At 38.1% G+C, this 288,358-nt stretch overlaps 4 protein-coding genes and 1 long non-coding RNA gene across 9 annotated transcripts; 3 read left to right on the top strand and 2 right to left on the bottom strand.

Moving 5' to 3' along the window:
• Nucleotides 1-69,392: 69,392 nt before the first annotated feature.
• Ccn6 (cellular communication network factor 6) lies at nucleotides 69,393-85,902 on the top strand. Its single transcript, XM_026395074.2, has 5 exons — nucleotides 69,393-69,631; nucleotides 76,630-76,924; nucleotides 80,582-80,824; nucleotides 84,173-84,366; nucleotides 85,566-85,902. Exons 1-5 carry the CDS (start codon nucleotides 69,584-69,586, stop codon nucleotides 85,845-85,847), a joined length of 1,062 nt encoding a protein of 353 aa, XP_026250859.2. The 5' UTR covers nucleotides 69,393-69,583; the 3' UTR covers nucleotides 85,848-85,902.
• A 628-nt stretch (nucleotides 85,903-86,530) lies between these two features.
• On the bottom strand, nucleotides 86,531-101,918 carry Tube1 (tubulin epsilon 1). The gene is made up of 12 exons (XM_026395084.2): nucleotides 101,836-101,918; nucleotides 101,664-101,737; nucleotides 101,025-101,077; nucleotides 98,465-98,522; nucleotides 95,672-95,787; nucleotides 94,489-94,610; nucleotides 92,031-92,218; nucleotides 91,650-91,825; nucleotides 90,767-90,907; nucleotides 88,667-88,807; nucleotides 87,725-87,899; nucleotides 86,531-87,430 (listed from the first exon to the last, which is right to left on the bottom strand). Exons 1-12 carry the CDS (start codon nucleotides 101,858-101,860, stop codon nucleotides 87,272-87,274), a joined length of 1,428 nt encoding a protein of 475 aa, XP_026250869.1. The 5' UTR covers nucleotides 101,861-101,918; the 3' UTR covers nucleotides 86,531-87,271.
• Nucleotides 101,919-102,082: 164 nt separating this feature from the next.
• Fam229b (family with sequence similarity 229 member B) lies at nucleotides 102,083-116,865 on the top strand. Of its 4 annotated transcripts, none has more exons than XM_026395079.1 (4): nucleotides 102,083-102,147; nucleotides 111,163-111,322; nucleotides 112,959-113,097; nucleotides 116,661-116,865. In XM_026395079.1, the coding sequence occupies exons 3-4, from the start codon at nucleotides 112,973-112,975 to the stop codon at nucleotides 116,776-116,778; spliced, it is 243 nt and encodes an 80-aa protein (XP_026250864.1). In that variant the 5' UTR covers nucleotides 102,083-102,147; nucleotides 111,163-111,322; nucleotides 112,959-112,972; the 3' UTR covers nucleotides 116,779-116,865. The 4 variants fall into 4 exon arrangements, with proteins under 4 accessions (XP_026250864.1, XP_026250862.1, XP_026250863.1 ...); XM_026395077.1 differs by having other exon boundaries at nucleotides 102,085-102,147; nucleotides 111,166-111,322; XM_026395078.1 differs by having other exon boundaries at nucleotides 102,088-102,177; nucleotides 111,166-111,322.
• Nucleotides 116,866-128,804: 11,939 nt separating this feature from the next.
• Lama4 (laminin subunit alpha 4) lies at nucleotides 128,805-263,975 on the bottom strand. 2 transcript variants are annotated; one of them, XM_026395057.2, is made up of 39 exons: nucleotides 263,887-263,975; nucleotides 263,405-263,687; nucleotides 229,721-229,822; nucleotides 219,287-219,411; nucleotides 213,661-213,741; nucleotides 204,411-204,625; nucleotides 201,801-201,896; nucleotides 200,005-200,156; nucleotides 198,276-198,386; nucleotides 192,297-192,408; nucleotides 189,493-189,660; nucleotides 187,708-187,901; nucleotides 180,779-180,895; nucleotides 173,810-173,958; nucleotides 171,023-171,164; nucleotides 170,313-170,409; nucleotides 165,890-166,006; nucleotides 164,129-164,308; nucleotides 161,281-161,420; nucleotides 159,222-159,395; nucleotides 158,444-158,589; nucleotides 157,663-157,825; nucleotides 156,681-156,814; nucleotides 155,629-155,800; nucleotides 153,093-153,224; nucleotides 151,385-151,527; nucleotides 150,441-150,579; nucleotides 149,846-149,983; nucleotides 148,056-148,189; nucleotides 146,793-146,957; nucleotides 145,600-145,753; nucleotides 140,933-141,120; nucleotides 139,496-139,685; nucleotides 138,431-138,586; nucleotides 137,459-137,618; nucleotides 134,908-135,038; nucleotides 133,665-133,758; nucleotides 133,072-133,191; nucleotides 128,805-129,373 (listed from the first exon to the last, which is right to left on the bottom strand). In XM_026395057.2, exons 2-39 carry the CDS (start codon nucleotides 263,588-263,590, stop codon nucleotides 129,228-129,230), a joined length of 5,463 nt encoding a protein of 1,820 aa, XP_026250842.2. In that variant the 5' UTR covers nucleotides 263,591-263,687; nucleotides 263,887-263,975; the 3' UTR covers nucleotides 128,805-129,227. The 2 variants fall into 2 exon arrangements, with proteins under 2 accessions (XP_026250842.2, XP_026250843.2); XM_026395058.2 differs by lacking the exon at nucleotides 263,887-263,975 and having other exon boundaries at nucleotides 263,405-263,769.
• LOC113187319 (uncharacterized) lies at nucleotides 135,381-162,697 on the top strand. Its single transcript, XR_003301402.1, has 3 exons — nucleotides 135,381-135,465; nucleotides 139,544-139,688; nucleotides 162,119-162,697. It is a non-coding gene; the product is annotated as an uncharacterized LOC113187319 (long non-coding RNA).
• Nucleotides 263,976-288,358: the final 24,383 nt, after the last annotated feature.

Here is a 288,358-nt window from a genome sequence, read left to right as displayed (position 1 = left end):
TCAGCAGGAACACTATATCATGAAAGAAGGAGTGAAGATGTTGAAGACTATCTAGCCATCGCTGCCCCACTTCCTTTAGTAATGAAAGGAACACGTGTGAATTATTTTCTGTGATACTTTTAGACTTAGTGATGCTTTAAAAAGTGCCCAGATTTCACATTCTGCTCCTTATACGATATCTGTGGAAGTCATAGAGCAAGGCCCATGCTGCATGCCTGTTGTGTGTGGGCTCAGGCAGGTCAGATCCTGTCTAGAAGTGGGAAGAAACTCTGCTTGCATGAAATCCTAATGAGCTTTAAGGAGGCAGTGGGTAGCTATGCCGGGGTTGACAATAGGGACCCTTTCTTTACCTTTCAGACAGTGAACTAATAGAGAAGGAACCACTATAAGGGAACAGAAGGGCTGAACCTTGTAGGTCTGCAGATTCTGCAGTAAGAAGTGTTGGTTGTGTGGGATCTAAATAAAGGGATACGATTAAGAACAGCACTGTGGACCCCGGCGTGGTGGTGCGTGCCTGTAACCCCAGTGGCTCAGGAGGCTGAGGCAGGAGGATCGAAGGTTTGAAGCCAGCCTTGGCAATTTAGCAAGGCTATAAGAAACCTAGCAAGACCTTGTCTGAAAATAAAAAAATAAAACAGGCAGGGAATGTGGCTCAGTGGTAAAATGCCCTTGAGTTCAAACACTGGGACAAAGGAAAAAAAGAAAGAAAGAAAGAAAGAAAGAAAGAAACAGCACTGTTGGCAATACTGAGAATCAAAATTCTTCAGCTGTCTACACTTGACTTTACTATTCTATCTTCATTAGCTTAACTTTACTTTTCTGAGAAACTCCTAGGGAGAGTTGCAGATAACTTCATTGACCATTGCAGAAACTTCCTAAAAAACATATCAGCTCTTGAATAAAAAACCATCAAATAACAATTTATGCCTTAAGACTCTTGGAATCTCTTGCCTCAAAATCCCGCTTTGTTTTGTCCATCAATCTTAAATCAGGATCCCTATCCATACCCCCACATTGAAAGACCTGCCTTAAACTAAACTGGGGAATCTCCGTAAATATACCTTCCTAGCCCTCCTCCACCTAAGATGCTACCAAGACTCCGAGGAGTCGTGTTCTTGTTTACTGCTGTGAGCAATAAACTGAGCTCTGACATACCAACAGGTTGTTTTGGTGATATTTTATGCAGCCAGCATTCCACAATATCTCTGGGTCCACAGGATATGTGCCAACTTCCAAAGGAAAGGGAAGCTGAAATAAGAGTTACTAGAATAACGAAGTGACTCCACTGGCAGCTGAGTAGGCCCCTGAGTAGGCACAACTGTCTCATACTTTGGCTAAATGAAGGTCTTTTTAAATTAACACTGATGGGGGAAGGACCCCGCCTCTAGACTATGATTCAGAGAAAGCTATGACTCAGGGACACAATGAAGTAGCTACAGGAGTTCACGACAGCCAGTAGGCAGAGGTCCTTGCAGGAACAAGATGCAGGGTAGAGAGAGGCAGAGGTGGCAGGAGAGTGAGGGCCACCCAAGAGCTCCCCAGACCCCCCAGGAACCTCCCACAGTCAGCAGGGAGTTTTTCATAGATGAGGCTCTTGCCTGGATCCTAGTCCCTTCTCTCTACATGTATCCCCCAAGTCTGGGTGTGCAGTCTTACTCATGGAAGGTTGGCATCTGGAGGTCCTGCGGTCATAAGGAACAGAGTCTCATGGGTTTCAGTCCAAATAATTGAGCAGCCACTAGAGAGAGAGAGACAGCATGGGAAATGGGTTAGTATCAAGCCAAAGGATGCCCATGAGTTGCCTAGAAAATGAAAAGAGAGAACAGGGGCCTACAGTCTCTGGGCCCTGGGCTCTGGGGGAAGTAAAGATGATGTGATACCCAAAGTTGAAAGGAGTTGGCTGATAAGAGAAGAGCCAGGGAAAACTTCTTCCTAGTAGACTGAGATCCTCTGCTCCAGGACCCTCCCACAACAGGTGGCAGACTAACATCTAATCGGGGCCAGGTTAGGGAAGAAGAAAAGGAAGCAGGATTTGGAATCTTCTCTAGGTAAAGATTTGCACGGAAGGCCTCAGAAAAAAACCTTCACTTTCCCCCCGAAAATGATCAGGACACTGGTCAATCACACTATTAACTACCCAAGATAATCAGCTTTCTTCTAACAGTTCTGAGGGGAGAAGTAATTAGAGTTTGTAACAGTAGAGGTGGGGGGTTTTGAGGGGTGTAGGAGTATTGGGGTAGGGCGAGGGCAAAAAGTTATGTAGAACTTGGTTCACATTTCAGAATAAATCAAGTGTGACAGGATGTCGAATGGGGCCCTGAAGCCAGAGGAAGTAGCATGACATTCAGCATGTGTATGTGTGGGCTGTTCACAGGTACAAAGAGGGCCAGACAATCCTACTTACAAATTTCTTTTCTAGACTAGAATCTCCACATCTGTAGATTAGTGTTGTCTCAGTATTCTAGACGGTTTAATCTGTATGAAAATCAAGAAATATTTGATTAGTACTGATCTTCATGCCTAAGAAATAAATATTTTATATCAAAGGCAGTTAGGAAAAGAAATATTAAGAACAAAACAGAACCACCTCATAGTTCTAAGCTTTATATTAAGAACAGCAGCCCCTCCTTCTGCTAAGTGGCACAGATTATCTGCTTGGGGACACAAAGATTCTTAACTCTTAGACCCAACTGCTGAGAAGCCGACAATGAAACAGAGAGGTAGGGTTTATGCCTTGAGAGTAAACTCTGGTGACATTCTTGAGCCATCAATGAAATGTTTTGAGACCTGGTAAGAACTGTAAACTCTACTTTTTCCTAGTTCTCTGCTGTCAAATGGAGAAAAATAAAATCAAAGGACAGAGAATTTCTCCTGTTGAAGGTCTCAAGAAGATGTAAGTCATTTATCAATTGGAGTAGCTGTGATCAGACAAAAAAGGCTAGCCAGAGAAAATCTATCCAAGAAACCTGATCCTTGTTGATAGTTGGCATGAAGTCAGGAGGATTCCTCTACCCTCTGAAGGTGATCTTCATCACCTCCATCATCAGCTTCGTTGTAGTAAATATTTCCATTTAATATTAACTATTTATATTCATCTCACAAATATAGGATATGGAATGTTTGCATGAAAAAAAATTATGGAACTTACTTTTAAAACAGAGAACTACGAAGAGGTAATTGCACAAAAGGACAGGCTATAATATCACTTTTGACAAAATAAATCAAGAAACAAACCTGTCCATGCCTTTTTAATGCAAATATACCAAGAAGTATAATCTATAATTTATTCATTTGCTTCCTGATAGATAGACGCATTTCTTTTATTTTGGGGGGGAGGTGGTGTTACAATTTGCTACTTTTAATACCCCTGTGTGGATATGTGGGTGAACTTTCACTCATGTACCTATAGGTTAAATTCTTAGCACTAGGATGGCTGAGCTAATAGCAATGTGCATAAAAATTTATGGTAGGTCATAGCTACCCTTTACTGAGCAACTACTTTGGGCCAGCTAAACAACCTTGCAAGGTCACTGATATTATTAGTGATTACAGATGAGGGTGAACTGAACTTCAGGGAGGAGGAGGCTCCCACCCTGATTAATTGAGCTGCAATTCAGTTCCATGACTTTCTGACTTGGTCCTGAAGATTACGAATAACATTTAATAAAAGATCATAAAACTGGAAGGGCCTTGACCATTTCCCAGTCTATCCCTCTAAGTTTCAGATGTGGCATGGAAAATTGAGCAATTCCATGTCTTGCCAAAGGTCATGGAGACATGTTAGGATCCAGGATATTGTCTCTCAGGGTGGTGTCCTTTCCATTACACTAAACGGTTTGCATGTTTGGGGCCACAGAAGCTCTTCCTCCAAGGAAAAATTTGTTTAAAATGCATAAATTCAGAGCTGCTTTGCTTGAATTGAGGGAGGTGGCCCCAAGGCCTGGTTCTCTCCTGTCCTCCACTTCGTCTGCCTCTGAGGCACTCTGTGGGAAAAAAATATGAAAATGACCATCTACGGCAGCTACCTCTGCGTGTAGTGTTAATCATGCTTTCCTGTTGTTTTGGGCGAACCCAGTGATTTCTTCCTCCATATGGGAGACTTGGGGGCTACGCTTGATGCTGAGGTTCCCTTGGCCTCTTCCTCCTGCCTGGGTGGGGGGTGGGCTGCTGGCAATGGAGGGAGCCTGTGGGTTCTTCTTGAGCTCATTGTATTTGCTATCACAAAAGGTATATCCAGACTCAGGTTATAGAAGCCCACGATTATTAGTCTTAGAAGACAAGTGGGAAAGTGTAAGGAAGAAGACATTGTCAACACATTTTTAAGATGTGAGGCTCTCTCCTGTCTGAGGTAACCTCGGTGGAGGTAAGGAAGTACAGCCGCTGAACCGACAAGGGCGAAGAGTGCTCTTGGGCCGGATGTGCCACCAGAAGATGGGTTTAAACATCAGGAGCCACGATTCTATAAAGGAAACCAAACAGGAAGTTTGATGTGAATCATCAGAAAGCAGACTGTACAGAGAGGGGGCCATGTGGCTTAGTCAGAAATGAAGTGCACGCTGTGCTATTTAGGAGTGGTGGACAGAAGAAATCACATTAGCCAAATCCGAGATGGGGAGGTAGAGCAATGATAGCAATGGCTTCGGCTGCTAGAGAGAGGACAGCTTAGGAAACTGGAAGTAAACATCAGCCTCAGACACTGTGAGAAGAGGCCATATTGATTCACCAGGGAGGCCAGGCATTGTGTTTCTGAGAGGCTGAGTGGCTGAATCTTGAGCTGACTGTAACTTCAGCCATTATCTGTCTTTTATCCACTTATTCCTGTGGTACCGGCTCCTGTGGGAGCTGGGGGGGCAGTTAGCATTTTTGTACCAACTGGCAGGCACAGATCAAATGGAGTTGCTTGAAGATAAGCAGGGTTCTGTCCACTAAGAGTGAGTTTGCCTGTATGCTGCGGTGTTTTGTGGGCATCCCGAGAGTTGTCTTTCTGGGAGAAAGTGTCATTTGGTCCCAAAGTTTCTACTTGAGTTGGTTCCTTCCACATATGTAGGAACTAAGAGGGGAGGTTGAGGGCAGGCCATGAAGAGCCGTGGTGCTGGCTACAAAGCTGGAGAGCCCAAACGCTGAGGAGAGCCTGGGCTTGCTTTCTCCAAAAGGCTTCACTGCTTCTTGCCCACACAGGATCCCCTTGGGATCCCCAGAACTGACTTCTGCAAGCCCATGGGTGCAAGCTTGTGAGGCCAGTAAAGGTTGTCAAAGGGTTTTTGAAGATAGTCAAGTCATATTCCGTAGGACATTAACACAGTTTCATAGTCTTAAATGGAAATTAATAGAGAGAAAGATTTAAGCGTGGTAAAGAGAGTCCTGGACTTCGACTCTAGAGATGGGTTTCAAGAGCCCTCTTGCTCCTGGATACTTCGATTTATCTTTTCCTCTCTCTCCTTTTCTGTAATATGGAAAGGCTGGACCATAAGAGCTCTGAGGCCATTCCTGTCTACACTGGTAGCAGAAATCTATCTCCTGACTGCTATCCAGTTGATCTCCTCCCCAAGCCATCTTTATGTAGAAGTAAATCTAACTCTTACTGTCAGGAGCTGCCACATAGGAACCGAGCATCCCTTAGCTCTGAGCCATGAGAGTGTGGAGATGTGGCAAGCCAGCCATGGGCTGTGTGTGTGAACTATGAGCACTGAGCACACAAAGTGGATTCAACTGACATTGCCCCTCTGTTTGGGCAGGCCTCACTCTGGTCTTTTTCCTTGCTCTGCCTATGACCCCCACACAGCTCATGAGGTGGGCGTGGCCTTCCTAGATGTCAGTCAACTTGCTGACAGCAAGACATTAGGAAGCTAGACTCAACCCCCTGAAACCTGACCCCTTGCCTCATTTGAATGACTTCTTCCTAATAAAAGGGTTCAGCACATGCTCCTTGCTCTCTTTCTTGCCTGCCTTGCCCTCCTTGTGGGAGCTGCGGCTGAGGAGGTCACTGAACCCAAAGAAAAAGGTACTTTCTGTTTCTTTATCTAGTCCCAAAATTCACTTGGAGTGACCCGGACCAGTTTAGTCATGAAGACATCTTATTGTCTACTATGGCACTATGCAAAGTGTTTTACAGATACAAACTCATTTAATCCTCATGAAATCCTGTAAGATAGATACTGTTATTTTTGTCATACAGATAAAGGATCTAAAGCATGGAGTATTATGTAACCAGCTCAGGATTACACAGCTAGAAAGTGGCTAAAACAGGACAGAAGCATCCTACTGCCTTAAAAGTGTATGGTCTTTCAGCCACATCAATGTTTATAGCAGCACAATTCACAATAGCCAAACTATGAAGCCCACCTAGGTGTTCTTCAACAGATGAATGGATAAAGAAAATGTGGTGTGTACATACTCAGCCATGAAGAAGAATGAATTTATGGAATTTGCAGGTAAATGGGTAGAAATGGACACTATCGTGCTAAGTGAAATAAGCCAGTCCCCCAAAAGCAAAGATTGAACATTTTCTCTGAGATGTGGAAGCTAATCCAAAATAAGAGGGAGGGGTGTTAAAAAAAAAAAAACAATAGAAGAAAAATCAGTAGAATAGACAAAGAGGAATGAAGGGAAGGGAGGAAGGATGGGGTAGGAAAAGACAGTGGAATCACTCCAACCTAACATTCCTATAGACATACATGAATATACCACAGTGAATCTCACCATCATATACATGCACAAGACATTAATTTTAAAAAAATACATAAATGGCAGAAAGATCAGTAGAGTAGAGGAAAAGGAACAGGCGGAGGGAGGAGGAGAGGAATTAGGGAAGTACTGGGATTGAATTAAAACAAATTATATTTCATGCTTTTATAAGTATGTTAAAATGAATCCTATTGTTAAGTATAACTACAAAGAACCCATAAAACAAAAAAAAGAGTGTATTTTCATTCAAAATAGACAAAGGAATTAAAAGAACATTTCTCCAAAGAAGATTCAGGAGTGGTCAATAAGCTCAAGAAAAGACATCCAATGTCACTAGTCACTAGGAAAATACAAATCAAGCCATATGAGATACCACATCATATCAAGTAGAGTGGCTATTATCATACACACACACACACACACACACACTCATGGGGAAGGGGAGTGTTGTCGAGGACACAGAGAAATTGGAAACTGTGCATTATTCATGGGAATGTAAAATGGTGCAAAGCATCTGGGTAGTCTCTCTAGAAGTTAAACACAGAATTATCATGTGATCCAGGAATTCCATTCTTAGGTATATACCTAAAGAAATTGAAACCAGAACTGAAACCTGGGACTCAGATATGAGTACACCAATATTCTAGAGGCATTTTTCACAATATCTGAAAGATGTCTATTGACAGATAGATGGATAAATGTAGAATATACAGACAATGGAAGATCATTCCCCCTTAAAAAGGAAGGATGTCTAGCATAGTACAATATGGATGAACCTTGAAAACATTAAGTGAAATAAGCCAAACAGAAAAGAACAAATATTGTGTGAATCCACATATGTGAGGTCCCTAAATGGGCAAATTCACAGAGACAAAACGTAACTTAGGGGTCAATGGGGCCTTGAGAGAAGGAAGCATGGGGAGTTTGTGTTTGATATCTATAGAGTTTCAATTTGGGATGATGTAGCTACTTCTAGGCTACTTCTTGTCTCTACTTGCTGTCTTCAGGGAGAACAATCAAATGGCCCTATTTTTTTAGCTGGGCACAGTGGTGCACACCTGTAATCCCAGCGGCTCCAAAGGCTGAGACAGGAGGATCGAGAGTTCAAAGCCAGCCTCAGCAAAAAGTGAGGTGCTAAGCAACTCAGTGAGACCCTGTCTCTAAATAAAAATACAAAATAGGGCTGGGAATGTGGCTCAGTGGTCTAGTGCCCCTGAATTCAATCCCCAGTAACCCTCCAAACAAACCAAAACCAAAACCAAAAGTCCCTATTTTTAACCAAGAATCTTTTTTCAGTGAACACTGGTGTTTTGGACTAGTAGATACTTCCCTAAAACTTGGAGTCAATGCCACAGTCTTTACTGTGTTTTGTGACATGTTTGCACAGATGCTGCTTCACCACTGAGAATTGACTTCAGATCTAGAGGAAAGGACAGAAGTGAGAGTGTATTAAACAATAGCTAAATATTTTGTGACTTCCCTCGAACGATGCTACTACTGACATTTATGTCAGCTCTGGCTTCCACATTGCCTAGGGATTCGTCTGTGTTGAAAGCAATTTTCAAAGTTAGGACCAAAGAAAGGACAGATGAGCATAATGAACGGAAGTCTAGGAATCAGCCTGGCAGAGCTCTGGTTCATTAATAATGACCTTCAATTAGAATATTGCTCTTTGAATGGTATCTTTAGAAATCTCACTCTTAAGAGAGGCAGTAATTGCTTTCTTGTTTTGGCATTTTGTTTCTTAGCTGTTTTATATTCTGGGCATAGTATCAGTTGGGAAGGATACAAACCCTCTGTGTGGATCAGTGCTAGAGGCTAGCTGCAGGTATAGTCTGTATTTAAGCCTTGGCTTTTATTCAAGTCCTTCTCATTGGACATTCCTTAGATTGCTCAATGGGTCACCTGGGAAGAAGTGATATAGTTGGATAGCTGCAGAGGGGAAGGCATAATAAAAGGGGAAGTGTTAAAAAAAAAAGGTCACAACTTATACAATACTTTAAAAAATGTTAATCAGTTGAAGCGTCTTTGATAATCTGCTTTATCTCTCTTCTGTTGATTTATGGAAAAGAAATGTCTTCACAGGCAGGACGAACCTGGCCTGGGTGTGACTAAGCTGATTTTCCTTCTGCCAAAGTCTGCAGGGCTGCTCCTACTGCAGTGAAGGCTTGGGGGGGAGGGGGAGGTCAGGCTTTCCCCGGTGGTCTGGAGAGCTGCGGTTTGGTTGTAATGAACAGCGACCTCTAGCGTCTAACTCAAAATTTGCATTTGGTTGAGAGTAGAGAATGAAAAGAGCAGAGATGGGAATTGTGATCAAATTGCCAAGGAACAAAAGGGAGACAGACATATCTCATTGTTTTCCCTGGTAGAGAAGCTCAGGACGGATGGCTGAGATTTCACCTCCTTTGTAGCACACTCTTCCATCAATGCTGGAGACATTATTCAAAACCTTCCTTTTTTTTTTTTTTTTCCTTCAAACCAATCACTGGGTTAAAAAACCCTGACGCTTGCCTTTAGGGCTTAATCCGGACAGTTCCCCTAGAGAGCATCCGCTTCTCTTACTGAGGATGTGTGTATGCAGTTGAGACCACAAGGATGGAAAGGGGAGCTCAGAGCGCACACAGGCAATGACTTGGGAAGCTATGGAGAAGGGGGCGGGGCTCCTGCTCATTCTTGTTTCTTGGCGGCCACCCTGGGGAGACCAGCTCTCCATTTCCACCTGAGACTGTTGGTACTGAAGACTTTCTCCCCTTGACCCCAGTACTTCCTCGGAGCAGTGATCAACTAACTGGAGAGGGTCCTCCCCATCCCCCTTTTCTGCTTTTGTCCTCAGCCTCTCCCACTCCTTTAAAGCCAGGAATTGAGTCTCCTGGGTGATGTCCTGGCCAAGACTGCTCGCGCTGATGGTGTTCATTCCCAGTGAAGTCTGGGGCCACTCTGCCAGTAGCTAAGAGATTCTTCAGAGAAAGGTTAAAATCACAGTTCCTGGCCTGTGACCTTGTTGTTTTGTGGTGGGAATTAGGGATTTGGGGGTTGGGGAATAAGGGAATACATTTTCCTGTAATTTCAATAAATTTAAGGTCAAAACCATCACAGAACATATTTGTTGTAATAATTGGACTTGGCCTGTTATTGCCTTTGAACCAAGCGTCAGCATGGAAATGCTGCATGTTTTGCTGGGGTTTTTGTTTGTTTTTTAGCCATGTGTGCATAATTTCCTGGGGCTTTCTCAGCTTCACCTGTGCTTCCTCCTTCCTCCTAAGCATTCTAACGGATGGTCTCAAGGAGATATGAACATTTACATGTCAGAGTCAAGGAACGTATTGCATGGAATGCCCTTTGTCTGATTTCTAATAGACTTGTCTCAGTTTCTTTTACCAACAACCATTGTCCTAACAAAGATTCTCTCCTTAATCAAACCCTAGCCAGCTCCTTTGGGCCCTGTTCTTGACTAGGCCTCAACCTTGACCTGTAAAGACTTGAACAAACCCTTACATAGTTTCTAAGAACTCAAGGCTGCATCCCATGGATGAACCCAACCTTCCCAAACTTGCCTCCCTTAGAAAACTCAAGGCTACCATGTCAATTTGCTATTTGTTCCAACTGACACCTGAAGATAGTGCCCTTGTTTCTGAGTCTTTGTGAGATAAAGGAGCCTAATTTCCATTAGTATCAGTTAGCACACTCAGATGGGTTTCATGTGAACCAATTCCCCATTCTCACTTTTTGTGATTTTTTTTTTTTACTTCTCGGATTCTGTGAGTCCCTGCTCACCCCTTTCCTTATTTCTTCATTCTTCCTTGAAAACTCTCAGTCACTTGGTTGAGTTCAGTTCATGCTGAATTCTTCCCTATTACAATAGCTATGGATGATTAAAATATATCTTTACTGGTGTCTAGCTTTGCTTATTTTTGATTGTCTATTCAATAAATGATTGATATGGTTGAACCCATAGTGGACAACATTTATCACAATTATTACTGGAGATGTAAAAAAATGAGATTACCATGGTGTCCTCAAAGATCTAGCCATAAATTCACTATAAAAGACTTAAGTCCTAACATGGGCCCCTTATTGGGTCCCTGTGCATAGAAAGTAAAAAAGACACAACCCCAATTCCACTTAGAAAAGTCAATAAGGGAAAGCGAGCCCGGAGGAGCCATCTTTGTGGTTTGCAAGCTAAAGCATAGACACCTTCCTTAGCCATGAGCAGCTCGCATTTATAAGCCTGAATGGGAAGTGACTGGTAAGGATGTGCCCATAAATGCCATAGCAAGACAACCTGTGACACAGCTTGGGAACAGGTTTGGGTCCTGAAGAGGGACAAGGGGGAGGGAAACAGAAGAGGTTAAGATAAGCAGAACTCCTCCATCCTTGATAAAAAGGGTCAACACCTCCAACTTTATCTTTGGGGACATGAAAAGTTGTTAGAATCCTAGCCTAAGAAGGATAAGAAACTGAATAAAAAAGTGTAGTTGGATACAAACAATACCACTAAGGGAAATAATTTTGGCTGATGTGGTGAGGCTTAATGGAGGAGGGTGGGAAAGTCAGAACAAGGAAATCTAAGGAGGAAGAAAGTTCTCATGGGAAATGACCAGTGTCTATTCCCAAGCTATGGCAGGAAAAGAGAAAGAGGGTATGAAAGGTGATATATCAAAAAAGGAATGGGGCAGCTGGATTGGGTAATAAACTGGATTAAGAAAGTAAAAGCTAAAAAAAAAAAAACAGAAGGTTACTCAGAGGTTCTATGCCATGGCTCTGGCAAAAGGGTGGCATGGATGAATTGACCACTCAGGAGAATCAGCTTCTTCTGGATGCAGACGGTGAGCCAGGTGAGAACAGTGTCCTGGAAACAGAGTGCATGCTTGAGAAGGACTGGGCTTGTTTCTGGTTCCTGCTGTCTTTTTTCTAGCAGCTCTACCTGGCTTCTGTTCACCTGTCCCTCATTTTCATCTGGTAGATGACAATGGTTGTTTAAGGCCTTTCTTCCTTCCAGTCCTTCTTCATCTCATGTTCTTACCATTTAACTCCATGACCAAGTAAAATGCCTGGAAGGAAGGTGCTATGGTCTCCATGGTAAGGTACTGTGGTCTTCATGGTCTGGAACACTCCCCATAGTTACATGGCTTGCACCTTCCTTTCATCTGCCATTCTGCTCAAACATCACCTCCAAGGTGAGACCTTTCCTAGTCATCTCTTCTAAGATTATGTTCTCGTCACCATCTATCCCCTACTTTATTTGCTCTTTATATCACTTCATCACAACCTGATAGGTGTTTATTTGTGTCCTCTCTTCTTCCTCATTAGACTGTAATTCTTCAGGGACTCTGTTATGGTCTTGGAAACCCTAGTGCACTCCAGCAGTGCTGGGCATTTCATAGATGTTTAATACACATTTGTTCAATGAAATTCAAGTTCTTTTTATTCCTTTCTTTAAAAACTACCCCCCCATCTCAATTAGTACCAAGTCCTACAGTTTTTTCCCTCATGATTTATTAAAGAATATATATATATTTTTTTGCTTATTGCCAACTATATACAAAACCCTGTGCTAAGTGATTTTTTGGGGGAGGGGTTGCTGGTCTAAGATTCCTATTCTGCCCTCAAGGAGTTTGTCATCTAGACTAAGAGGTAAAACATGTTCAGGAACTATAATTTAAGGTGGAAAACAATGAGTTGCATATTAGGGTTTATGAGAATTCAGAAAGGGGAAAAATTGTTTACATTGAGATTAAGATTTCAGGGACAATGAGACACTTGTCATGGGCCTTGAAAATCAGGTAGTATGTGGACACATAGATGCTGAGGGAAACCTTTCAGGTGGAGACAATGACATAAACAGAACCCAGAAGCAAGACAACCATGAGTGGGGAGAGGAAGACAGCTGAGTTTAGTTGGGGCCCAGAGAATATGAGGGAGAGGAATGGAAAGCAAGATGGAGAAGAGAGGTTGGGGACTTTTTATTTCATTTTAAAGTCACTGGAAAGAGATTTAAGAATCCTGTGCATATAAATAATGCATCAGAGCTGTGTTTCAGGAATGTTAATCTAGTCATAGCCTTTAAAATGGGTTGTAGATAAGAAATGCAAAGCAGGGCATAATTATCCAGGCTAGAGGACATGGCAGCCTAAACGTGGGCTGTGGAAGTGGAAATACAGGCTCAGGGAGAGGAGCAGAACTTAGCATCTGATCGGATATGGAGAACAAAGAAAAGGGAAGTAACAAATGGGATCCCGAGATGCTGGGCCCACGTATCTGATCCCCAAGTCAGAAACAGAGAAGAACAGAAAATCAGTTTTGGGAAGGAAAGACCTGAGTTTAGTTTCAGCCACAGTAAGTTTAAGATACCAGTGGGATCTCCAGGTATGGAATTAACAGCTCCAGTAGATAGTTAAACATATGAACCTGAAACTCATTACCTTTGTCAGACATAGCAATGGCAAGTTGGTGGCCAATTACCTCCCAATCAAGTGAGAGTTAGGCCAAGAGATCAATGGCAATTACCAGGTGATTGTTAAAAAGAGGAGAGAAGATGGCCTCCGATGGTTCCCTTTGAAACACTTACACTGATGTGGCAGAAGATCCAGAGAAGATCCAGAGAAGGAGCATTGACAGAAGAAGGAGGAGAGACTAGTGTCAGAGAATGTGGGGATGGCAGTTCAAGAAGGATTTGTTGTCACTACCAAATGCTAAGACACGAGAAAGGGCAGAGAACAAGCTGTTGGATTTATGTGATTTCATTTCCTTCCTTCACCCTACCCTCAATCTTAGTCCCCTAGTAGAGGTCTGCGTGTCACAACCCTGGGATCCTCTCTAACTTCTTCTTCTCCCTTCTCCAGTAGTCCACCAAAAACAAACAAACAACAACAATAAAAAACAAACAAACAACAGCAACAACAACAACAACAAAAACCCATACCCTCTGTGATGCCATTTCCATGATATCATCTCTTTGGGAACAAGGTTAGACAGAGGGGTCAATAAGCCAGGTCTCCTGGTTTTCCTTAACTTGTCAAGGGCACCTGGGCAAGGTATAGACCTTTAGTCAACCTCTAAGTTCTTTTCCTCTCTGGAGTCCAGGATCTTTTTCTACCATGTCAAGCCTTTACAATCCTCTCAGTGTTCTTGGGGCCTTCTAAAATCCATGCTCATCCTCTCCCTCCAACCTTGCTTTCTAAGCTCCCCAAATGCTTCCAGTCCTAGTTAGACTGGTCTCCAGATCCTGTAGCCAGACTGTAGTGGTTCCAGCTTCTGAGCCTAAATTGACAGATTTTCTTGCCTGGTGCCTTTTGAATGGTGCTGTGCCTGTGCCTGTCCTCAATTCTTCCAGCACTAGCTCAACGCTCACTTTTCCCATGAAATGTTCCCTGACCCTCCAGGTCTCATTGACTTTTTTTTGCTGTTCAACTCCTAGGCATGCATATAAACCCCATTTTGATCATTTATTTATTTTTAACAAGGTGGTGTTGTTTCAGGTCAATTAATCCTGATTCTCCCATGAATTGTAAGCACTTTGGGGGAAATGGTAATGGACCACATGTTAAGGGTCCTTTGTATTTTCCACAACATAGTGTGCAACATGCCATTGAACACACAGTGTGTTCTTTATGTATTTGTGTCAGTCAGGATTCTACTGAGAAACACACACCCACACATACACAGAGATTTATTTTAATGAGTTAGCAAATATGATGATGGGTGTTTGACAAATGCTAAATCCATAGGGCCAGTGGTAAACTGGAAACCTAGGTGGAGTTAATGTTTCAGTATTAAGCCAGAGTTTCTTTGGGAAATTTTAGTTTCTGTTCGTTAGGACTTCAAATGATGTGTCCTATCCAACCTCACTGAAGGTCATCTCCTTTATTTGAAGTCAGCTGTCTGTGGATGCTGACCACATCTACAAAATACCTTCACAGAAACAGATTAGCATTTGCTTATATGATTGAGTACTATAGTCTACCCAAGTTGACACTTAAAGCTGAGCATCATGATTCACTTACTGAGGGGAATTATATTGAGGAATAATTCATTTTATAGGATTCATCAAGGTAGAGTTCTCAGAATAAAAATGGAGAAAATCACTGAGAGACCTTGACAGAAGTAGTGAGCTTCCTGGCGTGCAGAAGGTGGAACCATGGGTGTTCCTGGGTGAGGTGGTTGGCAGGAAGTTTAGGAATCAGCAGGACTTGCAGACTCGGGAACTCTGAGGGTTAAAAGGAAGAGAGAAAGTGATCACTGGTAGAAGGTACTGGAAATGTTTGTGTAGAAAGAGTGGAATGTGAAAGGGGCGGGGGAGAACTAAAAGGTTAAAATTCAAAGTCACTGTTTGTTGTGTATGGTTAAATGAAACCGAGATGAATTAGAGTGAGTTGAAAACTAGAATGAAATTTTGCTTTCTTCTCAGGCAATAGACAGAAACTAAGGATAGACCCTGGAAATATGAGAATAAAGTCAATGGAAAGAACCTAAATAAGGCAAAGTAGATGCCTCTAGCAAAGAAGAGATTTCTTGACAGATTTTTTTTTCAGATGATAAAAGCCTAATTTTTGTCTGGAAATTGGTTTATTTCAAATAAGTTTGTGGAGATAAAACCTTGAGGGAGTAAACACACACACACACACACCAAACAAACAGAAAAACCAAACAAAACTGCTTACAGCAGAAATCCAGATATTTGCTGCAAAACAATTAGAAGTAGCAGTACTGAAGCATTCCCGAAATAGATGAGCTTCACCATTAGCCTTCTGTGAATTCAAGCAAGGAGGCATCATTACACAAATTACATGCCTGGAGAAGGGGCTTTTCACCGGGATGAACTTGTGAAAAGAACATTTAAACCAAAAGCAATTTTGCCTGTCTGTAATTTGTTCTATTCCCCTTGCTATCGTTGAAGATATTTATGCTTGAGCAGAATTCTCACTCCCAATCTGATTTCTCCTTTTTCTCAATCCAGCCATGAAGTCATGAAGTCCCCTGTTTGGGACAATATCATTTGCAGCCATGGAAACGATTACAATATCATAAATATATCTTGCCCCATGAGATCAAAGAGGAAAAGCAATAATACTAATACTTTGCAGTTCAATAATGTCATTTATCCAGCAGTTGCTGACTAGTAAATATCATCGATTTGCAGATGGGAAAAACTGAAGCAGCAAGCTCCCAAACATTGGTCTAATGCTCTTGAATTTTACACTGTGGCAAGAGTGTCCAGATAGTTCTAATCTCCCCCAAGAGCAGCAGCTACAGAGCCAAACTCTTGGTCTCCATTATTCTCTTTTTGGATGAAGGCAGAGTCGGCTTCTCTCCCAGTGACTGTACTTTACCAACTGTTCCTCATTACAAGAGTATTTGATGGAATCTAGTTTGATAAAAATATACAAACAAAACTCGTTTGGCAATTGTCAGAGGGTGAAAACAGGAATAGATAGTGGATAGTGTATCAACACTTGAGCTCTCTGGTTCAGCTCCTTCTTCCAGTCTCATGAACATGCTCATTCTTTTGGGTCCCAGCCAAGGGTGAATTGACCTAGAATCTAATGGTACATAAGCACCAGGGCCCCTCACTTGTACAGACAGCTTCCAAAGATCTGGAGGGATCCTAGAAATGGGTTCATGTGAACAGACTTAATTTTTTTTTTCACTCTAACTTCTTGTGTTGGGTGGTGTTGGAGTAGCATAAACATTTTGCTATCCTGGAAGTGGACTAAGGGTGCACTTGGATAAATTTGCAGTCATTTCTGTTTGCAGTTAAATTTTTGCTAGTCATTTCTGAGTAGTGATAGTTTTTAGGAATGCTTTTATTGCCATTGTCTGATGACCCCCATGTATGGTGAAAAATTTGAATGTATCCCAAGTGCTCACCACTGAAACCAAGTATTGTTGGCCTTTTTTGTTGGTTGGATGTACAAAATGCAATAGTTATTTATTTTTTAGTTTGGAGGAGATGCCCTAGTATTTCTTGGACCACTGGACACCTAGAATTTTAATCATAGGGGTAAGAGTTTCCTGACTCTTCTAGAATGCATGCAGCTTGCCTTGTCCTGCAATAAACTAGCCAGCACTTGTTTATCCAACTCAATTAGAGAAAATTATTCACATAATGTACCAGTATGATATTTGCAGAATGTTCAGTTAGTTGGCTTTTTTGTATGCTTGTTTTAGACTTATGACAAAAGATGAGAGAGTTAACTCTGATAGTCCACTTTTTATCACTGTAACCAAAATACCTGACAAGAACAACTTACAGTAGGAAATGTTTACTTTGGATCTCTGTTTCAGAGTTTTAGTTCATGGTCTGCTGAATCTACCACTGTGGGCCCAAGGTAAGGCAGAATAACGTGGTGGAAGGGAAGCTGCTCAGCTTGGGGGAAAGGGGAAGTGGGGGAGGAGGGTGACAGAAACAGAACAGAGAGAAGCCAGGGACAAAAATGTATAATCCCCAAGTCATGCCCCCGGTGATCTACTTCCTCCAGCCATGCCCCACTGCCTACAGTAGTAGTGCATTCAAATGATTAATCTATCAGATGGACTAATTCACTGATTAGGATACACCTCTCATAATCTAATCATTTCACCTCCTGAGGTAATGCAGGAGCTTTGTAGGGACACCTCGTATTCAAACCGGGACAGTTGACATAGCCCTCAGTCAAGAGAGTTAACATAGCCTTGGTCAATAGACAGTGTTAGATGTTTCTGCTGGGATGGAAAAGAATTCATTTGCTAGATCAGTGGCTGCATTCCATGTACCCAATGCCATGTTAATCTGTTCTAAATGATTAATTCTAACATATTCCGATACAGAAGCTGCATTAGGATGTAGGCTTGGTTGAGTGGCAGTCATCCTTCAGGATGTGTCTTGCTTGGTTTTACATGGGCCTGGGTGGTGAATTAAATGGAGGTGGGGTGGGGTTTACTAAACCTGCATCCTTTAGGTTTTTAAGGCTCACACTAATTTCTGCCACTCCTTGGAAAAGCTGTATTGCTTTCAACTAACTATTTTGGACTGGGCAGAAAGTATAGTTTCAAAGGCCTCTATTTAGCTATTCCTACTCTCCAAGGAATCATTGTGGGTATATATGTGTCCAATTTATATTTGGAGACTGTGGCAGTGACCATTGGAAATGTCAATTGTTTCGGTGGGCCTACTGTGAGCCAGACCTGGACCAGGTCATCTCTCTCTGTTGCTTGGGTCCCACTATTGTCACTGAGATAGGAGGGTCATGACAATACTTTGAGTCTATAGTTATCAATTCAATTGTTCAACAGACCTCCGAATGTCTGCGTACTCTCCTTTCCTCAGTGTATCTGTGGCAAATAGTCTCATAGCTCTTTGGAGCAGGACTAAAGGAATCATTACTGGGTACACTTTCCATGATGTTGCAGGATCCAGCCTATCTTTCAGTTAATAGGTTTCTGTTTCACAAACTAGCTCAAATCTGGAAAATGGGCAAGAGGTCATGACTTTTTATTGAAGTGATAGTCCTTGGTCCCTGGATCCTTCATCCTTGATTTCTTTTTTAGGGCACATTGAGTAGTAATCTTGCTGACTGCCCATTTGTTTTGTCTTTTGGGATACGACCTCGGAATATAAGAGTGGTATGCTTCTGCTTCTCTGAGGGTTAATAACTCTCTAGGAATTCAAGATTTTTGGCGGCATTCACTCCAACATCGCCATCCATGTACCACTTGGACTGATAAGTTTCAAGGTGAATTTTAGCTACAGGCATTTCGCAGGAGTGAACTTGTAGGGATAATTCTAACTTTCCTTAACAGGCAGCAAGGCTCAGGCCCTGGGGATGTATCAAAAAGATTTAAACTGTGGCTCTGCTACTGACGAGCTATGGGACCTTGAGCAAGTTCCTTTATATCTCAGAGCCTCAGTTTCTAGATCAGTAAAAGAGTAGGAATACAAATACTTCCCTCAGAGGGATGAAATGAACGAACTTGTGTAGAGGATTTATAATAACTGGAATGCACTAGGCTCTGTCACATAAACCTTTGCTGTCCTGGCCCCTTCATCCAGCAAGCTTGCGCCCATTTTCAGCTGTGGAGTCTCTGTCTCCTGCTGTGCCTGTGTTACTATATCCCAGAATTCAGCACGTCCATAGTGGTGATTCGTGTGCGCCTCTTGGAGCAGTTGTTTGCTCCTAAATGAACAAGGTCCAGGAACTGGTTCATCTCAGGCCAGGTCCTGAAGTGATCATAGAGCTCAGCCTTTTCTTCACCAGCTGCAGCTGGGTTCTGTCAGATGTGCACATCTGGATCCCTTTGTTAAAGACTATTTGGCCTCCTCTGGCAAACAAATCATGCCCCAGGTAGTCATGTACCATGACAGTCACTGCTTTTTGTTTGTTTTCCTGGGCTCTGGCCCCTTAATTGCTTGGGCTGGTGAGAACTTCTTACTCCAACCTCTTTTCTGGCTTCTGTGTTCTTAGTTTACCTCAAATTTTCTTTTCTTACCTCAGATTTTCTCACCACTGCTTTGACCTCTGACTTATTAAGCATTTGTTTTGTACCCTAAGTGGCTAACACCAATTCTCTAGTTTCTGTTGTGGCTTCCTCTTTCTCAGATTTTGGTAGGCCAAGGAGTCCCAAGACCCCTGTTTAACTTCTACCCTTGCCCAACTTGACCATGTGACCATCTCTGGGTCAGCCCAAGAGCTTCCTGGTTTCTTCTAGTTTTTTCTTCCCACGTGGCTATGACTTCTTCCCATGTGGCTATGACTCTATCTCAGGTCTGCCCACATTCTGATGTGCTCCTTGCCTAGAAAATAAATACACATGGAGTTTTTAGATTGCAGAATTTTTTTTTATCACTATCAAGTTAACATCTTTGGGGTGTCCCCCTCTCATATTCAGATGCATGCCTCGCTTCTGGCTATAATAAGGTGTAACGCAATGAACTGGGTCAGAGAATGGGGACACAGAACAGAAGAGATTTTCTCAGGGTGAGGGAGGAGGCCAGGATCTGGAGAGCTGGCTCAAGATGCTGGAGAAAAGCCATCAGGTCTTTGTTAAAATGTTCATGGCTTTGTTTAGGGGATGCCTGGGAGCTGTTCGAGGATCTGGAAAAAAAGTCATCCTGCCTTGCATTCTATAAGAGGTCCCTTCTTCTCTTCTCAGTACAACTTATAGTTTCCAGGCCTATGATTTTGATACATAAACCAAATTAAAGTGTGCACACTTCTGGGAGGATAGACATCCCCACTTACCCAGCTCCTAAGGACCTTGCCAAATCACGTACACAGAAACAGCAGGGAACTGACACGATAGTAATAGCACATGCTAATAGCCCCATCATATTGATTTTTCCTAAAATATAATATTTTAATTTTGATATCTTCTAGGTGAGAATTGGTTCCTCTACCCAAGCTTTCTATGGGGTCATTTTTGTTTATGCTGATGGGGAAAGCAAGGCTTTTGAGTAATACATTGAATAAAGGCCAACCCTACACCAAGGAGGAGGGGCAGTCCATGCCAGTGATTGTCCTCACTGCCTATTGTAGAGATTCATCAGGACTCATGAAGTAATGTCTGCACTATGCCTTTATTATTTTAACTCTCCACTGGGCATAGAGAGAATAAATCATTTTCGCCCTCTTTGCAACATAACTTCACACACTTAAAGACTTATGGCTCCCTTTAGTCTCTTTTCTTACAAACCAAACATGGGCCATCTTAACTGTATTTTCTCATAAGGCTTATTTTTCAAAATGTAATAGTTCTCATTTTTCTCTAAAACTTCTTTGATTAGTTTGCATTGATTTTGAAATTTGGAACTTGAAGAAGAATATGCTTAGTATCCCCACTAGGTTTGTGCTTAGTGAAGGCCAAATCACAGTAATCAACATATGTCTTCTTAGCTTTAGGGTAAGATTCCTGCATCCCCAGCCCAACTTGCCATGGTCTGTTTGTTTTTACAAAAGGCCCCCTGTGAATTTCCAAACCATTAAGGACTTCTTGTGTTCAGCCTGACCAATAATCCCAATTGTCAGCTTGCTGCATATCTGTTCATAAGAAAACCACTTTGTTTTACTTTACTGAGTCTCATTTTATTGATTGAATCTCTAATTTCAACAATGCACATGCTTTATTATCCTTCCTCACAGGATAGATGACATTTCTCAGTGCTCGGATACTTCATCATAAATGTTTGGTCTGATAAGAATCATATCTTTGGAGTACGTATTACATTGTCTAAAGAGAACTTTCCACTAATCATTTTCCAGTAATTATTGAGATTCCATTCTGTGCAAGGATATGAAGGAGTAACAGAGAATGAGACATGGAAGGGCAGTTCTGACTTTAAATTGGCTATGAAAGTTAATAGGAATGGAGTCTCAATTTCATCCCCTTCTTGGATATAATTCAAATTCAGAATGAATAAATTCAATAAAGGCTTATTCTGCCATTGAGCACAGTGGATTGGCTATTTCCAATAAATAACTCCTTCACCACCCCGTCTTCTATACCCATAACAGGAGCTGGTGAAGCCATTTACACTGTGGACATAAGACCAGATTTCAAAGCATGACCCAAGGGCTGAGGGAGAGGGCTGTTATCCAAGTCATAACCAGAATTCCCCCATGTTCTGGAGCTTCTGATGACTGGGCACGTTGGGATCTGCAGAGGGCAACACTCTTGACATGCAGCTTTATGTTATTGTGATAAATGTGTCTATTTGGAGTGTATGGGAGAGACTATTGCGGTTAACTTCACTCCTGCCTTGAGAATTCCTAATCAAAGTAGGAAGTGGGGGTGTGTGGCATCTAGCTTGGAGATTTGGAGGGCAGTATTTGAGATCAAAAGCTGAAGATTCCTGGCTATGGTAGGGGATGTGGGTAGAGAGGAATGAGGAGGAGAAAAAGGGAAAGTTAATACTATCTTGAGTTTATATTATGCATCAGCAGTACATTGTGAAATTGAAATATTTAGTCTTACCTTGTCCACACTGTAACTCTACAACATGGATACCATCATCTCTATTTTCCAGGTAAGTAAAGTGAGACTAATAAAGATTAAATAATTGGCCAAACCCAGACTTGGCCTAACTGTGCCTGGTTCAGACTCTTTCCATGATATCATTGAATTCTTTACTATGAATGAAATTTCCCTTTTATACTGCCTCTTGTCATGTCGTATGAGCAAATCTGATAAACATAGTCTATTATGGGAGGGAGGCCTCACTCTTATAATTTTAGGATGCTCATATTAGTCATCATCACTATCACCATCCCTCTTTATAGAAAACTTCCAAGAGAGTAGAGAGGGAGTCTAATGTTTTAGTATACCTCTCTCCTGACATGGAAAAACTGTCCCAAATCTTGTCCAGGGCAGAATTTTTCCATGTGATAAAAATCCACTACTTTATTTTGAGGCAAAAAAAAAAAAAAGTAGATGCAAATTTCCACTGAATGTTAATGGGATGCAGATCTAGTCTAGGAAATTTATGACTCACTCATCCAATTGACTGATTGTCAGGAAAGATTTCAGAGACTTTTAAGCAGCCTCCCCAACCCCATTTTGTACTTAACAATGATATTTTCACCATTATCTCTTCCCAGAAAATATTTCTGACATTGCCTACTCTGAGCCTTTCTCCTTTGGTGCATGATTATAATAATGTGTTGATCTTGCTCACAACTAAATTGGTTGAATATTTTTCCTTAACACATATAATAACTGTTAGAGTCAACATTCATTGAATTCCTAACGTATGTGAGGCAAGGTTGTAAACACATTATGTATATTATCATTTTATCCTCACAATCATCTGATATAGCAGACAGATGAGAAAATTGAGACTTAGAGAAATGAAGTAATTTGCCCAAACTCACAGCCAGGTAAGTGTGGAAGCTGGGCCACAGTTTTAGACAATTTGACTCTAGTCCTGTGCTTCTAACCACCATGTCATGCTTCTTCTCCTTAATGCTTCAAGTCTGTGCTCTTATAGTTTCAAAATTTTGATTACCTTTGCCTTTGTGATAATTTGAATGTTGATATCTTTTTTTGTATTTTTCACTGGGCTTTCAATTAGAAAAGAGGCAAAGATAAAACCCTTGCTTTCATTTTCTTTTCTCGTTGGAAGTGTCATAATCATTGTATGTATCCTGCCTATGAGTGCAAAGGACATAGTCAAGGTGCATTCTGGTTGGACATGGACACTCCAGGAGTGGTCAAAGAAAAATAAAATCTCATTTTAAAAAATCCCATCAACCTCTGTTCCATGTTGAATAAAATACAGGAGTAGCAATGATTGTTCTCCACCCAAAGGTTCAAAAGCATGAGATTTCCAAAACAAACAACAAGGATGACTGGTCAATCTAAAATGATCAAGCCAAACACCAATCCAAAATACTTCCCCTGGGGGATCCAACATGGCGGCCGGCGAGGAAGCAGCGACTCCAACGTCTCCACTTTAACGGGATATGAAAGACTCATCGAACAGCTGCAGCCTAGCTACGGAGGAACTTCTAGCATAACTTCCTTAAGAGGGGAGCTGCCGTGAACTGGTAGGTTTACTCGAAGTGACAGGTTGCCCCAGAGAAGTGGATCTTGGAAGGCCACGCGGGCACAGAGGTCTAGTCCCCCAACCATCAGCCGCTCCGGCAGGCGGCTCCCCCTGGAGGCCTAGCTCTCGCCCTGGGAGAAGCGGCCCCACCCGCCCGCTTCCTAACCAGGCGGCCACAGCTACTCAGCGATAAAGGTGCCCAGGTGGCGGGTGCAGAAGTTAAGTCCTGCAGACGCCAGCCACCTTTGCAACCCCCGGGAACCCTGAGTGGCTTAGCCCGCCCCACCCGAACCGGCGGGTGCAGAAGTTAAGTCCCGCAGACGCCAACCACCTTTGCAACCCGTGGGATCCCTGGGCTGCTTGGCCCGCCCCGCCCGAACCGGCAGTCCTCCGACATACAGGCTCCCCCGGGAGGCCTAGCTCTCGCCCTGGGAAAAGCGGCCCCACCCGCCCGGTTCCTAACCAGGCAGCCACAGCTACTCGGCAATAAAGGTGCCCACGTGGCGGGTGCAGAAGTTAAGTCCTGCAGACGCCAGCCGCCTTTGCAACTCGCGGGAACCCTGAGCGGCTTGGCCCGCCCCGCCCGAACCGGCGGCGGGTGCAGAAGTTAAGTCCTGCAGACGCCAGCCGCCTTTGCAACCAGCGGGATCCCTGAGCGGCTTGGCCCGCCCCGCCCGAACCGGCAGCGGGTGCAGAAGTTAAGTCCTGCAGACACCAGCCACCTTTGCAACCCTCGGGATCCCGGAGCGGCTTGGCCCGCCCCGCCTGAACCGGCAGTCCTCCGCCATCCGGGCTCCCCCGGGAGGCCCAGCTCTCGCCCTGGGAGAAGCGGCCCCACCCGCCCGGGTCCCAACCACGCGACCGCAGCTACTCGGCGATAAAGGTGCCCCCGCAGCGGGTGCAGGAGTTAAGTCCTGCTGATACCAGCCGCGTTTGCAAGCCGCCGGCACCCAGTGCGGCTTGGCCCGCCCCGCCTGAACCGGCAGTCGGCCTCCACCATCCGGGCTCCCCCGGGAGGCCTAGCTCTCGCTCCGGGAGCAGCCCCCTGCAAGCTAGGCGAACCTTCGACCCATCGGGAGGTTAGGCCCAGCAACCTGCGGAGTGATAGAGGTGCCCCTCGTGCCTGCTGGGTAGGCGGACCTTTGACCGACCAGCAGAGCAGACCTGGAGGAGGATCACAGCCACTACATGCCCTGCAAGGGTGATTATTCAACTATACAAGAGCAATATAAATAAATAGAGGGAAAATTTCAAAACACAACAGTTTCACCAAGCAGAAAGAAACGCCAGCAGTATGAAAAGACAAGGAAAGAAAGGACCACAGGCAATGCAGGTCAACTCAACTTTAGAAGAGGTAATAGGTGCAACAGATGGAATGTCAGATAGAGAGATCAGGATATACATGCTTCAGATGATCTGGAGTCTCAAGGAAGACATGAGACAGCAAAATCAGATAATGAAAGATCACATTGACAAACAAATCCAGGAAGTAAAAGATCAATTTCACAGGGAGATAGAGGAAATAAAAAACAAACAAATAGAAATACTAGAAATGCAGGAAAAAATAAACCAACTTAAAAACTCAATTGAGAATACTACCAGCAGAGTAGATCACTTAGAAGAGAGAACATCAGACAATGAAGACAAAGTATTTCAACTGGAAAAGAACATAGACAGCTCAGCAAGTCTGCTAAGAAACCATGAACAGAACATCCAAGAAATATGGGACAATATCAAAAGACCAAATTTAAGAGTCATTGGGATACAGGAAGGCACAGAGCTCCAAACCAGAGGAATACACAGACTATTCAATGAAATAATACGAGAAAACTTCCCAGACTTGAAGAATGAGACAGAATCCCAAATCCTAGAAGCCTACAGGACGCCGAATGTACAAAACCATAAGAGATCCACACCTAGACACATTATAGTGAAGATGTCCAACATACAGAATAAGGAAAGAATTTTAAAAGCTACAAGGGAAAGGAAGCAGATTACATTTAGGGATAAACCAATCAGGATAACAGCTGATCTCTCAACACAGACTCTGAAAGCTAGAAGATCCTGGAATAACATATTTCAAACACTGAAAGAAAATGGGTTCCAACCAAGAATCGTGTATCCGGCAAAATTAAGCTTCAGGTTAGAAGATGAAATTAAAACCTTCCATGATAAACAAAAGTTAAAAGAATTCACAGCTAGAAAACCATCTCTTCAAAAAATCCTTGGCAAAACATTGCAGGAAGAGGAAATGGAAAATAACATTGAAAACCAACAATGGGAGGTAGGACAGTAAAGGGGGGAAAGTAGTCAAAGAGGATAACAAATCAGGTTTAGTAACATCAACAAACAAATATGGATAGAAGTACAAACCATATCTCAATAATAACCCTAAATGTCAATGGCTTAAACTCACCAATTAAGAGACACAGGCTAGTAGAATGGATCACAAAACAAGACCCAACAATATGCTGTCTACAGGAGACGCATCTGATAGAAAAAGATATCCATAGACTGAAGGTGAAAGGTTGGGAAAAATCATACCACTCATATGGACAGCGGAAACAAGCAGGCGTGTCCATACTCATATCTAATAAAATAGATTTCAAGCCAAAGCTAATCAAAAGGGATAAAGAAGGACACTTCATACTGCTCAAGGGAACCATAAACCAACAAGACATAACAATCATAAATACATATGCCCCAAATAATGGTGCAGCGGTGTTCATCAAGCAAACTCTTCTGAAGTTCAAGAGTCTGATAGACCACCATACAATCATCATGGGAGACTTCAACACACCTCTCTCACCACTGGACAGATCTTCCAAACAAAAGTTAAACAAGGAAACTATAGAACTCAACAACACAATTAATAACCTAGACTTAATTGACATATATAGACTTTACCACCCAACATCAAGTAGTTACACTTTTTTTTCAGCAGCACATGGAACCTTCTCAAAAATAGACCATATATTATGTCACAGGGCAACTCTTAGACAATATAAAGGGGTAGAGATAATACCATGCATCTTATCTGATCATAATGGAATGAAACTGAAAATCAATGATAAAAGAAGAAAGGAAAAATCAAGCATCACTTGGAGAATGAACAACAGGTTGCTGAGTGACATATGGGTTATTGAAGACATCAAGGAGGAAATTAAAAAATTCCTAGAGTTAAATGAAAACACGGACACAACATATCGGAATCTATGGGACACATTGAAAGCAGTCCTAAGAGGAAAATTCATTGCTTGGAGTTCATTCCTCAAAAAAAGAAAAAACCAACAAATAAATGATCTCATACTTCATCTCAAAATCCTAGAAAAAGAGGAGCAAAACAACAGCAAAAGAAGTAGAAGGCAAGAAATAATCAAAATCAGAGCTGAAATTAATGAAATTGAAACAAAAGAAACAATTGAAAAAATTGACAAAACTAAAAGCTGGTTCTTTGAAAAAATAAATAAAATTGACAGACCCTTAGCCATGCTAACGAAGAGAAGAAGAGAGAGAACCCAGATTACTAGCATACGGGATGAAAAAGGCAATATCACAACAGACACTTCAGAAATACAGAAGATAATCAGAGACTATTTTGAAGCCTTATACTCCAATAAAATAGAAGATAGTGAAGGCATAGATAAATTCCTTAAGTCTTACGATCTGCCCAGATTGAACCAGGAGGATATAGACAACCTAAACAGACCAATAACAATAGAAGAAATAGAAGAAACCATCAAAAGACTACCAACTAAGAAAAGCCCAGGACCGGATGGGTATACAGCAGAGTTTTACAAAACCTTTAAAGAGGAACTAACACCAATACTTTTCAAGCTATTTCAGGAAATAGAAAAAGAGGGAGAACTTCCAAATTCATTCTACGAGGCCAACATCACCCTGATTCCGAAACCAGACAAAGACACTTCAAAGAAAGAAAACTACAGACCAATATCTCTAATGAACCTTGACGCAAAAATTCTCAATAAAATTCTGGCGAACCGGATTCAAATACATATCAAAAAAATTATACACCATGATCAAGTAGGATTCATCCATGGGATGCAAGGCTGGTTCAATATACGGAAATCAATAAATGTTATCCACCACATCAATAGACTAAAAAATAAGAACCATATGATAGTCTCGATAGACGCAGAAAAAGCATTCGACAAAGTACAGCATCCCTTTATGTTCAAAACTTTAGAAAAATTAGGGATAACAGGATCATACCTCAACATTGTAAAAGCAATCTATGATAAGCCACAGGCCAGCATCATTCTGAATGGAGAAAAATTGAAGGAATTCCCTCTAAGATCTGGTACAAGACAGGGATGCCCTCTCTCACCACTTCTGTTCAACATGGTCCTCGAAACACTGGCAAGAGCAATTAGACAGACGAAAGAAATTAAAGGGATAAAAATTGGAAAAGAAGAACTTAAATTATCACTATTTGCAGATGATATGATTCTATACCTAGCAGACCCAAAAGGGTCTACAGAGAAGCTATTAGAGCTAATAAATGAATTCAGCAAAGTGGCAGGATATAAGATCAACACGCATAAATCAAAGGCATTCCTGTATATCAGCGACAAATCCTCTGAAACGGAAATGAGGACAACTACTCCATTCACAATATCCCCCCAAAAAATAAAATACTTGGGAATCAACCTAACAAAAGAGGTGAAAGATTTATACAATGAAAATTACAGAACCCTAAAGAAAGACATAGAAGAAGACCTTAGAAGATGGAAAAATATACCCTGCTCATGGATAGGCAGATCCAACATCATCAAAATGGCGATATTACCAAAAGTTCTCTATAAGTTCAATGCAATGCCAATCAAAATCCCAGCTGCATTTCTTGTAGAAATAGATAAAAGAATCATGAAATTCATATGGAATAATAAAAGACCCAGAATAGCAAAAACAATACTAAGCAGGAAGTGTGAATCAGGCGGTATAGCGATACCAGACTTCAAACTATACTATAGAGCAATAGTAACGAAAACAGCATGGTACTGGTACCAAAACAGGCGGGTGGACCAATGGTACAGAATAGAGGACACAGTAACCAATCCACAAAACTACAACTATCTTATATTTGATAAAGGGGCTAAAAGCATGCAATGGAGGAAGGATAGCATCTTCAACAAATGGTGCTGGGAAAACTGGAAATCCATTTGCATCAAAATGAATCTGAATCCCTATCTCTCGCCTTGCACAAAAGTTAACTCAAAATGGATCAAGGAGCTTGATATTAAATCAGAGACACGGCATCTGATAGAAGAAAAAGTTGGTTATGATCTACATACTGTGGGAGCAGGCTCCAAATTCCTCAATAGGACACCCATAGCGCAAGAGTTAACAACTAGAATCAACAAATGGGACTTACTCAAACTAAAAAGTTTTTTCTCAGCAAAAGAAACAATAAGAGAGATAAACAGGGAGCCTACGTCCTGGGAACAAATCTTTACTCCACACACTTCAGATAGAGCCCTAATAACCAGAATATATAAAGAACTCAAAAAATTAGACAATAAGACAACAAGTAACCCAATCAATAAATGGGCAAAGGACCTGAACAGACACTTCTCAGAAGAGGACATACAATCAATCAATAAGTACATGAAAAAATGCTCACCATCGCTAGCAGTCAGAGAAATGCAAATCAAAACTACCCTAAGATACCATCTCACTCCAGTAAGATTGGCAGCCATTAGGAAGTCAAACAACAATAAGTGCTGGAGAGGATGTGGGGAAAAGGGCACTCTTGTTCATTGCTGGTGGGACTGCAAATTGGTGCAGCCAATTTGGAAAGCAGTATGGAGATTTCTTGGAAAGCTGGGAATGGAACCACCATTTGACCCAGCTATTCCCCTTCTCGGTCTATTCCCTAAAGACCTAATAAGAGCATGCTACAGGGACACTGCTACATCGATGTTCATAGCAGCACAATTCACGATAGCAAGATTGTGGAATCAGCCTAGATGCCCTTCAATAGATGAATGGATTAAAAAAATGTGGCATTTATACACAATGGAGTATTACTCTGCATTTAAAAATGACAAAATCATAGAATTTGGAGGGAAATGGATGGCATTAGAGCAGATTATGCTAAGTGAAGCTAGTCAATCTTTAAAAAACAAATACCAAATGACTCCTCTGATATAAGGGGAGGAAACAAGGACAGGGTAGGGACGAAGAGCTTGAGACGAAGATTTTCATTAACAGGGTTGAGAGGTGGGAGGGAAAGGAAAGGAGAATGGGAATCGCATGGAAATGGAAGGCGATCCTCAGGGTTATACAAAATGACATATAAGAGGAAAGGAGGGGTAAGACAAGATAATTCAAATGGAAGAAGTGATTTACAGTAGAAGGGGTAGAGAGAGAAAAGGGGAGGGGAGGGGAGGGGAGGGGAGGGGGGATAGTAGAGAATAGGACAGACAGCAGAATACATCAGACACTAGAAAGGCAATATGTCAATCAATGGAAGGGTAACTGATGTGATACAGCAATCTGTATACGGGATAAAATTGGGAGTTCATAACTCATTTGAATCAAACTGTGAAATATGATGTATGAGGAACTATGTAATGTTTTGAACGACCAACAATAATAAAAAAAAAAAAAAAAAACAAAAAAAAACAAAATACTTCCTCTGACTCAACTTCACCCGGCTTTGGGCCAGGATCGGACTGTCGGAAAAATATGCAGCTGACTGTAAATCAAGATTTTACAAGAGTTTCTCAGTGCTAATTAAGTTCCCCAAACTGCTGACCCATGAGGCCTACTATCCACAAGAGACTGAGCTCTAGGAGATTAAAAGAGAAAGTCAAAAAACACCCTTGTCTATTAGCAGTAGCCATATGGTAGCATTTTTAAGAACAAATTTGGCAATTCATTCACTCAGTTACACCTTATTTAAGGTACCTTCTGTGGGTCAGGAATTATTCTAAGCACTGGCCACATAACTGTGAACAAAACAAAATATCCCTGCTTCATAGATCTTGCATTCTAGTGGTGTAAGACAGGCAATTAAGAATAAAGAAATAAATAAGCAAAATAGATAATAGGTATAAACTAATAATTTTTCCTTTACTCAGATATAAACCTAAATGATGACTACTTTCTTTAGTCGGATGATGGAGCAGTTTATAAAAAGTCCCTGACTGTCCTCTGAGTCTCAGAGGGATCTAACTTTAAGTAACAAGGGTCCAGATGTTTCCTCAGTTTATAAATCTGGAGATTAACCCTCAGAAAAATGAAATGATTTAACGATGCCCCACCCCCCACCCGGGGGTGCTCCTTGTAAAGATAATTTAAGGGTCAGGGTTGAATTGCCCTAGATCATTAGCTCCTCTTGCATCTAATTTAGCAAATCTTATTTCAACATTCTTTTCCTACACTGACTATCTAAATCTGTTTATGGGATGCTGTTTGAATCCACTCTCATCTTTCTTCTGGTATCTATATCAATAAGTTCTTTAAAATCTTGCCACTGCTTGGAATAGGCTTTAGCACCTTTGCTCACACATGTGGCTGATAGTGATAGATGATATAGAGCAGGAAAGGGGACTGGAGGGTTGGTGGGAGGTAGGAGTTTGTGATCATAAATAGTGAAGTCAGAGAAGGCTTCGTTGATGTGAGGCTCTAGCCTGCAAGTATCCCAGGGAAGAATGTTCCAGGAAAGGGATGGGCATGTGAAGAGGTCTTGGAGGGGTTCTGGGCTGGTGTTTTCAAAGTTCAGCATGAATTTCCAGGAAGACTAAGGTATGCATACGGCTGGCAGAGAAAGGGGGCAGGGATTAGGAGTAGATGAGATTAGAAAATGATGGGAGAGTGGGTCTGAGGGGTAGAGAGGGCAGAGGGCCCTGAGGCCACTGCAGGACTATGGCCTTTCCTGAGGGAGATGGAGAGTTTTTGAGCTGAGAAGCAACATGATCTGATTTATTATTATTATTGTTTTTTTTTTTGTACCAAGGATTGAACCCAAGGGTGTTTAACCACTGAGTCACATCCCAACCCTTTTTAAAATTTTTTTAATTTTGAGACAGGGTCTCACTAGTTTGCTTATAGCCTGGCTAAATTGCTGAGGCTGGCTTTGAACTTGCGATCCTCCTGCCTCAGCCTCCCAAGCTGCTGGGATTATAGGTGTGCACCACCATACCTAGCTGATACATATTTTTAAAGGCTTATTCAGATGGTCTATAGAAAAGGCTACAGGAAGGCCAGGGTGAAGGCAGGGAGACTAGTCAGGAAATACCACAGTCTGTAGGAAGACTGATGGTGTCATAGACCAGAATATGAGAATGAGCAATAGTCTATATATTTTTAAGGTAAATAAAAAAGGATTAGGTGGACTGGTTATGCCATAAGGAGTCAAAGACGGCCCAATTGGAAGCTGCATCTATGGACAGAAATGGGGAGAACAGCTCATTTGTGAAGCGTGACTTCCAGACCATCTGTATGAGGATTGGGGAATTGCACAAGCCCCTCCCTCCAGACCAGAATTCCTCCACCATCAGATGGGAATTTTCCCAAACACCGAGCTAGAAGATTACCAAATTTTTGGGCTGTTCAGGTTAGTTGGGTTTCCATCTCCTTTCTGGACACTTAGCTTTCCTGCAGGGAGCAGTTTATAACATCTTTCTCATTCACTCATTTCCCGAGTTGTAGAACCTTTTAACATTTGTGGTCTGGATTTGATTCTTGTTTTGGTTTTAATTTGCAGGTTTTAAACTGCATTTTCCATGTTGTAGTAAACATCTTCTAAAGTGTCACGCGGGCCATGACGCTCGCTTTCTGAGGATTGCTTCCCCAGTCTCAGGTGAGACCCCATCTGTCATGTAATTCTTCATGGACATGCTATGGAATATTTAACAAATCAGTAACCACACCCTAATTTATCAACTGATAAACCTGGATTTTCTAAGGTAGACTTTGCCTGTTGGTGGGATAAATCTTCTCACAAATGCCCACCAAGATTGCCCTTGTAATTACACAGAGTTCATGGATGTTCATGGATGTTATCTATATATGTGTACGTGTATCACACTATTTATGCACATTTACTTCTTTAAACTGTCAACATTTAAGATAGGGGCTCTATGGGTAATCCTCAGTTGGGGGGGGTTCCCAAACTCTCTCAGTTTTGTCAATACAAGTTCTTATTCATGTCCTCTTGAGAGCTTTATTATCCAAGGTGAAGATGAGACCTAGATGCCAAGCAGTTGCTCCCCTGAGCTCTCTGGCCCCTCAAGGCCTAGGGTCATAATCTCCCTTTCTTTCTGCATAAATTCAAACTAAGGTCTGTTTCTACTAGACAGCAATGCCACCCAAACTATCTGAGTGGGAGCCACCAGTCTACCTTGCTGAGGGCTTGATTAGAAGTGACAGAAAATGAGTTGAAACTGATTTAACCAACAAAGTGAGTTAATTCTTTGTTCATGTAACTAAAATGTCTGGGCAGTCTAGCTTCAGGAATGGTTGGATTCAGGTGCATATACTACACTACCTGGAATCTGTGGCTCTCCATTTCTCAGCTTGGTTTTCTTTGGTTCTCAGGCAGGCCTCTCCCAAGCCACATGCTGGTTTTTGCAGGTGTTGTTCTTTTGGGGAGTTGGAACCCTGGGGTGCTTTACCATGGAGCCACATCCCCAGTCCTTTTTATTTTTTTTATTTAGAGACAGGGTTTTGCTAAGTTGTTTAGGATCTCACTAAGTTGCTTAGGGTCTTGCTAAGTTGCTGAAGCTGGTCTTGAACTTGCAGTTCTCCTGTCTCAGCCTTCCAAGCTGCTGGGAGTACAGGCATGCACCACCGCACCTGGCTCTCCCATGCCACCTGAGAGCTGATGGAATGGTAGATTGACTCTATGGAGTGAAGGTGGAAAAAGAATAGATCTCCAACAGAAAATTACCAAAGGGAAATGGATGCTAGGCTAACCCATGGCCAGGTGACTCTCTCTCAAACTTGAGCTATGTTTCTGCTCCCTTGGGTTCTATCCTTAGTGAACTAGCATCTCCCATTGGGTCTGGGGTTCCTAGTGCCCACTGAATTCCTAACTCAGGACAGAAAGTTTCTTTTTGAAAGAGAAACAATGAAGTTGTTTCTTAAGGAATCTTAAGAAGAAACTTCCTCCCCCACTCCCTTCTTGAATTTAATCTTTTATATTCCCATTGGAAATAATTTCTAGTGTTCTTTCATCTACAAATAAGTGCTGGTGTTGTCTTTGTCTGCATGTATTATTTATCATTCAATTCATGGTGTGTCTCTGTCAATCAGCCTGTGGGTGTATGTGCCTGAATTTAAATGAGATCTTATCTGTATGGTCAAAGGAGTCCTTTAGGAAATCAACTCCCAGAAAGTGGTGGAGAGGGCAGTGACTTGGTCTTGAGCTGATGGAGGAGCTTTGGAGCAGCTGATCTGCAGGGAGGTATGTAGTCCCTCCCAGGTCTAAGATCACCAGGGAAGCAGATCTAGAAGCATTGAGGTCATTTCATGAGGATCTCATGCAGTTCTTCTGAAGCCTCAATTCAGCCCAATTAAGAGTTTCTAGATCTCACACTGGCAGTGATATAGAATCTCACAACTAGTGAGAATCCGTTTTCCTGCTTTATAATTTTCCTCTAAAGTGAAAAGGGCAAGAAAAACAAGATAAAGTGAAAATTCCGTCCTTCCTTCCTACTCTTAATTGGATATAGGTGTTCAGAATTTGTTGGTAGAATTTACAGGTGCAATTTGCACAAAAATAATGCTTCTGTGTATTATGTAGCCAGCTACTGAAAATAATAGTTCTTCCCACCAAAGCATTTCTAACCCATGGAAACAGGTAAACTCAGAAAAACAGGTAAACAGGTAAACAGAGAAACTGCAGGCAAACACCCTGGGGGAGCTTTTGCTGATTCCCTGGACCCTGAGTATGGTTTTGTCTATCCTGGCTGGGAAAGTTGGCTGCAGTAGCTAATGGCTCAGGCCTTCGGAGCTACAGGATAAATATGGAGCAGTCCAGATGTCGTCCTGAAAATCCCAGAGTGCATCTCTCAAGGGTACTCTGCTTTTGTGATGCATCTTTAAAGAGATTTTATTGAGACTAGATGCTTTTTAAAAGAATCATAAATTGGAACATTTTCTTTAGAGTTATTGAAAAAAAAATTTTTAGGCAAATCTCCATAAGGTTTTCTCTTCCTGTCCTTTCCCACTTTCCTCCCCCAACATCAAATGATTGTGCATTGAACGTGAGGCACAGCAGCCATCAGACTGGAGAGACAAGATGCACACGTGGCAGTAGACGCTAAGGCAGCCCCATGCACACAGTGACTCACACCGGTCACTGTGGCCTAATAAACTTGAAGGCATGTCACACAACAATCACTCCTTTTGTGAATCTCATTGAAGAAAGCATTTCAACATCAAACAAGCTCTGAGAGCATTGTGCATTGTGCGGGTTATTGGGCATGCTGTCCCCATAAACTGCCAGCTCCTGGGCTGCATTTGAATTACGATTCTGGGAATATCACTCTGTTCCCTTCTCCTTTGGTTTCCTTTTTGTTCTCGTGAACCACCCCTCTTTCATTAGCGCCCCTCCCACCCCAGATATCTCTTAGTCTCTAACTTCATGGTGAATTTGTTCGTTCCTGATGGGGAACATCCTCCCTATAAGTCTCCCTTTCCAACATTACTCAGATGTGTACCTAAATGTGTGCATTTCAGAACCACTGGCTTCCAGCTGGGTGTGTGAAGTTTCTGTTCTGATGGAATCCTTCTCTGTGTACTTGGATTGCTTCTTACTTTTTTTTTTTTTTTTTCCTTTTAGGATCTTTTTGCTTCTCTCTGCTCCAAACAGCAACACAAATTTTCTTGCTGTAATAAAGGGTCTGCCTTGTTGTGCTTTCTAGAGCTCCTAACAAGTGTGGCTGAATTTGGCCGTTGTGGTGAAAAGTGCAGCCCCAGTGGCTGGGCTACTTGGGTTTGAGTTATAGCTCTGCCACTTACTTGCTGTGCTACCTTGGCAAAATCACTTAACATCTCTCTGTTTTCATTTGTTGATCTTTCAAATATGGACAATAGTACCTCTATCATGGGATGGCTGTGAAAACTAAATATATGTAAAACCCTTCGAGCAGTGCTTGGCATTGGGGGGATTGGATATAAGTGAAGCTATTAAAACCAGGAAGTGACAATACTGTAGCTAAAGTTTTTTGAGGGTTTACAAGGGCCAGATACTGTGCTGAGGGTTTCACCTGAGTTATTACAACTCATGTGCATAAAGCCCGATGGGATGGGTATTATTTTTACCTTGGTCTTACAGATATGGAAACTTGTTGCCCAAAGCCAACTAGTTAACTTGTAGCAGAAATAGTTATAAGTGGTATTAAAAAGTACATATACTTTACTTTTAAAAGCACATATAAGTTACTAGGCTGGGTAGCCCATGAGGAATTTTGGTGTGTGTGTGTGTGTGTGTGTGTGTGTGTGTGTGTGTGTGTGTGTTGGAAGGGATTTGGGAGAGGAAAACAAGCTTTTCAAAGAGTAATTTGGGTCTTATTAGTGCCTCATCTGGATCTGTAGTAACTCAGTCCTATTCAACAATTTTAGATCTATGAAGATAGACTTAAACTAGTAAGTTTATAAGTGATGCCCCATGAACTCTTGGTTAGCACATGCTTCTCTCTTAGGTTCTCATAGGATTACACAGAGGCTGGGAAAAGCTTGATCAAGCTGGATAAAGGGAGTGGTGTGACCGGTCCCTAAATGTGCTTCTCCTTCCTGAAAATACCAGTAATCTGTCCCAATAAATCAGTTTGGTCTTTGGTACCTGAGAGGGAGATAAATAAAAACAAAATGAGTCCAGGACACAAATTCTGATGAGAGCAAGAAGGGGCAGTGTTTTAGATTAGATATGAAGTGTCCTCCATAAGCTCCTGTGTTAATGCAGGAAGGTTCAGAGGTGAAATAATTGGATCGTGAGAGCTGAGACCTGATCGGCCCATCCTAGTCTGAATGGACTAATTGGGTGGTAATGGTAGGCAGGTGGGATGTGACTGGAGGAGGTGGGTTACTGGGGATGTAGCCCCTTCCCCTTTTTCTCTCTGATCCTGGCCATTGCTAATAGAACAGTACTCCTCTGTCGTGCCCATCTGCCATGATGTTCTGCCTCATCTTGGATCCTCAGCAATGGAGTGTGCCCACTGTAGATAGTAACTTTGGGACCATGATTCAAAATAAACTTTTCCTCCTCTAAGTTGTTCTTGTCTGGTATCTTGGGCACAGTGAAGAAAAGTTGACTTAACACAGGAGGAATAGATGAACCTCTAGGGGAGATCACTGGGCAAACAGATTTGCTTGAGGGTAGTGGGCATCTGAGGTTGCCTGGGAACTCTCAAATAAAATGTCCAAAAAAGAACTATTGGGACACTTCTCAGAAGAAGATATACGATCAATCAACAAATATATGAAAAAATGTTCTACATCTCTAGCAATTAGGGAAGTGCAAATTGAAACTATTCTAAGATTTCATCTCACTCCAGTCAGAATACAAACAATAAGTGTTGGTGAGGATGTGGGGAAAAGGCACACTCATACATTGCTGGTGGGGCTGAAAATTGGTGCAACCAATCTTGAAAGCAGTATGGAGATTCCTTGGAAAACTGGGAATGGAACCACCATTTCACCCAGCTATCCCACTCCCCAGTTTATACCCAAAGTACTTAAAAACAGCATGTCAGAAGGACACAGCCACATTGATGTTTATAGCAGCACAATTCACAATAGCTAAACTGTGGAACCAACCTAGATGCCTTCAGTAGATAAGTGGATAAAGAAAACATGGTGTATATACACAATGGGATGTTATTCAGCATTAAAAGAGAAAAAATTGTGGAATTTACGGATACATGGATAAAGTTGGAGAATATAATGCTAAGTGAAGTTAGCCAATTCCCCCAAAACAAATGCTGAATGTTTTTTTCTGATTTAAGGATGCTGATTCATAATGTGATGGGGGCGGGCATGGGAGGATTAGATGAATTCTAGATAGTGTAAAGGGGAGGGAGGAGTGGGGAGGGAATTTGGGGGTAGGAAAGATGGTAGAATGAGATGGACATCATTACATGTATACAAACACGAATGGTGTGACTCTACTTTGTGTACAATCAGAGATATGAAAAATTGGGCTCTATGCGTGTAATATGAATTGTAATGCATTCTGCTATCATATATAACAAATTAAAATAATTTTAAAAAAGGAACTGTTGAGGATAACTTTCATTTTACAATGTTGCCTAGATCTGCCTTGGGTAACCCATTAAGTTTCTGGAATCAACAACTATTGCCTATAAGGAAGTTCTAACTTTCTCTCTAAAGGTTCAATAATTGAGTCTGCTGAAATAAACAGACCATAGGAAGATTGAGTCAAAAAAGGGGCTGGGGATGTGGCTCAAGCAGTAGTGTGCTCGCCTGGCATGCGCATGGCGCTGGGTTCAATACTCAGCACCACATACAAATAAAGATGTTGTGTCTGCTGAAAACTAAAAAATAAACATTAAAAAATTCTCTCTCTTTCTCTCTCTCTCTCTTAAAAAAAAAAAAGAGTCAAGAAAGGCACACCGACATATTTTTACCTGTAGGGCATTGAAGGAAGGTGGAAACCCAGTAACCCAGTGACACCTAAGAGCTTATGTCCTCTCTTCCTAAGGGGAGAGAGGTGGTGGTGGAGGGTGCTGTGTAGATAACCTAGAGAGAGTAAAGGGTTTTGGGAAAAAAGAGATGGGCCAACAAAAGAATAGGAAATACCCTGTTAGGATATGGTGCCCGGTCTCTAGCCTCTTCTAGGTTCCACTCCTGCTGATCTTCCCTGATAGATGTGTTTTTGTGACAGTTGACTTCCTTCTGAAGAATCTGCCTTTAGTTGACAAGGGAAACTCAGGAAATGTTCCTCTGTGCCTGTGATGTTTCCCCAGTTCCTTCAGGTTGAGGTCACCAGTGCACCAATGTGGCATTATTCAGGATAGTTTCCTGGCCTCCTTTGGGTCCCCTGTGACAAATCTCAGTCTCACATGCACCATTTATTCTTTGGAGGTATTAAGTATTGGCATCGTGTTAAATTTCAACTTGCTAAAAATATTGTCACTATTAAAAAAAATAAGAAAATCCTTACTCAGCGTGATGAACTGAGGGGAAATTGTAGTTACCTTTTGTTTGTCTCCTTTCTTCAATATGTATATTCTAGCTGAGCTGATAACCAAATCCCAGCCTCCTTCCATGATTCCAGTGAACTTCTCTGCCCAGAAAGGACATGTTCATATTTCCAAGGTCTATTTTACACAAAGAGTAACCCATTACCCCACACCTGGTATGTCTTTTGGGATGCTTTCTGAACTCACAAATGGAGCACTTCATTGTCTTTCTCTAAATGAGAATTTTAAAGGACATCGACTATTGCCAAAGCATTTTCAGGTGCAGGGTGATGAAGCCAGCTGATTTCTGGATTCCTGACCTCCTTCCTGAGCCCTGGGTCTCTTTCTCTTCCAAGATGCAGGAACCTTGCCTGGATGGAAGTAGCTCTGGCTGCGGTGGCCTGCAATTCCCAGTGGCAGAAAGCTGTGTCACTTCCCCGAGTCTCATTTTCCCTGTCTGTAAAATGAGACTAATGAGAGTAACCACTTCAGGAGAACCTTGTGAGGATTAGACAACAATGTGCACAAAGCATCTGATGAAGTACGTGTCACAGAGTGAGTACTCAGTCAGCGACAGCCATAATGTCCCTCCAGCCATGTGTGAGGAGGGTCTTGTGTCCTTTGAAGTGTCACTATTATGAAAAGGTGAATATGCGACTGCAGCCTCTAGAAAAGCAGGGGAAAAATAAATCTTATGATTTTCTTTAACTCCTTGCAGGTTGCTGCTCATTCACGTGTGCCTATTTTCATTAAAGTAAGGCCTCACGCTTTCTCAAATCTGGGAATTAAAGTCAGAAACTGGAGTCATTGCCCCGAGTTAGACGAGGCATAAATAAACTTCTCTGAGAGTTGGAAACTTGCCTCGTTTGAGTTTAATTAGCTCTACAGCTAGAGAGTATGTGTATAAAAGTGTTCTGACTCCCACCCGTTAAGCACCCTGGTTATTTGAAGACCTTGTGGTGTGTGGAAAGGGACCTGGACAGCATGTTTGTAAGGATCAAGGCCTCCTGGTTTGTTTGGGGCTCGATGGAGGGTGTGGGCCATCCAAACACAGTGATTCAGGGTTTCACCTTCAGGGACAAACATATCTTTTATTGGGAGTTTTCAGAATGTAGTCACCCTTAGCCGCTGTCGGAAGGACTCACAAATACACTTTGTGCAGAACAGCCAACTAGGAAAAACCTTGGCCTTCATTTCTCGTTACTGGTTCCCAGCTGGACCAGTTCCAACGCTGTTCTGAAAGTGGGTGCAGGTCAAGGGATTCTTTTCAGGATTACTCTTTTGGGAAACAGCACCTTGAAAAGTGCTCAGTATTTGCTGCCTCCACTTCCTGTCTCTCATTCTCTCCTAAGAACTTCTGTGGTCAGACTTTTGCCCCATTTCTCAATTCAAAGAGCTCTGGCCAGGATCCACAGTGACCTCTGTGTTGCTAAACCAGGTGTTTTAAGATCTCATTCCACCTGACCCACCAGTAGCATTTGACAGAGTGGATCCTTTTACTGTTTTCAGGAACATTCTTTGCTTGGTTCCCCAAAGACTCCCAGCTTTCTTCCCACCTCTTCAGCTCCTTCTCGGTTTCTATTTTTCCTCTGCCTCTCTTGATATTGCAGACCTTTGAACGTGGGAAGACTGCAGGCCTAGTTTTGGAAAAAAAAGCCTTTGTGTTTCCTTCCTTCCTTCTTTTGTTTCTTTGATTTTCTTTTCTAAGCTGATTTATTGAGGTGTGATTGATATGCAAAAGACTATTGATATAACTTGTATGCAACTTGAGGTGTTTGGGGCTAAGTGTATACCTTTGAAACCATCAGATCAACACCTTTATCCATGTCCTCAATTATCCTCTAAGAATTCCTCTACACCCTCTTTGTTGGTGTTGCTATTGTTTTCCTTCTATGGTAAGAACACTGCTCAAATCTACCTCATTAGCAAAACCTGAGGTGCATGATACAACGTTGCTAGTTATAGACTCTGTTAGACAGCTCTGCAGATCTTATTTTGCATGTCTGAAACTTTGTATTCTTTGACTACTACCTCATTTTCCCCTCTCTCTCTCTGGCCACCACTCTTCTACTCTTCTGTGTGTTTGACTATTTTATATTCCACAGATAATAAGACCAAGCAGTATTTATATTTTTGTGTCTAATTTGTTTTCCTTAGCCTAATGTCTTCCAGCTCCATCTACGCTGTCACAAATGGCAGGAGTTCCTTCTTCTTTAAGGCTGAATAATATTCCATTGTAATAAATTATATTTCTTAATCTGTTTATATGTTGATGGGCATTCTCAAAGGACAAAATTGCAATGATTTGGTTTAAGATCTTAATTGGCTTCAGTTTTGATTCTTCTAGATTCAGGCAACACTACCTTCCATAAAATAGAACAAACACTCTGATGGGCTGAGCAGAACAGATTGCTTTTATAGATGGAGAAGGGTTGAAGAGAACAGAAATAATAAGCAAATTGGTCATTTCAAAGTTGCTTTCCTTGTAAGGTAGAAACAGGGAGACAGAATATGAAATAATATATTTAACATCAGGTTATTTAGGTTATCTTTTTTGTACAGGGATTAAGGGAGAGAGAACTTCATTACTGTGCCAATTGAAACTGAACTGTGTGGGAAATTCAGCTGTTGTCTCTCTAGCCCTAATTTGTTGGAAGGTCAGATAAACAGCTTGGTGATGTGGAACTTTAGTGCAAGTGACTCCGTTTTGTTTTTAGTCTGGTCTTTGGGTTTTTTTTAAAAAGCTTAGGCTCCAACAATGGCCTCCTGTAACTTTTATTTAACCACATTTAGGTTGTTTCCTTCCCTTGGTTATTGGAATAATGTGGCAATGAACACAGGCATGCAGATATCTCTTCAAGATTTAATTCCTTTGGATATATATCTGTAAGTGGCATTGCTGGATCAGATGGTAATTCTATTTCTAGTTTTTTGAGGTGCCTCCATATTGAATATCTTCTTTTTCGGTATCATTTCCTGAGTGTTCCAGTCTTAGGACATGCATACCACCCATGTACAGATAGTGAGTGAATTTAGATATCTTGCATGTACCTCTTTCCTGAAAGCCAGACTCATATGGGAATGGCTTAGGCAACATTTCTGCTTGGATATCTGTAGTAGACCAAGGAACAGCACTCGAAAAATATCCATGTCTTAATTCCTCCAACCTATGTATATAAGTTATCTTAAATGGCAAAAACTTTGCCAATGTGATTACAGTAAGGATCTAAGTGGCCAAAAATGCAATCCCATGTATCCTTACAAGAGGGTAGTCCAGGCAGATGGCATACAGAAGAGATGGTAGGGTGAGTGTGATGGCAGAGATTCATGTGATGTAGCCACAAGCCAAGGAACTTTCTGGCTACTAGGAGAAGCTGGAATAAGGAAGGAATGGATTCTCCCCTAAGTCTCCCAGAGGGAGCACAGCCCAGCCAACACTTTGGTTTCAGCCCAGGGAAACTGACTTTGGATATGTGGCCTCTAGAATTATGAAAGGATAAGTTTTTGTTATTCTAAGACATCAGGTTTCTGGTAATTTGTTATAGCAGTCATAGAGAATGAACACAATATCTAACAGGCATCTCACACAGTACTCATCTACAATGGAGTTCCCTGAAGATCTGCTTTTATAGTCTTCTCTTTCTCAGGAAAGTAAAAATTCTACTCTTTCTGTGGCTTGAACCCAAACCATAGAAGCATCCATGACTCTCTGCCTTTCCTACTTCACAGCCTACTTAGTGAATCCTGCTTGCTTTACTTTCAATAATTAAACTGTGGAACCAACCCAGATGCTCCTCAGTAGATGAATGGATAGGGAAACTTTGGTATATATACACAATGGAATATTACTCAGCATTAGAAGAGAATAAAATCATGACATTTGCAGGTAAACGGATGAAGTTGGAGAATATAATGCTAAGTGAAGCAAGCCAATCCCAAAAAACCAAAGGCTGAATGTTTTCTTTGATATGAGGATGGTGACTCATAATAGCAATGGGTGGGGGGAGCATGAGAGGAATGGAGGAACTTTAGGTAGAGCAAAGGGGAGGGAGTGGGAGGGAGGGGTAAGGGGGGTAGGAAAGATAGTGGAATGAGATGGACATCATTACCCTAAGTACATGATGTGAAAATCACAAGGTGTGAAAATACTTTGTGTACAATCAGTGACTTGAAAACTTGTACTCTATATGTGCAATATGCAATGAATTGCATTCTGCCATCATGTATAACAAATTAGAATAAATAAATAATTTTTAAAGAAGAAAAAGAAAAAAAATACATGCAAATTATCACCATTACGACTACCATCCAGGCTAAACCACAGTCACCTCTTGTTTAAATTATTGCAACAGCCTCCTCACTCATCTTTATATACCCTTTTGCCTCTAATAAAGAGACCAGAGCAGCCAAGATCTGTCCTGTGGTTTCCCATCACCCTCAAGGCAAAGCTGAAGTTTTTGTTATGACTCTAAGTCCCTCTATGACTTGGTCTCTGTTGCCTCCCTCACTTCATCTTCATCTCCAACACCTACCCTTTCTCATTCCACTCCAGACACACTGTCTGCTTCCTGTTCTTTGAATACTCTAAGCCCCAGGATCTTTGCACTTGATACTTCCTCTGCCTCAAATACTCTTCCCTCAGATATCTGATGGCTCACTCCCTCACCTTTTCCAGCTCTTCTGAAATGTCACTTTCTCTGTGAAGTCTCCTTGGTCCCCTTTATCTCAAGATGCACCTCCTGTCCATCCTCCCAGCCCATCCATCTCCCAGCTTTGGTTTTCTTTTTGGCATTTATAACTAACTAATACACTATAGATCTTGCTTATAATTTTTTGTTATCTTTCTCACTTTGAATTCTGTGAAGACCTGAACTTTCAGTAGTTTTACCTATTGCCATGTGTCCCCAGTACCTAAGACAGTAGGTAGCACGTAGCAGGTGCTTAAAAATACTTGGGCCAGAAACATAGAGCTATTCATATTTTTTTTTCTCAAAAAATCCTGTGCAACTCACATGCCTTAAGTTTATGTTAAAGTTAATTAAAAAGAGCCTAGAAAGGACTATATCAGTTAAGCAGAGGATCCTTTGCTTAAAATTAAAAAAAAAAGACAAGAATTATTTAATTTTCTTTGGCTTTGGCCACTCCCTAAAGAGTTGTTTTGATCTTTCATTTATATGTCTTTCATTTCTCTCAAATTCTTCTGCTCTTTCAAATTTCCTGGTAGTAGTACAAATATTAATTAGTCAATTTAAATTTCAGGAAAAATAAAAATGCTCAGGAGAAATTGATGAAAATGTAGGATCATTTTACTGTTAAAATTTCAGTATTAGGAAATAATACAATAATATAAAACATTTTCCCCTGTGGGTAACCCCTGGCCATGGGAGATCCTTAGTTTTACTGAATGCCTGAAGGAGTTGCTCTTAAATTAAGCATAAAGGTAATGGCAACACCATTACTCTCTCGCTGACTTCTGGAGTCCCACATGCTGCACTGAAGCTGTTACAAAATGCTCCAACACAACAACAATTTGTAAATGAGGACTCATTGAGGACTACATGCAAATTACCAGCATTATGACTACCATCCTGGCTAAACCACAGTCACAGTAGATGGCATCTACTCCAGACACCAGTGCAGGGAACAGGAAAGAATTTTGACCATTCTGACATTCCTTGGGTCTTCTGTGCTGGGCCATTCTAAGCAATAATCTCACCTTCATAATAACTCTCTGAAGGAGGGATGCTTACTAACCTTGTTTAAAACCAATAAAACTGAGGCACAAATAGATTGATTTGCCAAAAGTCATTCCATTCCTTCTGCTAGTGCTGCCTTAACAAAGTACCACAAATCAGGTGACTTAAATGACATCAATTCTTGTCTCATGGTTCTAAGACCAGAAGTCTAAAATCAAGGTGTTGGCAGAGCCACATTCCCTCTGAAGCTTCTAGGGGAAGATGCATTCCAGGTCTCTCTCCTAGCTTCTGGTAGTTTCTAGGGTTGGGCCAGCATAATTCCATTCTTCACAGGGATTCGCTTTTGTGCCTATCTTTGGGTCCAAATTTACCCTTTTCAGAAGGACACCAATTGTGTTGGATTAGGGACCCACCCTACCATAGCATGATCTCTTAGTAATGACATCTGCAATGGTTGTATTTACAAATAAGGTCATATTCTGAGGTGTTGGGGTTAGAACTTAAATGCATGAAATGTAGATGGACATAATTCCACCCATAACAGAGTAAATGGCAGACCCAGGACTTGAACCTACCTCTTCCCCTGTTGATACCTCATCTTGCTAAGTCCTGAGCATGGACAAGTACAGAAAAAATGAAGGTAGTGAAGGGCAGAGTCAGCTATGGTAGCTGTAGGTATCACCATTATGTGGTGCTTGGAGTTTATTTCCTTTTTCTGCTTTCATGAACAAGAAATACTATGGAACAATAGAACGGTGCGGCGGCAGATGTTTCTGTTCTTTATAATGAATTTCACATGCTGTTCAATTGTATTTCTGACAGTTTTGATGGTTTTCCTCTGGGAATTTAGGATTTATATTGGGACATTATGGAGTAAAGGATGGCGATGGGTGGGCACGACTCCCCCATCCTAATCTGACCAGAAAGCTAATGACTTATTTTTGCATTCATTAATCAGTAAATAATAATCAAGCCCTTCTGCTCTACCTAGGGGTGTGCTGGGCTTAGAAGTAACCAGTGACTGTGTTAGACATAAGACTGGACTTGTCAAAGCTCACAATTTCGTAGCATTGGGAGAATATGATAGACGCATACCTGAAGGGGGAAGCAGGTCCCAAAGGCCCAAGGTTAAAATACCACCCAAGGAAGGTGGTGGCCATGAACCACCTTTTATTTTGATAACCACCAGTTACAACTCATAAAGAGTCCTGAGTATAATTTCATATGTTAAAAGAGACAGTACTGTGGATACATGGGTACAGTGGGTAGGCTGCTTTCCAGGGCCCCCTTCTGTTGTGGTTTTCTACAGATGCTTCTCAGCTCTCCACCCTCATGACCTTCGTGCTGATTGGTGTCAAAGGTGAAGCTAGGAAACAGGCCACTGGACAGTTCCCAGTCTTCATGGGGAACACGATGTATACTGAATGAAACAGCAATGTGTTTCTCCTCAAGGCAGGACCCACCTCTACACCAGTCTCCAACTATCAAAAATGGCTTTTTCTGACATACTCCTCCCTTCCGTCATTTCACTAAAGACACAGAGGGCGTGAAGTACTTGGGGTGCAGAGAACACACCCAGGGCAGCACTCATTTGTGAGAAAAGTTGGTCCCCAAATAAAAGAACAAGCAACGGCCTCTCAGCCTGAAGAGAAAGGGAGCCATGCCTGCACCAGGCCTGGAGGGAAACCCCCACACCTCGCAACTCACACCCGTTGGTCCCCGACTGCCTTTCACTGGTGCCCCAATGACAAGGAGTGGCATTGTCTCTTGGAACTCAACAGATACCATCTCAAGTTGTGTGTTTAGAGATTCCTGTGTGAGGTGTATGGTAACGTGCCTCTAGATCTCCTTCCAGAGAGAAGGTTCAGTCTTCTTCCCGTGAATACTTAATTTAAGAATCCTCCCAGGTGTCACTTTAGATGGTTGTCTGGGTGGAGATGACCCTACCTAGTAATTCATATCCTTCAATGGCCAGAGTAAGAAATGCACAGTCCTTCCAGAACGCAGCTTAAACAAGTTTATTGCATTCTGAGTCTGTAACAGACTACAAAGCAAGCACGAAGTGGGTCATTAATTTCTTTACTCTCTTCATAGCACCAAGCACCTTGTCTTGTACATGGTAGGCATTAAATAAATATAAATTGAATTGAATTGCATGTTCTAATAAGGTAAATTGCATGCTCTAACAAGGTCAATAGACCCTGCATATTTGGGTGGGGATTTTCAGACACCCTGTTCTATCTTGCTCTATAGGGCTACCAAGATCTATGAATTTCGACTGTCTAACCACATCCTGTTGTGCACAGGTTCTTGCAGCCAAGTGCTTGCAAAAGCAGTCGACTCTACTGAAGTCTGAGATGATAAAAGATTACCCATGATAATGTTCTATAATTGCATCCTGAGTAGGAGGCCTATTGTTGCTATTGTTTGGAAATCAGGTAAGAGCTGAGATTGTCCTTTCAGAATGTAGAGGAAGGCAGATTCCACAAGTGGCATTCATTTAAAAAGTCTCAGGTTTCGATTGGTCTCTCATCTTGAGAGGCAAGATATTTGATATACAGAGAAACTATCCCCAGTAACAGGACATAGTTGCAGTTTAAGATTTAGTCTTTGTGAAAAGGTTAGAGGACTGCGACCCTTCTGGAGGGAGCTTTAAGCATCAGGTGTCTGGGACGCGAATTCTTAGGTAGAGGGTGATTCTGCCCTCCCTGGAGAACCTGGTTTTCATTTGCTTTGGCTTGCTCTTCCCTCTTCATCCTCAGTCTGTCCACTATTTCACCCCACTTTGAGAACACACTTTACAAAAGCATGGGCTTGTGAGGCCAATGGCTTCTGGGATACCTCCCTAGGTCCTAAAGTCAATGCAACTTGAATGACAGGCTTCAGATTTGACATCAACGAGTATCTCTAAAGTCTTCACTGGTAACTCCTTCCTTTATATTGGCTGAATAAAATGCAAAATCAATGATACACAGAATGCAAAATTAACTGAAGCACAGAATCCAGAGGAACGGCTGGTTTATGTCAGGGTTAAATGATGGTACAGTCAAATGGCACCAAGAAATCACAGCAGCATAGGACTCTCCTGAAGGGTCTCACCTCTTCCCGCCAGACCCACTGAATCCCATGCAGTAGGAAGCGGAAGGACTGTGCAAGAAGCACTTTGCTCTTCTCAACTGCTCTGAGCTTGAGAGCAGTTCAGATAAATTTAATGGGAGACAAATTTAAGAGATGATTCAGAGAGGCAGGAGGAGTAATAGGAGAGAAATATAAGATGCCAGACTCCCACCGTGCTAGCCAGGAAGTTTTCTGAAGGGGTTTCCTTGCTGAAGACTGTGGTTGCTGACATCTTCCATGGGCAGCACATTCTTCACCTGGAGGACTGTTTAATTTTCAGAAGCCAGCGAATTTACTTTCACTATACAGATGTACTACACATCCTACGTCTTTGATACCATCGAGATAAACAAGACACACTAGAAAACATTTTAGGGTTAGGAAGTCACGAAGAATCATAATATTTAAGCCTCAGCAAGGATTTTCCTTGATAGAAGAGGCCTTAGCAGGGATGACGCAGCAGGCTCATAGGCAGACCTGCTCCCTAAATCTCCACGTCCTCCATGGCTGCTTTCCCTGGGAACATTCTCAGGCAGGAGGAGAGTGTGACTGGAACAGAGGCTCTTTCTCTCCCACTCATCATCTCCCTGTGACTCCAGCAATTAGAATGGTGGACCTCTTATGTCCCAAGGCTCTGGTCTCTTCTACTTCTCCTCCCATGATTCCAAGTGATTTAGTGAGTCCAAAGTTCACTGTCTTAGAGAAAATGTTAGACCTCTTTCTGTCCATCATCTCAGAATGGTCCTACAAACATGAGGATATCATAATGGTGTTTTGACATTCTTTGACCCAGTGATTGATCTAAGACTGTCCTGGGTCTGGGACAATATGCTCATTTTAAGTCACTTATGCATGCATGCATTCAACAAATAGTTTTTGGGTATCTTTGTGCTGTGAGGCTTTGATTAAAGCCTTCTGAACTAATCTCCTTTCTCCTCAGGTATTTTTTGTGATATGGCCCCACCCTACCTGTTTAATAGAACTTCCCACTAAGACACAACTTGCTATCAGCGGATATCACACAGGGTAAATGTAGTGCGTTCCTCTCCACCAGCACACACTGTTCACTGTCAGCCCACCCTCCTATCTGTATTGTCACTGTTCCTTCTCATCACACCACTCCTCACCATGGTGTGCAAACAGCAGATCTCCAACAAATCTTTGGCTCATTGATGGATCTGTGAAGCCACCATCTTTGAGCACCCAGCAGATCTTCAATAAGGAATATTTTGAGCAGCAGAAAAGGGACATTTTGAGAAACAGAGGAATCTAGGACAGTTTCTGCTTTGAAATTGGGACTGAAGCTAATTCAAAAAGCTGCCAGAAATCTGGAACCATTTCGCAGGCTGGAAGTTGTTAATGAAAGCTTTAAGAAGCAAGTTTCTTTTTCTTGAGGCCAGTGCGTTGCATCCTGGAAACTGTCCGTGGATCTTAAGTCTCTGCCATCTGCACTCTGTGGCCTCTCGTTTTAACCTCATCCATCCTTTCTTTTGGCCTGTCTTTTTCCCCAGACAGAAATAAACCTCATTAGTCTCTTATGGGTCTTCCTAGTCCCAGCGTCTTTAATCTTCTCCTTTCTTCTGGTTCCTGGAATTCATTATTATCCTCTTTCTCTCTTTCCAAGAGATGGCCTGAAACCTCACCAACATCAAAATGATCTTCCTCCAAAGAATTTAAGTGACTTTCTGCATGCAGTGCTGGCCTGGGCAAATACTAGGTAGCTCATAGAGCAAGCTCCATGCTCTTGAGTGTGCTGTCCTTCTGTAAACACATGGATGGGACATTCAGGATTTGGGTCGATTAATAAACACTTCTTTTTTTCCCATTATTTTTCTTTTGTATTTTCTAATTTCTTTTATCTGTAAAATAGGAATAAGGTAACCTGCTTCACAGAGTTTAGAGTCTAAACAAGATGATTTACCCAAAAGCACTTTGACAACTATAAAATCCCATGTACATACTCTTGGCATTCTTTTTGTCACCTGGCATAATGCCTGGAATGTCGGGTGCTTGGTGATTTCTTTTTGTTTGTTGGAAGAATGAATAAATGAAATGTAAAAAAAAAAAAAAAAACCACAAAACAAAACATAGAGTCTGTACTCTGCCTAGAATCAGTTTGGAAAGAAACTCTGCACACTCGGGAAATGGCCTGAGAACAGGATATCATAAAACCTGACTTATCAAGATGCCCTTTTTGGGTAATAGCAATTATGTGAAATATAGTTGAAGAGCACTGGCCCCAGAGCAACCAGAAAAAAATGTCCCTAAACACAGGCACCAAAGTGCATGCCATTTATTCATTAAGAATTCATTAATGGAATCTAAGAATTTTATTCATTCCTTTAACAAACATGCTTCTCTAGGCTTCCAGCCTCATAACAACATTTTGGAGCAAAATGGAAGGTGAAAACATCTTGTGAAAAGCATCTGACCAAGAGCCCTGCAATATAGCCTGGGGTACATAGTGACCTTAATTGTATGGTAAAAGAATGTACTCATAAAACACCAGAAAAAATCCATCTGTATGTGCAAGGAGCATGCCCTTTTCCCGTGGATTTTCCCTGCTTAAAGGAACTGTAAGGCCTTCAATTGTTTCCTTGCCTGCCACCACCAATGAGTGTGTGAGTGATAGAATATTCATGAGTAATACAATGTCCAAAACACTTTTCCTTTGGGAAAAAAAAAAATATATATATATATATATACTGGGGTAAAAGTTGAAGTTTTTTTATCACCACTTGTGATTAAGTAATATCTAAAGTTGACTTAGTAACTTCTGAAATCATTTATATTAACTAATACATTTTAGAAATGTTGCAAACAAGTTGGAAAACTTAAAATGGTAATGCCAGGGGTCAGAAAAATGCAGGTGGCATGTAGCATGAGTATCAGCAGATGGGAAAAGGTGCTGCCAATGTTCAAGGCATGTTTTGGGGGATCAAGCTGGGTGCCCCCTCCAGAGGATAGGGTTTGAGCAGTAACAACAGTTGTGGTAGCTGGTGTCTTCCTCTGTGCTCTCTATTGGCAGGCTAAATCCCCACAACCACCCTATCAGGCAGTCTTATGATTATCATTATCCTTTCACAGAGTAGGAAGCTGAGACACAGAGAGGCTAAGGAACTGGCCCAAGATCACACAGAGAGTGGAGGTGAATCTATGCTACTATCATTATGTTAATTGCTTCCCCAGGGTTTAAAAGGCAAGAGTAAAATGTATTGGTAAGGAGAGGAACTAGAGGAGTGCCTTTCATGGGAATGATGAAGGAAAAGGAATTATTAGAATAGTACCTTAGAACATTGTGAGATCAGAGAAAAGTTCTATTTAGTTATTTTGTTAATGAAAATACTGTGAAAAAAAATGTGGTGTAGTCTGAATGACTTTTTGAAGAGACCAACATTCAGAAGCAGGGGTGACTATGTTATTATGATTTCATAAAACTCTTGTTTCAGAGGTGTGTGTGATGTATGTATTTGTATTGGATACGTAATATTTTTCTTCCAGAGAGTCCCTCTCATGAGAGTTTGAAGCCTTTGCCCTCTAGTTTGATGTTCCACCAGAACAAAGTTGCCTGGAGTGGCCACCTATTAGGGGTCAGATTTGCATCTCACTGGTGCACCATCTCCATTGGCTCCACTGAGATCCTCTGGCCTAATAGTTCCATTCATGTTGGCTGCTTATATTTCCAAAAGGAGGGACCAAATCTGGAAGCCTCCAGGTGTGGGTATATTCACAAAGGCCTTCATACCCGATGCTGTGCAAACGTGCACGAGACCACCCATAATAATGATCAAACACTGACGGAGGGCCTTCGGCGTTAAGGACTTGAGACCTGGCATTTTTGGTTTAACAAATATGTGTCTGATATAAGTTTTTTTTAAATGTCAGAAAGAAAAATTTGTTTTGAAAGGAGAGAAAGAAAACAAAGTCCTTCTGTAAATCTGCGGCTTGACAAGATTCAGTTTGAGGGTTGGCTTTGACTCTGTTTTCATTTCCAGTGGGTATGCTTTGAGTTGGCACACAAAGTCAATGTGTGAATGGCGTGGGAGTTGAGAAAGTTGCATTGCTATTTCTCTTTTTTAAATTAACAGTGGAATCCTTATGAGAGCAGTGTAGGCCCTGGAATGCACCACACACAGTTCTCTAACTGCATAATTAAGGAGTTCTCCATAATAAAATAGTCCTCATTCTTGCCCAAATTGGTGCCCCTCCTAACCTCCTCTGAGAGGCAGCTGACTGATAGTTGCTTTGCTGGCTTCCCTAGCTCTCCCACCTCCTATAATTTTGCACTTTAAGCCCTGGCCTTCCGGCTTCTCCGGTCAGTTTAGAGTGTGTCTACCTGCTCTGAAGTCCCTATTACCTTTAGCTCCCTGGCTTTCCTGAATCCACCATGAAGAGCTCACTGATCTGCAGCATGTGCATGCATACTTCCTGGTGAGGTCAGTCCCTACTCAGTCCCTAGTCCCATGTGCAAGCAGACCTTCTACACCCAGGGATCCTTCCTCGAGCAGCATCAGACTAAGAATGCAAACTCCATGACTCCAGCCAGCCCAGGTCTACTGAATCCGAATCTGATTTTTCTTTTCTGATACTAGGAATGGAACCCAGGGCCTCACCCATGCTAGGAAGTACTCTACCATTGAACTACATCCCCAACCCCAGAACCTGAATTTTAAGAAGCACCTCCAGGTAATTCCCATGCACACTGAAGTCTGAGAAGCACCAGGGTTCAGCTTGCAAGCAGTTCAGAAGGCAGCTTGGATTTCTCTATAATAGTACTAACCAACTAGTCACCCATCTAATCAAAGCCTACATTCCTATAGAATATCTACTATATACAGAGCAGATAGAACATCAACTATGTAGAAATCAAAGTACTAAAAAGGTGTCAACATCGGGGTTCCAAAGTGGAAACTTCTCTCATTGTGGTCATAGTAATTAACCCAGGAAGGTAGTAACATGGGGTGGTGAGGAGCCTCTGACAGTTCTCAGTGCAGAGGCTGCAAAGCACTTTAGGCTCCTGCAATGTCTTGTGTTTCTATATTACCCAATGGTCAGTGCTGACAGTAGAGAAAAAAAAAAATCTGAGTTTGTTTTTTGACAAAAAGCCAGTGTTGGGGCAAGTGAGTGGGCATGGAACTCAGCACTGTGTCTCTCGGCTTTTGCACTGGTGACCTAAAACCTCTCCAAGAAATATATCAACTAGCCAGGTGCAGCGGCACATGCCTGTAATCCCAGTAGCTTGGGAGGCTGAGGCAGGAGAATCCTGAGTTCAAAATCAGACTCAGCAAGTGAGGCACTAAGCAACTTAGTGAGACCCTGTCTCTAAATAAAATACAAAATAGGGCTGGGGATGTGGCTCAGTGGTCAAGTGCCCCTGAATTCAATCCCCAGTACAAAAAAAAAAATCAACTAGAAGTTTATAGTTATAAAACTATATGAAATCATTTCTCTGGGAGACAGCAATTACCTATTTGACGTGTTCCTCTCAGGTTCTTTTTGACTCTTCATTTTCTCTCCCATCACTCAGCACACCTCCAACTTTTTAAAAATTCTAATTTGTTGTATATGGTAGCAGAATGCATTACAATTCATATTACACATATTGAGCACAAGTTTTCATATCTCTGGTTAAATATAAAGTATATTCACACCATTCATATCTTCATACATGTATTTAGGGCAATGATGTCCATCTCATTCCACCATCTTTTTTACCCCCATGCCTTCCCCTCCCACCCTTCTGTCCTATCTAGAGTTCATCTATTCCTCCCATGCTCCCTCTCCCTACCCCACTATGAATCAGCCTCCTTATATCAGAGAAAACATTCAGCATTTGGCTTTTTTGGGATTGGCTAACTTCATTTAGCATTATATTCTCCAACTCCATCCATTTACTTGCAAATGCCATGATTTTATTCTCTTTTATTGCTAAGTAATATTCCATTGTGTATATATGCCACATTTTCTCTATCCATTCATCTACTGAGGGGCATCTAGGTTGGTTCCACAGTTTAGCTATTATATGAATTGTGCTGCTATAAACATTGATGTGGCTGTGTCCCTGTAGTATGCTGTTTTTAAGTCCTTTGGATATTAGAACAATACAAAGAAGATTACCATGGCCTCAGCCAATGATGTTCATTTTTTTTTTAAGAAATGCTTTTCCATTCCCTTCTTTTTCTTTCTTTTCTGTACCAAGCTATATCGTATCTGTTGAGAGCCACAGCCAAAGGGGCCCCAGAAAACTTCCAGCTGCCAGCAAACTCCCAGCTGCCGGCTGATGATTGGCTCACAGTGGCCCCAGCAACATCTAGCTGATTGGCTCCTCTGTGGTGATGTTCATTGGGCTGTTTCCCTGCCCTTCAGACTGCCAGCTGATGATTGGCTCACAGCGGCCCCAGCAACATCTAGCTGATTGGCTCCTCTGCGGTCATGTTCATTGGGCTGTTTCCCTGCCCTTCAGACTACGGAACTGCTCATTGGGGGACTTCTTTGGCTCCGCCCACGCGACCTAGCCAATCGGCCTCAAGAGCAGGAGGATTGTGGGAGGTGGTGGTTGGTGTGTGGGAGAGGCTTCTGGAAGCCAGTGGTGGCAGTTGGGCTCTGAGGGTTTTTCCTGAGGAGCTGTTTTGTTTGGCGTTTGTAGTTTTAAAAATAAAGTTTGTTTCTTTTGACAAGTGGCTCCTGAATTGTGCCCAGTCAGACTGATAACGCCAAGGTCGCGGGTTCGTTCCCCGTACGGGCCACCAAATGCCGCAGTCTGACTGGGCACAATTCAGGAGCCACTTGTCAAAAGAAACAAACTTTATTTTTAAAACTACAAACGCCAAACAAAACAGCTCCTCAGGAAAAACCCTCAGAGCCCAACTGCCACCACTGGCTTCCAGAAGCCTCTCCCACACACCAACCACCACCTCCCACAATCCTCCTGCTCTTGAGGCCGATTGGCTAGGTCGCGTGGGCGGAGCCAAAGAAGTCCCCCAATGAGCAGTTCCGTAGTCTGAAGGGCAGGGAAACAGCCCAATGAACATGACCGCAGAGGAGCCAATCAGCTAGATGTTGCTGGGGCCGCTGTGAGCCAATCATCAGCTGGCAGTCTGAAGGGCAGGGAAACAGCCCAATGAACATCACCACAGAGGAGCCAATCAGCTAGATGTTGCTGGGGCCACTGTGAGCCAATCATCAGCCGGCAGCTGGGAGTTTGCTGGCAGCTGGAAGTTTTCTGGGGCCCCTTTGGCTGTGGCTCTCAACATCATCTGATAATAAAAGTTAGATGACCTTCTTGTTTCCAAAATATTTCCCCAAATATATCTTTAAAATTTTTTTTAGCTGCACAGTTTTCCAAGATGATATTTATACAGCTACTTCTCTGCTCCATAACCACAGTGACTTACCATCTAAAGCTCGCTCCTTAGTCTTCAAAGCTTCAGGGACCCAGCTTCCTGTCAAATGAACAAACTTGCCATTTATAGCCAAAATATTAGTCAATATTTCTTTCCCAATATTGGTCAAGAGAAAGTAACTTTTTATATTATTCTTTGTAAAGTTTGGTGCCTTTGGTAAGGAGCATCTATATTAGGGCATTTCTCAACTATTTGGAAAAACAATAACAAAAATCCACTGCTTGGGGAAGGCAGACTGTAATCATTGCTAATTTGGAATGCTTACTGAGGTTACCTGTTAGATTGAAAAAAAAAAAAAGTAGGTAAAGGAATTTAACACGGCTTAGCAATTACTTCAGGGGATACAACCTCACTTCTTCTTCTTCTTCTTCTTCTTTTTTTTTTTTTAAAGATCAGTAGAAAAATACACTAAGGAGTTACTTTGTAGAGATCGTGAGAATGAAAACACAAGAAAGTGAAAACACAACTGAGCTAAGGGGATGGAACTGACAAAACTGAAGCTCAGCTCAAACAGCTTCACACAGGGAGTGAAGCAGTGCCCATAATGTGAAGATGATGCACTCTGTCACACTGTGGTGGATGACTCAAAGTATGGCTGTAAGTGCTCATGGTGATACATAGGGAGAAAAGCAGTATTGGTATGTTCCATGAGATGGGACCGCAAACAGGCACATGCATTAGATGCAGAGATGTGTTCCTCAGGTGCCCTGAAGGAAGGACTTGCTCCCCAGATTTTGGTGCCTTGGGGGCTTCCTCAGCTGCAGAGAGCTCCCCAGCTCATATCTGGTGACCCATTGTGATGTAGGTAGAGAGGCCTGATTGTGCCGGTTTCACCGAGGATGACTCTGGTGGGCTATGTTCACTCCAGAGCTCCCTGTAGGGTCAGTGACATCTTTGTTAGGACTGTATCACAGTTTAATTTCTTCCCCTGCTCAATCCGGCTTCCTTCTCTGCTTTCATAGGTGCGGATGTCTAGTTAACATTTTGTCCCCACAAAGTCCGACTCAGCGTCTGCTCTGGGAGAACTCACCCTGTAACCTCATGGTTTCTAGTGAGTGGATACCTCAAGAAGGCGTGTTGATGAGTTCATCTACATCCTTACAGGGTTATGCATCTAGCTGAATATTAACCTTTTCTTGAAAGATATTTCACTGGGAAAATTGGGTATCACCTTACAAGCAAAGTCATTTTTAATCGGCATGCAATCAGCTTTCCTGTTACTATTGTACTCAGGCCTGGACCACTCAGCATCCCTCCCACTTTTGGCCCCTCCCCCTCTAGCTAGTTCCTGCTCTTGGGTTCTGGCTCACATAGTCCCCTTCACAGTAAATGCCCTTTCATCTGCTCACTTGTATATCTAGATCCTTCTCATTCTTCAGGGTCTGGCTTATATAGCCCTCCCTTTTGTTAAATTATTTTATTCTAACAGTATGCCTCAGTTAAGCCCAGCTATTCTCTAATTGTCTTATATAAATCAATGCTATATTCATATCTCCCAGTCTTAATGAAAGACTTGATGAGCATAAGATAGTGAGTGACCTGTAAAACACAAGTCAGTTGAGTCAAATACATACTTGATAACAATATTGAAAATATTAGGAAACGTCCAGAAAAGTTTAAAGAGAGAAGACAGCCAATACCAGTGACTCATGGTGAAGGTTGCTTTAGGGGAGCCCGTCTCAACCCTGGCTGCACATTGGAATCATCTGGGGAGCTTACAACACACTGACGCCTGGGTCTCACCCTGGAGACGCTGATGTCATTGGTCTGGGGTGGGGCCCAGGCACTGGGGCATTTAAAATTCCCCATGTGATTCTAATTGTAGCCAAAGCTGGAATCCCTGCTTTAGAGGAATAGGGATGCTGGTGTTTGAAAGTTTTTTTTTCTTTTCTTCTATAGTCTGGGCTTCCTTTATTGGATGTGTCTGCCAGACCAGAAATGGCTCTGGGAATTCTCAACTGCAGTTATGTAAATGATGGGGTCACTCTGTGCTGTTCGCCTTGGAGCCCGAGCCTCTCACTCCAGGTAGGGTTGGAGGACCACCAGCATTGAAACTCAGAGCAGAGTATAAATGTGGAAAGCCAGGCTCCATCCAGCTCCTAATCATGGCGCTCAGGCGTGGGGTGGAAGCATCACAGCGTGAGAAACACTGAGCCGGATTATAGAGTAGTTTATCTTGGTTCACAGTTCCAGAGGTTTTAGTTCACGGTCAGCCAGCCCTTGCTTTGGGCCCAGGAGGAGGCAGAACATCATGGCAAATGGGGTGGTAGAGGGAAGCCGCTCAGAACATGGAGGCCAGGAAGCAGAGCTAGGGGACAGGACACAGGGAAGATGAAGCCCTCCAAGGTACTCCCTCAGTGACCCACCTCCTCCAACCATGCCCCACCTGCCCCTCAGTTACCAACCAGTCCATTCAAAGTTGGATGAACTAAATAGATTGTGGTGCTCATGATTCAATAATTTTACCTCCAACTATCCCTGTAACACAGGCCTTTGGGAGGAATACCTCATATTTAAGTCATAACACCTGGATTAAGGCTTAAATTGGGATCCTCAGTTGGTGGAGATCTGTCAATCTCTGCCCACCCTGATGCAATAAGAAGCAGAAAAAAAAAAAACACCAAGCAAACAGAAGTGTAATTTTATTTATGTAGATGACAAATGGTGTCAGAAATGGTTCTTTTCCTTTTTGTTTTGGACTAAATAAAGAATGAATGAAATCAGAAATGGAGGCCCTGAGGGATTAGGCTAATGACCCACATGCCTATGAGGCTGGGACAGGTGAGTTTGCCCTTCCAGATGTTCCTGAGTGCTAAGCTGGATGAGGGGAGAGAGGGGAGCTACACCAAACTGCCGACACCAGCAGTGACCTTCTAGTTGTGATGGACCACGTTGCTCCACCCCTGAACAGGCTGGCAACCTGCCCCATCAAGGGACAGTTTATAGCTGAAGTCTGTCTCCTGCTGGGTTGGCTTGGCAGAAAGATTTAATTGTAAGCTGTCCTCACTTTGAAAAGTCAACAGACCAAAGAGCCTCATATTTTTGTGATGAGTAGATGTTCTGGGTCACCAGCCCTGTTCTTTCCTTCTCCCTTCCTAAGCTCACATAGGGGCTGTCATTTCAGAGTGAACACGCATCTCCTGGGTCCCCACAAGTGGTGGACTCCTCACTCTATTCTGGTGTAGTGCTGACGCATTAACTCACTAATTAGCTCCTTAATTCATTTGTTCAACAGATAATTTTATTAGCTACTGTTTTCTGGGAACAGTACTTGCTCTTGTCTACCTAAAACAGAGTACAACACATAGTACATGTTAATTAAAAGAAGAAACTCTATTACCTCATCAAAAGAGAAGTCTAATTTATTAACCTCAATAAGATCCTTATTAGCAATGTTCTGGCTAGGGCATTTTAAAAAGAAGATAAAAATTTGATTTGTCTATAAATCCAATCATTCTGAAGACAACTTATTTTTCTCTCTACAGAAGGTGATGTCAGCCTGAATCTAATACTGGTAGCTTTGGAAGAGATGTGTCATAGTCCTTCTGACTCTTTCCATCACAGCTTATGCCATGGTGTGATAACCAGGCTGAATGTGACCAACTAGCAGTCCCAGCACATTAGAACTGTGTACGAATTAACATAAATATGTCTACCTGGGGCACTGGAGTTGATGATACAGCAAGAGCCTAAGGAACAAAATCGTGTGTGTGTGTGTGTGTGTGTGTGTGTGTGTGTGTATTACTTAAAGGGGTGATCTTTTTTTTTATTAGCTACTCATGATATTACAATGATCTTGGCAATTCATACATTTGAATCATTGGGGTATAATTTCTCATTTTTCTAATTGTACAGATTGCAGAATCATACTGGTAAGCAAGGATCTTGGTTACTAACCAAAGGCTCATTTCTGACTAGCTTATGCCAAAAATGGAATGTATTGGCAACATATTGGATTGCTCATGGAATTGATAGGAAATTTGCAGAAAAAAATATAAAAAATGGGAAACCAGGAAAGGCAGGGCAGGGGAGCCAGTGAGGATCACATGACAGACGAGTAATCAAATCAGCAGATTGCTATGAGTACTGCCTGCTAAGGCTGATTCTTGTCAGCAGCATCACCATCATGACCACTAGTCACATCGGTGTCCAAAGTACCAATTAGGAGCGTTCAGCTGGCCCAGCCCAGATCATGTATCCACACTGCAGTTTCCAAGAGATGAAGAAAAGTATAATTTGGCAACTTCCATCTCTCATATTAGGAAGTGGGTCCCTGCTTCTCACCAAGATGCATTTTCTTGGTGGTTTATTCCCCAACAAGAGGGCAGGGGTGCTGGGCAGCCCAACACATGGCTACAGACAGACATGACCTGCAAGGGATTATCTGTAGTGATAATATGGATAAGGCATGCTGATCTGTACTCTGCCATTCTGTGCCCCTTCACTATGATAAGAGCCTGTGGAATGTTAGGTACTCTTGCAGTTTACCTGTCATTCTGTATAGGAAGAAGTTAGACTTCCAAACAAAATGGTGTACAAGTTTGAACTCTGTTGCTGTTACCAGAAATACAATATGAATTACCATAAACTAAAATATATATATATTAAGACTATGGCGATTTGTCAATATCACCTCAACAATCTGGGGGAAAAATATGAGGGAGGAGTGTTTCATGGAATCCAATGGAATCTAGGCTTAGGCCTTAAGAAATATACAAATCCAGAAACTTGAATGCTGTCATGACTCTGCCTGTTATATTGTCATAATTCTTAATATTTGCGAAGTACTTATTATGTCTTAGGAATTCTGCTTTTTTTTTTTTTTTTTTTTTTTTTTTTTTTTTTTTTTTTGCTTGGGCCCATTGCTTGCTTGCTTGCTTTGGTAGCAACTCTGCAATTTGAACTAAAAATCATTCCATTCTACAGATGAAGATTCCTTGAGTAATTAAGGAATATTGTCAAATGCCACCCAGCTAGGAAGCAAGAGAACAGGTGTGAACTCAGAGCCTGCCCCAGTGACTCTCACCAGATCATGTTCTTGCCTTGGTGCATACCATTTTCCTCTCCCTCTGTTCCACAGACCATAAATTTCATATACGCCATCCATCAGCTCAAGGAGAGATCACTCTTTTCTGTATGCAAGGTCTAGTCTCTCCCAGAAAGGACTGTGGTTGGCCTCTTGGGTTTGGTGCCAGGGGATCATGCACATTGGCTATGTTATACCAAGCGGATGAGGCGGATGAGAGCAGGAGATTCAGAAGTAGGGCAACCATTTTCATGTAGTGAGGGTTGCTGGGCAGCCAGACAACTGTTAACAACAAATTTCAGCATTTCCTCCCGCAGGACTTTTCCTTTCCCCTTTACTTTCCAACAATTAAGAAATAAATTTAATTTTCTAAGGTAGTGACTAACTCGTTCCATGTGTCTGGGAGCATTCATTTCTCTGCTGTCTTTAATAGAACTTTCTTCTTTCACTATCATTAAAAATTTTGAATCCAGTTTTATGCTGTGCTTTTTTTGTTTTTTGGTACTCTGCTTTGGATTATTTATGTAAGTAAGTGAAGAATAAATCATAAATAGAAAAGAAAGAAGACTACAGTTTGCTATTCAACTTGGTAGCCACTAGCCATAAAAAAAAAACTATTTAAATTCAATTAATTAAAATTAGAAATTCAGTTCCTCAGTCACACCAGCCATGGTTTAGTCCTCAATAGCACAATATAGTTCTATACCATAGAATATCCCCTTACTGCAGAATGTTTAACTGGACAGTGCTGTGGCAGGGAGTTCAAATGGTGGCCTGAACTGTCTCTGAAATAATGAGCTCTCCAATGGCACTAGCATGACGACCTAGAAAGACCTTCTTGCTCCCAGGGGCTATGGATCCCAGCTTTCTTTCTCACCACGGTTTCCTCTGATGACTTCCTGACCGGCTCCCATATTTGTTTTTTTCAAAACCAATATTTACCTCGCACACTTGAGTTTTCTCTTTGCTAGTATACAAAAGGCATACAAGTGTAATAGAAATTTCTCAGACTGGGGAGGGAACATTTATTATTGATGCTGAAAATTTCATGCACTTGCTTAATTATAGGTAGGACTGAAGGAATGTGTGGACTGGAAATGCCGATTTTAACCAAATGAAAAGGTTAGATGTAGAAATGCTTCAAGATACCCCAGAATTCTCATAGTCTCCATGGTGGGGAAATTTCTCTCTTTTTCTTATAACTGTCCAAGAAAGACAGAATATTCTTGAATATTCGCTGCTGTGAATCTTTAACATTACTTTGTCCTTATCAGAACAGAACTTATTCCAATACAGTGCCAAGCCGAAAGTCAGTTTCTGCAACCCCTTGTCTGTTGGGGAAGTGTGTATGTGGGGGGTCATGATCCTGCTTGAAAGGTTTACAGCTGTTACTATTTACAATGAATTCTATCCTGTAGTGGGAGGGAAAGTGTCATGTTTTGGAGCAGCTAAGTGGCGAGGGAGAGAACCCTTGATGACTTGTCAGAGGTCTTGTGAGAGTGGGAGTTTCTCACTTCTCCTTGGTAGTGTGCTAGAGAGGTGGCACCACATCCCCAAAGGTGATCCTAGATTGCACCCTAGATGCAGGAAGTTCCAGCACACCAATGATTCTCATGCCCCAAGACTAGTTACCAAAGCAACAGTGTTTTTAGGCCTAAAGGTGACTAGAGGGCCTGGGACAATGTGGTCTCTGGGCTGCAGAACCTGGAACTCTGACCCAACCCAGGAAATGGAGGAGGTACCCAATAATGATGATGATTCAACTGCTTACCAGTTCAATGGATGGGGTACTTGGGGTCACATGTAACTTGATTTAAATGATTCTAAAAATATACATTTCCTGTGTATCTGAACTTAAGAACTAGAATTCTTGGTTGCTGTAGATGGATATACTAATATCAACACAAAACCTGAGGGGCAGGTAAGGGTCATGACTGTGCAACTGGTGCGGGACACAGATGGCATTCTGGCAGCAGCGGCCCAGGACTGAAGAGTTGTCTTCCACACGCTACAATTTTGACACTGGGCTTATTTTGGGGAGTCTTTTGTGGAGAAGTCTCATCAATTGACAGTTCCATCAGGTGCAAGAGTTAGCTCAGTTTTGTTCTGACAATCCTTTAGTTAGGAGAGCATTTGATGTAGCAATTGGTTCAATTACATATGAATTTGGCAAAATGGTAGATTTTTTTATTGGTCTTAAAAAAAAAACCACACGATGATTTCTTTGCTGAAATCAAGCAGATGCTTCCTGTGACCTGCATGCAAGTGATTGGAGGGATTGACTAACTCTCCCTTTCCTTTGTGAAACATACACTCTAACTGATGCCCAAAGCTCTTTGAGAGCTTGGAGATGGTAGGACAGGAGGCTGATCTTTAGCATGCTTGCAGTGTGTGGTTTGCTCCTTTTCTGACTGCTAATCCTATCTGACATCATTTCAATAATTACACAATTAAAACCAGTAATGTACAAAGACACAAAGAAAGGACATGTTTCATGCGAAAATAAGCATAATGCTTTGAAAAGACTCAATGAAGAAAAGTCGCTTTTAAAGTGCTGTTAAATTATATTTTAGTGGTTACAGAACATAATCTCTGGGATTCTTGAGTCAAGATCCTTTGCACTGTTTTTACATGCTCATTTCACTAAGGAAACCCAAATGAGACAACAGTGGTGCAGTATGTATGCGGTTTACAAAGAAAGGGAACAATACAGCACTCTAATTAGTAAATTATAATCAAGAAAAGGCATTGACCAAATAAAAGGACTGCTGAATAAATATACATTTTACATCCCTGTTGCAATAAAATGTTTTTGTACATTTTTATTGTTTGTAAGATTCTTCGTTTGAATGACTGGATGCGTGCCCTCTACTGGTCAGAAGAGAGAGGTGCCACGGCGGGGATCACGTAGAAGCCCCACCCACACTTTAGTTGCAGAGGCTTTTTTTTTTTTTTCTTCCTTCCAGTTGGAGTCTGCAGATTTCCAGTGACCGTGTTGGCTGAATACAGAGTGTGGTCAAATCAACAGAATGAAGCGATCTTATGTCTAAAGCATTTTCATCTATTTACAATAAGAATGCTTTGTGATTTAGGGCAACTTAAATCTAAGAGGTGAGCAACAGTCCCCTGCCCGTTTTATTTCCTTTTAGTTACTCTAGTGATATACAACAATAGATGTTAATTTTAAAGACAACGCCTTTCAAAGGGGGACAGCTGCTGTTTGGTACCGCTATTCAGAATGGCCACGTGAAATCAGACCTCTGCCTGTGGGAAGGTCTGATCGTCCAATGAATCAAAACACTCGCGTGCAGCAGAGAAAGCTCTTCCCCACCCTCCCGGATACTTTTTTGCAAAGGAGGAAGAGCATCCTGCAGGGATGATCCGAGACTGCGGGAGACCTGGCGAGATGGCGGCGGGCTCCTCCCACCTCTGCGGCAGCGTCACAATCAATAATGCAGAGCTCTGCGGCAGAGCGGGTACTTCCTTTCTTCACCAGGCCACAGTGCTCGGAGGCTGGAACATTGACCCACCGCGCCATCTAGCGTCCACCAGGCTTCAATACAGGTTGGACCTGGAAAGTCAGGGACCGGTCCTGGAGAGATTGTAAATGCAGTGACCTGTAGCTTTCAATAGGAGATCTCATTTAAAATGACAAAGGAAAAAATAAATGGAATTTTTACTTATTTGCCTGTCCGATTAATAATTTTGAAGCTAGAAGCTCCGAGTGCCAATCATGTGCAGTAAATAGATTCATCAAGCTCTGTGTGTCACTCACATTGTGGCTATGAAAAATCTATGTCTACTTCACATGATCTAGTCTAATAGGAAAAAAAAAATCTATATAAGCAGTTACATTTGAATTTCGAGTTAATAATTTTTTTTAGTCTAAGTGTTCTCCACATATACTGAAATATTTAACTGGATATCCTAGAATGGTTACCATTTTTATTAGCTAATTCTGGCAATCTTCCATATAAACAGATGATTGCAGTACGGGCTTTGCAAGGGCGGGTGGCAGTGCGCGAATTGCTTGGACTTTGTTCTGGTGCTGGTTAGGAAGACTCCTCTGGAGATTAGTCACCTATATGAAAGCTCATCAGATAGTGGGCGGGGTTCTTCTGTGGCATAAGCAAAGGCAAGAGGCTGGGGGCTCACAGGATAGCTGTTCTGTGCTGCTGGAGCACACCAGGGGGAGAGGGAGGGTGAAGGCAAGGTTGCTATGTCATGGAACTGTGCTTCTACTGTGCTTCCCACAAGCTGGATTTTATCCTCGTATGCAAAGGGGACTGAACAAAAGGCTTTCCATAGGAGAGTGACACGACCCAATTTGTGTTTTAGAAAGACAAATTGGATAGCAGTGTGGAGGAGAGATGAGAGAAATTAGGAAACATGGAGGCAGAGAGCTAGAGAAGATTGTGGGATGTCAGTGATCTCCTAAAAGAGGCAGTTTGGATGTGAACTGGGGTCCACTGAGTGTAAGTCCAGCATACCTGTCACTGCCAAGGGACCTCCTCATCTAATTGGGTTATGATTCACATGTGCACCCGTTTTTAAAATCAGAAATGGCACACCACACTCTGCATGCTTTTTTCCTTCCCTGAAACATTAGCTCCACCCACATTTAGAAATACTGAAAATACTTTGTCCTCCTTTTCTCTCCCTTTCTGCTTTTCATGTGGCTGTCCTCAGTGCCTGCATCTAATTAACTCAGCCCGCTTTCCCACTCAGAGCTCCTTCTGCAAACCAGACTGACAGGCCAAGTGACAAGGTGAATTATATCGTTCTTTGGTATTTGGCCTTGTTTTCCTTGGGCCACAGTCTGACTTTTTTGTGCCCGTGGAATGAGGGCACCTGCTTATTTTCAAGAGACTCGTATCCAAGGCCCACCCAGATGGCAGAGCATTTTGTGATTGTCAGGGGCTGCTCGTTCTTGGACTTGGTTCACTAAAAGCTGGACAGAAGGCCAAGCAGACCTTGATAACTCTTCCATCCTCACTCCATGGTGGGGGGCATTGGCAGCACCTTAGAGAATGCACAGGTGTTGGTTAATAAGCTTTGTATACAGGTTAGTGAAGGAAGAAAAGAGAACAAACCTACTGTTTCATGCATGCATTACTGGAATCATTTTGGGATGTTGAGAATAAAGTAAAAAAGGGGGGGGGGCAGATTCATTTAACAGAAGGACATATGGTAAAAAGGTGAGAAATACAGTAATTAGTAATAGCAAATGGACACAAAAGGTTGCAGTATATAATGCATATAAAATTATAGACATGCTTAGCTTTGGTTCTTATAATGTGGTTTTAAAAAGAGTCATTTAAAGCACCTGTTTCTATTGAGCACCTACCACGTGAATTTTCTTCATCGCTCCTGGGGCTGCGGTAGCAACCTGGCTGGAAGAGGGGCTGGATAATTAGAGATCTAGTTGCAGGCAGTGCCAGAAGTGAACAGAGAGCCAAGAGGAGTGGTGCAGGTGCTCCAGCATTGGTTTTGGTCCTGAGGCTTGTCGATTATCAGGTGACAGCATACACTCAAAGAGAATGATGATCTTGTGAGTCATATGGTATTCCTAGCACACATAAATGTGACTGCACAAGTTCATTTTCTTTAATTCAAATGGAACCTGGCTCTGAACACTCCTCCTCCTCCCATCTGGAGATGGATTGATTCTAATGAAACCTTAGTGAGCTCTTTCTCATCCTTAATACCATACACCACCACCTCCAGTGGAGGTTAAACAACAATCCAGGAGGCCTGGGAGGTGCCTCACAAGAGGCCAGGCCTCTCATCTTCAGATTCTGAGTTTTCTGCCAATACTCATATTGTCCACATCTACAGAGACACTTAAGGTTGTGCGTCCTCACAAATTTCCCTGGGAGCTTAGCTGAAGAACAGTTCTGGTGAATACAGGTATGGGGTGTGGGCTGGAGGCATCATGGAGTATCAAGTCCCTCTGGGCTCTGACCACCTTCCTGGGTTGCATCAAAGGGACCTAAGTACCCCGTCCTCACCCAGCCCATGGGCTTCTCTCCCTGCATCACCTTTTCTCTCCCTGCATCACCTCTTCAGTGAGTTCAAAACAGGACAAAGCATTCTAGTAGCTTCTACTTTCTGCTTGGAGGATGGAGTGACAAGAAAGAGAAAGGACCCACTACCTGAAATCCAAGAATGGACCAGTGGGGAGGAAAAATACTGAGGACTCAATGCAAATTAATATCTTTTTTTGTAGTTGTAGATGGACAGAATGTTTTTATTTTATTTGTTTATTTTTATGTGGTGCTGAGGATTGAACCCAGTGCCTCACGCATGCTGGGTAAGCGCTCTGCCACTGAGCTACAGCCCAGCCCTGCAAATTAATATCTTAATAAATGATCCTGCTACAGATCTTATTAATTTATGGGCCCTGCAGAGAGGCAGCAGAGCACTGTGGGGATGGAATGCTTGGAATCTTGACTCTGCCCTGTCGTGACACAGGAATAAACCAACCCGTCAGGGTCACTCCAGGAGAACTGGGCTGGCACAAAATAATGACACATAGAGAAATACCTTTTTCTTTGGGTTCAGTGACCACTCCTCAGCCGAAGCTCCCACAAGGGGGTCAAGGCAGGCAAGAAAGAGAAGGAGCATGTCTCAAACCCAGGTTTTAGTAATGGGGTAAGCAAATCCACGAACATTCTATCCAAAAAAGGGCAAAGGGTAGGGTCACAACAAACAAGTGGATGTAATTCAATCCCAATGGGTGACACCTACTCCTAATTGCATTGCAGTGGGTGCAATACCAGTTCAGTACCTCTTTAATCAGAACTTAAAGTGTATACTATAGCTCCTGTCCAGAGCGGCTCTCAACACTGCCCCTCACTGTCCATACCACCCTGCCCCAGCTTCCTCATAAGTAAAACAATGATGATAATGATAGTCCCTATCCTGTTCTGTTACTGTGAGGTTCAAGTGATAATCCACAGCACTGAATAATAGTATCAAGACAGGGGGGTGATTTATTAGATGTCAGTTGTAATTGAATTTCTGCTTTCTCTGATGCCCACATCAACCCTCCTTCCTTTCAAAATGTCACTAAGCCAACAATAGCTCTCTCTAATGATACCTCCCTGTCCACAACCAACAAGATAGAAAGAGAAGGAAAGAGGGAATGAGGAAGGGAAGACTCATCCTGCATGAACCTTGCTGAGCTAGAGTGTGGTTCTCACCTTTACCTGCCTAAATGGCTGCTCTGGGTGGAAGAGAAGATGTTCTATCGAGGATGATGTTGCCCACTTGTCTGTCATTCCTCATACCTCTTTGGTTTCTCTATTATTAGACTTTGTTCAATTTTTAATGATGGATATTTTGTGTGTTTGTTTATTCAATGTCTCCTCTCCCAGCAGATTATATAGCTCTAGAGGGCAGGGATTAAGTGTGTTTTATTGACCAAGTACAATGATTTGGCTTTAACTTTTTAATCTATTAAATGAGGATGGTAATACCACTTTTGTCTACTTCACTGAGCTGTGAAATTAAAAAAGATAATACATGGGAAATGTCCTTGTAAATCATAAAATGTGATGCAAATATTAGTTATGCTTCGTGCCATGTCTGTTTGAATGTACATCACTTGCTGAATACTTGGTATTCATGTACATACTTGGTGAGCTCCAGACACATGAGCATTTTGTTAGATGCGCTAATAGAGGAGAGTGCTTAGAAAAGGATGCATGTCTTGACAGACTTTATTGTGTGACATCACAGATGGCACCGGGACCTCTAGAAATAACCATATTCACTTAGTTCACTCATAGGTTTGAAGTTTTTAAACAGAAGCACCCAGGGAGTAACCCAGAGCAGACAGATTCCACATACTGGGGGAATTTTCACAAGTCAGTTCTCAAGCACGATGTTCCTGTTCTACCAGGAGGCAAGGGTGATCAATATGACACCTTCCACTGCTTCCATAGTAGTGGGGTTGCAGAGGGAGGCCAGACTGTTCCAGAAAGTGACTTATGCCATCAGCATTCACAGACACAAATGGGAGAAGGATGAATCTCCTTAAATCCAAATATCACATGGATATTTGCAGCAACGTTTTGAACAGGGAGAGTTGGAGCCGGAGGAATGTGGTCGATGAACTGCTATGGTTTGGATAAGAGTCTCCTCAAATCAAAAGGCTTGGTCTGAAACCTGTGGTGCTATTGGAACCTTTGTGTGGTGGAGCCTTTTGGAAGGAAATTAGGTCACAGGGGGCATGCACTTGAAGGGCATATGGGGACTCCAATACCTCCCTCTTTGCTCTCTGGCTGCCATGAGGTGAGCAGCTTCCTTAACTATTGACTCTCATCGTGGTGTGCTGCCTCACTGCAGGCCCAGAACAACATGACCCACCAACTATGGACTGAAGCCTCTGAAATTGTGATCCAAAATAAATCTTTCTTCTTTCTACGTCTGTTTATCTCAGGCATTTGTTACAGTTATGGGAAGCTGACTAACACAGGAATGTACTAGATGTGGAATGTGACTTACCCAGCCTTTGACACATAAACCAGGAAATAAGAAATCATCTATTCTGATGGCCCATGTGGGTCATGAATCACTGAGGTTGGGAACCCAAGGACCAAATGGTGATAAAACAGGAGGATAAAGAAAGAAGATCAGATTGAACCAAAACCAGACACATGTTTCTTCATAAAGCCATTCTTGGGTTTTGTCCTCTCTCTTAGGGAACAGGATAAGTGTTAGTATTGCACTGTGTTGCACTGGATATTCCTTATTGTCCTATGTGCATACAATTATGGTTTAACGAACTATAGTTTGCATGTTTTATGATGTCTCTGGTTCTCCAAGGACCCCAGGTTCCCTGTGGTAGTAGGAGAAACCAGTTTTTCCCAGACTCTCAGCTCAGGCCTGAGTGAGGCCTTACTTGCTGGGTCTTTATATAGCTGTGATTCTGAGTTCACAGACATCAACAATAATCCAGGATAAATACGGTAACAGGACAAAGTAGGACAGGAAATGGTCTAGTAGGAAAAGAAATAGGCCCCAGGAATGCACAGGAAAGTGGATTTCACATTGGACCCACAGAAAGTCAGCTCCATTGCAGACGTGTGATCTGCAGAGACCAGGGCTGAGAAATTGGGATGAGCAAAAGTCACACATGACCACATTGGAGGGGATGGGATGGTGGCTATACATGTCAGAGGGGTGAGAAGGAGAAAGGAGAAAAACTTGTAGTAAGTTTTTAAAACAAAACTTTAATCCAAATGACTGTTACTAGCACAAATGTTTGATCATAGGCCTGGAAAGATTGGAGTTAGCTTTACTTTTATTTGCCATGGAATTGTGGCCACAGAAAGTAGCTTTTCTCAGGCTGGGTTTTTCCTTTCCAATCATGGTCCACCTGGTGTGAGGAATGTGTTGTAATGGAGAGTATGTGGGAACATCCGAGAGTCAACAGCTGGCCAATCAGAAATGGCCTTTTGGAAATTGGTTGTTGATGGGAAGTGAGAAACCCATCAACAGGACCAGGCTGTGATGAGGCAAGAAGGGGAGAGACTAGGCTAGCCCTCTGCTTGAGGGCAAAGGAGGAAGGAAAGCAGCCCAGAGAGGAGCTGGAGCCGGGGAATCACAGAGGAAGGCAGAGGGCCAGCAATGGAAAGTAATGCCTCCATTTTGCCCAAGGGCAGACTCTGATCTCAGGAAAAGGGAGCACATTTACTTAAAGAAAAGCCATCGCTGGATCTGCCCTTGAATCCCTGGAGGAAAGCCCTGGTCCTCTCCTGACACACTTCATCCTCGCTGTGAAGGTATTTCTGGAAGAGTCACATGAAAGTAAGCAGGGTACTGAAAGGAGAGCCAGTGTGGAAGCCAGTGCCCGGAGGTGGAGGCGGCTCCTTCGGAGAAGACAGGGAAGCTTTGTGTGTCCCCAGCATGAGGAGCCCCCACTCTCCCATCTCTCAGGCCAGCCTCATCCCAGCGACATGCAGGGGCTCCTCTGTTCCACTCTTCTCTTCACCGGGCTGGCACAGGTAAGTCCTTCCTCTTTCCCTTCCAGAGACTCTAGCCATTTCGAGTTCTTCAGGCTAAAAATAAAAAAGGAAGAAGATGGGGGAAAATTACTAGTGGGAAAATAGGGAGCCATTTTTCTCTCCAAGTAAAGTTCCGTTGGAGTGCATTAGCTTCATGAGAGAAATGTGAAACTCCTCTCCCTTTCAGGTGAAGGCACTGAAGTCTACTTTCACTATGTTTAAACAGCCCTCCACTTTATATATCTTATCCAAGTTGAACATGCACTGTGACCCTGGGACAACGGCAGAGCTGGCGGCCGCAGTGGAGTAACACTGCCAGGCTGGGGCTCCACTTTCCAGGGTTGTTTGCAAAAAAATGTGCAAAGAGCCCCTGGAAAATGGATTTTGGCAACGACTTTTTTTTTTCAATGAAGCCAGTCCTTGTTGGAAAGGAGTACTTTGGAACAAACATGTACATTTTTAAAATATTCTATTACTTTGTCTTTTCTCAATCCATGTGTTTCTCACGTTTGTGTGTGTGAAAGAGAATCGGCCCATGGAGACTTGGAAATATTTCAAGCAACAGACCCAAGGGAAGTTTAATATGAGCAATTCGTTGTCTTAGTATTTTGTTTTAATGAGAAGATTAAAACAAGGTGACTTATTTATTGATTCATTTACATGGTTGAGGTTGTTGGCACAGGAGACAGAGCTTTTAAAATCTTCTGGTGATTTAGAAAACATGGAAATGTCTGAGTTAATAGCCAATTTGAGCAGTGGGCAGTAGATATATGTTGGAAAGCAAGTTGTTATATTTAGTATTGAGGGATTTAAGACTTCAAAAATATCATGATGATAATGTCAGTGGCCTGGGTCTTGTTCATTGTCCCCTAGGGGAACACTTCCCCAGTGGGGGTGGGACACAGATGTCCCTCTCCTATTCCACTTTCTGGACTGAGCTGCTACATGTTCCTAAATAGCAAGTATTCCAATATGGAGAGATGAGTACAGGATACAAAATTTAAAAAACACAGAAATGTGTTATGCTCAGGGTAGTAAGAAAGTATTATTTTGTGCTTCACTTCTTTGCTGTTGTGAATTTTTAAAGAGTCAGATAGTATACTTACCATTTATTGAACATCAGCTGTGTGCCAAGCACCGTGCTAGGCACTTTACCCATCCTAATCTGCAAAGCAACCTTACCAGGTGCATATTATCAATGCCATTTCACAGAAGAGGATTGAGGCTAGAAGAGCAAATGATAGGAAGTCTTCTAAGATCACTGCTTGGCTAAAGCTCAGATCTGTTTTTGAAGCACAACCTTCCTCTTGCATTATCCTAATGACTTGTTGTCTTCAGATTTTGTTTTTGAAAGCAATCAAAAAGTGTCTGAAAAAAAAATAAAATTATATTCACTCACATATTTGCTTTCCCTGTCCTTTTCATTTCTTTGATTTCTTCTTGTCTTCCTTCATTTCTTTCCTTCCTCCCTTTCTGTCTCTGTGTCTCTGTACTGGGTATTGAACCAGGAACATTATACCTCTGAACTATGTAAAAAACTATAATTATTAAAAATATGTAATACTATTATTAAAATATATATGCATATAAACTACAAATAAAATTATTATTTATTTTTAGACAGGGTCTCCCTAAGTTACCCAGGCTGGCCTCCAACTTGCCATTTTTCTATCTCAGTTTCCTTAGTAGCTGGGATTATAGGCCTGAGCCACCATGTATTTCTGAAGTTACTATCTATGATAATTTTCTTAATATTTCTTCCTTAAATTTTTTTTTTTAGTTGTAGATGGACACAATACATTTATTTATTTTTATGGGGTGCTGAGGATCAAACCCAGAGCCATACATCTGAGGCAAGAGCTCTGCCACTGAGCCACAATCCCAGCCCTTAATATTTCCTATGAGGCAGGTCTCTTAGAAACTTCTCTCAGTGTTTGTTTATCTGGAAATGTCCTTTAATTTTCCTTCATTTTTGAAAGATAGTTTCACTGGATGTGGAATTCTAGAGTGCTGGGTTGTTTTTTTCTTTTAGGATTGTTTCTGCTGGGCATTTTCTTCTCTACTCTTTCCTTCTTTTGATGAGAATTAGACCTTATTGTTATTCTCCTGCCTGTAATACTTCACTCTTTTCAGGCTACTATCACAATTTTCTTTTTATTCTTGGATTTCAACAGTGTTACCTCCTGACTCAGAGATGATCTAGAAGTGCTTCAAGACTGGAAAAATATATAGGCGTTCTCAGATGGGCAGTTTGGGGAGTAGGTATTTTATTAGGGAGCTACAAGAAGAAAAGCAGAGAGGAGAAACCTGACATGGGTAGTTTAGCAAACAGAAAGGCATAGAAGGCAAGTGTGTTGAGAGGTAGGCACGGGCCAGACCAGACAGCTCCATGCTCAGAAGTTTGGACTGCACATTGTAGACAGTAGGAAACCACCAAGGGGATTTAAAGAGAGGAGTAATACAACCAGATATGTTCTTAAGAGAGATCCTTCCAGCAGCTATGTAAGAAATACACTTGAGAAGTTATTTTGGAGGGAGGAAGACTGAATAGGAACAGCATAGTAGTGCATAGTTGTTGAGATCCACAGCCGAAGGGGCCCCAGCAAACTTCCAGCTGCCAGCTGATGATTGGCTCACAGCGGCCCCAGCAAACTTCTAGCTGCCAACTGATTGGCTCCTCTGCGGTGATGCTCATTGGGCTGTTTCCCCGCCCTTTCAGACCACAGAGCTGCTCATTGGGGGGCTCTTTTTTGGCTCTGCCCACAAGACCCAGCCAATCAGCCTCAAGAGCAGGAGGAGTGGGGGAGATTTAGAGGCTTGTGGGAAGCCGGTGGGGCAGTTGGGTTCTGAGGGTTTTCCTGAAGAGCTGTGTGGTGCGGGTTTGTAGTTCTAAAAATAAAGTTCGTTTCCTTTGACAAGTGGCTCTTGAATTGTGCCCAGCCAGACTGTGGCACATAGTAACAATGAATTGGGAGAGAAAATAAGCAGGATGAGCCACTGAATGGCTGTAGGAGGTGCAGGAGAAGAAGATGACCTGAATGACTCCTATTTTCTATCTCCAAACTTGGGAGACGTCTGGGGTGAAAGGTGATGAGTTTTGGATCTGAGTTTTTCCTTAGAATATTTAGCTGGAGCTGTTTAGTAGGCAGTCAGCTATGTGGGTCTAGATCTCTATGGAGAAGTCTAGGCTGGAAATTTAGTTTTGAGGTTATATAGGAAGGAGGCTAAAAGCAAGAGGGTGATGAGATTGCCCAGAGACTGTAGAGAACAGTAGTATACTAAGGTCATGAAACATGAACAAGCCTATTGAAATCAAACTTGGACTAAGAGGATCCTGCCCAGGAGAGTGAGAAATTATAACAAGAGATAGTGGAGGACTGGGAGGGCCAGGGGAAATGAAAGCCAAAGGAGAGGAGAGGGATAAGAAGGAAATGTCAAAACTTTATAGAGGGTGGGGGCAGAAAGAGGAGACTCCGAACATAAGGCCACCAACCTAGCATCTGAATCAATAGTGACTATGGCTGAATCTGTGCAAAATTGAGAAGTAGAAAAAAAAAAAGATTTTAGGTTGCAAATATTTTAGGATTAGGATTCTAGTTTCCATTGTTTCTACTCCCTTCTTTAATTTTGGGTTCTTTATTTAAAGAACCCAAGGATCAAGAAGAAGGATCAACAAAGAAGAATCAAGGATCCCTTGATCCTTCTCCAGAAGCCCAGCATTGTCCCAGCTTCCTCATCAAAATCTGTTCTCGGGCTGTGGCTGTAGCACAGTGGTAGAACATTTGCCTAGCATGTGTGAGGCACTGGACTCGATCCTTAGCACCACATAAAAATAAATTTAAAAAAATCTATTCTCACATTGTGTGTTCAACTTTTGAAGGTTGGCTGAAGTGTTAATCTTCCTGGGGTACACTTGCTTTACTAGTGATGCAAAAGAAAAGCTGAGGGTTTAATGGTGGAGTTACACACTTGCCGCAGGCTGGCTGGCTGGGCAAAATAACTGGGGGGTGACGAGCAACTTGTGTACATTGATACAGCAGGAGTGGGAGCCGTTTATTGTAGGACAGGAGGGGTATATATACATTACACACAGCGTATCTTAATTAACATAAACTAAATACAGCAGTCAACCAATAAGGAATCTCCACACTTAATGGCTCGCTGGCGTTACTTCACAAACCACTCCCTCTGGCAAAATGCCAGGCGCCATTTTGACTTGTTTACAGACTCTAACACACACGGATACTGCCCAGTATAGCAGTTTTTGAGGTTTTGGTTTCTGGTTCAGTCTGCCTGCCCCCAGTTCCAACAAGTAAACACTGAGAGTTACTTAGGTGAACATTTGCTGGCACTGGGCTAGATGCGGTAATCCCTACAAATGCCTTCAAGTGCCTGAGGTTGGGTAGCTCTATAGTTAGTGGAGGAGATGGGCACTCACATGGATAATTTCAGTTAAAAGACATTTATAAGGCAGGGAGGTGATAGAAAGCTTTCTGGGAGAGGTGGTACCTAAACAGTCTTGAAGGATAGCTAAGTTAAGAAAAAAAGTGAGATATGGTTAAGAATATCCTAGGCAGGAGAAATGGTCTCATATATGCAGGGAATTTCAGGCTCTTTGACTTTTTGTAAACGAAGGCATAGAAGAACTACAAGAAATATTGTGCTTAGGAGCTTTCAACTTTCCTGTAAGCCAGTAAGTGACTTTTGGGAGTGAGAGATAGGGAGAAATCCAGAATGATTTCCAGCTTCCTGGTTTGGGGATCTGAGTGAATGGCAACACCAGTCACTAAAATGGGAATTGCTAGCTAGCCACAGGACAGTCTGTTGGGGAGAGGGCAAAAATGAGGTCCTTGATGCACACTGAAGTGGATATACTCAGGAGCAGTTAATGAGTTGTAAATTTAAGTGGTCTAGGCTGGAGAAGGTGTCTCAGAGATTCAGGAATTTGGTATCAAAGCTGGTTTCCAATGGGACTTGCACTAGGAAGCAGGGTGAGGGTTGAGAGCTCAGGCTTGGGACCTGCCTGCCTGGTTGAAATCCCTCTTCTACCACTTACTTGGTATGTAATCTAGGACAGTTTAAATAATCATATCCTCAGCACCCTCACTTATAAACTGAGATATACAGTTGCTACTGTAACAAATTACCACAAATTTATTGTCTCATAGTTCTGGATATCCGAAGTCAACAAATGGGTCTTATAGGGCCACAATCAAGTGTAGGCAGGACTGCTTTCCTTTTGGAGGCTCTGGGGGTGGGAGTGGGGATTCATTATTCACATTTTCATCTTCTAAGGGCTGCCTGCCTTTCTTGGTTCACAATTTCCTTTCAGAAATGACATGACTCTAACTCTATTTCTGTTGTCACGTCTCCTCCTCTGATCTGCCCGTCTTCCTTTTTGGATGAATTTGATTTGTGATTACATGGGTAATCCAGGATGATACTTGCAGGACTCACTTGACCACATTTGCAAAATCCCCTTTGTTATCACACAAGGTGGTGTGCTGGCCATGGCACATGCCTGTAATCCCAGCAACTTGGGAAGCTGAGATAGGAGGATCACAAGTTTGAGGTCAGCCTCAGTAATTTAGTGAGGCCTAAAGCAACTTAATAAGACCCTGTCTCAAAAAAAAAAAATTAAAATGGGCTGGGGATGTAGCTCAGTGTTAAAGTGCCTCTGGGTTCAATCCCTAGTTTCCCCCCCCCGCCAAAAAAAAAAGCAAGGTGGACTATTAACAGGTTCCAGGGACTAGAATGTGTACATCTTTGAGGGGATCGATATTTACCTGTCACATGGGATAATAATTAATGTATACTGTTGCTATGAAGGTTAAATGAAGGTGAAGTCTCTGACACAGAGGATGCATCATGTTCTTATTTTTATTAAACATTTTTCTTTTCTGGATATCTGAAAGGTATGAAGTAAAAACCTTGCTCTCATAATGCAGGAATCAGAACATTACATAGGTAATGAGGCAAGTGGTAAGATGTGTCTGGAGAAAGGGCAGGGGTAGGGTGCTCTTTATGGAGAGGGCAGAGGGCCTCACTGAGAAATTTGAGCAAATCTAAATAAAGCAAGCATTGGAGATAGTTAAGGGCAGTGCAGGCTTGAAGTACTTAAAGAATGAGGTGGCCACTGTGGCTGAAGCGAAGTGGTAAAAAGGGTAAGTGGGAGTTGGCAAAAGAAGATAGGGAGTGAGGGCCAAATGGTGTGGGGCCTTGGAGAGCAGTTTGGGAAGCCATGCCCTGTTACAAGGAGTGGTGTGATGTGGCATATTTTAAAAGACTCATTTTGAATGCTGAGTGAACAAAGAAAATAGCAAGATGAACTTTCAGGAGGCTCCCAGAATCATCCAAGTGAAAAATAATGGTGGCTTGGATCAAAATGATAGCAAAGGAATGTTATGGTCACGGAAGGTGTATTTTAAAGTTTTGACCAGTGGGATTTATTGACAAGATTGGATGTAAAACATAAAAGAAGTCAAGAATGACCTTAACTACAAAGTGTTTTGGAAAAATAGTGAAATGGGCATTTGCTCAAATAGGAAAGTATGAGGAAAAGCAAATCGAGGGGAAAATTGGGAGTATGGTTTGATTGCATTAAGTTTGCTTTTCCTGTTAAACACCTATGTAGAGAGATTACTTAGGAAGTTTGAGTCTGAATTCAGAAGAGAAATCTGGGTGGGAGATATGGTGAGGAAAGGTACTTCAGAGGTCTTAACCCAGGGGGCTCCAGTGTTTAGACATCAGAAGGACAAGAAGAAAGTGGCAAAGGAGATTGAGAAGGAGAAATAAGTTAGAGAGGGGAAATAAGAAAGCAACATCTTAGAAGCCAAGTGAAGAAAGTATTTCCAGAGAGTGAACTGTGTCAAGTGCTAATGATCCTGTAACTCACCACATTGTATTTTACCTCTTTTAGAGAAATCTTCTATTTCTCTAAGATTTCTGAAATTACTTTGAGGAACCATTTCTAACATTGCCTTTATTATCAAATGAAGTTCTGCTGCAGGGCACAGGGCACAGAGCCATTAGACACAACTGAAGAAGGGCCCAGAGAAGCACCAGAAGCACATCAGCGTAAACAGTTTTGTCACTGGCCCTGCAAGTGCTCCCGTCAGAAGCCGCGCTGCTCTCCTGGAGTGAGTTTGGTGAGAGATGGCTGTGGATGCTGCAAAATTTGTGCCAAACAACCAGGAGACATCTGTAATGAAGCTGACCTCTGTGATCCGCACAAAGGGCTGTATTGTGACTACTCAGCAGACAGGCCTAGGTACGAGACTGGAGTGTGTGCATGTAAGTGTCCTTTTTTGAACCCACTGGAAAAGGCTGAGTCTAGACAGATTTCCTTCTCCTTAAATTATTAATTTGGAATGATGAGTTTAGTCTGGCTACGTACAAGGTGGATTTAGTTTTTGTGAACCAGTGGGACTGGCTTCATTGTATTGGACACCATGGGAAATGAGCAGATGCCTATGAATGTTCAGAAATCTGTTATTTTCATTGCATTGAATCGATCTTGTAGTTCTTTACGGGTAATTGCTTTTAATGATAGGAAACAGGAGAACATATACAGTCTGACTTCTTGACATGCCACAAAACAATGGCTTTTGTTAACATTGTCAGAAACTATCTGAATTCAGCCTTTTCTGTAACTAAAAAATAATCCTGCATAACAATATATGATGTAAAAAAAGGGTACATATCAAGAACTCATACACACTGCTTTAATCTCAGCCTTCCCAAGTACAGCCATCAAATTCCTTAATTTTACTGCAGATTTATAAAAAGGAAGGTGGTGTCACCCCAAAGCACAACTTGACCCTCAGCTTTTTGGGTTGAAACTCTGATTCAGATTATCTACACCTCCAACACATTGGTAATGTTCCAGAATGCCAAGTCATTTAGGATAAAAAACAAAATTCCTAAGGGAAGAAAAATAGGTCAGTAGGGCAGTTATTCACTCTATAGAAAAGTTCATGTGGGAAGGTAATTTACTGCCAGAAGTTAGGTTGAGCATGAAATGAGAGTAAGTCTTTGGAGTCAGACTATGAAGAGACCATCAAGTCTAACAACTGACACCCTTGTCAGCACCATATTGTATTAAGAACGAGAGATCTGGATTTCAATCCTGGTTTTCTAACAGAGTGACCTCTAATCATGTTGATTAATCTCTCTGCGCCTCAGTTACATTACATGTACTTCATAGTTTATAGAGCTGTCTGGGAAGATGAAATAAATGACATAAAACCTAAAACACCTAGCACAGTATCTGGTATGCAGTAGAGTTTCAAAAGTATTTCTTATTTATGGAAATTCTGTAGAGAAACCATGACCTATCAAAGATCTTGGCATTCAGAATACTCTTTTCTCCCAAACTGGGCAGGTTATTTCAGTAATCTAATCAACACTTAGCATCCTCTGAGCCAGGAATTGTGGCCAGTAAGTCAGAATACAACAGAGGAAAAAAGAGATATGGGCCTTCCCTTCACAGAACCAAAGTTTATTGTATCAGATTTTTCTACAAGTAATGAAACCTAAAATGTGATGTCTTCACCAGTAAACATGAGGATGGGAATGGGGATAATGTATAACTGGGGGTCATAAATTATTGCCCAGGGGCCAAATCTAGCTCACAGCTCACTATGACGGTAAACTATGTTTTATTGGAACACAGCTCATTCATTTACATAGAATCTGTGGTTACTTTACAATGACAGAGTAGTACAGAGACTATATGGCCTGCAAAGGCTAATATACTTATTGTTTAGCCCTTTAGAGAAAATTTGTTGCTTTCTGACCCATAACAGTGATTTTAAAAAAGTTACTGTCTTAGAAATTAATAAGGATCTAAAAAACTTTTGTTTATATGGATTTTATCTACTGATATTTAATGGATTAGGAATTTTAAAAATTGATTTAAACATAACAAACCTGTTGCAAATTAATAGGAATGATATATTTTGATGAAAAAATATTTTCTATGACAGAAAAATTTAGTGAAGAGAGTGGCATGATTTTACATTTTTGCAAATCTCTCTGATATCTAGCTTAATAGAAGAAAGCTAGATTCTCACATCTGCTTCTGCCAAGCTGTTATTTTTCTGGTTGAAATATATAAAGAAAATATGACTTCACATAGATATATAGTCAGAAAAGCAAGAAATATTTTAGTAAACACTTCAAATAATTATGAATGTATTTAAAAAATATTATATTAAATGTGGTAAGTGGTAGTCCATTAAAAATTAGCAGCATCATAAAATCTGAAAGTACATTAAAAACCTTTCAATTTGGTGACATTAAAATATCCAAGACCCACTTGGAATGGGTCTTTTGCTCATGCATAAATTTGTCATCCCATGCATTGGTTTATTGTATTATGTAGATGTTCAAACTAGATTTCATTATATACTATTTTAAAAATCCCACTGATATTACTCTCTTCAGAAAATATTGGGTAGCAATAGAGCTCAGTGGTAGATATTTTCCAAAATTCTAATTTTTGCTTTAAAGCTTGAATTCTATAGTTGCAACCAATGTTGTCAATTGTTTTGTTTTTTTTTTTTTTTGAAGCGCAGGATTACTCTGTTCATTTTCAAGAAAATGTCTCCAAAATACCCAAATCTGAATAACCATAGATTATCTGAAAATTATTTCTTCAAGCAAGTAAAATTCCCACTAAAAAAATTAGATAGCCCATGCCACAATTTGAATAATAGCATGGGTGCTTTTTCTCACGATGGCCAATGTACTTTAGTACACAGAACGGTCCATGTATACTTCTGTTTTTATCATACAGAGTATTAAATAGACATGTACTCAATGGTTAGCATTTAATAAAATTATTAAGTTTACTGTGCTATCAAGGACATTCTTAGGTAAAACGCTTTTTTTTTTTCTTAGCACAAGTGCATGGCAAGGAAAAATACAAGTACATGTACAGTTAGAATCACGATAAGGTACAAGGGGTTTTAGAACCATTGTTTTTGTATGTTCAATGCAAATAGCAACAATGAAAAACATGTATCATTAATACTATATTTGTTTTCTTTTTTGGGGGGTACTGGGGATTGGAACCAGTACTTAACCACTGAGCTCCATCCCCAGCCATTTTTTAACATTTTATTTAGAGACAGATCTCACCGAGTTTCTCAGGGCCTTACTAAGTTGCTGAGGCTGGCTTTGAGCTCATGATCTTCTTGCTTCAGCCTCCCAAGCCACTGGGATTACAGGTACACTCTACTGTGCCAGCCTGCCATAGTATTTTGAAAATTCTTGATCACAGATTCCCTGAAAACATCTCAGCTATTGCCAAGGAGTAGAACACACTTGGGAAATTGTTGATCTAGAAAGCCAAGAATATACTCAAGAAGTGAAAATCTCCTCTCTAATTTTCAATTAGTTACCTTGCCATACTATAGTTAAATAAATCATAAATAAATTATGATTTCTTCTGACATTCACTTATCCTGATATCCTAAGAATATATTCTAGCTTTACTGTTGGATGTCTGGGGAAACTTCCATTTCACCTGGCATTAACCTCCCTCTCCAGTTTATAATCATCTCATTGCTTATGATTTTAAAAAATTAATTTCAGTGCTTGACTAGCAAGAGCAAGGCCCTGGGCTTGATCTTTAGTACCTCACAAAACAACAACAAAACCCCCAAAAAACAAAAAAAAAATATTTTCTCCAGAACAGAGTTTTTATTTGTTTTTAATTCTGATAATGTCCCTTTGTGGGTTATAACCTACAATCTGATGAAAATGCTCATTTTAACCTTTAGACAGATGTTCTGTGAAGGCGGTTCCAAAGGGGCCTTAAAAATCTAGAGCTGTTAAAAAAAAATCTAGAGTTATACTTCATGAAGGAGATAGTTACATCTTATAAGGTGTATAATTGGAAGTCCAACTATCTCAAATTATGGCTTGACAATTTTCTCTTTTCAGACCTTGTAGCTGTTGGATGTGAGTTCAACAGGGTCCATTATCGTAATGGCCAAGTGTTTCAGCCCAACCCCCTGTTTAGCTGCCTCTGTGTGAGTGGGGCAATTGGATGCACTCCTCTGTTCATACCCGAGCTGGCTGACAGCCAGTGCTCTAGAGCTAAAGATGGAAAGAATTCTGATCAGTCCAAGTGCGGCGTGGGACCATTACAAAGGCAGCTCTCAACAAGCTTCAAGACGATGCCAGGTGCTTATACATAGAGCTATTTCTCATATATGACTTGGTGGCTTTCTTTCATGTTCCTTTTGTGTATCACAAGTACAGAATGAATGGGTGATCAATGTGAGATGTAGTCTGAGTGTATCATCCCACTCAGTCTCTGCCTCAGGCAGGTGTATTCTGGTAAAAGTATTCCAGTTTAAAAAAGCTATACTAGGTCAGGAAACTCAAATTTTACACCTCTGCTTATTCCAACCTCTCCTAAGGAAAACTAACCAAATATTGTTCTCATGTATCCTGGGAAAACTTCTATTTGTATTGTTTTATTATAGGCAGAAGTTTGCCCATCCGTTTCTCCAAATTTTCAAAGGCAACCTTTCTATATGATATAAACAAATGCAAAACGACTAAGTAAAAAACATTTATGGACTAACATGTTTTGAATTTGTAAATATTATTTCTAAAACTAGAAAAATGAAGTCCATATTCACTCTAAAATTGAAGTTCAACAATTTACCACTTTCTCTAAATACACACATTCACACATGCCTCCCACAGAGGCTTTTAAAAGTAGCTTACCCATGTATGTAGTTAGAAAAATGAAATGAGCATTTATTACTTGAGTACCTAGATGTTTGCAAGTGCAAACAGAATTCTAGTTTGCTTCTTTAAGTGTCAGAGTATTTTCAGGACAGAAATTTCAAAAACACCAGCAAATGAAGCACAGGAGAGGAAGTATTCATAAGGAACAACACTGATGCCAGCTTCTTGAATTTAGTGTGCAGCGCATATTGTCATGGAGATACAGAATATTGGTGTATGTTAAAAACTCTAAGCTTTTTATTATGTGGATATTCACTAAAAACAATAATAATCAGAGAAAAAGAGTTTTAGATATTTAAACCTAACTCTATGAGCTGGCCGCCACTGTGGCACATGCCTGTAATTCCAGGGGCTGTAATCCCTTGGGAGGTTGAGACAGGACGATCATGAGTTCAAAGCCAGCCATAGCAATTTAGTGAAGCACTTAGCAATTCGGTGAGACCCTGTCTCTAAATAAAATATAAAAAAAAGCTGGGGATGTGGCTCAGTGGTTAAGCATCCCTGGGTTCAATCCTCAATACAAAAAAAAAAAAAAAAGATAAACAACAACAAAAAAACTAACTATGAAAATAATATATCCAGGGACCCTGATTATGTCAGTTCATTTGAAAAAAATTTATAGATTGTGGTGAGTTTGTATTTACCACATGATTATTTAGATTGTGGTGAGTTTGTATTTACCACATGATTATTTAGCCAACAGCATGATACAATTCATGCTCTAAAATAATAAGCCACATTATTCCCTTTTCTTTATATATTTTGGTGCTAGGTATTGAACCTAGGGCCTTGTACATGCTAAGTGTATACTCTGCCACAGAGCTATACTATCAGTCCCCAAATTATTCCTTTTGCAAAATGTACAGAAACAGTTGGTTTTCTGTACAGAATCTTAGAAGATTCTCAGAACCTCAGAGCAGCAGTCTTTCATAAGTAAAGCCCTTTGGATCAAGTTCAAGTTGGTTTCCTTTGAAGAGTTGGATCAATTTCAGTGGATTCACTTGGAGCCTGATTGGTAGAGCCATCCCCTGGTCATTTTTGGTGGTTAGTGCTTTGCTCTAAAAAATGAGAAAAATCTCCCCAAATGCTCTCTGGTATTTGAGAGTTGGACCTAGTTATATTTCAAGGGAAGTATATGTTCAGTCTCTCTTTTGCTTAGCTGTGGACATGTATTTATGATCTGTGTAAGAATTTGGCTTTTAAAAATTAACCATGACAAAAACACACACTTTGAGATATATTTGTTATAGTAACATATAATTTACGGTTGGAATCTAGCTGTTGCTAGCTAGGTCAGTGAGAAGCATGAGATGACATTTAATGCTGTCATGCCTTTCTCAATGCTCATGAACACTAAGCTTTTACTTTATATTTTCACAATGCTCACGAACACTAAGCTTTTACTTTATAAATCTCCTCAGTTTTTCTGCATTTTAATGAATGTTAAATTACTGAACTGCAGCTCATTTAACTTTAATCAGGGTTACTGGTAATGCAATAATCTAACCTACTTTTATTTATTGCAGATGTGTGACAAGCTTGTAATCTGCTTCCTGAATTGAGGTCTTTTCTTTCTTTCTTTTCTTTTCTTTTTTTTTTTTTTGGAGATGGGGTTTCAAACTCATAATCTTCCTGCCTCGGCCTCCTGGTCAGCTGGGATTACAGGTGTGCAACCACCCTACCCAGTTTGCATTGAGGTCTTTAAAACTACTGTCTACCTTCCAGGTATCTTCATGTTTCTGCTTCCTCTCAGCTCTATGAGCACTGCAAGATCCTACTGTAATAACACTGAAAGCAGTATTATGTTATCACTTTATACAAATATAGCACATACTTCAGAGTGATTGATATTGTCTAACAAGAAGGCATTTTTTTTCCTGGATCTTTTAAATTTTAAATTGATATTTTAAAGTAACACAGTCTGAACTTTGCTATATTTAACTCAGACTCAAATTACAACCTTCCTCCCAAAGCATCCAATAGAGGATATATATTAATCTTAAGGAAATGCCTTGAGACAATAAACCAACACACAGTTTGCTCAAATGAACCAAGGACCTGACTCATTCATGAGTCTAACAGTCTCCCAGGAATTTACATGGAGATGGAAGAGTCATTTACCTTTTCTTCCTTCTGTTTCTCCTAAGCACTAGACAGTGGAGGGGCTCTGTCTACTCACTTCAGGATCCATCCATGGATCCATTCATTGTTTCCATAGATGATATGAAGTGGCTAGCCCAAGGAGAGAGCACTGTGGGCCTGATCCACAGGGAATGTGACAAAGAAGCTGAATGAAAGATTACACATTCGCAATGACTTATATAACTTTTATATTTTGGATTTTAATATATCATAAAATTTAACATGATCATACTGTTCTGATTAATATCTTAATTCTCTAATCCTACCAACATTTATTTCAACATCTGTTGGAATAATATCAAGCCTGAGGCAGAATCAAAATGGTATGTATCAATCAGAACATAAGTTTAGATTTATACTCAGGATGAGCTAGAATGATATAAATGAGTAAAGCTATTCAGTTTTTTAAAGATACAGAATTTTAATTCGTTCTAAGAAATTGGTCTATCATACTTGATTAAAACATAATTTGGGTGGCAAAAAAAAGGGAAATAGAATGAATTAGACCATAAGCTTCTTTGATTATGAGTTACATTATTCATAAAGATCTTTATTAGCTTAATGATTAAAAATTACCTGTCTACACAAGTTCATAAATATATATACATATGTACTTTCTCTCTGTTTTAGCTTTTAGGAATCTTCCACTTAGTTGGAAAAGAAAATGTCTAGTGCAAGCTACAAAGTGGACTCCCTGCTCCAGAACATGTGGGATAGGAATATCTAACAGGGTCACCAATGAAAATAGCAACTGTAAAATGAGAAAAGAGCAAAGACTATGTTATATTCAGCCATGCAACAGTAATATATCACATACAGTAAAGGTAAAGTTTAATTAGATTTCATTTAATTATAATTCAATATTAAGAAATTCCTAGAAAGTTATAATGTGTTTGTGTTTTGGCAGTAGAGTTTTGTTATAAAAATAAAATCATCTTATCGAAACTCTCAAAAATTAAATTATCTCAGAGGAAAATACTAATCACACTTTGTGGGGTAAAGTTTTACCTAGTAGAGGTAATCCTAGATATTCTAATATCTTAATAATGTGGGTCTTGATTAGCCTGATTTGTTGTGGTAACCCTACATAGTGTTCTCTAAGAGTAGATCTTACATTCTTTTTTCTTTTCCATAATAACTTTACATAGTGGAATCAAAGTAATGAATACAGAATTGTGGTTAAACAGATATTAAGACCATCAAGTAAAGAAGATCTGATCTTAAGTTATATATCACCAACTTTGAAGTAGACCACACAATTTCCAAAATGCTCTGTACTTACTAGATAGCAAACCTGTCAAAGGACTGTAAGAAAATATTTACTCTAAGATTGTGTTGTTATAACTAGATCTGGTCCCATTTTTTTGAGGAGGGGGTACTGGTCATCCAATCCAGGGATGCTTTACCACTAAGCCACATCCCCAGCCCTTTTTTAAAATTTTGAGACAGAGTCATGCTAAGTTGCTGACGCTGACCTTGAGCTTTGGATCTTCCTGTCTCAGCCTCTGGAATTGCTGGGATTACAGGTGTGTGCCACCACACCTGGCTGGTCCTATTTCTTAAACTAGACAACTGTCTCAAAGGAGTAATTTTTAGAAATTCTTTAAAATTCTTCTGATTACCAACACATTCCCTATCTTATCAGCAAGTTGACAACCCAATTTTAAATGAATTAAGATATATGCCATAGTCTTTGATATTAAAGAAAATTCCACTTATTGAGGAATTGAGTAAAGAACAGACAACAAGAAACATTGAAGAGAGTGTCATATGTGATGGTATGAACAGGGAGGGCAGATTTCTGGTGAGAGGGGGTTTTAAAGGAAGAGAAGAAAGAGTGCTGGAAGTTCCTAAACAGCAACTAATATTAATGCCCAGCAATAATAATTATTTTTTCAGTGCTGGGGTCTCAGAAATAATTTTATTGTTATGAGGTGTTATTAAAATGTTTTACATAATATTTTTCTAATTACTATAATCAACTGTAAAGAATGATTTTTTTTAACTTTATGTATCTTTTCAGATTCCTAAAGGAAAAAGATGCCAACCTATCTTCCAACTTTCCAAAGCTGAAAAATTTCTTTTTTCTGGGTGCTTAAGTACTCAGAGTTACAAACCCACTTTTTGTGGAATATGCCTGGATAAAAGATGTTGCATTCCTAATAAGTCTAAAATGATTACCATCCAATTTGATTGCCCAAATGAAGGCTCATTTAAGTGGAAGATGCTCTGGATTACATCTTGTGTATGTCAAAGAAATTGCAGGGAACCTGGAGATATGTTTTCTGAGCTCTTGATTCTGTAAAGCTAAGGTTAGTTGTCATGTCATATCATCAAAAAACTAGAGTGCTTATAAAAGGTTGGCAATACTTTGAGTTTAAAACATAATATTCTCTGGTAACTGAATTGAAGATACCAAAAGTATCTAAAAGAGGTTCTAAAAATATATGTAAAACTTGAAAAACCTGAAATTGAACTCATTTTTAAAATATATGCTATAATGATATAATTTTGGTATCACACAAGCAGTCCATATATAATAAAAGCATAATTTATAAGGAAATATTTTGTTCTACAAAATAATCTGGAACATTTGCTAATGAGGTATAAAAAGGCATATTAAATTTTAAAAATTTAATCTATATGTGGCAATATGTAGGCTTCTATCAGATAATCATTATAGGGCAAACAAGATTCTGTATTCCTGAATAGGAAAATAAGATTAAACTATAAACATATTTATAATTTTTAATGCCCTATACTATCAGTTAAGATTTCTCTTGGGAAAGAGAAAATAAAGCTTCTTTGGCTACTGTTAACAAATGTACTATAAATGTTTATACTAAATACTATGAAAAACTAAATTTCCAAGATAAAAGACCAAGAATAGTATTACTTTGCAAAGGAAACTTAAAAGCAAACACTAAAGAAAGCACATAACAGATTAGTTTGTCTTGAAAACAAACTGTTCCTACAAATCACTTCCTTAAATGATATGACTAAAAATAATGTTAAAGAATCAAAGTGGAGACTATAGTAATTGGAACAACTTCAATAGACTATTAAATAGCCAGTGAAGAAAGTTATCAAGCTTGGTAATGTTTTATTTACTTATATACTGGTGATTTGTAAAATAACAAATAGTACTGTTTGAAAATATGTACATTTATTACAAAATCAACTGGATTGATAAAAAAGCAATGATACTTAAAAATAATTTAAAACATAGTATAAACAAGTTTTTTATAGAAGAAATACAATCTCTTTAACAGTTATAATAAAGCCTGTCTCTGAAGTTAGTGGATATTACATGGAAATATTTATATTTTATGTTCTTCCACTCCTAGTATATACTTTTAAAGAATCAATTTAAACAATATCAAAATATAAATTATAAATAAGTATAAAAAGTATATCTGTACAAGATTTTTTTTTTTTTTTTTTTACCAAAGACATGATTATTGGTGTACAAGTATTAGGCAATAAATAAAGCAAAAGCAAATTGTTAAAGAACTCTGTTCTCTCTATTTTATAAACTGCTTATAGTGAAGATAATGGGATTTACTAATTTCACACATTGGTATCAATGAATTGTGATTAAACAGAAACCACTCTTTTTTAGACAATACTCTGATATGAAAAACAAAGTGAATTTTCTAAATCACAAAAATGCTAAAAAAAAAATGTGAAATTAGGAAAAAGTGACAATCATATTTCTTGGTTTCTTCTTCACACAGCTACTCTTAGCCTAGGGAAGTCCTCCACAGGCATGCTCTTTGTGGCATCTAGTTGGTTATACTCCTGGATAAGAGCTGACAAAGATGACACAGCTTCTGTGAAACAGCTCTCCTCCATCCCTTCAACCTGTAGATAGTGATGGAGGTGAGCCTATAAATACAAAAGTGGGTAACAATTACCATTCCAGGGACTTTAATACATATAACTGTCCTATAGGTAAATACTGTTAAAATTATAGTATGTTCAGCTTCACAACAGAAATGAGAACTTCAGTCAAATATTTTGCCTAAATCCTATACACTCAGGAAATACATCTCATTTAGAGTAAGCTTCTCCACTTCAGTTATAGTCAGTACAATAAAATGGTAGATGAGGTTGGTCCTTATTTGTAATATGATACACCTAAAAGAGCCACAACAAACAGCTAGGAAGGTGAATGATTACCTTTTTCTTGTAGAGCCTCATGAATCTCTCTCTCAGTTCCACAAAGGTAGGCTTCACGCATGTGTTATTTGCTAAAGCTAATAATGAATGAGAATGGCCCACAGGCGGTACAGAACACAGGCTGGTCTTCCAGCCTTCTTGATTCCAGGAGACAAAATGTAGAGAAGGTTTTAATCTGAAATACAAAAAAAAGGTAAGAACTGAGATACAAAAATATCACATGATGGTAGTGCACATTAAACAGAGTCATTACTGATGGTACGATTCTAATTGCTTAGTTTATAATCTAAGTTATCCTTTTAAAAAAAACTATTAACAGTATCATGGGACAATATGATAGGGAGCTAAGAGACATTATTAGGAAGACATTAATTCAGCTATGATGGTGATTGAAAAAGCTAGAAATATATCCTTTAAGATTAGAAATCTGGGCTGGGAATGTGGCTCAGTGGTAAGTGCTTGCCTAGCACGTGTGAGGCACTGGGTTCTTTCCTCAGCACCACATACAAATACATAAAGATATTCTGTCCATATACAACTAAAAAATTTTTAAAAAAAGATTAGAAATTTGAATATAAAAAGAAATGAGGGTATTATAATTTTGTAATTCAATGGAGTAGTTTTTCTAATAATAAACTGTCAAATAGAGTATAAAACACAGAAGCTGTGCAGTAATAGTGTTGGTAATAAGAACAATATTAGGTACAATTTTTGAACACTTTCAGAACATGTATCACATAATATTCATAAATAACAACTTTGTACTATTACTACTCTTACATTACACTTAAAGAAAATAAGGTACAGGAAGGCTAAGTAACTTGTTCAAGGTCATACTTGAGGAAGTGACATCGCTGTAATTTGAGGCGAGGTTGTTTTAACTACTATGTTACACTGTTCCAAGCAGTACAAATAAATTATCTTGAAAAATGGAAACCAAACCTTTCAATATTTCTGCGAAGATCTGAAATCTGTACATTTCCTCTAACCATGAGAGCGCAGGCAAGATATAGGCTATGTTTGGGATCTGCTTGAATTAGTTGGTAATCTTTACTAAAGGCATCTGAAAACATCTGATCCAACCTAGAACAATAAAGAGTCACTGTTTATTAAAAAAAAAAAGTTTTTCAATTTATTATAAAATGAGAAGATAGTCATCCATAGGTAAAAAATAATTAATACTATACTAAAATTAGAATATATACCATGTATTCTAAATATATAAAATATCTATCATTCTCTCAAAGCAATCTTGATGGTAAATATTAGGAATAATTATGTAACATCTTTTTCATTTGTTTTTTAAATCTTTTTCAGTATATTGGTGATTTTAGGTAATTACAAAATGTTGAGTAGCATTAGTTCAATGTGGTAGTGATTTCTGAAACTTGTATCATTTTTGCTCAGTTGAACATGCTTATCTAATTCAATAGTATCACAACTATTAAAACTAACGGAAGCTACATTAAGACCATTATTTTGTAAAATACATCATAAATAAATTAATTATTAGGAGGAAACTATCAAAGGACAATGTGATGCTCCTATGCAAGATTAAACTCTGTAGTAATGTTGCTAAAGAGGAAGACTTTAAACTGAAGTCTTGTGTTTGAAGGATAAAAAAAATATAGGAATGTCTTCGGTTAAAAAGAGGAAGAAAAAGGTAACTGATAGTTTGTATCTAACAATGTACAAATTCTAGGTCCTGAACTGACCCCACTTTAGTTCTTAATTACCATTTAACTCAATACAAATATGATGAGATTACTGAGATTAACTCTAGCCAGACCTTTATGTGCTGAACCTACAGAATAAGTGGGAAGAGTTGCAAAAATCTGTGCTATTTATTTATCTAGTATTTATTATATATCCAGGCTCTATTTTAAGCACAAGAGAGCTAGCAGTGAATACAGTAAAAATTTCCTGGGCTGAGGATGCAGCTTAGTGATAGAATTTTTGCTTAGCAGACACAGGGCCCTGAGTTCCATACATCCCCAGCATCAAAACCAAAACCAAAACCAAAACACACCACCTAAAACAAAACAAACTTCTTGCCCTAATGAAGATTATGTTCTATGCTGATTACTCCACAGAAGGAGAGAGGGCAGACTCCTTAAAAGGGCTGGTGAGTTTTGGGAATTTCCTCAATCCTTTAATTATGTTCAAAATTTTGGAATGCATGTGGTTTGAGCATTTTTTATAAAGTTGACTTATAGACATTACTTTAGAGATTGATACTCAGAAGAAGTTAAGAGCCCCCACACAACAAGCAGGCTGACACATAGGTTATTTTCTTGTAAGATTCAAAAACTAGTGAGGAACTATTATAATTAGTGGGATGTGTGTCCACATTAAAAGTGTAAATTCTACTTATTAAATATACTAATTTAATATGCTGGGCTGATAGTAGTAAACATTCAATGATCAACATATTTCATACACTGTATATGGTACATACATGACAAGGCCATTATAATCCCATGCAGAAAAGAAATTCTACTTGTTAGTTGGTACAACTGGTCGGTTGCTACTGGCTCAAATGAAAGTTTATCAATGTCACTTATAATATTTCTGCACCATACAATCATTTTCTTGCCAGAATCTTAACTATAAAAAGGAATCTTTAGTTTTATTATATATTCCAGGCTCTGGAATCTATACATACTATCTACAGAGTTTGGCAGGACCTTTTTCCTTTCAACTGTAAATGCCAGCGTGAACTTTTCAGGCTCATCATCACTGTACATGATAAGATTACCTTAAAACCACAATGTCTGTAAATAAACTGATGTAAACTTTAATTTTAAAACTCCCAAAAGCCTAAAAATTACACCATTGGATTTAATTTCAAATAGTTTGATATTTTTAAATGATTACTTCTAAACAAGCATTCATCTAATGAAAAAATGGCTGTTATCAACTGTATTTTATACACTTCTCACAAACAAAATGACATAACTACAATTACCATAAACTTTTCTCTTAAATTTTCTTTAAAAGTATGTAAAGTTTTGAAGAAACTGAAATTAAGTTACATCTTACCTCCGAGGAGGAACGTTAATGTCTGCCAGTGTATATAGAGGTGTGAGGCTTGACACAAGATAATGAAGTTGTGGAAAAGGAACTAAATTCATGCTGATTTCATTAATGTCCATGTTAAGGGATCCTTCAAACCTTGAAGAGCTAAAAGTTTGACATTAAAACAATGAGAAAACATCTTAAATTTAAAAACATACATCTTTTTAATATAATTTGACTTATTTGGCAGGCATTTTCTCAAATATTTTGTACACTCTTCTGTTTGGATATAGCTCTTTTTCTGGTATTACTGAAAGTATCACAAATAATTGTAAGGATTAATTAAAATACAAAATATAGCATCTATAGCAATTCTTATTTCTAGATTACCTAAAGTGTAACTACATACTATTAAACCTGCTCATTATACAGAGTATTTTATTTAAAACAGACTTTAGGTCAATAATTATTGTAGAAATTTTAATAATTTTTTTAATATACTTGATTCATTCTACAATCTGCAATACAATAATGTTGAATAAATCTTTGAGATCAAAGTTATGGAAATCTTTTGGATCAGCTAACAAGGAGCTATATATTAGTAGGTGGTGTAAGAGATTAAAATGTTCTATAGAAAAAAAATCTTAATTTTGTTTGTAACAAGTACTTCTCCAGTGCATCTACCATAAAATCATTATTATCAAATACCCACTAATATTTCATAAAATGTACTTGTAGAAAGCTGCTTCACAATCATAGGAATTAAAATCTGATCTATCATTCCAAGAGACAAAAATATAAGATGAAAGAATATAATAAAGAAGTTCCCACAACTTATAATAAAATCTAAATCTACAAAAATCTAAAACATCATCAAAAGCATAGTCATGTTTTTAGACAGGGTTACCTTGTTAGGTTAAGCATCAAATTTGCCACAATGTTGTTCATTGCATCAAAGGGCCTCTTGTGCTGCTTTTTAAAAGTCCCAGCACTTGAAGTAATCAGACTCTTGGGCTTCACGGTTTTACCCAACTTTCCAGAATTCACCATGAGGTCAATTTTGCTAATGATGTCAAATAAAGACTTTTGAGAGAAAATTTGAGAGACTATTAAGAAGAGTGGACACAGATGAGCTACTAGGAAAGAAGAGAAAGAAAAACAATTTAAACTCTTTTTTTCTCTTAGAATGCTTAATACTGAAGAGCACACGGTTCATGTAAATGCACGAGCATAATACAGGTGTAAGTGTACATAAACTTTGTCCATAAGTTCCAATGTCATTTCTTACTTGATTATCAATGGGCAACACACAGTCTGCATGCTCATTAAGTTCCTTCATTGCCAAGATGCTATTATAAGGTGAAGTTATGACATCATCCTCACCAGAAGGATAAACTGAAGTCACAAATCTGTATACTTCTGGGAATTCATCTTCAAGCACCTTTAAAAGAAATGTACCAAGTCCAGATCCTGTTCCTGAGGATTAAAATTTCAAAATGAAAATAGCAATGAATGATTCAGAATATAATTGTGAGGAACTTGGAATTTTTGTTTTATTTGTAGAAATAATTTTCAACTTATTTCTGTGTGATTATGTATTAGCTAATCCAATTTCAGATAAAGGGCACATGGGTAGTTAGACTCAAAGTCCTGAATTCCATCTCTGATTGTGACTATGAGTTTGGGATAGCTTTCTATATTTCACTTTTTCATATATCTAAACCATTAGATGTCAAGAGAACTGAACAGTGAAAAATTCAACTAAGACAGTATTCAAAGTACACTTAATATCAAGCAATTTAGAAGGGAAAAAACCCTATCTTGACAGCATTGGTATAGTATACATACAACCTTAATAATGAAGAAAACTGTCATGCTATTAAGTAACTTAAAAAAATGAGTCAAGCTGGGTGCAGTGGCACAGACATGTAATCCCAGCTACTCAGGAAGCTGAGACAGGAAGATCGTGAGTTCAAAGCCAGCCTCAGGAAAAAGCGAGGTGCTAAGCAATTCAGTAAGACTCTTTTCTGATGCATAAATTACATTTATATAAATTCAGATTTTTTTTTCTTTTGTGGTACTGGAGATTGAACCTAGAGGTGCTCTACCACTGAGTTAAGCCCTTTTTGAGATAGGGTGTCACTAAGTTGCCCAGACTAGCCTTGAACTTCAGATCCTCTTGTCTCAGAAATTTTTAAGAACTTTAAGAGAAAGTTAGGATCTTCTAATTGGAGTTTTTTAAATGGTAGAATGTGAACTATTAGTGAGTCATAAACTATTTATTAGATTATTACTCATATTTTTCTTTTCTTGAATGAGGAAGAAGAATCAATGCATCACATATTACAAGTAAATATGGTTTTCTGAATCTTTTGTTTCAGTCCATGTGTGTGTGTGTGCATGGGTGTGTGTGTGTAGGGAGTGTTGTGTTAGGATGTTAAATGTATTTCTTTTTATTCTGGTTAAAAAAGTTTCATGTCATTGACCTAACTTACGCAGATAAATATGAAAAGGCTATGATGCTAGAAATACTATATGAAAAATATTTTTTTAGGTAGTCTTTAATAGCAGTGTAGGGAAGTGGAAACTTATATATTGTGGCTAATATAAATATATACAATATTGTAGGAAAGTATATTAATGATATCAACCAAAATGAAAAAGTTCATATTGGTCCCATCTTCCTTTCTGGGAATATTGCCTATAGCTATAGTGGCACAAATGTATTATACTAATTCAAAGATAAAAGTGTCTTGATTATGATGGTCTTCTAAAGACATGGTTACACAGTAAATACAATTTTAAAATGCCATGACAGTGAATAAAGACATGTCAATCATATATAACGTACTGAATATAAAATCAATTTCAGCTTGGAGAGAAAAAGTATGGAATTTTAAAAATCTGTTAATCCTATTTTAAAATTAGCAAATTATATTCTGTTTCTAATTTATGAAGCAAGGAAACAAAATACTTCAGTTCTAAGTTACAGGTGTGCCTGGGCAAAGAAAGCTATGTAGATCATATATTTCTAGTTTAAGTGCATTAATTACCATGTAATAGACGATTTAAAGAAATTAACGGAAAGAATTTACTTTTATTTTCTTATTGGAGATGAGAAAATTGTGGAGGTGATTAAAGAAAGTATATTGATGCTGGGTATAGTGACACATACCTATAATCCAGTGTGGAAGGCTGAGGTAGAAGGATCATTAAGTTTGAGGCCAGCCTCAGAAAATTAGTGAGATCTTGTCTCAGGGAAAAAAAAAAAAAGGTCTGAGGATGTGACTCAGTGGTTAAGTGCCCCTAGGTTCAATATCTAGGACCAAAAAAAAGTATATTGATATTCTCTGGTAAGTAAATATAATGTGCCAGAAATGCTTAGTCCTGGTTAGAATGTAAGACTGAACAAGCAAACTCTGAGAAAAAACAAGTATTCCCCCAAAATGCTTATATACTGAAATGTGGCTGAAAATTTTATGAAAGAAGCTAAAGATAAAAGAAAAAAAATTTCCAATTTAGCTCTGTTGTCTCTTAAAAAGGACTTAAAAACAAAACTCGTACTAGTAACCCAATTTTACAGAATTTTAAGGTAAGCTGTAATGTACAAACATTCAAACACACACATATACTCTAAATAGTGATATGTTTATCAAGCATAGGTCTGAAAGCAAGACTTATGTTTGCAAACTGAATTCCCATTTGGATTTTAACATTGTTATAGTCAAATGAGTGAATAACTTTACCTCCTCCCATGGAGTGTATTATAAAGAAACACTGCAAACAATCACAGTGCTCTGCCGACTTTCTGAGTTTTTCTAAAATCTGTTCTTGGTAAAGACTGCCAAAAACTTTGTGCCCCACAGCCCTGAAAATAAGAGTACAGATTTAGGAAAAATAAAATCCTTGCATTTATTACTTTCTGATTTTATTATTTCTGTTCTAAATAAAAAGATAATGAAAAAATTTAAAAACATTTTAATTATACTAAGTAAAAATCTATTCTTGCTTCGGTAAGTCATACTGCATTATGTTGAAGATACTAGATAGAAAATTTTATATATATTATTTATGTATAATCCTCAAATATCCTAATATGATAACTCATAAGGAAAGGGTCCTAAATTATGGTTTTCTAATTTCATCTTCTCAACTTTTCTCTTGAGATATAATAACAAAATAAGATTTTAATTGCCCATTTTTTTGTTTCCATTTAAGGTAAGTCAGACCTGTATGCTAGGAGACAGGTCTGACTTGTATCTTTGTATCAATTCTATTAACTCTGACCAAATGGAGAACTTTCAAATAATGAAAGTAAGAAAACAGCTTATAAAAGTACTTTAAACTTCTGTTACTACTTAGTGTTACATAAGAATAAATCTGTGCAGGGCATGGTGGCATACACCTGTAATCTCAGCTACTTGTGAGGCTAAGGCAGGAGGATGGCAAGGTTGAGGCCAATCTCAGCAACTTACTGATGAGACTTTGTCTCAAAATAAAGCTGGGGATGTGGCTTAGTGGTAAAGTGCCCCTGGGTTCAATCCCCATTACCACACATACACACAAGTTAAAAATTAAAAGGGGCAAAGTGCCCCTGGGTATAAGCTGGGTGGGGTTTAGGGGGTTACTGGGAGACTTAATTTACAAAGAAGAATTTAGAAAATCAGTTTCCCCCCCCCCCCCCCCCCCGATTCATTTTTTTTCTTAAAAAAAAAAAAGGTAAAAGAAACTAGGTGTAAAAGTAAATATATGTGGCTTTGAAGCATTGTGAAACACCATCATTTATTACAAAAAAGAAGACAGGGCTGAAAGGCCTAGCTCTGTCTGTAAAATAGTATATCTTGCTTTCATATCAGCGGGACCCAACCAAATAAAGAATGCTTAATTTTTTCAGATAACATTCAATGTTTATATAAAGCATATTCTCACCAGTTATTTCCTGAGCCAGAAATATCAGTGATGAGCTGCTTGCTATCAAATACATCTCTCAATGGTCCCTGAAGAATTTCATTCACTACACCTTCTTCCATGTCAATCAAGACAGCCTAAAAAAGAGAAATAAAATAGGCATTTCCTTTAGAGTTACTTTCTCTGTCAATGAATTTATTAGCTGTAAATTGCATTATTCCTTCTATAGTTTAAGTTTAATCAAAATCTTTCTTTATATAGAATCTGTTAAGAATTAAAAAGTAATCTTACCCTCCTCTAAAGATAGACTTCAATTACAAGGTTGATTCTGAACTTTTGTCCTACTCTAATATGCCAACTGGGGGAAAAAGGAACCCAATAATCATTGCAACTGAATATCTAACCAGGTCTTAGAAGTATAGAGAGTAACCTTAACCAGAAAAAGTTCTAAACAAACACAGGATGCAGCCATGGTGTTCTTTATGCATCATGGCCCAACCATTCAATCCAAATGAGTAAAGTCACTATTATGTGCAAAAGTCAAGGCACCAGACAGATATCAAACATGACAAGAGGGTCCCTTTCTCCAAGTAATTCACAATCTAATTCATTATCACAAAATTTTACAATACTAAGAAGAAAAATATAAAACATAAATTTAAGCATAGAAAGAAAAAATAGGACAAAAATGCTGAAAGGAAATATGGCAAAATGTAAGCAGGAATAGCTTGGCAGTAGGATTATGTGTCCCCTCTTCCCATTTCCTTGTACTTTACTTTCCATATACTTTACGGTGAGAGCTGGGGGTGTAGCTCAGTGGTACAGTGTATGCTTAGCACATACAAGATCCTGGCTTCAATCCCTAGCACCCAAACCAAAACAAAATAAACCAAGAGAAAAAAAAAATCACTAAAACCAAACCCAAATAAAAAACAAAAACAAAAAAAAAAGCTCTGTGGTAAAGCACCCCTGGATTCAATTTCCAGTATTTAAAAAAAAAAAAAAAAAAAAACCAACCCCCACCAAACTGTAAATTTATGTAATTAACTATGCTACTTACTATTGTATGTACAAGTAAATTATAGAGAATATTACACAGACTATAAAACCATGTGTTATAAATGTACCCCTCTTATATACAGCAATCATTATATATATACTTTACATGCATAGGACTACATAGGGTTATGTACTGGCAATTTTAGGGATTTTTTGGGGTGTTCCTGACAACATGCAACTCTTATCTTACCTGCTTGCTTTAATACCTTATCAACCACAAGAAGGATTTTACTACATGGGCAAATTGTAGCATTATATATTGTATCAGATTATAAAGGGAACAAATCAGCTTATATTGGTTTTGTTCCAAAACAGATTTATTGGGATGATTTGTGAAAAATTATTAAAGGTACATGAATCTCACTCTTGATTACCTCACTATCTGGCAAGGGAAGCAATAAGCAGAATACAAACTGACATTTAGGCCCCTCTTAGTAGAATCATTGCTCTAGTCACTTGGCATTAAAATCTTTATATATCTCTTTCAATCTTTCCTTAGTCACATCAAGTCCTTGATTTGTTTTTCCTCTGGAAATTAATTAAATCCTGAGAGTATTCTGGGTTCCTCAATTAGGCATCCAAAGTCTGGAGTCACAACTGTTCTAGGACTTGGAATGTTTATATTTCCTTTCAGAGCCACATGGTAATAGACTTACAGCCTTTTCCTAATTGTAATAATAAGATTTACGAAATTATGAGTATTTGTCTATTAACCTGAGATACTGGACACTATGGAGGCACCCAAGTACCAAGTTATCTTGCAAAGTCTGAACTCCTCAGTGATCATAGCCACATAATACCAGAACTTCCTAAGTAGAAAATGGTAGAGTTACAAGTTTCAAGTTTCAGCATGCTGATTACATTCTTTCCTAATAGTGCTTCTTCCACCTCCCACCTTGCTCACTGATAGTGGTTGGAAAGAGGTCAAATTGGGAGTAATCCGGGAAATGTCAAAGTCTCTATTAAGGTTTAGATTGTGATGCTGGCTCTCTCTACACCATTAACATCAAGTTTAAGCCAATTATTCTAACAGTCTACAAGCATATTATCTCTACCTTAAGTTTTGCTTTCAAGGACATCAGAGATCAAAGGAACAAGAGATGGTTTCCAGATGCCATACCACTATAGCTCTCCAGTATTTCTGTCATTATACCGGGTCTGAACCCTTAGCACCTCAAATTCTTCCATAGCATTTAAACTACCATTCTTTCTGGTTATAATCAAGATTGTTGATTACTAATCAGCAATCAGAAAACAGTTTGTACAGAAACAATCACAGAAATGCTGGAATGAGATTAAAACTGTACATATGGTTTTTGACTCAAAACATTTTTATTCAGGAGAAATTATATGCTTATGAATTTATTCACTTTAATGTGGATGGATCCATGTTTTGAATTGGTAATAATCCTGATCAAAATTAATTTTCCATTATCTTTAAATGAAAAGTTAACTTGTATTTATTGCTTTACATGTTCTTAAGAGTTAAAAAAGCTTTTTTTGTTATCATTTATCTAGATATGTATCTCCCCTGAAACAATGAAACAAATTGCTATATCTAGTGTTTAAGTATGAAAATTGCCCTTTATTGTTTCAGGTGGACACAAATGTCTGCTTAGTTTTATTAATATTAACATGGCTTAGTAATTTTTTTTTTTAAATTTCAAGAAGTCAAACTAAAACTTTATGGTCAAATTAGAGAAACAATAGTTGTTTTGAAAAACACATGGAATGTCAAGCATATATATATCTTACTCGTGCTTTCAAAGAACGTATTTTCCCCTTGGAAATGCTGCCACCACCACCAACCACTCTGAAAGGAAAAAAATAAAAAATAAAAAAGGTCATAAGATCTTCCATGGCTAATAATGTGAACTTCCATATATACAAAAAGGCTAGTTATAGGCCAGGCCTATCTCTTATTAGGCTGAGAAAGTGAGAAACTATTTCCTTAGCTTTCTTTATAGTTAGGACAGGCCATGTAATATAGTTTCAACCAAAGAGATAAAAGGATAGGTATTTTGGGAAGTTTTTCTGATAAAAAGAACCCAATGGAGCTGGTTCCAACTTTCTTCCTTTTTCCTGCCTCAAACATGACTGTGGATGTGATTCCTGGGGAAGAGAATGCATTTTTTAGTCATGAAGTAATAAACAGGTGGAAAAAAAGCTAATATACCAAGAATAGGGAAACATATGGTATCCAAGCCTTTGAGGCATTTCACCAGCCTTTGAAAATCCTATTTCCAGATTTCTTTGTGAGATAAATGAATACCCCTATTGATTAAGCTACCATTAATGAGGTTTCCTATTGCAGTCAAACACCCATTAACTGATATACCAGTTACATACCTTTGAGAAACTAAGACTGTTCCTAGAATTTTATATTGAAAATGTTACTGAAGTACTGAAATCGATAACCAAACATTTGTATAGGTCAATAAAGACAGTACACAAAAAGCAGATTATATGAAGGGAAGCAGAGTTAAATGCAGATACTACAGGCCTGGAATTGGTAAACTGCCATCCTCAGGACAAATCTAACTAGCTGCCTATTCTAAAAGTTTTATTCAAACACAGCCATACCCATTTATTTGTGTACTATTAATGACTGCATTCATGCTATAAAAACTCTGGAGTAGCTATGACACGCACATTATGATTTATAAATTAAATATTTACCATCTGGTTCTTATGGACAATGTTTGCCAACTCCTGGTATAAGTTTCTATCATGCTATTAAAAATGTATAATTTGATAAAGAAATGTACATGAAGATGTGGCCTCATTTTTGAAAAAGATTTTTTTGGTATCCATTTGTAGAACAGAAGCTTCATGTGTTGAAAGTATACAGAAAGAACAAGGTGCTCTACCCCAGCCCCCTTCTTCTCCCCCAAACTTGATTTTGGGAAAATAAGAGTGTTTTCAGGTTAAAGTATACAACACACAGAATATATGAGTTCTATTATATAAAGCATTAAGAAAGAAAAGCTCCCAGGCTGAGTCTCAACTATGTAATATAATAAAACTATTGTCTATCAAGAAAGAAAGGGGTGAGAGTAGGAACTTAGTTAGCTAGGGAAGCATTTGAAAGAAATATTACAAAGGCAGATTTGAGCTTCCTAATAGTATTTAGGGGAAAGGATGTTCTGGGCCACAAATAAGATGGAATCAGTCTTTATAATAGCTATTTCCATATACTAAAGACAAATGATAACAGTCATTGATCCTCAGCACCACATAAAAATAAAATAAAGATATTGTGTTCACCTTAAAAAAAATAAATAAAAAATAAATATTAAAAAAAAAAGATAACACTCCTAACTTCCTTTAATCTAATTCCATGGTCACTAAAAAGCCTTCCGATTATCTGGTAGATTTCCTACAAAAGAGAATTTGCCTGTGATAAAAAAATGTGAATATCATTTCTCTGAGTTATAGTTTTTCCTTGTCCATTACTACACTTTTCACTTTCTTTCTTTTTTTTTTTTTTTCTCAGTTTGGGTTAATCTGATTATACTGGAGAGCAATGGATCCATTCTCAAGGTGCAAACAACAAGGTTTCTGGTTTGCGTGCCTGAGCACTAGGCCCTAGAATTCACTAACAAAGTGAAGAGTAATTAGCCTTTACTAGAAAATAATGGTTCAAACACTGAGACAATTAATTCAGACTAGAACTAGAGTTTTTATTGAATTAAAGACTGATATTGAGAATAATTTCCAATGAAAGTCCACCACAGTTAGTTTTGGGAAGTACTTTGAAAATATATAAACTTAATGATTAAACATTAAAAGCTTATGGACATATCCTGAATATCAAATTCCTCTTTCATATAAAAGATTTATGATACATATATCCTTCATTAAAGAAACAAAAGTAATGTTGATTACAAGCAGTTTACACATCTTTTCTCCTTTTAGCACATTCTATACTTAGAGCAATTATTCCTGATCACAAATCATATCAAGGAAATGTAAAGAATACTTTCAAAAGTTAGCCATTGTTAGATGGATTAACAAGATACTCTCAGGGAAAATTTCAGCTTTAGTGAAAATTTATTTCAAGGTTAAGCTAAAAGAAACACACCGAAGGTTCTTTCTGCTCCTCAATAAAGCCTGAAAAGGAAATTTGTTGTCCTGTTCTGCAGAATACAGAAGAGTATTAATGATAAACTGAGAATGTTTTCAATGAGAAAAGCAAAAAAGCCAGAAAAATTTATAGCTATCAACTGTTTTTATTGTCCTTTAAAGAATTCTCTCCTAATCTGCTGACACGAAAAGAAAGGTTCATCATGCTAAGACTTTAATACCATCTTACCTGGTATCCACATTTCTAAAGAAGCTGCTTATTGCCTCATCATAAATTCCTTTCTAAAAAGAAAACAAATTATAGAATTTAAGTCTTGCCTCTTGTCCAAATAAAGTCCTTTCAATTTTAATAATTCTTGTTATTAAATGATGCAATGGCTAGTAAATGGTCATAATAAAATGCAAGCATCATAAAAACGTTTAGATTGATTCTCTGACTTCTGTAGTCAATGCAAAGAAATCTATAGGTTGAGTTCAGCAGGCGGTCATGAAAGACTTCTCCATAGAATTGGAGAGTTTTCTCCAAAAATCAAAGAGTTTTCTCTGGATTCTTGGTGATCATTTGACAAGTGGACTAGTTAATAATCACATGTGTAACCTATATTATAAAGTACTTTCACATACTTACTGCTCTTTATAAGAACACTAAAAAATTGGAGACCCTGAGAATCAGGAAAATTTTTATGACTAAGGTTTCTGGCCAGTGTTTATTTAGACTGGTGTGTGTCTAATAGCAACATACTTTAAAAAAAAGTCACATTCTTCACTGACAAGATCTCATATATCCAGATAAGTGCTCAAATAAAGCATTTTCTGGTTTTGTTTTGCTCTTTGTGACAGGCAAGGGGGACTCGGCGGGTACCAGTACCTGGTTGACCGCGGCGTGCTCCCTCAGGGCCAGGTCCCAGAAGCAACAACCGATCTGGTTTCCGCACTGGCCGACTGCGACCAAAGAGAGGAACAAAAAGAATGAACGTTAGGTAGGGAAACGACTGTTAAGCTCTACGGCGACCGAGTCCCCATGCTCCGGTGCAGCTCACCCTGTACGACCACCGACTGGGTCATTTTGGAAGGTAGCCTGCCCCGGACACCTTCGAACCCAATCCCGCATTCTCATTGGTCCGCAACTGCTCCTCACCAGGGGGCAGCCGTAAGTCACGCTGCTGCCGCAAGTCGTTGCCGTCGCAAGTCGCTACCGTAGCTAAACACTTCTTTAGGTTTGGGAAATCGGAGGGCGGTCGGTCAGAAGGTCGCGCAAGCGCACTTGCATCTCACCGTTACCATAGCGACCAGACCGCAGATCCTCGCTGCCTTGTCAACATCTTTGAGTGTCGGCAGCTCCGGAGGCCGGGGTAACTGACGGATAACCAGGATTTGGAGTGGTATTTTAAATATGTGTCGTTAAACTGTGCGTGGGCTATCAGAGGCTTAGTCTTAGTCCCCAGTCTCAATATGTGGGCAGTGGGTCAAATTCCGTTTACTCAGATTCCACGGGACGCTCCCTTTAGCGTGGCGATCCGACAAACCCTTTGTTCTAATAGAAAACGAGCACTGTCGAGGAGGACAAAGAAATCCCGGACGGATACACAGTGCCAGGTCTCAACCGAAAATAAGTACACTTAGACACAAAGGACAAAGCTAAGTTCAGAGACCCAACCAGTATTTGTCGAGCGCTGTATACTCTTAACATTAATTTCTAGGCCCCCTGGAGGACTCAAAAGGAGTTAAGACAGATCTAGCGCCAACAAGCTTACAGTCAATTGAAGACACGGGCAGGAAATACTCGAAATAATATTGGTGGCGCCAACAATAAGTGCATTCGTTGGGCAAGGGTGCAGCCAGGTAAATAGAAGTCTGATGGAAGAGATGGGATTAAAGTATTTGATCTAAGTACAATGTTTAGATGGGATAGAGGAGGAAAAAATGAAAAATCATGCATTAGTGAAAGGCCAACTCATTAAAATTGTCAAATATTAAAAAATGCCAAAATTTTTTTATCAAATTAGATCAAATTTCAATAAATAACTCAAGCACTTCAAATGAAATTAACTTTTTACACAGAAATCCTGAGAAACTACAGAAACCTTCTTCATTTAATAAAAAATTATGTGACATTGATGTGTGGTAATATGAGCCATACTATTCAATTATTTCTAACACCATATTCCTGCATCAAGACTAATAATATTTATATATTTTTCTGATAGCTGATAAATTTTTTGTTGAAATGGGTTGGTTATGTGGCTGAGGCTTTCCCATATTTGTGTTTTTCACCTTAATATTTAAATATCTTGTAATAATCAGCACCTTTAATCAATAAATTTTTGTAATTACTAGATTTAATTTTAAATTCTTATTGGTAAGCTTGGAGTCAGGGTGGAGATGCAGTGTGTCACTTCAGTTCTTAATGCTGAAGTCCCAAAGTTTGGGGCTTTCTAAATTTGGAAAACATGAACAAATTTTGTAGGTAGTGATGTGAATAGGTTTGTATTGATGAGTTATGGTGCCAGTTCATCTGGTATTCTGGCTTTTGCCCAGAGGTACCCCTATTACAACTCCTGGAGTCATTATTCTCCAGAAAATGCACATGGGAAAGAAGTTAAATTAAGAAAGTACTAACAAATCTCATTGATAACTTTGATCTGGAGGGAATCAGATGATTCTACTTACGAGTCAAACAACCTTCCATACCTCAATATAGGCAAATCCAGATTGGTCAAGGTAAGAAAAGCTGAACAACAGGCCATACACTGTCCTTTAAGTAAAAAAAAAAGTGTTTCTTTTTTTCTTTTTTTTTTGCCTGAAGCCACTGAGATTTTTTAGTGCAGTAGGCTTGGAGAGATAATTGACTAACACAGAGAGAAAATAGATTGGACATTTCACATGCTAAATATGAACAAGCCAAAAAAATCATTGAGAGTCATGCACACTGTTACTATAAAAGGAAGTAGGATAGCATACAAAATATGGATAAAATACATGGTCTGGAATAAAAGCTAACCTAAGGGGATAAAAGAAAATTTATCATATATACTCTGTGCTATAGAAGAACTTAATCAAAAGAATATGAATATAATAAAATAGGAACTTGAAGACAAGATGCTAAAATAATATACTGAGAAATAAGCTCTCTGAGAGCTGACTGAGCCTTGCCTTCTTTGTTTACTACTATACCAGTAGTTCTAAGAACCTTGCCTAGTATACAGTAGATAGTAAATATATATTTAATGAAAAATGAAATAAAATGGAGTTAAAGAACTGAGAAAGTTGAAGACCAAAACACACACCTTCAGGACTAATGAATAGTTAAAAAGTGTGAAGTAGCTTCTCTCTCTCTCTCTCTCTCTCTCTCTCTCTCTCTCTATATATATATATATATATATATATATATACACACACACACACACACATATACACATATATATGATATATGAATATATATAAAAATATCATAATATATATTTATATATAAATATAAATATATATTTTTGGTATTAAAGATTGAGCCCAGGGGCACTTAACTACTGAGCCACATCCCTAGTCCTTTTTGTTTTTTGGTTTGAAATGTGGTCTTGTTAAGTTGCTTATGGCCTCACTAAGTTGCTGCAGGTGGCTTTGAACTTGTGATCCTCCTGCTTCAGCCTCCTGAGCTGCATCACATTAAAGGACTAATGAATAATTTTTAAAAGTGTGAAGTAGCTTCCATATATTAGCTGTTGCAAATAATGCTTCAAAGAACACAAAAGTGTAGATATTGTTTCAACAAACTGATTTAAATTCCTTTGGATATTCAGTAGTTCCTCCCTTATCTGTGGATGCCTGATAGTTTATTACTATCTTTGTAGAAGTAATAAACTCTGAATATGCTATATTTTCTATACATGCATACTTATAGTTTCTGTAAGTGAAGCAAATAAGAAGTCAACAATTATTAGTAGTATAATAAGGTAGAATTTTTATAACACAATGCTGTAATAAAAGTGCCATATCATATATCATGTGCTTTAGGGCCATTAATAAATAAAATGATTAATAAATAAAATGCTTGAACACAAGCACTGTGACACCACAATAGTTGGATCTTATAACTGACAGCTACTAAGTGACCAATAGGTGGTTACCATATACATTGTGGAGGATATATTGGACAAACTGGTAATTCATGGGCAGGATGGAGCAGGACAGTATAAGATTTCATCATGCAACTCAGAAAGTGCAATTTAAAACTTAATGAATTGTCTCTTTCTGGAATTTTCCATGTAATATTTTTGGATTATATTTAACTGCAGATAACAAACTGTGAAAAGTAAATTCACAAATGAAGGGGAGACTACCGAATACCCAGAAGGGGGACTTCTGGATCATATAGTAGTTTTATTGTTAGTTTTTTGAGGAACTTCCATATTGTTTATCATATTGACTATATTAATTTGTATTCCCACCAACACTGTACAAGGATTCCCTTTTCTCTGTGTCCTTTGCCAGAACTTGGTATCTTTGGGCTTTTTGGTAATAGTCCTTCTAAAGAGTGTGAGGTGATACATCTCATTGTGGTTTTAATTTACATATCTCTGATGGTTAGTGATGTTGGCTATCTTTTCATATATCTGTTCACTGTTTTTATACCTTCTTTTGAGAAATGTCTTTTCAATAACTTTCCCACTTTCAAATTACACTAAGTGTTTACTCTTTATTAAGTTATTTAATAATATATTTTAGATATTGGTCTCTTATCAGATGTATGGCTTGCAAATATTTTCTACCCATCTGTGGGATGTCTGTTTACTCTTTTAAGTATTTCCTTGATTTTGCAGAGGCTTTTGATTTGATGAAGTCTCACTTATCTATTTTTGCTTTTTTTGATTAGGTATTTGGAGTCCCATCCAAGAAATCATTGCTCAGACCAATGTTGTGGAGCTTTCCCAAGTTTTATTCTAGTGGTCTTATAATTTCAGATCTTATTTTTAAATATTTAATTTACTTTCAGCTGACTTTTGTATGTGATATGAGAAGAATTTCTGGTTTTTATGGCAGAGACAAAGACAGATCAAGAAAGTTTTGCACTGGCAGCTAATAATCACTAATAATTTATTGGCCAAAACTAGTTATGTGGACTCAAAATAATCATAAGGTACAAGGAATTGCAATTCCTGAAATTCATAAATTCAGAAATATTTGATGAACGTTTGTTAGTACTGTATAAACATACTCAAACCTGCAGCATCTGTGGTAGGCAATTTCTAAGATGACACCCAATGATCTCCTTCTCCTATTCTCCTATTCACTCCTGGAGACTGGGATACACATAGCAACTCCTTTCCTGATGAATAGAGAATACAGCCTGATGGTACCTTGAATTGAGAAAAAATTGAGAATTCTGGGGGACTAAGACAATTGAAATTTGCAAAGCAGAATGCCAGAGAGGAGATAGAGTATAGAAAAAGAAAGTTCTGGAGATCTTTGAGGGGATGCTCATGAATACTGATTAGTGCATGCATATGTAAAAGCTATCTAAGACAGAGGGTAAAGCCCCTGGAAATAAGCATACAAAACAATTCATAGGGGCCACATAGAGCTGATTCTAATTATTCACATTCCAGATATCTTAAGTGAAGAGCTCTTATAATCCATGAAACATTTAGTTGAGTTCTCAGAATGATAGTAGAGACAAACTGGTTCTAAATGAAAGGCTGTTTTAATCTAGCCTTAGCAAGCATAAAACCAAGCTTCCAAAGGCCCAGCTGTTTCTAAATAACTATGTCCCAGACCAAAATTCAAAAGTACTTAGAGGACTAAAAATAAAATTATTCAGTAATGTGAATTCACAATGTCTGGCATTCAAATAAACATTTCTGTGTATGCAAAGACCAGTCCCATGACGAGAAGAAAAATCAGTTAAAAACACACCAGGAAGTGCACAAATGAAAGAATTAGTAAACAAGGACATTAAAGCAACAGTTATAAATATACAGCATATGTTCAAGAAAGCAGAGTAAGCATGAGAACATTAGGAAGAGATAAAAAACTCCAAAAGAAAACCAACCAAACAAACAAAATCCAAACTGGAAGAAAAGTACAATATTTAGGTGAAAAAATGCAGATTAGACATTGCAAAGGAAAGAAGTAATGAATTTGAAAACATAGCAATAGAAACTCTCCAAAACAAAGAGGTTTTTTTTTTTTTTCCTAAAAAAGAAGGGTCAATGAGCTGTGGTATAACTTCAAACAGCTTAAGATACATGCATTTGAGGTCTAGAAGGAGGGAACAAAGAGTATTTGAAAAATCATGGCTGTGAAATTTCCAAATGTGATAAAAATGATGGACCCACAAATATAAGAAGAAACAAGAAGAAAACTACACCTAGCACATTATAATCCAATTGCTTAATATTGGTGAATGAAGAATGAACATAGAAGTCAGAGAGAAAAGACACATTCATAGAGGAGAAAAACTGATAGCAGATTTCTTTAAAAAACAATGCAAGCCAGAAAACAGTGGAACAAAATGTGGAAAATACTTAAAAATTTCAATTTAGGCTGGGGATACAGCTCAGAGGTAGAGTTGCTTGCTTACCATGTACAATGCTGTGGATTCAATCCTCAGCACTGGAAAAAAATTTCTATACCCAGAGAAAATATTGTTCAAGAATGAAAATGAAATAAATAAAAAAGCTCCATGAATTATCACCAGAAGATCAGCACTGTTTAATGAAAATCTTCAGGCAAAAGAGAAATGATGTCAGGTGAAAATGTGGATGTACACAAAAGGTACAAAGCACATTGAAAATACAAATACATATGTAAATGTAAAAAGCCTTCTTTTAAAAAATCTCCTTAAAATATAATTAAAGAAAACTAAAATATTATAGTAATCATAATAGTAAAATAAATAACAATAAAATACATAGCAAAAGAGGGGAAATAGAATATCATATAATCAAGTTCTTTTAGTATACATGAAATGTTATAATTTTATTTCAAGACAGAAGGTCAGAAGTTAAAAGATATGATACTATAAACTCTGAAGAAACCAAAACCAAAATACAAGGATGTATAAAAATAAACAAATGACAGCAAAAAAATCAATTCATAAAGTATACTAAGTTCATCCAAAATACAAAATTTTAATAAAGGGGGAGCAGCAGAGAACTGGTAAAAGGCAAATAGCAATATGGCATGTTTAAATTCAAATTTTTTTACTACATTCAATATAAATAATCCAAACACCTTTGTTTATCACTGAGTGGATAAAATAAGCAAGACTCAACTATATACTATTTACAAGAAAACCCCACTTAGAATATGAAAATAAAACAGGTTAAAAATAAAATAGGAAAAGACATATCATGCTAACATTAACCAATAGAAAGAAGCTATTTGAATTTCATGCAAAGTAAATTCAGAGCAAAGAATATTATCAGGGATTAACAAAGATATTTTATAATGATAAAGGTTTAATTTTGCCAAAAGAACATAACAATACTATGTTTTTATACATATAACAACAAATGAAACAAAATCTGGCAGAATTGAAAAATATGAATTCACCATTATAGTTGGAGATTTCAATGCCCCTATTTCAACAGAGAACAATTATAAAGAAGACTATAGAAGAATTGAACAACTTTGTCAACCAATTACCTGCATAGAACACTTCACCTAACAGCAAAAGACACATCCTTTTCTAGTATAAATGGAACACTTACAACAATAGTGCATATCTGGCCATGAAAACAATTCTCAGTTTTAAAAGATTCAAATCAAGCAAAGAATGTTTGTTCTGTGACTAAACTGGAATAAGTAACAGAAAAGTAGAATATTCCCAACTGTTTGAAAACTAAACAATACAATTGTAAATAACTCAGAACAAAGATGAAAGCATTTAAAATTATTCGTAGTATGTATTTTTTCAAAAGGAAACATTTTAACAATTAAAGTAGAAAATTTCAAAATTTGTAGAATGTAGGTAAAGTAGTGCTTTAATGGAAAGTTATGAAATTAAATGATTATATTAGAAAAGAAAAAAGTCCCAAATCAGTGACTAAGCTTACACCTTCAGAAACTAGAAAAAGAAAAATTTATCCCAAAGTAAATAGAAGAAAGTAAATAGTAGAGTAGAAAATCAGATATATTAGAAAACAAAAATTAATAAAGAAAAACAAATACAACTGCCACATGTGTACTGAGAAATTAAAATCCTTCAGCAGTCTCCTTTGCTTTAAAATCTTTGAGTTTATGCTCCTGCATGGTTTGGGCTGTACTTATCTCTTGGACCATATCTCTTTTTTGTTTTCTATGCTGTGCTTTTGCCACCTTTCAAATATTTTATTGTCTTATTAGCATGTGACCTTTGCACACAGTTTCCTCTGTTTTCCCCCTCCCTGTCTCAGTGTCTTTGACTCCTACCCTTTTCCTCCTTGTTAATGCCTACTCATCCTTTAGATTTAGATTTGATATTCTAGTCTAGAAATATCCTACCCTAATAGATAACTTCACTAGAGCAGAATACGTGTTTGTTTTTGCTCAGTCAGTCTTTTATCCTGAATGTTTAACTCATGCAGAGCTCATGGTGGATTTTTAGAAAATATTTGCTGAATGAAGTGTAATCATAGTTCTATTTTCTTAGGATATGAAAGTTCAAACATTATTCCTTTTTGACATCTCATTAATTAATATCCCAATAATCAAAAAGAATTTTTGGGCTTATGATAGTTAAGAGAGATTATTTAAGAGATTTCATAATCTTTTTGTATCTCTCTTTTATACTTCATTTATTTACTCATTGCTTTGTAAAGATTCTTTTTTTTTTTATTTTGTATCAGGGATTGAACCCAGGAGTGCTTAACCCAGTCCCCCTCACCCCTTTTAAATAAATATATATATATATTTAAATTTAGAGACAGGGTCTCGCTAAGTTGCTTAAGGTCTTGCTCGGTTTCTGGCTTCGAAATCCTCCTACCTCAGCTGGCTGAGCCACTGTGATTACAGGCATTCACCACTGTGTTGAGCTGTGAAGATCTTCTATAGAGTCTAATTCATTTTGTCTTTTGATGTTACTCAAGTACTGTAAAGTTTGATCATTAGGACTACTATTTGGTTTGGTTTCACTGTATCCATGAATGAAATGTGGCATAATTTATACCAAATGATCAACTAGCTCATTTAATTAAAAGTAGTTTAATTTAGTTAAGATAATGGTAAATTAGAGGGATTAAATATGTGTAAAGGAGATTATTTTACTTTGTATTTATAATACCATTTCCATATAAACTTTTGGTGATTTGCTCAGAATTACAGAGCTAACATGGTGTTAAAATTCATACCTAATTCTGATGTCAAAATCTATCATTTTCCACTGCTACCTTCTCTCCATCATGTAAACTGTTGAAAAAATTTGCCATCCTAAAGAACAAATGTTTAAGTTCTAATGATGCATTAGCTAACAATGGCCAGCAATTATTTCAGTTTGTCTGACTGTGACACAGTGGGTTAAACTAGATTTCTCCAAACAAAAATTGTGATCAACTCATTCACAGATAACACCCTAGTAAGAAAAAAGAAGGTAGAGGTAAGATTTTATCTAATTATTATATAAAATACTAGTTTTTATAACATAATGAATTCATAGCAGTGGGAACTTAGTTTACTATGTAGGTAATAAGATTTTCATCAAATTTCACTAGCATTTAGTAGTTTAATGATTACCAATGACAATTGAAAAATTATTAACTGAAGAGTAATTTTCTGCCGTAAGTGTTAAACTTAAGCATTACGGAGTAGGGCAGACTCTCAGTGAAGTAAGCTATTAAGCTGTTGATATAGAAGCGGAGAACTAGTTGGGAGAGGGAGAACAATTCAGAGAAATGCAAAGATGTGATCAGCAAAGAAGAAACTCAGTAACAAGGAAACAGAATAACAAGGACAGAATAAGATGTGTTCTTCCTTTTGGGGTTGTTATTATTTCTTCCATTTTGGAATTAGGATCTCTTGAAAAAACAAGAGGTAGTCCAGAGATTAGAGAGATAGTCCAGAGTATAATGAATATTCCCATTTAAGAGCTATAGAGAAATTTGGTTTGGGTTTGAGAGTGTTAGAGTAGGATGAGGATATAGATTGGATGATTTGTGTTTTTAGTTAAGCCTGGGAGATAAAGAGAATGAGGAAATGGGATTAGTGAGAAGAATCACACGTGATTTTGTGCAGGTCAATTAGATTGTAGCTCTTCATTTGTAGGTCAGAATGTTTAATATTGTTGGAAAATAAGGCCCTGACAAGAAGAATAAAGCTACACCCTCCCCCACCGAATTGCTTAAATTTTATTCAAGTTTCATCTTGTTGCTAGAGTTATTGAGACATTTGATCTTTAGCAGGTGGGAAACTATGTGAAAGAATCTTCTGATGTCATAATTTCTGGGTGTCGCTGGAACATTTGATCATCATTCCTTCGGCAATTCTAGCTTTCTATGGAAGGTCAGTAGAAGCAATTGATTTATTCACCTCTACCGGAATCAGACTCGGCCTATTTTGGTAAGTATATATTTCCTTGATCAAGTTAGCTAAAACTTAATACTTAGATAGAAAGACTAAACCATAGAGTTAACTATGGTTTTACTAAATAATTATTGAGCAAAACATTTTTTTTCATGATATTGACACAGTCTATAAAAATCATTGTATAATATTCAAATTCTTAAACCTTAATAATTTAGTTTTATTGTATCACCAATAAACATTTACTTATTAGGCATAGAATGCTAGGCATTGAAACAGTTTTAAGACATTTTTTATTTTTCCTGTCCTCTGTGGGCTAATAGTTGAAGACATGTAAATTTATTCAAGAACTGTTATGGTTATTAGAGTGGTGACAAAGATAGACATAGAATGGGGGATACTAAACAAAACATTTATAAACTACTAGTGTAGTGTTTCTGAACAGGGAGAAATTTTTCCTCTCTCCCTTACCAGGGGACACTCAGCAATATCTGGAGACTGTCTCAGTTGGGAGAAAGATGCTGTTGGCATCTAGTGGGTAAATGCTGCAGAATATTATACAATGTACAGGAAAGTCTGCCTTCCCCAACTCAGAATCATCTGGTCCTAAATGACAATGGTATCATGTTTTTGAGAAACTCTGAATTAGAATGATGGTCACTGTTACAAAACAGAAATAAAGGTGTTATGAAAACTTGGATGATGAGGGTTTTGACAGGTTTCTCTAAGAAACTGAAGTGTAATAGTGAGTAAGTTGGCCCTAGCAAGTGAAGGGTGGTAACAATGGATGGGGAAAGAGTTCCAAGCAAAGACAACAATAGACAGTTTATTCGTATGTGTGTGTGTGTGTGTGTGTGTGTGTGTATTCATCATATATCATATGGTATTCATTAATAAATATTTACTAATGTAAATTAATATATATTACTAATGCTCAGTGGCATCTGCTGAGTAATAAGTCAACATTTATTGAGCACTTAAGTGTTAGGCATTGTACTTTACACATATTATTTAATTTTCACTATTACCCTGGAAGTTGATAATGTTATTCACAACTTTTGAGAAACATAAATTAAGTACCTTGACTAAGATCACATAGTTGGAGAAGGCTAGACTAAGATTTGAACTCATATTAGTCCAACCTCTCAAGACCACTGTCTTAACTCTGCTGAATTGTAAATGTAGAGAAGCAAAGGTGGGGGGAATAAATGATCATAGGAAGAGAAAGAGTAGCTGAAGGTATCTTGGTGAGTGTGAAACTCAGAGGAAGAGAAGAGCAAGTGTAGATAGGTGGAGAGGTGTTAGAGATGGAGTAAGTTTGTTGATTACAACCACTGGAAGTCAAACTGACTTTTTTTTTTCCACACAGCAATAGTGGACTTGAAGTCTATTAATATTAACCATAGTCCAATTATGTTAACTAAAGGGAATAGGTTACTTTTATCACTTAGTGTGGCTGTCTTGTAATTGTTACAAGAATTAAAATTGTATGTAATGGATAATTGTGTAATATAGTATTTTACCTTTTTATAGATATTTTAAAATGTTACTTTCAGAATGTTTCTATGTATATAAACATATATATAGAATAATGTTAAACAATAAAGTTAATAATTTCAGATAACTCATTGAAGATAACTCCCTCCCTTATTATTTTAACTTTCTTGTCTAGGTTTTCAGTGAATTATGCCTTTTCGGTTTGGGACCCAACCAAGGAGGTTTCCAGTGGAAGGAGGAGATTCTTCAATTGGGCTAGAATCAGGGCTGAGCTCAAGTGCTGCCTGTAATGGGAAAGAGATGTCACCAAATAGGTAAAGTCTTCTTGTCCTGACAACTGAAGAAATATGTATTCTCTATCATCAATACATATTCAATGTTAGCAAGAAAAACCCCAGGAATTCAAACACTGCTGTTATTAAATTAGTGTTAAGAGAGCCCATTTAAAAAAAAACATAGAGTTTGTATTTCATATCTCTGTAATTCTTTCTCTTTTTGGTAAATTTTCAGCTGCTTGTTTTATTGATAGTTTTCAAGATTAGAGAATGCTCAATTAAATAAACCTTTAGTGTTATTATATGTTGGGCACCGTGGTAGGCATAAGGCTACAAATAGAAAAAAGACAGATCTCAGATTTAGTGTCACTTTAATTAGACACTGTCTTTGGCAGCAAGAGTGTTATAACAGAATAGAGGACACAGAGACCAATCCACAAAATTACAACTACCTTATATTAGAAAAAGGTGCTAAAAGCATGTAATGGAGAAAGGATAACATCTTCAATAAATGGTGCTGGGAGAACTGGAAATCCATATGCAACAAAATGAAATTTAAACCCTTTCTCTCACCATGCACAAAAGTTAACTCAAAAATGGATCAAGGAGCTAGGAATCAAACCAGAAACTCTGCGTCTAATGGAAGAAAAAGTTGGCTCTAATCTCCATCTCGTGGGGTCAGGCTCCAAATTCCTTAATAGGACACCTATAGCACAAGAGTTAAAATCAAGAATCAACAAATGGGACGTATTCAAACTAAAAAATTTTTTCTCAGCAAGAGAAACAATAAGAGAAGTAAATAGGGAGCCTACATCCTGGTAACAAATTTTTACCCCTCACACTTCAGATAGAGCCCTAATCTCCAGAGTATACAAAGAACTCAAAAAATTAAACAACAAGAAAACAAATAACCCACTCAACAAATGGGCCAAGGATCTGAACAGACACTTCTCAGAGGAGGATATACAATCAGTCAACAAATACACGAAAAAATGCTCACCATCTCTAGCAGTCAGAGAAATTCAAATTAAAACCACTCTAAGATACCATCTCACTCCAGTAAGAATGGCAGCCATTATGAAGTCAAACAATAACAAGTGCTGGTGAGGATGTGAGGAAAAGGGTACACTTGTACATTGCTGATGGGACTGCAAATTGGTGTGGCCAATTTGGAAAGCAGTATGGAGATTCCTTGGAAAGCTGGGAATGGAACCACCATTCGACCCAGCTATTCCCCTTCTCAGACTATTCCCAAAAGACCTAAAAAGAGAATACTACAGGGATACAGCTACATCAATGTTCATAGCAGCACAATTCACAATAGCTAGACTGTGGAACCAACCTAGATGTCCTTCAATAGATGAATGGATAAAAAAAGTGGCATTTATACACAATGGAATATTACTCAGCACTAAAAAATAACAAAATCATGGCATTTGCAGGGAAATGGATGGCATTAGAGCAGATTATGCTAAGTGAAGTTAGCCAATCCCTGAAAAACAAATGCCAAATGTCTTCTTTGATATAAGGGGGGCGACTCAAAACAGAACAGGGAGGAAGAGCATGAGAAGAAGATTACCATTAAACAGGGATGAGAGATGGGAGGGAATGGGAGAGAGAAGGGGAATTGCATGGAAGATGAAAGGAGACCCTCATTGTTATACAAAATTACATATAAGACGGTGTGAGGGGGAAGGAAAAAAAAGAGAGAAATGTGTTACAGTAGATGGGATAGGAGAGGTGATGGGAGGGGAGAGGAGGGAAGCGGGGAGATAGGAAGGGGATAGGAAGGGCAGCAGAATACAACAGACACTAGTATTGCAGTATGTATAAACATTGCTGTATAACCAATGTGATCCTGCAATCTGTACACATGGGAAAATAAGAATTCATACCCCATTTGAATCAAATGTATGATATATGATATGTCAAGATCATTGTAATGTTTTGAGCAACTAATTAAAAAAAAGATCATCTTCAGAAAAAAAGACTATGAAAAAAATCATTTTTGCAAAGTTTCAAAAAAAAACCCCTACAAATAAATTGGATTTGTTACACTCTTGCTGTTTTCTGTAGCAAAGCAGTAAATACTATATTGTTAGGTTTCTCATGGTTTAGAGATTTGGGGGTCACAAATTTAATATTAATAAGGTAGTTTTCAAGGATGTAATTGGCTACTTTGAAAGTTTTGAGCTTTTCTTTAGAAGTGTTCAAGGCTGAGTATTTGGTGGGAATGTAGGAAAGGAAATTCAGACACTACATGCATTTTTTAAGTGACATTTAAGACCTATTTTAAACCTGAGATTCCATCAACATTTGATTATATGTGGATTATTTTGTTCAATTTTTTAATAAATATTCTAGATTTGAAATCATCCAACTAAAATGATTCTTTTTTTATACATATAAAACTACAATTTAATGGGCTTCAACTAATGTCTATACTCATGAAACCATTTCCATCAAGACAACAATTTCCATCACTTCCAAAAGTTCCCTCATACCCCTTAATAATCCATCTTCCCTGAGCCCTCATGTCCATTGGTCTACCTTTGCCACTACATATTCTTTTGCATTTTCTAGAATTTATAGGAATGGAATCTACACTATGCATTCTTTTTTTTTTGAGGAGCACAAAAGATTTTGAAATTCATCCATTCAATCAATATTTTGCTCTGTTAATTGCTAAGTAGGATTACATTGCATAGATGTAGCACAATTTGTTATCTATTTACTTGTTGATAGACATTTAGAACAAATTAAAAAAACATACAGGCAAGTCACTGACTGGGAAAAAATATTCAGACAATGGACTTGTACTCTAAATGTATAGAGAACTCTTACATGTCAATAATATGAAGACAAACAATATATTTTATATAACGGGAAAAAATTGAACAGACATTTCAAAAAAGAAGATCTATGAGGGGCCAAAACACACATAAAAATGTTCTACATCATCACTCATCAGAGAATTATAAATGGAAACTATGATGAGATATCTCACTCCATATTCACCCGAAAAGCTCAAATTAAAAAGACTGACCATACCAAGTGTTGACAAGGATGCAGAGCAACTGGTAATCGTGTACACTTCTGGAGAAAATATCAAATGATATAAAAGTTTGGAAAAACAGTTTGGCAGCTTCCTCAAAAGCTAAACATAAACCTACCATATGACTCAGCCATTCTACACCTAAATAAACGAAAACATATGCCCACACAAAGGCTAGTGTATGAATGATCTGATTCTTAAGGTACGTTTATGAATGAATTGCCATGGTATTAACACTTAGGTTTATAACAGTGTATTTTAATTTGCCATTTAGCAATTCCTGCATACCCTTCAAAATAAAAATTTGGAGGGTTATTTTTATTATTTGTGAACTTTCAGTAATTAAATATTTGGCAACAGCCACAATTTCTTTGCTACATAAACCTAGAATGTTTGGCTCATTAATGCCTCTGTGTTATACTTATTCTGTACCATTCAAAGATTTCAAAGTGATTTAAAACAGTTGAATATATACTCAAACTTTGGTGCTCTAAAAATTTTCCTGTTTAGTATCTAATATTTACATGTTATTTGCTCTTTTATTCAGGCAACTCCGAAGATGCCCTGGAAGTCATTGCCTGACAATAACTGATGTTCCCATCACTGTCTATGCAACAATGCGAAAGCCACCTGCACAAAGCAGCAAGGAAATGCATCCTAAATAGCATCATTAAGTCTGTTGTTGAGGGTTGACTAGGTCAAGGGTAATGGGCCAAGATCATCTTATGATCTGGTAAACAAATAAAAGTGGTGGCACCGTTGGATGATGACAATAGTTGAACTATTTTATTTTAGTAAAAAGGAGAAATGTAACCATTAAAAAACACATAGTGATAAGTTATCAGTTATGTGTAACAGACAAGGCAGAATAATATTTAACAGTTAGAAGTGCCTTAGAGATCATCTTGGATGATTAATATTAATAATTCAAGATGAAACTTAATCTACCATGGTTATCAGTCAGATGGAGCCTATTTTATTTGTTTTTTTAAAATTATTTCAATCTCTGTTACAAATTTCTCTGATGAATTTCTTAATTGTTTCAAATACTTGAAGTCCCTGAACTTCTGTAAGGCATCTATTTTGAATTCTCTGTGAGGCAGTAATTCCATTTCCATATCTTCACGATCAGTCACTGGTACCTTATTCTGTCCATTTGACGCCATCATGTTTCCTTGGTTGATCCTGGCACTTTTGGCCATGAGTTGATATCTGCATACTGACATAGGTACCTAATTCACAGTTTGGGTGTGTTTGGGAGTTTCCATAAGTTTGTCCAGAGATTCAGGGCAAGTTGACTAATCAGTCAACCTAATCAGGTCACTGAGCCTATGACAACTTCAGTCATTACAGTCTTAGGGAGCACCCTATACTGAGGACCACTGCCCACAGGATCCTTTGGCTGCCATGGCCAATGTACTACTTGGTCAAACTCAAAGCCTGTGGCTGCTAGGCCAGCACAATGTCAGGCAGATGGCCAGCTTACTGCTGAGGTTTACTCAGGGCCCAAGGCTACCATAGTTTGCTGGTGGTGACATAGGCCAGAACTTGAGCTCATCTTCCTGGAGTTGTGGTTTCCTATCTTGAGTTGAAGTAGGTCTAGGGGCTCTGTCTCTGAATATTGGTGTTGAGTCAAGAGGTTCTGCTTGGTGCTAGGTTTCACTGTGGTGGCCTAGTGCTGGATTACAAGGCAAATTCTTAAGCTTACTTCCCTCTCCTTCCTCCAAGTAGATGGGGGATTTTCTCCATGCTGTTCTGCCAGCAGTTAGGAGGGTAACGTGAAAATTGTCTTTTCTATTCTCTTCAATGCATAATTTTCTTACTATTTGTGAAATCAGGGTGTCTCATCTGGTTTCCTTAGGTATTAATGAAGTTTTTTTTTTAATGTGCATAGTTGTTCAAATTTATTTTTTTGTGAGGGATGATCCTAATCTATCATCTTGCTTCTTCTCATGTGGGGCCTATTTTAAATACTTAATGTGTTTTAAGTTAACTTCCTTTGTTTATATTTAGGTTAATACTTAGCTAAGTCCCTTCATCTGAATACCCTAGCTCATTTATGGCTTGATAATCTTTTGATAATGCTCTGCCAAAAATTATATTGGGTGAGCAACGGAGCCTGGGCGTTGTGCTTTTTGGAAGAATACCCAAGATCAAAAAAGTTCCTAGTCCATGGTTAATCTGCAAAGTATTTTAACTGCTTTCATTTGGGAGCTCAGATTATTGGTTAAATTTATTAATGAGGTCAAGGCTATGGTTTTAACCCTTATCTTTTCCAGGAAAAATGACCCATTATCACATTATTCCCCAAGTCCCAAAGAGTCATCTTGAAATTGTATATCAGTATTGAAAAAGTTCTGATGGATCTTTTTACTTTATTAGTAAAAGGATAAGGATAACCTTTGAGGTCTAGGCCAGCTCTATGTTTTATTTTTCTTCTTGCAGTAGTACCCAGGACTCAGCCTGTTTTCCTTTCCTCTTCATGGCTGTCACCATCCATCCAATAAAATTGTCTTCTCCAAAGGACTGATTTAGGGTCAGTTAAAATTCTCTCAGTTTCTTACTGTCCCTGAAGAGATACATAGGTCTTTTTTAAAAATGAAAAATCTATTAGCTTATAATTATATGTACATAGATGCCTATGTACTATATTAGTTAAAAAAGAAAAAAAAACTGCCATGAAGTTATAAAATGATAAACTCTCATAACTTACACTGTCAGCTGGGAAATATTCATATTACAACCAACCAAAGAGAAAAGACCTTGTTGAACATGTGGGATAATGAGTAGAGATTCAAAAAAGTCATGTCTCTATAGGAAGACTAAATGAGCTCTAGCCTAAAGACTAGTGTACCAACTTTAACAAAGCTTAAAAATAAGACTTCAGACAATCAAGATGATGCCTAAGTAACATAATTGTATGCCAGATAAAAAGTGTAACACTCCTGAAAGAAAGAAAAGAAAACCCAGATAGGAAATTGCCCAAGACTGGGAAAAAGAATAACAGGAAAGGAGTAGTGATAAAAAATACAATTCATACAAGGTTGTAAATAATTTGTGTTTCAACTAGCATGATGAAAAGTTCTTTTATTAAATGGATTTTGAGTCTTTAGCAAGTATTATCAGAGTGGGGTTGGGAGTGGACTTGGGGGATGATTGGGAAAGCTGCTCTGAACCTGCCCTAACAATGCTCAGATCAGGACTTGAAGAGACAACACTGATTCCAATTACTTTAACTGTATTCAAGTGTGGGAAAACTCAAAATTTAAAGAACTACAATGAAAATCTAGCACCAAAAATGTAAAATCCACAATGATCAGCATCTAATAAAAAATTAGTGGGCAAGCAAAAATGGAAAGAAAATATAATCCATAGTCACAAGAAGCTTCATTCAGTAGGAAAATAGAATGATAAATGATAGCTTTAATATACAAACTACCATAAATATACTCATATATGTTTGAGTAGATGTGAAGTCATTATAATGATGAAGAGAGAAAAGGAAGGTTTTTTAAAAGACCTAAGTAGAACTAGAAAATGAAAATATCTGAAATAAAAAATACACACTGAATAGAATTAAAACACTAGATAATGGGAAATAAAATACTAATGAACTTAAAGACATAGCTGTTCAAGTTATCCAAAAATGGAATACGAAGAAAAAGGAATGAATAAAAAGCATAAATTTTTATTTCACATGAATTCTTGTGTTTTATCATCAAGCACTCTTAACATGTATATAAAAAAGTTTCTCTGGAGGAGGTAGGAGGAAGATAGACAAATATTTGAAAAAATAATATGCAAGTTTTCAAAATATGATGAAAAGAATAAACTAAGAGATCCAAGCAGTGTAACCAACCCCTTTCTAGGAGAAGAAACATGGAAAAAATAAAACAGTGATACACCATAATTAAAAAGAGAATCTTATAATTGATTAGTAAATGACCAGAGGAACAAAAATAATGAGAGCACACTTTTCATCAGAAAACACATATTCAAGATGACAATATGTTTGCAGTATCTTTCAAGAATGAAAATAGACAAGACTTTTAGCTAAATGAATGCTGAGAGAATTCATCCCTAGTAGATCTGTACTAAAAGATTCAAAAAAGTTTTTCAGACAGAAAATGGTGATAGAAATTTAGATCTATAGATATAGCACAAGAAATGGAAAATATATAAACTTATAAACCATTTCCTCATTTTAAAACAGGCGATTAAAGGAAATTAGTAGGAAGGATAACATAAAAATAATGTATGATGATAATAGCAACAAGATGGGAAGAAAACTGGAAGTTTACATTTAAAAATATCTTAGTGTATGAAATGGGCGTAACTGGGAAGCCACAGGATGATTCTCTTCTTGTCCAGGGAGTTTTGGCCATGAAAGGAAGAGGGGGGAACACAGGCCCAAATATTCTTCAAGCCAAGGGTATCTAAGGGCCTCTTCATTTTGAAGGGACACTGAACTGACAGGAGCTACAAATGATTGGTCAAAATGACTATGAGCACTTAACCTATATTTTTACTGTGTGAAGTACTGACATGTTAGCTTAACTAAAAGGAAATAAAAGCTTCTTTCACCTTAGAAGGGAAGCATTCTTCCTTCCTCTTGCAGGGAAGTAAGGGGGCAGTCATACAGCTGCTGGAGGCAGGCAGCCTTGTTTTGAACCCTGGATCCTAGGTCTAGCTGAATGTCAGTGGATTGGTGACCTGAGCTGCAAATGTTGTCTCATATAGGATTAACATGATGAACATCGGAAACAAGTTTAGTTTAGCTTATCATGGTAGCTGACAGTAAGTCGTCTATGAACAGATGTAGTTATTTTCATCAATATTGTCAGTTATCGCTGTTTCTCCATCCTGGTCCCTAACCACGCGGCCACAGATAACCGGCTCCACAGGTGGCAACGCGGCGGGTGCAGAAGTCAAGACACGGAGCCAGCAATCGTTTTTGCAAGCGGCGGTCACCCTGAGCGGCTTGGACCGCCCCACCCGAACCCGCAGTCGGCCTCCGCCATCCGGGCTCTCCCGGAAGGCATAGCGCTCACTCTGGGAGCAGCTGCTTCTCCCCCCGGGTCCCTAACCACGCGGCCACAGATAACCGGCTCCTCAGGTGGCTCTGCGGCGGGTGCTGAAGTCAAGTCCCGGAGCCAGCAATCGCTTTTGAAAGCGGCGGTTACCCTGAGCGGCTTGGGCCGCCCCGCCCGAACCCGCAGTGGGCCTCCGCCATCCGGGCTCCCCCGGAAGGCATAGCGCTCACTCTGGGAGCAGCTGCTTCTCCCTCCGGGTCCCTAACCACACGGCCACAGCTAACCGGCTCCACAGGTGGCACCGCGGCGGGTGCAGAAGTCAAGTCCCGGAGCCAGCAACCGCTTTTGCAAGCGGCGGTCACCCTGAGCGGCTTGGGCCGCCCCGCCCGAACCCGTAGTAGACCGCCGCCAATTTCCAGCGAAATCTAGGGGCTCCAGACAGATTTCCATCGTGCAAAGTTCGACTGCGGGAGCTCCTTTTCTCCGCACGGAGGGGCGCATAGCCTGATAGGCAATCGCCCTGCGGCTGGAGTCTGTGGCGCGCACTGGGGAGCTACAAGGTGCCGGAGCGGGGGGAGCAAAGATACCTGCGGCCCACTGGAAAGACAGGCCAGGGGGTAAATTTCAAAAACACAACAGTTGCACCAAGCAGAAAGAAACGCGAGCAGTATGAAAAGACAAGGAAAGAAAGGACTACAAGCTATGCAGGTCAACTCAACATTAGAAGAGGTAATAGCTGCAACTGATGGAATGTCAGATAAAGAGTTCAGGATATACATGCTTCAGATTATCTGGAGTCTCAAGGAAGACATGAGACAGCAAAATCAGACAATGAAAGATCACATTGACAAACAAATCCAGGAAGTAAAAGATCAATTTCACAGGGAGATAGAGGTAATAAAAAACAAACAAATAGAAATCCTAGAAATGCAGGAAACAATAAACCAACTTAAAAACTCAATTGAGAATACTACCAGCAGAGTAGATCACTTAGAAGAGAGAACATCAGACAATGAAGACAAAGTATTTCAACTGGAAAAGAACATAGACAGCTCAGCAAGTCTGCTAAGAAACCATGAGCAGAACATCCAAGAAATATGGGACAATATCAAAAGACCAAATTTAAGAGTCATTGGGATACAAGAAGGCACAGAGCTCCAAACCAAAGGAATAAACAGTCTATTCAGTGAAATAATACGAGAAAACTTCCCAGAATTGAAGAATGAGACGAATCCCAAATCCTAGAAGCCTACAGGACGCCGAATATGCAAAATCATAAGAGATCCACACCTAGACACATTATAATGAAGATGTCCAACATACAGAATAAGGAGAGAATTTTAAAAGCTGCAAGAGAAAGAAAGCAGATTACATTTAGGGGTAAACCAATCAGGATAACAGCTGATCTCTCGACACAGACTCTGAAAGCTAGAAGATCCTGGAATAACATATTTCAAACACTGAAAGAAAATGGGTTCCAACCAAGAATCGTGTATCCGGCGAAATTAAGCTTCAGGATAGAAGATGAAATTAAAACCTTCCACGATAAACAAAAGTTAAAAGAATTCGCAGCTAGAAAACCATCTCTTCAAAAAATCCTTGGCAAAACATTACAGGAAGAGGAAATGGAAAATAACATTGAAAACCAACATTGGGAGGTAGGACAGTAAAGGGGGGAAAGTAGTCAAAGAGGATAACAAATCAGGTTTAGTAACATCAATAAATAAATATGGCTAGAAGAACAAACCATATCTCAATAATAACCCTAAATGTTAATGGCTTAAACTCACCAATCAAGAGACACAGGCTAGCAGAATGGATCACAAAACAAGACCCAACAATATTCTGCCTACAGGAGACGCATCTGATAGGAAAAGATATTCATAGACTGAAGGTGAAAGGTTGGGAAAAATCATACCACTCATATGGACTGCGGAAACAAGCAGGAGTGGCCATACTCATATCTAATAAAATAGATTTCAAACCAAAGTTAATCAAAAGGGATAAAGAAGGACACGTCATACTGCTCAAGGGAACCATACACCAACAAGACATAACAATCATAAATATATATGCCCCAAATAATGGCGCAGCTGTGTTCATCAAGCAAACTCTTCTCAAGTTTAAGAGTCTAATAGACTACCATACAATAATCATGGGAGACTTCAACACACCTCTCTCACCACTGGACAGATCTTCCAAACAAAAGTTAAATAAGGAAACTATAGAACTCAATAACACAATTAACAATCTAGACTTAATTGACATATATAGACTATACCACCCAACATCAAGTAGTTACACTTTTTTCTCAGCAGCACATGGAACCTTCTCAAAAATAGACCATATATTATGTCACAGGGCAACTCTTAGACAATATAAAGGGGTAGAGATAACACCATGCATCTTATCTGATCACAATGGAATGAAACTGAAATTCAATGATAAAAGTAGGAAGGAAAAATCAAGCATCACTTGGAGAATGAACAATAGGTTGCTGAATGATCAATGGGTTTTAGAAGACATCAAGGAGGAAATTAAAAAATTCCTAGAGTTAAATGAAAACACAGACACAACATATCGGAACCTATGGGACACATTGAAAGCAGTTCTAAGAGGAAAATTCATTGCTTGGAGTTCATTCCTCAAAAAAAGAAAAAACCAACAAATAAATGATCTCATACTTCATCTCAAAATCCTAGAAAAAGAAGAGCAAAACAACAGCAAAAGAAGTAGAAGGCAAGAAATTATTAAAATCAGAGCTGAAATTAATGAAATTGAAACAAAAGAAACAATTGAAAAAATTGACAAAACTAAAAGTTGGTTCTTTGAAAAAATAAATAAAATTGACAGACCCTTGGCCATGCTAACAAAGAGAAGAAGAGAGAGTACCCAAATTACTAGCATACGGGATGAAAAAGGCAATATCACAACAGACACTTCAGAAATACAGAAGATAATCAGAAATTATTTTGAATCCTTATACTCCAATAAAATAGAAGATAGTGAAGGCATAGATAAATTCCTTAAGTCTTATGAACTGCCCAGATTGAGTCAGGAGGATATAGACAACCTAAACAGACCAATAACAATAGAGGAAATAGAAGAAACCATCAAAAGATTACCAACTAAGAAAAGCCCAGGACCGGACGGGTATACAGCAGAGTTTTACAAAACCTTTAAAGAGGAACTAACACCAATACTTTTCAAGCTATTTCAGGAAATAGAAAAAGAGGGAGAACTTCCAAATTCATTCTACGAGGCCAACATCACCCTGATTCCGAAACCAGACAAAGACACCTCAAAGAAAGAAAACTACAGACCAATATCTCTAATGAACCTTGATGCAAAAATCCTCAATAAAATTCTGGCGAATCGGATTCAAATACATATCAAAAAAATTATACACCATGATCAAGTAGGATTCATCCCTGGTATGCAAGGTTGGTTCAATATACGGAAATCAATAAATGTTATCCACCACATCAATAGACTGAAAAATAAGAACCATATGATCATCTCGATAGATGCAGAAAAAGCATTCGACAAAGTACAGCATCCCTTTATGTTCAAAACTCTAGAAAAATTAGGGATAACGGGATCATACCTCAACATTGTAAAAGCAATCTATGATAAGCCACAGGCCAGCATCATTCTGAATGGAGAAAAATTGAAGGCATTCCCTCTAAGATCTGGTACAAGACAGGGATGCCCTCTCTCACCACTTCTGTTCAACATAGTCCTCGAAACACTAGCCAGAGCAATTAGGCAGACGAAAGAAATTAAAGGCATAAAAATAGGAAAAGAAGAACTTAAATTATCACTATTTGCAGATGATATGATTCTATACCTAGCAGATCCAAAAGGGTCTACAAAGATGCTATTAGAGCTAATAAATGAATTCAGCAAAGTGGCAGGATATAAGATCAACACGCATAAATCTAAGGCATTCCTGTATATCAGCGACAAATCCTCTGAAACGGAAATGAGGACAACTACTCCATTCACAATATCCCCCCAAAAAATAAAATACTTGGGAATCAACCTAACAAAAGAGGTGAAAGACTTATACAATGAAAATTACAGAACCCTAAAGAAAGACATAGAAGAAGACCTTAGAAGATGGAAAAATATACCCTGCTCATGGATAGGCAGAACTAACATCATCAAAATGGCGATATTACCAAAAGTCCTATATAAGTTCAATGCAATGCCAATCAAAATCCCAACAGCATATCTTGTAGAAATTGATAAAAGAATCATGAAATTCATATGGAATAATAAAAGACCCAGAATAGCAAAAACAATACTAAGCAGGAAGTGTGAATCAGGTGGTATAGCGATACCAGACTTCAAACTATACTACAGAGCAATAGTAACAAAAACAGCATGGTACTGGTACCAAAACAGGAGGGTGGACCAATGGTACAGAATAGAGGACACAGTAACCAATCCACAAAACTACAACTATCTTATTTTTGATAAAGGGGCTAAAAGCATGCAATGGAGGAAGGATAGCATCTTCAACAAATGGTGCTGGGAAAACTGGAAATCCATTTGCACCAAAATGAATCTGAATCCATATCTCTCGCCGTGCACAAAAGTTAACTCAAAATGGATCAAGGAGCTTGATATTAAATCAGAGACACGGCATCTGATAGAAGAAAAAGTTGGTTATGATCTACACACTGTGGGATCGGGCTCCAAATTCCTCAATAGGACACCCATAGCGCTAGAATTAACAAATAGAATCAACAAATGGGACTTACTCAAACTAAAAAGTTTTTTCTCAGCAAAAGAAACAATAAGAGAGATAAACAGGGAGCCTACATCCTGGGAACAAATCTTTACTCCACACACTTCAGATAGAGCCCTAATAACCAGAATATACAAAGAACTCAAAAAATTAGACAATAAGATAACAAATAACCCAATCAATAAATGGGCCAAGGACCTGAACAGACACTTCTCAGAGGAGGACATACAATCAATCAACAAGTACATGAAAAAATGCTCACCATCGCTAGCAGTCAGAGAAATGCAAATCAAAACTACCCTAAGATACCATCTCACTCCAGTAAGACTGGCAGCCATTAGGAAGTCAAACAACAATAAGTGCTGGAGAGGATGCGGGGAAAAGGGCACTCTTGTTCATTGCTGGTGGGACTGTAAATTGGTGCAGCCAATCTGGAAAGCAGTATGGAGATTTCTCGGAAAGCTGGGAATGGAACCACCATTTGACCCAGCTATTCCCCTTCTCGGTCTATTCCCTAAAGCCCTAACAAGAGCATGCTACAGGGACACTGCTACATCGATGTTCATAGCAGCTCAATTCACGATAGCAAGACTGTGGAACCAGCCTAGATGCCCTTCAATAGATGAATGGATAAAAAAAATATGGCATTTATATACTATGGAGTATTATTCTGCATTAAAAAATGACAAAATCATAGAATTTGGAGGGAAATGGATGGCATTAGAGCAGATTATGCTAAGTGAAGCTAGTCAATCTTTAAAAAACAAATACCAAATGACTCCTTTGATATAAGGGGAGTAAACAAGGACAGGGTAGGGACGAAGAGCTTGAGAAGAAGATTTACATTAAACAGGGATGAGAGGTGGGAGGGAAAGGGAGTGAGAAGGGAAATTGCATGGAAATGGAAGGCGATCCTCAGGGTTATACAAAATATCATATAAGAGGAAAGGAGGGGTAAGACAAGTTAATACAAATGGAAGAAATGATTTACAGTAGAAGGGGTAGAGAGAGAAAAGGGGAGGGGAGGGGAGGGGAGGGGGGATAGTAGAGAATAGGACAGACAGCAGAATACATCAGAATCTAGAAAGGCAATATGTCAATCAATGGAAGGGAAACTGATGTGATACAGCAATCTGTATACGGGGTAAAAGTGGGAGTTCATAATCCACTTGAATCAAACCGTGTAATATGATGTATTAAGAACTATGTAATGTTATGAACGACCAATAAAAAAAAAAAAAAAAAAAAGAAAAAGTAAAAGCAAAATAAAGGGAATGGGGAAATAAGGAAAACATTTTCCCCCTGTTAATTAGCATAAGCCACAAAATTAAAGGGATTTCATTTTCAGGTAGGAATTACAAATAGTGAGAATAAATTTTAAATTCACAAAAATGAATTATATTAACTAATATTTTCTTCAAGAATACTCATCAATTTGAAGAAGTTCCCCTACTCCTAGTTTTTTAGATCATTTTATAATAAGAGGGTGTCAAATTCTGTCAGAATGGCTTTTCTGCATTGACTGAGGTGATATTGTGGTTTTGGTTCTTGAAAATAATATGATGGATAGTATAATAAAACATCTACTGTCTTTATGTGTATAAACAAATGTTCAGTAAGGATATGCCTTACTGACATATGTCCAACTTGATCATGATGTATAATCTTTTTTCTCTTTTGTAGAATTCATTTTGCTACCATTAGGTTGAGTATTTTTGCATGTAGATTTATAAAGTATATTAGCCTGATCATTTCCTATCGTATATTTTTCTGGTTTTGCTATTAGAGTAATATTGGTATCATTAGATCATTTAGGAAATCTATTTTAACCTAGTTTTTAATAAGGATTTCTGAAGGCTTGATGTTAATTCCTTTAAAAATGTTTGTTAGAACACACTGGCTTCCATGTGCATCTTCTGCCCCATGGTTCTACCCATTATTTAACCTGAGATTATAAAGCTCCAGTGATGATTTTTAATTGTGATCTTTCCTTTTTTTCCTGTCAGTTATTACCTGCTGTATTTTAGGGCAATGACTTAAGTGCATATCTGTTTATAATTGTTATATCTTCATGATGGATTAAAATTCACACCATTATAAAATGTCCTATTTTGTCTCTAGTGTTAACATCTATTTTATTGGAAAACAATAAAGCAGTTTTGGTCCCTGTAAAAAAAAAATAAAATATATTGTCAGTTATCTTTATATATCTGAGATTAAAAATTAGTGGGGGAATATAAATAGGGGTGTGTGTGTGTGTGTGTGTGTGTGTGTTTGTTCCTTTCAAGCTAAGAGATTTTTTTACTCCCTTTGGTAATTCCTAAAAATATTTATACCCATTTCCCTCAATAATTATTCCTTTTATGTATACTCTGTCTTACTGATTGTGGGGCCTGTCTTCTCTCATTCGGACTTTGGACTTTAGAGTTGTTTATCCTTTCACATATAATTTTTTTTATCCCAATTTCTGTATTTTTAATATTCTAGCAGCTATTCAATTTGTTTTTCTTTTTCTAGGCTTTATTTACAAAGATGCTTAGGAAAAAGATTCTAAAATTTTAGAAATAAGATTGGTTGTGTTGCAGGCATGTGGAAGAAAAACTTTTAATAAAAGGACTTTTATGTTTTTGAGTTGAATTTTACAATTTTTGTTGATCTCTGTTGTAATGAATGTCCTTGGTAATACCAACACAAAATAATAGTAATAATAATATAATATATGAGCCTTCCTTCATGTAATTTTATTTTCTTTTAAGGAATTATTAGTTTAATTATTTTTTTCTTATTTAGAAATAATTATACTGCCATTTTGCAGCTATAAAACTAAAGTAGTCTTAAGTTTATAGATCAAGTAAAAGGGAGAAAAGCAAATCTTATCTAATTTTAGATTATACACAAATTATTAAATCTTTTTAAGATAAAAAGATAGCGTGGGACAAAGATATTTTGGTATAGATTGAAAGCTATCTTTCCTGAAAGAAGAATGATGAATCCGAGAATATAGCTTCACTTTAAAAATGTGTGCCAGTGTTTATTTAGAATCTCTTCTGTTTTATTAGACAGGAACAGTCATGTCACCAGCAGGAATTATGTGTGCTCTCAATACAAGTTTACTACCCATACAATTGTCGTCCTTTGTAGACATTTTGGATCCAAAGAAGGAATCCAAATGAGAAGAAGCCTCCATACCCTGATAATTCATTTAAGTTCCATTCAACTACGAGAGCTTCCACGGGAGGAGAAGTTGCTAGTCCTCCTGGCTGGCCCTATGTTTATTTCAGTGCTCTAAAGAACTCTGTATGCTGGGCAACTGTGCTTGGTTGTGTCAGGCTGCTGGACAAGAGTTGATGCTCACAGCTCCGCTGACCAAGGCTGCTTTACTGAAGCTCACTGGGCGCCCATCAATCACAAAGTGGCGGATGCAGCCTGTGAAGGGTTTTCCGGGGGCCAAGCGTGGTGTCAGTAGTGACTCTGAAAAGAGAAAGAAAGCAAAATTTGCAATGGAGGTATTCCAAGCCCAATTATAACTTCCTGGTAGAGGATAAAAATAATAATTGCTCATATCATCAAAATGATTTGTATGTTAAAAATGGAATATAGTTAGGATTGACTCTTAGGAACATCATCTGCTTCTGAAGTAATATGAACATTATGGTAATTTTATTGTTTTGCCTGGCTTTCCGTAATCAAATTTCTGTATATTGTAGCTATCTTCCAAGGTGAAAATTTACCATTTACACAAAGCTTCAGCTGTGAATTTTCATAATCTACCTATGCTTTTTAGAGTTAATTTCACCTGGGCTTCAATTATTTTCTCTGCTTTGTTGAGAAGGGGGAAAGAAATTTTAGATTCCACACTACTTTGGGACATAATGTTAATTCATCTCATTACTCTTCATCTTCGAACTATTTTTTGCCAAGCTCATGAAATATAATGAGAAAATAATGAATTCAAATAAACTAAAATTTAATTTTCCTGAGTTCAGGGCTTAAGAACTATAAATAGGGTAGTGATAACTAGCCTAGTCTTTGTGTGAGCACAGGTGCCCTGTGGTATGCCAGGCGGACTCTCTCTCCTTATCTTAATTAGACATAGAAGAAGCCTATGTTTATTAATTGTACAGACATGGTTAAATGTGTTGGGATGATACCAATATAATATAAAGCAATTTAGAGAGCTTAGAAGTATCACAAAATTAAAATCTATTTAGTCAAAGCTTCTTAGGTACAAACAACTATGTGAGAAGTAACAGATAAAAGATGAAAAAAACTTAGAAATCAGTAACTTGGGAAAGAACATAAAATAGGTCAGCAAATTAAACATCAAGCAGCTGTAATAAATTTTCTAAGCAATGAAGAGTTATAATGTGCAGAAGTTGTGTACTGAAAATAAATCACAGAAATAGCATTTCATATTTAGAATGATAATCATTGAGTTTTAGATTTGGAAGGGGCCTGAGAGATCAGTTCCCTTTATTTGCCTCAAGATTAGTATGAAAAAAATATATTCTTCAAGTCTGCTTTTTATATTTCATCAGAATAAAAATGAGTGAATAGGAAAGATTATAAGGAGTAGAAACATCTAATGCTTTGGCCCACATTGTAGACTATATTTAGAACTTGGGTTTTGATTCTGCCCACGTTTTCCACCCTTTGGTTCATGGAAGAAATCATGTGGAAAAAATAATTGATACAGCAATTATGGTTTGCATAACATATCACACAATTAATTGTAAGTAGTGACATAAAGGTTCCTCAGGACCCTAAGTAATTGATTGATAAAGTCAATGCATGTTTTTAAGAGGGAACATTTTCAGTTTCCCATGACTATATTATAAAGAAGAATTCATAAAAGAAAAGTGAATGGTTAGATCCATGTGTGGGCTCCATTAAAGTTTTTTCTAATTTTCAACTTTAATTTTTAAATTATCATACAATGAAGTTGACTCTTTTTGTATAGAAGTTTTATGAATTTTATTCATTATTTTTTTGGTGGTAGAAATAATGAGTCAGCAGAGTTCTGAGTGGTATGACTGACTGGGATTCCAAGAGAATTCAGGGTACATAGGGGTTTTATTAATGCCCTGGTTTCTGATGTGATTTCGATAGAATTAATATGGAATAGCTCAAATGATATAATTAATTACATTCAGCTTAAATTATAATTGCTTTTGTTCTATGCTTGCTGGCATGTTTCCTAGATAGAATTAAAAGCTGCAATGTGGCAGTGGGCTGGTGGTTAGAACACCCTACCCTGCTAGTTCCTGTGTGTTGGCTCATTAGCTAAAATTTGCTATTTTGTTTTGGACAGGCTGAATTTGATGTTAGGTACATGTTGTCCACCTAGTCTGTAGAACTTAATGGAAGCAGTGTGTGATGGATGCTAGGATCAGATTGTAAAAACAAACCAACAAAAATCAAAGAGAAATATTTGTTTGAATGATGGGTAAGCACTTGGGGTACGGAGGGAAGAACAAATACTGTAACTTCCAGGATGAAAGCCACATCCTGGGGGCCTAGCACAGTGCTTATTAGACCCTCCATAAGGCTCTATGTTGAGTGAAGTCATGGTCCTTGGCAGCAAGGGGTGTACTGTTTAGCTTTGACAGCATTTTCTGATAATGCTACAACACTGGTATGCATAAACATCCTCAGGAGATGGGCATGTGCAAATAAAAGCCCAAGCTGAATCCTAAAGGGGTCAGTAAGGAATTAGGTTGGGGGCGGGGAGTGGGAGAAGCTGTTCTCTATAAAGTTACTAGAGGAAGAAAAAAAGAATATTTTTCAGAAACTGTAGCCCTGTATACTTGTGTAAAAGCCTGGAGCTAAGAGAGCACCATTGAAAATTTAGGAAACTTCAAGTTCCAGAAGGTATGGGGAGATCCCAGAGGTAGGTGGAAGGTGGGGACAGATGATCAGGGACCTTGCTTGTTATTCTGAATTTGATCCTGTGGACCCTTAGAAACCTGTGACGTATTTTAAACTACATTGTAATTTTTAGGAAGGAAGCAATACTCAGAAATATAAGGAAGGATGTGAGACATTTTTCACACTCCATCTGCATGAAGTGAAGTAGAGACCTTTGCTGAATTCCTTTCAGAACCAAAGCCAGGAACTGGACAACAGAACTAGGGAATGGCAATGGGAGGTGGGTAGGGAAGTGAAAGAAAGGAAAGGTTGCTTTGTGAGGGTCTTAAGTATTTCTTTTGATCCCTGATTTACTATCATTGTTAAAACTGACCATTGAAATATTTGCATTACAAAGGAGAGGAGTACTTAATTACTACTATTTTGGGGACCCAAGTTGAGAGGCTTTATTTGATCTATGCTTTTTCATTCTTTTGGATGTCTTGATGTAGGTAAATCTAAGATAATCTAGTTAGGAGACTATTAAAATCTCCACCAAATTCCAGATGCAGAAATTATATATATATATATATATATTCTATTCCTCACAGCTTTCAGTCTTTTCAAGGCAGTGAAATGTGTAAAAACAACAATCACATTCAACATAAGGATATGGTCCCTGCTCTAGAGGTTTAAAACGATTGTGTAGGGGGGAGTGGTATAAGTATCCTTTTATCACTGTCCTGTATTATATGCCATTCTTGGCAGAAGACAAGGTGATGCTAATGATGATGTTTATAGAATTGCAGCTGGGAACCTCTCCTAGGGAACAAGAACAACATAACTTATGGTCTGCAGCTGTTTTCACAATTTAGACTAATCTTGGATGGGGTGGGGTGGGGTACTTCACATTTTTTCCTTTTATAGAAGGGGAACAATTAATAGCAAAATTTTAATCCTCACGGTTTTCAGATCTTAGAGCAGTATTAGAAAATGAGAGCTTTTTTTTTTTTGGTGTTAGGGATAAAATAGAATGGTTCAATGTGTGTTTGTGTATAGATAGGATATGTAAAAGGAGACAAAAAATAAGCAAATACATCAAGATGTGAGTAATATCTGTTGGCTATAACACCAGTTCTTATGTGCTTCTTGGATAAGAAATCACAATTTTCTGTTTGCTTTTCCTATTAGAGGACATAAAATCCTTTGAGTTATTAGGTGAATTATGAAAACACATGGCTTACTTCTTAATATCATAATGAAAATCATAAGAACTTACTATTTTTTGATTTGGAAACTTATTTGTTTTAAACAATGCTTACCTGGAACACCTCCAACAAACACAGGCTCCCTGTGATCAACTGGTTTTGGATTCAGGGGTCCAACCACATGGTTCACTTCAGAGTCAACATCCAGCTGAACCACATTTGAATCTCTAATAACTGAAATACAGTGAAATATTGGGCAAAGACTGGTCATAAATGGAACTAGAGTGATTAATTTTCACATGAAGAGAATAATTTATCACAACAATGACTTTTATTTATTCCAGAATAAAAACCTACACTTTCTCCTATATCAGATGTCAATATATTAAGTCTAACAATGTCTAACTGAGCAATCACTAACATTTTCCTTCAAAAGGGAAAATATTTAGGATACTCTTGTGCTACTTTTTTGCTTCATAAGTTACTCATTATGTAAACAACTCCACTATTTTGGCAGCATTTATATTTCAAATCACATGTGTATTCAATATACACATTTTAATATAATAACACTTCTCTTGGTTACGTTTAGATTATCATCCGTCATCATCATGCATATCACATAAATTCTGCCAGGCCATCATTTCTCAGGTGGGTGTGCAGGCTCATCTTTGTATAGGAAACCCAGGACACCTATATTTTCTCACCTGTTATTCTGTGCCATCTGCCATCACAGAGACTCTGCTTAGGTGTCACTGAGGTAGAAAAGTCTCTGATGCCATTGTTGACTTTCACTATGACCTACAAAAGAGAGGTAACTTATATAATTTAGTTTAATTTCTCCTTGTCATTGTAAAACTGAATTTCTTGAAGCAATACTTTAACAAAAATCCACCCAAGGAAACAATACTCTTAACAAATATCCACATATGAGTAACTTTGCAATTTGAACACAAGGGGTCACTCTTTGGTAGGCAATAGAAATAGTTTAAACTGGGAGTGCTCCATGGAGAGGCAGCAAAATAATCACAAGGGAGAAAAGATGGGAAGAGAGGAATGACAGGAAATGCAATTGAATAAATTCCTTTAATTTCTCAAGATAGAATGTGTTATACAAAGAAGTTCAAAATATTGTTGAAGATCATGGGCCTTGAAGCCAGACTGCCTGACTCCCATCTAACTTACTGTCTGCATCGGTTTTCTCTTTGTAAAATAAGAGTGATAATATTACCTACAGCCTAGAGATATTGGGAGGATTAAATGGGTAAATCCATATAAAGCATCTTGAATAATCCCTGATTATTGATATGGTAGTAAATACCATATCTGGAGAAATTCTATTTTTATATGGTTTAATAAAATATACTAGAATCCAAATAAAAATCAGTTACATTAAGTTCGAGAGGCATAATATAAATATATCTTTTCCTTAATATTTATTTGAATACCTTCATAAGTAGTATTTTAGTAGTGTTTTAAGTGGTATTTAAGGGTGAAAGTGGAGTTTAATTGTAACAATTAAAAATTTATAGTAACAGAATAATACATATGTCTAGATATATATACATGTATCTTTGATGTATATTATCTGATAAACATTTATAAATATTCAGGAAGATAGATGTTTTTGTGTTGTTAATTTTGATAATTGGGTTTTTTTTGCTTTAATTTGCTGAAAAAAAAATGACAATTCATTGGTTAAAACTCTGTGCTGTGATTGGTGATCTTTTTTTCCTGAAACCTTTGCCATAATTTCCTGACATTGTTCTAATCAGATGAATCCCAACATATCAATGTGAATTCTAATGTTTCCTACATTTAAATTTCATGTTACAGCTTTCTGGTTTTTATTGATTGATAAGATAAAATAAGTATGTGAAAAAAATCTGCTTTAGATTAGAATGCAAGGTTAAATGAGACAGACTGTTAAATTTTTCAAAAAGATGTTACCTGCCCATTTTTCATGTGGACATTTAGGTACTCCCCATTGACACTGTGGCCATGGACAAGCGTTCCAGAGTTGCTTCTAGGACGAACTTCAAATGCAATTTCAAACTTCAATCCAATGTTGAAAGACTCATCTGTGGAGAGAAATACTATAAGCCTTAAGAACAGCAAAATAAAATTTGTAACTATGGCATGATTTTATAATTATATATTTTTACATCTAGTTTCAAAAATTCATTGCATTTCTCAACAGGTAAGAAGAAAAGGCTATTTTCCAACACCACATAAAACTCAGGGGACTAATATAAATAACATATCACTCTTGTGGGGCATGGAGGTGGGGCCAGCACACTAAAAATACTCTATGTGCTATGGAAGTTCAGGGGAAGAGAAATGAATTCCAACTAGCAGCACCATTTACTATTTCAGGAGTGAGAAGGAGGACAGGACAATCTGGGCAGAGGAGGGAGCTTGGACCCAGCTACAGAGGATGGAACATGTGGACAGCATAGTGAAGCCCAGGGTGGCTGGATAGTCCCTGTAAGGGCAGAAGCAGGCATGGTGAGTGGGGATCCACACCTGGAAGAGCTCCAATGCTCAAAGATGGAAGTTTGTTTTTATTTTGTGGTCACTTATCAAGGGAGATGACTTGACCAGATCTGTGTTTTGAAAGAATTCTTAAAGAACTAACTTGTGCCAGTGCTGCAAAGCATTTCAGAGGAGAGAATGAGAGCAGCAAAAGTATTTAGGAGCTGTTATTATGATGAACCCAAACAATTTTTATTAAGAATAGCTGTGTTCACTCCAAGAGGCTCACTGAACACATGGGCATCTTAATAGTGTCTGCTTGATGTGTCTCTTTATAAATCACTTTAATAATGTTCCAGCTGTTAATGTTCATGGAAAAGAACATAAATTGTGCATTTGGCTATGAATTTCAAGCTGTCGACACCTTTAGATTTCTCACTGAAATTCAGGGAAGGGCTAAGAAATGTGTACTTTAGTAGGAGTAAAGCAGGTGGGACAGGGAAGGAAAGAAAACTTAGGAGCCAGACAAGGAGAGGAAAGATAAATGCTGGTTATTCTCTTGAACATTGTGGTAGTCTAAGAAAGCATACTTGCTGCATACTCTTTATTCAGGGGATGTACAGAGTACCTGAGTGCCTTGAAATAGGAGACATGTGCTTTTATATCTTCTTCTATCCTCATTCCCAGCACCTACTCTGTTATCTTCCTCACACTCAGTGATTGTTATATAGAATGTTTATGATTTTATTTATTGTGAAAACAATTATATTCCATCCTCTGGCAAGGCAACTTCCATACAGGGGGCACACAATAAAAACTGTTGAATGAATAAGCAAGAGAGTAATGACTGAGGAGAATAAAAACCCAGAAATAAGATATCTGAAGGATAGTGTCATCTACTAGTGTTGCAGGGCAGAGGGAGAAAGTGGAATTTTATTTAGTGGGAACAATGGTTCATGTTAAGAGGGAGTAGGGGAAGACTTTCAGGAGCAAGGTAACCAAGAGCCAATACAGATCAGGTCATGGAACAGCACAGGAAATTCTAAAGATGTCAAGATGACCAGCTTTGAGAAGATTGCAGGACTGAAGAACCTGGGGAAGGTAGAGCAACAGGTAGGAATTGCAGATTTGATTTAGCGTAGTGGAAGGGAACCATGGTGGTTCTTGGAAAAAGAGGTTATTTTTTGGAGGAGTTTTGCCTTATTTTAGTTTTTAATTTTTTTTGCCAGTGCTAGGGATTGAACCTTGTGTCTTGTGGTGCTAGGCAAGTGCTCTACTAATGAGTCTAGTCTAATCTCCAGCCCCAAGTTTGGCACATTAAGTTTTTACTCTGAGCCTGATGTTTACTCTGAGCCTGATGTTCCCTCCAGGAAAAAGCATTCCATGACTCATGTTTTCAAGTTTTCTGTTGCTATAACAGAATACCTAAGATGGAATGATTTATAAAGAAAAGGGATTTATTTGACTCAGAGTTCTGGGGACTGGAAGGTTCCAGAACATAGTGGAAATGGAAAGGCAATAGCAAGCATGCTTGTGTAGAAAGGATATGCGTACAAGAGGGTGAGAGTGAGGGAGGGGAGGTGCTAGACGGTCTAACAAACCACTGGCCATAACCAATTCAGTGCCTGAAGGGTGAGAACTCACCCCATGAGAAAAGCATTAATCTTTTTTTTTTTTTTTGGTGGCGGGTGTGTACTGGGGATTAAACTCAAGGGTACTTGGCTACTGAGCCATATCCTCAGCCCTATTTTGTATTTTATTTAAAGACAGGGTCTCACTGAGTGGCTTAGCACCTCAACATTGCTGAAGCTGGCTTTGAACTTGCCATTCTCCTGCCTCAGCATCCTGAGCTGCTGGGATTACAGGTGTGCATCACTGTGCCTGGCTGAAAAGCGTTAATCTTTCTTAACAACCTAACCATCTCTTAAAGGTCCCAACATCTCTCAACACTGTTCCATTGGAGATCAAGCATTAACATGAGTTTAAGTGAAGGTAAACCACATTCAAGTCACAGCATTCGTGTTACCTAGAACAACATATCCTCCTTCTGTTGAAAAATAAGTTCCTGTTTCCATTGGACCTTCAAAACAAGGGGTCACACTAAATGTCTGGGAAGCAGATGTGATGGAGGCCCCATTGAGCTGGAGATTGCTAAGACAGCCACTGAAACTGTAGACTGAGTTAATCTGAAAGAAGAAGACATTTTTTAAAATCCATTTTCTCAACACTCATGAGAAACCAAGTAATTCCTTAATTATTTTAACTATCTGAACAATTAATAATTTTCTGGGGAGTTGCTTTTTAACTAGTTTTTCGAGACTGGAATTTTGTATTTGATAACATCAGTTTATAGGAATTATGAAAAATTTTACATTTTACAAATTTATGTTAACTAAAGTTTAGTTCTTCAATGTAGTCCTTTTATTGCTAAGCAACTTTTTAGAGATGCAATATTTTTGATTTTTAAACTCTAAAAATAATGCTTATTTTCTCACTTCTTTTCTGGGTACCCATATTCCTTACACATTTACAAATTCCATATGTGAATGTGTGTTAAGAAATAAAATTATAGTTTACATAAACTATAATAAGATTATAGTTTACATAATGTCCTGAAACATTTTTAAAATAATACAATGGAATATTACAATAATGGAATGACTTGCTTTCTGGTTTTGGTATCTCTTTATATTAAAAATATAGGTATTTGCTAAACAAATAAGATTCTCCATAAGATGTGATTTTCATGATAATTTGTACCTCTGGAACTTTTCATCTCACCTCTATTTTAAAATCAAGAGGTCACTCCCGACTTTGTATTGTCCTGAGGTGGACAGACTGCCTGTGGGACAATACTCACTTTGAAGTTCCAACTTCAGCAAAACTACAATTTTAGGAAAAAACTATGCTAGTTTCCTTGTGTGTGGAATGGGGGCCTGGATGAAGTGACCTTCCAGTCCTAAAGGTCAATGGCTTGGCTTAGCTCCATTTGGCTTACCTGGACGTTCTTTACAGCCCTTCCAGGAGCCACTCCTCCCAAATACATGGGACCTTTGATTTTCCAGGCAGCTCCAGAAGGAGGAAGACTTTCTTCTAGGACTCGGAGACCATCAATGATTAGTCGACCACTGCTCTTTTCCCGAATAAATATCACCTGGATAGAGAGAAAGAAAATAGCATATCTTAGGTAAATCCCAAGATGGAGGAAAAGGCTGTTCTATATCTGCTCCCAACTCTGAAGTTGAAACACCATGGGAAATCTGCAGAAAGTTCATAAAAAGGTGGTCTTTTCTCTGAAGGTCAGGAGTTTTATCTTTTCCTCTGTTTAGTAGACTTCTGGCTATCTAGTTTTTGGAATGTCAGAAACTTCATCCTTTATTTTATTCTGTTTTGTTTTACATCATATGTCTTTATTGGGGATTGTCCCCAGTCCTTGCTTTATATATACATGGGTGTATTTTCCTGGCTCACCTTGGCTTCAGCACTTCATGTGTTAGAGGAAGTTATCTGTATATTTTCTGAGCCCTAGATAGAATGATTTAAAGCTACAGGCTTAATTTCTCAAAATTGATTATATTTAGTAGAGATCTATGTGAAGCTCTTTCCAGTTAACCAGCTCACATGGTCTCTCCTTCTCTAAAAGTTATTGTAACTAAATGTAATGCATCTTGTTCCCCCTCTGTGGCTTGACTTACAGATTTACTCACTTAGTATCTTCCACAGCTATAAAAGCCTATAAAAGACATTCAATAATAATTGTTGAAATTAGAAACCTCTAGGCAGTGGGAAAAACTCAAGTAAAAAATTATTAGAAACCAAGCTTCCATTTATATTGGCTACTGAGTCTTTGGTTAAAATAATTATACTCATCCTTTGCCTGTCTTTAAAAAGTACATTTAAGAATTTTATAAGGAATTAATACATTTTTGAAATTAAACTCTGAGTGTAAAGCAGCAGAATTTTAAAAAGGTTATTTCTAGAGACCAATGGTGGAGTATCAGAGTCAATCTTTCAGACAGTGGTGTATATTTGCCATTAATGCTATTCTCTGCCTTCAACTTACATCATGCCATAATCCATCATTGTATTTCTCCTGGCTTCTAATCTTCAGTTTCTTGTGGCCAACATTAAACATGAAAACCAAGCGACCATGGGCCAAGAATAGAGTCATGAAGTCATTCTCTTCTTGATCAGAGACATAGAAAATCATACCGTGGGAAGAACGAGTTTTCAGACTTATGGAAAACTGAGATCTGGTAAGTGAAAAGAAAAAGCTTACCATTTGTAAAATGAGACTATGGATAATCTTTCACTTCTAAAAGTAATGTAGCATAAGGAAGAATAAATAAGCAGCCATTCTATCTAGCCCAAGCAGCATTACTGCTGTTAGTTTTACTAATGAATATGGGTAAGTGTGGTTAGTTCAAAAATGTAAATTCTTCCTACTCCATTATATAGTAGTGATACATTTCCACATATGGAAATGTTGTCTTAGTTAAGGATCTTATTGTGTCTTTCTCTGACAATATGGTTACAACTTAGTAAAAATTCTATGTTAAAGAAGGTTATCTGTATGGAAAAATACTAGTGATTATCAATATACATGTAGAAATTTTTATAGAAATAATATTATTTGTGTACTATCCAAATTACATATTGAAAATTTTCCAAGTAAAAATGAATCAGTGTATATCATGCTTAAAAGCAGCCAACCCATTGTGTAGAAATGTATATATAAAGAAAATTTTCTAGAAGTTTAGTTCCAAGTTTGTATAAGATATATTTATCAGTTGTTCTTTTACAAATAAAATAAACTTTATAACTTTAATTATAACTTCTAGTTTCATTAACTCTAAATTCTTCCTGAAGAATACAAAATACTGATTCTTTCTATTAGGTAAGTAGCAAATTAGAAGGATTTAGAGTTTTATTATTAGATGCATTCCCTGGTATAACTGATAGAAGTAGATGACATAAGAATATTTGTGTACTAAAGCTATAAAAATTGTTTTTCAATAATAGTAAATAGTTGGAGGCTTTTGGAATGCTGTGAAGAAGTGATGGGTTTGAGACAGCTGGAGGGCCATGGACATATACATGTATTTGTATTTTCAGTGTCTTTCCCAATTAACCTAGAAATTCAGGTGCATTCCCATTTACAATCTGAAGGCAATTTGTGTCGGGTAGTGAGGATTATACCAAGGTTAAATTATGAGTCATCTGAAACTTGCCCCCTTTTCCTGTCCTTGATTATCATTTCTTTTTGATCAAACATTGCAAACTCCTGGGAGAATGCTGTTTATGTATCTTTCATTTGGGGAAAATAGTCACAGAGAACATAATTTCTTAGAAAGCATGAATTATACTATTTAGAACACCCGTTGATGATAATCAGATTAAAGTGACTCAGAAAGGAAAGATCATAGGAAAAAAGTTGATATATGGCAAACAAAGATGGAGCGTGAGGTTAAGTTTCTGGAAGCATAGAATGTTACTTTACTTTTCACCAAAATCTCCTTTTAAATGTTCAAACTCTTGGCGGCTGTTGGCTGTCCCTCCATATTGATAGGCATGCTCTATTGCTTTAGGGCGATTGGAAAGGTGACAAAGAGAGTCTCTGGGAACATTCTGCTCTATGAACTTCAGGCCAGCAGGATCCCATGAAGGTGTATCCTTACTTTTTTCTCCCTATAAAAGTAGAGAATAAACCAAATTAAGGTATAAAAGTGATACACTAGCAGCAAAAATTAATTTGTGATGTCCTCACCATTAATATCAATAATCAAATAATAAAGTAGGCATTTTTTAATGTATTTTTCATTCATGAAATAGAAGGCACCTCTCTTCTCTCCCCCTACACCATACGTAAATGGTGGCAGTAGCTGCAGCAGTAACAACAAAAACATACCATGTTAACGAACCCACATGAGTTTGTGACAGTAAAGCAGAGATAAATTGAAGCTATAGAGATAACTATAATTTAAATTAAGTGCACATCCCAAGTAATAGTGAAAATGGAAAAGTGGCAATAAAATAACGTTGAGAAAATCAACTAAAACCCTCATGTAGGCAACAATATCACCTTAACACACATTATTATTATTTACACATGCTATGTAAAAAGTTAAGATACTTAGCAACATCTTTAAAATACCTAAGAATAGTTTTGGTGATAGGATATGTGGCAAAATCTGTGACAGAATAAATACAGAACAACCTAAACATTATATTGTGCTTTTCAAATTGTACTTTTGATGTTAAAATTTAAAGTTTTAAAACTATAGGCCAATATTTAATGATTAGTCTTAATTTCTGAAGCAAAATAAAAGTAAATGTAAATAAACTCAATCATTTAATAATTTATTCACCTATTCAAGCAACCATCTATTATTAGTGGTTAAAGTGGAGAGGAAAGAACCATTGTTTTGGCATGTCTTCCATGGGTGGTACGCAGTGGGAAACATAAAAGTGAGAAATGATCCTTGTTTTTTCAAGAACTGAAAATCAATTTGGAGAAAGATAGATAATTAGCAATTGGAAAACAAGTTGGTGCCAGATATAAAGGATATTAGGTGCTAGGAGTTGAGTTTTGTTTTTTAGGTGATAAGGAGGCATACAGGTTTTAAAAGCAGGGAATGGCCAGATGTGACCCACTCAGGAAGATGGCTTGCAGCAAAGGCTGGCCTGATAGGAGAGGGAATGTTTGTCATGGGGAGGACTGGAGAACACAGCAAGAAACAGGAGGAGAGACAGGGTTAGATGAGAAAAGGCAATTTTATGCACATCCCCCCATCCCTAATTCCCATTGAAATGTTTGAAGAACTATTCACATAAAAATAAATCCACAGCTGTTCTGGAAATCTCAGAGGGTTTTTACCAGCAGAACAAAGTAATGTGAAATTTCTGGAATCTGTAATGCAGATTATGCAGATTGGAACAGAGTGATAATGAAATGCCTAATCTCATATGAGAAAAAGTTAAAACCTCCAAAAAATTCAGTGCTCCAGCCAAATCCCAGAATTATTCTCAAAATTTTGGTATGGTGGCAGGTTAGTTAAAGGGCAGATAGTTGTACCAGTGACTTTACCCTGGAACAATAGTTCCTCCAGTTGGGTTCTGCAGTGGTGGTTAGGTTGGAGAAAGGGAGATAGGCCTCATAGATACACACATCCTAAAGAAAAGCCCATTTGGTTCCCACTTTCTCCTCTTCCCTTCCGAACATAGCCATCAGAACCCAGAAACTGACTTGCTGCTACAAAAGCAAGGTTTCTCTCTTGGATGGAAGAAATATACCCAGTTATCAATAGTTTTTGGTTCAGGCCTCACCTACATGGAATAGCCATAGTTTCAAGCCATAAATTGCAGAATGAGCTAGAGTGGGCCTACAGGTAGACTTTTCCCCCCTCTATATATCTTGAGAAATTTTTTCCATACCCTATGCTGTTTTCCAATACTAGTAGAATATATTAATGGGAAATATGTCCACCTTTGTTTCATTGAGGGGCCCAGCGTTGACATGTTTTACACAGGGGCTGGAGGGTAGGGGTAAGAGTATGGGTTTGATAGGGATTGTGGACTTCCCCCAACTCTGAGTCTTCTCTATTTTCTCTGTCTTGGTAGAGAAGATCTCACGCTTTCTCAATTAGTGCATTCACTTACCCTTGGTGAGAGTGCAACAGTGAATTAGATCCCAGGGGCTCAGCAAAGCATGGGGTTCTGTGGACCACGGTGTCTTAACTGACTAGCTTTCCTTACTCTGCCTCAGTGTGGGACTGCATAGACCAAGTAGAATCTGTTTTTTGTCTGTAGCAAAAATGAGTAAACTCTGGTGTCTTGCTATATGGTAACCAGATACTTGTTACTTTTGTGCCTCCATTCTCTTAATACAGATCAAAAAGACAAAGACAAGTTATAACTGATTACTTCAAATACAAAGATTATATTTAAGAGTTATATGTGTGGGGGTTATTAGTAAATCCCAATGACATTTACTTAACCAGAATAATTTTTTTTCTCCAAGGGCCTGTTAGATATCATCCTACTTGTACCAAGTTCAGTTTAGCAAGATTTTTTTTTTTTTTTGGTGGGGGAGAGGTTTGTGTGTGAGATACTAGCTAAGCTAGTTGAGCTATTGAAGAAAAAGAGGGATATGGTGCTATCTTATATAAACCAAGATCAGATATAGCAGGATCCCACCGGGGGCCAGAAGCAAGAATTGGAAAGCAGAGCATTCCTTTTTTGGAGGTTTCTGTTATATCAGCTTTGTCTCTCAGAGTGTTTGCTTTCATTATTCTTTCTCAGCAGGACAACTTCTCATTCTTTCTAGAAAACTGCTTGCTTTATCTGTGCATGATTAACATACAGTTCTCAGGGCTTTCTATTCAATCACCAGCTCAAGCTAGGCTCTCTAGGTTCTAAGATTCCAAGGAACAGAATCTCAAGTCCAGCTTAGTTCACATGATCTCCACTGGTTCAATCATCTAAATCCAGGGAGGTGATAGGACTTACCCTGTGGGTAAAGAATCAGTTCTTGGAGAAGACACTAGCTGGCTAGATACTCCTTAAGGACGTCCATTGCACTACATAAAATACTCATTATTACATTACAAACTAAATGAGAAATTGTTTCCCCAATTAAATTTGAAACATACAAACTATGAAAAAATGTAAGTCTAGAACATAGTTGGTAAGACATATATTCTCAAGTATCCATGGGGAATAACAAATCGGTGTTAGCTTTTTGGAAAGTAATTTGCTAGATCTAGTAATTCTACCTCCTGGAATCTATCCTAAATACTTATTCAGCAGTATACTCAAGGATTTATGTCTAAGAATGTTCACCTATAAAAGTAGGGAACTGGAAACAGCTGAAAGCCTATTAGTGGTTAAATGAATTATAACAATGCATAAAATGGAATATTAGATAATGATTGCAAAAATAAATTATTATAATACCAATCCTTTAATCCTTGAAAAAAAATTAAACCAGAGGCCACACGTTTTTCTTAGTAGCTATTAAAACTACATCTAGCAAGCTTCACGTAGCTACATTAAGTGTGGTAGCTATATTCTTCACTAAGGAAAAAAGAACAAATAGAAAAGGGCAAAGGATATCAGTAGTGCTGGTAGGAGGCAGGAGGCCTGCTGTGGTAATAAATAGGTGGTCAAGAGTTAAGTGATCCAAGAAGTTGGAGGAAGAATGGTCTAGGTAGAAAGAAACCTTGAATAAAGATCCTAAGGTGGAAGTGCAGGTGGCCTACTTTAGTAATAGTAAAAATGCTGGTGTGGGCAGAAGAGTGAATGAGGTGGGCAAGTGGGAGGAGAGGGACTCAGAGAGGGAAAGGGGTATGGATCACACTGGGCCTCTTATGAATCGCAGGAACTTGGGCTTTTACTCTGAATTCAGAGGAGTGACATGATATGGTTTATAGTTATAAGGGTTTGGGTGTCATGTTGAGAGTAGACCCTAAGGAAACAATGCAGAAGTGAGGAAATCTATTCCAAGACTATGACAGTAATTCAGATGAGAGATAATAATGGCTTGGGCCAGCATGGGAGCCTTGACATCTGAGTGCAATGTTAAAATTAGACCATTACTGGAAGAATGAGAAGGGATTAGGATTTCATTTGTAATGAAGGTAAATAACACACATACTAAATGAATGAGAAAGAATAGTAATCAGAGAATAGAATTTTAAAACTTAAGATTTTGATGAGGGAACAGGTCTGGATTATGTCATAGATCACTTGCACATAAATGGTTGAAGTAAATGTCAAGAAGGAGGGGAAACAGGGTAAAAATCACAGACTTTAATAATTTCCATGATTGTAACAAAGTTTGAGATAATTATATGAAAGCAAATGATACTAGAGAATAGTAGTACTAAACAATAAATATGATTTACGCAAATTAATAACAGAACAATTTTAACCATTGCATTGAAAAGTAGTTGGAGGTAAGAGTAAACAGGTGATTGGACATGTTTCTTTGAGAACAAGAATGGAGGCGACAAAGCTAGTAAACTGGAATATCTGATACTGCAAGAATTCTATCTTTCATATGTACATAGTTGCAAATTAGAGTAAATTCTATAAGGCAATCATGTCTAGAGTTGCATGCATGGAATATGAGGGCAGGTGGAAAATCTGCACAGCAGTATCTTTTACCTTCTTATTCTGGCTTGTTTTAGGCTTTGAGGAATTTTTTCCTTTTTTGTGAAGTAGAAACAATGGTGAAGACTCAATGGGACACTCATAAAGAGAAGTGTGGACCTTTTCAGAATACCGCTGGAAATCTTCAACCTCCACATCTCTATCCAACCTGTATTTGTAAGGGAGGAAAAAATAACTTTAAAAACATTGTTCAGAATTATATGATGAAAGCTATGACAGTCAAAGAACTCTGACAATTCAAAAAAATTTTTTTTTTTGCATGTGGGATGGGTCCTTACCTGTCACTATCTTAACAAGAATCCTTGAAATTATCATTTGAGCAATTAATTATCAACCATGTACCTGGCACCACACTTTTTGACAAATGAACGTTATTTCCCTCATCACACTCTGGACAACTGGGTCTACTTCTGTGTTTCTTTGTCTGCACTAAAGTCTCCCTTGCTTGTTTTTGCACTTGAGGAACTTTTATTGTCTTTGTTAAGATTAATGGCTTTTTAAAAAGTCATGCATTAAATCAAGACTTTATTAAACTTTGAACAAAGATTTTGGCATATTACTCTATAGTACACCATTAATAATAAGTGCAAAATAATTACATCTAATATTTATAGGCTGTTGTGTAATAGGTGCTGTGCATGGTGCTTTATGTGTATTATTTCATTTATTCTGTAGAACAAGTCTACCAAATAAGTACTATTACTATCTGCATCTTGTAGGTACAGAAATGAAGGTTTACTTAGCCACAGTAATACAAATATAATAGGGGGAAAAAAACCCTACACACAAATCCAAGTATGTCATTTGTTCAAAAACATATGAGCTTTTAATTACTGCCATCTAGTGCCTCTGATCAATTTCACACTTCTCAACTTTAATTATGTAAATATTTTCACTACTATTTTGATCTTTTAAAATCAACTGTATAGATTTATTGGTAATAATTTTTTTTTAGTTTCTCAAGGCTTGCTTTATTTTAGAGCTGGTTTGTTGGAAAGCTACACAGAGTGTGCTGTTTTTGGAGTCCATGAAATAGTTCATGCCATATAAACCAATCCTATATCATAGCAAAAGATATAGTATCTAAGCCCTCTGAGCTGCTCCTATTTTTATTAAGTTACTTGTTAACCATAAAAGAAACTCACTCTCTTTGGCTTGAATAAAACTAGGTAATAAAAATATTATACCTGGTAAAGTAGGCATTACTTATACAGCCAGTGAAGTTAGCATACTGGGGACTGATGGGTGAGCCACCGAAGTAAAACTTCTTTTCACCTTCTTGAATTTGTTCTGCTTTCCCATTGGAAGAATTATTATTTACATTTCTGTTTTTATCTACTATGAGTTCGTATCTGCAAAATAAAAAGCTTTTTTACATACTGAGCAGTTACCATTTTACCTTGAGTTTCTCTCTAGTTAAATAAGCAGGTTTTCTTATGGAACTGAAATGTAACATCTGATTAATGAAAAAACAAAGAGTTTCCAGGTTCTTCATGAGGCCCAGGATAAAATAGTTGAATAGTTCTATATGCAACCCCTGCCCCCAAAACCATTGGAATTTAAACTCCTAGAGCAAGAAGGTCAAACAACTAATCATTTGTATTATTTCTTGGGTGGAGAAAAAAAAAACACACATACGCCTCACGGTGATCACTTAATCACAGTTGTGGGAGATCATTTTGATTGCAAAGTACATTGGGTGGTTTTGTCTTTATTGGAAATGGAGTCTAGAAAATGCCTACTAATATTTTCTTTGATGGGTGGACATCAAAAACCAGAAGTGGACATAGATGAGCATCAAACTACAACAGAAGTTTATTTCCTATTTTCTTATTATGGAAAAGAAAATACAGGATCATGCAATTTAATGCAAAGCCAGAACTTTTAAAATGTGGCCACAAATGTAGCATCCTTAATTGGTCAGTTTAAAATTTATTTTTTTCTCTTGTTTTTTTAATTGATTTAAAAATTGACAGTGGAATACATTACAATTCTTATTACACATATATACCACAATTTTTCATAACTCTGTTTGTATATAAAGTATGTTGACATCCAATTCATACATGTACTTTGGATAATGATGTCTATCACATTCCACCATCCTTATTAAACAAGACCAGTATTTGCTGAGTTCCTTCTATGTGCAACAACACATTACAATCCATTCAGTACATAGCGTGAGTAGGCACTGCCCTCAAGAAGATTGTAACTGTTCATTTTATTGGGAAAAATCCTTTAAGTAACTTGATGATGATTTATTTGGCATGTCTTAAAAAGTAATAGCATTTTTTTTAAAAAAAGAAAAATAACACAAATCTGTTCCTTTCACATTTTTTTAAACAGTAGAAAAGCAATAGAATAATCTATTATTCACAGTGGCATTTGACAGAATCATGTCTTACAAATAAAGACACATGGTGGGAAGAACATTAGGTGAGGAGCTATACCTTCCGGGTGAGACAGAGGTTATGATGAAGTGGGACAGCCCATCATTGTACTGCGTATTTGCCGACTGAACCTTGATGCCCTTGACATTCATGGTGACAGTACCATTATCCAGCGAAATGGAAAACACATCTGACTGAAATGCAAGCACAGGTTTTAAGTAGGGAGTGCAGGGACCTAAAAATTGGGCACAGTTTAAATATTTATTTAAGAGTACTGCTTAAAGGAATACACAGTGAATAGGCAATTTCTTGCCCAGCAATTTCAATGAATAATAACAAAAACCCCACTTTTGCTTGTATTGGTGTTGCTTACAAAATTAGACATGTCTCAATGGAAAAAAGATACTTCTACATTTTGAGCTGAAAATGTTGGTGATTTTGTTATTCTGAGAGTTGTCCTAGTCATCTTCCTAACTCAGTCATTTCTACTCTATCATCAGTCTCATTTAATTCCTTTCAAAAAGGCAATATTTGAATCTCCTTGGGGATGTAGCTAGAAGACTAGGTAAGAGTTAAGTTATTAGTTTGGCTTTTTAAATGTTTCACTTTTTTTTAACATAGAGGCAGAAGAGAAATTTCAAAAAGCAGAAGTTACTCCTTTTTATGAATTTGCTTATTGCTTGTCTTAAAATATTGGCAGATAATAATCTTGCTTCTCTTTCCTTATATGGGCACCAACTTCTGTCAACCCTCAGTGCACAGTTTCCTTGAGTTGAGTTCTATTCAAAACAAACTACTTTTTGTGAATTAAAAACCCTGCTTTTTAACTAATCAGGGTAATCCGAAGCAGCTTTGGGCACAGAAGTCCAACAAAATACTTTGGAAAAATTCTCACAGATGCTACCTACTTAAATTAAATTGAATGTGAATGTGATGGATATAAAGTTGCTTTCAAAAATTCTGATCGGGAGCATTAGTATATATACTAGTGTGACAGCACTCTGAGATTCATCAGTTGGATCTTAGGGTCACCAAACCTATACATATTTTAGTTTTATTCTTGAAATAACATGTTTATAAGCTAAGCTCAAACATATTAAGAAAAATTCAAGAACATCGAAGTATATATGTTCTTTTCTATTAAGATTAAATCACAGATGTGTTTCTTCATAATATAGAGAGGTTCTTACGATTTTCTTTTTGAGTCATGAATGCTTTTGGGAATTTGGTTATACATATGGAGTTCTTCATAAAATAATGTTTTAAAGACAGACTATTCAGGAAGAAAGGAAATCAACTATATTTAAATAGTATTCAAAATTTTAAAGCAATAGATCTGTTATGGTATCATATATATGTACACACTCCTTGATTAAGGCATTAAATAATAGGATCTAGTAGAAGACCTAATTACTTCTAAAATTGGAAGTAGCCATGAACAAAAATTATATTTGCAAATATCTATCACAATTGTAATGTAAATAAAATCATTTGTGATTTCTTTTCATGACAAAGTCACAGGTACTGCTAACACTATTGTGGCTTACTGCCATGTTTATATTTGAAGAATGATAAATTTTAGCTACAGAAAATAAAGATATATTTTTTTTACCATCCATATCCATGTTCACAGACTCCTTAAATTCTCTTCTAAGCAATGGGTCTGTGAATCTCAGGTTAAGAACTCCTGACGTATAAAACACATAATATTTTACAGTGTCTGAAATGTGACATTCTGCATGTGTCTGTGTAAATCAAAATCTGAATAGAAACTCACTTTTAATAAAAATTCATTCATAGTTAAAACACTTATCACAAAGAAGTTTCCTAAGGGAACAACAAATACTTACCCCCGAAGTATGATAGAACAGTAATCCATTTGGTTGTAATGTTCGGAAATTAAAACCTCCTTCAAAGCCATCAAAGAAAGATATTTTCTGAACTGAAGCAATGAAACTCTGTCCATTGAAATATGCTCTACGAGATATCTGTGTGCCAACAAAAGTGAATATAATAATTTATAATTGTAAATGCTTATTATGTCAATTTCTCATATAGAAAGGGCCTTACTCACTAGTTTCTATATAGTAGTTCAGGGTTTAACTTATGGTTTTTGGTGGCATTCAGGCATGCCAGCGTTCCCTCTGTATTCTTTTAAGGGATGTGGTTTCTGTTAGAAATTTCTTCACTTTCCTTCACCCTAAGTGATTAGTGATGCTCAAGCAGCCTTTCTGGGCTTCAGATGCCTCACCCACAAAAACCTAAAGCAACTGCACAAGTCACAGAGGAGCTTCACAGCCTTTCTAGCTTAATGGTTCTTCTTTCTGCTGGTGGCAGAAAGAAACTCAAGATGTACCTAGGATCTCAGAAAAGCTAAAAGGGTTTTTCCAGCTTCTGAGATTCTGGGTCTATTTATTTCAAAGCTTTTGACCGAATGTTACTTACAAGAGAGTCTTCTGGGCATCCATAACCAACTCCTAGGGTTTCTGTCTGCTCTAGTAAATTGAAATCTTTCTTTTGGAACTGGAAACCCTTCATACATCCCCTGAAATTGATATCTAAGGGAAGGTGTGCCCTTAGGGTCCTGGAAAAGAAAAGGAATCTTCACTGATATGGTGATAATAGTGACATTACCCTGAACACATAGGCTATGCAATTTGAGTTTATTTATAGTTATTTGTAATGGCTTTATAATCATTCATGTTCTCAAGCTTTCTTTGACAAGAACACAGCAATGTCTAATCTTTGCCTATTGAGGAGTTTTATTTTGACTCAAGACAACTTGTTTACACCTTTATAGTTTTCAAAATCCATTAATTTATATTATCACATACAGATTATGTAACACACACACACACACACACACACACACACACACACACACACATAGTGCCCTCTCAGTTTTATAGTCTCTGATTCTATTAATTGACTACAGTAAGGTTGAATTTTTGAATACACTAGAATAATATTTCAGTATACATAACTCACAACCCCTTGGATAACCTGAAGATAAGTATTGCAGATACTATTAGAGCATTCAAAATCAATTAAGTTTAAACCAAAAATAATTGAACACAATGCTTTTTCATCTTTACACAATATACATGTTTTGCTCTTGTCAAAAGAAATATTGCATTATATTATATTCTAAGAGCAATGCAATAATTTAAATAACCTGTAAGTTACATCTATGAGATGCTAACTTAGGGAGGTTATAAGAATGGGCTGCAAAGGACCTGCAGGTATATGAATGTGTGCCTGCACTTAGTAATGCATATAAAGGTAGCAGGTAGGGATGCTTACACCTGTTACTGAATCTCTTCTGGATATTGAATACACACCAGTATATCATTAGAAACAAACAGCTATTTAACTAAAGAAAAAATTACCTGGATTGTAATATTTCTGGGGGAGCCCCTCCAATGAATATATCTGTAAAGGGTATTTTCATCTTTTCATTGTCCATGCTCTTGACATGTCGTCTGTCAACTACCAAAATCATTTTCTTGTCATTGTGGTAAATGATTGAGATCTGGGAGAAACAATACAGGAAGTCTTTATCAATTAATTATCAGCATTTTGAAGACTTCTTTATAATTATGCTGGCTGTAACAGCTGGTCTTCCTTGTCCTTATGCTTGTTTGTTTACACAATAGGTAATAGGTTTTCCTTTCTTACTCAGATACAAAAACACTTTTATAATCAGCAGTTCACATTTCCTTTGGAAGGATGCCTATGTGAAGAGGAATTGGACCTAAGCAAAATTTTGCCATGAGACTTATTTTCTCCTGTCCCTTCTGAAGGGATTTGGGAAAGGACTATAGCAGGTGCCTTCTTCTTCTTAAAAAACAAAACAAAACAAAAACAGCTTTATTGAGGTATAATTGATAAACAAAGAACCACACATAATTAATTCAGTGAATTTTGCACATAAGCGAACACCCATCAGAGTATTATCATAAGCATAGCCAACACTTCCCAAAGTTGTGCTCCCCCTAATTTTATTTTTCTGTGTGTATATGTGTGTGTGTATGAAGCACACTTAACATGAGGTCTACCTTCTTAATTTTTTTTTTGAGGTACTGGTACAGGGTTTCATGCATGGTAGGCAAGGGCTCTACCACTGAGCTATACCCCCAACAACAAATTTTGAGTTATTGTTAACTATAGGTCCTATGTTAGCAGATTTCTAGAACTTAGTCATCTAACACAACTAAAACTTTGTACCTATTGAACAATTCCTCATTTTCCCTACTGTCCAGTCTCTGGTGACTATTTGCATTCTCAAGTGAGTGTGTTCTAGATTTGAGACTGCACTTTGACAGGTGTCATTTTTTTGGGACACATTGAGCTATTCTAATGAATAGGCAAAAATACTAGTCAGAGAAATAGTTAAAATCTTCTTTTATTGGGATCCATCCTTATGAAGACTATGGACTTTGAACTAAAAAAGGAAATATAACTTCTGGTCCTCCCCTCAATTTTGGTTCAAATTAAAAGATATACTATGTTTTATATCTGCATCATTAAATTGTATATTTAAAGTTCTTGTTAACAAAAATAGATGAAGTACATTTTTAGTAAATTGTAATTGTGGTTCAAGACCCAAGAACATTATTTTTAGGTTCTCATTTAAGGAAAACTAGTATTTTCTAAAATCTAGATAATTGGCTAAAAATGAAATTCTATTTTTATTTAACTACTTTTTACATTTAGTGGGGCTCAAAGTTTAAGTAAAAAAATGGCTTTGTATCTATATTCTAGCATGTTCAACAAATGGATAGAACTCTATAGGTGCTCTATTGTAATTAAGTTATTTAAGATTAACCAGGAGTCTTTTGGTCAATGAAATAATCAAAAGGAATATTTTGGTGACTTTTTTATTAGAAATATTGATATGACAAGACCAGCCAGTCATTTAAAAGCAAATATTTCCCCAGGTTTGAGTAGATGAGGGCTCTTCAGTCACTCTTTAGATGTGAAGTTTCACTTTAATTACTGTCTTACCTGTCTCATTTGACCATTTGATTAGATCAATAGCTCTAGATACAAAAACCCAGACCCAAACTAAAGCCACCCAAACTACAACTACAGTACCTCATGGTATTTTGCATCATTAATTTGGGCTTTCTTCAATGTGTCTTCAAGATGCACAGGACCAGTGCTGAATCCAAAGTCATAGAACACATGTAGGTAACCATTGCGCATTTCCAAGCTGAAAAACATGCTCTGTAGAGAGAAAAAAGTTGTAAGATGGGATCATCTGTTATCATCAAAGTGCAGTCAGATTTAGCTGAGTTTGAGATGTAACATTAAATTTTTTAGTATTGACATTATTGAATTTGAAGGGTCTCATAAAATTCTTATTATGAAATAAAAATAATACCTACTTCCCTATTAGATATTTATTTCTCATGCTAATATACAAAGTGTTAGTATTTACACATAATTTAAAATAACAATCTTCTTTCATTTTTATTCTACTTTAAAAATTAATGAATGAAGCTTTAAGTCTATATCATTGATCTTTAAAAAATTTCCAAATAGTAGAATATAAATATACTATGATTATTCAACTGCCTTGTCTTTTGAAAGCTGTAACAGGTTAAAAGATGCAGCTGCATTCATTTTAAGATGAAAATTTGTCATACTGAAAAATAATTTCAAGTTATGTTGAAAAGAATCCTTCTTGCCAAATATCAATTAATAATGATAAAAGGCAAATAAGGCTATTTCTGTATTATTTTGACTCACTGGATTTATGTAAATAAATATGGAATTATTATACACCTGGACCACATGATGTTGAAGAACCAAATTAATTCTGTAACACTCAAGTAATTTAGTGGTCAGCTTTGTTTGTTTCAGAGAATAGTTTATACATAAAAGAATTCAGTGAATTTGAAAGTAAAGTATTGTGGTAAATTGCTATTCTATGGAAAGTGATCTACTGAGTGGAGTTTGAGTATTCCTGATAGTGTGGAAAACAATCCATTGGGGTTTAGGAAGAAAACATTTCAACTTCTATTTATACTCATTTTAAAAATTAAAATTCAGAAATAAACAAATCCTTGATATTTAATGCATGAATTATTCGTCTTGGACCCTCATTTCATTTATTTTACCAGACTTACATAGGATTCATGTGGTCTGTAAGGCTTCTCAGGGAAAGTTCCATACTTGAAGGGTTCAAGGTGGCCTCTCACCCACTTCTAGCCTATTATAATTTATTGCAGTTTATCTGTTCCTAGTTACATGGATTTGTGGGTGATAAGACTTAAATAATAGAATATTTAAAATATTTTGGGACACATAGATGTTTGCTTATTACTTCCTGTAAATTACTAAAAATACTGCTACGTTTAAAGGGTTACATATTTTTTGCTATAAAAAGAAATATGCTAAATTTGAACTTTGTGATGACAAATGTCCCTCAGTAGTATGAAACCTAGTTATTTTTTTTAAAAAATAAACACACTTGATTTTTCACACCAAGGCAAGGGTATTATTTATGAAGAAAGTTATGATGTGGAAAGATGGCTTTTAAAAAAGATGTTTCATAATTTTTCTGTTGATGATTTTGTTGATAAAATAACTTAAGCATTTCTTTCTATAAAATACTCTCATGTCTGTACTATTAAAACATTGGTGTGGAGAAATTTCAAATCTGTTTAAAAATCTTTTGGATGAAGATTTTCAATGGCTTTGAATTCTTTCATTAAACTTTGAAAAATGATACAATATATGATTAACTAGCAAGAACTGACATAAGGAAAAAGAAAATGTTCCAGCGAAATTTCAAAGATTACCTTTGTCATTTGGTGCATGAGATTGAAAAACTGCATATGATTTAGTAGGCACAGCTAGTGATATGTGTCTCACATTTTTTATTTTTGTGAGGCATTTTATCTAGCTATGACAGCCAATAAAACAGTATTGAAATAAACTGACTTTTGAATCACTATATCACAAAGAATTCAACAAGAGTCTAAAAAATATTTAGCATACTTAATTATATCATTTTCACTAACGTTGCTATTAAAATAATCTTTAGTGAGAGCAAAAGTGTCTTGGTATCATTAGTAAAAATATTAATTTAATTTTATTGTTATTTTAAATATTTTACCCATTTTTATTTAATATTTTATCTTTATATAGTTTGTTGGTTGTTTTTAATTACTACTTTGAAATGTTTCATGACATCTGTATATAGTACATCTATATCATTATAAAGGGTACAAATACACACACACACACACATATATATATATATATATATATATATATATATATATATATGTCAAGGTTTTTTAAAAAAGCCAATTGAAATATATGATTTGGAAATTTTAGAAGACCATTGTGAAATTTTTGCATACACTGTGACATTTTAGATCTTGGTGCTGATTTTTCTGTATTTTTAAAATACAGAAAATGGGCATATGTAATATATACTCAAAAGTGTAGCCTAGAGAAATACATTCCAGGTGTGCTGTCATACTTCCCTGAAAAAAAATGTATGATTTTCGTTTTTTAACTAGAAATTTGGTTTGTGGCATGGCACATTCAACCTGGGAAGGTTCCTGGAAACATGAACTGCAGAGAGCAAAGGAAATAAAGAAGTTATTTTACTCACTCCATTGACCATCAGGAGCACAAGGCCATTGTCAGCTGGTGTTCGAACTTCTATATCAAAGCGAGTCACCTGGCCAAACTTTCCTCTCCTTGTAATGTCCCTCACCACAGCATAACTAGAGCCATCGAAGAAGTAACTGGCAGCCCGACTCTGAGTGAAGGCCAGTTTATCTCTGAAATGGAAGTTCAGGGTTGGATGAACATTATAGTTTAGTTGGGCTTTTCAGGTGAGACCCTTTGAACCCATTCTCAGAGCATCTTCTGTGGACATTTTAAATGAAGTTCTGTTGTCCACATGGAAAAGTACTCATAATGTTATGGTTTGGACATGAGGTGTCTCCCAAAAGCTCACGTATGAGACAATGCAAGAAGGTTCAGAAAAAAATGATTGGATTACAAGAGCCTTGACCCAATCAGTCAATTAATCACCCAATGGGATTAAATGAGTGGTAACCGAAGGCAGGTGGGATGGGGCTGGTGAAGGTGTGGCATTGGGGACTTGGCTTTGGGGCATATATTTGTATTTGGTAAGTGGTGTCTTTCTCTCTCTCTCTGCTTCTTGATCATCATGTGAACTGCTTCCTTCTGCCATATTCTTCTGCCATGATGTCCTGTCTCACCCTGAGCCCCAAGGAATGAAGCTGGCTGTCAGTGGACCAAGACCTCTGAAACTATGAGCCCCTATATAAACTTTTCCTCTTCTACAGGTTGTTCTGGTCAGGTCCTTTAGTCAGAGCAGCATAAAAGCTGACTACAACAAGTAAGCTAATTGTTTTTAGTGGATTTCTTCTCCATGCTATGCACTAAGAAACTGAAGTCTCCAGGGAAATTCCGGGTTCTCATATCATAGCTTCAAACTAGTAAACACTTTAAATACTTGTGTGCACTCCTCTGTGGCAGAGAAAACTCAACAGTTTCAAGCATGACTATTGTGTGGTCTCATAATTGTTTTCCCCAAAGAAAAGTTTGAAAACCTGCATGTTGACTCATACTTGTCCTGATGCTGGTCTAGCCTGACTATCAAAGTCTTTGGTACCCTTAACTGTCTCTTACCTGGCACAGGGCACTGACTTGGAGGGATCCATATTATAGATGTGCTTAAAGTTGTACAAGCTGATCACATCATTATTCAAAGTGGCCAACTCCAGGCAGCCAGTGAAGCCGGGCAGATTTAAGCTGGCTGGGAGCTGTGCAAAAGACAGATAAAGTCAATTACCCCATGGTCAAGTTTCATCCCAACACCACAGAACAGGCAGTGAAATTAAACACACATCAAGAGAGACCTGACCACTGATATACATATCTTGTCTAGGCCAAGGTTTGTGTCTACTCTCTGAGAAATCATTTAGCTAAGCAGTGATATGTCATTTATATAGATCTTAGCAGAGAAGGTAGGATTTGTTGAATGTAGGCTATGAAAATGCAGTATATGCTAGACAGTGAATTAATGATAAAAATCGATCCTCACACCAGCTCTGTAGGGCAGGTGTTCCTGTTCTCATATAAAGAGGGGGAAAGTAATTTTTAGATTCAATAATGTGCCCACAGTAGTAAGTAATAGTTCTGGAATGGAAATCCTAGATTGACTTCCACTCTTTTTGGGCCTTTCCTTTATCTACCCTTCAACAGGTCTCAAATTCTCCCCAAGGTCCTACTCTCTCTCATCCCATACACTTTATCTCATGCTTGTATTAGATAACAGAGTTTTTGAAATTGCCACATGCAAAGCTGAAGACTAGATCCAAGTCATGGTGACACCACAAGGCACAGACACTCCTTCAGCAGCTGGGAGTAATATTAGTCACCTTTATACATATCAGAAAGAAATTAATTAATCTTCAAGTGTTAGCTATAGCATGAAAGCTTTTGACAGTAAAAATATAGGTGGCAGAGACTCATAGATCCTGATGTGGAATTCTAGTACCCACTGAGCCGAACTCTCAAAATGATATCAAGTTTCTTCCTTGTATCATTTTAGGTTTTATGGATAGAAATTGTAGATTTTTAATAAGTCAACCTTAGGTGGATAGCTTACCTTGAAGTTTGAAGGCACCCCACCAACATAAAAGACAGTGTCCTCAGGGTCCAGATCCAGCAGGGAGTCAACTCCGGTGAACTCCCCCTTTTTAATAAACTTTTCCTCTGCTGTACTACTCAGACTTGGTACTGTCAAAAACACCTTGCCATGTTTCCCTACCCTGTTGAGAGAAGGAATATTCACTCTTTCTTAGCCTGATAATTTGTAGGAAATAGGTTCTTAAGGTCAAAAATGTTAATGTTCCTTCATCACAAAATTGGTGATTTGATTTTGTTACATTAAGAAACACCTATAGGGCTGGGGATGTGGCTCAAGTGGTAGCGAGCTCGCCTGGCATGCGTGCGGCCCGGGTTCGATCCTCAGCACCACATACAAACAAAGATGTTGTGTCCGCCAAAAAACTAAAAATAAATATTAAAAATTCTCTCTCTCTCTCTCTCTCTCTCTTAAAAAAGAAAAGAAAAGAAACACCTATAGACTATTAACTATTAAGGGGAAGGGGAAAAAGACATTTCATTCTTGGGATTATCTCATGGAATGGCCAGGTTAAAAAAAAATAATAATCAGATTACTATTTGGAAACAGTGACCATTTTTTCTAATCTTTTATTGTCCATAAGGTGTTTGGGACAGAGTATAGAAATAATGAAAGAAAAATGAGCAAAAATCAAAAGGAATAAAATGCTACTTATAACATCCACAGGAAGCCTGTGTGAGTATATTCAACAGATTTCTTATGAAATGTTTACATAAAGCTGTGTGTCATGGGTTCATTTTACCTTTCGATCTTGACAATGCTGAAGTAAGAAGGCCAGGAACTGACGGGCTTGGAGTCAAGGGGAATCTCTACATCCTTTGCTCCCAAGTTGTAAACGTACACCAGGTTATCATTTTTTATTGCAAGACCCATATACTCTTTTTTGGCCTGAAATATAAATAAGTCACTTAAATAAAATTTATATAAATGAGTATTAGCAATTTTCATTTTTTAAAAGCACAATCAGCAACCCTAATACTTTGGCATACACAGCAACTTCTGGTTGGAATTAATCAGCCAAAGCTTCTGCTAGACTGGGCATCAGCTCTTCTCAACCCAGCTTTCCTGTGGCTGTGTCAGAGACTGCTGTCCCTATGCTTGCTCTAAGTGCATCCTGGACAGGAAGGAAAGGAACTGCATGCTTGTGGAGATTTGATGGCTTCCAGGAGTGTACTAATGTTGTCAGGCTAATCAGGGATATGATGCATCCTGACAATGCCAATTGCTATATGTCTACAAACAGGATTAAGCAGCAAGCATAGTTTGCTGTTATTCAAAAAGCCTTTAAAATGCTTGGTTCAGACTTGTCAGTAATGTGATGCTGAAAGAAAACAATCCCAGAAATATCCCTTGTAGTGAAGGAACCACTTTGCTCTTAAATCAGTACTTCAATCCTGCCTTAAAATAATTTCTACTTTTTGAGTTACCTGACTGTGAATTTCCACCCCCTAGGTAGCTTTGTTTTAGTCAGAGAAAAAGCAATTTTCTTTTTCCATATTATCCCCTCCTCATGCTCTTACATTTTTGCTTCCAAGATACAGAATAAACTGATCTGTGGTTCCAGACAGTTCTGGCTGCTTCATGGGAGGCTTCATGTACAGGCTTAGGGATGTGAAGGCCTTTAAGTCATCCACACTGGCTTTGGGGTGCACTTCCACAGCTGACTGGCCATCGAACATCATGGAGACTTGAATCTGGGGTTACAAAATTGTTCTGTTAAAAGTACTCTGCAGAAATGGGCAGAAAGCTTTTCCTTGGTCTTCCCTCATTTCTGATAGAGCCTTACAAGACTCCTAAAATGTATTCAAGAATTATTTATAAGTGTTAACTAGTCTTGGGTACCAAGAACTTCTTCCCAGGTCACCATAAAAGGAGTATGGGGTGAGGCTGTGAGGCAACACCCTTGACTGCACCTGCACAGTCTAGAAGAGTCTAGACACAGCTTCTCAGGTTTGCAGCCTGGCTGTGCCACTTACTACTAATCATGAACGAGTTTAGTTAACTCTCAGTTTTTCATCTGTAAAGTAAGGATAATAAATCTGCTGTAAGAATGATATTATATATGTTGCAGTCCCTGATTCTATCAGTATGCTACTGGTAATGACAAATTCCTTACATGTTTCTTCTACTGATTCTTGGAAAGGCATAACAACAAAGCACTGTTTCAGCTCATTTCTAAGAGGCCCTATGTGATATGCTAAACTGATCTGATTCATAGGGGATTTTTGAAGTATTCAGAAATGGATGGACTGTGTATACTCATGCCATTTGTATAAATATTTCTGAATAATTAGATGTGTCTACCTCAGTTAACATTGATTTGGCTGATGTTGATAGTATCAGAATCTCTTCCTAAGTGTCTAGAATACAGCTGTTCTATGTTGCCAGTTGAGTAAAGATGAATACATCTTAACATACTATCATGCAGTGTGGAGTTGAGGTCTTTTTGTAAAAATGGAGAGTCTGAGCAGGAGGTGTGTCTACAGAAAAAGCCCCTCACTTTGGAGAATGGGTAGGTTCCCAAGGGTAAGGCCCAGATTCTCTTTAGAAAATGATTTTAGGTAATTAAGACCCCAAGGTTATACTCCATGGATATAGTGTTATGAGAAATCACTCTCAGAAACCTAGCTTTTAAAATGTCATTTCTTAATGTACATTTAAGATAAACTTTCTTTGAAGTGTTCACTGGGATATCCAAATAAGATAATTTATGGTATAGGACTATTTATCACTTATCATTTAAAATTTGGATATATTTACCAAGAATAATCTTTATCATTATAAAATACTTGATTCCTTGTTCTTCTTTCTGTCAGTAATTAGGACCTATAGTCTTTTGAAGCCAGTTTTTAATTGAGAAATAAAATCATGTAATTTGGTTGTAAAGAATAAGGCTGGTCTATAGATCAATTAAAAAAATAAAAACAAAAAAAAAGGGTCCAAAAATGAGTGCTACTTTGTCACACTGAGTACATTAATTGTCACATGGAGATGTGTCCCTACCAACACTGGCTTTAGTTATCTGCTTGCTAGATTGCTTCTGTGAAAGTATCTCAGAAGAGGGTCCCCGAGTTTCTTCCTCTTAGCTGGTATTGTATGTGATTCCTCAGTTAAGCCTGCAGAGTGGGCAATAAATGCTTCACATAATCTATGTTGTACTAGAGAATTTCTTGAAGAGGTAGGACAGATGGGCAAGATTATCCCATATGCTAATTGCACTAAAGGGCTGTTAAAATAACAAATGATAATGATATTAAATTGAGTGTTTTTTTTTAATTGGGGCTTTCTTGATTTGTAATATCAGATTTGTCAAACTCTGTGGTTCTTAATCCTGGCTACAGATTTAGAAAAACCCCAGAAGCTTTAAAAAAATACATGTGTTGAGCCCTTCATCTAGAGATCCTGATATATTGTTCTGTGGTTAAGATGAGGAATTGGCTTATTTTTCAATGGGATTCTAATGAACAAATGGGACTGAGACCTACTGAGCTGGATAATATAATAGGAAGGTTCCAGACCCTGGATCAGCATCACAATCTCATTATCACCAAGTGACTGATGACTCCTTTCCTAAGTTACCTTGCTGGCGACACTCCTGGTCTGAGCAATGAGCTCTCGGATCCTCTGGATGCTGGCAGAAACATTGCTTACAGGGCGCTTCTGCTCAACTGTACGAAGCTGATCCAGGAGCTGAGGGACGACCTCTGTCAGATTTCTTACTGCAACAATAAAAGTTAATCACTTGAGTGAATGTCTCAATATTAGGTATATTTCAGGAATCAAGTGAAGAGACAACACTGATTACCTCTGGTAGATCTATAACAAATTATTTTTTAAAAATATTTTTTATAGTAGATGGGCATGATACCTTTATTTTATTTTTCTGTGGTGCTCAGGATAGAACCCAGTGCCTCATGCATGCTAGGTGAGCGCTCCATCAACTGAGCTATAACCCCAGCCGTATAACAAATTATTTTTAATCCTACCAAATTTATAGTAAATCCCAAAGCATAATCTGTTTCTATCTTGTCACATTTGTAGTACATAGTCTATAAATGTGGAACATGCTGACATATAATGTAAATTCCTAAAGAGGAGGACCCATGACAAACATACTAAAGTTCCTTTAATCATACAGCACAGGTTCTGCTTGCATTTCTAATATAACTTGATACGACTGAAGAAAAGAATTTTCATGAGGTAAAAGGAGGTAAAAAGGCTGTTTTCCAGGATGTCTGTGCATATATCACAGTGCTGCTCTACTGTCCTGCAGAGGCAGAACTGAACAGAGGAAACTAGGTAGCACCCAGAAAATGGCAGCTGTGCCAAGTTGAGTGTGGGCAGCTATGGTCTCTAGGCCCAGACAAGGGAGATTCTGCAAGCAGACCTTACTGATCTTTTTTCTTTTTCTTTCTAGGCCTGGAGCTCCTGGAAAACAAAATAACATCTGGTGTGGGGGATAGCAAAAGAGGACTTGGCTGGGATGGAGTACACAATCCCCTAGATCTAGCCTAGTGTGGCTGTACTTCCTCCATGGGGGCCTGTGACTGATCATATGCAGTTTTTTTCCTCCCTTGGAATGCATAATGCACACATAGAAAAGAGCACAAGTCACAAGGATGCAACTTGATGAGAGAAACCTAAACTACAGAAGATGGCACTACTTTTTTCAAATTTTCAGCCACTGAACAGTGATTCTTAAAGTATGGTCAAGTATCATCAGCCAGTATCATCAGCTTCAAAAGGAACTTACTGGAAATGCAAATTCTTTGACCCATCCCAAACCTGCTGAATGAGGAACTCTGGGAGTAGGGTCCAGCAACCTGGGTTTAACAAGCCTCCAGGGGATTCTGATGCACAATAGTATTTGAGAACCACTGGACCAGAGAATGAATATTTTCTTGTGTATTCTCCTGCCTAAGGGCAGGACCATGGTCACTGAGCATTAGCGGTAGGGCAAGAGCAAGCTTCTGACGAGAGCCAAACTAAATTCAGATTGAGGAGATATGTCAATGCAGGTCAAGGAAACATCACTTCTTTGTACTTTGGACACAAGGTGTTTCTCCAGGATAAGGAATAAAATTAAGAAAATAATAGCAATTCTCAGTTTATTGTGTTGATTAATATTTGTTGTTTGGATCACTGACCATAACAGTCATTTATAGCATAAAAATCTTTAAAAATTAAAAATAATAAAGTATATGAAAGTGTTATATTAAATTGTGGTTATAGAATTCTATATAAGACAGGGTACCCCCCAATTCTCTCAGAAAAAGAGAGCTAACTTATAGTAGAGTCTTTAAAAAGTCTCTTATATTATTGTAAGCCATTTCATTCACTTTGTTTTGAACCACAAATAGCTATTTGAGGAAAACATAGTATTCTGAACCAATTTCAATTAGAATTAGTTCTGGATGCTTATTGGAATCACATGATAGGACTGGTGAAAATGGAGAAAAATTAACACAGAACAAATATTCCTGAAGCAATATTTTGAAAAAAAAATGTAACGAAAGATTAAAATTTAAAAGCAAGTAAATGAGTGGTCACATGGAAGAACTCATGAACATATACTGAAACTATGATATAAAAGAGCCATTTTTCTGTTATAGTAATGGGTATTTGTAAATTGTGATAACATTTCTAGTGATGGACAGATCTGACATGAATTTCTAAGGTTGTTTCTAATTTAGATTCAAACATAGGAAAAAAGAGTCTGTTACACCGTTTTGAAGAATGGCTCTTAGAGAATGACTAAAAGTTCAGTAATTTATCATAATATTGATAGACATTGATATTTAAGAGGTTATGAAGATACTGAATAAAAATATGAGAATGGAAAAAAAATTTCTCAAATATCATATGATTTTAATAATCATGTATAACTGAAGGAGGTAAACATTAAAATATTTTATTTTGTGCTATAAAATTGCACATTCAAATTGGCCAATACCTTGTTCTTAATGGAAAGTTATTATATTTGGTTATAGTCAGTAGTTTTTGGAAGTAACATGCTTTACTCAGTTAAGGAAAAAAGCAATTCTGTTTGGTAAAAGCAATGCCACTTAGAAATTTTTCCTTAAAAAGAAACAATATTTTGTTAAGGTTATTTAACATTTGATTGACCTTTTTTCACTGAAGATTGGTCTTACATTGAAAACAATTGCTGTCATTATTTCATGTAGAAAAAAATATGGGTCTTTCTACTGCTTTTTATATATATGTATATACACATATACAAACACACACACGCACACAGGCGCATAGATTATAGATAAAAATTTTCTCTTTTTTAAAACTAAATTCTACCATATTCCAAAGCAAAACCCAAATGAAATATAGTGTTTCTCATCAAAAGGTGTGGAGAATTTAATGAACAATATTTTAATTGAATCTGATTTTCAAAATGTCTAAGTGATACATATACCTGCATCTCTAGCAGAGTCCACCACAGTGTTATAAGCAGAAGAGTCAAAATTCTGAAGATTCTGTGACCAGCTGGTGAGATTGTTAGCCATCGGGGTGGTGGCCTGTTGGACCTCCATGGTTGTCTTGTTAGCTTCCTCAACAATCAGCTTGGACTGATCCAGGCGCTGCTGAGCATCACCTTCACACAGAGCACAAGACACTCATTTTGCAGGCAGCAGGACAATTGTTGGAGAACATTAACATCCATTCAATCCATGGGATGAAACAGACTTCAAATTTGAGATGTTAACAAAAACTAAGATTTTAAAATATATGTTAATGATGGTATAAATGAAGTGTACAAGAATATTTTAAACAGTTTTAATGAGTTCAAAAGATTACTTTCTCATTAAAACAAAGTAGTTCACTTAAAGAATTTCAAATTAAAAGTTAAATTGAAAAAAAACAAAAAACAAAATCTGACAGTGTTTTCTTACATTAGAGAGCTGGTGAGAAAGCCATAGAAAATGCATATGAGATCTTAAATTATAGAATGTTTGTGTCTGAAAGTCATCATAAATATCTCTATGGAAAAGTATTCTTGTGGAACACTTTTGTCATTAAGATAATGATGCATTTAGTACAGAACTAAATTAATAAGAAAAGGTATTTTTGCATAAGAAAAGCAAATTTCAAGAGTAACATCCCACTTTTGTTTTAAAATCATTACATATTTAAAAATAAAAATAACTTCAGCTTACAACAATAAATTTTGCCTAGGTGATGAGATTACAGGTGATTCTTCTTATCAATATTTTTTTTTGTATGTATTACTTCCACAATAAAAATAATTAAAATCACTTAGGTGATGTTGCAGCTTCAAATTTAAAGTGAGGAAACATTTAATTCAGCCTCCCACACTCTGGATTCTGATAAATGTTGGTCTGAACCTTGGATCTTGTTGGAGCAAGTTCCCTAACCCTGACATGCCTCTGAGTTTCTAAATATCTAAAGGTAGTAATAATACTTATCCCCAGTGAAATAAGGAATGTGAAACTCTTAGCACAGAACCCTGATTATGGTAAGTATCAATAAACAGCAGCTCTGATGATGTTGAAGATGAAGCTTCTTAATGGACCACCATTCTCCGGGCAGGCCAGAGTTTTGTCTAATAGTACTGCATTACTGCTTCTTTTAGTAAACCACCCATGACCAGCAGTAAGGTCTTAACTTTTGCTATGCTGAGGAAGGCACATCTGCTTCCAATCACATCTTTCTAAAACACTACTGTACCAGATTAGGCAAGATGAGTGCGCTTGTTTCTCTATTTGACTTGTTGATCTTCCTGCTTATATGATAAGAATAACTTGACATATAACAGAGGGAAGCTGTTTACAGATGGGGCCAGAGAAATCCAGCAACCAAATTAGGGCATATTGTTAATGAGGATGAATGTTTGAAAGAAAGCAGGTTCCCAAGCAGTATAAATAGCAGACACCATTAAAAATACATGTGCACACAGGCACACAAGCATGCCAGGAAAATGTTCTCAAATTTAAAGCTCATCTCTGGATGTGGTGATTACAGCTTTTGCATTTATTTATTCTTTTTATTTTCCAGGTCAATTTTTTGGGGGAGGGGGTGTAATGAACATTGTTTCTTTTGTCATAAGAAAAAAATTAAAAGATTGACAAATAAGGAATCACCTAATCCTTTCTCAAAGGTTTCTCTTTTTACCAGTGAACAAACGGAAGAGACTTTTAAATTCTGTGATCCTTACCTCTCTCTGCTGCTTGCAGTCGCTTAACAGCGTCATTTAATCTGTGTTTAAGGGCACTCTTCCTGGCCATGGCCCCGCTCACACGCCTGCTGGTGTCAACTACCGCCTCCTCATTGCCTGGGGAGAAGCAGCAGATAAAAGTAACCAGTGGGTTCAAGATGACTGGAAAAAGGTTTTATTTCAAGAAGGAAAATCCTGATTTACACCATGGAGTCATCTGCAATATTCTGAATATGCTGGACATAGATCATTACTTTTGGAAAGTGGCATATAGGATAAGAGGCATAGAATTATATGAAATTTGTAACCCTGGTTGGGAGTGACTTTAGGATGCCATCATGGCTATTATCTTTGGGAAGTATAGCAGTGCTATGCCTGATAACACCTAGCAGCACTCTGATAAAGAGCTGAAAAAAAGGAAATCAATTTATCTATATGATAATGACTGGTTTGGTTATACTTAAGAACATTTTTAAAGTACTTTCAGTAAAATTTTAATTGATTTATAGCATACATCTACAAAAGGGCACACATTATAAATGCACAGGCTGATGAGTCTTCAGAAAGTGAACACAAAATACAGTTAGCACCCTATAAAGGGCATTTATCTGCACCCAGGAAGCTCCCTGTGACCCTGTGATGACTGGAAGATGACCACTATTTTGAATTCTATCTCCATTTACTCTTGTCTGGCTTTTAACTCTATTCCAAAGGCATGACAAATCTTTTATATCTTTGATTTATGTAGAGTTAGAATAAGTCTTGATATCTCATAGTTTAAGTTTTCTATCTTTATTTTCATTCTTCAAGATTATTTTGGCTATTCTTGACAATTGTTTCCTATTTCCATAGAAATTCCAAAATCATACTGTTTACACGCTCCCCCCACAGTATTTTAATTGGTATTGTATTGCATCTATAGACAAATTTGGCAGAATTGTCAATTTTACAAAGTTGGATCCTCTTTTCAGTGCGTATGGTATTTACTTTTTCTTCTTTAGATGTAAACTTACTTAGATATTCTTTTATTTAGATCTTCTTTAATCTCTTTCCATAGTGTACTATAGCTTTATGTGTAGAGATCTTAGCTAACATCTTTTATGAGATTCTTCCTTAAGTATTTGATGCTACTGCAAATGGTGTTATATTAAAAAGTCAATTTCTATTTATTTATGTAAAATTATTCTGACTTTTTTTACACACTGAATTGGCAATGGGGGGTATCCTTGTTTGGTTTTCAATCTTAATGGAAATGCCCTTAATATTTTATTATTAATATATTTGTTTATTATTTTGTTATTCCTTATTAGATTATGGAAGTTTACTTCTGTTCTTGGTTTACTCAGAGTTTTTTAAGATCATGAATGAATATTGAGTTTTATTACATGATTTTCTTGCATGTAGTGAGATGATCACATGAATTTTTCCCTATATTTTATAAATATGGTGAAATAAAATTGATGGTTTAAATGTTAAAATATCTGAAATCCTGGAATAAGTTCAAATTGGTCACACAACAATTTCTATATATACTAGATTTGATTTGAAAATATCTTGATTAGAATTTTTATATCTGTAAGAGAATTTGGCTTGTATTTTTCCTTTTTTATATGTCCTTGTCAGGTTTTGGTATCTATTTATTGTTGATATTATAGAATGAGTTAGAAAGAATTTGCTTTTTCTCTATTTTCTGGAAGGGTTTGTGTAAGAGTGGTGTTAATCCTTTAAGTGTTTGAAAGAATCCACTGAGGAGTCTGGAGATTTCTTTTTAAGAAGAATTTAATTACTGATCAAACACATTGTAAATCTCTGTGTACATACAGTTCTATCAGATCTTCTATCCTCAGTCTATCAGTTTTGACAGTCTCTTTCTTACAGAGTTATTCTTGAAAGTGTGCTTGGCACAGTCCCTAAGCTGGGGTTACCTTTGAGCAAATACAACCAGGTCATGTTTCTTTATTTGAACTGAAGGATCAGTTTTCCCTGTAATTCTTTGCTTATGTTTGTGCTTTATTTACTTTCAAAACCTCAAGAATTTATGCTTCTTACAAATTACAAAATTCTCACCTTACTTCTCATTATAAACTGTCTTTTTCTCCAATGGGCTTGTAAATACACACTCTCTCATGGTGTACTTCCCTTTTTCTACTTTGCAATCTTGGTGTGTTTTGGTTTCTGTTGTTTTTTTTTTCCTCCATATATGTGTATAATGGTGGTATACATATATATGCATATATATATCACCATATGCATATATCACCATATACATATATGGTGGCGCTTAATTGTACTGTTACCAAGTATAGTGTACTAAGGACAAGCACTTCTTTTTATTTCCTCTGGGATTTGAACGATTTCCCAGAATTCCATGAGTGACTTTAACATACTTTGTAGTGACAATGCACCTTCTTTCCTTCTTTTAAATTTCAATTTTCAAATATTGTGATATAAAACATTTTTCTGCTCTTCCTTTTGGACCTGTGACCACATAAAACACTGCCTGGAACACTGAGAAAAAAATATATTTAACTCTATATTTGGAACTTTTGATAAAAGTAGGACAAAAAATCTTTTTGGAGCTGGATGTTTATAAAAAGAAATGTTTCATAAAAAGTGTGTCCTGTTTGGAACTTACTGTTACTGTTGATGATTATTTCAAATAGCAGCATTCTGAGTTTATTACACATAAACTATTTGATATAGGTAAATAAAAAAAAATAGGAAAACTGGGAACTAAAGATTACTCATCATAGAAAATCACTTGGAAATGAATAGTAATCTGAAATTATAGAGTACCTTAGTAGATAATAATTATTTCATTAAAAAAAAAACTAAATTTATGTCACTAACATTCCTATTATTAAAGGAGACAGTGGTATAAAGCATTGAGCCACATAGTCCTAACTCTGGTTTGCCACCCCTTTTACAAAGATACTAAAGGGATTTTACCAAAAAAGATCAAGTTGAGTGACCATATCTGCAGAATATTTAAAAGATCCAGATGCAGAGAGATTTAGTGGACATAAAATATGAACCTTTGAAGACTTGCCATTCCCAGAGCAGAAAAGTTGTTTTTATGAGCTTCAATAATTCAATAGTGATAGGATGGAGAAAATACATTACAAATCACCAAGGAGAATAAAACATTGACATTACTGTGTCATGAAGACCCACATAGTCTGGTCTTTAAAACACAAGAAACAAAAATAACTTGTAGATGTGACAACAGTTATTTTAAAGTATTTTGCTGCAAATAGTCTAATTCATTACTGCTAATTATTTTCCAGAAAGGATGTTCAGGATTAGAATATAATAAATTAATTACACTTTTGTTAAGATTTGTTAGAAAAAATTAATAGCATTTTTATTGCATTTGTTTACCTAGAAAATGTAAAAAAACAACAACCCATGTTTGTAGTAACTAAATAGTTAAGTATTCCACACATGAAAATTAAAGTCCTTTTATTTTCTTTATATAATAGCTCTTTGCAAAGGGAAAAAAAAGGGAAATGCATGGTTAGATTTGAGATTAATTACTTCGATAAAAATTGCATGACATTTTCAGTTTGAAACTTGGCCTTTGATTGTAGGTGGTAGTTAAAAGTTAGCTAGATAATGAATTTCCAACCTCATTAGTCAATGAACAAATATCCTTAGGAATGAATTCACTACCCAGAGATGAGTAATGTTTAGTGAAATTCTTAGCCATTCATTCAGTTGTTTTTAAGAGTAACTCCTGGGATTTAAAGTAGATGGAAATGACTTCACTTTTATTTTTCTTTCCCTATCCTACTCTTCAATGTGTTTGCTGTAGTTAGCAGATGCAAACACTGGCAGTTGCAAATGCTTGTTTCCATATGGTCATTGGGCTTGTCCTAAGTACAGTCAACTGTAAAACACGAACTACAAGAGAGTGCAAATAACCAGATGGCTTCATGGTTCCCTGTCATCCTAATCAATGCTCACAGCGATGATCCATCCTTTCCTGGTAAAAATTTAAAAAGGCCTTCTGAATTGTTTAAGAAAGATTGTGTGCAACAGAGTTTTAATATTAAGTATGTTTTATGGCATTATCTCCTTAAAAATTGGTATTTATGATATTTCTATTAATGGCCTATCTGATTAGCAATAATACTCACCATATATTGAATAACTACATGTCTCCATGTGGTTGTACAACATGGAAGCTATTTTTTGATCAAAATTTGTTTTAAAATAGCAAATCTTTGCTTTTTTTGTAACTTGATTCTGGGTAGGAACTATTGATATATTTTTCAGTTGTTACTTCTTTCTTTTTTTATTAGCATCAGCTATAATTTTATTTACTCTTTAAGACTAGATTTTATAAATATCTGTCTATATGTATGAAAGGAGAGAAGCAGCTATCAAGCAGAAGGAATATAGGAAAAATGAATATACTTACTTGAATCTGCTCTTGCTTGCAGTTGTCTCGCATGATTGAGAAGGTTGTCACTTTCATCTTTATGGTAAATGATTTGAGTATCAATTCCACTCACAGCCTGCAAAGGAATTGGGTAGAGAGAATAAGAATGACAGCAGAAGAAATCAGTTTTTCATGGGTTTTGGATTTTAAATGTCAAATTATCTGCTAAACACCAAGCAAAAGTCACACAGCTTCATTTTCATAGCTCAAGGAAAAGGTCAAATGTGAACATGAGAAAACAATGTCTTTAGGTTTTCCAAGATAATTTTTTTTGGCGGGGGGGGGGGGGGAGGAATGCAGCAAACCTAGAACATTGTCTTGGTCAAAGCTCCAACAAAGTGTTTGTCACATAGAAGTCACTCAATAAATAATTTCAAGTTGAAAAAAGCAGAATGCAAGCATAAAGCATGTTCTCTATCAGCAGAAACTAGTCTTAAGTATGTTTTCTTTGGGGACTTGGGCTAAAAACAAAACTGTCAAAGGAATTAGCATTTGCTGACTGTAGCACAGCACATCTTGAAAAACTTACAAACTGAAAACTTCATGGCATAAAATGGTCTTTTCTTAGCTTGCCTTCCCTTTCTGCCATTTTTACTTTGTATTGGAAGCTGAAGAGACCTCATTAGAAAGCGAGAGTCAAGTGTGGGGAGACAACATATAAATGAACCTTAAAATAAGGGAATACACACATCGTAAATTCGGTCAGTAACATTCAAAGCGATTTCTGCTGTTTCATTGGCTTCATTAACGTAATTGGCAATATTTTCGTAGACATTCGATGCATCCAAAGCCTTCTGCACCAGCCCATTCATGTCTGCACTGTGTAAATTCCTGTTAATAAACGAATGTATTATTATTTCTCTTTCTGATCTCCTTGGGAAATGGGGCCCCTGCCTTCTTCTTACCCATGTCAGCATTGTTACCCCCTCTTCTAAAGAGAAGCTGAGGCCCTCAGAGAGGGGCCTTGCTTGCCAGGGGATACAATGGTTTAAGATGGTCTCACTCCTGAGCCCCTGCTGCATCCCTGAAGTGTGGGGCCCTAGCTCTGCACCCTCTGTCTCTGTCCTCACACACCATGCTCTCTGCCTTTGCCTTTCCAGCCTGTTTTAAGGTTCACTGAACATTCACTGAGTACCCATCATGCACCAGGTACTCTCACATACAGGGGCTAATAACCGTATGTTTGTCAAGGATTAATGTGAGGCATAATAGAGATGAAGTGTGTAAATGATTGACATCCTGAACCTGGCATCCAGTGAACTATAGGCTTTATTATTATACCTAAACTATTTCCTAAATTGAAATTGTAAACTGTATGTATCCACATGAGTTTTTTTTGAAAAAATACTTCTTCCTCTATGATATAAACTCTACTCTGATTTCCACAGCTTATTCTAATCACTTGTCTTAATTTCATTCAGACTTATATCCCCCGATTCCGTATTTTTTCTCAGTCCCAGACACTGATGACAGTATCACTTTATTTATCAGTACCCTCTGGAAGGTTCTCTGTGACCCATTCAGTATATGACATTGCAGATGCCATGCAGGCTGCTCTCTGCAAACCACCCAAACTACTGAGCTCAGTCAATTACTGCTCGGCCTTCTCCATCCCAGTGCAGTCCCTGGATATCCTCTTAGGCTCTGAGTGACTTTTGTATTTCCTCAGCTACTTCTCTCCCTTTTGCTCAATTCCATCATCCTTCCATCTCCCTGTGTCCGGGCTTACCCATTAGACACAGTAGGAGCTCACAAGATTGTTTTCTCTTTAATACTTTTTCAAATCAGAAGAAAGAGTGAGGATAATTATGCTAATCTGGATACTAACGTAGTCATGGAGTTTTAATTTATTTTGTTTTATGAGAAAGGAACCCATCAAGGCCATGCTCTGTAGAGATGGTCCAAACACCAATGCTACTTGTTTTCAGAAATGGCTCAGAGAGGAACACCCAAGGAAAGTAGACAAGAAAAAAAAAATTAAAATAAAAGGGAAAAAAGGAACAAAAGGCTATAAATATCTATTAATATTTCAAGATTTTGTTGGCTAGAGTGGTAGAAATACCGAAGAGCTTGAAACAAAGCTTTTATTACTTTGTTTTTATCACCATGCACAAAACAGATTCTCTATCTATGTTAAGAAAAAAGTGCTTTTGAAATGGAAGCTTCTCTATGAATAATATTTGTCTTTGTTTGAGCACAACATGTAAATCATGCATACCAGATGTTGAGGGATATTGACATTTTGAAGGGGAGATGGCTATAAATTTTAATATTTCCATGAATATGGTCAGTCAGAGATATTTGAAACACAAAAGGGACTTCAGGGTGATTGATACTTTCGATCACATTTCATGTGAAGCAAGCAGTAAAACTTCCCCAGCATTGCGAATGAACAATCTGCAGAGTGGCATTTGGATTAGGTATGTTTTGGGATCACAAGTAGGGGTGGTGTTGCTAAAATGACAAAAGAATGATGAAGAAAGCCATAGGATGGATTTCAAAAACAATATCCTACCAATACAGTATACTGTCAAAACCAGCATTTTACCTTAAGTTCCTTTTTTTTTTTTCTTTTGCCTTCCTCCAAAGCACATTTCCTAGGAGCATGATCCTGTGCTGAATATAATACCATCCCCCACACCAAGAGTTTACTCTCTCTTTCTCTTTTATCCTTTGCTCCCTTCCAAGGAGATTTGGAAGGGTGTTTGAAAATTTTGGTAAATAGGAATAAAAAGGTGATGTATGTTTTGAACAGTAGTAATATTGGTTCTTATTTCATTCACGACCTTTACTGGTCCTTGTTTCTAACCACCTGATCTATAGTTGTTCTCTATAATGATCTCATTATTTACCTATTATTTCAGGGTCATGAATTCAATTCCAATCTTTCAGCACATTTCAATTAACATTAATTGAGTGCCCAAGGGGTGTGTGACTCTTTTCTAGATGCTGAGAGGAAAATTGTCAATTGATTTTCTCTTAATAGGTGTTGAAATCAAATAGTTCCTGCTGCGCACTGCAGAAAGGCTAGAGTATTTACAAGAAGTCAGTTGTATTTCCAGCTTTCAATGAGCTTTACTTGAGATACTTGGGTGTAGAAAGCAAATGCTATCTATGAAGTAGGTGATGACAGTAGAATTAGACATCATAAAGGGATCTGCTTTATTGTCCCTGACCAAAATGCCTTAGGTTTCTCTGTTAATAATTGCAGGACAGGTCCAAGTGTACCTCAGCCAAGAACATAGTTCTGTGATCTGACAGATTTTCTAAAATTAAAAATACTGTCTCCCTAAAACAGTTTTGACAAATGATAACCAGCTCTCAGAGGGAACAATTAACAAATACATCAACAAATAAGCAAAGCCAGACCTAACCAATTAGCTAACATTGTATCCTAGTAACTCTAGCATGTGGAATTGAATAAAAATTTTCTTCAACCCATGTAGACAAGTGTGTTTCTAAAAGTAGGATATTACCTGCTCAACTCATCAGCTTCCTGTTGAAGGTTCTGTGCATGATCAATAGCTTCTTGGACTAAATCATGACTGAGGTTACTTAGGTTAGATAACTTTCCTTGTAGTTCATTTTTGGCTCCATCTATTTCTGCATAAATTCCTGATGCATTCTAAAGAAAAAAATGAAAAATTAAGTGAATTGAATTTAGAAGAACTTAAACATTTTCTCCTCAAGGAACACCAAAAAATAATCTCTATTCTTCCTTATTATGAAGTTCAGTAAATTTCAAGTCTAAAATATTAGAAGTTGGGATTTATCTATTTATTTCCCACTCTCTCTTCTCTCCTGATTGCTTTCTTATCATTCAGACATTGCCTGACATTTCCTATCTAAAAATAAAATAAAACTAAACAAAACCTTCTGTTATCTGCATATCTCTTCATTACTATACCGCATTTCTATTCCTTCTATAGTCAAATCTTTCTCTCCAAAGAAAAAGTTGTTTATGTATTTTGTGTCTCTTTTTTCATACTTTCTATTCAGTCTTTGACCTATTTCAGCCTGGTTTCTACCACATTACCCCATCAAAACAAAAGTTCACTTTATGACAGCCAAGTCACTAAATCCAATGGACAACATTCAGTCTCCTCTCACCTGACTTCTCCGCTTCATTTCCTATAGTTGACTACTCCTTTCTTGAAACTCACCTTGTGAGACAGTTTCCTTGATTTTATGTACAACCCTAGATGTATAATCTCAGCTAAGGATCACACAGTTGTGTGAATGAATGTTCCTGAAAAATCTATGACTTCCAGCCCTGTCTGGTCTCTCAATGATAAAAAGAGATTTTCCCCCTCCTGTTTACCCACATAGCAATTCCAAACATTGTCAGTATCGTAAATCAATAATAATAGTTTCTTCCCTTACCCCTATCTGATTCTAAACAGGTCGCTCTCTTTATTTTTTTATTTAGAAGACAGAAACTGTTAGTGGGGAACTCTTCTTCCACACTTGTGATGTTTCTTCCCTATGAAGGGGAGTTCAATTAGTGAAACTCCAGACCTCTCTCCTTTTCCTCACTTTGCACCTGAGAGTGGGAGTGATTTTCTTGATTGGTAAATTTGAGAAGAATAACTGTACAGACTGGGCTCAACTCCATCCTCTTTATGGGAGCAAGTTGCCCGCAAAAAATCTGAGTGCTCTACCATCTGAATGTTCTTTGGGCAGAAACCCAACCTGAGCTCAACTGTGGCCTGTCAGGGTGAGTAGAGCTGCCTGCTTCTGGCACTGAGTATCAGTGGCCCCACTTGGCTGAGACCTAAAGCCATTAAGGTGACACTCTTAATATCTGTATTTTCTACTTTAATTTTTGGTGTATTTAAAAATTGCTAGAAAGGGGCATTATCTACTGGTAGCCTCCTCAGAGACTCTGACACGAAAAAAAAAAAAAAAAGAATTTTCTTCAATTTTTCTGCCACCATCCTTTAGCCCTGCACTCCCAAATCTATACATAGATTCATAGCTATACCCATACATATCTACACCAAAACTTTTCTCCTATTTTATAGGAAAAAAATATTCCTTTTCTGAATAAGGCATGTTCCTTCATTTTCACAGTGACTGTTTTCTGTTCTTCTTGATCCCTAGTGGCTGGCTCTTCTCAGGTATAAACATGCTGAAGTTTCTCTCTCATTGAACTACAAACAAACAAAATTCTATTCCTTGAATCTAGATCCTCTTCTGGCTTCTTCTGTTGCTTTGATGAAGTACACACCACAAAAATAATCATTGCTAAGGTCCCCAGGGACTTAGCCCAAGGCCAGATCCACTTGATACTTTCCCCTCTTTTTTTTTTTTTATTGGATTTTTCTGATTTGTGACACTGTTGGTCACTGTCTTTGCCTTAAAATTCTCTTTGTAGCTTCTGTTACTCTGCTATCCCCTAACTCTTCTTGACCAGGAAAGAGACCTTTAAAGTTGGTGTTCCTCAGGGTTTGTCTTGCAGTTCTTTCCTCTCCTCTGGGTAATCTGACTTTTCTCTCTAAGCCCAGGCTTTTAATCTTCTCTGCCATCTTGCAGGAAAGGTAAACTTTCTTTCTTTCTTTTTCTTATTTTTTTTTAAATATTTTTTTAGTTGTAGATGGACACAATACCTTTATTTTATTTATTTATTTTTATGTGGTTCTGAGGATCAAACCCAGTGCCTCACACATAGTAGGCAAATGCTCTACCACTGAGCCACAACCCCATCCCGAAAAGTGATCTTTCTGCTACATAAATCTGATGATGCTATCTTCCTTCTTAGAATCAGCCAATCATTTTGCAGGGATAAGTCCAATTCCTGAGCATGGCTTCATCAGTGATCCCTTCTCCCTTGCTCATGTCATTATTTTCCACTATTCCCACCCTACTATTTCCCATGGTCCAGCCTTGTCTGATTGTTGTTTTAATGATGCATATTTTTTTTTCTAGTTGCTCTGTCTTTGCATGTATTTCCCTGTCTTGTAATACCTTTTCCTCCTTTTCTGCTCTACTTATCCTAAATTTAGTTCAAATTTTACTTCCTACATGTAGCCATCCCTAACTTCTCCAGGATGAGTTAATGTTACCACATATTTCTGTTACTCATGTGTCCCAGTACTGTAATCACTTTACATGATTATTTCACCAGATTACACAATCCTAAGAGACAGGAACCAATTTCAACATATTATTGTATTTCTAGAATGTAGCACAATTACTACCATATAGGATTTATATTTTAGAGACTATATTAAGCATCTAGCCATTTGGTTGATCATCTGGAGAACAATACTTTGAAAAAATAGTTCAAAATTGTATAAACAGAAAAAATACTCTGGTCATTTCACTTTTACTCATTTATTCATTTAATGAGTATCCACTGTGTTCCAGGCACTCTTTTAGGAGATAAAATATATATGAACACAGTCTGCCTTTAAGGAACCTGTGGAAAATGTAAATAATAAACAAGTGATCAAATAAATAGATGAGCTAATTTCAGGAAATAAAAGTGAATGAGGGTAAAGGGGTCATTTGACTTAAATGGTAACAAGGAGACTAGTCATTTGAAGATTTGCGGACAGCAGGTACAAAAGTTCTGAGACAGGAACAAGCATGGTGTTCTTGAAAAATGAGAGGAGTCTGGTGGGCTGGAGTGTACTGAGCAAAGAAAGGAGTAAGACTTGAGATCAGAGAGGTTAGTGAGAGCCAGGCAGCTTACTTATGGCCTCATAAGCCATAGTAAAATGAGTATGTTTTTTATTTTAAGTGCCAACAGAGGCTTTAATAGGAGAAATAATGTAATCTGATTGTTTTTAAAAGATTTTTCTGCTACCTCATCGAGAATGAGTATTGATGGATAAGAGTTCAGGCAAACAGATCAGTGAGGAGACTTTCATGGCAGTTCACATTGGAGATGAGGAGACGTGGATGAAGGAGTAGCAGTAAAGATGAAGAAGTGGCCAGAAAGCAGGGTTCATTTTGGAGAGAGAAATAACAGGTCTTGCTGCAGTAGGAGTAAGGAGAAATGAGATGTCAAGGAGTATGGATTTGAGCAATTGGGTTGTGTCATTTACTGACTTAGGTGAGACTGGGAGAGGAGCAGGTTTTATTCAGAATATGTTAACTTAGATATGTTTACTACGCAATAGATGGAACTGTGGTTTGTGATACGCCACATTGAATTTTGACTTGGAAATGTCAAGTTAGCATTTAGACACAGGAGTTTGGAGTTCAGTGAAGGTGTTTATCATAAAGGTGTAAACTGTGGAATCATTATAGTGTACAATTATACTTTAAAGTCATGGGATTCAATGAAGTCAAACAGGGAGAGAGTACAGGTAGAAAAGGGGGCTCAAGACTGATTACTGAGCCATTCATTGTTCAGACCAGGGATCAACATGGCCTAGTACAAAGGATAGCTCACAGTCTGTTTTTACAGTCTCAAGCTAAGAATATGTTTTACATTTTTGAAGGGTTTTAAAAAAGCAAAATAAAACAAACAAACAAAAAAACTCCAAAAGGATAAGGGTCACCAGCTGTATTTGATCAGCACAGCCTAAAATATTTGCCATGCAAAGGGTGTACAGAATGTTCTCAGGGATTGGGGTACCATCTGGAGTGGGCTGAGTGGGGGTCTGAGAGGTGGAAACAGCAAATTGAATGACTCTTGAGAGATTGGGCTATGAAGCTGGGCAGAGGTTAGAGGGGATGTAAACGTTTTTAAAAATACATTTTTTCAAAAGCTGCTCGTTGGTTGTTGTTTTTTAAAGGACAGGAGATTCTAGAACAAGGTTGTGTGAGTAATGATTCAGTAGAGTAAGATTTGGATGATATAGAAGGATGATTTCAGGAGTGAAGCTCTGCAACCCTGTCTTCAATGCAAGGAGGAATGGGATTCCCAGCACAGGTAGAGGGAATGCATGGAAAAAAGGGATACTCATTTGTAAGTGGGAGGTAGAAGTGTGGATACAGACAGAGGGACTGGCAAAGTTAGGGAGGAGAGATGAGGGTAGTTCTCTTCTGTTTGTTTCTAATTTTTGCAGTGAAGCATGAAGCAAAGTAAGCATCCAGAACTGATAGAAGGGGAGGGGGGTCTCCTACTAGCCACATTCATCTGGTGCAGCCATGAGGCTGGGGATACTTGGTATTATTGGAGATATAGGGTTAGCATTCTCAGGTGAATTCAGCACCATGGGGGCAGGTGGATATGTAAGTTAAAGGTATTTTTAAAGAATTACTATATTGTAATTTTAGCTGCTCAAGGAAATGAAAGGGGTAAGGTATATGAGGTGAGGTGGTTTTATTGTCAAAGAATTATTGGCTTGAGTATTCCAGGGTAAGTGAGATAAGAGATGGTATTTAGGGAGATAGGGGCTTGAACCTGAGATTTGGGAGGAGGAATTGATAACAAGATCTAGGTGTGGTCACAGGAGGAATAGCAGATGTAGACTGGAGGAAAAGCTTGTTGGAAAGAAGCTCAAGGAACTGGAGGTCAGAGTTGGTGGGCTCATACATAGGGATTTTGATGTCACCAAGGATAGTGAGGGGAGTTGGGACAGAGAAGAAGAGAGGGAACTTGGTGCTTAAATAGTCAAAAGAATGAAACTAGATCAGATGATTTTAATCTGATATCCTTTCAATGACAATAATAATGAACTAGAGTAATTTCATGATAGTTTGTTTTGCAGCATTTTATTGGAAAATTCTACTTTTAGAGAGTGTGGCTTTTATTGCTAGTTTTATTAATGTACAACTTTTTGAGTAAAGAGTGAATAGAATGAATCTAGATCAGCACTTTAATAGCCTCTCTGCAATGATATCTGTGCTATCAAATATACTAGCCACTACTTAGGACTTGAAATGTGGCTAAATCAACTGAAGAATCAAATTTCTAATTTTACTTAATCTTAAGTAATTTAAATTTAAAGTAGTCATCTCTAGCCAGTAGTAACAGTATAGCATAAGAAACTTGAAAACATTATCACCTGATCTTATTTTTATAATGCCTGCTAACTTGATAGATTTGAATATAATTTGGTTATTCTTTTGTGATTCTGAGTCCCTGTTGCAACCTGCTACAAAAACAACCCAGTGGAACTCCTGCGCCTAATAGAAGAAAAGTAGGCCCAAATCTTCATCATGTCAGATTAGGCCCCTACTTCCTTAATAAGACTCTTAAAGCATAAAAAATAAAATCAAGAATCAATAGTGACACGGATTCAAACAGAAAAGCTTCTTCTCAGCAAAAGAAATAATAAGTTAGGTGAATAGAGAGCCTACAGAATGGAAGCAAATTTTTACCACATACACATCAGATAGAGCACTAATCTCCAGGATATATAAAAAACTTAACACCAAAATAATCAATTAATGAGCCAAGGAACTGAACAGACACTTCACAGAAGAAGATATACAATTACTCAATACATATATGAAAAAATGTTCAACATCTCTAGCAATTGGAGAATGCAAATCAAAACTACTCTAGGAGCTGGGGTTGTGGCTCAGCAGTAGAGCACTGGCCTAGAATGTGCAAGGTGCTGGGTTCAATCCTCAGCACCACATAAAAATAAATAAATAAAATAAAGGTATTACAAAAAAAAAAAAAAACTACTCTAAGATTTCATCTCAGTCCAGTTAGAATGGCAGCTATTAAGAATGCAAACAACAATAAGTTTTGGTGAGAATGTGGGGAAAAGGCACTCTCATACATTGTCGGTGGAACTGCAAATCAGTGCAACCAATATGGAAAGCAGTATGGAGATTCCTTGGAAAACTTGGAATGGAACTGCCATTTGACTCAGCTATCCCACTCCTCAGTTTATACCCAAAGGACTTAAAAATAGCACACACTACAGTGATGCAGCTACATCAATGTTTATAGCAGCACAATTCACAATTGCTAAACTGTGGAATCAAACTAGATGCCCTTAAATAGATGAATGAATAAGAAATTGTGTTATATATATATATATATATATATATATATATATATATATATATACAATGGAATATTAATCAACATTAAAAGAGAATGAAATCATGGCATTTGCAATTAAATGGATGGAGTTGTAGAATATCATGCTAAGTGAAGTAAGCCAATCCCAAAAAACCAAAGGCCGATTGTTTTCTCTGATAGGTGAATGCTGATCCTTAATGGCGGGGTTGGAGGGGATCATGGGAGGAATGGAGGAACTTTGGTTAGGGCAAAGAGGAGGGAAACGGAAGGGAGCAGGAACGGGGGCAGGAAAGACTTTGGAATGAGATGGGCATCATTACCTTAAGTACATGTATGAAGATACGAATGGTATGACTCTATTTTGTGTATAACCAGAGACATGAAAAATTGTGCCCCATTTTTTTTACTATGAATTGAAATGCATTCTGCTGTCATGTATAGCAAATTAGAACAAATAAATAAATTAATTAATTAACAATAACTCTGAACATATTGCTCATGTTCTTACCTTTATTATATCGTCAAGTTCCACAAGAGTCAGACGAGGTGTCATCAGAGAATCTGCAGATGCGCCCAGAGAAGTGTTCACCACTTCCATCTGTTCTCTCACTCTCTCATATTGTCTCTGGAGTAAGGAAAAAGAAGGAAGAGAGGTAGAGAATGTGTCTTTAGAGAAAGCATCCTGGAGAGCAGTTAATGTTAACTGGGTTTATGTACTAACCCCATAACATAATTGCTGTGCACCTTTGGGGAATATGTTACTTATCTGATGCTAATTTGTCTCATTTGTAAGGGGGATAACAAAGTATGCACTTTGGGAGATTGAAGTTATTAGTTGTAATTATGATTGGTTATAATTATCACTTATAACATCATCATCTCCAAAGAGTTGACATTTGACTCTTTTCTCCATTATATAAAGTGGGATGATAGGTACAGGATGGAGCATAGGCTCTATATTTGCTTATATAACTGGAAAATGATTTTATTTAAAAAACATACAATGTGCCAACTTTGGGCCTGGTAGAAATAGTAGAAATAGGCCATTTGGACAGAAACAAAGTATATATAATATGATCCTAAAATCCTTTAAAAAATTAAAATAACCCTATTAGCAAAGCTTAAAATTGTGATCTTCATGCCTCTCTGAGTTCTTTGTATTTGATGCTTACATTTTTTGAGAAGGGAAATTGCTAATACATTTTCTGATAAATGTCTAATTTCTACCTTCACGTTTGGGTTTTAGAGGCAGGCAGGTTGTGATTCTGAAGAAATATGGAGCTTTAAATGAATTCAGAGTCTGAAAGCAACACAAAATAATCTTTAAGATGGAAAAGTAAAAGATTCATTTTACAATTTGAGGAAAATGTGAGTTGAAGTTACTTTAGAAATAGTAATTTAAATTAGATTTGAAATATATGTGATGGTATACCCTAGGCTATCATAGAAGTGATTATAGAGCTAGACATAGAAGGAAATACTTTAAAACTTTCTAAGTTTGTCTTAGTGTCCTTTCTTACTCCCTACAATCTTTCTCAATTTAATGAAAAGAAAGAATGGGGTCCATCTTCTCCAGATATATTGCTGCAGGGGTAAATGGAGGTACAGAAACAGAAAAGAATCATATTTGAACTTCCTCTTAATGCAAGGACATTAAAAACAATGTCCCCTCAATATCCATCACGCTTAATTCAGTGTGATTGTCTGGGGCCAGTTATTACCTCTATAAGGAGAGGTCATTATATGGTTCTCATTAAATCAATAGTGTAGAGTATGTGTGTGTAAAGGAAGGGAGGAGAAAAAAATTGACATTAATTAGCTTTCACAGGGCTGTTTTCCTTTTATTGGTTCTGAGCTGCGACACCTTCTGTAAGGAGTGTTTATAAGAGAACACTCCTAATACTGAAATCAGAGCTGAACTTCAAAGCAGTGCGCTACCAACACTGCATGGTGAGCTTATATGTAGTAGTTGGAAAATGATATGCTTTAAGCTAAAGACTTTTCCTACTTACTGTATATAGCATTAGACAGAAATCAAATTAGCTTTTAATTAATAAAGATTTTCTTCCCATAGAAAGATGGTCAACCCAAACAAAAGAAAGTTTTGAAGACTAATAATTATGAAAATAACACAACTAATGCTATCCAGCATACATAAGTATTCATTTCATATTTGCAAAAGGAAAGAAAAAAAATCCTGATCTAAAAGTATTTAGAAATAGTCCTAGTAAAGTAGAGCTTTGGTTTATGAGAATTCCTGAGCAGTGCCTTTTAAAGAATATTTTACCTACTTCAGAATCTGATCCTCATCTTATACTCGTCTGATAAATAACTTTATCATTCTTTTGGGTTAAGAGTAGAATGACAAAATAAATAATGTAATTATTTGTTGTGTGGTTACTATTTGCACACATCAGTGTTGAATCCATATGGGTGTTTTTGGTTTTGTATAAAGTCTGACACTTTGATGTCATTCTTTTCTGACTCACGCCACATGTTTAATGGTACAATGTGAAATTAAAACAAATCACTTCTGTAATCTGATTGCTCCGTGCCCTTTTCATTTATTTGTTCATCAACAGATGTAACAAATGCAAGACATCCTGCTAAGTGACAGGAAGATGTAATTTGTGCATAGTAGGAGGATGCCCTTTGGATGCTTACAATCTAGTAAGGTTAGACTAACATAAACACACACACACACACACGACACAAACATAGAAGCTATATGCCAAGTGCAATGAAGCTTGGTGATCATTCTAGAGGTACATCCTAAGCTTGTATCAATGTAGAGGAGGGAGGGACTCCTACTGGTGGTCAAGTGCTTAACCTAGGAGGAACTGATACAGATAAACAAGTGAACATCTTTTTGATTGTGTGTGTGTGTGTGTGTGTTGCCTAGTTTTCACTAATTTCTCAAAAGGAGTTTCACTGAAACAATGTGAGAACTGTTGGACTCTAGTAAGAAGGTGAGGCACTCTGCAGAGGGAGCCTTTTAAAGACTAGGTTTAGATCATTTCCATTCAGTCTTGGCCCTCCTTCCTCTTTAGCCTTTGTAGCTGGCATTAGCCAAAGTTCCACCCTTTTTGCCTTCATCCCCCCACTCTGTGACTTTACCCCAACCCACCACTTCAGTCCTTGAAAGCAATCTGTGGTCCATACTTGTACTCATAACTGAGCCCACAGCACAACTTTCACATTGGAATCTTTCCAAATGGAATGATGTGAGCAAAGGACACAACATTAGCAAAAGAAACAAGAAGAAAACCCATGCAATCTCCAGCGGCATTGTGGGGGAGTCAAGAAACACTCCTGGAACATAGGTGGGCTCAGATCATGGCTGGCTGGATGATTTACCATTCTTAGGTAGGAAGCAATTGAAGGGTATTGATGGAGTTTTATCACATAGCTTTCATACAATTGTAGACATGCCTTGAAATGTGATCTAGCAGTAACCTGAAGATGACAGCAGGCAGGAGGCAACTCAAAAGGTCCACAAGTGAGGTGTAGTGGGCTGGAGTGATCACTGCTCATAGAATTATTGAGGGGAGCTGACCTAGAGCCTGGGGACTTGAATGGGAGAAAAGATGCCTCAACAGGAATGAAAAAATTAGAAATGAGGAAGTGGAAGAAAAAGTGTTGACAGAGCCAGGCCTGGTGATGCACTTATATGATCCCAGTGAATGGGAAGGCTGAGGCAGGAGTATCACAAGTTTGAGGCTGTCCTCAGCAACGAAGTGAGGCCCTGAGCAACTTAGCAAGATGCAAGATCCTGGTTCAAAATTAAAAAAAAAAAAATTAAAAGGGCTGGTGAAGTGACTCAGTGGTTATGTGTCCCTGGGTTTAATCCCTGATACAAACAAAAAAAAATTGTCAATAGAGTTTTTAGTGGGTAATAGCAGGGCATAGCCATGTAGGTGGCTATTCCTCAAACATGTAAGTTTGCTATGGGCTCAGTTATGAGTACAGATATGGACCATAAATTGCTTTCAAAGACTGAAGTGGTGGGTTGGGGTAAAGTTACAAAGGAGAAGGGATGAGGGCAAATTGGATGGAGCATTGGCTAATGCCAACTGCAAAGAAGGAGGACCAAGACTGAGAAGGGCATGGAAATGCCTCCTTGCATTCCTGTTCTCTTCCTGAAATCCTGCTCAGGCTGTTCATTTGTACCAGTAGAAGAGTTTGTTTAGCAAAGCTAAAATGAGGACTACCATCTGTTTGAATCACGAAAATGCCAAATTCCTGGTATCCACATACGTAGTTTTTTTCCTTTAATTGTGCATAAGAAAAGTTTAATTAAAAGCTATTTTGGCATCTATTTACTTTTAGAACTGAAGCCTTTTCATATGGGTAACACTATCCACTCATTGCTTATTACAATTACAAAGTCCAGCATGCCCAGATGCACACACTGTTATTTACCAACCACTAGCAAATCAGTTGTTCTGTGTTATGTATGTATTTTGGGACTCAGATCATGTGTATTACTATTCTGTGTTAAAAAGGACTTTTGACAACATAATCCAGTCCTAAAAGTAAATACATAGAAGACTGAACAATTAACACACAGTATACTTGCATGTGTTCTTTAGCATTCTATATAGAAGACAAAATACTTTGCTGAGATTAATGACTTGCAATCTGAAGTGTGAACCACATATAGTTTACCAGTACTAGTAATAATAGGTATCCTTTTTTTCTTCTAATAAAACCATACTTCCTGTGGCTAAGAGACAGTTCTAGTATGTCTGGGGTTTCCTATGGGCCATTGCTTACTCTTGTTCAATAGGGACTGGCCTGGGTTGGCAGGGCCACTTCTTCCTTTAGGGCTCTTAGTATTGAACATGGTTTGGGGTCTTCATCAGTGAACCCCTGGAATTGTTGCATGAGTTTATAGTGTTTTTCTTGTTTTATGTAAATACTCTGAATCCTTTCTTTGGAATAGGATGGTACTGTCCTAAAGGTTAGAGAGATGGGTTTAAATCTCTCCAGAATCACTTATTACTTAGAGCTGAAAATTGATTTCTAATAAATTTGGGCACAATTTATCAAGGTGACAGTGTTTTACAAATGGAAAATCCTTATATGATATTTTTCATTAAAGCAACAAATGTTGATTTACTGTTCTTTGTCCTAGGCATTGTGATAGATGCTTTAGGATTCAAAGATGAAGAACATATATTACCCGGTATCTTCCCCCAATTTAATGGGAAAGACAGAGATCCATCGGCAGACAATCACTATTCAGAAACAGAACTGCACACAAGTCATTATGAGATTGGATTATGGGCTAGGCCTGCTGGAGTAGGTGATGCTGAGGGAATAATGAAAAAATGAGTGGGTTGCCCAGGTGAAGAGAAAAGAAAAAGAGGTCTCCAGTTAGGTATAGTGGTGCATGCACACCTGTAATCTGAGTGACTTGGGAAACTGAGGCAAGAGAATAGCAAGTTCAAAGCCAGTTTGAGCAAGTTAGTGAGATCCTGTCTCAAAAATAAAAAATGAAAATAAATATGCCTGGGGTTCTACATCAGTGGTACAGCACTTGTTCTGCTAGGCCCTGGGTTCAATTGCTATCCCGCCTACCCCCAACAAAGATTTCCATTCCAGGCAGGAGGGATTATGAGTAGTTTGCTTCTGCCTGAATGAGTATGGGTGAGGCAGAAGCACCAAGAGACTGAAGAGTCTGGGAGGGGCAGATCAAAAAGAGTCTTGCATGCTGCATGAAAGATCATAGACTGTCCTGTAGAAAAATGACTTTCAAATGTTGTTAGCCATGACGCAGACTAAAAAGTGTGTTACAAGCCAACACATAAGCAAAAGTGTGGTGAAACCATACTATGTATGTTGTGCTTTGATATTTTCTATTCTATTTCACTTTCTTTTCTTTTTTTGTTCTTTTTAAAAATGACAGTTACAATAATCCAACTTATTTTATAATCCACCAAATGATTCAAAAGCTTTATTATTGAAAGCACTGTTAACTGTGGCAAGGAGAAAATGAGAGTCAATTTCAGACCTGTGGTTTAGACAGGCCACTCTGGCAGGTTAGGGAGATTGCTTGGAAGAAGGAAGAATCAAGGGGAGGATGAAACTTTTGGTTGAGGAGTGATGAAGGCCAGAGAAACTGTAGAGGGATGGAAAACCGAGAAGAGATAAGACCAGTTGTGGTGGCACTTGCCTGTAATCCTAGCGACTGGGGAAGCTAAGGCAGAAGAATCACAAGTTTGAGATGAGCCTCAGCAACTCATCAAGGCCTTCAGCAATTTAGTGAGACCCTGCCTTGAAATTTAAAAATAAATAAATAAATAAAAGGACTGGGAGTATGACTCAGGTAAAGTGCCCCTGGGTTTAATCCCCAGTACCAAAAACAAAAACAAAAAAACCCATTTTCTTTTTCAGATAATAAAATTGGGAGGATTCTGTTCTTGCATGGATGTGGAAGGGGAAAGAGAGAAACTTAGAAACTTAACTGCCTTAAAACAATTTTTTTTGTGTTATACATAATACTTTTATTGTGCAAAATAATCATGTATTCACTTAACAAATGTTATGCTGACCATTATTATTCTAAAAAATATTGGATAAGAGTTCACTCCTATTAGAACACAATGGTGGTGAGTATAACTTACTTTTATTAGGGAAATTTTGTAGCAACTTACCAAGGGGAAGAGATGACTGAATATCAGGGAAGAGAATTTAGTTTAAGTTGATTTATCAGCAGTAAAATTATATTACTGAACTGATGAGTTTGCTCATAGCTGTTTTCTATTTGTTAACATTGATTTCTCAGGCTAACAGTCACAAATGTGAACATATTTGCATGTGTCATCCCTATTAGAAGATGACCTTTTTCTATGGTGGTGGTTGTAAGTATGTGTTGGAGTGGACATGGGACCACCAGTTCTCAGCCCTCTCATTGTGGGTATCCCAAGGGATGGTCATCTCTGCAACCTATGGCAGTGTCTGGGTCTTTCCTCACCTCTGTATTTGCATGGCCTTGGCTTGAATTAGTGTCCCCATCTCTGCAGCTGCTGACCAGCCAGGCTCTGAGATTTGCTTGTCATGTATTTCCAAAAATAACATAGCATGTGTAATGTGCCTTTCCAAAAATCACGCATAGTATTGCTCTCAATATTAAAATTTATACATCAGAATAGTGCACTGCTTACCCACTCACAAGAACAACACATCCACACCCATGGACACAACCACCTGAACAACCACATTCTTAGCAAAGCAAGAACAAAGCAATAATCATAGCTTCATTGATTTTAGGTACACATACTACTAATTTATAGTAGCAAAAATGTGCCCATATTTAAAAATATGAATATTTAGATGTATCAAGTTTTAATAAATTTACATCACCTGTCCCTTCTTGGTGTCACTTCGTGTTGCCTATGCCTGACACACATTTACATTTACTGTCCACTGTACCTTGTGGTCTCGCTGCTTGGCTGCCATGGCCCTGTTCATGTCTTCAGCATCCCTGACATTGTCAAGGGCCTGGTCAAGTGATTCCTGGAGGTCTGATAACTTAGCATTGTAGTCATCCAGCTGCTCCAGGACGACAGGAAACAAAGAGCGAGTGTCATTATGCAGTCTTTGCCAGTTCTCAGCCTGGGTCAGCACTGGGAAGAAATGGAGAGAGAAACTCAGTCTGATCTTCTCCTGTTTCCTCCCATTCTTCCAGAATTTAATAAAGTTGCAAAATTTTCTGGCTGTGGCTTCTTCAGTGATTGAGATTGCAGTGGACGTTCACAAAAATAGCCTTACATATTACATTTGTAGTACAAATTCTATTTCTTTTTTTTTTTTCTTTTGGATTTGGGAGTCCCTGGACAACAGTTAGTAAAAGAAGACTTTGATTATTTTTACCATAGAGGTTGTTTTATGTGGAAACCATGTCATTATGCTCCACATACTGTTACTCACATTAGTAATAATTTTATCCTATAATGGGGACTTGGATATACTATAGTTTTTACTATTTAAAGTAACCAACATTATCTTGGCAGTGCTAAGGTAAAAGGTTATGATATTCATAACTATTCATTTTCTGTAATCTCTCCAGGAAACTGTTTTTAGTTAGCTCCTTAAGTCAAACCCAAACCATGATTTTGGATAGAATAAAGATTAATTGGCAATGATATGATATTCTTAAACTTTGTGTGTGTCCTTTATTCTTGCTCAAGGGCACATGTGTTGACTATGTGCCTCAATTCTATTTTTCTTCAGGGAATATTGGTCTGTATTGCTGAGGTTTACATTTTCTTTCATTACTGTGAGGAGAAAAATGCAAGTTCATGGATGAGTAAAGAAAGTGGTTGAAAATGCATTCATGAAGTAAAAAGAGTCAAAGTGGGAGAGGTGACTGGCGTCATTCCCCCAGGACAGTCTTGTTCAATTCCCAAATAGGCAAAGAGCTTGGGAACATATGGCTGTGACTTTAGAGCTCTAGCTTTCTGACTGTGGGTCTCATCCTAACTCAGAATGGGGACTGGGATTCTTCTCTGGTTCTCATTTCTGCTAAGACTTTACATACTTGTTACCATAATAAGCTTTTATGCCAATAATACTATTCTTCTATTGCATCCACAATAATTTCTAGCAGAAGCTGGCAGTAATAATTGTAGGAAAATGACTAGTGCTTAATTTTTAACCCTTTTTGTGCCATTGAATATGTTTGAGGTGGATTGGTAGATAGTAATTGGTAATTGATCAAGTCATAGGTTCAACAGTACTACTCTGGTTTGGTGTCTACATTCATCATTAACGGAAGTGTTGAATTTCTACTTAAAAGTTAAAGGAGGTTAAAAGTGATGAAATACCTTTGAGGGCCCTCGGAACATGAATGTTGCTGGGTTTGCAGTATTTGTCTTTTGGGTAAAATTTCTCTTACTATCGTTCTGGGAATTGCTGCCCCTGAGCCTTCCTTCTTCTAAGTCCTTACTTCTTCATAAAAGTAACAATTCTATAGATTACTTGAGGAACTTCAGCTGTTTCTCAAGGACTTGAAGTGGGGCCTGGACCTAAAAATCTTGGTCATATAGCCAAGCTGCCTTGAATGATTCCCTGAAGCCACAGATAAATCCTACATAGCTCTGAATATCAAAAACTGGTTGCTTAATCAATTATTGCACACAATTACTGTGTGTCCTCTCCTGAACCCATGACAGAAGCAGGTATGTGCTGGGTCAGCCAGGAGACAAAGATACCTACGTTCATGGGCCTCGTCGGCCTCCTCATCCACGAGCTCTCGATGGGTGAGGAACGATGGGCGGCGGCGAATCTCCTCAAGCATCTTCTGGGCCAGCACCAGCTTCTCAGAGACTTCCTCTGGGTTCAGATCCTGCTCCTCCCCATAGTAGAGCATCTTATTGTTGATCTCTGAAAGGAAGAACATGGTGAAGCAGGCATCAGGGAGGGAAGATGCCACTGAAAGTGCAGAGGAGTGAGGGATGGTGGCCAGGCACAGGGCTGATCCTGAAGCAGAAAGAGGCTCATTCATAGAAGCAGCCAGTGTTGTGCCATGAACTGTGGGCTTCAGCTCATCACAAGTTCCAAGGAGGAGTAAAACCCAAGGAAACCACCCTGCTCTGCCTCCCATGTGGTATCTTCAGAATGGGAACACACTGCTGCAATGCCCATGGGGCCTTCATCCTCTCATCTGGTTTCCACGGCAATTAGAGAATGTTAATATTTGAAGTCCAGAAATCTGGGGTCTTTGATCAACCTTTATAGAATATTTAGCTTGGAGTAGATGTTTGGAGGTATCTCCTGCCATATGTGGGATGTACTGGAGGTATTTTGCACTTCAGCTAAGGATTTAACAAACTCTAAACCAAAATGAGACCATTTGGATAATCATTTAATGAGCCTTTCAGACTAGATATAAAATATGGATTTGTTATAGTATGATGTGAGTTTTTGCTCATTAGTTTTTTTTTTGTATTTGCTGTCTGCAGTGACATTTTGGGCTATTTTGACTCTGGATCTTTTTGCCCCACTTCTGTAAGCAGGGTGGAAAATTTAAGAACCAAAGAGCTGAGGCTCAGAGGGACCAGGTGACTTGTTTAAACAATAGTGCTCAGAGCTGCATGCAGAGCTGGTACAATTCTCTGGCTCCTTCATTTCCAACTATGTATGATCAGAAGAAAGATATGCAATTGCTGCCTTGTCATATGGCAGCTCTGGGAGGAAGCATTTCATTTTCCTGGCAAAAATGAAATTGTGTGTTATAGGGTTTACTATGATCTATGTGGTTGATCAGATAAGACAGGTAAACAAACACTGGTGTCACACAAATCACACCAGGATAAGGGGCTGTATTTTATATGGATAATAGCTGGAAGGTCACCAGCAGCTATTTTAGAGGTGTAGAGAATGAACAGTGACAAACTATGGGTGTTGTAAGGCATCCCTGAATTCTGAAGGAACGCAGATAAGTTGAGGGGTGCAGTTTTTAATGCTGTAAATACTACTGAGAGAGTTAGAGGGAAATCAAGATATGTTAAAACACTATGAAGGGATTAAACATTCACTTTTTAAGTAAGGTCTAAAATACTAAGCTCTGAAAAAAACTAAATACAGACTTTCCTCACATTCATTTCTAGCACTTGCAATGCTGGGCCCTTTAGCATTTTGATGAAAATATTATGTTCACAATTTTGGCCTATTTTGTTTTAGTTATGTCTGGTTTGGATTAGAGAAATGAAATATAGACAATAACATTTTTGCCTTTGGTCTTTGGAGACCATTCATGCATTATTTTAAAGAGATTAAAAATGATAAAAGTGTCTGTTTCCCATTTACATTTCTTTTGTATTTTTCATCCTTTCTCATGCCTAAGGGGTCAAATAAGAAGGTTCAGATTCTTTTCAAATGAAACACCTTAGAATCAAAATTTGGGTTTCAATAGCAATGGTGAATTATTTTCTCTGAATGGCTTACTAAGGTCCTGGCTTTATTTGCTGCCTAAAGGGGCATTTATTTCTTAATTGGTTGAAGTCATCTTATTTTCTAGGTTTAAGCATACTTTTTTTTAACAAATAATAGTAACTTAAAAATGTTATGAGATGAGAATATTCTGTCAGGACATTCAAAAACATGAGCTCATGTGGGTGGGAGTGGGGAGTTGAAGTGCATGCCTTTGTTTTTATTGTGTATTATAGGCACCAAAAGAAATGTAGCAAATGATTCATCTTGGCTTTACATGATATCCTTTTACCTGCAACCTGCACCTGATACCTCAGCATAAAGATATGAATCTTCCACTGTGGGTCTCTTTACTGTTATTGGGCCCTGAGATGTACTTGTTGTTTCATCCAACCCTAAATATATAGTATAATAAAAATTGTGAAAATACACATATACTGGATCTTAGCAGATTCTACCCAAGGAAAGTCTCTATGATAGAACAAATGCAATCTGTGTCTGTTAGAAAATTGAGGGTGGCTCTAGGTAAGCTATGAAGGAAACCTCCAATAGGAAGTGTTAACCTATCACAATGCTTTAAGGTAAAGAAATCTCACATGGCCCTTCCTTTCTCTTCTTCTGGGTTGGGGATCTGAGCAAGTTCTCTGCCTGGTCTATGGGAAACAGTATCACAGAAACAACTCAAGGCATTTTGAATTGGTTTACTACCATGCAAAAGGCAATTTTCTTTAGTATGCAAATAACAGAAAAAAAGTGCGTGACTCCTACTCAACTCTTTCATTTTAGAGATACATAGCGTGCACTTTCCTCTGCTGGAAGGTAATCTGGCATTACACTTCTGTGAAATGCCTGAAAAGGGAATGATTTTGTACATTTATGCTTGAACATCAACAGATAGTAAATAGGGATAAGTGCTCAGAAATCTTGGATAAACAAACTTGAAATGAAGACCTTATGTAAGTTTAAATCTATACTGCTCTTAAGTTCCTGGCACAGAATAATCACTGAAAGTAGCCATTATTTTTATTGTTATTAATAAAGTGTATGTTTCTTTACCATTAAGTTGAACTAGAAGAGAATATATTTACCTTGGATTTTATCCCTCATCTCATGGGCCTGCTCTGCAAGCTGAGTTGCATGGTCAATGGTATCTGTGCTTTCCTTCTCAACCAGTTGCCCCTTTCTGGAGGCTCGACTTTCCTACAAATAATCCAAATGAGCACTAGATTAAGTATACGATAAAGGAACATTGTATATGTTCATGTGGGCATAACACATTAATTTAATAAACATAAATTTTCCTGGCAAAAGAATATTCCATCACACAAAATGCTCCCAGAAGTTAAGTTTAAAGGTTGATGTGATGACCAGTTTTAGGACCACAGAATGCTATAAAATCAGATGCTACTCTTGTACCATAAGTCATGGTTCAATCCAAACCAATCACCTTTCATATGTAATTTATCCTTTGAATTGTTGTTGTATCTCTAGACACCAGACTATGAAGTGACCCATGTCTTGTGATCAGTTTGACATGTGCCAACTGAAGAGCTTAAAGTTTCAAAGAGAATACTCTTGAGAAAGTAGGCAGACCTTGAAATGCTGTATGCATCCAGTAGCTCCTGGGTGGTCCAACCACTGCTGAAACTGAATTACCACAGAGATTTAAAGGATTATGCTCACTGGACTAACTGCCGTTTTCAGAGCTTCACTCCAAATTCCCATCAACATGGATGGCACTTGTATACAAATAACTGCTCAAGCAGATTTGGCTCAGCGTGAATGGAGCTCTTCTCCCAGGAGCCGATTCTGCTCTCTCAACTTGGAAGCTTCTGTTTCAGAGCTCCCACATAGTATTTGTCAGAATTAAATCCTAATTCCAGCGTGGCTTCTGAAGAAAGTGTGTGTGAGGGTGTGTGTATGTGTGTGTGTGTATGAGTGTGTGTTTCTGTGTGTGGTCAAGGACAGAAGTTGATCTAATGGCACAGACAGAGTTCAAGGCTAGGACACTGCCTTGTGTGAACAGCGTGGGGGATGTGCACTTCCTTTTGGTATTTGAAAGACCAATTCCTGGGTTATATTTAAGAGGAGGAGGGGTTATTCTGTCTGCATTTGGTAAAAGCCTAGTTGCCTCCTCTGGTGCTTTTGTGGCTCACCTCTATAACAAAGGACTGTAATGCCTGCACACATTGCAGGTGGGTTGGCCGCAGAGAGCACTTTTGGATCCAGTGTGCAGAAGTGGCTGTTCCAAATCCCTTTGCTCTCACACATTGTTCCACCCAGAGGATTATGCCACGGTATCATCTGGAGTGTTTTTATTCTTTCCAGGTATGACCCAAGTAAATAGTCTCTATGAAGGTCCAGGAAGAGAATGAAGAAATGGTATCATGGCAAACACAAGCATGGAGGCTTATTCTCAGGCAAATAAGTAACTCCTTCACACAAAGCAGTGCCACTGGGGTTGTGAAACTCCGTGTGTAAGTAGTATGGCCATTAGTGCTTTCACAAGCTACGTACTCTCTGAGTGAACACTATCTTCCAAGTCATTATGTCCCTTCCCCCAATTCCAGTCTTCCTCCTGATTTGTTGCAAAGATTTCCAGAGAAAACATATTTGTGGGCCATTTTATAATTAGATGATGCATAAGGTAAAATGTATCTTATTCTTGATGTCCCCTTCTCCCTGCTAAATATAGACACAGATATACAAAACATTTAACAATTTTTAATGTTTGTATTTGATCCTGTTTAGAGTTATATTTACAAAGTACAAAACTCATAGTTTTAACTTTGGTTTCATACTTCAAAGGAAAATTCTATTATAATTTCTCTGTCATTAACCTTATTTTTGATACAGAAACTGCGTTCAAGTGATGAGAAATAGCTGGAGGATGCCTGTGTATGAAAATCTCTTCTTTCTGACAAGCACCAGAGGGCGCTGTGAGACATAGAGATGAATAGATGGAGTTCTAAAGCTCTATAGATAGATATAAAAGACCCAATCAGTTGCAAAGGGGAATATTTATTACTTTAAATTGCAAAATTCCTGAATTTAATAAAGCACACCTTATTGTGTTTTATTTTTTTCTGTAACTTTGCTACGGCGGGGGGGAATAATGATGTGGGCATATCATAAAACAGGTATATCTTGCTTTAAGAAAAGCTGAAATGAAAAAAAATTACCTCACAACTATAAACTGGTTGATGATTTCCATTACAAAAGATTAATCATTTACTCAACTCAACAGTGAATTTTTCTTGTACTTATTATATAAAAAGTGGCAAGAAATCTTTGGTCATATAGTGGTGCATAAAGAGTAGTGTACACAGAATAGTGAATCTAATAACACCAACCTGATGAAGTGAGGATGATACCCAATATCTAGTGGGACAAAATATTTTATTTTTTAAATTGGGATTTTTTTTCAAGTGAAAGGGAGAAATTTTAGTAATTACTCTGAGACATGTAAATGGGCTAGTCTTGGACAAACTAGTAGTAGGAATGTTGGTGTGCTATTTTAGAATCTGAACAATGATATATACTTCTGTGTGCTTACCTCCCTCCTAAACATTAATCACTTTCAAATATCTTTCCAGCCCTGATCTGTTCTCAGAGCTGCAGACTCCAGTCTCTAAATGCCTTCTGGGCATCCACAGATAACTCATTCTTAAAATGTCCAGAGTAACCTGTTGTGCATTTTTAATCTTAGTCCTTCATTCATTTGAGACAGAGCTTCCCTTCTTTCTCCTCAATTGGTTACCAGGTCTTTTATCTTTCACTTGTCACTATGGCTTATCTTCCTCTTTCTTACTACCACAGTGTCAAGTCACTCTAGTATATTGCAAATTCTTTTCAAATGAAGGCAAGACAGCAACAAACCCCTCTCTTATCTAGATACTGTGGCAGTCTCTCAACTGTGTCCTAGTAATCCGAGTCTTCACTATTCAATCTATTACCCATGCTGTAGAAGAACATTTCCAAAATGTGAATCAGGTCAGCTGTTCTGGGTAAATACTTCCATGACTTCCAAAGTCCACAAGATGAAGTCTACGTGTTCTTGAGCATGGTGGGCAAGGTTCTTCATAATTTATACACTGATAAGCTGTTTAGCATTATCTCCTGCTATTTGTTTTGGCCTTATGCAAGGCCAAGGTCAAAATTCTTCTAGTACCAAACAAATATTATGTTGCTTCATATTCTTGCATTGTAGTACTTTCCACTTGCTTGGATATCAAGATAAACTGCTAGTCTTTCTCAGTACACAAGTCAATACCTTCTCTAAGAAGCATCTTGGTGTATCCCTGCTGAAAGAGTTCACTATTCCTTCCTTCCAGCTATCCTTCAGCTTCACTGCCTCCATTGCTAAATGTTATGTCACAGTTGTTTTTACAAGTCAGTTTCCTACTAGGCCATTGAAAGCAGGGCCTTCTATTCACTTTAGTATCCAGGTATAGAGTCACAGTTCTGGAAGAGAAGTACAAACTGCCGTTTCATCCTGCGTTTTTGGAAGAACCAGTAATGAAGCTCAGATACTTTCGATATACTTTCCTTTTAGTCCTGAGGATGTCTTTGTGTGAATTGATATACAGGGAGCTTTTGCTGTAGCTGATGGAATAGGAAGAAAAGCAGAGAGGGAGGTGATGGAGAAGTAGAGGGGATGGTATAGCACTCCATAAACCATACTTGCAGACTGGGATCTGTGACTCCAGGCTTTGCAACACCCCTTCAAGATCCAGGCAGTGAATAGCAGCACTGAGATTGGGAAAGAGCCACCATCTCTACCTTTGCAGAGTGGCAGGGGCACCACTCTAACCTTGAGCCTGGTGGCTCTGGGAACATAGGAGAGTGAAATGTTGGCATAATCTCTGGTATTTTCATCACAGACAAGATCAAGAGCAGCAACAGGGAGCTGCTTTCAAGCCCTGGCTGTTTGTGAACACAGACGGAAGGGTATCCATTAAGGAGTTCCCAGAAGTAGGTGGTGGGAAAAGGCTGTAGGACTTTCCAAATGGGGGTTGGAGGACTTAGATATGGACATTGGCACAAAACCAGTAACTTGAAGTGGATATAATTTGCAAGATTTGGGCCACATGAGACCCATGTGACAGATAATTCACAAACAGAGGTATTGCTTGTTAAATTCAAGAGGCAACATTAATGTGATTTTTATTACTGTGGGAACATTGAGTAAAACACTTCATTCTACTTAAAGCTAAATATTAGTTACTTTCTTGACATAGGCATTCTGTGGCAAAGCTTTTCTTAAATTCTTCTAAGACATAGTCATGGATTTTTCTAGACCAAAGGCTTAAGGATGTTTGAGACATCATCAGGAACAGCTCTGGGTATTTGTTTTGAAATGTTTCAGCATGCTCTTGCACCACCAGGACTGGAAGAGTCAGATGTTATTTTTGAATAGAATTGGTGAGAACAGCTGGGTGAAAGTTCCAAGTAGCTTTATCATCAACATCCTGCGTTAATGGTTGGATCTTGTCACCCAGGAAACTTTTCTACTGTGATGTCACTTTTAAGCTTGCATTTTTTCCTCCTGGTGAATGCCTGCATTGAACTTACCTTTGAAGTGGGAAGACTGCACAACAAAAGGATCAGTAACACTGTCTGAGCTGTGGGAGGAGCTAATATGGGTCAAAACATTTCCTCGAGAATTGAGACACTTTTGATAAATTCCAACCATGACACCAAAATGAATTAACAATGAGTTTTCACAAAGATTTTTTTCTTAGTATCTCCTTTGAAACATAAGGAATTTCACTGTTTTTCAAATGCTGGTGGTTGGATTAATAAGAACCATTGCACAAGAACTAGGGACACAATTTTCATATGCATTTTAAAGAAGGTAAATCTTTCAAGGGCAAAACTGGAATAATTTACATTTTTAGAAGTATAATCTCTTAAAAGTTAAGGAGTTCCAAGGTCAAAAGAAAGTACCAGGGTTAGGTTAATCTCTATGATTTATTTGTTTACTTATTTATTTTGTGGTGCTGAAGATTGGATCCAGGAATCTTGTGCATGCTAGGCAAGTGAGCCACATCTCCAGCCCTATTTTTCATAGAAAAAAAAACTTTGTTTTGAAGAGTTTTGACAGTTTATAATGTCAAACACCAGGGCCTGAAAGAAGGAGTTCCAAAGTATGTGGGACAGCATTGGTAGAGAATTATGAGGGGGACAATCAATTATGACAATCATGGTGCCTTGAGACATGTTTCATATATTTTGACGAATATTGATGATGGATGGATATATTGCCATTAGGTTCTTGGGACAGCTATTACACAGTCTCTCACATGGACTCAATTCCAGTTTTAATGTTTTCCTTGTTAATCTGTAAAAGTTTTTACAAGTCATATTACCCTTAATATGTTTCTCACTTGACTTTTAAAAAAAAATTTAATTGTTTCCTTGGGCATTTGAAGTTTTATCTTGTCAAATTTATTATCTCTTTTAATTGTTATTCTTCATAGCATATTTTAGTATATTCTTATTTCCTTTTGAGTTTAATAATTATTTAGTTCTATTTTCTTGTGGATCTGAGATTTATGCTCAACTCTTTAACCTGTGTGGAACTTATTTCATTCTATGTTATAAAGTGAGGGTTGAAAGTGACTTTGTACCAACTTTCAAAATTGCTTTCTCAGCACAATTTCTTTTTTTCCTCTTTTGTCTTTTAATGCATCCTTTAGCAAACATTTAAATTTTATATTCTCCATAATAAAGTGTATTTCTGGATGCTCTAGCTCTTACCCATAAAATGCTAAGGTAAACAGTTGAATGACTGTACTAATTGCAACATACATCAACAGCTTTAATCAGTATCAAATATATAACACAGAAAGTTCACCATAAACCAGCACATCCATCAAAATGGGAAAAGACAGTAGAGATGTCATGAGCTAACTTTCTCCATGGGTTGACCTTGGTTTACTTTAGGGCTTATGGTCACTGCATTTTTTTTTCTGGGCTGCATTAAGCTTTAGTCATTTGGGACTAGCAAGGCTCCCATCGGCTAACCCCCCTCTTTGAAGGCAGTCCCAGCACTGATCACATACCTTTTCAGCTAATTCCTCTATGTCAGACAGAAGGCTTTTCATTGTGTTCTCAGCATTATTGATTTGTATCTTTCTTAGGACATACTGATTTTCTCTTTCTGACAATTTTGCCTATGGAAAGAAATGTTTTGGAAATTATCAGTAGATGCACACACCAGGTTTTAAAAAACATACATAAACCTCTTCCAGCATAGGAGGATTCAAGGTAGAATGTGACTTTCTGTTCTTAATAGTGGGGTCCACATGAGTAGATTGAGGTTCTTGGGGCTGAAAGTGGGCCTAAGACCCTGCTCTGGGGTGGGCTGGCAACCAGGAAGAAAGGGTATCTTTTTCTAATTGGCACAAAGGCATAATATAGGCTCATGGTATTCTTGAATGTCCCTGATCAGGCCTTGGAGGAAGTGATCAATACACCAGGATCAGTGAAAATAGACTTCAGAACCTCACTTTTCTCCTTTTGGTGTAAAAGGAACAATTCTCTTTGTTTAAGGCCACTTGCCCCTTCTTTCACATTTCTGAGAAGTTTGTTCTTAAATGTAGCTTTTCTTGGATTAAGCCCTTTCATCCTGGTATTGGCTTCCTGTCAGTGACAGTGATATCCATCTTGGAGTTGTGCCTTTGAGGAAGGAGGAGTTAAATGCTCTGGGGCCTGGGCCTGCGTGGCTCATTGGCTTAGAGCTACATCCTGTGTCCAAGCAGAAAAATTTGGTCAAGAACAATTTCTAAGTTTGAAATAGAATGCTCTTTAAGATTTCACCCAGAGCTATGACTTTATGATGTTTGTTGTGGTTTAAACTACATACTTTTGGTTAACTGCTGAGGATATGATTTGCCCTTCCAAAAAATAATGAGCATTTACTACTGACAGGTGCTAGTTCTAACTGCTCTACATATATCAACTCATTGAATTTTCTTCACAACCCATGAAATAGGTACAATAACCATCCTTATCTTTAGATGAAAAACAATGAAGAATAAAGAAGTTAATAACTTACCCGTCACACAGTGTGAGTTGGGATATAAACATAAGCAATTTGGTTTCAAAGGTTATGCTCTTAACTATTAAGTTAACTTGACTAACACAGTAAAACCATGCTGGTATTAATTTTATTGTCCTTTTGGCTAACTACTATTGCTTTTAAAATTATCAGTTGGTTGGGATGTTGTGATAGAAGTCCATCATTTAGGGAGAAAGCCTTTAAAGGTTAGACTCATAGGATCTTTTTAGTCTATTTTTCCACTGTCTGCCTTTAGCTTGTTTATTCCATAGAGTGCATGTGTGTTTGTGTGTATGTGTGTGTGTGAGGGGGGTGGGGGAAGATATGTTGGGAAAATGAGAGAGAATGTGTGTGATAAGGAAAGGTGAGAGAGAGACAAAAAGAAGAAATGTTTTGGAGAAACTCCTCAAAAGCTTGTACATTGAGGCAAGGTAATGGTGGGTTTGTGGTAATGACTTGAATGATGTACAGCTTCACAAAGGAAACCTTCCTGAGTCTATCTTCCCTCAGTAGATATTGTTCTTTTAGTTATTTCATTTTATAGATGGTAAGACCAAGCTCAACTTTTCATAATTCCCTTTGAAACTATGTGTTCTGTATAGTAGACCTACAGGTTCAGCAATCTGTAATATAGTTATGGGGCTCAGATACCAAAAGGCCTAGAAGTTACTAGGTGTGATCCTGTAAAACCCGAATAAAAACACAGCAGAAAGTACAACATTTCTGCATACTTTGAGGAGGTAGATGGTGGAGTTCATTTCATTCACATGCCTGTGCGCTGCGGCACCAGATGACACGCTCAGCAGCCCAGATTTGCTTTCTTCAATGGAGAGCGCTGCCAACCGCAGGTCATCAGTCAGATCCCAGATGCACTTATCACAGCCTGGAGGTCAAATGAATGGCATGTCATTTCTTCAGATTCAAAAGTCACTTGGAAGCACATGGCTATAAGTAGATTATAAATGTGTACTTCCTTGGATAATACCAATTTTATTTTTGTTTCCTGAGAAGCTGCTCTGTACCAAAGAACTAGTCCACGCATGTGCCAAACTGTACATCAGGCACTATCCCCACTTAAAACATGATGAAAACAAAGGGCACAGGGAAGGTATATTAACATGAACCCTGCACACTGCATTGAGAAAGAAAGGAAACACAAAAGGGCAAGCCATCTGTGGGACACAGGCAAGGAGGAATGCTGTCTGCTTTTTGTTAGCCTTGGGAAAGCCCCTGGATGATTCTACTCTAGTCAGGCTTTGGTCTCTTGCTTGGTGCCAGCTAGTGAAGCACTATTTGCTAAGTCTGTCAAAGTCAGCTTGTCAAAATCAGCATTCAGTGCCAGTACCTCCAGGGCTCAGCTCCTCCCCTGGGCCTGCCTCACTTCCTGTCTGGATGAAAACTTCAGCAGGAGAAGGTCTGCCAGATTGACCAATGTCATGTCCTGGTCTCTGAGATGGTGCCAAAGTTCAGGCTGAGCCTGGGTTCCTGGGAGGCAGGCCCCAGCTTCTCATTACTTCTCACCTTTCACACTTGAGTGCCTCTGACCACTGTGATCACTCCCTGGGACCCAGCAGTCAGAAGGACACACACCATGTTTTGAAACCTATCTTGACCCCCTTTACAACTTGCCCTTTCCCTCAGGCTGTGCTCTGGTAAACAGAGACTAAAGGGTTAATTTTGTTAATATGTTAATTTGTTATTCAAAGGTTAATATGTATTTACTTATAAACTCTCTCAGGAAATGAGTCCCCAGTCAGCACATCAGGCTGCTGGGGGAGGTAGGGCCAGGCAAGCATCTTGATGTCCTTAAATGGACCTGGCTGGGGAGGGGGATCCATTTGATCACTCCCCTGCTTGTGCCTCATATCCTGTGCCATCTTCAAGATGGGATCACTGGTAGCAATCTCTGCCTAGAGGGACTCTGGGATGAAGATGCTTTTGTTTGGGGGAGGGGATGCCTAATGCTAAATAGTCTTTAAGTCAAAAGTCTTTAAGCCATTATGCTTGTGATTTGATGAACAGGAGTGACAAAATAATCCATCAAAGAAATAAGGCAGGTCCACTTTCTAATGCCTGACTATTTTATTTCTGGTCCCACTTTATATTTGGAGTGATTTGGGAAAAGGTGCTAATGTCTTTTGGTCTCAGTTGTGGCAGATGATATAAAGCATAGTCTATGTATCATGTTATGTGAGGACCTGGAGGGACAATAGAGAAACATGAGCCAATTGAGCCCCATCACAGGGATTTACTCACGAGCAAGATGCAGAATGTGAAGACTGGATAAATAAGTTTTCTAAAATAGAGCCATGTAAATGTAAACCACCTAGTGGCTGACTGCAATCAAGTGGACCACCAAGTAGTTTTGTGTAGGGTCCATTTGGAGGAGGTGCAGGCAGGGTTAAACCCAGGAGTGGAAATGAAGCATCAGTTTCCAGAGAGAGTGATATTGCATAGCTCTTCTTAATCCCACACCTGCAGCACATTAGAGAAAGTGGGGTTAGTCAATCATGTGGGTTATTTTTACTTATGGTTGGGCAGTCCATGCCTGTAGGGAGTTCAAAACCTTCTTCTAAGCATTCTCCAGTCACACTGTCACATGGGCCTCCTCCACAATTGCACACTGTGGGAAACAAAGACAAGTGATTAGGGAATCACCTCTTAATGCTTAAAATAGGGCAATATATTCATAGTTTCTAGACATAATGCTTTTCAGGGTATAATTCTTCAATGGGGATTAACTACATTCACCTTTAAGACTGTGTGAAATTGACAATGTAGAGATTATGCACTCCCAGCCCAATGAAACCAGGGCAAATGAGATTATCAAAGTTGATCCTGAGGCAATTTGTATCTAAATGTATCTAGCATCTCTCTCAACTCTTTGGGATTATTCAATGACCATTCAACTACTTTATTCCAAAAAATCCTGGTAAATTTCACAAAGTACTAAATGGCCACAGAGAGTTCAGCATTCAACTTGAAAATGAAAGCCATCCTTTCATCATGGATGGATTCTCCAGTTTAATCCAACTTCAGGGTTGGTCCCTGCCAGGTGTGAGGGAGGAACAGCCCCTAGAGGAGTGAGTGAGGAGTCCCAGGAACAACTCTTGGCTTCCAAGCATTTGACCTTTGGCACGATAGACTCCAAACTTCCAAATGATAGCTATCAGTGGGATGGCTAGGAATAATGCCAGGGAAACAATTAGGAACATATTTACAAGAGTTTAAAAGACCTGAAAGCCCATCATTCATCTACTGATGATTTTCAATAATGCCTTTTGAAAAAAAAAAACCCAAAGAAACCAAAACCCCAATCTTTTCAGGCTGCTCATTTTCCACTGAGTTTTTGTTTTGTTTTGTTTTCTTGAGTGCTGGGAATTAAACCCAGGGCCTCCCAGATGCTAAGCATAGTGCTCTACCACTGAATCACACCCTTAGCCCCTCCACTGAGTTTTGGTGTGGGAATTAATTTGTAATATTTAAAGAGGAATTCCTAAACTATCTCTGCCAGCAGTAAACTGGAATAGAATTTCGATTTTTCCCTACCTCTTAACTGCCTTTACAAAATAATAATAAAAAAAGAGCTTCAAGGGTGACATTTATTTATTATACTTCATCTATGTAATGTTCCACAAAATGCAGATTTACTGAATATCTCAGCAAGATCATGCTTTATTTCTTTCCGTATGAGTTTCTCTTCTTTGTCATCTTTGTCATGTAAATATAGGTTTAGTAGATATTTTGAGAGTAAGAGCATCAACCTTCTAGGCTTTTATCTTTTTTTTTGTGCTGGGGATTGAATCCAGGGGTGCTTAACCACTGAATCATATTATCCAGCCCCTTTTTATATTTTATTTAGAGACAGGGTCTCACTAAGTTGCTGAGGTCCTCGCCAAGTTCCTGAGGCTGGCTTTGAACTTGTGATCCTCCTGCTTCAGGCTTCTGAGCTGCTGGGATTACAGGTGTGTGCCACCCAGGCTTTGATCTTACCAATACTCTTTCTGATGACCTCTCTCTCTAGTTTGAATGGACACAGTGCTTCTTTGTTCTGTCCTGAGTCTTGGAGTTATGGCTCTGGATGCATTGCTTTCTGCTTGACATGTTTACTTTATTGAGGCTTCTTCAGATCATATATGTACCTTCTGGATTTTGAACTGTTGACTTTTTAGGTCTTCTAAGGAGGAGTCTGTTTCAGTGAGGGGATCTCCTACAGAAGCACGCCACAAGAGCACAATCCCTTCTTCCTTTCCTTCTTTCCTCAAAGTCACACAAGAGTAAGAAATTTTCAGCCCTCCTTACTCTTAGAGGGAAACAACTTCATTTCATTTCTGAAGAGCTTCACTCCCTGTATCAACTGGACTGGAGAAATCAAGAATAAAATTTGTACACTTCAGTTTAACTGAAGTCTAATCGGAAAGATTTCTCATACTGCCCTTAAAACATTTACTTTGACAATTGAGGAAATGAGGGTGTGGCATGATAAAACTGTACTCTTGACTTGCTAATAGACTTCCCTGAAATGTCAGTTTGAATAAACATAACAGAAAAAGGAGACATAGCTTCCAGGTTTGGAAAACTGATATAAACCACGCAAAGCTTCATTCAGTTCTTTGATCCATTTCAGGTGTCCACTGAGGTTGGATTTATATCTTTGATCAAGGAAGGATTAAGATGATAAGACAAAAATTCATTTGTATTAGTTTTTTTTTGGTTCATTATACCTATAAGCTTAGTTACAAATAGCCTTGATTAAAATTTCTAACCTGGTAAATTTGGGATGCAGATTCCTGAGAATGTATATTGCCCTGAGAAAATGACAAGGGGATGCTTCTTGCAATATTTTCCCAAGATATTTTTTTTTTCTTTTTGTAGTAGTGATTGAACCCAGGGGTGCTTAACCACCGACCCACATCCCCAGTTATTTTTATTGTATTTTGACACAGGGTCTCTATAAGGATCTTGCTAAGTTGCTGAGGCCGAGCTAGAACCTGTGATTCTCTTATTCATCCTTAGTTGCTGGGATTACCAGCATGTGCCACCACGCCTGGCTCTGAGATAAATTCTTTATCTAAATTCAGTATTAATGAAGGGCCATACCAGTCAGGCAGCTGGCTTAGGATTTACAATACTGCACCTGCACAGTTCTTGGCTGTTCTGGCATCCCCGTAGTATCCAGGAGCACAGCGTTCACACTTGAATCCTGTGGTGTTGCGTAAGCAATTCCTGCACTGGCCAGTGACTTCATCACAATCTTCAAAGATCAGGTTGGGGTCTGAATTTCCACTGCAGTCACATTTTTTACAGGTGCTTCCAATGAGCAGGGGGTTTCCATAGTAACCAGGAGCACATCTGAAGGGTGTTAATATGTTAAACATTTAGCATCCATAGTTGTTATTCCTTTTTATGTTTTAAAATCTTTTCTACACAGAGGAAAGGTGTAGTGAATAATTATAATTTGTCCACCCAGAATCCATTCCTACTCTCCCATCTTCCTAGTAGGACCAGACTTTGCTTCTAAGGAACTATCCCTTCTCATTGTGTTGTAGGCCATTGAGTTCAGCTTGGCCCCAGATACAGGAGTGTCTGGATTAAATTAGTGTATGGGGCATTGCTGGTCATTCCAGGGATCAGTGTACACAGCTGGCAGATGACGGGTGGGGCCAGAATAGCTAAATATACTGCAATGAGATGCATCAGTAGGGCAGAGTTGAAAAATGTTCTGGCTGAAATGTTAATGACAACTGAGAATCATTGGTGGAAATCACCATCTGTCTTGCCATAATGAATTGCTTAAACAATTAGTGCCAAGTGTTCTCATGGCCCAAAGGGATTAGCTCAGGAGCAGTTCCATGGGATTGTAGCTCTGACTCCTGTTTGAGAGTTACAGAAAGGCATTTCTTCCATCTTCAGGCATGAAGAGGCCATCAGGCAGCACTCTTAGCTCCTGGCTGCCATCTTGTGACTGAGCGAAGCCAGTCTGGAGACACTACAGATGGCAGAGCTGGGTGTACCACCAATAAATAGAGCTGGAGCCCAGAATGCCATGCTTCTGGATGTTTCCATATGTGAGCTTGTAGAGACCAAGCTCCTACCTGCACTTACTGTGTGGACAGAGCTAATGCCTATGGTCATACTGGCTGTGCTCTTCATGAGGGAGTCCATCTGAGTTGGAGAGTAGAGACTGAAATCTATCCAGCCTTTGCTCACCTTGCCAAGCTGTGCACTCTGGGTGGGGCTGTCTCTGTCCAGAGGAAGGAAAAAATGCCTTTCTCTACTTTTCCCAAATGTACCAGGAGAGTCCCTGCCATGAGAGGTGGACCATGGGCTCCATCTAAGTGGGGAGCTGCTACTTGGTTACAGTCAATTGTTACCAGAATGTAGCCTTGAGGGAATGAAGGATTTTTGTTGTCAGATCTTCCTGTGTCTGAAGAAAAAAAGTGAACATTTGGGTTTTTATGTGGAATTGCAATTTTTAAAGTTTGGCTCAAGCTTTGAAAGAATAGTGTATGGGTAAATCTATACATGTCTGCTGGTTAATTGTGGAATCTCCTTTCCTTCAGACCCTAACCTTGTGTGGAAGATGAGCTAACTGGAGCTGAAGAGAGTTTGGGAGTGGCTGGAAGGAATATGTGGTCACACCATAAGGGGAGTGAAGGTCAGTAGAGAGTTAGTTCTTATGTGACAGGGGAAAAGAAAAAGCCAGAGAAAATTTTCCAGTATGATGAAAGTGATGGTGAAGGAAGCCAGTGCTGGCCTTAGTGTGCAGGATGGATTCCAGGCTGGAACAGGGAGACCCGGGTTGGGTACAGAGGGCTTGGATTGGGAGTGGAAAGGAAGGGAGAGCATTCCAAGGAAATCAACAGGCCTTAGCCAGTAATAATAAGACATCAAGTTTTTAAAGGCTTCCTTTTAAAGAGTCATGATTCAGAACACTTGAGAAATAGAGAAATGAAAAAAAAATCACACCTGAAATCCCAGGACCCTAATAAAATGACTTTCGAAGACTTTGTATTCAATCTTTATGCCCTTTGCTTGCAGTGTGTTCCATAGTTCCACCTATATGAGACTGCTGAAATTTGGGATAAAGGCCACAGAGGTCTGGCCTTCTGAAGCTAACAGGCCACTTCAGTTTTCTGGGGTCACATAGCTAGGAAGTCACAGTGCAAGTCTCAGACCTTCCAACCCTGATGCTCTTTCCTTTGCTCCATTCAGGACCACACTGCTGCTGCTATAAATGAATGAGTGAATCCATTCAACAGAGGGACAATTCATGTCCATCTTATGTAAGGCATAGAAGGAAACAGGAAGAGCAAAAGCACACAGCCCATGCTTTGAAAGGACAATAAGTGAATTAAACATAACTACACATAATATAATAAACTCTAGAAACCAAAGTCTATGAAAAAGACGAGAATGAACGTAAGTTCTACACATCCCACAAAGAGACGCCAAGAGGAAATATACAGTGAGTCTTGTTATTCATACTTTCTCATGTCTTACACCCTCTGTTCCCTATGCTAGCATAAATTATCCTTCTATGGGATATGTGGCTGGATTGAATTTCTATCCTTTTCTGCAGTTCAACAAAAGAATAATATTAGACTCTTAGGCTCATTACAATAAGAGTGACATCTACCACCTTGATGTGTAGCTGGGAATCTTGAGGACAGGGAGTGAAGGGGCTGTCTCAAGATCATTTCCAGATGCATTTATTTGCTTTTACATTTATTTCCACTGTATTTGATCTCCAGAGTTTATTCCCTGGTCTTTCACAAGAGAAAAGCCAAACTTTCTATTTTGTAAATTGGAATCTCAATCACAGGGAAACCTACTCTGACTTACTCTGAATTTCAAGAATACCTGTTTGTGGTAGTTCCAAAGGCAACTCTGAAGTTGAGTCCTAACTGCAGACACTACTGATTTCATAAAATGATCATGCAAAGTTTTACTTTTTGGTAGCTCTTACAAATCTCTGTGTATTTAGATAAGGCAGCTTGAGCATGGAAAACTAAGTTACCTGTTCATTGCTGCAGGGTTCAGCCCTCTTATGGGACTTTAAGTTTAATGCTTCCACTTCACAAGTCTGGCATTAATGAATTAATTTATTAAGAAGTTAATGATTATTACAGTTGAATAATCAAATGCTATTTATGTCCCACCCTCAAAGAGCTAATGACAAGGATATAAAAGGTCCAGTAGTTGGCTTTGGAATCAGCATTGGAGGGCTGGGAATGTAGCTCAGTGGTAGAGCGCTAGCCTAACATGCCAGAGGCCATGGATTTAATCCCCAGTATGAAAAGGAAACAAACAAAAACAAAACAAAACAAAACAAAACAACAAACCCCCCAAAATAGCCTGGTCCATTTTTTTTCTTACATAATCTCATTTCTAGATCTATTAATGGCTTGTTCTATCTTGAGAAAATAGAATTGATAATTATACAATGCAAACAAGAAAAACAACATATGAATTTTGTCACTTCATTTAGTGATCATAATATTTGGGTAAAACCCAAAACCAAAAGATATGTTGTTTGGAGAAAAGATGATTTTAACCAAAAATTATTGTTTTGGGATTTGGGGGAGCTCTTCTCCTCTTTCTTTTCTGTTTCTCCTCCTAGGGCCTATATCTGTCACTGAATGCCTTTTTCAAGGGGGCCCTAACTCCCAGCCTGGGAAGCACAAACTTTTCTGGGCTGGAAGGGGTATCACCCAGTAATTGTTCTTGAGGGTAAATAAGAAGATGTTAAAGAAAGAAGAAAGCACCTGTTCCATAGTAGGTGCCATTCAAATGTTCTCTACTTCTTTATGAAAGACTGGGAAATAAGAACATGGCAGGAGTCCAGAGGCAAAGCCCAAAGCAGAAAGTTGTAAGAAGAACTCTGCAAATTCTAGAGCTAATAGCTTGTTTGAAAGACATGGGGCCTTCAGAAAAAATTAGACTACTTTCCTGGATCATAAAGCGTCAATAACTGTTAGCTTTCTCTTCATCCTTTTCCTTATTCTTTTTTTCTGTCACTAAGGCCATTCTCAAAACCAATAGCACTGTTACCATCATTTCTGATGACACTATGTTCTGCCTTTCCCATTAGAGTTTCAAGGTCACCTTGGATATGCTTTAACTTGCCCCATTCTTCTTTCCCAATCCTCAAGCAACAAGACTTACATAGAGTCTTAGCACATTTCTTACTTCACCACAACATCAAATTAATGAAAGTTTATTTTTCAGGCTGCTATGGGAGGCAATTGGAATACCAAAGCACTGAAATTACATTAAGTTTATCAGTTGAACACTGCAGAGAACATTGAGGTCCTGGGTTTTGTTTTTGGGGATTTACCACTAACTGATTGTATGACCTGAAAATAAGTCCCCTCATGGCTCTAAGTCTCATGTTCCCCATCTTTAGACTGTACTTCTTGTGGAGTAAAAGTCGTGCTGGGATGAGAATGAGAATTGCAAAACTCCTTCCATAACACTTGTACATTTTATAATTATCTGCATTGGCAAACCAGTTCTATTTGCAACTTGAAAATTTAGTCAGAGAGCAGTGACTTACTTAGTCACTTCTGGGTCACCCTTTGCAATTTTCTTGAGATGGAAAAGGAGTTGGGGGGAATAATGAGGTAGGAAATGACTGACTCTTGCTGCATCACTCCTTTCCTAAAGGAACCAATAAAAGTGCTGTTAATGTTTTCTTAGTTTTAAAAAAAAAATATTACTGAAATACATTTAACCGAATGCCTGCAGAGTGCCAGAAGCTGTGATGGAGGAAGAGTGGGTGGATAAGATACTGCTTCTTTGGAGGAGCTCATAGTTAAATTGTATGATTTGTGAGCAAGTGTCTTAACTTCTCTGTGTCTCAGTTTCTTTCTCTGTAAATAAAGTAAAGACGGTACCTCATAAGATTATTTTGAGGCTTTGATGTGTCATTATACGTAAAGTGATTCTAACAGTGATCGATAAAGAGTAAGCAATCAATAAATGCCAGCTGTCATTTTTACCATCATGTTCATAGTATCAGTGCAAGAAGATGTAGTAAGTTTTCCAGTTGTCTGGTGGCTTTTGGGAGCACATGGAGTTTAAATTGTGAGTGGGGACAGACTTTAGGAACAAGAGGCAGGAAGGGGCCCTAGCAGACTAAGAATCATGTTGTTAAGATGGGGTGAGTGTCTGTGTTGATCTGTACTGTATAGTAGAGTAAGCAAAATGGGTTTTATGTTTTAGGCATCTCACACTTGTATATAGTATGGATCCTTTTTAAAGGCAAGACATTTTCATAGAAAATACTCTCCAGTGTTCATGTCAATTATCTTTTATCAAATATAAAATTAGGTCAAAACTCCTTATGTCTATGAATTTTATATGTCTTGAAAACCAAAGTAAATTTTCTAATAAAACACAAACAAAACCACAAACTCATCCAATTAAAATTAACAACATTATATCAAAACCACGGATGATGTTCTGTTGTAATCGAATGGCCACCAGCAACATGATGTGATATTTTGTCTGAGTTCTGTATGCACATCCTGGCGGGTGCTGTGTGATGACTCATCCCTCCCACCAATTTTCTTTTCAGAATCTTTAGTTTTAAAGTTTGTGTTGATATCATGCCATTTGACCACTGATTGCCTATAGCATGTTCTTGACACACTGTCACTCCTATAATTCTTCTCTCCTAAACTGAGATAGATCTCCCTTTGTTATAAAAGGACCCTACAGAAAGTCCAGAACATAAGTCAACAAGCAAAATTATTGATTAAATTTAAACATAATATTAAGAAAATATCCACAGGGAATCCATGAACCTCCTTGATTTCTAAGGACACCAGGGGTTCTTAGGCTACAGTTTAAGGAATCCTTTTCTATTACATTGGTGTGGTATTGAAGGTTGGAGTACAGCCATAGTTCACAAAGCAATGAGAACTCTGGTGCATGAGGATCCTAAAGAAAGTTTCTAGGCCTTCCCCTTAGATGTTGTTTTTTTCAGTGGGTGGTGAAGTAGGTATTGGGGAGTTTCTAGGAGACACTACCACACAATTATTTGAAAAATCACTTGAATTTGAATGCTTTATCCAAATTTCATGCGTTGGAAATTTAATCCCTCAAAATCCCATGTTCATGGTATTTGAGCAGGGGGTGGGACCTTAGGGAGGTGATTTGATTCATCCATTCTTGGGTTAATGGGTAGGAATGTGAGTGGCTATTTATAAAAGCAAGCTTTCTCTGGCTAGCTTGCACTGTCTTGCAGTGTGATGCCTGGTGCCACTTTGGAACTTTTCAGAGTCCTACCAGCAAGAAGGCTTTTGCCAGACACAGACTCTCAACTTAGACTTCTCAGCCTCCAGAACTATAAGAAATAAATGTATTTTTTCATAAATTACTTTGTGGTATCCAGTTAGAGCAACACAAAACAGACTAAGTTAACATCACTTGATGAAATCATCTCTAAATGAAGAAAGACCTACAGCATTCTTGGTTTGGATTAATTTGTACTCTTGTTTGAAACTGATATCCATACAAGTCATCTGCATGTTTTGAAAAGCTCTTGTAGAGGGGTTCAAATTCATCAATATATTGAAAACTTAGATTAAGTTAACTCAACCTAAGAACTTGGTTGTTAAACTCAAAACAGAACCCCAGCTCTCCAACCCTCCCAGGGTCAAACCCAAATCAGGAACAGCTAAGGCTACCTCTTTTTGAATGCTCCAGCCCCTCCATGGGGCAGAAATCACTTCTCCCACTACACTCTTAGTAGATTATGCTTGTCCTTGTGTTTAACATTCACTTTTTTCTGCTTTGGAATGAATGATTTTTCTGGTTTGTCTCCACCCTTAGCCTTGATATTCCTTGAGGACAAGAAATTGTGACTTAGATGAATCTGCCCTGTGCCCTTCCACACTGAATTGAAGATTGATTTTTTTTATGTAAAAGATCTCAGTACTGTCCCTTTAAGAAAGGTAGAAGAGGGGTGAAGGTGTGAAGCAGGGTGGATAGGAAAATAGAAAAAGCTAAGAAAGTCCCTCAAACAGGGCCTTCCCATAAAGATGAAAGATCCTGGCGGGGAAGCTTACTGGTTGGTCCCTTGGTTGGTGCACCCTCCTGTCAAAGTGAATAACATCAGCAGTGGTTCCCCAGCACATCAGCAACTCATCTAACTGATTGATCATCAAAGCCCCTCTAAAATAGAAGACACTTAAAAAGGCACTTGGGAAGAACAGAGTGAGGACAGGACAAGAATCAGACTTCTCAGCCAAATGGTTCAAAGTCTGTGTCCCCTGATTAGGAGTAATTCAGCTTTTGATGAGCCCGACCACCTCCCTCAGCTTGGTTTCCTCACTGGCAAAATGACAAGACCTCCTCTCAGAGTGTTATGAGGCTGACTAGTGAGGAATGCAAAGTAACAGGAACATAGGAAGCAATTCATAAGTGACATTGTTTCTTCCAAGGACATAATTTCTAGCTCAGGAGATTGAGATTCAAGAAGATAAGCCAACTCATCCCAGGAACACATTATGCCAGAGGTAGCAGGTGGACAATGACCACAAGGACTCAAGTTACCATCAGTTAATTTTCATGGAACATTTATTAATGTTAAATGCCAGGTGCTGTATGAAAAGTTTTCTGTTATCAGCTCGAAACAGCCCTATGAGGTGGATTCCTTCATCTTTTCCTTTCTGTAGATGTGGGAATGGCACTTAGATCTAATAACTTCCCCGGGAGCATCACAAGTGGTTGAGCTCAGATACAGGCTGATGCTAAATCTCTTTTACCACTCACCTTCCATGTCCCAAATTCTTTCTAAATCCTAAACTTCCAGGGCCTGACTCAGCCTTGCTGGGCAAAGGCGGATTTGTTATCTACAGTTCCACATCTGGGGTGGGCATGCTGTGCCAGGGTTGGGGCCACTCTTGCTGACAGAACACTTATCTGCATGACTGTGCTATGATGTTCCCTAGGGCCAAGGCTAGGTCATTTCTGCCAGGCCTTGCACTTGATCAACAGAACTCTATTTAGGGGCACTAACTCCTCTCATAAAAACCACTGCATACCCACTAGCAATGCTGCTCGGATCCTACCTGAGTACACTGAGTTTAACCTAAAATACTGAGGAGGAAAACTTTCATCACTGGCTGATTAACAACTTCTCAGACCCCCAGTGAACCAGAAAATGTGTAATCAGGATCTTCATATTCCTATGTCCCCAAGTAAGGAAATATAGAATAAATGTGTCATGAACATTAATAAACTCAATGTAATCTGATCACTCTTGTCAGTCCCTTCTAAGGGATGAAATTCCCCAATCTCAGTTTCCATTTTCAGACAAAAACAACAAAAAGCAAAAAATTCAAATCTCTTGAGTGAAAGCAGTATCTTCATTTCACACATTTAATAATCATAATAATATTGTAAAATTCTCTCTGTAACACAGACATTGTGGCTTCTTTTGGGTTCCAGAACTACTTTTTGGAGACTCAGGAGTGTTTTATTGGAGGCAAGATTGCTTATAATTAAAGGCTTACTGTTAAAATCCCAGGCAGCATTTGTGAGCCCCAATCTGATGGGGGGGGGGCCTCCTCTGAGTATGTTGTCACTGAGAGGAGCAGCCCACAGACTTGTGACTACATTGGAAATTTGACTAGTAGCTCTGGGACCTTCCCTCCCTGTCTTCACAAAACTATACACCATTTAGCTGCCTAAACACAATGGTGAGGCCAATGTTAATGATGTTCCTGTTAAAAATACAAAGACCTTGCTTCTCTTTCAGTGAAAAACATTTCATCTTAGAAAATCGTGAGCAGCTGACAGGCAGGCTAATGGCAAATATCTTAGGAAATCATTCAATGAGAAGCCTTGCATGCATCCTTAGTTGCCAAGGTCTTCCTTATTTGAGCAAAGCCCAGAACAATTTTAAAACAGGGATTCAGAAAATCCAAACACAGATGAGTTTCAGGAGATGGAGTATAAATGAGTTAAATAATAGGTTAGTGCTTTATAAAATTTACCCAGGAAGCTTCACTCTTTTTCTTTTCTTTCTTTCTTTTCTTTTTCTTTTTTACATATTCTTAAAGATGGAGAAAGGAGTGTTAATAAAACTACCTAGAGTATCTTCCCAACATGCACAGTCTCAGTTTCCTCTCTCCTTATCTTTTTATCCTGAGATGTAGTCCTGGCTTGGACCCCAAAGGAACCTATTGTCATAGCTGTATCGGGGCATGAGATTTGGAGAAAGTTCTCCAAGAGGTTCTGAAATGTGGTCCTCCAACCCTTCTTCTTAAGCATCCACTGTAAGTCCTACTGAAGAGAGGCGTGGCAGAGAAATGAGTAAAAAGCAGAAAGCTTCCTTAGACCCACACTGAAAGTGGAGAATTTTATTCACCTACCTTTCACAGTTAGGTCCAGCATAGTTTTCTTTACAAATGCATCGAACAGCTCCATTTTTTCTATAGCAGGATTCTGCAAAACTGGAATTATGAGTGAATGTCAGAAGTCAATTCCATATATCATTGAAAAGACTATATTAATTTTTTATTACATAATTTTTACCTTATATCATTGAAAAGACTATGTTAATTTTTTATTACATAATTTTTACCTTGGTCCTCCTTAAATATTAATGGGTGTGATCATTTGCTTTATTTATTTAAACTAAATCATTACCTTTAAGGAAAATTTGGATCAGCAGGCTCAGAGAGAAAATGCCTCTCCATTGGCAGGACCATTTTCCAGGCATACCTTACTTCTCCAGAGAGATACTTCATTATTTTTGTTTAAAGTTGTGGGAATTTCTAGTATACCTGATCTATCTATCTATATATATATCATCTACTTTTCAACTATGAGTCTCAAATATATACTTCAAAGCTAGCAATTAAATAATCAAAATTTACCTGTGATTTTAGATTAATATAAGAATTTCCTCTTATCCCACTACTTTCTGTATGTACATTTAAAACTTTCCCCATATTTTTCTGCAGTAGCCCTCTTCTTTTAAAGATTAATAAGAGTCCTGAACTATATAATCTTTACAGAACCTTAATTTCTTTTCTTGTGTACATTAAAGATTAGGAATTGTGGTGAAGAGATTGGCTGAAATTGATCAAAGTTGCAAAGCAAGTTGTCAAGCAAGAAATGGGACTCACAATAAAAAGATTTAAATCTATGGAACCCTTCCCTTTTTGTTTTTAGGATAATAAAAATTAGGACACAGGGCAGAAATGTAATTAATACATTGGTTCAACAGCATAAATAGCTATCCTAATTATTAACTTAGAAGAAATGCAGTATTAATATTCAGTGGATGGAAAAATATACAGGGACACATGAATTGTGTGAGGTGTAAGGGGTGAGTGTGAAAAATTTTAAAGACTTTTAAATTAGTTTAGGCTTAAGAACTAGGTAATTGATGGAGTGTGACCTGCTGCTCTCACAATCCTACATGTATCAGCAATTTTACCCTAATGATCTCTGAAGGAAAGCAAATGGATGTGTTTGCTTTGTTTGAAGACATTTATAAAATCAGTCAGAAAATAGTACGTGCTTCTCAGTGCAAGGCAATACCCACAATTTATTTTTTCTAACAGTTTGGTAAAAACATCCCAAGGAAATTACATTTCCTTGGCCTTTTACCCTTTATTTTGCTTGTTTTTATTCCTCAGCTGACTTAAAGAAATGCCTCAGTTGAGTCCAGAACATGAACAAATCCCTCATGCATCTTTCTTTGAAGGTGTTCCACCAGCAGACCGCCCACAGCTCGAAGATGAAACATCTGTGGGGGCGTCTGAAGTCGCCTGCCTTAGCTGATGTCCTACTGTTTCAAACAGATGACATTTTCTTTAATTGGAGCGATTACCATAGCTACTGGTAGACATGGGAGATCTCTGGTCAACCCCAAAATAAATAAATGAACTCTATGCAAATGGTCCCTGGGAACAACTGCATGGCCGTGGGTTGCAATGGCGGCAGACTCAGAGGCAGCACCAGCCATCCAAGGAGGTTCATTTTTTTGTTTTTCATAAGCATTAACTGTTTGTTTTTCTTAGAGCAACTTCCATTATTGGCTAGGAAAATGACAACATGGAATCTTTCTCAGCCCACTCTAACCACCGTGGCACCCCCTTCAAATGGAAAGATGCTTTTTGCTCTGAGAAAACCGACAGGGAACATAAAGAAAAACCATTCAGTCCTTTGTTTGCTTAACTCCCTCAAGCATTATTTCCATGCTTTCTGATGTGGCTACTGTAACTGAAATCTAAATCCTGGGTCTGTAGGCTCCACCCAGGCATCTTTCAAGTGGAATTCAGATTCCATATCAGGTAGCTTTAAAAAAAAATGTTCTGACACTTTTCATTTTATAGAATGTGGCACTATGAGTATTTTTTAAAAAGCAGAAAGAGTCAAGGGACATCATACTTTTGGTATGATATGTGGTTAATATTTGAGGTCAGTTAAACATAAGTCAATAATAAGAACAAATCAAAGGTTAGAACTTAACAGGACCCAAGCAAATGTTTTTTAGTGCTGTGATCATAGGTTGCCCACTTCCTACCCTTTGATAGCCAGTATTTCCCCATCAGTAGAACTTTTGCGGCTACAGAGAAAATTCTGCAAAATCTCAGAGGTCTTTTACACTCTTCCTAATTCCTCTCCCCACCACATAATGCTGTTTACTTATAAGTAACACATTTTCTGTTTTAATTTTCAGTAGGTTTTTTGACCTCAAATCTGTTTTCCTGTCTGTGAGTAAGCACTAACTTGGGGACATATTGTCGAGGTCCCTCAGCTGCTGCTTTGAACCATGGATCCACTCTCACACACACAGAGCTGGTTAGAAATGGTTGTTCTCCATATCTTCGGCAACTGCTTCCTTCTTTAGGACACTTTTAAGGAGACTCATTACCCAACTGGCAAGTTTCTGCTTCATTTATTGGAAAAAGCTAACAGCCTTCAGAAGTGCTTCTTGTTCAAGTAAAATACTGGATAATTGGGCTCAAAAGGTAAAGTCATTTACTGTAGGAGCTTCAAAAACTGCTGTATTTTGTCCTATTTTAATGAAGACAAGACTTTTTGACTGTTCTATACACTGCTGTATCACCAGTAACTAGTACATGACTGGTTCATAATAAGTTCTCAAAAATATCAGCTTTTAGGGCTGGGGATGTGGCTCAAGCGGTAGCGCGCTCGTCTGGCAAGCGTGCGGCCCGGGTTCGATCCTCAGCACCACATACAAACAAAGATGTTGTGTCAGCCGAGAACTAAAAAATAAATATTAAAAAAATTCTCTCTCTCTCTCTCTCTCTCTCTCTCTCTCTCTCTCTCCCTCTATCACTCTCTCTTTAAAAAAAAATATCAGCTTTTATATTGGCACATAATAAGTGCTCAGTAAGTATACTGTAAGATTGATTTCATGTTGCCAAGTCTTAGTCCAAAAGGAATGATGTTCTAAAAGCTTTGTATCTCAAGACATTAATGTCAGATAATTTACATGAGAAATCTTTGTCAGGGGAAGGGGGGCAAAAAGTGCAAAAATGAGACAATGCAATTAGAAGAAAACATCTGAGAATGCCTTCCTAGTTCATGTTACTTTCCAAAGAAATTGCCAGTAGTTCAAAGCTTATAAAACCCTTTTTGAGCAGATTATGCTATACAGTATCTATATTTACATGCTTGAATGACCAGAACTGGTTACTAGAAAGTTAAAGGTAATATATTTAACAAAATAACTATGCCATAGCAGGGAAGAAGTGTGATAAAGATCAGGTGTGGCTAGGACTCATATTCCAGAGGAGAATATTAATGAACAATTAATGATTATACCTAGATGAAGCAAAAGGGAGCTCATAAATCAGGACATCCTTGAGTGAAAAAAGTGGAACATTTAATATTTGTGTTTTTTTACTCTCATACTCAGTGCCATTTATCTTGCACACGTTATTAATACTATCAGACATGAAAGATCACAAACCAAGGAAGAAGTTTAATGGTTTCTAAGGAAAAATGGGCTATATAATTTCTGACATCATCAACTGTCAGGCTTCTGTCATAAACTCTTGAATGAAATGTTAGTCAATATTGGTATTCAATTAAGGAAAACAATGAGAGAAATCTGGTTGCCATCTTCTCTCTTTCTCTTTATCAGTGAGTATGGGTGTGTTTGTGTGTGGGTGGGTTGGAGAGAGAGAGAGAGAGAGAGAGAGAGAGAGAGAGAGAGAGAGAGAGAGAGAGAGAAGTGGGGAAAGGAGAGATACTTCGGCTTTTTTAGGAAGTCATTTTATGTGTGTTATTTAATTCAATCTTCACACCAGCTGTCAATTATATAAATATTGCATCTAAACATTTAGAACAGGGCTTGCCATAGAGTACATAGAATGTGAACATTAGAGAAAATACTAGACTATGTTTTCTTCAAAGTCCACATCTACCTTACATCCTTTTCATCCTTTTTTGTGCATGGCACCAACTCAAAGTTCCCACACATTTTGTCCTAGTCCAATTTCACAGCCTGTGATGCAGATCCTACCTTAGTTTGATTTATTTACTAAAGAAAAATCTGCGATCCAGAGTAGGTAAAACAGAAATAGGAACCTGAGTTGGTTAGTTTTTCTATTTGTGGTATAATTAAAGGCATATATTTGTCTTTTGTCCCTGGTTCATAGCATAGGGCTTTGAAAACCCTTGAATTTTCTGAGTGAAAAGGATCTTTTTCATTTTGTTCATAACAAGCCTCTTTGAACCATTCCTATGTTTATGTTTATGCGGAGACTCATTAGATCCCTAGATGGCTTCAGAGTGGAGGTTGGTCAACAGAGGAAACAACCATGGATCTAGAACTCTCCCTTCCAACCTCCAGGATGGAGGAGGAAGCTGGAGGTAGAGATCAGCCACTAATGGCTGGTGATTTAATAAAAAACTCAAGAAAGAAAGCTCTGATAGGAGATCTGGATTGTGTACACCTGGATGTGTCTTTGGAGTAGGTGTGGACTCTGTACCCTCTCCTTTTGTCTCCCCTCCACATTTTCCTTATAATTATTCCTTTGATTGTTCCCAAGTTCTTTATAATAAATTTATAATCATAAAAAAGTACTGTTCTGAGTTCTATGAGTCATTCTAGTCATTAACCCTAGGGAAGGGTTCAGGGAGCCCCCACCTTTGTAGTCTGCTGGACCAAAGTTTGGGTAGCGAGGAGACCCCATTTTTTATTGGAAGCTGAATGGGAGCAGTCTTGTGAAACTGACTCCTTAACCTCAGGGGTATGCACTAACTCCAGATACTTACAGTCAGAACTGAATTGATTATAGGACACCCAGTTGGTATCAGAAAATTGGAGAATGGGTTGCTATTTGCAAAACCAATCATCATTACCCCATTTAAATTTTACTTACCACCACTTTTCAGTCAATAAAATGGACAGACATGACTTTGTTACTGGATTTAAACATTTTACGTGATGAAAAATAATTCTACTATTTCCATTAATATGCATGTATATTCTCTTTAACTTCTTACTTAGGTTAAAATATAGTTAGAAGTTAGTGAGAGCTTTTTTTTTTTTGAGTCTTCTGTGAGCCAACTGACCTTAAAGATGCCTTCTGTTGATCTGTGTTCTAATTCTGATTGAAAAGTACATCTGGTTGCCTCATGTGGGGACATTTCTACTCTGAGAGTCAGAAGAGGTGATACTGCTCAAAAATGCTATATATAACGAGACTGTTGGCAATACCAGTTGAGATCTCTCTAGGTCTAGAGATAGCTAAGAAAAGGTGAGACCAGCCTTGCTGTGGAACTTGGGAACCTTTCATGACCTGATGAGACACTCCAGTATTTTGGGAACAGAATCATCACCTCATTACATATATTGCATATGCTTATGTTTCCCCAAAGTGCATCTGCATTAGAGACTTTTTCTATATATTTTTCAGTCCCATCTCAATATGAGGTTTTGATTGTGGAAAATTCTCAGGGAAAAATGGGGATATACATTAGAAGAGACCATCTTCTTTTAGGACTTACTTGGCCAGGTGGGGCAACGGACAGGGGCATGGCTGGCAGAAGTGGGGTGCTCCCCTGATGGAATCTCCAATATAACCATCCAGACATTTTTCACAATGCTCCCCCGTCGTGTTCCTCTGGCAGTGCTATGAGACAAAAAAAGAAAGATTGGTAAGGAGACAGAAGAAATTTTGCAGACAGCAAGTGTAGCAACCCAGCAATACTTTAAACAAAGAGACATCAAGCTTGATAGAATAGATGGGGTGGGGGGCAGCACAAAGGAGCCATGTAAGCCCCAGATGATGCTAGCAAGTGTAGACAAATGGTAGATGAATTCATCCTGAACTTCAGTGTGCACATGAACAGCCTGGGGACTCTCTTTAGAGTCTGTGTGCAGAGGGGACTATGCATCAGTTACTCATTTCAATTCTGATAGATAATTAGAAAGATCAAATCCTGGATGTTCCAGAAGCATCAGCTTACTGACTTGGGATGAATATGAAATGGAAAAAACAATACCCGCTTGGTGCTTGCCCGTGACAATGGGAACAATAAGGATTTATAGGCATTGAGGAAAATAATATCTCAGACTGTGTCACAAATTAAGCAGAAGGCAGATAAAGAACATTCTGCAAACGAGTCAGTAACAACACATAAGAAATAGTAAATAGGTTGATTTGCATGATTTTGTCATTTGTAGTAAGGATAATAAATAGGAAGGAAAGCACAAAACAGGCTGATCCTTCTACCTGTAATGCCTCTTCCTCATACAATTTTGAAACAGATCAGGCTTCAAAATCTCCAGAAAACCTTCCCTTATTCTTCTCTCTTGTGTCCTTCCCTCTTCCCATAACCCACGTTGTACATGTTCCTAGCCTCAGTGCCTCTCCCCCATACACTGTGTCTTTCAGCACTGAATTGCCATTAATGTGAATGGAGTTGGTCCTCAGTAGCTGCAGAGCTGATGGGTTTATTGCTGTAAGAGCCAGTGATGCCAACAGACACGGCCTTCTCCTGTGGGATTGAATGAAATGACACAAGACAAAATGTCTGTTGCATGACAATACTTTCATCTTTACATTCACCAGGGTATGTGAAGGTTGAATAGGGTTTTCAGTGAAGAATTATACCGTAAGAATTAAAATGCTATCAAGGAAGCACCCTCCTAATTGCCTAATAACATTTACATACAAGAACTTTAACGGAACAACTGCTTTTTTTTTTTTTTTTTTTTTTTTTTTCCCAAGCAGTGTTCTGTGGAGGAACCTTGGGGAAAGCAAGATGGAAAGCAGTAGTTTGAACTCTGAGCCTTTATTTTTGTCTATATGCTATTTGAGGTTCTGAATAATTTAACAGTGATGAACTGCTTTAAGCACTTTCGTTCTCACAACAATGCTGAGGTAAGTTCCTAACCCTTCCCGCATTTTACATATAAAGAGATAGAAATAAGTAAATTTCTCAAAGTCACACAGATAATAGGCAGGAAAGTGAGATTCAGATTCAGGCAATCTGGCTCCAGAGGTGAGGCTGATAAATTCCTCTTATTTCTCTAATAATAGAAACAAAGCTCCTTTTTTAAAATCAGTCAGAGTGACTGCATGAGAAGGTGTCAGACTATCTTACTAACAGCTTGAGCTTCACATGAGGTCATTATGGTCTGGGTAAGAAGTGAACCCCAAAGGCTCATGTGTTGAAGGCATGGTCCCCAATATAACTATGCTCAGAAGTGGGGCTTTGAGGAAATGAATGGATCATCAGGGCTCTAACCTCATCAGTGAATTAATCCATTTTGTGGATTAAAAATTTGAATGAATTATTGAAAAGTTGTGGAAATTATGGGCAGTGGGGCCTAGCTGGAGATAGTAGGTCACGGGGGCTTGCCCCGGAAGGGTAATTTCTTGTTCCCAGCCCTTTTCCTCCCGCTTTCTCCCTGCTTCTTGGCTATAATGAGCTGAGTAGTTTTTCTCCACTAAACCCTTCCACCATGATGTTCTACCTCAACTTAGGTCCAGAGCAATGGAGCCAGACAACCATGGTAAATCTCTGAGCCAAAGTAAATCTTTCCTCCTTTACATTGTACATGTTAGGTATTTTTGTCACAGCAATCAAAGACTAACTAACATGGAAGTATAAATCAGTAGTCAAAAGGGAAGAATCCTAATGTGGATGACAAAATATCCCAACTGGAGATTCTTTAGGCATTTTATCAGCCATTAAGATGGACCCTGATTAGAATTGGGTAACATAATAGAATTTAGAGGCTTTTTAAGACTGCCCGATCAATGAGAACACTGAAAAATAAAGTATAACATGCAGAGAGAGATTGTTAATATATTTCCTTCATAGTTCCTAAAACTGTCTTGTACTAAGTCAGCCTTCAGGAAATACTTGTTGGGGAAGAAATGAAGGCAAAGGGGAAAGGATAAATTAATAAACTAGTGTTTGGAGCAAATCCAGGAAATTTATCTGTACCCAAAGCAAGCTCAAAAATTGGTGGCAATCTCTCATCCCTGAGAAAATCTATGATCCTTGTCCAACTTCCATGAAACCAAGCCATAAGCAGTGTAGCAGGGCGATTCATAGACTTAGGTCAAATTTGTCTGAGTCCTTTTTGGACACATGAAAGCCATCTGTGTAGAAAACAGGCCCGTCATAAGTTGTTAGGCCATGGTTTGTGCCCAAATTGACTATCAAGCTGCAAAAATGAGAAAATTCCCAGTTCTGTCCCCTTATGGCTTGATGAATGCTTTGGATTCCTTGTTGGAACTTTAATTCTTCCATAGCAGCCCTGGGCAGCAATTACCCTCAAGGGCAAAGCCACCAAATCTCTCCTGACCTCTAAAAGATCAGAGTGCAAACACTGACTTTCCTCATCTGCCTTCTTTTAAAGGTTTCTTATGAAATTCCCTAGAAGGCATTGATGTACGTTCTGGGAGATTGGCAGACAGAGTGCTGGAGGCAGGGAAAAAGGTCTCTAGTTCTTTCATTTTCTAGCTGGTTGACTTTAGAACAAGTTGCTCGACCTTCCTGTGTCTCTATTCCCTTATCTGTAAAATGAAGATTTAGTCTAGATGGCCTGTCAGTTTTCTCCTTGCTCTGAAAATCTTTTACCCTGAGATTGCAAAATTTCCCCTTAACCTTCAATACTCTGCCATTTAAAAAACAGGCAACAAAATGACAAAAATATGTGGTTTGGGAGAAAGTTTACATTTTAATAAAACTTATTTAAAGATAGAATAGGATTGGGGTTGTAGCTCAGTAATAGAGCGCTTGCCTAGCATGTGTGAGGCAGTGGGTTCGATTCTCAGCACCACATATAAGTAAATAAAGATCCACTGACAACTAAAAAATTGAAAACGAAAGATAGAATAAACATTCTGAATCTTTAGCCAGTGGTTAAGAAAGTTACAGTTAGACAATTGATTGCAGGTAAGTGTTAAGAAAGACATTCAGGCACTGACTCTAACTCCTTCACAAGAGAGGAAATACATTTGGTCACCAGATGAGCATAGGTACTTGATTAGGATTTCCTTTTATCAGTGCATTATAGTTATGCATAATAGTTGACTTCATTTGGACAAAATCAGACATGCATGGAATTTGATTTACTTCATTTCAGTCGTCAGGGCCCCTCTACCTTTAATGTAGGAAAAGAGCTGAAAGAGTCAGATTAGCCTTCACGTGATTTGTCAGCATGCTTTATGCAAAACTAGATTGATGAATTTCAATGCATATACAAAGAGGTCAAACCTGGTTTCCAGATAAGTTAATATTTCCTCTATATTTTGGGTTTTCATCTTCTCATGTGCATGAGGTAAGGTTTTCTAGAAGGTACCTGACATAGGCATCATTACATCATCACAGACTGATGTGGAAGCAAGTAGAAGGATCCAACTGCTTCCTTTTTTGTTTTTATTTTTGTGGTGCTGAGGATTGATCCCAGAGCCTCACATATATTAGTCATCCAACTGCCTTCCATTAAGCCAGACATTAGACATATTTTAAATTTGTAAAATACACTTATCTTTTATAAAAACATGATTTATGTTAATTTGCAATAGATTTATTATGCTATTTTTAAATAAATTTGTAAGTATTATAATTTTTTTCAGTTTAAATTTAAAATTCAGTGAACAAAAGCTCTTGTATCCTTATTCTTTATTTTTTCATTTAAAAAATTTTTTTTTGTTCTTTTTACATATACATAACAGTAGAGTATATTTTGACATATACATATATGGAGTATAACTTATTCTAATTAGTATCCATTTTTGTGGTTGTCTATTATGTGGAGTTTCATTGGTTGTGCATTCATATATAAACATAGGAAGGTTATGTCCAATTCATTTTACTGTCTTTCCTACTCCAATCCATCCTCCCTTTCCTTCATTCTCCTTTGTTTAATAAATGAACTTCTACTTTTGCCTCCCCCTCCTTTCTTATGTATTAGCATTCACATATCAGAGAGAATACCTGACCATTGTTTTTTGAGGATTAGCTTATTTCACTTAGCATGATAGTCTCTAGTTCCATCCAAGAGACCTCTTAGGCAGGGGCATCCACATACTGAAGGTAAAATTATGGGAAAAAACTTATCATTCACATGGATCTCATAAACAAGCAGAGGTTTCTATATTCATATCAGATAAAATGGACTTCAAGCCAAAGTTAATCAGAAGAGACAAAGAAGGCCATTTCATACTGCTTAAAGGAATTATACATCAACAAAGTATGACAATCTTAAACATTTACGGCCCAAACAATAGAGAATCTACATACATCAAACAAGCCCTTCATAATTTCAAGAATCAAATAGATGACAACACAATAATATTGGATAGGCAACTTTAACATGCCTTTCTCATCACTGGATAGATTTTCCAAACTAAAACTAACTATAGAAATTATAGAACTAAAAATATAATTAATAATTCAGACTTAACAGACATATATAAAATATTTCATCTATTAATGACTGAAATACACTTTCTTCTCAGCAGCATATGGATCCTTCTCTAAAACAGACCATATCTTAGGCCACAAAGCAACTCTTAGCAAATACAAACAATAGAGATAGTATCTTCAATCAAAAGAGCACAAAGAGTTTGTAAAACCATACAGTTTGATGAAAGCTTTTCGCTGAATTAGTCAGTACTTCTTCTTCAAAGTGCGCACAAATCCCTTAAAGATCTGGTGACACTGTGAGTTCTGATTTAGGACATCTTGGATGAAATTTGGGAATCTTCATTTCTAACAAGCTGTAATATATTGCTAATTCTGCTTATTTAGGCAACACTCTGAGAAGCAGAGATCTAGACAGAAATACCTAGTATTGATAGCACTGCTTACTGGTACTCAGGGTTGGGCCCAAGCCCAATAGTACAACCTACTTCAAAAAGGAATGAACAAAGTATTTCATAAATTACACAATTAAAATTTTTTTGCATTTAGATTATCTTGTCATTTTAGTAACCAATGCATTCATAAATAAACCTGGATTAAGTTGCTATCATGATGGACAATAAGATATGATTATTACCAAGATGAAGACCACCTGGTTTCTGCCTTTGAGGAACTCATGGACTTATGCAAGAAACAGAAAGATAAGTAAAACATATTGTGTGCTCAGGGCTATGAGTGAGGCAAGTATGAAGCTAATTTCTGCTACAGACAAAGATAAGGAAAATGCATCCTTTCAGGAGGACTCCTGAGAAAGTTGAAGGATTACTGGAGGTGGTAACATGTGACCTAGGTTTGAAGTCATCCTTCTAGAACTCTCAGGTCTAGAACCCTACCACCACCACCACCAACACACACACACACACACACACACACACACACACACAGAATATGGGGAATAAGGTTAAGCAAGTTTAGGTGGCAGTGTGCTCAGAGGATTTTAGAAAGAGGGTCCCTTTATTAGGTTGTGTTGTTGAAAGACATCTCCACTGCTGTTCGAGAGGCAGATTAGAGGAAGGACAGTTGGGAAGATGGGGCAGCAGTAGGAAGGGATGCTGAAGTCCAGAATGAAAGCAGTAGCAGGGCACAGAAGAGAGAAGCCTCTATCCTAGTTTGCACTAGTGATATATGTTGTCAAAATGAATGTTAGTAAGGAAGAAATGGAAGTTGATGAAGCATTTGGGACTTCTAAGCACCAAGCATCGGGGACCCACAGAATTGCTCTGTCATTAAGTGTGGTGGAGAATACAAGAGGAGGAGCAAGCTCAGGTTGTGAAAGGGAGAATTAACAATGTATAGAGAACCTAGCTTCTGTCATGTTCTTATGTCAATGAGAAAAAAAATAGAGACTTCACTTAACTATTCATCTTTATCAGTCTTTTATGTAAGTCTGATTTTATATCATAATTTTAGCTATCACAGAATTAGAGTGATCACTATTTGTAAAATTTCAGATTTTTACATTTTCAGTGTATTGAAAAATTATCAAAACTTAAGTGTAAGGATTATGCTCTTGTTCTAGATATCAATTTTACAATTGTAAGTACAATAAGATATGTCCGTATTTTCAGTTCCTTCTTGGTTCCTTCTTGGTCTGGAAATGAGTGTGATTTTTTTTTTGCTACACATGTTTAGTCTTATAGGAACATACATGGTTTGTTTCTGCCCATCACATGTAATAAAGGAGAATTAAAAAAAGAAGATAGTAGTGCCTAAAGAAATTACAAATGATTTCCCTTTTCTGATAGGATTTTGATTAGGCTTTGAGAATAATAAAAATCTATTAGTTTTCAATATATTCAGTTACTTTCCTTCTCCATTGTGTTTATAATTGGCTAAAACTCCATTTGAATACCAATATCTTTAAGAAAATTTTGTTTAGTTGTAGATGGACACAACATCATTTGTTTATGTGGTGCTGAGGATTGAACCCAGTGCCCCTCACATGCAAGATAAGTGCTCTACTACCCCAGCCCAAATACCAATATATTTTAAATATATAATTATAAAACTACTCAGGGAGTTTCAGAAAATTTAGACAAGTGTACGATACTCAAAAGCTAAAAGAAGATAATAAAACCACCACTCAAATAAAAATATCTAACATTTTGAGGTGCTTTTTCTAGATCTTAATGATATTTTTGTAGCTTTTCTGGTGGTTTCGAATCTGAATATTTGTTTCACATTTAGGATTTGTTTTTTCTGAAATGCTGACACAAATCCTGAAATCTTTTTTATTCTATTGTCACAGAACAAATGGAAGTTGTGTCATGTTTCCAAAGGTCCAATGGTATTTTTAAAAAAAATATTTTTTTAGTTGTCGATGTACCTTTATTTTGCTTATTTATATGCAGTGCTGAAACTCAAACCCGGTGCCTCACACATGCTAGGCAAACATTCTACCACTGAGCTGGGTTGTAACCCCAGCCCAGTCCAGTGGTCTTAAGCTTCATGACTTTGGTAATGTTCACAAGCATTTTCAGGTAGGTATTCTGTCACTATGATCCTTCAGTTCACACAGTGGGAGTACTTAACACAGAGTATAGAAAAGGTCTGACACAGAGCTGGTGCTTAAAAAATATTTGTTAAATGTATGCATTAAGTCAATAGACAAATCAATTTTTAATCAAAAGGAAGATGAGGAGCTCAGTGATAAATTTCAAGTTAGGTTTGCTCTACTCCAGTACTAGGCATGAGCTTCTAGCTTTCTCCAAATTGCTGAGTGTCAGTTCTTTAGATGGTAACTTGCCTTAGATAGGCCCCTTCTTGGTTCTCTGTATCTAGCTTCTAGAGCTAGGAGAAAATACAGATTTATCTGTGATCAGACATTCTTGCTTCCAGATACCTGTCTGCTTCCAGCTGCTTTTCTCCCTCAATCTTATTTTGTACTTCCTTCTGGGATCCTTCTAGAGCTGACAGGTCATTATCTACTGGAATTGCCCAGACTCTGGAGCCCCACCCCACCGAGAATCCTGCCTAAGGCGCTGTAGTTCTGATAAAATGCAAAGGGTCCTCTTAGAAAGATGTTCAACACATAATAGATTTTGAAACCATTTTTCACTCAGTCACCTTTTTGTATTGGGAAGATGTGTGTTCTACTAGTGAAGTGTCTTTGCTTGTCTGATATCTAAAATGGTAGCATAATTATGTTGGTGAATGAGTTAGTTCACTAAGTAGTTAGAGTCTGTCTATAAATTATAAGATCAACTTGACAGTGGAATTTAGGAATAATTAGAAGCACTTGGGAGTAGACACTGAAGATATAGGGGCTCCATAACCCTTCAAAATAAAGGCAAAAACTGAATGAAGATTTTCCTTTTTGATTGCTTATGGAAGATTGGAGAGATAAATCAGGCAACCTGTAAAAACTGACTGAAACACTAGTGATCATAATAAGATGCATGAAGTGTTTGTGTTGGAGACTCTGCTTCTCTGGCTCCCTGAAAGCTGAGGATAATCTGGGGTGACAGGGTAGGAGCCAACCCACCTTAACCTGCTCTCTTGGTAGACTAGAATAGGGACATCAAAGGAAACAGAAAAAATGAGTTTCATTCCAGTGTGACTCTATAGACAATACATTTGCCAATTAAGTGACCAAATATTACTTCTGTATTTGCAAGCCTTTTCTTTACAAAGGTACAGAAATGTAATTAAATATAAATTATATCTTTTTCATTTTGAAATCAAATTTGTAAGAATACAAATATGGGTATCTCTGTGAGAATATATTGTGGGAGATTTTTTTTTACTTCAAATTTCAAACACAATATACATATATGTATATATTAAACTTTAATCAGGGAATAAAGTATATTTCTCTCTAGATTGGGTGGGATGAGGGAATTACCATTAAGAAGAATAGAATGGCTATTTCTTTTCATTTAAATTTTCTGTCTTGGAATGTAGTAATTGCAGGAAGATTAAGAACTTCTCCGGGTGTACATGTAAATAAATGTTAAACACCCCAGCCCACACCAAGGATTTTATTAAAACTTCATATGCTCCAGAAACTGGGAAGAAAGCCCATGATGACCACCCCTCTCAGAAGTTCATGTCTAGGTCAGAGATGAAACCATGATTGCTTTTGTCCTGACAATGTCATTGTAAAGAAGAAAGGCTTTGTCACTTCTCTTGATAGGCACCAGAAGAAGGGACTTTGTTCCCCTTTAGTCTATTTCAGTCTTTCATCTTACCAGTTGCTTAACAGCAGCTGATAGGCTTGATGGGTCCCTATTGTGTTTTGTTTTAATAAACCAGAAAACGGAAGAAATTTTAATTGGTCAAATTATCAGAGATGTACATTATTAGTTCAAGTGTATGCATGGGATTTTTTTCTTTTCCAAATGTCACTGGGATTAAAATAACAGGAAACCGGAGATGGAAGCATTAGATAGGGGTAGACTTTGGCAGCTGCATGTGCCTACACTGCTACGGAGGACATCCTGGATGTAATGGTTGTTTAAGAAGATGGGGGAAGGGGAAGACAAATATGAGGACTGTACAAACACTACAAAGAGATAGCAACATTTAGCATTATGCCTCTTAATTCTCTGTCCCTAGAAAAATGACAACTTTAAGGTTTAAAAATAAATGAAAGTATTCTGATTTGCATCTTAATGTGAAGTGTGAGTAAAATAGCACCTTCCTATATGCACCTTGGAGGCTGCTTATGATCAAGATTAACTGTTTAATAGGGACAATTATGCTAATTTTGAGTGTATTTAAATAAGTGATCTTGTAGCTTAAGCAAAACTACTCTTGCTGTTTGAGAAAGGCTCTTTTGCCCCATAGGAACTTAAAACTTGAATTTTCTTGCTACATCAAAAGGCTGATGGAAAACAACCCATGATCTTAGTGCATAAGTACTTAAAAATGCCGCCTCCCCCATGACTTCTACTGAAGTCACTTGTAGTAAATATTTCAGTGGCCATATTTACTAAGTCATTTCTTCATTTATTGAAAACGAGAAATATGTAACAGGTACGGAAGGCTTTTCAGTCTTTATCTGTATCATGTTTCACTGAAGAACAGCCTATTGAGGAATTCATTTTAGTTAAGGAAAAAAAATCTCTTTGGGACTTGAACACAGGATTAAATCACAAGGCCAAAGCTTCATCTTCATTTGGTTCAAACTTAAAAACTGATTTTGGTCTATAGGCCTGATTATCTTACATTTTATAACAGGCTATGCAACAACTGTTTTATTCTCCTGCTTTATGTGTGATGAAGTCAAACATATGGCAAACTATACTATTACAGAGGAATCTTGATGGGTGGTTCCCCTCTGTGTCTCATCTATAATCCCATCACTGTTGGCCTACAGCAGGAAACCAGCTGCAGAGGGTGGCGAGGCACAAGCCTCTGAGCACATATGCACATTCAAGCAAATGCCTTGGTGGCCACTTAAAATCAGGAGGCGTTCACATGTTGTGTTTTACAGGAAAAAGTGAAGGGTGGAAAAAGAGAGCAGTTTGCTCCTGCATGTTCCCAACTTACCACACAGAATCCAGAGCCATCTGAGCACTCATTGGAATTACCGTTACAGTCACAGGGTAAGCATTCTCCTGACAGGGCGCGAAAGAATCCAGCGTCACATTTCTGCAACAGATGGAGTAAAAAGCATTTTAATTCTCAAAAAGTTCCATTTTGGTCAGTATTTTCTGAGAGAAGCAATAGAAGATGATTATTAAACTAACTAAATATGTCTTTAAAGGTATACTAAAATGAACTATTTATACTACCATTTAGTGATAGATGTTGTATACACAATGTTTTTTGTTGCATAATTTCTTTCCCTCTTCTTTCACTTTGCAGGAGAGGAGGAACACCCTTACCACTGTTCCATCAGTGAAAAGATGAACAAGAATATTTTAATAACAGTAAGAGAGAAATTTTCTAGCAAAGCAAAACCAAACCAAACAAACCATGACTGAGTATTATTCATGATGAGGAATTGCATTATGTTCCCTATAAACAAAGACTTCTGGTTTCAGAAATTACTGAGTATGGCCTAACTATGTAGAGCTGTAGCTTTCATAAATGTGGCCTCTTAAAAACTCATTTCTTCAGATTATAACATTTTAAAGGGAAGGGTAAGGAAGTTAATGAATTCTTACACTTGTTAGGCCCTGTTGGGTGCTGATTATATATTTCACAGTTCTGAGAGGAACAGATTATTTTCCTTTATTCTAGTGATGAGATAATGAGACTCAGAGAAGCTAAGTGGCTTGTGGGGAGGTTGCACCATTCTCAATGCACCAGTTGATCTGCACAATAATGAATTTCCCTCCCCAAACATCACCAGTGCCTTCAGCTGAGAAACACTGTGAAATGATCCGCTGTTTATGTGATTGGGCTTAGGATAAGTATTCAGTGTGCTTTTGGGTCTGTCTCTGTGATGAAGGGCAGAAATGTCATGATAGGCCTGGAAGTGCACTCTGACCCTTCAGACAGGCTTCCATTTGAAGAATTCCAGACAGAAAAGAATGGTGATTGTTTTCACAGTCTTACAGAGTATGAGATTCAACATCACCCCCCTTCCATGGACCCATTGTAGTTTGTACTGTCTTGGCTACCAGGAAATTTTTCATGATATCTGGCTGAATTCCTTCTGACTGCTCTACAAACCCATTTCCTCTTATTATTATTTTTTTCTGTAAATAAAGAATGACTAGACACCATGCACAGCATTAAAAACACTACCTTTGGGGCTGGGGCTGTAGCTCAGTGGCAGAGCGCTTGCCTTGGGTGTGGGAGACACTGGGTTCGATCCTCAGCACCACATAAAAAAATACACAAATAAAATAAAGGCATGCTATCCATCTATAACTGCAAAAAAATTTAAAAAATACCACCTTTGTAGACCCCAAATTTAATATGTTCATTTTAAGGTTTAATAGAGAATAATGACATTGTCTGTGAAGAAAAGATATTTCACTTAAGTGAGAGAAAGGGAAGCTGAGGGGGACAATTTATAATTTATAATGGAGAGTTTGTGGCTGATGGTAAGTCTTTTTCTCAGTTTTTCCAAATTGAGAGGTAATAAAAGAGAGGAAAAGGCATTAAAATTGCAGCAGGAAGCATTTAATTTAGATCATCTAATTTCATGTTTTTAGGTATTGTCATAAAGTAAAACATACATGTTTTCACTCTGATGCAGTAGACAGATGGATGTGTTTGCCTATATCTATTTCTAGATATTCATATTCACATCTACAGTGATACCAATATAGACCTTAATCTAGACATATGTGTGTATAAGTATCAGGTTGTATGTACCTCAGAGATTCATAAGTAAATAACTTACTATGTGTGCTGTAACTTGAACTTCTCCATTTTATTTAAAAATGAATATTGCTTGTAATCCATAAAATTGATTTGATGACCCATGAATGCATTACATTTTGCAAGTGGCAGGGTTTTGGTTATAAGAGTAGTTTAGATTAGCATGGGTCTTAATATTAGTCATCTCAGTAATCCCCAAAACTGGTTTCCAAGCTCTCTGACCTTATTATATTCATCTGAGGAGCTTCTGATTCAGTACTTCTAACAATGAAGCCAAGTAATTGGGATTTTATTAATAAATAAATTTTGTATTTTAAAAGAACTTTAGATTTATAGAAGAATTGAAAAGGGTCTGCAGTTTTAAAAAGCTGCCCCCAAGATTCTGATATTCATTCCACCAGGTATAGAAAACATCTCTCACAGTGCTTAGTGTATGTTAATTTCTCAGCTAACACTAGGTGATTTGAATGGTTTGGACCAGCATAGCACACTTGAGATAAGTTTTTGCAAACCATTGGTGTATACTGTTAACTTACCTACTGCTCTCTGCTAGGGCTGGGCTGGTCTTAAGTATTTCTCAATAGTCCAGTTGGACTGACTACATGCAAGATGAAATCTTTATGTTGTGCCAAATTTAGGAGAAAACTTCACTTGGAGAATTACTCATTATTCACTTATCTACTACTCCCCAGGCTGAGGCTATAACCTTGGGTGAGGCTATGACCTTGGGTGAAGGATGACTTGCTCCAGTCTCATACTGTGAGAGATGGGAAGAAAAAAGGGAGGTAGGGATAGGGCTGTGTTGAGCAGTCATTTGGCCTCCTGCCAAGAAAGGGATGGGGTGGAGGGTGGAAATCTAGCAAATTCCTTTCCTGCTGGAGAATGTCCACCTGAATGAATTACATTTTCCAATTCCTCTCTTCAGAGGGCAAGCATTACCACTTAAAAACTCACATGCATGCAACATATAGGGAAGTGGAAGCTCTGGGCATGGAGAGATTCTGATGCCACCAATAGAGCCTGTTTAGAAATTCCCTGAAATAGAGTTGTTAAATGGTTTTAGAGAAGTTTAATTATCCTGAAGGAAGACAGATTTGTTTCTTTGTGTGGAAATATTTCATTATGGCTCCTGAGAATCCTGGGGTCTTTTCACCGAATCTTTTCTTGAAATTCTACAGAAACTGGTAAATTAACTTTTTACAATAATAAAAGGCAAATATTTTCAAGAATGAAAGCAGAGCTATATTTCTCAGTTTTGCTTCTGGTTATCCATAGTATTTCTAACACTTGTGTTGTTTAGTGGCATGTGGGAATTGGTCTTCTCACAAACTAAATTGATGGCTACTTTCTTTTGGAAGATTCTCCAGAATTTAATGAACAAAGATGGGTTTTGGGTACGCACTTGAGCGCCTGAGCTAGAGAAGAAATCTTATAGTTGATGGTTTAGGTGCCATATGGCACACTCTTTCCTATGTGAGAAGACTGACCTACAGAAGACAATTAATAGGCAAACTTCAGAGGACATGTATCTCTTGGGACCTTTAAAAATTATAATAATAATAATAATAATTATAATAATGATTGTAATTAGTTACCATCAATGTCATTCAACTTTGTAAGAGGTTCAGACTGATCTAAATCTTCTTCTTTCTCCACTTTAACATGCTGTCCCTCATAAATAAGTAAATAAATAAATGAATTAAATTTTTATTTTTTTTAAAGAGAGAGGGGGAGAGAGAGAGAATTTTTAATATTTATTTTTTTAGTTATTGGCGGACACAACATCTTTGTTTGTATGTGGTGCTGAGGATCGAACCTGGGCCGCACGCATGTCAGGCGAGCACACTACCGCTTGAGCCACATCCCCAGCCCCTGAATTAAATTTTTAATTAATTGAACATATCTAAGTCTCTGGGTAGGTCATGTTGCATAATTTTTCCTTTTGGCCCACAACAGACTTATGAAGTAGGTTCTATTATCTGCATTTTGCATATAGGGAAGTTGTGGCATATAGGGACTTATAGACCCAAGAAACACATGTAAGAAATGGAGGACACAGGCTTTAGATCCTTTTTTTTTTTTTTTTCAAGTTTGAACTCTTAATATACCATTAGTATATTCAGCCAAGTCTTTCTTGTTGAATTTTTAAGTTGTTTCCAAAATTTTTGTTATTATAGACATTGTGAAGCAGGCTGAAATAGATAAAATGTGTAAACAATCATCTTTAAACCCAGAAAAATATTTGAAAATGAACACAATGCTTTAAAATATATAGATTATTAATGTATGAAACCACTGAGTGAGAATATTTCCTTTCAAAGTAATTTGTTTTTAAAAATTTTTTATGTTGACTAGTTACTGTCCACAAAATCATTTTATGAAGAGACATTTTATATCTCTCCATTATTACAGCTTTCCTCCTGCTCTACCATTAAGATTGGATTAAGGCAGTGCAGAGGTGCCTGCCTGTTATCCCAGCAGTTCAGGAGAATGAGGGAGGAAGACAGCAAGTTTGAGGCCAGTCTTGGCAACTTAGTCAGACTCTGGCTGTAACTCAGGGGTAAAGTGATCCTGGGCTCAATCCCTAATAATCCACCTCACTAAATTGGATTAATCAATACCATTTACTTCTGCCTATGAAGAATAAGAATAAAAATTCCCATTTAGCTACTTTGTTAGGAGTAGCATGAGGTCTGGCCTGTAGTTAAAAAAAAAAAATCAGTATTTGTGAACTTGCCTAACTTCCATTTGTAGAAATCAGAACTAGAGAGAAGTTTAAAAGGAAACGAGTATGGGATGTCCACATGTGAACTCATGTTTAAAGGGACTTGGGAAAGTATAGGTGTCATTGTAGAAGGCATTATTTCCAGAAGTCCATTATGCAATCATAATATTAATTATTTAATGAGATAGAATTATAAAAAATTAAGACTGTTTTTTAAACAAAGGGGATAGTATTTATATAACTATGTGATCATTTTTGTCCTTATTTGAAGAAGTCCCTTTGAGAACACTAGACTCATACCAACAATGATGTCATTGTACAGAATTTTTTCTTAAAATTTTTTTCTTAAAAATTTAAAAATCTTGCTATTTTGAAGAACAGACCAGTCTGCACCCTTTGGGTGTGGTTAACTTCTAAAAGCCATTTGGAATTATTAAATAAAGTGAGAACCAAGCTAAGTAATTCAATTTCAGATTAAAAATTTTCAGAGAAATCTCACTCTATTTTCAAAATATTGTCACAGATGAGCTAGTTAACTAACCACAAGCCATTAATTTTTACACAGGTATGAATCTCTGTGCGTGTCATAATTTCTATTGAAATTCCTAATTGACTAAACTATTTAAATGCTCTAATAGCATCCTCTACAAATCTAAGGTACTCAATTACTCATTAAAACAAACAATAATGGTAAAAAATTAATGGTATTTAAGATGAGTCTAAATTTAGTATCTGAGAGTGTGAGATACATCCTGTAGTCTCTGAGTAGATATATATGACCCAAAGAGAATCAGATGTAATCTCCTGTTCCAATGAATGACAAAAAATTAATTGTAATAAAATTCCATTACAAAGAGCACACTCTATAACTCTGTTGCCTACTCTAATAGGATTGGACCTATATAACTGGAATAGACATTTGCACTGTGTCTTCAACTAAGGATCTATAAACATTTTACAAATATCAACTCAACTCATCTTCATTCCTAAATTAAACTTTTAGAGTTTTGATTCACCAATTCTTTCTTTAATTTATAGAAGCTCAAAAGTGGAAATCTAAATTTATGCACCAATATCCAGCATTGCTATCTTCCAAATTAGTATAACAACCCACATTAAATTATCTTTCTGCTTAGTTTTTTTTTTATGTGTGTGTGTGTGTGTGTGTGTGTGTGTGTGTGTGTGTGACTCCACTTTCTTCTTGTTTCTAGGCAACAGTGATTTTAGCTCTAGTTTTATTGTTAGTGAGCTCCATTTTTTGTCAGTACCCAGTAAAAGTTATCCTAAGATAGAATATTATGCTCACTTAAGGGCTAAAGCTTTATGCCCTCTCCCAGAGTCTGTGAGTCCTGTACAATGCTACTTTCATCTGCATGAAAATTGGGCAGACTTGGAACCTGATAGAATGCAGAGATCTTCTAGTGGGAATCAACCAATTGGAATCTACTTAAAAATATCAATTTAGACTTTATTGATAATAAATGACTTCTAAAAACAGTGAATTTATTAGATGATGAGGCATTTCATTTTTTTCTGTGTCTATAAAAGTAAAAGGTAAAATGTCTGAGATGGAAAGAAGTCCCCAATTAAGCTATCCACTTTTATTCTGTTATCAGAACAAGGCTATCAGGTTCTGTTATTTTTTTCACATAGGGCTTTACATATCCTGATTTTCTCATATATAGACCTATGATCAAAGTGCCCAGATGAGTTAAATACATTATGCAATGTGCTTATACAGACATTGGCCTCTTGATTGATTTTACTTGAATCTGGAGAATATTACCCATGTATCCTCCCTTGGGTATGTCTAAGCTCTTATTTGCGTAATTGAAATTCCCCACATTTTAATAGACAAAGTTAAGTTTTAGATTTTGACAGTGATTTCACCATAGCTTGATTAAGAAACTGGTTTCAACATTCCCAAGATATACCCAGTTCAAAGGCATTTATTCTTAAGATTGTTGTGATAAAACTAGGATAAAAGCTAACATGCACCATTTTGCTGGTTTCTCCTAACTAGCTCTGAGAGCCACCTTTGTGCTTATTGCTTTAGGCCCATGTCTGCCACACCTTGTCAAGTTTACAAAACACTCCAGCTCTCAATTGAATTACCAGTGAAAGGACAGTGACTCAGATCCTGAGAATTTCTGAAGAACACAGAGATGTCTGGACAATCTTAAGCCTGATCCTTTAATTTAGTAGAGTGGAAAGAAGTTATTTTCATAGTACTAATGCCACACGTATGGGGCTATTCCTCATTATTCTTTATTGACTAATGGGTATTCTCATGGGTGGAAACCATTGCTCCACTCACAGATCTCAAAACCTATTCATCAAACATTTACTTGGACCATAGATACCAACAGACTTGAGGTCTGTTGAAATACTACTTTTGCTAATAAAGCCCTCTTTATGTGCAAAATTTAAAGAATCAAACAAGGAAGTTAACAGCCCCTAAAGCCATACAGATTTTTTCCTTTGAAGTATTGGAGTTGGGAATGATTATGTTCATTAATATTTCTTTAATTTTCTCCTTGAAAAGTTACTTGAAATAATTTTTGAATTGTTCATTTATAGTAGTGATTGCCACTTACATAATATAATGAGGCTTCAGTGGTGTCTTTTATTTTGTCTTTAAATAACTCTCTTGCTAACATCTGGCCTTTTGCTCTGGATTCTCCTCACTTGCCTCCTGTAACTGGATTATCCTTTTCACTCCTTGCCTTCTGAGCTATGGTTACACAACCTAGTCTCTGCCAGATTTTTTTTTATTTGAAAACTGGCTCAGTTTTATTTAATTTATTGGGGCAAATGCCATGGACACATTTCCAAGAAAGGAAGAGATGTAGCCCACAAAGGCCAGCTATAATAATGAGTAAAGAGAAATAACCTTAGATTTACAGGCATCTGGGGGATTTTGATGTGACTTCTTAACGATTTCGAAGCAATCAATGTTGTGAGATGACACATATCTCTGTCATCTTCATCTGGGTTTTTATGAACAATAATGACTAATATTTATGGACTGACACCAGGCACTGAGTTAAGTGCTTTTCATGGATGATACAGTTTGTTCATTACCTTTTAATGGCCCACAGTCTTGCAAATATCTTCCTAAATTATCTTTTCTTTTTTACAAGAAGTTTGGAGGTTGAATTGTCTATAAATGACATGATTTCAGTGGACTCAGGGAAACTAGTAGTACTTTTCACTGTTTGGGATGTTTTGTCAGTTCCCATGGCTAGAAGATGAAACTGCTTTGGTTTTGAAGGACTCTGTGTACTTCATTCAGTACCACCCTCAACCTGGATCCCTCAAGAGGCAAAATAGAAAGTGACTAGCAGAAAACATCTTCCTTTCTTATAGGTTTATGCATCACTGAATGAATGCTACTATGAATTAGTATGAAAGGAGAAATGCATTCCAAATTTCGATTGCATCCATTTAATCTCAGCAGATGATCTTGACTCTAAATGAAAACACAGAGGCAACTGGGCAGAAAATCTCACTCCAGCTTTCTTCTTTGTAAAATTCCCCTCTGTCTTGATGTAACCTTATGTCCTTTTACCCATCCCAGAAGAAGCAGTGCTACCTGTGGCAGGAAAGATGAGCTCTGTGCTCTGGGACCCACACATCTGTGGCCTTCAGACCCTGCATCATACCATATTATCTCTCCCGACCATACCATCTGGGTCAGTCAGCTTTTTCTTACAACATACCTGAGACAAATCAGCTTTTAAGAGGGAAAGTTTTACTTTGGCTCACAGTTTCAGAGGTTTCAGATTTCTTGGCTCTGTCACTTTGGGCCTGTCATGGCACAGTACATCATGGTAGAAGCATGTTGCAGAAGAGGTCTATTTGCATCATGGCAGCCAGGAAGCAAAGAGAGAGAAAGGAAGGGACTGAGGTCCCAATATCACTGTTAAGGTCATGTCTCCAGTGACCTAAGTGCCTTCCATTAGACCCTACATTCTAAAGGTTTCACCATCTCCCAATGACATTGGAGGCTGACAACCCAAGACTTGAACATGTATATCTTTGTGGGGGGGGCACTCCAATACAAACTATAGCACTATCCATTTTTTTTCACATGTCCAGTTATGAGGGGAGATAGTGAACACAGATAGGTGTTGGGTCCTCTGTTGGATGAGACTTTACTTCTTCCTCTGAGCTCAGATTCTAAGAACACCTTCCCTCAGGTCCACTACCTTATGAATTCATTCACACTGGCTCTGTTTCCCTCATGCCAGTCAATGCCTCTACCAGTCATCTGTTTCTGCCTCCATTACACCACTGACACTGAGCTGAAAAAGAAATCCATAGCTTGGCTTTCCCAGTCATACTTGTTTTCATTTTAGTGCTTGACATTGTTGAATCCCCTCCCTGAATTTCTCTCTTTTTTTGGTTTCCAAGACAACTCTTTCCTCTGATTTTTCTCACGCCCATCTTTCTTTCTTAGATTTTTAGGGGGTTTCTCTTCCTCTGTTGCCCCTATGTGGTTGGTGTTCTACAGGGTACCTCCAAGGCACACATTTCCTTTTTCTATCTACATGCTTTTGCCGGATGATGTGAACCCCTCCCCAAATTTCATCCTCCATCTATATTCTGGTGTCTCCAAATCTCTCTATACATCCCTGATCTCATTCTTTTATGTCACCCTCTTCTCTCCAGGGGCATGTCACCCAAGTCCATCTCCAGTTCTATAAGCTCATGGACATGAATGTGTCCCATGCCAACATTATTACAGCCTCTTTAAAACCTATTTTTGTCCTCATATTGTCTCAGTTAATGATAAAGATTATAGAAAGTAAAAGGAAAAAAGCAATGTATTAATATTTTTAAATTACATTAATATATTTTGAAAATGCTGTCAAAAGAGTGAATTCTGCCAGAATCAGAGAGTGGTTTGCATGCAGAATGGCAGTATTTATGTGCTCAAGTTCTGTCTCTTCATTTTCATAGTCTCTGTGCTCTCCGTGTTTATTTCAAATCTGTGTTTTAAAGGCAGGCATGTGGAATACCACAGAGATTAGAGTCTCAAATCAGAAGTGACCTTATATAATTATGAACGGTTATAAATTTACTCTCTAAACTCACAGATCCCACCTATGTTGGGATGGACTGCAGGACTCAAAGTTTCCAAGTTATTTTTTGTGTTGAACACCATGTTTATCAAAGGTTAAGTAATTGGAATGTGCTAATTTGAAGCTTACATATTTGTTACATTATTAGAACTCAACAGTAACCACAGCAACTGCCCAGAATTTGAACAACAAAAGATTTTTTGGGGAGGAGCATTTTGTCATTGGCATTGTTTAGAGTTGCTGGCCTATGTTCATAAGCAAAAGCAGAGTGAGTTTGAATAAATTCTGTTTACTACTTTTAAATTTTCTACACACAATACACCCCCTTCTTGCCTCCTCTTGGTTTAGACTGTTCCCACCTCTGTTGTCTTTTGTATGTCATTGTCACCTAGAGTTTACTTTCTACCTCTGAAAGATTACCAAGATGGTTCTTTCTTCCTGTTCCCAACACCATAATTTAGTTTAGAATCTTGGCATTTTTCCCTCTTAAAATATTGTACTTACTGTTCTCTCTCTCACAAAACTGTCTCTCTTTGAGTTCATTTGTTATACCAGAATTAATTAAAAAAAACTTTATAATACTATATTTCTACCTCAACCTCCTCCTAGTTACTCTTCATTCTTTTCCTACAAGAGTAAATGAAATTACTTAGCCTGACCTTCAAAGCTTAACTTTTACAAACCCAATGCAACTCTTTAGGGTCAACCTTGGCTCCCTCTATTGTAATTAAACCAGATTTTCTACTCCCCCGCCCCCCCCCCCAGCCTATGTACCTTCCTCTTTCCCACCTAGTGTCTATACATATTATCATGGAGGCCAAGGATGTCTTCCTTTCACTACTCTCGTAGACTCAGCTACCTACATGGCACCTTGAAGATCCATCATTAGAGCACATAGAACATGGTTTAATTTTTAATTTACACTCCTGCCTTTTGAAATCCCTATGAGCTCCTTCAGCACAGGGATAATGTCCTCATCACCTATAATAGTGATTAGCAAATAGCAAGTAGATGCTGAAATATGTTCATGGGAACAATCTACTTGAATTCTGAAAAGAATGAGCAAAGTAAGAGCAAATTGTGCAAATGCTTTGGAGAACATTTTGCCAAATCTCACAGTAAATATATTTCTAACTATGAATGAATCTTTTGAACATAATACTGAGGAAAAAAACCTGATGTAGAAGACAAACAGCATAATATTTACATTGTACTTAAAAGCATACAAAAATGACACAGTGCAATATGTTGTATAAGGGTACACACATATAAAGAGAAGCAGGAAAAATAAATGGGAATCAAAGAAATCAAGCCAGTTAAGAGTAAAGGTGGGAATGAGATTGAGAAGGGTGTATAAACTTCGATTATATTGGCATTTTATTTATCATGCTACGTGGAGGGCATACAAATTCTCATGGAAGAAGGAAATTAAGAAATGAGGAAAGAAAGGAAGAAAAAAGAAAACAAAGACTACTTCAGTTGTTATGTCTTGAATTTCCATGTCTAGACCTGGTGAGGTTTCTAAAACTTCATCCCTAGGAAGTGACTAATGTGGTCTTGACAATGAATTCAGATGTGTGTGTATAATTTCCTCAATTTCCTGCCTATTCACGTTATGTACCATTATCATTACACACAGTTTAAAAAATAAGCATAAGAACATTCCTTACTTAATTTGCTCTTCCTTTGTTTTCCACCTTCCAGCTAGCAGCTACCTCCTCCCACGTGGGGCTGCCTTTTGCAGGTCTTTATGCCTGTCTCAGGGAAAGCACCATCAGCTTTTAGGTTCTTCTGGATGGCTATTTAATGTGATTTCCTCTGGTTATTTCATTTTAGCAGTCAGCCACATGGTCTAGGCTACATGTGCAGCCTGGAGAACTTTTAGGTGATTATTTATTTGGGTTGGGCCTTACTAATTAAAGACAGGGATAAAAGGTTCTTGGAATACTCCCATTTGACAGACAAACTAAAATATTAAAATCCAAGTAAGAAGGTTTATAGGCCAGTTTTCTGTCCTAAGAGGGTAGTTGGGAACCAAATGGACCATAACAAGAATAATGGGAGCTTCAACTCGTCTGGCTTTAAATTGGCAGAACATGAGGAGAGTGAGCCAAAGATTGTCTTCTCTAGCTAAAGGGGGAATCAGGAAAAGACTGTAATTCAAACCAAATAAAGCTGACATTATGTTCTTATAGTTTGCTAATTGTCTTATATAATCTCTTCAGCATGATTTCTTCTTGGGAAGGTATAAGGGTTTGTGAATTAAAAACAATTGACTGAAGTGGATGATGGTGGCAAGGGAGAAGCCACGAAATGGAGAGAGTCATGAATTTTGAGAGAGGGTCGCCACTGATTTAGTCAATTCATCAGTTAGGGGCTCAGCAGGAAACAGAATTCACTGCAGAGGGTTAAAGCAAAGAGCATGAAGAGAACTGAATGGATGATGGTTTAGTAATGTGTGGCTGGGTGGACCCAGGGAGAAAGAGGCCCAAGGCTTAAGATTATTTGTACCCAACATCTTTTCAATCATTTGTTCCTCATGGCCCCAGACCGTATTTTATTGGTGGAGAGTAGTGCATCTACTTGGTGTTTTTTGTCTCCTTTGCTAGCTTTGCTCCTCAGCCTTTCTCAGGCATAGTTTGCCAAAAATAGCCCAAACCATAACAATATCCATCATCTCCTCCAACACCCTGAACTCAGCTTTACATTTCATAAAATTAAATCAACTTTTGGGAGATCATTGTTTTGCTGAAGGGAATCCTAAAGTGAAAGTTCTCTTTAAAGGTACTTAGGCTAAAGATTAATTGGGTTGTGACAACAGAATTTCAAGTGGCCTCATTAGGGGCTATTGTTAGGAAACAGCATGGATATAAATGCTGGTTATAAGACATGCTTCTGGAATAACTAGTAAGGGAAGGTAAAGAGCTAACAAACTGAATTCTGGGGATTGAAATCACACTATTTAAAGATGGATTGCACTTTATTTATCTGGACTCTTCTATTGTCATTTATAACAATATGAGAAAAGTGATATTTTCCCCTCGTTCATTTAGTGGAACATATTTTCAGAGAGTCTGAATAGATAAGGGTTTTATTTAAAGGTATAATCCATTTCAACTAATCAGAATTGATAGGTTTTACAGTGTAATCTCAGTGAATTAAATGTTAAATTGACCAAATTAAGGGCATTTCATAGATAAGAAAAAGTTCCTCTCATATTCTTTTTCCTTTTATTTTTATTCTTCTAGCAGCTCTACAAAATCCCTGTCTCCTCCCAGGAACATACACATTTAGGTGTTACTTCTTTAGTATTTAAATCCCAAATTTCTAGGATCTGATTAAAATCTACTTTTTGGCATTTTAAGAAATGTCCACATGTGTACCCAAGGTCAAATACACATTTGTCCACCTTGCACCTGGCTGCTACTCAAAAATACTTTTTGAATGAATGAATGAATATCTCTCCTAAATATGTTTGCATCTAGGGACACCTCAATGACTTATCCTCTGTGGTCATTGATGTGATACACTGCACTTGACAGTGTGTTTACTGTACTCCTTATAGTATAGTTATGTCCTGTGGAGACAACCTGGAATATTGGAAAACCTGAGATTATTTAGATTCCAGTTCCAGCTCTACTACTAGTGACCTTACCCAGGTAATTAAGTCTCAGTTTTCCTTTCTGAAAAATTGGAGTGATTGATATATTATCTTCTGGAGTGGCTATGAGGATCAACAAATATCATGCATCTCAGGTTCAATATAATGGTACAGAAATGTTCAATAGCTAGTACTTTCCCCTTGTGATTTTGGACTTGTTTGTGCCATTGCTATCTGTTTAAACTAGTAGCTTCCCAGTGAGCTACAACTCTCTGTTTATGGCACATGGCTTGGTAATGATGCTTGAAGATATTATTGGTACACCGTCTTTCTTCTCAGAAGACTTAACTCCCTGAGAACAGAAACTGGAATTAGCTTATTTGTTACTGAATTCTCAGTGCCTTCCTGAAATAAGTACTTAATAAATATGTATTGAATGTATTCTTGGCATTACAGAATAATAGATGCTAGAGCTGGCGAGGAACGTATTCTCTAACTAACCTGTTATATTAAATTTGGGGAAACTGAGACCTGGTGAAGTAAGAGACTTATCAAAAGCTATTTATATAGAGCAATGTTAGGCCATCTTTAGTGCTCATGCCACTAAACCATACTTTTTGATGATGACGATGTTAATAAAGAAAATGATGAAAAAGGTACTGCTGACACTCACACCTCTTTAGGGATATAAACAACCCTTTGCTACTCGTTTCTTTCCAAGAACTCATGTTTATCAGAATTATCAATAATCTGATTGAAGATATTCTGTTAGTACATTCCCCTTATTTCACAGGGTAGTGTCATCAACATCAAAAGGTCCTAATACCTCCCTGGGCATCTTGGAGTGGGGAACAAGGATGGTGGGAATGGAGTGAACACTCTAAGATGATTCAGTTTTGCTCCATAAACATATGACTGCCTCCAGAGGGAAAACATGGCCCATTAGCCCTTTGTAATTACTTGGTTTGGCAAAAGACAGTTATTCTTAATTTAAATATAACAATCTGTAGCAGGTGTTTTAGTTTTCAGTTGTTTTTATGTAGTGCAGGAAGAAATAGACTATGAAGCAAATAATGTAGATTACTCATTAGAGAAGTCATTTCTTGTTGGAAGCTGGTTGTATGACATCCAGCTGTATCCTTGACACCTCCCTTGTTCCAAGTGAGAGATCTGATAATGGGCCTTGGGAAAGGATGCCCTTTGTGTAATATACACCAGCATGTGTGCAGGTGTTTCCCCTCATGAATCAGAAGCAGATGTCTGGTCAAGCAGAATATATGGCATCTTGACATATATCTGGCTGCACCTAACAAAGAAAGTATGGCTCATAAATTGTACTAATAAAACACCATCACTGAAGTTTAGACTGAGACTTCAAACAAACACCTTTATCCTTCAACACTAAGAGAGACTGGATCTCACAGAGGGTTTGTGACAAGTTCCAAACTGAGGATTGTGTTTGAACTCCTACCTTGCCATTGATGGATTTTATAAGACACATAAGTGTCAATCCAGATGTTCATAGAATTTATTTAAAAATTACTTTAATATGTACTATGTAAAAAGCCCCTAAAAGGTTCAGAAGACCAAGATGCAAGAATTTCAGAGTGGTCATGTGTTCAGGGACTCTGATGACAAGACAGTTTTCAAACAGTTCATAAATAAATAAACCTACTGAACACCAACTGCTTACAGAAAACAAGAAGAATGATTACCATCCCAAATGTTGTATCCTTCATTTGGGGAGCTCTTGAAAAACAAAACAAAACACAACAATACAAAACCAAAGCTTTCCCAACAAGCGATAAATCTTTTCTCATAAAGTTTTAAATACAATATCATGAGCTATTCTTATTTTTTTCTATTATTTTCAGATATTAGAATTAACTATTAAAATTCAGTACAGAATTTACATCTTTTCTTGCTATTCAAGGGTATGTCCTAAGATGTTTCTCCTCAATTTCCCTGTCCAAAGGTTTCATTTTGAAATTTTTATGAAATACCATTTAAAATATTTTAGATATCAGTGTAAAAATTTAAGTTCTCATTTGTATATGCACATTTTTTTCCTAGTCAAAATTCTGGGGGATAGACTCAGAATCATTTTGTAATCTATCAACTGTTTGTAGCTTTAAAATTTTGCCCCCAAATAACTGCTGTGATCCAATTATTATGTGATAGCATGTTCATAAAAGTGAAGGTGAGGTATACAAACTAAAATGAAAATAAAGTGACTTAAAAGGGGATGGGCAAGGCCCAGAGTACTTCAAATCTACACGCTGCCTTTTTAATAACAACACGATAATACACATTTATGACAGGAAATGGATGGGGAAGGCTAAGAGTGTCTGATTTAAAGCAATTCTGTTATCTGTCATTTGAAGAAAAAAAAATTTGCTGATTTTAAAACAATACTTTAGTTACAGATGTTTCCAGACCCCTTCCCTAATCCAAGGAAACAAAATACCATTCAGTAACAAACCCAGATTTAGAGATGGGGTTTGTTCCAATATAAACATTTCTTAACTAGACCTTCTCCATGAAAGTGCATAGTCAATTTTTCCATATACAGTGGGAAAGACAAAGCTTTTAGCTTAAAAGGCATTCTCGCCTGCAGCATGGAGCTTCTGGAATGAGCAGTTTAGGGACTTCATGGTTCACTGTTGATGTCAAGCTGAATGTGGACTCCTTCATTAGAATTATGAGACAGAACTATATCAGAATATGCATTGCCACAAGCAGAAAACTAGGCACTGTTTGGCTTTGGGTATTTAGTATGGTCATTTATTCATTTCATCTTTCTGTTTCATGTACCTCTGTTTACTCAGGGACCAGCTTAGGCCTTGGCAAAGCAGGCATTCAACAAATAACTGAGGAATGCATAAACAAGGGTTTTGAGCACCAATTTTACTGAGACCACTTGGACAGGCAATGTGGGGAATCAGAAGATGAATCATACCCCACTGGCCTGCAAAAGTTCAGTGGGGGGCATGTAAGTTCTGTTTTTGTCACTTACTGTAATATATGTAAGAAAGTAGTAAGAATCACAGTATATTGAGAGGTACAGAGAAATGCTGAGAGAGTAAAGAGGAGGGAGAGATTATTATCAACATGGAACGGGGTGGAGGGAGTTAAGAATAATCCTTTGGAGGAGGAAGCATTTGTGCAGGGTTTTCTGGAAGAAAGAAAGCTGAAGCTGAAACACTGGGAATCATAGGATTTTAGTTTTACATTTTAAATGTAAAATGGTTTTAATTATACATTTTAAGGTAGGGAGGCTTAAACTCATGTTCTGTTTGTTGTTCCAATGCTTGAAGTGGGCATCTTTCACTTTTGATAATCTACCTCAAGAAAGATAGCAGATGGACTTACTTCTTTCTAGTTGCCAGAACTTTCTTTGGAAAGATTAATTTAATACTAGCAGTTAAATTTGTGTGACATCTTCAGTGATTTTCTGGCTGACAGTATACTCTCATGGTCAAACTACTCTTTCTGCATACATTATAGATAATATTGGAGGCATAACCCAATCCCTAAAATAAGTGTCAGATGTATTTGGAGGCCTCTTTAATTCTTTGTGGTCACCAGAATCCCACGAGTTACTCTTATGTGGCTTGAAATTTAGGAATTTTAATATTCTTTTTCAAGTTACAACTTATAAATAAGGACAATATTATTTAATTATAAAAAGAGATTTTATCTTCTTCCATTATGTTATCTAATATATTTACTCAAACTGAGATAAGCAAGGAAATGGAGAAAGTACTTGTTTTTGTGTCTCTCTGAGTATCGTTTCACTAACTTAGAGCCTATCAGGAAGTATATAAAAGATCCTGGTACACTTGGTTTTCAATACTCGACAGTCAATAGCCCCATATCTGAGTAACAATAAAGCAAATAATTGTTTTCATTTAAAGCTTTATCTACATTTCCAGTTTTCTCCTTTTTTGAAACTTACAGATTTCTTAGATGATTAAATACAAAGGAAATTCATGCTGAATTATGACTTTGAGGAAGAAGCACATTTTCTGGATGAATATGACTTTCTGCTCAAGGTTTAAACAAAGAGATCATAGTCAAACAAAAGCCAGAATAGTTTAGATAATCTGAGATGAAGATACAATGTATTATATCTAAAAAAAATGAGCCCACAATGTAGCTTTTAAAATAATTAAATGGAAGAGCAAACAAAGAGATGTCCTACAGGAAAAATAAAAAGAATCAAAAACCAAAATTGGTTATTTACACTGAACATTTTGATAAACACTGCATGTCCAAGAACACAGATACAGGAAAAATGTGTTTCATCTGCCAAAGTAACCACAAATACTTTTTGAGATTAGGGAGAGCCTAGCCCTTTAGTAAAAACCCAGAGGTTTTAAGCACCTTATACAGAGTATTATCCTCCCCTCATAAAGATGATTCCCTGACCTTACCATGATATTAGTATCATCTAAATGTAGTATTACCTTCACATACTGAGGATTTTCAGACTGGGGAGAGAACAAGGGATGACAATGTCTACCACATTGAAAGTGAACAATGGAGCAAGCAGTCATTTAGAGCTGCCCTGCTTTCCAAATACCTTTCTGTTTGGTATCAAACTTGGTTGGATCATGTGTGGACTGCCCCAATCCCCTGAAATACCTTTAACTCTTTGTCATCTATTAAGTTCAATGTACATCTGAGCAGATGGTGTTCCTGGGCCAAATCCCTGGATTATATCATATATAATTCTATAATTCTGTTGTGAACTGGGAATTTTTCTTTTGGGAAACAAGCTTGACATATTTCCTTGCTGTTAGAAGACCAGGGTACTTGGCTTTACAATCCACAATGGAAAAGTTCTCTTAAGTAAGGTGAGGATGCTGAAATTGTTATAAAACAGGTCAAGAAGGTCATAGTGGGGGTACAAGTGCCAGAGCAAACCACTTTGGTGCTATCATACATTTCGTTTTCTTCATTAATTTATCATGTTTCAACAGTTTTTCTATGTTAGAGAGAAGTTTCTTGAAGTCATGTGGAGACCTGACTGATGGCTGTGTACAGGGGGAATACCAGACATGATGTGGTCTGAGAATATTAAAACTTAATTCTTCAATTGTTTTGAAACAAAAGGTTTATTGTTCATTTTTGAAATAGATCTTTTTTCCTTTTAAGATCAAGGATGTTCTGTTTATTTTTCTGAGACCATCAGAAAACTCCAGCCGGAAATTCTCAAGTCTGAAAAGCAATAGCTCTTGAATGCTTACTTTCTCAGAATACGTGTAGAGAGCATTGTTTAGGGGGCTGATGGCCTTATGAAGACAAGGCAAAAATCCCCCAAAATGAAAGAAAAGGGATGAATGATGTAGTTATAAACTGAATTCAAAATTGAGGTAAGTATAATTATCCAAAACCAAGAGAAATTTTAAAGTTTTAGTAAATAATTACTTACTTCTAAGACACAGATGGCTACAGAAGGTAAACATGATACAGCTCATTTAATGTCCCAACATACATATCTTCAGGTGTTACTCATCCACATTTTTCCTTGCATCCTGGCTCTGGGATGCAGTAGGCCAAGAGGCCTTCCCCCAAAGCCAGGAAACTTGGGTGTGGTTCCAGGTTTAGAAACCCTCTGTGGGATCTTGGGGAAGTGACCAAATTCTAGCGCTAGATTCCTCCTCTTCAGTGATCTTAGCAGCACAATGGTATCTAGGCTTTTCCTATCCTAATAATCTATAGGTGTATGAAACTTCCTGCTGACTCAATAAGGTTACATGCTAGGAGACTTTGGACAAATCACTTAACATCTCTATGCTTTCACATGTTAGATTCATAATCATGACTATCTGGTTTATAAAATGGTTATGAAGATTAAAGATGGAAATATGTAAGAAAACACTTTGTAAACCTTGAAATATTGATAATATTTTTTAACTGACTTATAATAATTGAAAATTCCAATGTTTGGTGGTCAAAATAACATTTGTCTAATACAATAACTTTGTAAAAAGCTGAAATCTTCAAGTAATAGGTTGAAAGAGTTATAGAAAGCTTTCTTAATCCATTTGATTAGTTCTCCCTAGAGAACTTGAATATGTTATAAGGCCCTCCCCCCAAAAAAAGTAAAAAAAGAAAAAAAAACAAGGGGAAAAAACTATAGCTTGCTTTCATGACTGTAAAATATTTATTGATTCACTTTTTTATTTAAATAAAAAAATAAAGTTTTAAAATTTTATTTTCTCTGACATAACATTTATAATGGAAGCAATTTGGCTTTTAGATATCACAGAAATGGCTTTTGGACTATAGATGGTATACTGAGGGAGAAGAAAATAAGCCTGAGGGCTGTCTTTTTAGCTCTCAGTAGAGGTTAGATGTACCTGGTTTATATTAAAATATAGTTTACATTTTAAGATAAGATGATATTCATTGGGATGGAATAATTGATATAGAAAAATAAAAGTTACACAAACATCTGTCCATTCCTACACAGATCAAAAGATAGTGGTTAACTTGCCTGTCTACTACCATCCTATCCTTTCTCCAAAAGTTTTGTGTTGTTTTCCTCACACTCCCAGGTAATGACTGAGACAAAAGTGGAATTTCCTAGGAAGGAGCCAAAAATATCATCAGACAAGGAACAGGAAGCATAAAAATATCTCTCAGGAGAGCACCAATTGTTTGAAGATTTTAGCTCATGTTTGGAACTGTTACAGAGGTGCTCAGAACATCAACAGTTTCCTGCAGACAGCAACACATACTGGCTGGAGGCAGGTATAGGTGCTGTTGGGATGAATGAGCTGATTTGAATAAGATTTTGGATAATATTTTGAAGACTTGCCATGATTTAGAATATCTATTTGGGAGGCTTCAGTACAGTGGTTTGCAATTTTTTTTTAATAGCAAACAAACTTTTTTTTTTTAAACCAGTGAAATTCTATATGGAATTTATCTATAACTCAGTTAAAAAAGAAGATGCTGTGGTTGAAAGAGACAGGACCCTAAACTTCTGATGCTCATGCTGTCTCAGCTCATGTTGTGTCCAAGGCATTTCTATGTTGCCTTGCTTAAAAGCTATGGATCTAGTAGGCCTTTTAAAATTAAAAGGTCCCTGCACATATTCCCCATGATTTAATACATTTCTATAAACATCAGGAGCATCTTCTCCCTCATCTTGTTCTCCATACATGTGACAGTCCATCTTGATAGAACCTTGGCAATGATCCAAGGTTTTCTCCTTTCCAGACCATGAACACCATACAAATCCAGGTCCTTCTGACTCTTCCCTGGACAGGTACCAATGAACAACATGGGTTATCCTGATTCCAGGTTCTCTGCTGCCTATCAGACCACCCATCCAGTTACCTGTTTCCAGATTAATGTTGACAAAGACAATTTTTATTGTGTTTCCCTTTCTTCTGCTCTGAAATCTTCAGTGTTGTCCAGTCCAACAAAACTGGGAATATTTCCCTTCCTAGAAGAAACCCTGTTTCTTTTTTTAATCCAGTTTATCCCCTCAGCCTATATTCTCTTCCTCAATGTTTACGATTGAACTCAAGAGCCACCTCTTTCATGAAGTTACTGGGAAACTCCCACCAGAAACAAATGCTTTTTCTAAACATCTAAGAATTTTTATAACACAACAATTTACTTGTATTATATTACTAGTGTGCTTGTTTGGTCTTTTTGTGTTTTATTCATCTTTTGTAGGTACTTTTTGTTAAATATGAGAGTGAAGATATAAATACTTATCCATCATGTGTCCTTGGACATGTAGGGAAAACAAGGTAGCAATACAAGGCATGGGTACTATTTTCCATACTCCAAAATATTCAATTAAAATAAAACATGTATAAATAATATGAAATGCTAAATTTTTAGTTTGGGCTAAAGTTAAAATAGGGTAATGACACTAATTATTCCATAAGAAACTCCCTTTGTAGTTATAAAATTATTTTGCCTCATTAAAAATGAGATATTACTTAACATTTCATTTGGTAAATATTATGGGCTGAACTCTATTCTCTTAAAATTCATGTTAAAGCTTTAACCCCCAGGGTGACAGTATTTGGAAATAAGACCTGTGAAGAGGTAATAAATGTTAACTGAAATCATATGGGTAAGTCTTAATCAACAGAACTGATGTCTTAAAAGAAGAAGAAGAAACAACAGAGACCTCTGTGTATGTACATAGAAGAAAGGCAATGTGGAGACCTAGTGACAGGTAGCCATCTGTCAGTCAGGAAGAGAGCCCTCACCAGCTGACACTGGACTTCTATCCTCTAGAACAGCAAAACCCAACAAACAAATAAATAAACAAATAATAAAATAAAAAATAAAAAATACTGTCCCATTGCATAAGCCACCCAGTCTAAGTGTTTGTTATGGAAGCCCTAGCAGACTAATGCAATGGGCGAACTATTACAAAATACAAGGCTAGAGGTAGATGACAGATAGTAGAAATCCATGGGCACAAAATGTTTTGGGGACCACTACTCTCTTACATTCCCCTCTTCTGGTTACAATGGACTTCACCAGTGAGTACTGCCACAGCCATTCTCCTAGTCCAGGAGGGCAGAGGCTACTCTGTCCTACACGGAATCATTGGTGCTTTGAATGATGCCTTTTAGCACTAGGTTATTATTCCTTATGTGCTGAGTGAATAACTCACTTATTTAAGCAACTTGTTTTATTCATTGCTTGACCATTTTTAGGAAATTATTAAAAGCCCGTGTTTCTCTTAGGTATGACTTAAATCCTTTCTCTTGCTAAAATTCCCTTTTTTTTTCATTTGTAGTGAAAAATATTAAAAGGTAAACTGCTCCTAAGCCTTAAATCCATTTTCCTGTGATTGACATACTTTGTCTAATCATTTCCCTTCAGGTCCCATTTTTACTACAGGTCAGACTCTTTTCTCATCCTTTTTAAGTTCTTCTAAGTTGTAGGTCTACAAAATGAAATCAGGACTCCAGTGGAAAAAAACAACCCTCAGCAAAGATGGAGATTCATGAATATATGCATGTGTATATATATATATATATATATATATATATATATATATACACACACACACACACACACACACATACATATGACTGTATGTGTGTATTTATATATATTCAGAAATATGTCAACTTTTGTTTCTCTTATGTCTGAGAGAAGAATTTCCCATGGTTACCAAGATGATATAGTCCATTTGCTCCATAACTCTATCACTTCAAAAAAAAAAAGTCAAAGCCTAAACATACCACTAATTCAAATGTTCTTTACAGATTTATCAATTGCCAAGCCCAATGCAGCATTCCTGAATGTTACTGGGGACCATCATTAGCTGAGCTATTGCTAAGATTTAGAAGCAGATGTTAGAGGCATTATAGAGAGCAGGTTAAACTTTGGAGCAAGATTGAACTGGCTTAAAGTAAGTTACTCAACTGCTATATGACTCAGTTTCCTTGTCTGTAAGATGGGGTAATATGAATGATTTTTAATAAGGTAGTTATGAGGAATAAATAAATTACTAATACACATAAATTACTTAAAACACCACCAAGACATAAGAGGTGCTAATCAAATGTTTAATAATTAAAGGTAAAAGGATAATAGAAATCAGCCAGTTAGCTGTCTGGGTTGAAGTATCACTGTCCTTTAAGGCCACAATAAAATAGTAATCTCTTAGGGATAAGACTTCACCAAGGAGCCTGGCGCCTACAGGAAGGATGGGATACTGCTTGATACAGAAGGAAATACACACCCTGACTCAAATGCACACCCCAGTTCCTCTAGCAAAGTACTCACATGAGGAATGGCCTTGGCAATTTTCGCTTTGGGGAAACCAGCTCTTACATGTCTTATAACATTATCTTTCCAGTCTAGGACACAGATTGTGTTCCTCACTCCGTGGAGCCTCATTATCCTGACTCAGGATGACTCCCTTGTTTCCAAGAAAAACATCACAACACAACCATTTCCTAGAGTCTCATCAACACCCTATTTCCCAGCAGATTTCACACATAAATTCTTCCCCTCCCCTTCTCTCCCCTCCTTTCCCTCAAGGACGTTTTCCAACAGTTCCACTTCAGATGTCAGGAAGGGTCAGGTGGGAACAGAAACCCTCTATGTTATTTCATGTCTATTCTTATAACACATTTTCTAGGCTCCTGCTAGGGTGGACCATGGTTTCAAGAAGAGCATTACATCTTCAACTCCTCCAGATGCCTGTCCTGAAGCAGCAGTTTGCTTTGAGATTTATTTATTTATTTATAATTCTAAAGGTTGTCTTTTAAGGACTGGGGTCTAGTATCTGAGTGAGACTGTGAATTTCACTTGGCCAAGATTTGGCTTAATATTTTTGGTCCCGCCACCCCCATATATCAGAAGAGATTTCCATTTCTGGATTCACAATTTCCCCTAAGTCCATTCAAAATTCAAGCCCAGCAGCCTTTTAGAGCTCAGAATTTCTTATATTTTAATATACTCATGAATAGCCTGGGATATGGTAAAAATTCAGATTCTCGCCCTTGGGTTCTGCATTCCTAATACGTGTTCAGGTGATACTGATGCTGCTATTTATGGACCACACTTTGAGTAGCAACCTTTTAGACTCACTTCCCCATAACCACAAATAATCAGGGCATTCATACTCCAGGGCAAGTCCCCCACCTTCCAGAGAATTTCTTGAACATGTTTGCTTCCAAATGTCATGTTCTGCCTAATCTAGAGCAAGCTTTTAAATGTCTTTAAAGCATCATTAAGACCCCATGGACAAATGTATGGTGTATAATATAAATGGTGATTTCATTTGATGTTTATAATAAATCAACAATCTTTTGCTTGCTTGTCCTTACTTTCTCACTGAGTGAAAATTCTTCCCTGGACCCTCCTACCACTTGACATTTAACTATTAGGTAGTGACACATGTTTCCATATCTGTGTTCTCTTCCATTGTTATACCTTGCTGTCTTTGTGTAATGCAGCTTCAGTTTAGGGTCATTTGGAAGGATTCTGATAGGGTAGGTTGTGGTATTCAGGAACCTCCCTGTGGGAGACCACTGACATTGGCTGGGCACACCAGGATGCACCTGTATGCATGTTGGTGTCCGCCACTAATACTGTCTGGGGAGCCTCCTCAGTGTTTCACCTTGGAAGGACTTATGTCTACTGCTAGACCCATGCTCTGTCCTGCAGATCATCTCCAACTGCCACACTCTGAAATGGTAGGAAACAGGAAAAAGTACCCCACAAAATGTCTGTTCTGACCCCTTCAACCCTGTCAGTGTCCTGTGTTTCCCTCAGGCTTGTAAATCTTGGGGTTCTGGTTGGGACAATGGTTTTGACTATGTGATTCTGCTCCTTAAACCTGCTTCCCTTTCCCTCCTGCACATTTTAATCTACTTTGTTAGAATTTTGTTGCTAGAAATAAACTTTTCTTTCTTTCTTGCTAAAGAAATTGAGGCCACAGAAGAAGAAAGGTCTTTCCAGGTCCCTTGGCCTAGAATATGATTTTTTTTTATTAGTGTTGGAGAAGAGTTAGTTCCAGCCCTGCTCCCAGGGCTCAGAAGAGTTAGTTCCAGACTTAAGCCCAGCTCTACTCAATTCTGTGGAGAATCTCCTACTGACAATCTAACATAAGGACAGATAGAAAAAAACAAAGAGTAAAGTGAATAATAATATAGTAGAGGTAAATTATTCTTCTTTAAAATCTCTTAAAATATATTCATGTAATAACCTCTATTCTAATGCTAAGGATGATTAAGTCCATTGAAACAACTGGAAAGACTCTTAAGGCCAGAGTGAAAGACACTGTTCCTTGTACTGCTATTCCTGAGTTTCCCAACCTCCTCTCTGTCCCCAATTCAGTTTCTTCCTCTGAAAAATGAGAGAATTAAATATCTAAACCTCCTTTCTATATCTAACATTTTGCAATTCCTTTGATTTCATGGTTCAAGAATTATGCATCCGATAATAACTTTCCATTAACTCTCAAACAGGCTTCAAACACCCTCAACCAGGTCTCCCTTATGTTGAATTCTGTGGTGGTAGAGGCTTCTGAGCTTGCCTCTTCTGAGTAGAGTTTTGGGTGTCTATTGCCATTGATCATGACAGACAACAATATTCAGGGAACACAATGGAATGAGGCAATTATTCGTGTACTACAATGAAACAGCAACCTATGTCCAGACATTCAGACTCTGTCTGTCTTCAAATAGCAGGGATTTAGCACCTTGCCTGTGACCTGGGGCATGACAGAAAACAGCCTGCTGCTTCCAGGGCTCAAGCAGGAAGAGAGGTAGTACTTAGGGCATGCTCAGCTTGTCCAATTGTATCACTGTTCATCAAGGGGAAACAGGTCATGAAAGTCAAAAGGCACTGTAGACTAACTTGCTATGGAAGAACAGGCTTGCCAGCAATTTTAAGCCTGAGACCTGAAATTTGTGCTGTGGTGCTATGCTATGATCACAAGTTTAGGGAAGGATTTTTGCTCTATTTTTGACCATTCTGCAGCCATTTTGATTTGTCTATTATCAGATTCTAGATTTTTCTATAGGCCTAGCACCCCTGGGTCTGAGAATCACTAGACAATCCTCTTGTCTATGGTGGGTGTCTATATTATGTAGTACTTTGAGCTGACATTTGGCTTTATAGTGCTGCTTAGCTCAAGATGTCATGTTGCAATGCATTTACAGACAGCAATATTCCGTGAAGTAGTCATGTCCTCAAGGCAGGTTTTACTGAAGTCATTCCTGATCCCTAGAATCTCTGATTTCCTTTAACACAATCATGCCACTCCTGCTAATGGAGAGCCTAATTTCAAAATAAATATTCATATACAAAGTTTGCACCGGGCTTAGGGGCCCTTTTAGCTATAGGCTTCCGCATTATTACCATTCTAATCTTTAAGAGACTTGTATTAATGCAGCTGTTAATGTTATGGGATTTCTCCAACTTACCAGTTCTCATGAAGTCATAAATGTAGATCCTTCATTACATTTAAGTAAACACAAGTAGTCACCAAAATACAACATAAAAACTAAGAAAGTCCTAAAAGTGAAAAGAGAGTAATTTTGCATCTATCTCTTCCCTAGATTTTAAAGGTGAATTTGTTTCCTTATGTATTTTTCTCTTATGCAGAAAATTTGGGTTTGACTATGGAAATTTGCCCACTACCATTCCCCACTGGGAATGTTGTTTCCCCCAACTTTCTCGGGATAAAAAGACTCAGATTCAGAGTGAACTGCTGGCAGCTGAATTTCATTAAGACTTTGATGGGAAACTTTAGTTGGAATTACAAACATCTGTGGTTAAACTTCCCTTTAGTAAACCATTTCCCAGAATTTAACTTTACTACACCAGGAGTGAAAAAGAAAAACAGTTGAACAGAGAATGCTGCTCTTTTGCAAATACAGGAGTAGATATTTAAATATTTGGCGACATGGTCACTATATCTCGGTGAACTAGCAGATTTACTTATTTTAGAAAAATAACTGTTTGAAAATGCCAAATCCTGAAACTCAAAGCATATACTGGAAATCTGAATTTAATAGTTTCTAACCAATCAAATGTTTCAAAATTATGTGTGGCCATCATATTTATATGGTTACTAAAGCAGGGGAAAAACCATAAAATAGGGGAGGGTTTGGGTAATTGTTTACCGTACAAAACTATGATATGTCAGAGTTGAGGATTTGTATAAAAATAAAAGAAAGGTTTTTGTCTTTGTCGTATCAATGATGTTGGAGTTTTTGTTTGTTTGGTTGTTTAGCTTTTCTAGGGATTTAGACAAATCCATTCATTTCTCCCAACTGTACAGATCACCCTATATTTCTGGGGAAAGATTGTTTAAAGAGTCATTAAAGAGAACGATTATAAAAGCTGAACGGTAGTTGCATTCTTCTCCAGGGTTGCATAACCAGCAAAATTGTAAGCAAAAGTTGAATGCAACCAAATTTGGAGCATAAACAAAGATTTATATAGCAATATACTTTTAACAAGATATTACATAGCTTTACCTGTGGATAGATAAAAAGAGTGAAGGGAAGAGGGAGTGGAAGGAGGGACAGAGGAGAGAACTAAGGGCTAACTTTGTGTCAGGCAGTTTATATGCTACTTCATTTTTAAATTTCATGACAATCTTGCAATGCAAATACATTTCTATTTACTTTACAATCAAAAGAACTGAGCCTTTCAAAGATGAACTAATTTGCCTAAAGTCAATTGGCTAGAAAGTCCTGGAGCTGGATGCATGCATCTGACCACATTCATCTGGTCACAAGCCCATGATCTGCCTCTGATGAAAGGTGAATTCCAAATACTGCAAAACAGAGACTGCAAATAAATAGCCCTCGGGCTGAATCTGATCTTTAGATACTGATCTAAGCCTACAGGGTATTTTTTTTTTTTTTTTAAACTGACTCAGCAGTTTCACTTAGGAATCCAAATACTGTCTTCTCTTGGGGGAAAAAAAAAAAAACACACCAAAAAAACAAAAAGCAAACCAAGAAAACCTGGCAATGCTGAGAGGTGGCTACCCCTCTATATCCTGTGACTCAGGGGTTCCTCACTCTTTGGATGTATTTCTTTCACTGAGCTAGTTCCACCAAGTTATTTTTTTGCCTGGCATCTGTAGGTATCTGAATTTCAAAAATTCCTTTGTACTACAGGATCCAGCAATTTCATTTCTGAATATATCCCAAAATCACTGAAGTAAGACTCAAACAGATATTTGTATACCAAAATTCATAGCTGCATTGTTCACAACAATCAAAAGGTAGAAATAACCCAAATATCCAATGATGGAAGAATGGATAAACAACAGCTCTGAAAAATGAAATCTGACACAAGTTCCAATATGGATGAGTTTGAAGACCTATTCTAAGTGAAATAAGCCAGCACAAAAGGACAAATACTCTGTGATTCTTTCTATAATAAGTACCTTGAGTAGGCAGAAAGCAGAATGGTACCAGAGGCAGGAAGCAGAATGGTGTTTGCCGGAGGGGAGGCTAAATATGGAGTTATTATTTAATGAGTTTTAGTTTGGAAACATGAAAAATTCTAAAGATGGATGGTGGTAGTGTGCATAATATCAATGTACTTGGTGCCACTGAACAGTATACTGAACAATCGTGAAAATCATAAAACTTACGTTATAAATGTCTTTATGTGTTAAAAAAAAAACCCTCTGATTAAATCAGGGAACTCTGGAATTATCGGGAACAAGATTCTCTATTTTCTAGTATTTAAAATAATAAAGTCTATAAGACAGATCTTGTATTCCTATAGGTAGTACTCTTTTGAGTCCTTTACCTATTGCCCTAAATCAAGAACTGCTAATGAGGACCTTAACATCATGGGGAAGACATATGTTTAAAAGGGAACATAGGATGCAGGGTGCTGCTGTACTTAAAAAGAGAGCCAGGGAGACACTGTGGCGTATTGGGAAAGAGAATGGAATCCTGAAGCTCGGGCAAGGTACTTACCATCTCCAAACATCAGTTATCTCCTACACCTATGTTCATGGGACATAGTAGACATCAACAACTGTCAGGTTTTTTTTTTTTTTTTTTTTTTAATGAGTAGTTTAAAAAATAGCTATGAGCTGGAAATGTAGGTAGGTGAGAGAGCACTAGCTAGCATGTGAGGCCCTGGGTTCAATCTCCAGCACTACAAAATAAATAAATAAATAGAGAAATGAACAAATAGAAATAAATAAATAGCTATTAGATTATTCAGGAAGGGGAGCTATCTCAAATCTTTGGTAATCCTCAACTAATTTTTTACAGCTTTTGCTACTCTTCTAGCAAGCACTGCATAAATGTTGTCTGAATGGCATTTTCTATTTATTTTAGAAAATTTTAAAAAATTTAAAAATTTTAATTTTGCTAAAATTATCCTCACAGATACTTCTACTTACTCAATCACCTTCTCCTACATATTTCTGGACAGTCAACTGCTTTTATAAACTTTTTCCTCATTGTGCTACTTACTAAGCACAGGGCCTAGACATCTGCACTATGTGTCTGTTTCCCAGTGTGTAATGAGATAAAGATACTCCCACTGATTTTTTCAGGAAGGTACAAGGGAAAAACTGTGGAAAGTTTTGGACAAATGTCTGGCATGTGGCAAGTATTCAATGAGTGTTAGCTATCCCACCACTATGATATTTCAACTCTTCTAAAATAAGTTTTTTAAAAGCTTCTTTGGTGTTTGATGAATAGATTATTGTGACCTACTTGAGTAGCTCAGGAATAACACTCCGTCTACATTACCTCTACAGCACTTGCTAGTAGCCCCTGCCATAGAACATGGGTTCATTCTGCTTTGCATATATTTTCCTCTCTTGGATTGCTTACCCTTTGAGAGTAATGAGAGAGACCCTGCTCTCTTTCTATCCCTGCTGGTGCCTATTTTCTTGCTCTGCATGGTAAACTCCAAATGTGTTTTTTTGTGTGAATAATTAAGTGAATGAAATAATGTTTGTATGTAGGGAATTCAATTTACCTAACTAAATTTTTGGAATAGCCGTACAGGATGATGGTCTTGGCTAGTGACTGGAGGTCTTACAGTAGTCTTATGAGATCTTTTACAAAGTAAAGGGCCAAGATAAGAAAAACAAAAGCAGGTAGTGAAAGAGACATAACTGTCTTTTAATAAATCTTTTGCAATCCTTTAATTGCAGGGTGCCTAACAATGTGTTCTGGATGGGATCCCATAACAACAATGAAAAGAATTGAGAAGGAAAGTCCTTTGGAATTACTCTCCTTGATAGAGCATCTTTTAAGCAAGCTCCTCATTTGTCTAGGGCTGGGAAGAAACAGAACTCATGGAGCAATGATTTTTTTTTTTTTTTTTTTTTTTGGAAGGAAGTTAACACAACAAAAATGACAACAGCAAAATCCAGTCAAGTTACTAGGAGATAAGGTCCTGTTTTTCCCCTCTTGGATTAACAATTGTTAAGTGCTTCCCTTTTCATTATTATCAAAACCAGGAACAGCACCTGGTCCTCATTGTCTCTATTTCTCAGTGTCTCTGTGTGGCTTCTTTTCCAGTCACAGAATGTCAGTCTCTAACCCAGTGTTCCTAACCTTGTTTAACTCCTGCTTCTTTTTGATTGACAAGAATCTCACTCTACCCAAGAATACTCCAGTAATCTTCTTGAGGGATGTTTTCATCTCTATTTCTGGAGCCCCTCAAATTCTTTTGCATTTCTATATTGATTAAGGAGAATTTTGTATAGTTTTACTTGCTTCCATGTGCAGGACAAAAAGAATAGACATTTTAAAACAATGTGAAATATTACAATATTGAATATTCTTTTAGGAACTACCTAGTCTCCCCTTTGCCCACCCTCATCTAGAGAAAATTACTGCTTTCACCATAAATTCATCAACAATGATTCAGTGAATTTCTTTTAAAGCAGAATTTGGAAAAATCCTCCCCACAACTAGTACAGAGTTACCTATGAGTGTGCCTTTTTTTCAGATTCTTTCCATCCTGGGGGAAGCTTGGTCTATTAAAAAAAAAAAAAAAAAAGGAGGGGCCTTCCTCTTCTTGGTCAGCCAGCACTCTCCACCCTGTGCAGTTTTCATACATTTGCTCCCCAACTCACAGTGAGTGCCACAGTGTGCCAAAGTCCCTGCCTTGGGCCAAGCACCCAGGGATGGAGCAGACACAGCCCCACTGTGGAGGTGCTGGGAAGGAGCTCAGGAAGGCCTTCAGCCAAGCACAAGCACCTCCCATGGCTCCATGCTCCCTTTAGTTATTTTCTTTCTTCCCTTTGAAGGAGATTTGAGGAATAACCATTCATAAAAATTCAATTCAAATAAAGAGAATGCATTTTTAGAATACCTTCCCATCTGAATTTTGAAGTTCTTCCTTGTCCATGTTCTCTCTCTCTCTCTCTCTCTCTCTCTCTCTACACACACACACACGCACACACACACACACACACACACAATCCCCTGATGCAATCCAGTGAAGTGGTTATGACATGTCATTAAGTCTCCAAAATGTATTTGGTTTAAGATCTGCTTACTGGTTATAAAGAGCATGGGAAACCTAATGGTGGGGCGCCGAGAATCGCCTTGGGACCACAGGCTAACCGGAGGCATTATGTGAAACTATGCACTGGGAACATAATTACTTCGATCCCACCCTTTCTACACCATATACTTTGACCTTCTGGGAATGACTAATATCTTTTTTGTTTTTTTGCTTAAACCAAAGGCCTCAATTGGCATTTTGAACCTACTAGACTCTGATAATGTTACATATTTAACATACTATGGGACATTCTTTCTAATTGGAAGGATACAACAAAGGAAGACATTATATATTACATACACATAATATTAATAAATAGTATTAAGAAAAATAATACCATAGAAATAAAGTTCTAAGAAATATTCCCAAACAAGGATTTCATTTAATCTAATCATCTATGTATTTTTATAATAACTCTTAGCAAGTATAAAATATTTATAGCATATCAGGCACCAGTTAAGCATTCTGTCTATATTTTATATAACTTCATTATAATAAATATGAGATATAAAGTAGATATCAATAATTTCTCTAAGCCTCAATCAGTTTCTTGATATGCATTTTGAGCAACTATAATTTGCCCAAGGTCAAGGAGTTTGAGATTTAAACTTGGGACCATCAGTCTAACAGCCTGAAATCTAAAACAATTTGTTGGGCTACTTTCCTATTTATTATTTTGTGTAACACATGAGCATTATGAAATTGCTGTCTCAACATTTAATTAATTAATTATTTTTGTTTGAACCCAGGGCCTCATGCATGCTAGGCAAGCACTCTACCACTGAACTACACCCCTGTCCAACATTAATTTTAAGGTACTCTAATACTCAAAATAATTATTTTCTTAATATTTTATGGAATGAGAGTTACAAAAAGTTATATTAGATTTATTAGGAAAAAAGATTCCTAGATAAATTTGAATTTCACATAAACAGTGAAAACATTTTAATATACATATGTCCTGTGCAATATTTGGGATATGACCCCAAATTTATCCATTGTTTATCTGGAATTCAAATTTAATTGGGCATGTTGTGTTCTATCTGCCAATCCTAGTCAAGCGTTTCATTCAGGGACTTTCCATGCTCAAAGCAACAGGTGAAGATAAAGCTTCACCAGGATTAATTCCAAGACTGCAGAGAAGCAATGTTGTCCCATTGTGTGGAGTCTCTCCTGGTCTAGCCTCTCCCAAGTGTCTAGGAGTGAAGCTGACCAAAAGCCATGTCCTTCTCCTTCTCAGGGAGGTTATGTTTTGCACCAGAACAAGAACTGGGTGTAAGGGCTGTATCTACTCTCCTCCTAAGTGGTGGGGGTTGTGAGTAGGGCTTACTCTGGATCATCTTCATGCATCTTTTTATTTTTTTAAATCAATAATTAATAACTACAGTTATGTTAACAATTGGTAGAATTAAGAGCAACAGTACAGACTTCAGTGATGTTAGAAATAGCTTCACTCCACTCAACTATTTTAGTTGAATGGTTACTGTAACCATAGATATAGGATATGGTGTGTGTGTGTATGTGTGTGTTTTGTTAGGCCAATTGCTCTTTCCTTTCCCATGAACTTAGGTGACTTCATTTTCCTCCTATTAAGTATCTCCCACGCACTGGACATACTGTTGTCTGTCTGAGCTCAGGGGGCTCTTAAATCATTTACTCTGGAGTCATTCTCTTTCACCAAATTTCCATGCTTTGGTTATGTTTTCAACTTAAAAGCTATTGTAAGGTATTCAAGTGGCAACTATAATTTGAATATATAGCATATTACCAATGGAATATATTGATCATTTTAACTTCAGGGATGGGACTTGATTTAGTCTTGCTTCTGGAATATAATGGTTTATTTCTATTTAAGATATCTGCTCTGTAGTTTCCTAACAACTTCTTTGATGGCCCATTACCTCCCACTTAACCCTTCACTCCTCTCTGTACAGACCTTTTGTTTAATTTTAGTCAAAAAGTTAAGTCCTGAGAGGAAAAATGTTATGTTCCCCTTGTCCCAAGAGTAGAGGAGCAGGAAGGCAGTGACGGGGCACATACATTAAGAACTGTGGCTTGACAAAAATGACCACTGGGACATAAAAAAAGCATTAATAATAATAACAATAAATAAAATCACTGATGTGTTGCTACAGTCCCAGATGAGTCTAACAGACCCACTCAGAGCATGAAGGACACATGCACTTTTGTGAGTTTGAATAGACATGTTCCAAAGCCTCAACTTGTAACTCATAACACCCAAACCCAACTTACAAAGTGGAACTCTCTATTTCAAGTTTCTGAACTGTTCTAGTCTAGGCAGTGGGAGAGGGAAAGAGGGAGGGAGGAGAGAGAGAGAGAGAGAGAGAGAGAGAGAGAGAGAGAGAGAGAGAGAGAGAGAGAGAATATGAGAGAATATTGTGGCACAGCCCGCGGGGCGCAGGTGCCCCAGCAGGGTGACAATGGCAGGGACACTGTACCTCGGCAGCAGGAGGCAGGCGTCCCGGAGCCACGCGGGGCTCACTCGTCTCAGGCCTGCCGACCACTGAGCTCCCTTCGAAGTCAAAAGGAAAGGCGTTGTCGTCCCCCGACGCTGCGCTGGAACAGGCAACACCCCAGAGGAGCCACAGAGACAGGACTGAGCACCAGGCTGAGCTCAAAGCCATCTCCCCGCGGACATCCAACAGCGCTTTCCGGGACTCTGGAACTGTTGGTCTTCTCCGGTCCTCACGGGGTGCGCTGCTGTCTGGTAATTTACCTTCTCTGGGTCCAGATGTTGGGACGCCAGGCAGCCCAATCAGCAAATTTGGAGGGGGGCAAAAAGGGAGAGTGAGAAAGTTAGCGAGAGTTTTTCTTTCTCCCTCTGATCTCCCTTCTTTTCCTCCCTCACTCTGTCTCACTCGGTCTCTCCCCACACCCCCCCTACAGGCGCCCCGGAGGAGGTTTTGGTTCAAGAACCTACAGATGGACGGAGCTTAAAGCCCAGCATCAAAAGACGGGACTGGGGGTGCGACCCGCCAGCGCGCTCTGCGGCCAGGACGGAGGACTGCGCTGGCTCTTCTGGCTTCCTTCCCACACTCATTCTCACCACTCCCTTTCACCTTCCACTTCCAGTCCCTCCCACTCCAAGTTGGCTTTTCAGACACTGAGGTCCAGCCTCTCCTTGTGGCCTCCCCTCCCCTCTCAGTTTGGAGCCCCTCCAAGGGCTCCAGATGAATATTCAGAATTTGCAATGCTTCCTCACATCTCTTATTTATTTAGTCCAGGTGCCAGATGTCTTATCTATATTTATATAGATCTTTTATGTGGCCCCAGCTAGTTTGCAGGAAAGTGGGTGGAAAAAGGATTCCAGGGGAGGGAGCCAGTGGTAGATGATCCTAGGAGACAGAGGGGCAGGGTGCCCACTTTCTTGAGCAAGGTTTGTCATTTTCTAGAGATGGACTGCTATGCTTTGTGCTAGTATCTTGTCTTGAGTCTTGTCCACCACCCTGCTTCTTCCTAGCAGTCTTCACCCAGAGGGCTTGGGAGAAGAATATCTTTTGCTGCAGCACTGGAAAATGACTTCATTACTCAAATGCATGAACTTTTATTTACAAAGAACATCTTGTTTTCATCCTAAAGAGGTGCTTTGTAAGGGACCCGGAACAAGGCTTGTAGTGTATGAGCTTGTCAAATATACTGCCCACAAACCCGACCTCTTCCTCTTGGCCTGTAATCTCATGCCTACTACATCTGTCTGCGTCATGTAACCTTTCCAAGACTTTGGTAGAAGTTGGGCTATAATTATTCCAGGGTGCCCCTGTGGGTGGGTCAGTGGCCTGCAGTTGATAGGTGTCTTTGTTTACATTGCCTTCATGACGAAGCTTTAAATATTTCCACAAGACCCAAAAGTGGCTTAAAAATGTCCAGATGAGACAACCATAAAATAACATCCAGGTAAGATTCTAGGGATCTGAAATAATAGATAGTCATGCAATAAAGCATCTTTATGAAACCTAATCATTAGCTTCATTTCATAGAGCAAGGTATTTTGTCTAAGGATAAACAGAACAATCATGTATTCTGTACTTAACATATGCTGGATATTTGGTATATGTGATTTGTAGACTTCATAGCATTCTTGCAAAGAAGTCTATTATTTCCTATTATTTCCTTTTTATAGAAGAAAAAAGAGAGGTTCAGAGAGACCAGGACATTTTCCCTAGGCCACCCAGCTGCTAGAAAGCTGAGTTGAAATTTGAATCAGGGCCTCCTGGACTAAAGCTCCCCTTTATGTCTATATTATACAGAAACTCACAAAAAAAAAAAATGAAAAGTTAAGAGGCAAGAGAATTAAATTCTCCCACTTTTTGAGTGACTCTTCTATGCCAAAATTCATATAAATTATCTCCTTTAATTTTATCTTAATAATAATCCCAAGAAGCAGGTCTTGTTATTTGGCAGTGGGTAAATGGTACTATGGTCTAGGTTAAGTCTCATGGTAATGAATCTGAGACATAAAATATCAACTTCCCTGTTCCTAAAAACTGTTCAAGCTTTTTCAGGATTCAGAAACAGAACTGTAGGACTTGATCTAAGCTGTCCTTGAGAAGCAAGTGGAACCAAAACTCTCTAAGGAGTATTGCTAAGGAATGAGAACAAGTCCAGTGGACTTAGATTAGAAGTGAGGGGTGCTGTCAACAGTTGTGAGATGAACAGGAGTTATGCACAAATTCACCTGGACCTGTGGAGCGGGTATGGACTCTCCCAGCAAGACTCCCGTGACAACCACTTTGCCCTTTATATCCCTTTACCCTGGCTGCTTAAGTTCCTTCACCACCAACTGATCTGGGAGACACATTTAACTGTGTGTCCTCTTTTCTTGTTGGCCCACATTCCTTAAAGCTTATTGGTGTGATATAGCAGATAGGTGCCCTGTACACATGGGGCAGGAAGCCTTGCTTGTTAACAGTAAGGACGCTGATTTTAAATTATAAAATAGCCAAAGCCTGACAAAGCAAAATGAATTCTCATAGATTCCAGAGTTTTTTTGTAATGTTTTCATTTGAAAATATAAAAATAGTAATGAAAGGAACCATTACACTAAATTGTGGTCATCTTTCACATAAACAGCTTAACCTACTAAATTAAGTGAAAGTGCTTAAAAATATATGCTTGGTTTGGTTGGTTCTTTGAGAGATTTATATTGGGTGACAAGATGACCAGACTCTGAGAAGAAATAATAATTCTCAATTATTCTGTTCTATCTTCCTTTAAAAATTAAATAATAATAATAATATTAATTAAAATATTAGTGATTAATATTCTATCACTGCAGTACACCAAATCTGTCCATATTTGTTTTCTGAAGGATTATATCCTCTTCATCATTAGTTGTCAATTAATCAGTACACTTTTTAATTTGACCTAAGAGCTCTTCTTCCTGCCCAGCAGGGAGTGTCTAAGTTCTGAAAAAAGGCCCGGGCTGTGAGGATAGTTGTATATTCATCTGGGACCTTATTTTTGATTAAATATATTCTTCCCACAATTTTTTCCTTATCTTTCTGTAGGCACTATTACTATTTTTGAAGCAAATACTATACTAACATTGACTGCTCACGTAATAACTCTTTAATTATATAATATCTTCAAGACTTAAAGAAGAACACACTATTTCTAAAATAAGCAACCATGTTTATTTACCTGTGGCTTGAGTAACCTCCCATTTGCTGAGAATAGCCGTTCCCATTTCTGACTGCTATTGGGCTTCTCCATGTATCAACCATTCATTGAGGCTGTCATGGATCATAGAGTGGTGGGACAGACAGGCAAGGAGAGGTCATGGATGAGTCTTTTACCACAAGTTGAAGGTAGCAGAACAAAGGGAGTTATCTCCTTACCAAAGGCCCACCCCCAGACCACCAAAGGCCTGAGGGTAGGAGGATTTTATTCTTGCTAAAAGTACAACTGGAGAGCATTTCCAGTGCTTCTGCTTTAAAAGCATAACTCTTTTCCTCTCTCTTTTTCCTAGGATTGAGGATGAATATTTGCCAAGCACTATGGTGGCCATTACCTCGGGTGGGACTCCTACCTTCCCCAGAATCAAGGGAGTGCTGATCCATCACCTTCAAAGCACAGCAGAAAGCAAGGAATTTCAGGAAGGCTATGAGATGAAATGGCTTATCCAAGTATACCAAGCCAGGTTGTGCACGATGAGGACCCCACACCTTCCAACTAACTGCCAGACTTCTTGTTGCTTCCCAAACCAGACCAAGCTAGTTTTAGTTCTGGCAACACCAGACCTGGTGGTTTTTAGGCTTTATCAAAAGAAAGTTTTAAAATTCCCTGATGAGTCCCCCAGTGCAGTTATCAGAAGGTAAATATCAAGGCTGCCTATCCCTTGGCTGTTGGGCCTATTCTCAGCATCCAAGGATCCAGTGAGGGTGTTGTTAACACATCCCATGTGCCCTTCTGTAAATAGAAAGTTGCGTCAGATGCTATTTTGGATTTGTAGGTGCTAATCTTGACATAACTAGACAAGAGGGTTGTTGTGGGAACTGTGTACTAGTGACAATAATTTCATGATGATGTTGGTCAGAGAAGTGAGCAGGAGCTGAGCTACCCCCTCCTGTGAGGTCTCTAATTGGTAATCCTGTAGTAGGAATGGAAAATGTAAGATTGTGTCTCTTTTTCTGCTAATACTCCTCTCCTCTCCTCTTATACTGAGATTCTCCTTCATGAACTGCCCTGGTGGAAGTTCAGACAGTCTGAGGAGGAGCAACACAGCAAGAGAGCTCAGAGATGGATGAGGTTTTTTAAAAGCTGTTTTTCCAGCATTAGTTTTCTCAAGCTTTTATTCAGGATGTGGATGGTATGTGCTCTATTTAATGTGCCTCTTTTTCTGTCACAGCCTTATTTGGCTTGGAGCATATTTTACCTGTATTCTTTACCATCCACCATCTATCCATCCATCCATCTGTATATTTATTTACTTAATTAGCATTTACTGAATACTATGAAATCTCAAGTTCAGATGCTAAGAATAAAGTAGTCAAATCATGGCCCTGTTAAAGAGTCAAGGGTTGTATGGGCCAGATATAAGGAGACTCTGTAAGGAGCGCAAAGTGATTATCAGGCGTTCAGAGGGGAAGTCTGGACAAACTGCTAATAATAACTAATAGAACAAGGCTTTACTCAGATGCAGCTGGGGGAAGTCAGGGAAAGTTCTAGAAGAAGGTGGCAACTGTGCAGAGTCTTAACAGATAGGGCAGGGGAGGCACTGAGTTCCAGGAGTGGAGAAAAGCTTATGAAGAGGAATGATGCAGTGGTGTCACTGGAAGGGCAGGAAGTCATGTGATTTTCACTGAGCCTGCATAGGAAGAAAGTGCCTCTCCAGTCCCCCACTGGCCTCTCAGACTGCCCTTCAGTCCAGGCCCCACATGCCACAGAGGATACTCTGTGCAAATATGAGCACTAGGGAGCTATTTATAATATTTATACCCTGAACAAAATCTTGAGCAAACTGATGGGAGCAAGAATCATTTTCAAAAGGCTTCATCCATCTCCTAGCACTCTTGCTATGACTCCTATTCACAGTGGTCTAGACTTCTATCAGGGTTGCTCATGAAGGAGAATCTCTGTCTGGGAGCCCAGGAGAATTAGCAGAAAAAGTCACCTGATTTTCTCTGCTACCTGGGGATCAGTTAGAGCCCTCATGGTAGGAGATAGCTTGCACTTACTTCTCTGCTTGATCTTATCAAAAAATTGTTGCTTTAAGTGAAAACATTTAAGCCTAGCAATGATATGGTCATATTTGTATTCAAAGAATTAAAAATGTACCAGATAGAATAATTATACTAAAATTGGAAATCACAGATACTGAAAAAGGAAGAAATAATAGTCATCAGGAATCATACCATTGGGGGGGGCAATAACTCATAACACTGAAAATGTTTTGCTGCAAATACCTTCAGACTTTTGTTGTATCTATATGAATGCATTTAGCCTAATTTTATATATATTTTATATACTCACATTTTTACATATATCGTATGTTTTGCCCATTTTGCATTTTTCTATATTTTTATAAAAATAAATCTAAGGGACATAATAATTTTAACTTTTTCTCCACATCAGTGTGACTCCAATATGGTACTGTGACTTTCAATGCCACATTCAAATTTGCATTTAAGGAGGATCATCTTGTGAGGATGCAGCCTCCACTGGAGGGCAAGTTGAGAGATGAGTTAGGAGGCCAGGAAAACCTTTTCTTTTCAAGTAGGCTGTGTTAGCCCTGAGGACAAGGACTGTACCCACAAACAGGGGGACTTAGCATTTGAGAACGATAGTAGCAATAAAGACATCCTGATGCTCGTAGTGTGGCCTAATGGTCCTAACAAGGATTATTGACCTGCCTGTGCTGCAGTCAGCCCTTCAGGTTTAATAGGATGATTACTTCATCAATGCAAAAAGAAAGTGATTGATGCTCCTGGTAATGTGTTCAGAGGAGAATAGCAGGTGTCAACATCAATTAGCTCAGCAATAAAATCAATATAAAATAGAAGCTCCTGGGACGTGATAATGAAATGATATAATTAGGAAGAATTGGACAACATTCAAAAGAGAAGCACTGAGAAACTGTCTTCTTGTAATCCTGCACCCACCTCACTCTCAGTTCCACAAAGAGACTGTTCACTAAGAGAAAGATTGCTGTCACCATAGTGGGTACATGAGCAGGATGAAGGGCTTTAAGTCTGATCTAACCTGCTTTTTGTGAGAAACTACAGAAACGAATGTGTAAGATTTTAACTCGAAAGCTCTATAACCCAGTGCCTCCCTTCCATTACTCTCTAGAAAACGTATGCCAAACATGCTCACTTTAGGAAATCAACTAATTTTAGAAAAAAATATTTCTAAAGCAAGTAGGGCATAACCATAATAATGCCTCAAAATTCCACATTGTTTTAGTTTGGAATCGAAATAGACTTATTGCTTTTCCTGCAAGTGAGAAACTGATCTGGTTCTAAAAGGAAAAAAATGTAGATCCAGACTTTCGAGAGAAAGATTTTCAAATCACCATCTATTCTATGAATGCTTTTAGTTAGATATGAGGTATCCCCAGAGATCTCATGTGTGAGACAATGGAAAAAAGTTTAGAGGTGAAATGATTGGGTTACGAGAGCTTTAACCTAATCAGTGTATTAATCCACTGATATGGATTAACTGAGTGGTAAATGTAGGCAGGTAGGGCGTGGCTGGAGGTGGTCTGTCACTGAGGAGTATGCTTTTCGGATATATATTTTGTCTCTGGACAGTGGAGCTATCTCTCTGTGTCCTGAGATGCTTTCCTTCACACACTCTCTGCCATGATGTCCTGCCTCACCCAAGGAATGAAGTTGGCCATCTATGAACTGAGACCTCTGAAACCATGAGTTTTTTTCCTCATCTATAATTGTTTTTTTTTTTTTAGTTGTTCATGGACATTTATTTTATTCACTTATTTATATGTGGTGCTGAGAATCAAACCCAGTTCCTCACACATGCAAGGCAAGTGCTCTACCACTGAGCCACAACTCGAGCCCCATCTAATTGTTCCTTTTGGTTACAGTGGCAGAAAAATCTGACTAAAGCAACATCCTTTTTCCTTGAATAATTAACACTCTGAATTTAAAGATTAATTATTCATCATCCACCCATTCAACAGATATTTTTCAAATGTCTACTTTGCAAGCTGCACGTTTCTAGACTTCTGCATCAAAGAAGAAATAAGACAAAAATTCCTGGCTTCATGGAGTTTACATTCTTTTTTTTTTTTTTCCAAGATACTTTCATTTTATTTATCACGTGTTTATATATATTGAATTTATGAACTATTTTAAATTTTCACAATCTAGAAAATAATTAAAAAGACCTGTTAGTCTATTTAGATTTACCACAAGTCATTTTTTTTTTTTTGCCATGTATACATTGGATAAAATTGGTAGGTATTACAGGTACATATAAAACCTCATAATCATTCTATGATATTCCTTTTCTCCCTAGAGCAAACCCATACCCTAAATTTCTTACATGGTTTACATATAAGAAAAAAATCATAAAAATTTTATTTAAGTATAATATCATACAGAAAATTAGTATAGAGCCAAATGAATTTCACAAAACAGTATCCAGAACACAGGAGATAGAGAACATTAGGAGCAGCTCTCTGAGGCTCTTGTCCTAACTGATAACTGAGGGTTGTTTGTACCCCCAAGTTCTTCCTGATAGGGTCTTTTTTTTTTTTTTTTTTTTTTTATTGGTCGTTCATAACATTACATAGTTCTTAATACATCATATTACATGGTTTGATTCAAGTGGATTATGAACTCCCGCTTTTACCCCGTATACAAATTGCTGTATCACATCAGTTACCCTTCCATTGATTGACATATTGCCTTTCTAGTGTCTGATGTATTCTGCTGTCCGTCCTATTGTCTACTATCCCCCCTCCCCTCCCCTCCCCTCCCCTCCCCTCCCCTTTTCTCTCTCTACCCCTTCTACTGTAAATCATGTCTTCCATTTGTATTCTCTTGACTTACCCCTCCTTACCTCTTATATGACATTTTGTATAACCCTGAGGATCGCCTTCCATTTCCATGCGATTTCCCTTCTCACTCCCTTTCCCTCCCACCTCTCATCCCTGTTTACTGTAAATATTCTTCTCAAGCTCTTCGTCCCTACCCTGTCCTTGTTTACACCCCTTATATCAAAGGAGTCATTTGGTATTTGTTTTTTAAAGATTGACTAGCTTCACTTAGCATAATCTGCTCTAATGCCATCCATTTCCCTCCAAATTCTATAATTTTGTCATTTTTTAATGCAGAGTAATACTCCATAGTGTATAAATGCCACATTTTTTTTATCCATTCATCTATTGAAGGGCATCTAGGCTGGTTCCACAGTCTTGCTATCGTGAATTGAGCTGCTATGAACATCGATGTAGCAGTGTCCCTGTAGCATGCTCTTGTTAGGGCTTTAGGGAATAGACCGAGAAGGGGAATAGCTGGGTCAAATGGTGGTTCCATTCCCAGCTTTCCGAGAAATCTCCATACTGCTTTCCAAATTGGCTGCACCAATTTGCAGTCCCACCAGCAATGAACAAGAGTGCCCTTTTCCCCGCATCCTCTCCAGCACTTATTGTTGTTTGACTTCCTAATGGCTGCCAGTCTTACTGGAGTGAGATGGTATCTTAGGGTAGTTTTGATTTGCATTTCTCTGACTGCTAGCGATGGTGAGCATTTTTTCATGTACTTGTTGATTGATTGTATGTCCTCCTCTGAGAAGTGTCTGTTCAGGTCCTTGGCCCATTTATTGATTGGGTTATTTGTTATCTTCTTGTCTAATTTTTTGAGTTCTTTGTATATTCTGGTTATTAGGGCTCTATCTGAAGTGTGTGGAGTAAAGATTTGTTCCCAGGATGTAGGCTCCCTATTTATCTCTCTTATTGTTTCTTTTGCTGAGAAAAAACTTTTTAGTTTGAGTAAGTCCCATTTGTTGATTCTATTTGTTAACTCTAGCGCTATGGGTGTCCTATTGAGGAATTTGGAGCCCGATCCCACAGCGTGTAGATCATAACCAACTTTTTCTTCTATCAGATGCCGTGTCTCTGATTTAATATCAAGCTCCTTGATCCATTTTGAGTTAACTTTTGTGCACGGCGAGAGATAGGGATTCAGATTCATTTTGGTGCAAATGGATTTCCAGTTTTCCCAGCACCATTTGTTGAAGATGCTATCCTTCCTCCATTGCATGCTTTTAGCCCCTTTATCAAAAATAAGATAGTTGTAGTTTTGTGGATTGGTTACTGTGTCCTCTATTCTGTACCATTGGTCCACCCGCCTGTTTTGGTACCAGTACCATGCTGTTTTTGTTACTATTGCTCTGTAGTATAGTTTGAAGTCTGGTATCGCTATACCGCCTGATTCACACTTCCTGCTTAGTATTGTTTTTGCTATTCTGGGTCTTTTATTATTCCATATGAATTTCATGATTCTTTTATCTATTTCTACAAGATATGCTGTTGGGATTTTGATTGGCATTGCATTGAACTTATAGAGAACTTTTGGTAATATCGCCATTTTGATGATGTTAGTTCTGCCTATCCATGAGCAGGGTATGTTTTTCCATCTTCTAAGGTCTTCTTCTATGTCTTTCTTTAGGGTTCTGTAATTTTCATTGTATAAATCTTTCACCTCTTTTGTTAGGTTGATTCCCAAGTATTTTATTTTTTTGGGGGATATTGTGAATGGAGTAGTTGTCCTCATTTCCGTTTCAGAGGATTTGTCGCTGATATACAGGAATGCCTTTGATTTATGCGTGTTGATCTTATATCCTGCCACTTTGCTGAATTCATTTATTAGCTCTAATAGCTTCTTTGTAGACCCTTTTGGGTCTGCTAGGTATAGAATCATATCATCTGCAAATAGTGATAATTTAAGTTCTTCTTTTCCTATTTTTATGCCTTTAATTTCTTTTGACTATCTAATTGCTCTGGCCAGCGTTTCGAGGACTATGTTGAACAGAAGTGGTGAGAGAGGGCATCCCTGTCTTGTACCAGATCTTAGAGGGAATGCCTTCAATTTTTCTCCATTCAGAATGATGCTGGCCTGTGGCTTATCATAGATTGCTTTTACAATGTTGAGGTATGATCCTGTTATCCCTAATTTTTCTAGCGTTTTGAACATAAAGGGATGCTGTACTTTGTCGAATGCTTTTTCTGTATCTATTGAGATGATCATATGGTTCTTATTTTTAAGTCTATTGATGTGGTGAATAACGTTTATTGATTTCCGTATATTAAACCAGCCTTGCATCCCAGGAATGAATCCTACTTGATCATGATGTATAATTTTTTTGATATGTATTTGAATCCGATTCGCCAGAATTTTATTGAGGATTTTTGCGTCAAGGTTCATTAGAGATATTGGTCTGTAGTTTTCCTTCTTTGATGTGTCTTTGTCTGGTTTCGGAATCAGGGTGATGTTGGCCTCGTAGAATGAATTTGGAAGTTCTCCCTCTTTTTCTATTTCCTGAAATAGCTTGAAAAGTATTGGTGTTAGTTCCTCTTTAAAGGTTTTGTAAAACTCTGCTGTATACCCATCCGGTCCTGGGCTTTTCTTAGTTGGTAGTCTTTTGATGGTTTCTTCTATTTCCTCTATTGTTATTCGTCTGTTTAGGTTGTCTATATCCTCCTGGCTCAATCTGGGCAGATCATAGGACTCAAGGAATTTATCAATGCCTTCACTATCTTCTATTTTATTGGAGTATAAGGATTCAAAGTAATTTCTGATTATCTTCTGTATTTCTGAAGTGTCTGTTGTGATATTGCCTTTTTCATCCCGTATGCTAGTAATTTGGGTTCTCTCTCTTCTTCTCTTCGTTAGCATGGCTAAGGGTCTGTCAATTTTATTTATTTTTTCAAAGAACCAGCTTTTAGTTTTGTCAATTTTTTCAATTGTTTCTTTTGTTTCAATTTCATTAATTTCAGCTCTGATTTTAATTATTTCTTGCCTTCTACTTCTTTTGCTGTTGTTTTGCTCTTCTTTTTCTAGGATTTTGAGATGAAGTATGAGATCATTTATTTGTTGGTTTTTTCTTTTTTTGAGGAATGAACTCCAAGCAATGAATTTTCCTCTTAGAACTGCTTTCAATGTGTCCCATAGATTCCGATATGTTGTGTCTGTGTTTTCATTTAACTCTAGGAATTTTTTAATTTCCTCCTTGATGTCTTCTAAAACCCATTGATCACTCAGCAACCTATTGTTCATTCTCCAGGTGATGCTTGCTTTTTCCTTTCTTCTTTTATCATTGATTTTCAGTTTCATTCCATTATGATCAGATAAGATGCATGGTATTATCTCTACCCCTTTGTATTGTCTAAGAGTTGCCCTGTGACATAGTATATGGTCTATTTTTGAGAAGGTTCCATGTGCTGCTGAGAAAAAAGTGTAGCTACTTGATGTTGGGTGGTATAGTCTATATATGTCAATTAAGTCTAGGTTGTTAATTGTGTTATTGAGTTCTATAGTTTCCTTATTTAACTTTTGTTTGGAAGATCTGTCCAGTGGTGAGAGAGGTGTGTTGAAGTCTCCCATGATTATTGTATGTTGGTCTATTAGACTCTTGAACTTGAGAAGAGTTTGCTTGATGAATACAGCTGCACCATTATTTGGGGCATATATATTTATGATTGTTATGTCTTGTTGGTGTATGGTTCCCTTGAGCAGTATGAAGTGTCCTTCTATATCCCTTTTGATTAGCTTTGGCTTGAAATCTATTTTATTAGATATGAGTATGGACACTCCTGCTTGTTTCCGCGGTCCATATGAGTGATATGATTTTTCCCAACCTTTCACCTTCAGTCTATGTATATCTTTTCCTATCAAATGCGTCTCCTGTAGACAGCATATTGTTGGGTCTTGTTTTTTGATCCATTCTACTAGCCTGTGTCTCTTAATTGGTGAGTTTAAGCCATTAACATTTAGGGTTATTATTGAGATATGGTTTGTTCTTCTATCCATATTTGTTTATTGATGTTACTAAACCTGATTTGTTATCCTCTTTGACTACTTTCCCCCCTTTACTGTCCTACCTCCCATTGTTGGTTTTTAATGTTGTTTTCCATTTCCTCTTCCTGTAATGTTTTGCCAAGGATTTTTTGAAGAGATGGTTTTCTAGCTGCGAATTCTTTTAACTTTTGTTTATTGTGGAAGGTTTTAATTTCATCTTCTAACCTGAAGCTTAATTTCGCCGGATACACGATTCTTGGTTGGAGCCCATTGTCTTTCAGTGTTTGAAATATGTTATTCCAGGATCTTCTAGCTTTCAGAGTCTGTGTTGAGAGATCAGCTGTTATCCTGATTGGTTTACCCCTAAATGTAATCTGCTTTCTTTCTCTTGCAGCTTTTAAAATTCTCTCCTTATTCTGTATGTTGGACATCTTCATTATAATGTGTCTAGGTGTGGATCTCTTATGATTTTGCACATTCGGCGTCCTGTAGGCTTCTAGGATTTGGGATTCTGTCTCAATCTTCAATTCTGGGAAGTTTTCTCGTATTATTTCACTGAATAGACTGTTTATTCCTTTGGAATGGAGCTCTGTGCCTTCCTGTATCCCAATGACTCTTAAATTTGGTCTTTTGATATTGTCCCATAATTCTTGGATGTTCTGCTCATGGTTTCTTAGCAGACTTGCTGAGCTGTCTATGTTCTTTTCCAGTTGAAATACTTTGTCTTCATTGTCTGATGTTCTCTCTTCTAAGTGATCTACTCTGCTGGTAGTATTCTCAATTGAGTTTTTAAGTTGGTTTATTGTTTCCTGCATTTCTAGAATTTCAATTTGTTTGTTTTTTATTACCTCTATCTCCCTGTGAAATTGATCTTTTACTTCCTGGATTTGTTTGTCAATGTGATCTTTCATTGTCTGATTTTGCTGTCTCATGTCTTCCTTGAGACTCCAGATCATCTGAAGCATATATATCCTGAACTCTTTATCTGATATTCCATCTGTTGCAGCTATTACCTCTTCTAAAGTTGAGTTGACCTGCATTGCTTGTGGTCCTTTCTTTCCTTGTCTTTTCATACTGCTCGCGTTTCTTTCTGCTTGGTGCAACTGTTGTGTTTTGAAATTTACCCCCTATTTATTTATGTTGCTCTTGTATACTTGAAAAGTCTCCCTTGCAGGTGCGGGCGGCGGCTGTGCCCCTACTCCAATTGGGGTGACGTGTCTACACGCTGGCGGCTCTCTGGGCCTGTTCCGGGAGTGGAAGGCGGCTCTGCTCTGTCCCTATTCCAATTGGGGTGTCGTGACTACAATGCTGGCAGGTCGCTGGGCCTGTTCCGGGCGTGGGCGGTGGGCTTGGCTGGCGGGATTCCACCTAATGGCAGTCCCTAACCTCCCTGCTTGCTAATTAATGGCTTCTCTGAGGCGCAACGCCTTCTGTAGCTGCGGGGCAGGCCGCGCGAATCAGTTGGCCTGGATCTCCGGGGTCCTGCTGCTGGCTGTTTTGATGTTGCAAGCTGTTGGAGAGTGGTGGTGTATTCTTCAGCTTTCCCGGATGGTGGCCGCTGACTGCCTGGATGGAGTGTCCGCCGTTTTGATGTTGCACTCTGAAGGAGAGTGGCGGTGTATCCTTCAGCTTTCCCGGATGGTGGCCGCTGACTGCCTCGGTGGAGTGTCCGCTGTGGGGGATGGGACTGTACCGCTTCCTTCCCCTTCTGAGAACCCGTGCTCGGCCCAAGAGTCCGTGTGGGCTTGGCTGGTGGGATTCCACCTAATGGCCTTCCCTAACCTCCCTGCTTGCCAATTAATGGCTTCACTGAGGCGCCACGCCTTCTGTCGCCGCAGGGCAGGCCACGCGAATCCGTTGGCCTGGATCTCCGGGGCCCTGCTGCAGGCTGCTGGGATCCCTGGCACTCTATCACTTTGATTTTTTTTGCTTGCCCCTCCCCCAGCGCTGGCTAGCCAGGTTTCCTTTTGGCTGCTACTGGGAGGAGGGGTTGGAGGTCAGGTGACTCTGGTTTCCCCCTAGTCTGTATGGAGGCTCAGCTTGATACTCCCTCTCCCGGCAAGCCTAGGAGAGATTTTATGCGAATTCCCGCTGTCTGGGGGGTGAGCTGAATGACACCGACCTGTTTTGATGTCGCACTCTGAAGGAGAGTGGCGGTGTATCCTTCAGCTTTCCCGGATGGTGGCCGCTGACTGCCTCGGCGGAGTGTCCGCTGTGGGGGATGGGACTGTACCGCTTCCTTCCCCTTCTGAGAACCCGTGCTCGGCCCAAGGGTCCGTGTGGGCTTGGCTGGTGGGATTCCACCTAATGGCCTTCCCTAACCTCCCTGCTTGCCAATTAATGGCTTCACTGAGGCGCCACGCCTTCTGTAGCCGCAGGGCAGGCCAAGCGAATCCGGAGTTTACATTCTAATGAAAGCGAGAAGAGCAATAGAGAACAAACAATTAGGTAAATGAAATAGAGAGTTATGTCAAATGGTAATTGCCTTGGTGAAGAATAAAGCAGGAAAAGGGGACAGAGTATGTGCAAGTTGGGGAAGATGATGAATCTATTTTAAATTGGACCATCAGGGAGGCCACACTGACAAGATTTTGGCAGAGATGGGAAGGTGCTAAAGAGGAAGCCAGGCAGCTCTCAGAGTAGAAGATTAGTCAGAGGGGAAGAACAGAAACTAGGTGACAGAACAGAGGAGAGTGCTTGCCTTTTGAGGAGAGGCTAGAATGAAATGATGGCAGTGAAGAGATCAAGTCAGAAAGGTAGGGGGGCTGTGTGGGGTGAATTTTACAGGACATTAGAGATACTTACAAAGATTGGACTTGAGTCAGCTGGGAAGCACTTGGAGGGTTTTATACAGAGAAATTATATGATCTGACTTATTCTGTCTTTATTTGGAGAAAAGATAATAGGGAAAGAGGTGAGTGGGGATGCAGGGAGACTATTGACACCTGCTGCAAAAATATAGGTGAGGGGTGATCGAGGTAGGTGTTGCTCAGGGACTCAAAGCTGATGTACATGTTTTTGCCCTCAGCAAGCTTGAATGATGGATGGATTTTCAATTATTAAAATGGAAAGGACTATGGGAAAAGCAAGTCAGGGATAATTAAAATGATGAAAAGCTTGGTTTGGACATTTTTAAAAATGAGGTACTTTTCAGGTTCTAACACTATTCTTTTTGTTTTCCTTTTTGACATATATTTATTTATGTCAATATTATATAGCAGTTTGGATTGTCAACCTAGTCAATGAAAAAGAATCATTGTCTCTTAAAAGCATGAAGGGAGACTGGATTGCTTTAAGTTCCTGTCAGTACTTTCTATAGTGCCCTGAATTATGTTTAAAGCTCTAATATCCTTTTTTTATTTTCTTATACTATTCTTTTAAAAATACTTGTCTTTCTATGTTATGCACATATATGAATATCTCAATGAATCCTACTTTATGAATAACTATAATACACCAATTAAAATAAATTAATTAATAAAAATAAATAACAAATATATAATCTGGAAGTGGTAAAACATACTTGTTTTTACATCATCATTTACCCATAATATATAGTAAACAATGAAGAAACTTTTTAAATATTTTTTTTGTAGTTGTACATGATAACTTTATTTATTTATTTATTTATTTATTTATTTTTATGTTGTGCTGAGGGTCAAAACCAAAGCCTTGCACATGCAAGGCGAGTGCTCTACCGCTGAGCCGTAACCCCAGCCCCAAAGGTTTTTTTTTTTTTTTAAATGGGGTAATACTGTATGTCATCATTATAACCCAATGAAGGAGATTTATAGCATGAACCCTAGTACCTGCAATTCAAGTCACTAAGTACCCGGACAAGCACAAATCCATTTCTCTTCTGGATTACAACAGGAGAGGATCTCTTTGTGTTCAATGAAAAGAGAAGTCATTAGAGATTTGAGTTGGATTTCCACACATGTAAAGGAATTTAGTCTGGGAAGATTGGTGGGAGAGGTGCGTGGGGAAAGGGATTTTGGGTGAATGGAACAGCAAAGGCAGTCTTAGGGGTTGGAAAATACCTTCTTGTTCAGGCAAATGCAAGTGGACAGACTGCTGAGCACTGAACTGAGTAGGTTTAGGTGGAAAATGGGAGATAATAAGGACAAGGTAGGTATTGCCTGGTTTCTTTACAATTCAATAATTAAAGATAATAAGGACAAGGTAGGTATTGCCTGGTTTCTTTACAGTTCAATAATTAAAGAGAAAGAGAGAATCACAAGGAAGTTCACAGGGTTTGATCAGATACAGATGTGAAGGATGCAATGGAGTAGAGAAACTAAAGGAACAGCTGGGAGATTGCTGCAGTAATAGTCTAGGCCTCAGGTGACAAGGACAGAATATTACTTACAACTGTCACTGTATCTTCTGAACACAACTTCCCATCCTTGGGTTAATCCAGATGAAGCACAAATATCCTGGTTGTAAAATCACTATTTCCTTGCTAACTGAGGTAAGTTTGAGCTTGAGTGGAGTCATTCGATGGGAGGGTAGTAGGCTAGGAAAGAAAGCAACATTTGATAGTTGTGTTGAGAGTTTACCAAGCCACAACACACTGGCTTCTTGGCTACAGAAGGTGTTCTCCTAGGAGTAATTCCTAGGAGATAGCATAGCAATTCTATCTATCACACACTTCATACTTCGTACTTTGGTAAAGTTCACGAATGATTGCCCAGGGTCTACATTGATTATTTTGATGATTTCTAAATAACCCAGTAACAGCTGTTTCTCTTCCCTCTTTCGCTTTTTGCTTTCTTTTCCTTTTCTCTTCTTCTCTTTTGTCCTCGTTTGTTTTCTTAAGAGACCTGCCCTGACATTATTATGTGTCTCTCAAGTAAATTGCATGCTTCCTTTATTTAACAAAAAGAAAATCGTTCCCATTAAATCACCTCCCAAGGCCACTTTTATTGAACAATTGAAAAATGATGTGGCTCAGTGGTCGAGTGCCCCTGAATTCAATTCCCAGTACCAAAATAAAAAAATTAAAAAATTATGTGTGTGTAAAGATGAATAATTATGATGCTATTAGGGATTTCAATCCCTGCAGTTTTTTACTAGCAAAACAACCTATTGAACACAGGTTTTCATCTTTCAATATAGACAAATTTCTCTGGCAATCTCTAGACTTGCTCTTACACTGGCATGCTGGGACTCTGGTGGTGCTGGTAAGAACTTGAGTGGACAGTTGACAGGGAACTCCTGGTACCTGCATTTATTTCCTTGGATCCATCATATCTCCTCCATATAGTTCCTGTGCTAGTGTCTCACTGCTCTAGTGTGGAGTGTTGGGATCAGGCCTACCTGGTGAAATCCCACTTCATCCTGTTGCAAAATTATGGCTTCAGTAATGGTATCATGACCAATGTTGGAAGAGTCATTTGGAAGAAGAGGTTTGCTGAAGTCTTCTGAGAAGAAAAGAGTTTCTTCTTTGGACAGAGATTCCAGAATTAGACAGCTTTTTGTCTCTTGTATGTGGGAGAGGGACTCTGTTGCCCTTGGAGTCATTGGCAGTCCTAAAGAAAGCCATCTTTCAGAGAAACTAACCCTGTAAAGGGCAGCATGAAAGGGGAGGAAGAAAAAGGGTCCTGGAAGATGTCATTTAACTCTAGAGTCTGAATTTGCCAATTGAATGGGCCAAGAAATAAATACCCTCTATTGCCAAGTTGAGTTAGATTTTCTGTTCCTAGCAACCAAAAGGATTCTGATATAGGAACAGTAGGAATTTTAAAAAATATGATTTTGAAAGAGATTGTGAAGAGTGAAAAAGAAGGAGGTGGTTTTCTGGGCAGGGAGGCTGGTCATCTGGAGAAAGTCATCATGAAAGCTAAACCAGCATATAGGACATATTTATTTTCTGTAATTTCATCAGCCTGTGGACATTTTTAAAAGGGAAATTCAAAGTAGTTGTTAAAAGACCCAGGCTACAGATTCAGCTAGCCTATGTTCATTCTTCTACTTATCAGCCATGTGATCTTGGGAAGTTGTTTTATTCTCAAAACTTTAGCTGTCACATGTTTAGTAAAGCTTTCAGACCTTTACCACAAGACTGCTGAATTAAGTTCTCCAACATGTGGACTATACCTGTCTCAGAGTTTTTTTGATAATAAGATCACACGTGTAAATTTCCCTGAGAAATAGCTTTCACATAGCATTCTATAAACTTTAAATGCCATTATTATTACTGATAATAGTAATGCCTAATGTTCTGGAGAAAACTCAAAGACAGAGAGGAAGGTTGATGATTACATAATTTATAGAATTTGCTGCTATCTATAGCATGCTGCAGTAAGTATTTTTCATTTTTCAGTCACTTTAATATTTAGAAGCTATAACTTAATAGTCACAGAGAATTTATTATCAACATGGCATTTAATATTTGCTAACATTTCTCATGGAGTCTGCTGCTACATGGTTACAGTCTCATTAGGAACCTAAGACAACACCCAGCCCTTGCTTACAGGTCCCATCTTAATTCTTAGCACCATCCAGATAACTCAGGGCTCCAACCAGTCTGCCTTAATTACTTGGTTTTCCCCATTCAAAGTCATTTCAGGTATGAATCTTGTCCTTAATTGATTCACTTCTCTATTTGAATCTCCATTTGTAGACTCAGCCAATCATAAAACTTTCTAGGAATAAGTGCTTGTAAACAAACAGAGTTTTCTAGGGGAATAGGCAATATTTTAGGGGCCAATTCCCTGTCTGGTATTCTCAGGGACATAGATTCAAACTCTGTAGCTCATGAAAGTTTTTTTTAAGTTATGGCATTTCACATTGGTTCTAATTTTTCATCATTTTTGAGTATGCAGAATGCGGTCACCTAGATGGTCCTAAATAACTCTCCTGATAACTCTATGGAGTGAGCATCAATGTCCAACTTGAAGCTGATGAAGTGTCAGTAGGGAGCAGTAGACCAGGACCCAGTGGTTGATTTTGAAACCTGAAGCTTGGTGTGATTTCTTCCCATTTCTCCTGGCTCCTGAAGTTATCAGCCTTTGATATGGTTAAAGGAACAGCTAAGTGGCAAGGCACAAAGAACAAGTCTCAATATTCCTATCCATTAGATTTTGTTAAACAATCCCATTTCTTATCATTCTTAAATTAATATTTATTAGACTATAAAGATACAAATGACTAGAAACTGATGATAAGATAGGAGGAGAGAAGGAGAACATTATTGGAAGGAGACATATCTCATCTTTAAGTGAATGAATAAAAATGAAAGCTTGTTCTATTTCTGTCTTTATTAACTGGGGTATCTGAGCACAGAGAATTTAAGGATTGGGTTTGTCATGGTTCAGTTTTACAGAGAAGAGATCTTTTGGGTGAATAAGATTATATACCAAAGACCTTGAAATAAGCATTTCTTTCAGCCAGCTACTAAAAATGGGCCTGTTGCATTTCTATGCTTAATTTAGTTGGATAGCCTCTGGAAAAGGTCTAATGCAATTTTTAACCTGGTGTTAAGATTAGTGATGATGAATAGCTCCACGGAGGTCTTAGAACAGAGCAAAAGGACGGGGGCTGGAAGCTTGTTGTCATCCCAAGGCTTCCCCTCCCTCGTCACAGCCTTTAGCTAGTCTCCTAAGTTTTGGGTTTGCATTTTCCTCCTTCGCAAAATAAAAAGTGAGACAAAATGAGTGTGGGGTCCCACTCAATGCAAAATTCTGGTGTCCTATTCTAGGAAAGGACAATTCCCAGACACTCACTATTCCTGTCATTCAGGAGTAGATATGGATAATTCAGAAAGCAGCTCATAAAGCATTATTCTATAGCCTCTCACACTGAGATAATTAAGCCTAGGGTCTGGCCATTTATGCCTGAAGCTATATTTTAGGTGCCTAAGAAAAGCCTGAGGACAGTTCATGCAACAAATCAAATGCAACAAAGGGAAGAGAAACATGAGTTATAACTTTAAACTCTGCCAGATTCGGAACTCTAGTCCAGATTTAAAAAAAAAATAATAATGCTGCATGAGGCCACAAAAGGAAAAGAATTTGTGAATGTCTCTTGTCCCTAATTCACCCTGTATCATGGAGCCCTTCTCTTCACCGGCCCTATAACATAGCTTCCTAGAACAATAGGCCATCAAATCATGTAGTGCCGGAGATGGAAAAAGACCAGGCAAACTACACAGGACACCGCAACAGGAAGTTGTGACTTGACAGCCAGGATGGTTGTTCTGTTCTGACATTAATCCACCTGCAGGGCTATTCAAAAGACATTGAGTTACAGTATTTCAGTGAGTTGAATTCCATTTCCTTCATTTAACTTCTGTTTTCTGTGCAGGAAATCATCTTATTCTTAGTATCTGTGAAGACCCTGAATGTATAATTACAAATGGTGAAAAGCTAAAAATTGAAGTCCCCAAGCCCAAGGCCAGATAAAATAGAAGCCTGGCTGGACTGTGAAAAACAGAAACACTTGCTGGTATGCAGGGTGTTGAGGAACATGGGGGATCAGTATGTACGTAATTTTTAACTGTGGCTTCCGTGTTTACTCACGGATTTTATGTAATGTAGTACTCACACAATCTTTCATGGAAAACGTTCTTATTTAATTCTCTGAAGTAGTTATGAAACCCAGACCATTAAGCAATTTTGAGTAGCACATATGGCTAAAGCAGGACACCAGCAAACTCAACCCTCTGGTTTACATGTGACACAATCATAAGGACAAATAATAAAAAGAAAAAAAATTAAAATAAACAAAAACTCAAAGCCAGGAGCATTAAAACACAAAGCAATCACACTGAGATCAGAAGAACATTGTCTGTGCTTTCCGTCTCCCTACTCCCACCCCTTTTAATAACTTAAACAGTTGCTTCTGATCCTTTGGAATGGTGGACAATACCATATACTGTGGTCCACCCTCTACTCTGGCAATTCCATTACCAGAGTAATGGAATTACTGCATTATGGCTGGATGTCCAGCAATAGCCTGGGAAAAGCCAGTTGGATCTGGGCAGAAGGCACAATACCAATGCTGAGTCCAACAGGCTGCTGGAGTGAGATTGATCAATTGACTGAGATACTATTTCAGAAACAACTGCCAGAATAGCTTTAATCAGCCACTGCATTTGTGAAGGACTGAGCTGCTACTCAAAGTGGTAGGTCAGAATCCAACCCAAGACTCTGGAAGCCAGTGGACAATTTGATTCCACATTTTATTTGCAAAGGTGAACTGCTTCTACAATTAGAGAAATACTTCCACTCAATTAACCTAATCTTAACATTAGCAAAGCTGTGATTCTTTGGAAGAAAGTGGAGCAATCCAATGATCTATTGCTCATTTGAGTCACTCACTCAGTCTAAGGCCAATCTGTTGGTCATCAGTGAGAGGCCGGCCTTCTCATTTTATTGCTGTTTTCCTGAGTTCAGAAATTTTCTCATTAACCAACAGATTCCAGCTTTTTGTTCTATCATTTGTTGCTATGAAACCCTTTTTACTTTCCAGCAGTAATCACTCTTTCCCTCACCATCTTGTCTATTGTCCACCCACTTTGCCTTGTTCTACTCCAGCTCATAGGCTGTCCAGCATTGCCAAAGAATGTCACAGAACAGCCTGCTGTCTACATAACACCAGTCCATGGTTTTAACCCTATCAGAATATTCACAAATGCCTCAAAGTCTACCTATTCACCTGTTTTGAATGTGGGTGGTTGGGATGAATGGTCTCCAGCTGAAAATTAGAGTCCACATTCTGGACGTTCTTTCTCTTCCTTCCTCAGATGCCAGTTCTTCTCCACTGCCCTTAATCTTGTAAGTGACATTGCCTCCTGCTTTATTGAGACACACATCTATGCTAGGGATTAGGCATTACAAAAGTGAGAAAACGTACATGGTTCATGCCTGGGTTAGCTTTCTATTACTGTGACAAAATACTTGAGATAATCAACTTATAAGGAGCAAAGGTTTCCTTTGGCTTATGGTTTCAGTCTGTGATCAACTGACTCCATTGATTTTGGATCTTGGCAAGGCAGAATATCATGGTGGGAAGTATGTGGTGGAGCAAAGCTGCTCACCTCAAGGCAGCTGGGAAGGAAAGACAGAGTGAGAAGGGAAGGTGCCAAGGTCTTAATATTCACTTTAAGGGCATGTCCCAATTCCTTTCACCAGGCCTTACTTCTTAAAGGTTTTATCACCTCCCAATATTGCCAAAGGTTGGGGACCAAGCCTTCAATATGAAGGTCTTTGGGGGATACTCCAGATTCACTTACAGTACAGAGAAAAATTAGTCTGAGCTTCATTCAATTCTAGTACACACATAGTTTACTCATTGTTTCTAAGGCCTGTATGGCATTCTATAGGAGAGGTCTGCCATGATTTATACAATCATTCATTTATTGAAGAACGTTTAAATTTTCCATTTATTTATTATCACAACTAATATAATGAATCCCTTGTACACTCGCATGAGCTTCCATAGGTTTTGGTCATTATCATAATGCCACAATGCTCTCTAGAAGGTTTCCAGTTTACTTAAATCACTACATTCAATGACCTTACCTGAGGTTTTAATTTATTTTACCTCTGTGTAACATTTTTTTCTTCTCATGATTTGCTTATTTTGGCTTCTGAAAACACATCCTTCTCCCCTTCTCTTCTCAACTTTCTGAGGGATCCCAACATAGAGGGAGACATTTTGCCTTTGGCATTCTTTCCTTGTTTTGCATCATTTTTTTTTCCTCAATCTAAACTACTTCCCTGGCTTCATTATTGCTCCTGTGTGTGGCTGAATTGTCATCTCCCATCAGGACCATTCTAATGATCTCTATATCTGAATTTCCAGTCTCTGGACTTTTATAACCCCAAAGGATCTTCACATTAATCTCAGTAAACTCAGAATGGAACTCACCATTTCCTCCACCTGAAACTTTATTTATGGTTTCTTTCTTGTCAACAGAGTAACAATTCTTCCTATTTGTCCAGGCTCAAAATACAAACATTAATTTTTACTTGTATTTTTTCCTTGAACCTCATTTCCCATCCATTGGCAATTCAATAGATTCTACTAAAACAGCATTTCAGAAACCAGTATCTTACAGAACAGTGGTTCAACAAAACTAAGAAAAATTAAACTGCAGTGCTTCTTACAGCTTCTCATTGCATTGTGAATCTCTCAAAAGAAAAGATTTTATGCATTTCTCCACTTATTAGACCAAAGAACATTTTCTTTACAAAAGAAACCTATTGAGGTTTCTCAGGAAGTAAAGAAATATGTTTTTGCAATTGCATGCATAGAAAAAATGTCATTCTCTAGTAAAAGCATTTTGATATATCATTTCACAGAATTCATTCAGAAGTGAGCAATAGGAGAAAGCCATGCAGAATGGGTGCTGGGCTTCTTGCCTAACACCAGCTTTGATTCCAGAAAGTAAACATCTGTGCAGTTTATTGTAGGCAAGTTCCATAACCAGTGTGAAAATAACTACAGATGCACAGGCTTTTAAAAATGGGTTAAAATAACTTCATACTTACTTAGCATTACCCTGGATCAAAATTCTTTTAAGCCATCATCAGACAATTCACTTTATTTCTACTTTGGTCCTGATTGGGTTTACAAAACAGTTGTCTTTTAAGTGATATCTATTAATTTCCATTGAAAGCTACTATTTCACATGTCACCAAGTGGAAAAGCTATGCTCCAAGGTTATTCAAATACACTGATAAATTTGGCTTCTCTAAAGCTAACTATAAATTGAAACAGATGAACAAACACATTATGCTTTCTTTGAAACCTACTCTAGCCTGTAGATCTAAAATTATGGCCTAGGAATTATTTTCACTGCTATTACAGCATTATTTTATGTTTCTTTTCATCTCTAATAATATTTCCAGAAATATGGAAATAATATTAAAATATGTGGAAAATTGGAAAACAAATATATCATTTTTATGAATTTCTCTAGCTTCCCCCCAAACCCTGAAAGACACCCTTTATGCAATGACTATAACATATTTATTTGCAAGTGACATGTTTTTAGTAGCCATTTGGCATGTCTTGCTGGGTAAGTGTTTTACTCAAGAAATACAAAAGTATCAAGAAGTTGGAATTTTTCCATTTAGTAAACTGTCTTGCCCAAAACATAATTGAGAACAAGGAAGTGAGCAAAAGAGGCCTTTAACCCTTGGAAGTTACATTATAAAGCCCATGAAATTCACTTTACTTGGAAAAGAGTCCTTCAGACTATCTCTAGAACCCATTTACTCTTTTGTCATACATAATTATAACAGGCCTGGGTAGTAGTTCCTAAGCCTACAGTGGAATTAGAAGAGTATTTCAAAGGGGAAAGATGGTCACAACTGCAAGAGAAAGTGAAGTGGCAGGAAGGGTAAGAGAGAAAGCTGAACAACTAAATTCATAGATTAAAAACATACAGTATTAGGATCCCTTTTGGAAAATGAAATCAGTTCTATTTCACTGGCGTGGAGGGGTAGCACTATGATTTTGGTTCATAAAGCATCTGTAAAAGTCTGTAAGGCAATTTCTGCAAACAGTGTAAGGTAACTAATTTGCTTACTTTGCTAGATATGTTATTGCCCCCCTAACACTTCCCCTGGTCAAAGATTTGCCTTCCCCCAGAAAAGAAAAAACTTAGAGAAGCTTATTTATTTAGAGATTCATAAAGTAATAAAAAATTTACCGAGGATAACTGAGCCAGCACCCTATGGAAATAACTTTATGCAGTTCACAACTAACATAACCATAAAATATATACCTCAAAGCACAAATCTTTCCCAACATAGTTCTAATGTTAACCTCTAGCCCTTCTGTCTCAGAATTAGCAAAGCCTGAGTGATCTGTGGCTCAGGGCACATCCCATGCTTATGCATGGTCTAGAGCCTGACCACTCACTCATCTCTGGAGGAGAAACTTTCTTTTAGGATG

The sequence above is a fragment of the Urocitellus parryii genome, chromosome 8 (assembly GCF_045843805.1).
Source record: "Urocitellus parryii isolate mUroPar1 chromosome 8, mUroPar1.hap1, whole genome shotgun sequence".
In the NCBI taxonomy this organism is placed as follows: Eukaryota; Metazoa; Chordata; class Mammalia; order Rodentia; family Sciuridae; genus Urocitellus; species Urocitellus parryii.
The sequence above is the reverse complement of the archived record's forward strand: the minus strand, read 5'-3'. Positions and strand labels throughout refer to the sequence as shown.

What these genes read in the sequence shown, in the direction of transcription:
- Ccn6 (XM_026395074.2), top strand. Translation starts at nt 69,584, where the DNA reads ATGCAGGGGCTCCTCTGTTCCACTCTTCTCTTCACCGGGCTGGCACAG. An exon ending in TCTTCACCGGGCTGGCACAG is followed by an intron (nt 69,632 to 76,629) that starts GTAAGTCCTTCC and finishes TATCAAATGAAG; the next exon opens with TTCTGCTGCAGGGCACAGGG. An exon ending in AAGCTTCAAGACGATGCCAG is followed by an intron (nt 80,825 to 84,172) that starts GTGCTTATACAT and finishes TCTCTGTTTTAG; the next exon opens with CTTTTAGGAATCTTCCACTT.
- Tube1 (XM_026395084.2), bottom strand. Translation starts at nt 101,860, where the DNA reads ATGACCCAGTCGGTGGTCGTACAGG. An exon ending in TCTGGCTCAGGAAATAACTG is followed by an intron (nt 94,611 to 95,671) that starts GTGAGAATATGC and finishes TCTTATTTTCAG; the next exon opens with GGCTGTGGGGCACAAAGTTT. An exon ending in AATACACTCCATGGGAGGAG is followed by an intron (nt 92,219 to 94,488) that starts GTAAAGTTATTC and finishes TTTAATCCTCAG; the next exon opens with GAACAGGATCTGGACTTGGT.
- Fam229b (XM_026395079.1), top strand. Translation starts at nt 112,973, where the DNA reads ATGCCTTTTCGGTTTGGGACCCAACCAAGGAGGTTTCCAGTGGAAGGA. An exon ending in AAAGAGATGTCACCAAATAG is followed by an intron (nt 113,098 to 116,660) that starts GTAAAGTCTTCT and finishes TCTTTTATTCAG; the next exon opens with GCAACTCCGAAGATGCCCTG.
- Lama4 (XM_026395057.2), bottom strand. Translation starts at nt 263,590, where the DNA reads ATGGCTTTGAGCTCAGCCTGGTGCTCAGTCCTGTCTCTGTGGCTCCTC. An exon ending in TTACTGACCGAATTTACGAT is followed by an intron (nt 170,410 to 171,022) that starts GTGTGTATTCCC and finishes ATTCCTTTGCAG; the next exon opens with GCTGTGAGTGGAATTGATAC. An exon ending in AGTAATGCCTACTTTACCAG is followed by an intron (nt 145,754 to 146,792) that starts GTATAATATTTT and finishes TTACAAATACAG; the next exon opens with GTTGGATAGAGATGTGGAGG.